Source organism: Glandiceps talaboti, chromosome 22 (assembly GCF_964340395.1).
Source record: "Glandiceps talaboti chromosome 22, keGlaTala1.1, whole genome shotgun sequence".
In the NCBI taxonomy this organism is placed as follows: domain Eukaryota; kingdom Metazoa; phylum Hemichordata; class Enteropneusta; family Spengelidae; genus Glandiceps; species Glandiceps talaboti.
Genome location: NC_135570.1, coordinates 1,765,407 through 2,042,500, shown reverse-complemented (window position 1 = coordinate 2,042,500; position 277,094 = coordinate 1,765,407). Strand labels below are relative to the sequence as shown.

Here is a 277,094-nt window from a genome sequence, read left to right as displayed (position 1 = left end):
ACTACAACAGTGTACTCCGACAGCAAACAACACACTAGTTTTCTATTCTATAATATTCTTGCGTTATTGCATATCTGTCGATAGACTATACAAGTCAATATATTACAACCAGCATATATGTTTCTTCTGTGGTATAACAACGCTTATCATACTCGGCATAATTACATTACATCTGGTTGGGCGTCAATAAAACTCAAAAGTACAACGGACCCGCTACACTTTTAGAAAACAAAAGTAACTTCAATAATAAGGTACCATCATCGAAGACAAATTCAGTGCCTGAACTGAAAATAGTTATATATAGATATATGAGGGGTGTGGGACGAAAAGTCACGCAAGCGTGTGCCGAAAGAAAGCCCCGTTCTCCTCCATTTGAAAGGCTATTAAATACCCATTCATGCATCACACTCATCCATCAATCTTTCTATTTGAATAGACCAACCAATACGTATGACGCAGCTGTCAATAAACCCAGATGAGGACTTTCAGGTCACTCAATGAATGTCATTCAAAATGCTAAACTTATCAACAATGAGAACACAATGGTCCTGTTCTGACGGTTTTCTTTTGTTTCATATTAGAGCACTGTAGGAAGGCTTTCGAGGTCTCATCTCAAGTGTAATCTAACTCATCTTAATTCACTTTACATTAGGAAGAAAAAAAGACGCAAACTCAATGATTTGTGTGTGTAAATAAATGTCAACATTCGCAAGGAATAATCTAGGAGCTAGATATACCGAGAACAGATAATACACTCATTAGATTCGTTCTACATTATGATTTAATAGTAAATGCCACGATTAATCTAGTGTTATCGCAGTTATTGTCACGTACAAAGATGTTAATATTACATTCATTTCATTGGACTAAGTCGTCAGAATAAAGAGAAACAATATTTCTAACTATCAGATGTGTAACTAGGTTAAAGGGAAGCCATTAAAAACAATATTGTTGCTTTCAAGGGCGGCAAGAATTCAATGTTACGCTTACACTACGTTGAAGTCATTATTGTTAACCTGGCCGGTTTTGATTTTGGTTTCCGGGTTGATTTTGGTAAGTGCCGAAATATACGGACCGCTACTTCATCATCACTTTCTCCATTGAAAACAATGTAATGCACGGTGGTCTAATATACGAGGTATATAATAACATAATATTACAAGCATGTGTATCTGTCAACATTTATACATGTATCATCAAGCGCTGCCAACACGTACTTGCTTACATCACATTCTTTCATCAGTATGAGCTTGATGTTGTAGATGTAAGTAGCTATGTGATAATTGGAAGATATCTAATTAATTTCGCGCGCCATAGCATTGACTTTGCTGTCAGGTTTCCAATGTTGCGGCGAAGGTCACTGTGACAAGCTCACTAATACACACTATATTCCTAATTACCCCTATAGCCTTGTACTTACACTAACTAGAGTGCTTTATGTGATCACAAGGTGACCTCCTTGAACAAGTGTGCTGTCACTTGGGCAATCTATCAAATCTAAGCCATACAATTGATTATATTCACTATATAAATTTGTAGGAACAGCTGACTTTTTAAAAAAATGTTATGTTAGATACAACATGGATCTATTATCTCAGATCCATGGATGCAATAACTTGCTCCTAATATCGTACACCCTGAACACCATTGAATCCCATGACATGTGTGTGTGTATGTGTATGTGTGTGTGTGTGTGTGTGTGTGTGTATGTGTATGTGTGTGTGTGTGTGTGTGTGTGTGTGTGTGTGTGTGTGTGTGTGTGTGTGTGTGTGTGTGAACATATTTTTGTAGCTGTGTACATGATAATTCAAATCAAACTTATTTTAGGTCCTCGCCCCCCAAAAAATGCTCTGGACGGTATTCACGATCTAAACCTTTTAGTGCAATACTTATGGATAATCACTGATTAACAAGCATATATATATGAATATAGTGTGGTTGTCTGATCGATACATGATACCACAGTTACAAACTAGGACACTTTTAACATGTTTTTGCTTTAACAAGTTTTTGTTCAAGATTTAAACTTGTCGCTACATCACTTAGTGGATAATATTGACCACAATTCAACAGATACAATGTCTTCTTTTTTTATATAGATAACTGAGCAATTTTTAGTGAATATATCTTTGGTTACTTGATGAAAGAAAATATCCCAGTTGTAGCTAGTACGGGTTTAAAAACTGACAAGAAATTAGGATGAAATCTAGGTGTGAAGACAATAGAGAACTTGCAATCCAGACTGAGCATGCTCAGACGCATAGGACTATGGGATTATATGTGGTTATCGTAATACCTAATCTGGAGCTACTGATAAAATTAACTTCGTAATTCCCACAAAGATCAGGGTGACTATGAATTGATCATTCCTGGTTATAAACAATGTAACAATATTGTTTACAATGCTAATGTATTAATATTTATCATCACATTTCCCATGATGCAACATTCAACATGGCGGGTTTGCAAGTTCCCTATTGTCTGGTATTGTCCAAAACTTGTCCAACAAAACAATAATGTAATGTAGTCTTCATAACTTCACTGATAATCCGAGAACCTGGGATTGAATTCCCAACCAAGTTAAGCAATATACTGATCTGTAAAACATGTTTAGAAAATACGGTTTTCTATTTAGGGCTACTACACATCGTTACACTAATATAGAAACAGATACATATTCCAAATGTTTAATATTTCAGTCTACAAGTTCGTTTTTCGTTCATTGTCATCAGCAAATATATTCAAATATTGTTTTCATCAATTGAATGAACATATCTGTGTTGGATTTTATCGGCAAAATGCTAGCATACCAGCTGTAACATTTACTGATCACAGCTGCCAGTTGTTCATTCGTCAAAGTCAGATTACGGCATTATCAAGGTCATTGTATGACCCCTATTCTCATTTTCCTGATTTAACATGCAACAGCTTCAAAGAAAACTAGTAGGGGCATGACATCGCTGTTTTATTTTATATAAAATATATATTAAATAAAAATGTCTAAGTCCATAACTGTATGCTATATCCTTCATCAAAATTGTTCCCTTAGATGGATGGATGTATGTATGTATGTATGTATGTATGTATGTATGTATGTATGTATGTATGTATGTATGTATGTATGTTTTTATGCATGTATGTATGTATGTATGTATGTATGTATGTATGTATGTATGTATGTATGTATGTATGTATGTATGTATGTATGTATGTATGTATGTATGTGGGTGTATGCATGCGTGTATGCGTGTATGAATGCATGTGTATGTGCGCGCGCGCGTGCGTGCGTGTGTGTGTGTGTGTGTATATATGTATATGTATGTATGGATGTATGGATGTGAGTTTTAGCATTTATCTTAAGTTGCCCTTTAACTACAAATATTAGCTCAGCCAAGTGTACGTTCTGGAACAAAACATTTCATATTTTGTTGATAATAATAATAATTTGTTTTTACTTTACACTTAGTTACACCTTATGAAATTAGTGATGAAAGTCAACACGTACACGTGTCTCAGTCTAGCTTTTGAATCAGTAGACTTGTCAATTTCAAAATGCATGATGTTCTTTAAACTTTCAGTCGATATGAAAATCACATGTTTTAAAGTACACGTAGAATATTCAGCAAAAAGGGATATTCTCTAATCAAATCTATTCAAATATTTGTTATTGTATTATATGTAATTCTCGCTATCTGCAATACAATTCTATGCATTACTAAGGAGTCAAATGGAACGCAGTCTCGCGACCACACTTGCATTTGTCGACACCTACACTTCTGGTCGCCTATGTCAATACACGTGAATGTTTCTTCCAAACAGTTTAATTTGTAACAAATAAGATAAACGCAAGTTTTAAGCTCATATAATTATGGAGGTGGGAAATTTAAATATGTACAGTATCTTTCCAGAGCAAAATTACAAGAGATGTCTACAACTGAAAATGGGAAAGAAACATTCCTGTGTATTAGCATAGCCGACCGGAAGTGTAGTTGTCGACATTAGAACGCGTTGTCGCGCGACTTCGTTCCATTTGACTCCACAGTGATGTGTAGAATTGTATTGCAGGTAGCGAGAATTGCTAGAGATACGCAGATGACCAATTAGTTTAACCCTTGATGTGGAGAAACAACGATATAACGAAATAATCAAATTGTTTACCTACTTTTGCAGCCGTTGTCAAAACAAATCAATATGTTCATTTACTACTTGACTACTACATGTGAACATACATATGCTTCTATTTTCCATATCGTATCAACAACTATAGCCAGTCAGCCTATTAACGCTAACACTGGCCAATAAATTTAACGAAATATCACCACTCAATATGTATGTTATTATTATGGAAAGCTAGCATGCGGTACAGCAGGTAGTCAATTATATATGGGCTATTAAAACTGTGTGTTACTGTTGTTTCGAAACTTACTACTCTTGAGTTCCATCATCTGTCGTACGAGGTATTCTCTAGTTTCTGCTTTCATTTATAATTGAAATTGTTCATTTAATAGTGGTTACAAGCCTGGTAGTTTAAATAAAGACAAAGTATTGTCTTAGACTGTCAACAGTTGTCTTGAATTTTTTTGTCATTTATCTTTAATACTATTGTTGCCGCTGAAATTAATAGAATTAAATATGGTGTGCGCAGGATAGGACGTTATATCTTATGTGTTGGAATCCTCAGTGAGTGAGTAGCGTGAGTTCTGTATAGTAAACTGTACATGCTTTCTATTGTATGTTATCGGTTATGTATTTGCACACAACTAGTATTTAAATATAACATATTTCAGAAGGTTTTTAAGGAATGCGACAAAATATAATCTTGAATACAGACTGAGTATTGGCTCTATTCTACAACCTTAGAGCAGCGAATTTTGTAGAAACATTCGAAAAGCAGAATTCGAGAAAAGGTCAGCTGAACATTGGGTGTTTCGAAGTGTTGCAATGGTTACGCTCTAATGGAGATGAACGTTTTTATATATTATGTTCTTTATTCTGTTATTATTATTTGTTTATTTATTCATTTATTTATTTATTGTGTTTATTATTTGAGGATGCACCGCTACAAGGCCGCGCAGCCGTGCGTACCTAGTGTACGCCCAGCGGCGCGTTGGGTTTGTCGCATGTAACCGATGAGGGCGCACCGTATAAGATGTTAATTAATTGTAGTGCTTGATCAAAATACATAAAGCAGACAAATAATAAGTAAAACTGAGAGCTACTATGATATTATAAACAGTGGATTTACTAACATATCTACCAAACAGCCAGTGTCATTCCTAGGGTTCTCATACATTTTTGTAAATTAATCTGTCAGAATAAACACAGAGATAATTTATCGAGTAGCGTACTTTCAACCATAAAAAGTGACCCAAGCCGAACTCGTTCATCTGTGAACGCCAAATCCATGGATTTCAATAACAGTGAGAACTTAATGCGTTCGTAGATATGATTTTGGAAAGTGATCTTCTGGTATGTTTTGGAACATGTCCTTTCAGATAATTATTTCATATTTTATGCAAGCGGCGATCATTTATGACAATAATTTGCATATATTGCTCTTTTTTGATATAATAAGATATTTTAAGGTTGTTAAGAGAGGGCGCTATATGCATTTCTTCATTTTTCAATGGCAATGGTCTCTGGAACAAACATCAATAACAGACTATCCTTTCAAGCTCCTAATACATGCATTCACTTCATATTTGGTGATGGTTTATATAGTAATTTACTACCTGTTATAAAGGTGTTCGATTCGGCGTAAGTAAATTCACTCGTCAAAAATACAGCAGTCAATTGTCTTAGGAAATTTATGTAACACAGGATTTGAACATGTCTTGACGTAATGAACGTTCCCCACTCAACGATTTATGATATTATATGAACGAAATGTCACAACAAATAGTGGGCTCCTTTGGTTAGAAAATTTAGGTGTAGGATTTGTTCAACACGGTGTGAACCAGAGCGTAAAAATCATCAAACTAAATATACGTCATATATGCGTGATATAAAGAAATAGAAACATATTTCGATTTTCTTTCTTTCTTTGTGATATGTATTGATATGGTCGTATGGTTAAATGTGACAGATGGATTATCATTTGTTCAAAACCTCCATATTCCGATTATGTTCAGTATAAAACAGGTGGTAGGATTACCAAAACGCTTTGTTCACATCAATGTATTTACAAAATTGTACCATATTTAAAGCTTGTACTCTTAAAGCTGTACTAGCTGCAACTCGACAATATATTCGTAACTGTTTTGTTAGATACAATAACTTGTGTTATGATACACCTCACCGCCGCCATATTCCACCGCTGCATTTGGATGTTGTGAGCCGGTGCGGGGGTTTTGACTTCAGTCCATGTAATTTTGATTGTATAGCAGCTATCTAGTCTTTGGAATGCCTTCATCTTTTAGCCAATTAGATGCAGATACAGAGTGTAATCAATGACAAATGCCTCTACTCGAATTTACGGTGGTAGTTGCAAACAACCCATGTGTTTAAAGTTTTAACATTTTAGGAGGGCATTCTTTAGAGAAAATACATTGTGAGGGTGACACACACGTTTTAGGAAAAGGAAATGGGGAGGGTCACATTTTATACGAAAAACTGCGTTTGATTTTCCCCAGCCATTTCCCTCTTAATTCCTGAAGGCTCCCTTAGTTGTCATCAGGGTAACACAAACATTATGATCGGAAAATAGTTTTTATCAAATAAAAATATTATTAACTGATGTATACGTTATCAAACTGTTTACCTACATGAACAATTTTAGTTTCAGCTCTAGTATGGTATACTATGGATTCACATTCAACACGTCCAATATTGGTGGAAATGATTACATAAATGCTGCCATTGCGGGCGCTGTTGAAATCCCAGCCTACGTCATCTTAGGAATACTTATGGAAACAAGATTAGGCCGAAGATTTACATATTTTATATTATCTTCCTTATGTGGGTTATTGTCATTGGCAACTATTTTCACACCAACCTGTAAGTAGCTATACATATTTGCAGATATTCCAACAGTACGGTGTCCATCGTGTAATATGTAGACACAGACGGAGCCCAAGAACCATGTTACAAAAAACAAACAAACAAACAAACAAACAAACAAACAAACGAAGAAATAAACAAATAAAAGATAAAATATATATGCTATAGCTGCATTATCTTTCCATGTGTGAATGGGTCTGTATACTGTTTATTGCTATATACTATAGAAAACTTGAAGGTGTCAAATGAGTGGCGTCATTTATTTCATCCCGGAACGAAAGAAGGGTTTTTATATACACAAAAATGCATCACTTATTATTTGTTAATCTTGAACCATTTTTTATTTATTTTTTATGTATTTACTATTCATTTATTATTTTGTACATTGTCGACTTTAGGTGGTAATCTTCTATGGATTAGAATAGTACTGAGTTCTCTGGGAAAGTTTACAGCCACTGCTGTATACGGCTTAACGTACATATATTCGAGTGAAATATACCCAACTGTTGTAAGGTGAGTAAACCAAGTGAATCCTGGGAAACCTGGACTCTTTATAAACAATATGTAAACTGAGTCTGATTCCATGCCTTCCATGAAGACAAAATAGACTTTCATTGATAGATGCTGTTGTTGTTGTTGTTGTTGTTGTTGTTGTTGTTGTTGTTGTTGTTGTTGTTGTTGTTGTTGTTGCTGCTGCTGCTGCTGCTGCTGCTGCTGTTGTTGTTGTGAGCTATATGATTTATCCATCGTTCAGTAAATTGATTAGGCAGATAACTCATTAAAAACTCAGTAAACTATACAATAACCAGAATTTTTTATGCATGCTATTACTATTATTTATATGTATATTTCTGTTCTGTTGATTTAGGTCCTTCGGTACAAGTCTTACAAGTATGCTTGGATTGACAGGAGCTTTCCTAGCACCACAGGTCCTTATATCTCGTATTTTATGGCAGCATCTACCCCAAATTTTATTTTGTATATTGCCAATCATTGCCGCATTTCTCGTCCTACTTTTGCCCGAGACAAGAGGGAGGAAACTACCGGATACGATGGAAGAAGGGCAGTCATTTGTTGGATCAAAATTGACTCGCTGGAAGGATAAAACTGTAAAAGTTGTCTATTTATAGTCTGCAAGATACGACGTGCCGGTGCGCCCTCACTCATCGGTCTACGAAAGGGAAGGCCGTTGAGGGCGCGACGCTGCGCTGTATGTATCTTGCAGTCTCCTACTCGTGTATAGACCACACTGTAATATGTAAGAAAGACACAACTCTTTATGAAATAGAGATGGTATCTGATTCAAAATGAAATTCATGCAGCGCATTATGAAAGGTTTTTTAACTGCTAATTCATATCAAATAGTAATGCTTCTTCTGTAGTTGGGAAAACTGTTTACTTTTTTCTTCAAAACAACAATCTCCTAGTACTTTGATACAGTATAGCAAAGTTATATAAGAATACCATAGAATGGTATCGTTTTATTTTAAGCAGATGAATTAGCGTCGAAGTGTCGGTCTGTGTGGTGATTGACAATCTTCTGATTCAATATCGCCCAAAGTAATATCAATGGAGTTTATGAATCGAATGTGCTTGTGCTGCAGGAGTGCAGTGTTATCCTTAGCCGAACAGACAATGTGATAGCACGTGGTGTTCACTCTTTGTCTTTTTGAAGTCACCATGCAAGCATACGTAACTATATACTTTGGTGAAGGCATCATCTTTTTTCAACAGGTGGTTTTGAGAATGTTGGGCTGTGATTGGTTGAAATACATATATTCTTTCTCATTTGAATTGTTAAAATGTAAATTAACACACAGCTGGAAAACATTTGTCATATTTTTTCTCCGGACGGACATCGTTGTAAGCCTTGACAGTAATAACACCGCCGTTATTTGATGTGCGATTACATGCATTAATATCACTCATGAACATTTGGAAGACATTGGGGGTCTTTGACTTGGTACGGTACATCTCATCAATTCTACTACAACATTTAACCGGTAGGTGAATATTTACGTAAACTTTGTATTTCTGAATCATTTAGACAATGAAACCCCGTCATCATAAAGAGGTCATGTATACATGTAGCTGCAATAATTGTAGCGTTTGATGTGATTTTGAGGAGACCACATTGAAAACGTGAGCGAGGGGTCAACGTACTACCCGTTCCAAACTGCTGCATGCCTTGCTGCATGCCTTGCCGATTTTGACGGAATTGGGGTACCTCTGAACACTTCTTTGGTCTTGAAGGCAATGTCCGATATTTTGCCAGGTAAGGCGTAATTTAGCAGGTTGTTAATTCGTGGTACATCCCTTGGGATGTGGTTGTTAATTCGTGGTACATCCCCGGGGATAAGGTTGTGAATCTGTGGTACAACCGGGGTACTCACATTACAAGGTATATGATCATGTGCCGCCCATTTAGGGTCGCCATTCATCTGATAATTCCCTTGACATAGGGCTGATCACATGATAAACGTCTCCATGCATTAGCAATACCTTCACAACATTGGCATAAAGGTAACTGACTGGAAATACTTAACAATGGGTCTTTTTTGGATTTATACATGAGTAGATGTTTTGAACTTGGGCTGCACACCCCCGTCTGAAAATTTGCGGAGTTTGCAAAAAAGAAAAAAAAATACATATTTGAAAGACCTATTATAATACGATTACTGTGTCACACACACAGAATAAAACTCCTATATTTCCTATGTCTATATACAGTTGGCATTTATTATAAGAGCTTTCCTTTAACATAATTACTGTAGCAAAAGTAATTCGTGCTGGTTGGTTTACTCATAATCAAAACCTTCGTTTCATTTAGAAACGTAAGCAATACATGTCCCATTGGATGCAGACAGTCAAACAGTAATACATACACTACTCAGTGCACTTTATAAATAATCCTTTCTCTTTAATTTCATGTTTTTAAAAAGGAAAACAAAGTTTTGTATTCCCAAATCTGATAATCAAATAGGAGTGATAACCACTTTGAATAGATACCATGTAAATTATATATTGTGGTCGACTCACGTGATGAACAGCTAGCAATGATCATAAAGATATTTGATTAGATCCACCAACGTTTGAGGCGCTGTTTAATGACGTCACAGACAATTCAATGTCGCTTGGGGCACATCAAGTGCATGTTTTGTCAAGTTGGTGATGGATTCGTATAAGCACAATCAGAGAAACTGTGTACATACATGGTACAATACAACAACATATTCTTGGTTCAATAAAACAGTAAACACAAAACTGGAAGGCAGCTGTAACGTCTGTCACGGTAGGTTTATTTCCATCAAAATCATAAAAAAGCTTCATCAATAGATTGGTCAATCATTTTGACAAAGAACACTAGATACGTTCTGGAACTTGAACAGTTTTATACAAATTGAACTCGGATGACAGGAATACAGTTAACATTGATAGCAACAAAATCTGCGACCAGCGCTGATTATTTTTTCTTCTTGTTATCATAAAAAGCAATATAAATTATTCCATTCACAAAAATCGACAATTTTATCCTCTTTCCTATCGTCCATGTACAAAATGAAGTCGAAAGGGTATTGAGTAATTGGCAGAAAATATTCGAGGTTGCCTGCTCCTGGCCATGGCGCATGCGCGTTTTCGTGACTGAAAATTGTCATCTTCTAGAAAGTCTTGACTGAAAGATTTCTCATGTCTGCTTCGTTTTGTAAATTTTCATACCTCAAAAGATGCATCAACTTGGCACAAATCGGCTGAAGTGTTTGCACATCACGAAATGCTAGCCTTGTCCGCCATGCTTGAGCTGTAGCTGACGAATTTTTCTTTGTCTTCATATTACTGAAGTCAAGAAGGTTTTCTTCTTTTGTATTTTTATTAATCCAGAGTCTGACTGGCTTAGGAAACGGAAGCCCTAAATATTTGTAAATATTTTTTGCTGTCTGTAATGGTTCCATTGCAGCATCCTCGTACCGCATTATTTTATACCGACCCTTCATCCATCCGGGTAATTTAGCACTAAAACTAATCATATCTGCAGTTTGTTCACAATAATGTCTTAATCCATCAGTCAGGCCTAGTTTGTCTAAAGACCTGTTCTCCCAGCTTCGATACAATGATTTTCTTGAGTTTGCGACACCCCTTGGATCCCGGACGAGGTGTAGTATTTTTAGATTTAGTCCCTCGTCAGCTATTAATGGTTTCAAAAGTTCGACAGAGTCTAAACGTATAACTTTCATAGCTATGTGATTATGAAGTTTACAGCTGTCGGAGAAATCTCGCGTTGAAGTCCTGCTACATCCACCGTTCTGTCTGCAAACCCTTCTAAGTGCTTTACTTTCATGCGTAGCAAAATCCCAGTTACGCATATGATGTACGTAATATGATGGAAAACGACAATTAAATAGATTATCAATTAATTCAAATTTTGTTGAGTTTTGTAAATCATCGCTAATCATATTTCCATGTACGATATCTTGAACTAATCTCAGTGGTTCAAAAAAGTAAAAAATTGAAGGATTCTGGTTCAAAAGTTGTCCTGTAAAAGTTGATCCACTTCGAAATGCTCCAATTATCAAAATACGTAGTCCATTTTTGGTGTTTAATACGTCATCTTGTTTCTTCGGGGCCTCAAACACAGTCTCGTCTGTTTTCCTTTTCGCTGTATCGATGACGTCACCGGGTATTGTTTGTCGGGTTGCCATGTAAACTATTAGATAACCATGGTAAATCATGATATTGACAACGATTACCAAAATTATGACAAACCAGAAAACGACTGTCTTCATTATTCCCGGAAATTCAACAATCTGTGGATAAAACAAAATCGAGTGAGTGAGTATTTGTTGCCGTTGTTGTTGTTGTGGTTGTTGTTGTGGTTGTTGTTGTTGTTGTTGTTGTTGTTGTTGTTGTTGTTCCTTACTGACAGACAGACAGACAGACAGAATGAATGAATGAATGAATGAATGAATGAATGAATGAATGAATGAATGAATTCGAATGGAAGGATGGGTGGGTGGATGGAAATATCAAAGTTCAGTTCTCAGTTGGTTGTCATAACAATATTGATCATACAAAATTTATAATGCCTAGAGTCACGTAAAAAATACTATCTATTTACAGGGAAAGTAATATAATACATGTAGTTACGATATCACTTTAAACTAAGTATCAGGATATGGTAAGAACGGTACTATTTGTTTGTAATAACCCTACGACCCCACATTTCTAACTTCTGATCAAAAGTTGAAATATAATAGTTGTACGGCTGGATCAGATAAAACGCAATTTCACTGATAATAAAATGGCGACACCACAAACACTTATCAGGGTAAAAATTATCGCATATATGCCACTCCAGGATATAAATGTATTTTCCTAAACTTCGGCACTTTGACGATTTATCTAAAGGTAATAAACACTTAGGAGTCATGAATATTCATTATGTATCTAATAAATATGTATGTTTGCTAAGGTCCCATGACGTATCACTGCTAAAACATGACTCTCCAGAACTCAAAATACCTTAATTTCATAGAGTGGTTTTCCACTTTACGTTATTAATATAAAATAGGTTTCGCCATTGTGATTTGGTTATTACGTCATCAGCCCAGTATCTGTTGTCTCATGGTTTGATTGGACTTCATGATTCAGTCCGTACACCTTGTTAAGACAATGCTATCCAAATTAACTTAACGCGTCCGTTAAACAAAAATATCATTTTGTGTTGCCTTTATGAAATATTAAAGTTTTGCCCGGATGCTGAGCATGCTATCAAATGATTCATAGAATATTGATTGTATAGGTCAGGAGATAGTGGCGTTTGATTTATATGCCTTTAACAATACTTCACCGTCATATTGAGTGTGTGTTTTATCAATTATAAGGATGTCACTTTACCGTGATATTGTGTGTTTTATTTGCCACTTCATAGCTATACTGAGTCTGTGTATATTATACGTTCAGTCTTCTCTCATCTGTATTGTACCGCCTAAATAATCTCATTTGTCCAAAGCTTTAACTATAGAGAAGTGGTACAATCCATTACTTATCAAATATATCACAGTATCCCATCTTTTACTAATTTCCTTTTAAGTGTTCAAGCAACTGCAGATTATCCTCAGTATCTGTTATCTCGTCATCACTCACGCGATATCTAATCTGCGATGAAAGCGTGCGATAAATACGGCGTTATTTTGCCGGTCGTCAGATTCTTACAAGCTCCTAGTAAAGTATCTGTAGAGTTTTCTATCTTTCGTTAATTTTTACTCGATAAAAGATGACTAATTATTTTCTTGAACCGTTCCAATCCATTTCATATTGAAACACAGCTTTATTACCCATTAATAGTGCTGTATACACTGACTTGATGTCCGTATGTAAACAGTTACGAATCACAGAGAGGTATTAGTCTAGATGCTAATCCGTAGCACTGAATCTCAAGATCTATCTTCACCGTAGCATCGAATTTCAAGATCTTTAATCTAGATGCTACGCAAAACTGACGATTATTACTGTTCACCACAATATGGCGGTGTGATATGGTGAACAAATTGTCCTTGACATGACTGAGCTAGACGGGGTAGAGAGATGATTCGATGCTACAGATGGCAGCTAGACTACGGGAGTTTCACGTGATTACTTCGTGTTACGTTTGTTGACCAATTGGATTTAATGAGATGTTGAAAGTGTTAGACGACTAGATTATACATGCTTCAATGACTGTAGAATTCTAAATAAATCGATTAATTAATTTCAAGATTACAAATTAATATCATGAAAAAAATACCGCTCACTTATTGCTATTAAAGCTATTGGCGTTTTTGTGCATGTGTGGTCCGATCTAATTTGCTTATCGAAGGTTGAAATTTAAAAAGGCATATAACTATTAATAATTAAATGTAGAAATCCCTCTGATGGCTTGGAGTTCATTTGACAATTATCCACAGTGATTGTTAGTATACATTGCAGTAGCAATTATCGTAACTTTAATTTTCCAGTGGCGTGCTCATGATCATGTCAATCATGAACATGCTTCATCTTGGTTGTTCTCTAGTCTCGTTATCTCCCGCGCGACTTTGCGTTGAGGGAATTGTTACTCGAGAAAGTTTGCAGATGCATGTCAGCAATAGTGCTCTCTTTGATCAAATACGACATGTATGATTAATTTGTTCATTCACGCGACGTGACAGGTGAATATACAAACCAATGACTGCAATCAGTGACGCTATGACCTATCAGCCTCAATTTCAACCAGATGGCTTTTACTAAGATGGCTTTTACTAAGACAATTCGTGTCTTCAAAAACCCGAGACATTCCGAGAGTGAGTACGTACGAAATGGCATAAATTTACTTAAATAGCCAAACCTACTAATGTTATTATTATACAATTAGAACATTGCAATGAAGCAGTATATACATAAACTGTGTTTAGCCTTATTATGGACATCATCGGCTTCATGATTCAAAGCATGCCCGGTTTTAATTCGTTTACCTTTGATCCCCACAATGTACTATAATGTTTTCAATCTCGCTCACATCCCAAGTGTAGCCTCCACAAGGTGTGGTTTGTTTTATAAATTTAGACCAACAATTTTCACCGTTTATATGCAACGTCTACGCTTTTCATTTTAATATCATATCTTAATACCATGCAGTCACGTTATGAACGATACTAAGTATATATTAAAATCGGAGACACGTGACAATAGCCCATCGAGGTACACCCCCTGACGATGCTGACGAGACGGAAATTAACTCTATGACGTTTTCATTTCTATATATTAAAATCTTTATCGTACTACGGGAAAAACCGAAACAGGCGTACGAGGCGAACAATTGGGTGAGATGAGAATCAAGTATTGTGGACTGGTTACTGGAAGAACCGTGGCAGTCTTGTGTTATGTCTAAATCTAGTACCTTACGTTATCTACATTCCATGCATGTAATACTCGATATGGTTCGTTTCTCTACAATATAATAGTTTGATATTATCGGGGATTATCCATAGGAGAGCCTTGAGTAACTACAATCGGAGGGAAATGGGTTGCCAGTCAGATTTTACATAGGTTTTCGGGGAGGGACATAATTTAGAAAGTGACATTAGAGAGAGGATTACATTTTACAATGACTCATTTTAGTGTTACACTTTGCATTATTTTGTGATTTGGTCATCCCACGTGCACTGCACCGTACCATAGCTATTTCTGTCACATCCCACCACTGCCACCATTGTATCATCATATCAGAACATATTAGTCCAATTGGTGCTGGGTTTACAGTGACTTTTGATAATACCTTAACCCAAGTTGTTAAAATATATAGATAAAGAGTCATTCTTTCCAGAAAAAAAGCGAGGGGTATTCACTTTTTGAGAAAAAAAAGAATGGAGGAAAGGTCCCATTTTTATGGGACAGATCCCCCACTTGGTGCCCCTCCCCTCTCGGTAATTACTGAAAACTCTCTAACTATAACACATTCACAATGCACCAACCAAGCATTGACAATTTGAACAATATTGACGATGAAACTGAATTGCGCGTTGGACTATTTCAGAACCTCTCCTCGCCCTAATAGAACACGTTTAACACAATGCACTTCTTCAAATAATTGTCTAAAATTGTACATTTTATTGCATGACTTTCAGTCCACTGTAAGTTGTATTGGTGAAATCATGAGAATACTGCATATGTGTATGTCAATACGGCAGTCTGACCTAGCATCATAATATTAAACGACAATCATAAAAATGTATCGAATTTTCTATGGAACTCATTCATAAGGAAAATACATGTATACAACGCATGCGCAGGGTTCAATTGTTGATCCTAACACCTCGTGGATCGTTCAATCATACTTTACAGAGATGTAAAGGTTTATATTATAGCTGTACGTTATTTTGATTTAATTATAGAAATAATTCATACGACGCTGTATCGATCGAGTATCGCCATCACCTCAAGTTTTGTAATAACGCTTACACTTTATGTACACAATCAGATGTAGAGTTTCAGAATTATAATAATTATAATGTGAATATCGTTGATTCCAACGCCGTGCTTTTCTATGATTTTCTGTAATTAGAGTATTTTATCAGCTGTTAGTGTTATTTTGATATAAGCTTACTAAATGATAATGACTGTATATGCATTTGAACTGTGAATTTGTGCACACTCAAAAATCTTTTAGAAAACATAATTCTGTTTCTTGCACTTTAATTTCTTTGGCTGACGGGTTTCATTTCAGAGAATGTTATTTTGATGTAATCATCAGAGCGAATCTAGTGTCACACAACACATCAATACTGAGTATCATCTTGGGACCGTTGAGGATTTCGTGTCTTATCAAAGTGGTTCTCCTATAAACACACTCAGTGTGATAAATAGGGCGTGTAGGATATATCTGCCAATATCATCACCAATAAAACCCCAAACTATGAATGTGACAAATTCATAGTATCAACACCCTTTTTATTTTCACACTCTCGTTCAAAACGTCGGAACCCCCCCCCCCCCCCCACACACACACACACACACACACAAATACCCCATCCTTCGTATACCGTATGCGTAAATTCAATTAAATTGAATGCGTGTATAGCCTGGAAATGTTCAGTGTACTAAATTGTTATTCACACCCAAGTATTTCCCATACTGGTAGGTTTTATACATGGATTTGATGTTATTAGTTACATTTGTTATATTTCCAAAGCCCTAGATAGGCCCTAACCACCTTAATATGAAAGTGGCAACCATGCGTAATTCCTGTATACCGGTCCATTGATGTTTATTAGCATACCATAGAGTGTCAGTGTTGTGAAAGTAAACGAACCCCTGAATAAAAAGTAAATTTGCCGGAATGACCCGACGCGGTCCGAATCACACTGGTCTCGGTCTGTAAAATCGACCGTGTTTTCGGCTACTGTACTTTCGGGTCAAAATTCGAAACGTTCGCCATACTATTTTTCTTTTATAATCGTGTTTATTATTCAAGCCTTGTGGTAATTTCAGACCTGTATAGCTGCTAATAAAAACACCTAGTTTGGTATTATAATGTAATTTTGTACACGATTTCAGTTATTGACTGACGCCATTGTGGTATTGTCTATAACAAATTCGAAAGCTTTGTACCCAACACGATTTGTTAATTACTCCCTTTCTGCAGTGAAATTACAAGGTCATTTTCTAACCATTTTACACAATAGGATCTAGGACTCGGAGGCCACTTTCTTTTCCATATCATAGGGGCGCTTGGTATATCTTAGTTTGTTGTTTTCCTTGTCTACAGGCTGAATATAACAATATTTTGACTTGAGTATATATTGATACATTTGTAGTAGTAGGATTCGTGTGATTTTTTCCCTCGGAAAACAATCTAACCAAAATAATACGTGTCCATGTGTGCAAAATGAAGAAATACGTGGTTAAACTCAGTCATCGACGGTAAAGTGTCAGCATGGCTAGTGAATATATACATGTAGGCAGCAGACATTTGCTTTTATCATTAATGACGTCATTGGAAACTAATGTCTGAAAGTTTTACCCCGAGGGTAACCACGCAGCTTGTAGTTTGTCATACAAATTCAACAATCGACGATAAGATATGTAACAAACAAAGGTATCTCTGGTATTCAACTACTGAAAACCCTGACTTTTGTATTAATGAGGTTTATAGTTGCTAAAAGCTTACAACTATTCAGACGACTGAGATTGTTATGAGATGACTGAAGTACAAACAGGGTCGTCGTTAATTCGTTCACTTCTTTATACATTTACAAGGGATTGATTCACGACTGTCTCCTATTTTGGCTCATTTTATTTCAAATTACATTAGAATAGAGTGCTGAGTGCTGTGTTTTGTTTATTTTCATTTATATTTATATTGTGTCTGCATTTACTTATCTTATTTTCATATGAAATCATATTACAATTTTTCTAGCTCTACTGATAACAAAATAAAACATAGAAGCTATCGTTACAACTAGTAACTATCACCTTTCATTGCAAAATATGTACTAAGAATAACAGAATGGGTTTTTTCCCGAATACAAAAAATACGGTGTTGAATTACTTAGCGTATTGCGAGTTTTGCAAGTAAATGGTGATGACTATTTAGGAGAATCATTCAACAGAGGAAGTAGACTCATTACTACAACAGAAGGTGGTCAACAAAATCCGTGAATTATGTGACCGAGTTATATGCTTTTATATAATAATCTATCATTTACTAAACTGTCAACCGAGCATAGAGACTAAATCTAGTTCCAAATAAAGAAATCGTGTGCATAATGGGAGGGGATTCAAATATCATAAATCGTTACATCATATTAACGATATTTTTCTAGTTATCGGATGAAACAGAAGATCCGTGTCGTTTCCATGGTAATGCAAATCACTGCGTTTGCTGTCCTTGATCACTAGTGTTACTCGGATTTTGTATCAGAAATTGAAGAGAACTTTCCATGGTTTATCAAACATGCAAGCGGTATGTTGTCATAGCGACTAACTAATGAAATTTTCAACAAGCTGTAGAGACATAAATGTTTAGCAGCATCTTGTCGTATAGACGAAGTATGAAATATTCAAAAGTAATGTCGTCTCCATTTTGAGGACAAGAAGTCGGATGCACGACTTGATTTTGGAATTTGACAGGTGTTTACGTTATATTGAGATTGGTTGGTGGTATGACTTGAATTGGTTTTGTGTTCTTGATTTATATAGTTCTTATAGTCGTCGCTTTGATTTCCTCTGCCCAACAATAGATAGTCACAAACATGAGTACAGTCATTCAAAAGCGTTCGTTGAACAATACAACAGGTTTGAAAGAAGCCTTCGTCAAGTCGCCGTGTGATGAAAACTGACCGAGATTTCGAGTAGAATTCTCACAGGGAACAGATAACGTTAGCGTGTTTAGTGTATAAGTCACCCGATTGTGGACTGTTTGCACGCATTCTGACATCAACTCCCTGAGATGAGTCTTGGACTCAATACGGTTGAACACACATAACCTGAAACCTCTACAACTGTGTACAATACTGTTACCTTTGTACAATATCAATCAACACCTTTAGTTAGATATTTGGAACACATACAAAGACCGTGACCTGACAGGCCAATGTGTTTATGATTCATTACATCTATGTGTACTTAAAAATCAACACCGTTTACATGCAGTTAGACTGATTTAGTGGTATTAACTCGACAGGTATAGCTGCTATGAGCGGATGTAAAACCGTATCGTGTTTATCTTTCAATTTTACGAAGGTAGAACTACGACTGTGTAGTCTCAACGTCAATCGCACTGCGATATATATGGATACTCGACTGAAGTACTTAAAATGAATGAGTTTGTATCGACAGCAGTGAAACATTCAGTGACGTTATTTCTAGTCAATGTATAGTAATGGTGGGTGTTTGATTATCCTACAGTAATGTACCTACCTGTCCTTGAGTTTAGCTGTTTTCTCTCACAGTGTAGTCGAGGACAGCGTGAACGTACTAGATACATACGGGGTACAGGTGATCTATAGTTTCTACCATATATATGATAATGAAGCCAACCTGAGGCGTGCGACTAGTTGATTGTGTACGTGTTGGTCGGAAGCCAGACGCATACTAAATAATCGGAAAGAGACTGCGTGTATAGTACCTTTGGGGGAACTCGAACAAGACGTAATTCAGCATGAATAGGCAGTTATAATGACCCCTTGTTTGGTATGCAGAAGACACTTGAAAAGCCGGCCCCCTTTTTGTTGTCCTTGGAAGTGGGATCTGATACGATCAAACAGACGGCTATTCAAGCATACACCCACTCAGCCACTCAACTGTCGTTGGCTGCCACCCCTCCAATGTGTCTGTTTTCAAGCAACCCAAATATTACGCCCCCCTAAATTGTGAATCAATGGACCCAACCCGTGCAGTGATTTAAGTTATCGGATTGTAGTACATAGCACCAATATATAATAATCTCAAATGGAAAATGATATCAAAATTAAAAAGGAGTTAGTTGTTGTTTGTCAACTGATGACACAGATATCCACAAACCTGATCCAAGTTATATTTGCACTTCAGTATTAGCTATTGTGATTTAGATAACGAATTCACGTCACGTTTTCAGATGAAATTGAAACGAACTTTACAATGAATACTGCTGGTAAACAAAGACAGTGGTGAATGCATTATCGTAAGACATTGCAGATGTAACAGTAAGTCGTTTTTGCAACTGAAAAAACAACCAAATACCGTGGGGACATTGTCCAATCTTACTTTAGATGTTGTTAGAATCGACAATACTAGTAAACCACGTATAGATATAGTACAGTATGTACATCATGGTACACAGACGTCCTATAAAAGTACAGTCGTGTAATACATGTACCAGTAACTTGCTCGGTCAAGTTCATATACAAAGTAATATATTGTACTATACTATCCCAAAGTAATACATGTTTACGATTTCTAATCTCCAATCCAAGTCGGACTCGCAATTGTGTCCATTGACATCATTACCTCATTGATGGTTAAAGGGACACATTCTGTAACTTAACTTTATGATCATTTAATAGTCCGTGTGTACTTTATGTTGCAATATACTTACAGACCTCTGCCCTTTGCAGTTACAGACTGTGGCCCTTTACAGTTACAGACTGTGGCCCTTTACAGTTACAGACTGTGGCCCTTTACAGCTACAGACCGTGGCCCTTTACAGTTACAGATTGTGGCCCTTTACAGTTACAGACTGTTCCCCTTTACAGCTACAGACTGTGGCCCTTTACAGTTACAGACCGTGGCCCTTTACAGTTACAGACTGTGGCCTTTTACAGTTACAGACTGTGGCCCTTTACAGTTACAGACCGTGGCACTTTACAGTTACAGACTGTTCCCCTCTACAGCTACAGACTGTGGCCCTTTACAGTTACAGACCATGGCCCTTTAGAGTAATTCGAAATCACAGGTGTTGACACTGTGGTGTGATAAATGGAACAAAAACTGAGGTTAATTAGGGAACCATATTGAGACAAATTTAGCTTACATATACAAGCTACTGTGTTTTAAAAAGTGTACTCATATTTCCACACCATTAACCAGGATGGTGTTCTAAGTGCCAATACTGAAGTTTTTATCACAATGATCTAGTCAATTTATGTAGAAGTGTAGTAATTTCAAATGTGTCTTATTCACTATTGGTGAGTTTAATCCAACCACTTTCACGCCATTGAGTTATACCATAATACATTAAGTCTAGAAATAAACTGTAGATGTATCACAAAAGTGTTTAGGAAGGACGTGAAGCAGCTCTGCTTTTCGCACTCAACACAACATTTAGTTTGATTCAGATATCCAAAGATCGAAGGTACGAGTTTTATTTCTATCGTTTTGTTGTTCTGTGAGTAAACGAGATTTGCGGCAAGAGTATATATTAATCATGAAAACCCATCCTATCAAGCTCTGAAACATCGCAACGTTCCCCACTGGCATGACATTTTATATAAATTGGTTCCCTGTAACCTTTGACCCCTTGTCTAATCGTTCCAGATTAATGCCCCTGCCCTGTCTATACAGAAATACACAACATTGGCCGTCAAATACGTTTGTTACTAATAGTAACTTTTGTATCACCAGTAAAAGAATAACTACCAAATCTATAACTGATTCGATTTTAACGAACTCTGTACATCGGACATTATAAAGGTACAATTTTTGTGTAAAGTTTACAAACAAAAACGTTTAACCAACCCCCCCCCCCCCCCACCTCCCCCCGCATGTAAAATATTATAAGTAAAATATATGGTATCATGCATGATTTTGAAACAAAAAATATCTCAAACTTCTGAACTTAAAGTCAAACAAAAGCCAGGACAGTATATATGTTGGTTTTGTCGTAAATATACTTTACTATTTCGATTGTATAAATTATCATTGTAATCTCAATATTGTAAGCCTATATAGTAAATTTTGATTTGAATTTTGAGTTTTTGAGTTTTATTTCACCCGGCTAAGAGTACGTTCTTTTAAAAGATATGATCACCATAGTCGCACACAGTGACAGCTAATAAAATAACAATCCACCCGTCTACATATATGTGTGTTCGACAGGTAGTCCACAACTACTAGTCTCCCTTGTTTCTTATCGTCGTTTTCTTTTAAATTATCTAAAATTGAAATATTGAATGAAACTTAAAAATTAGAGCTATGTTTTTAAAAACATATCCATTACGTACTGGGGGATTGAGATCTTTACACTTCCATTGTAAATAAGTATGACACATAAAAATCTTCTCACCATGTGTCGCGAAACTGGAAGAGTTTGCACCTACAAATTTGCGATCATCCATTTATTGGGCTCTGTAAAGTCTGAAGGTGTGCCAACAAATTATTGGAGTAAACAAATGGTAGGCACTTAAATCTACACTACATACACGATAGGAAGTTTTTTAAGGATGAAAGTGATTGCATGTTGTCAAAGTTTGTGACATTATTAAAGTGCAAAAATTACAGAATGCGACATGGAGAATTTATAAACCCTACCATAATTTAATCGCCCATTGTTGCAGACAAAAAAATCATTATATTAATATTTAGCAAAACGTGTGGAGTATGACGTCATCACCAGTATACAGGGTGGGACAGCCAGCCTTACAGGTGCCAAGATTTCATACCACAACACATACGTAATAATGGAATTCATATTAGTGATTTAAATCAGTTAAATCAGGCGAAAATCCTCTGATAAATAAAATATTGTATTATTACTACTGATCTTCGCACACAGCTGATAGACCAAGTAATAACACCCGAATCACTCTCATATCTCATATCTGACTCAACTTCTGTATGCACGTACCAGGATCACACTTGAACTTTAAAGGGAATTAGCTCAGACTACACAGTTTGTGTGTAAATGTACACTCGAGACGAAGGCAAGCACCCAGCATAGTGCCTCGTTCATTGACTTCCCGCGAAGCCAAGTCCTCTAGCCAAAATTGAAGTGCCTGTCCGTTCCCAGTGACCTTTATTGTGACGTCCGTAAAGTCTAAATATACATAACGCATGGCCAATGGCCAAATAATTAATGCACTCCATATAGAGTTTTCATGGGCGTTATAATACCCTAAAAGTAATTTTAAAACATTGATGAATGATCACTATGAATCCTAGATATTTATGAAATGCAGACTGTCGTCTCATGTATTCGAGTATGCTTGGAATCCTGTGTGGTCTAAATCCAATATCCTTGAGACAGTCTATTGACCTTTCAGTCAAACTAGGCCATGCGATGTTGTTAAAATATTCAGTTTACTGAAATATAAATATGTCATCTGTGACACTTTCCCCTCTTTCCAAAATTTGTAACGCCCTCGTTACAGACTAAAATATCTAAAAAAATAATTTACCCTTCATAAATGAAAATTGAAAAGAAGTAATTAATGCTGTTTCGTATGAAGTGTTAGAAATGTAAAATTTATACGACCCTTGAAAACTAAGATTACTAAAATCTCAAATTCCGAACCAGATATACTTGTTTCGTCAACATGTACTTCAATGAATAAATGACATCAAAGAGAGACATCACAGATAATTAGAAAATTGAATCGTAGAATAATTATATCCTGAGTTGGCTATTGAATTGTGTACTTCTCAATCACATCACAAACATACGTTCGACTGGCCAGTCTTTTTCAATCATTCACACAATCATACTGATAGATATGACCATCCATAACGTACTGTTCGGGCCCCCTCTATTTTCATTAACACTACCAGACAAGTACAGTCATCAACAGAATTCTCAGGTCTAAAGAACTTTGCTAGGAATATTATATCTGCAGCATTTAAAAGTTGAACATAAAGAAATATAAATAGGAGAATGTTTTAATGTTGACCAAGTTATACCCGATTCATCGTGTACATAACTAAATTATAACATAAGTATTCCTACCTGAAAGGAATGTAGGTATCTGTCTCGTAAAATCAAATGATGACATTAAATATCTATGCTATGAATAAATATTAACTCTTAAATATTTCATCACGCCAATATTGAAAATTGTCACTGACAAATGGTCAGCATGCCATATTCGTGATCATATTCCAAATTGAATCTTTAACTGCAGACGAAATCAATATTATGAAAAAATGGTGTAGCATAAAAGTGTGTGATAAACTATTTATGTCATTGACGTCGTCTGTGTTTAGTGAAGTCAAAATTAACCAGTCAATGTTATTCAAGTAATCTAAGTCCAGTAACTTGTGATTTCACCCTGATATCAGCTATCAAGAACACTGACCTAAATGTATTGTCTTACAGCTATCCTTAAGTTACACTAACTAATCAGCTGTTACAGTCATCAAGAGAAGTCAGTTGCGCCAACACCATCATTGTCGTGTAAGAAACCCTACGTCATTATTTAAACATTACAGGCATCTTAGCTGTTCATCCATGTTTAAAATTTGACATCTTCAGTATGTTAACGACTTATACAGAACTATTAAGACCATTAATATTAATCCAATAAGTCAATTTAGTTTTCATTACAAGTAACCTGATTGACCATAAGTAGGTTGGCAATTTTCTCATTGCAATTCAATATACCCTTTGAATCAATACCACTAGAAATTATACACACAGTTCAAGTGATAATGGTCCTTTCTGAGGAATTTCATAAATTCTTGCGGAATTTGAAAGGAAATTTGTATAGACATTAACACAGCTCATTTCGGTCGGATCTCTGTTTTACACCCAATTCGAATTCAAATAGTTATCTTGTACAGCAGATTCCATAAAATACTATATCAATTTGGTTCCTTCCTTTACCATAGGAACCTTACATCACAAAATCAGACTCAACGTGTGAGCAACGCATTTATCTGTAGCGTTTTCGGCTCACTACAACTCAGAGTCAACAAAACTTCGAGGAGTTTCCAATACTCCATACTTCAAGAAATATCCTTATTAAAACTAAAATTTTCTCCATAGATAAATCAATAATATTCTTTCTGCTTGTACGCGACCATTGAGATGTAAAACAGCATCACTGAATTGGTTGTGGTAAGAAAATAGATTCCCAGAATTGTTCGTCGTCAAACTAAATCGAGCATACAATTATTATTTCTTACACATGTCTCTCATGATTAGCTTTGTACACACAGTAACAAACTCGCTGATCGTGAATAGAAATGAATTGAGCAATAATAATAATAATGTCAATCTTTAAAAAAGTTTTACTACCATATGATTAATGAGTTCTTTGTCCATCAAAAGTCTTAAATATGTATTTCACATGCAAACTGCTGCGTTCTGTATAAGCGTCCGATATTTTTTTTTTTGAAAATTAAACTGTTCTTTATACTCGTGCTTGCAGCAATCGAATGTCAGCTGGTCGCGTTGATGGCTTCACTTAAAGTTTGTCATAGTCGTTATCGTTGTCTCGTTATTCAAAATTCCACGCTTTCAGACACATTCTCTCCTTCTGCAATGTTATATTCCGTTACTGCAATGTTATCAGTTCTAGTTCATGTAGCATTCCCACCATTGGAACATAAACGTTAAAGTTTCCTTTCGAAAAGTTCTTGAATCTTCTCCGCATCCCTTTTTGTACAAACTTTTTCTTCTCATGCATCATTGTTTCTTCGTTACAGTGTTAATTTGTTTTACTCACCCAGTGGGGTTGTGCTTTTCTTCTTAAAGGTTGTCGGTAAGTCTTCGTAAGGTTCAAACTTGGTTCATTATACACACAAATGGTTGTTCAAGCCCCGGATCTCCATCAATATTACTTTCTGTTGTTCAAGCCCCGGATCGCCACCAATATTACTACTGTTGTTCAAGCCCCGGATCGCCACCAATATTACTACTGTTGTTCGAGCCCCGGATCGCCACCAATATTACTACTGTTGTTCGAGCCCCGGATCGCCACCAATATTACTACTGTTCTTCGCACACAGCTGATAGACCAAGTAATAACACCCGAATCACTCTCATATCTCATATCTGACTCAACTTCTGTATGCACGTACCAGGATCACACTTGAACTTTAAAGGGAATTAGCTCAGACTACACAGTTTGTGTGTAAATGTACACTCGAGACGAAGGCAAGCACCCAGCATAGTGCCTCGTTCATTGACTTCCCGCGAAGCCAAGTCCTCTAGCCAAAATTGAAGTGCCTGTCCGTTCCCAGTGACCTTTATTGTGACGTCCGTAAAGTCTAAATATACATAACGCATGGCCAATGGCCAAATAATTAATGCACTCCATATAGAGTTTTCATGGGCGTTATAATACCCTAAAAGTAATTTTAAAACATTGATGAATGATCACTATGAATCCTAGATATTTATGAAATGCAGACTGTCGTCTCATGTATTCGAGTATGCTTGGAATCCTGTGTGGTCTAAATCCAATATCCTTGAGACAGTCTATTGACCTTTCAGTCAAACTAGGCCATGCGATGTTGTTAAAATATTCAGTTTACTGAAATATAAATATGTCATCTGTGACAGTATTAGAAACACAATGGATTACTCGAATTCTGCATTCATGTGTTGTTCACATTCATACAATAGATTCCTAAGAACAGACTGAGACCAAACGCGCAGAGTAATATATTCATGATATAAAAATATGTTGGCCAAGCTCAGATTTTTTCTTAATAAATCAAAGGTATATCTTAATTACTACAACAATTGAAAGGTCATAGTAAAGATCAGATTCTCAGGTACAGTCGGTCAGTCCTAGGTATCTAAGCCACGTACCGAGATAATTGAGAGCTGATTGTCGAATATTACATATGAACACTGCAACACGTGTACATTGGTAAGGTATGGCACCTCTTAGTATTTCACGTATATAGATTGTATGTGGTTTAGTTGGGTTCAAACCATCCCAGTTAGAGTCTGAATGAAGCACAGATGATGCAACCAATGCTAACAGTACTCGTAGACATAATACACAGTGTATAAGCATGTACAAACATACATATATACGTGTGTGTGTGTGTGTGTGTGTGTGTGTGTGTGTGTGTGTGTGTGTGTGTGTGTGTGTGTATGTGTATCAAGTCAACTCAAAGGGTGTTCAAATCTTCGAATATTCTGGATCGCTTGCGCCCTAATATTAACAAAAAACTAAATACACTTGATAATGATATTGCAGATTTACAGAATATAAATTCGTAACCAGCAATGACCGGAAATAACTTACAATTAATTTTCTATCGTGATGTCACACAATTTTAACATGACATAATTTTCCAATATTTTCTTGTGACGTTTTTGTCTCACTAAATATTTCACAAAGTGTTAGCAAATGTTTATGATAGAAAAAGAAATGATAATTTATATCGCGTTATTTTAACCACAATTGACTAAAACCATTAGGAATTTAGTGTCACGTGATGACTATAACGACTAAACCCAGTAATGATGTGTGTTCAGTCTCAGGGTCTTCTATGTTCTGTTTAAGATAACATGTTTGAACATTTAAAATTAAAAAAATGGAAATTAGCAATTTATAACTAATGAATTTCAACATCTGCTTCGCCCATACTTTTAAGGTCGCTGTCGGTGTCTCACTGTGAGACAACTTGTATACGTACACTTAGTCATTGCAGTATGCATTTGTCTTTTCTAGTTGCACCTAATACCATACACGGCAGAAATAAGTCCGTGTGACTTCGACAGTCAATTACTGTATATGCTATACGTGTTTAAGAATTCCAATACAGTTTGCCAGATGATTTAGGTGATTTGTCGAGTTAATGAAATATTCCTATCACGTTATTTGTTCATGTATCGAACTACCTGTCGTCCCATCGGAATGTAATCCCTAGCCGACCTTATTTCCTTTCACAGTGAACGTTCGTCATATTTAGAGTCAATTTTCCATCGTTTTCTCGGCGATTTCAAGATAAGTTGAACATTTTGAGAAAGCTTTCAGGAAAATCCTAAGTTGGGAATGTTTTATCAGTGTTAGTATTACTACATGGCTCCTCGCTGTCTCCTCGTTACATTACAGATAAACCGCCTGGGGGTCAGAGTCGTACAAGACGGAGTCATTTGTAATTAGTTCTCGTAGAATGATTCTAGGCTAGCTTCATTAGTCGTCGGCATACTAACTGTTTCTTCTGAGAATGGACGTTTGATGATTTACAGTCGATTCAAGAATAAACGAGTAAGGGAGAAACTGTGCCAAACATACAAGTATGCTTTTTTGTCTTTCTATGCAGTCAGTGTCGACGTCGACGACGGTGTTGTTGTTGTTGTTGTTGTTGTTGTTGTTGTTGTTGTTGTTGTTGTTGGTGGTGGTGGTGGTGGTGGTGGTGGTGGTGGTGGTGGTGGTGGTGGTGGTGGTGGTGGTGGTGGTGGTGGTGATGATGATGATGATGATGATGATGATGATGATGATGATGATGATGATGATGATGATGATGATGATGATGATGATGATGATGATGATGATGATGATGATGTAATAATGTAACCTCATGAAACTAAAGGTTGACTTGAAATGGCCGTCTGTGGCTGTCTAATATACTACATGTATCATGTTGAAAACTTTGGTGTGGACGCAGTGGGGAGACAAATTGCTTTCTCGCTACTTACGATGAATATTCGTTGTTTAATGATGTATTCATAATTAATCACCATAATGGTGTATAGATCGGAAGCAGCTGCAGTAAATAACACTCAGATGAGACAAGTTTTGTGTACAGTCCATCAGATATACTATATTCGTAATACATCCCATAATATTATAAACGGACAATGTTTGACATTATATTTGTGGTCACTAGTTATTACCTCGAATCATAATACATCCCATAATATTATAGACGAGGATTGTTTTACTCTCTGTTCTCCGTTAATTTCCTGGTTTTAGTTACATTAATTCTATTGTAGAGAATTTTGTTTGTAATTATGTCCAAGGATGTCTGAGTGATATTAAGTCAGATATTTGTACAATTACATGCCAAATTTGCATTTTATCTCTAATTGATTTCTTAATCGATACAGTAACAAATTATACTTTCAGCTTTTTATTCATTCTTGATTGTAAAATTGAAAATGTTTCTGACTTAAATATGAAATATATTTTGTTCTCTTTTTTCCTTTTCTACATTTTTCAATCCAAATAGTACCATTCATATCTGTTCACTCAAAACGAACAGATTCATCGTTTCTAGTATTGTTTGGGGGCAAGATCAATAACTCAATGTAGAATTTAATAAAAACTAAATTCTTATGTAGGATAAAAAACTAGACCCTCACCCTCACCCCCACCCCCACCCGTCTTCTTACTAAATTGGCCAAAATTGAAAATTGCTTCAAATCGCTCAATCAATTTTAAATCAGTATGTAGTAGTATGTAGTGCTAGGAATATTATTTATGAAGCCAGTATGTAGTGAGTAAAAAAGAGTTCTTTTATTAACACTTTACTATATTTTAATGTCATGCATTTGTTATTGCGAAAATTCTTCCTTCTCTCAATTTGACGTTTTAAAAGAAATATTTGTATGAAAATATCCATTAAAAGTAACATCTACTGTGTAGGATGAGAACTAAATGGCTTAATTTTTTATCCTACATTGAACTATTGATCTCACCCCTTAGTTATCTCTGTATGAAGTACAGGCTATGGTCTATGACATAAGTCTATGACCTAATTGAAGGTAATTCAAGCCGAAGCTCGAATTTGAATAAATAAGCTAGGTAGACATGGCAGAATAAACTAATCCATCTCTGTTTTGTACAGTCGCCTTTTACTAAGATGTCACCGAACTATGAATTAACGGCGGGAAAACGAACGCGTGATTAAAATTCGTTAAAAGTGGTTACAATAAATAGCTATAACAGTGACTGAATGACTACTTCGACGCAGCTGTGACAGTGTGTAGAAACACTATTTAGTACAACAGTAAATACGATGTACGTTTATGTCAGGGCCACGATCAATGTGGTTCGACCTAACATACACATATATTTAGTTTCCAAATTCATCTCTAGGGTTTTCTAGTCATTAACGTTTTACGGAATGTAGTACCTCTCTCGTCTACCTACTCACTTTATCATAATTGATAAAACTAACACAGGTGTCAAGTTACTCTTAACAAGACAGAGATCATGACCTCGAAATATCAGTCGGAGCCAACCATGTCCATAGACAGTATTCTCACAGCGCTATACCATATAGCCGGCGATAAGTTTATGTTGTAGATAGTTTAGACTAGACACGTCGTCGTAGGGGTCTGGCGGGAAACTGACGTGAACGTAAATATTAAAGTATACAATCATACCCGCTAGCCTTTAGAGTTAGTTTTGTAGTAAGCAAAGTAACCATAGAAACAATTTTTTAAAAGAAGAATGCAGTTTTTGCAATATATTACAACAAATACGCCCAGCTAGATGTTTTTATCAAATATGTTACATACATAACAGCTCTCAGTAATGATGTCATATTCAACATTGTGTAAAATCAGTTAAAAAGCAAATAGTCTTTATCAATAGATCAAGCCACTCGCCCACTAATCCATACCACAATCTATATATGTCTGTCTGTCTGTCTGTCTGTCTGTCTGTCTGTCTGTCTGTCTGTCTGTATGTATGTATGTATGTATGTATGTATGTATGTATGTATGTATGTATGTATGTATGTATGTATGTATGTATGTATGTAATCTATATGTCTCCCTATCTCTTTGCCTCCCTCTAATTATCTCCCCTCGCCCCTCCTCACTCTATCATTATCTCTCTGGTTATTTGTCGTTCTCTCCGTCTATCTGTCTCCCCCTCCATCCCCTCCCTCCCCCTTCCTAACTGTATCGTTACTGCAGATGAACATGATAACACAACATACCTGTTTTCAAGTCCAACGAGCAGATTATTTCAAACAGGTCAAACCCACGACTGAATACAAATTTGGCAGTTAGCACAACGAGTTGTTAGGCCATGCTTTACGTCTGCTGCATGCATTCACAGTGACCAACCCTATACAGTGGTACATAATTATTTTGTGCCGATCTTAATAATTGACGATATTGTAATAGCCAATTACTCTATGTGTCTGTTTTATTCATGAATTACGGCCACACAATGTTAACTTTGTGTTTATGGTATCCTGTGTAAAATAACCAGTGTTTATAGGTGTTTAAACAGTTTCAACTGAGATCTCGATTATATTTCGTGAACATTGTCGAGAGGGTTCCTTCTCTGTGCGTCTGCGCCCCCTGTCCTATTTTCTCTCTATCACTGTCTCTTGCTGTCTGTCTGTCTGTCTGTCTGTCTGTCTGTCTGTCTGTCTGTCTGTCTGTCTGTCTGTCTCTCTCTCTCTCTCTCTCTCTCTCTCTCTCACACACTCTCTCTCTCTCCCTTGTTATTCTAGTTGGGTTTTTACCCTCATCTATGCCATGTTTCATTGTCAGTTAAATATCCCATTACAACATTTAAGGTTGTTTTGTTATTTCAGTGTCTTGGTATCTCTTGAAATGAGTGTACTATGGTATGAGTCTTTAAGTCGATCAGTCGCCCTCGGCTTTGCTCTAAGTCATGGAAACTATAGACTTCCCGATTAGACAGTCAAGTCTGAACGTAGACGATTTGGAATGGTCTATAGTTTGTACATCGAAGAAAACTGTCTAGATTTTCAGGTGAGTGCATAGGGCGCCCTCTATCGTTTACATTTCTTGGTTATTCTCAGCGGTCTTATTTCATAACCACTAATCAAATCGCAACATGATCTGGACATTATTTTGCAAATATTTCCACTGATTTTTTTTCTCATAGAAACTTTTCACAGCGAATTTAATAGGGTGTAAGTAAAGTGGTCAATCGTGGGCAACATATGCTTTGTAGGACGAATCAAAGTATGGAAGGACACATTTTTCTAATTTAATTTCTTTTATTAATCTTGCACTTCGAAATTTCTGAATCAAAGGTGAAAAAAATGGCTGACTTTTGATTGCATTGTTAAGTGCTTACAAAATAATCAAATTAGTACTCTATTGTAGTAACTAACATAAATGTACCAGGAAGGGGAATTAAGTACCGAGCCATCACTACAACCTTTTTAAGTGAACCATAATTAATACCCTCTCTGTATAAACCGACTTTTAGACTTCAAACTCCAAGTATACGATTTGACTTATAGACATCATTGCATAGAACTTTGAACTTAACCTCCAAGTTTTGATGTCAAAAGTTGCAATTTTATTCTCAATCAGTTGACATTTTATTGGTCCAGTTCTTATTAGGATTACTTTTTTGGTGATAAAAGTAATTGTCTGGCAGACTTATAAATATAGACTAATCCTGTATATTCATCAATTCTGCTGATAATATAACTCTTATGTGGAAACCTGAGATTGAATCCTAGGCCTTTAACTTTTTTAGTTTTTGATGATACAATGTTATCAAAATGAAACATCGTTTATTCAAAAAGGCACTTTTGGTAATTTGAAAATATTATAATCGCTGACCAATTCTGTGGAAGACAATTCATTGTTGATGTCTTGTGACAGTTCAGTGAAACCGTTTGTATTATTAAATAGTTCTATGAGAGACAATACACTTGGTTGTAACGGTTCAATGAGAAGGGTTGTATGATGAAAATGTCTTTGGCTTACTATACTTCTAGCCTGAAATATCAAGTCTTTGTTTCCATTCATGTAATAACTCACAACTAGCTCTGGCATATCTGGGTAGTGAGTGGTTACATAAATGGACCAATGACTGGCCCTTTCACTGAGACTAAACTATACTTCAAACTCTCACCATACCATCAATCAATAGATGGTATCGAAAATATACACAGGACCAAAAAATAATTTTCTTTCTCTAAATTTTACATCGAGATTTGTTAATTTTCATGACAACTGATAAAAAATGCATTACCTCTAAAGAAAGTACACTTGCGTTGACTCATGTACGTCTCTGAAATTCTACAAAACTAACATCTGTATTTTTATCTAATGCAAAACAACATCATTATTATCAACAATAATCCTTGTCACGTATACCACAGGATACAAACAGACAACTATTCCTAAAAAATTAAAATTTAGAACTGATTACCAAACATTGTAAAACTGTTCTTATTTAATGTATAATAAGTTTTATGAATTTTGTAAATTGTATTCATATCAAGCAAACCAAAAATGGTGAAAAAGATACAATATTTTATAAAATAATGAAAAAACACTTCAATATTTCATATCCAATTTCTAGTATTCCAAATATTTTTTTATTTTTCATTTTCATAATTTCAAATGTATGAAAAGCATTTGTTGAAAGCAAAAACTAACATTACACTGTTCCTGTGTACCTTCTAAAATATTACTCAAGCTTATTACTTCTAAGTGTTATATTTATATTAAATTTTAATACAAATGATTAGGTACTATGTAATTCATAAATGAAAACAATTCACTAGTTGTTCTATTTCTTCTGTCCAATTCAACATTCTATCATAAGACACATTTGGGGTATAAGGTCTGAAACTTGGTGAATTTTCTAGTTGAGTTTTTTTTCCCAACGCATTGATTAATTCATTCATTTACTTAAAGAAATAATTAATTGCTTTACTGATCATTTGAAGTTACCAACAGAAATCTCACTTTAAATTGAATTAATACAATAAAAGAGTTTGCTTTTGTCAATTGCAAATGACAGGAAAGACAAAAGATTTTATAGTTTGGACACTGATGGCGCTGTTCTGAAAGCAGTTTCAAACTTAGAGTGGGCAGTTCAGAGTGCTGAAGGCTTTGATAACTGATCTTTCCCAATGTTTGCTACTAAGAATAGCATTCTAAGCTATTCCATAGATCAAATAATTTATTTACTTGTTATTTTTATGTAATTTTCAAGAAATGAACTAATTTTTCACTGCTTCATATTTGATTGGCATTGATAGCAAGAGTTCTAGCCCTCAAACATCATCATGTAACAGTTCATTAAAATATGGCTGCATTGTGGATTATCGAAACTACAACTAATTTATAAACATTAAAGTGTGATGTCATAGAATATGACATGAATTCCAAACCTGCAGTTTCAGAAAGGACTGTAAGAAAAATAACCTTTCATAAAAAGAGAAAATTATCCCCTCAAAATTCACCAAGTAACAGACTACGGCTATCAAGAAAGTACAATGTATCTAAGTATGCCAAGACACTACATGATAACTCTTCAAGCCAACTTCTTTTCAAAAATTCCTTTTTTTCTGTTTTAATTTGACATTTGACAATATAGAACATAGTTTCTTTCAAAATACAAACAAAATAAGGTCTCAATCGTACAGAAAATGTTCGTTTTTTTAAAAATGAGAGCACATTGACTTCTCTTGGTATTTGTAATGACCTTCACAACAGATCTCATAATTGCAAGAGTTTGGAAAGGATACAATTTTTAAGAAAATAATGATCCTGAGGACTTCCCTTCCTCAACACCATAAATAAATCTTTTTTTAAAAAAAAACAAAATATGATAAATGATAAAAACAAATCTATACCAGAAATAATAAGAGTTGTAATTGGCACAAACAGCTGGTGATCAAACAACTTGTGTACTCTCTCACAATTACAAATGAAATTCAACTGACCAGCGTGAAAGGAAAAGATGCAACTTTGATTTTCCAGATAAACTCAATTGATAAGACCCCTGTATATAAACAATTACACTCTTTGGAAAGTTCAATTCAAACAATCAACGCCAAGTATGGTATCTGATAACAGGAGATCGTAAAATAGATGTCTTGTGTTCAATCTCAGTCTAAGGTTCAATCCATTGTATTGCAAGATTGTCTATAAAATAGTGTTTCTAGTAAGGTCAACTTCACTCAGTCTAGATATTGGTTTCATTGTATTTTACAACCTCCTGCCATTAGATACCATACTTGGTGTTGATTGTTTGAATTGAACTTTCCAAAGAGTGTAATTGTTTATATACAGGGGTCTTATCAATTGAGTTTATCTTGAAAATCACAGCTGTGTCTATTCCTTTCAAGCTGGTCAGTTGAATTTCATTGTAGATGTTTCTGAAACTATGTCATAGTTTTTATAACTGCTTCCATAGACCCTACAGACAATGTGTTAAAATGTCATAATTGTTTTGCCTTATCTGAACAAAGCCATAAAACCATTATTTTGGTCGACATTTATTTATTCTTGACCTCCAAACATCAAGTCACACATGGCAGAATTCTCAGGATGTAATTGATAGGTTCTGTCTGGTACAAACTGATTTCTGGTTTTTTCTACTTCATAAGGTTTCTCAGCTGATGGTGTTGATTCTCGTTTCTTAACATGTTCTCTGAAAATAAATGTAAAAAGGAAACTACTGAATGAAAAATAGTGCCAATGGTGTTGTAGCACAACTGATGCAGTATAAACGATGAAATATTCAACTTTTAAGAGAGTTTTGATTGGCAGGACATTATTCTGTCTTGGAGAGTTGATTCATACACACGGATGTTGAAAGTTTTCCACACGATACTGTTGCTTTGTTATTGCTATGCATGTGTACATGGTTGCTATGCATGTGTACATGGTTGCTATGCATGTGTACATGGTTGCTATGCATGTGTACATGGTTGCTATGCATGTGTACATGGTTGCTATGCATGGTTGTTAGGAAAATTGTGTTTATATCTCAATGTTTGACTACATCTCATTACAGTTATCCTACATGTAATAAATGCCAATGTTTTCTCTTTGTATTTACTTCTAGTCATCCATAGATAGACAGACACAGATAGACAGAGAGATAGATAGATACAAAGACAGAGAGATAGACAGAGAGAGAGAGAGAGAGAGAGAGAGAGAGATAGAGAGAGAGAGAGAGAGAGAGAGAGAGAGATAGAGAGAGAGAGAGAGAGAGAGAGAGAGAGAGAGAGAGAGATATACATATATATATATATATATATATATATATATATATATATATATATATATATATATATATATATATATATATATATATATATATATATATATATGTCTGTAGCATGATCAAACCTTATAGCAATTATGGGAGAAACCCTGAAATGTGAGATAATCCCTTAACTGAAATCAAACATTGTCTACGGTCTGTAGACAGTTTGACTGTTTCATCATATAAGTCTACTTAGGTTGTACCACTAGTTTGTGAAAATGTGAGATGATTCCCTTACCTGAAATCAAATGCTGGTTGACTCATTTGTAGACACACTTTAACGGGATCATCATAAAAATCTACTGACGTTGTAAACTGCACAGTGATTTCAGCATCAGCATTCAATTCTAGACTGCTACTTGCAAAACCTGCATCAGCTGACATAATGCTGTTGAATGCCAGTGAACCACTAGGAAGTAAAGAAAAGAAAATTTGATGTTAAACCTAACTATAGTCTTGGTTACCCAGTCTATCATTTGGGGAGGTCTTGTAGGCAGAGCCCCCAGTGGTTAGAGTCTGGGTAACCAAGACTAGTGGTCTTGTAGGCAGAGCCCCCAGAGGTGAGACTCTGGGTAACTGAGACTTAACTAATAACTTGGTATTACTCATACATGATGCCTTTTTATAGTGTTTTCTCACTCTATGCTCAAATCATTTTACAATTATTACCCCTGGCACAGATCTATAGTGGCACAACAGCCCTTTACATTCACTCAACTCCCTGGGGAGCATACAATGAATGATTGCAAACCTGGCGATCAACTTATATATAAATATATCAGATATTGATATGAGCTAACACATACCTGTTAGACACAATGGACAGTGATGTCCTGTCCCATAGACTAATTTCAACAGAACCTGAGAGATCTAGTGACACACAACTACTTAGTCGGTTATCAATATTTATACCGTTCTGTAGTGGAATTCTCTGCAAAGGAAAAATATAGGATTAATTATTACGATAATAATACATACATTTACCAGATAAATATTATATCAATAGCTAACGGGGAAAGGAGAATGGAAATAGTTGTCAGGCAACTAATCTAATCCAACCCCTATAATACATTTGACAATTGGTGACATTAGGGTCATGAAAGTAACTTGTCACAAAACAAGATGGTGGATTTGTACAATCAGAAATGCCAGGATGTACTAATCAGGGGTTAGGTCACATTAAAGTCATGAAAGTAACTTGTCACAAAACAAGATGGTGGATTTGTACAAACAGAAATGCCAGGATGTACTAATCAGGGGTTAGGTCACATTAAAGTCATGAAAGTAACTTATCACAAAACAAGATGGTGGATTTGTACAATCAGAAATGTCAGGATGTATTAATCAGAGGTTAGGTCACATTAAAGTCATGAAAGTAACTTGTCACAAAACAAGATGGTGGATTTGTACAATCAGAAATGCCAGGATGTACTAATCAGAGGTTAGGTCACATTAAAGTCATGAAAGTAACTTGTCACAAAACAAGATGGTGGATTTGTACAATCAGAAATGTCAGGATGTATTAATCAGGGGTCAGGTCACATTAAGGTTATGAAAGTAACTTGTCACAAAACAAGATGGTGGATTTGTACAATCAGAAATGCCAGGATGTACTAATCAGGGGTTAGGTCACATTAAAGTCATGAAAGTAACTTGTCACAAAACAAGATGGTGGATTTGTACAAACAGAAATGCCAGGATGTACTAATCAGGGGTTAGGTCACATTAAAGTCATGAAAGTAACTTATCACAAAACAAGATGGTGGATTTGTACAATCAGAAATGTCAGGATGTATTAATCAGAGGTTAGGTCACATTAAAGTCATGAAAGTAACTTGTCACAAAACAAGATGGTGGATTTGTACAATCAGAAATGCCAGGATGTACTAATCAGAGGTTAGGTCACATTAAAGTCATGAAAGTAACTTGTCACAAAACAAGATGGTGGATTTGTACAATCAGAAATGCCAGAATGTACTAATCAGAGGTCAGGTCACATTAAAGTCATGAAAGTAACTTGTCACAAAACAAGATGGTGGATTTGTACAATCAGAAATGCCAGAATGTACTAATCAGAGGTCAGGTCACATTAAAGTCATGAAAGTAACTTGTCACAAAACAAGATGGTGGATTTGTACAATCAGAAATGCCAGAATGTACTAATCAGAGGTCAGGTCACATTAAAGTCATGAAAGTAACTTGTCACAAAACAAGATGGTGGATTTGTACAATCAGAAATGCCAGAATGTACTAATCAGAGGTTAGGTCACATTAAAGTCATGAAAGTAACTTGTCACAAAACAAGATGGTGGATTTGTACAATCAGAAATGCCAGGATGTACTAATCAGAGGTTAGGTCACATTAAAGTCATGAAAGTAACTTGTCACAAAACAAGATGGTGGATTTGTACAATCAGAAATGCCAGGATGTACTAATCAGAGGTCACATGACAGTAACTTGTCACAGGTAAAGCATTAAAGGGAAAAGTAATTTTCATTAACATGGGTTCTGTGTTATTGGTTTCTTCTCATCAGATATACAGCCATTACAAATTGGAAGAACAGTTTTATATTGTCTTTTTAAGTCAATGTCAGTTTCTGCATCCACTATTTCTTGTGAGACTTCGCAATTTTCTCGATTTTATTATTTTTTTCTTAAATACATAAAAAAAAGTTTAGGGTCGGCAGTGAAAAAACTAGGTGGGGGTCGGGTAACTGGAACCAAACAATTATTTTTTTTAGGCCTAATGAAGATTTGTTGTTGACATAAAGATAACTGTACCTGAGAATGGTCATGTACTAATATATTACCTGAGAATGGTCATGTACTAATATATTACCAGCCAAAACTGTGATGATATTATCAGCTGACATACTCCATACCATACTCATCATTTCACTGTATCCGTTAAAAAACAAGAAAGGTCTAATATGTACATCCATGATTGACAAACCAATCCCTGAAGCTGCATCATTATCATCAGCTTCATCGGCTTCACCTAGAAAACTGTCCAACCCAGTCGCAAATAAACCCACCTGAGTAGGAAAAGAAAACATATCTCAGTTGCGAGTTTTGGATAGCATTTTAGTCTTTGATGAAAGGATACCAGTACTTAAGTCAAGTTATTCAATTAAAAATTTGGTGTCATAGCAAAACTGTTCAGTTTGCATTATTTGCTCATCAAATTTCAACTGCAATCACCAAGAGGTGGTTTTCCAAATATGTGTTTTCGACCCAAATGTTTAGACCTAATTTGCATATCACTGATAGATCATCATGTTCTGAGTAATTCTTCATCAACACATCTCAGAAATATCCCCATCAAAGTTCAGCAAATATGTCTGTAAGTACTTTTGAAATTAAAGAGTTTTTACTAAAAAGTCACATTTTTTTATCCAATATGGGTATGACTGAATGGATATGAATATATCTTGATCTACACATCACTAAGAACATGCTAAGTATATCCTGACCAAATTTCAGATCAATCCGCCCCGCACTATTTTATTTCAATTTTTTAAACCAAAAATCATATCTTTGAATCTTATCCTACTTTCAATGTACTGACCATTTGGTTCCTATATCTAGCCTTACACATAGTCTGAAAAATCCTATTACTGGTCCATGCACTTATCTAACCACTCACTAGAAATACTTACAGAGAGAACATTAATTGTTTGGTTACTACCACTTATTAAAACATCAGTGTAACTTTGTCTAAGGATACCATTTTTACTCATCAGCATATCAAGGGTATACGTTGTCAAGGTATCACTTGTATCTGAAAAATACAAACAAAAATTCAAATACTTCATATTAATAATTATAGGAATTATTTCAAAATGGCGGAATAATCAGGTCAACTCTTGCAGCCAAAAGTCTACAGTGTTGTTATATAATTAGACTGTTGCAGCCCTGTACCAGCAGTGTAGCTAGTCTGTTGGGTCACCACTGTAACATAAATGTTACACTGATGTACACCTATGTTGCCACATCACTGTTACAGCACTGCTAAAACATGAATGGTACACTGAGGTAACTGTAGTGTAACTATAGTGCACTCCTACATCATATCAATATTGACAGTGTTACAATCACCTATCAATATTTAGAAGTTTACATCACTTACCTGCCATCACACTGCTAAAGCTAACTGACATACCATTTTTAGCCAAGATGTCATAGTTGAAAACTCTGGGATCATTCATAACATCATTCCGTAGTTGATTCCTAATATGGGTGAAAATCAATGGCAACGTAAAAATCAATGGTACAATGTAATACCTCAAGTTATCATTTTTACTGAGAGACAGTTAGTCGACTCACCTCAAGTCATCATTTTTACTGAGAGACAGTTAGTCGACTCACCTCAAGTCATCATTTTTACTGAGAGACAGTTAGTCGACTCACCTCAAGTCATCATTTTTACTGAGAGACAGTTAGTCGACTCACCTCAAGTCATCATTTTTACTGAGAGACAGTTAGTCGACTCACCTCAAGTCATCATTTTTACTGAGAGACAGTTAGTCGACTCACCTCAAGTCATCATTTTTACTGAGAGACAGTTAGTCGACTCACCTCAAGTCATCATTTTTACTGAGAGACAGTTAGTCGACTCACCTCAAGTCATCATTTTTACTGAGAGAGTTAGTCGACTCACCTCAAGTCATCATTTTTACTGAGTACATCCTTTATCTTTCTTTGTAAGTAAGCTGTCATTTCCAAGTTGTCAGTGTCACTTAGTGATAGAATCATGTTGGTCATTACTTGCTTAGATGGACTGTTAGTAAGTATCAAATCAGCGGCATTACCACGGGCTGCACTCTCATAATTACGATGATTTTGATGATAAATAGCATTCAATGACTGTTTGATCTATTGAAGAAAAATAAAAGATGTTCAAATTAGTTCTGATTTGAAAAGAAATGGTGAGTTTCCTCCAGGATGCCTGTATTCTTTGAGTTAGACATTAAATTACAGTAAATACTCAATGGACTTAATTAAATCATTACAATGGCTTTAATTAGAGTTGTGATAGCTGTAACTGGGCAATTTTATTTTATTGATATTTTCTTCTTTTTTTAAGGGAGAGTGGTAGATTTTTGTTTCATATATGTATAGCCCAGGTTATGGTTCTAATATTGCTTTAACACATAGGAATACAAATTATCAGATCTCAACATTACCTAGAAATATATACTGAATAAAATAACACTTTAAACTAACCAGCAGTCATTGAGCTATCACACACATACACACACACATACATACATACACACATACACACACACACACATACATACATACATACACACACACATACATACATACATAAATATATACACACACACATATGCATGCATGCACGCACACAACCACACACATGCACATGCACACACACACAAACAAACACACAACCACACACATGCACATGCACACACAAAGACTTTATACAATTACACAATCCCTCTAAAATGAGTTGAAAAGACAGCATCTTACCTCATTAGTTATAAGACTTGGTTCAAATACTTTGAGAGTTTCCAGTGCAGTAACCTGTATTTTACTACTACTACCGTGTTGTGCATATTTAGCAATCAATGGTAAAGTATCAGCAAATTTAGAATTAGACATAGCTCTCAAGTAGATTACTTTGTCAAGTTCTTCTTCAAAATTTTCCAGTGCTTCAATAAACCATGATTTGGTATCCTGTATGATCTGAAACATAATACAAGGTGAATTTTTACATAAACTCATTCTCAGTACCTGAAATAGAATATTACTGCCTAGGTACATCATAAAAATAATAAATGTTTAATTTCTTGGTTGACACCATAACTTCTTTTTCACGCGTTTCACATGGCAATCATGTGACTCTTGAGAATAAGTCACCCTTCTTGTTTTATTTTGACCTTCTTAGGATGAGGCAAAATGCTACTGCAAGTAACGAGAGTTGGACACAAGCCTGTCTACTGGATGGATGATTGTGTGAGTCACAGGTATTATGCTGTATGTTTTTATTGTAAGACTTAGAATTTTGTTTGGGTATCTTTACCTGAGCATCACACTTGCCCTGCATACAATAAGTATTTGCCAATGCACCCAATGCTAAAGCTACAGATTCTCTCACTTTCTCATTTTCAATGTCTTCTTTCAAAGCATCCTGTAATGCAAAACATAACAAAGTCATTTTTAGTAAAGACATGATCATCCCTGTTTTTGTTAAGGTTGGGGAACCCACAGCACAGTAACAAAAGAGGGAATATGGCAAAGTGTTATGGCGCATTCCAGTAGATTTTACCTACTTACCGCCCTTAACAAAAACACAGGTATGGAAACCTGGCAAAAGTGACATGGAGAGCTTTGGTAGATTACCTACTTACTGCCCTGAGCATAGCATTTGAAAATGTTTGTCTGTAAGTTTGGAATTATTAGATTTATATGTAAGGCAGATTAATTATAATCAAATATTCATCCTGAGAATATCATAAAAATACATAATTTGTGAAGCCTGCCCTCAATGGTGAAACTCACCAACAACTTCTGTAGAAGATCATCACTGGGATGGTTGAGGAAAGAAACAGCAACAAGATAACGATCCAAGATGTCTGCCATATCACTGTTTTTAAAGTCTAGAATTTCCATCATTGCTTCATGTGATGCTGTAGTCTGTGTGCATGCTACTATGTCAATTAGTTGGAGTCTGTGTTGCAAAGAGAAAGTTAAAATAACTGAAGGCATTCACAATGACCACTGGTATCATACAAAGTAGTTATGATACCAGTACCTCAAAAATCACTCCCATATATCACACTTTTTTTTATTTCCAAGAATGGATACGTACATATACACACACACCAATTCACCCCCACCCTCCACCCCACCCCACACACAGAGAAATAATGACAAAAATAAATTGACTCTCTGGCCAGTTGTACATATAAAAGAAAATGCTTATAACACTATGTAAGATGTAACATCATGGAAAGTATTAGCATTGTAGTGTAGAGTTTCGGTAAATCACCCCAATCCCCCACCCCCACCCCAGGTCCCTCCCCATTAATGAAAGAGAATTATAAAGCATAATCCCATATCATCAACATATGTCAGTCAAGTGGGACTACAGTACTAATGGAAGGGGGTACAGATTTCAAATCATGAAACTTGAAATAAAACATTGTTTGTCTCACTAGAAATCTTACCAACAGAGATTTTTGTTGAACCAGATGATAACATGTACCGGTAGCACTGTTGGTAAGATTTTTGTTTTACCAGTAGACGTTTTGTTTCAGTTTACTTGATTGAGTAAAAATATATTGACAGGTAAATTCCTTATGACATCAATGCCAAGACTAAAGATGAGATCTTTACTTACACAACCTCACTATTGTCATCAGACATCAAGATATCTACTAAACTGTCTTTTCCAGTATTTCTAAATGATTGTAATACTTTCAGATAAACAGTTGGCGATTCAACTCTAGCCAGATATTCAGCTTTCAATTCCTCTCTCAGTTCTGCCACAACTTCTGCTGCCTGCAACAATCACAAACACATCAAGAAAAATTTTGATGGAAATTTCTTTCAAATAACAAAAGAGTGTCAATAAAATGATGCAAGACAAAATGAAAAGAACTTTGAATTAAAAAAAGTCAAGAAAGCAATCAAAAACAGAAAGAAATGTAGTTTACGAAAAAATATTTCCAGGTAACAAAACTCTCCAATGTAATCACAGACACAAAGATAATGATTAAAATTTGAGAATTATTTTTTTCTGGTAACACAATGAAAGTGTCTAAGAATTATGGTCAAAATAAAAATGCTATCGGCTATTTTTCTGTATCAAACTCTAAACTCAATATCTTTTGAGATGTTTTTGAGATTTTAGAGACTGTAAGTTAGTTTGGTTGCAATCCAACATCTGGCATCTTTCTCTCAATCTTTTCACATTTCGCTGAAAATTATGAAAATTTGCATAATGGAAATCGTAACCCTGTTGCTAAGATACCACTACTCACTGGTTTACAGCCCTCTTGTACAGTGTTGTTCTATTATAAACTCTGTGATTGGCTATGACGTTATCACCAGACAATATTACATCTACCGGTACTTACTGGTTTACAGCCCTCTGTACACTGTTGTTCTATTAACTCTGTGATTGGTGATTGGCTGATCACATTATCTCCAAGACTTTTCACAGCGTCTTCCAAGGTGGCACCTTCAAGCATGGACTTCTCATCTCCTGTACTTACATAGACCATAGACTGTCTGTAATTGAGACAGAAATATTGACTGTTATAAAGGCGCAATGTAATGTTTTTAGCAATTAGTCATATTGTCCTGTTAATAGACAGCATTGTTCTCACTAAACAAAGTAACAATGGCATCCAGCAATCTTGCCATTTCATACTTGATGTTAGAAATAGTGCATGTACATCTTAGATTACTCTCAATGTTAAATCCTGAGGTGTTGTCTTACTGTTGTCTTGTCAATGAAGCTTATAAGGATTTGATAAGATCAGTCTTTTGTTCAGGACAACCTTTTCCTATAAATCTGCCCGACAACTGTTTTTCCTAATCTAGATTTGATTACATGACATACTTTATTACTTACAACATGCTATGAAAAGTGTGGTATATAGTAAATACAGAAACAAAATGTCATAATACAACTCTCATAAAAAAAGCACATAATATGACAGAACCCCATGACATGCAAGTACAAATGTGACATAATTGGAGTATTTGCAGGAGTGCTTGCAGTGTTCTCTGTGTGTATACTTTAATGAACATAGCAAGAGAAAGTGCTGCAGAAAACACTGTAAGTATGAGGGCAAAATACTCCTAAGTACCCACACTGGAAAGTACAGCAGAAAACACTGTAAGTATGAATGCAAATACCTCTGAGTACCCACACTAGAACTCACATGACAGGGGGTTCTGTTAGTTTTACATATGTTAACCGAAAAGGCAAATTTTCATAAAAATCATGCGGTATTGTGTGTATCTAACTATTGCATCTTCATTTGCATATCATTTTGCATGCAGGTATGCAATAATGTTTTCGGTATTACATTGAAGTGCCAATACCACTAGCTATGCATGTGCAACAGTACAAGTTATCACTGGTATATATGTAATACATGTAATATTACTAACTGTAGTAAATCTTACTTTGATAAAACTGCTGATGCTATAGATTGTCTGATTATAATTCGAACGGTGTGTGATTCTACCGAGGAAATACTTTTAATTATGGTTTTATCATCAGACAAATCATAGGTTGTCATGACGGATGAGTCTATATCTACTCCAAGGATCTTCTGTGGATGTGAAAACTCTCCAACTCTTGGTCTGTCACAGTTTGCTGAGTCTTTAGATTTGATGATATTATGTTCTGTCACAGTATAGTCAACTGTACACTCCCCTGAAGCATCAAGCTGAAATGAAGACAAAATAATCAAGTTTTCATCCACTCTACTTAATGTCTTGAGTCTGACAATAAATCTATTTTTCTCAAAAGATAATGGAAAAAGATTTCCTCTACTTTTAGCAGTGTTAGGCTTTAGTTCATTAAAGGGTCAATCCTGAAATGTCACCTCACTTTATTGGACTGAGTATATTTTATTTCAATAAGTTTTTAAGAGAAAAGATTAAACTTTTTGTCATAAAATGGCTGGTACTATAGGAAACAATCAACAAGTGGAAGAATTTAAGGAGTTCCTATAAATTAAAACATCAAAAATGGAAAACGTATCATATCTTGATAATAATAATTTCTACTCACAGAGTCAAAAATTTCTTGGAAGCCAATTCCAAATTTTCATTGACGTCTCATCAGCATCTTCAGGGGTGTACTACAATGGGTTATTGTAATGTCTCTTAGAAGACAATAGCCCATTATAGTGTGTACTACAATGGGCTATTGTCTTCCCTGACTATGCTGATGAGATGTTAGTGATATTTGGGATTTGCTTCCAAGAACATTTTTAAGGAGAAATTATCATATTACTATGGATGAACCCAGAGTCTACGAACATTCAGTCTTGTATAATATCTTGAATTGCCTTCACTAACAACGTGTGACATTTACCATCAAATGTTGGGAAATGTTGATTTTCAAAGTATGATGTATTACTGAATAATTCTGGTGACTGCAGGTTAAAGATGTATATTTAAATTGTGCCCCTAAAGCAGCAGCCATACAATCCCCTAGTGGCAAAACTACAAATTCCTTTGTTTTTCATTTGACATCACAGAAGTGAAAGAATTCACAACCTACCTCATTTACTTTTCCATTCTGTTCTTGTACCTGTAGTAAACTGGCAAGTCCTCTTTTCACATTCAAAGATGTTGTAGGTTCTTCTATCGATGCATACAGCTGAGATATTTTATCATTTTTCAAATGGACATAAACTGGTTGCTTGGAGACCACATCACTGCCAGTACCACTCTGAAAGACATTGTCTGATTGTTTCCTAGGAACTGCATTGCTGACTTTGCTCTCTGAAACCTATAGACAATAAAATACACACACAGATACATATCATAGGGTATTCAAAGTGTAAGCTGTACCAGTCCAATGTTAACATTGGGCCAGTGCAGTGCTAACACTAAGAGCAATACCTCACCGACATGTGTTAGCTACTGGTAGGGTTAAAGCGTGCACAGTCCAAAATGAACATTGGGCTAGTGTGTACTAACACTTGGCTGGTACTAATTATACATATGTACCTCACCAGTATGTGTTAGCCACTGCAAAGTTGATGGACTGCCCTGATCAATCAGAAAATATACAGTGCCTGTATCCAATGCCAAGTAAAGTTCAGAGGCGCTGTACAGTTAAATATTAAAGACCTTCCTGAATAAGTATGTTTTAAGGTTCTTCCTGAAGGCATTGACTGTGGGTGTCTGTCAAAGCTCCAGTGGCAATTTGATCCAAAGATGCAGTGTGGTGCGGCACGTGAGAATTAAGCACAGCCACCAAAGGAATTAAGTCTGTAATTGGGTTCAAACAGTAAATATTTGTCCCGATGTGTGATGACATTGAGAACAATAGTGTTGCTAAGTGTTTGAGACTTTCAGCTTGACCACCCTCACGTGGCTGCTATGGACACAATAGCTCACGCAGGATCTTGTGAGATCTGCTGTGAGTGAAAAATGGCTTATTAAGAACAGAAAATTAACTTACCTGTAATTTGACAAGTTTATTTTCACCATCTTGCCAAACTACACTGATGTCTACATCAGCACTGAGGTCATATCCAACACTGGTTTTCATTGTCAACTGTCCTACTGATTTGGGTTCATTTAACAGAACACTTGTTGTGTATTTATACCTGTATGACTTTCCAGTCTCATAGTTCAAGGCTAGAACTGAAGGAAAATATTACAAAACAGAATTTAACAGATTTAACATAAATTTAATAAAAAATTTATACATTTGTCAGTGTTTTTGTTAAGTAACTTCAGTAGTAACAGAAAGAGAGAGTGACTGACTGTAGTTGACTGACCAATCAACTGACTATCAGACCACTTAGCTACCTAACTAACTGTCTGTCCAATTAACTGACTGACTGACTAATTAAGTGACTGACACAAACCAATTCAATAAATAACTAACTAACTAACTGACTGACTGACTGACTGACTGACTGACTGAGCTGACCAACTATAACTGGCTGACAAATTATTTGACTGACCAATAGGCTGACTGTAGTTGACTGACCAATGTAAGTAACTCAACAATTGATTGACTGACTGACTGACTGACTGACAGACTGGCTGGCTGGCTGGCTGGTTGGCCAACCGACCAGCTGACTGACTGACTGACTGACTGACTGACTGACTAACTGGCTGGTTGGCCAACTGACTGACTGACTGACTGAGTGACTGACTGACTGAGTGACTGACTGGCTGGTTGGCCAACCGACCAACTGACTGACTGACATGACAATTAAATAACATGTACATAACTCAATGACAAACCACGTAGACAGACTGATATATGTAACTGTTCATGTACATGTCAATCTATAGTCCAAATGGGCAGACTAAACTAGTTCATTCTTGATTTGACCAACTGACCCACTCAATTAAAACAATCAATAATTCAATGTTTTCCAATCAATTTAAATCATAGAGCCCAGAGTAATCTATAATTACCCTTAAACCAATGAATTATTATTTCAATAATAAAAATTGTAAGTTATTATTAATTGTGTTGGTAAATTATTGTTACTGAAACATATTTAGTATATCTAAATGATGTCAGTGTTGTGATCAATCCATAATATAGACCCCCTGGGGGTACGATTTCTGACCCAGTTTTAGACCCTACAATTGAATCACTAACATCCACGTGTATGAAGTTTGAACCCTTGTATAGAACTGGGTATAGTATTTATTGATAACACAAATCTAATCTAATTGATAACTAGTATCTCATAGAATCCAACCACTTTTCATACAATTATGATGTCATTGTCATTCAATGTTAATTTGACAGTACAATCTATCTGTGGCCTTAAGTTAAGTACTAGGGATGGATAGGTTACAGGTACATGTATGATGCAATCACGAACATGATGATGTATATGAATGACTGAGATCTTATCAAGAGCCCCATCCTCCACATACACATACACACACACACACACACACACACACACACACACACACACACACATGCATGCGTACGTATGTACGTACGTACGTACGTACGTACGTACAAACATACATACATACATACATACATACATACATACATACATACATACATACATACATACATACATATGAACATGCACACACACACGGTCAGTCAGTCAGTCACACACACACACATACACACACATACACACACACACACACACACACACACACACTGAGAACTCAAAATTAGCAGTACTCAGGGCATACAAACCTACTACCAAACATTCATTGTATCTTGACTACCAAATTTATGTGGTAGTCTCTAAGCTACCAATAGAAATCAATAGAAAATTGTAGCTGAAAAAGTTCACTTGGATAAATTTGACTACCAAACCCAAAAGTTAAATTTGAGCCTAGACACACACACACACACACACACACACACACACACACACATGCACACACACACACACATGCATGCGCACACACGCACACACACACACACATACATACACACACAAACACACAGACAGACTAGTTATGAAATATGCATATGATATACTGTAGAAAGAAGGTCTAATTGTTTTCAGTCAATACTTTTATACATGTAGTCTAATAGTCCAACTCTTGGTATGTTTTGTCTCAACCTATGCAGCTATCCAACCTCAGACCACGTTCTCTATACAGTAGTGGATGATCTGAGGTCCAACACTGTTATGCTTCATAGCTACAATGTATAGAGTTGTGTATTTATCTTGATTTGTCAACAAATCGTGTCCAAATAGGAAAAGGAAGTCTTTTGGGTGATGTAATGCCCCAGTTTTCAAGGTGATATATATTCTGAAGTCTCTAGCACAGTTTGAGATTAACATGGTGAGGAAGATACAGTATCTACAGTATCTACATCTATATAAAGGCCACAACACATCTCAAGGCTTAACATATCTACCATTCATTCTTTTGTTTTTCCACAAACTAAGGTAAAACTTAAATGGAAAAAATAGGAAACTTTCACCTTTATAGACTGAATGGCCATAGAGCTAGGCATTTATAGTTCCCTCAGTGTAAAGATTGGCCAACAGAGATAAATAAATAAATAAAAGTTCAACGTACATAACAGTTAATGCCTTTATGCTGTATTTTGATTTTATACTTCAGTATAATTAATTATTTGAACTAAACATTTGAGAAATATGCTGTTCTGGCCATGATATAAACATTTTTCTTTGTATGTTTTTTTTTTTTTTAAACATTTTTTTAACATATTTAAATGAACTGGGAAGAAGAAACAATATTTGAATATTTACAGAAATCTTCAAAAGCACAGTGATTAATTTGTTGTCATGTTTGAAGTCTTATGAAACAGTAGATATGACATATAACAGTTACCATAGCAACAACTTTACTGTGTTCCAGAGATCAAAGTCTGTGTACACATTTATGAAAGATAGTTTTTACCCACCCACCCACCCACCCACACAGGTTTAAGTACACATGACTATAACTCCATGATGACAAATTTATACTGTTATTGTATTAAATGTCATTTGCACAGTAGATGTGAAACAGCGTTTGTCTACGTAGCCGGTATATACGTACACGTGTACAATAGCTTACAATACACATATCAAGTTCCTCAACAATTTTTCTGTTTACTACTTCTACTTCAAAAAAATCTCGCAAAAGAATCTCCAATCTGCACACATTAGACTAATAAAAAGAAAAAAAAATCCATGCCATAAATTTTGATGGCAGTTTAACAACTTCCCAGCGACATATGAATGGCATTACATTTGCATTTAAATACTACTCGACCGAAAAACAAGCATGTAACAATGCCGTGGCTATCAGCTGGTCGACTATTGTTCTCTCTAATTCACCCCAAGCTCATAATAACTTCCAAAATCTTACCTGAAGAGACACACAGAAGACCGATGACGACTGCAAATTTCATTTTTCTTACTTGAATAAAACGAACAAGTAGACCACTTCGAATAGCTCGCTCAGTGAGATATGATGTCTTGAAAATCTCGGTCGTGTATATTATTCGTGGCAAAGATCACAGGCTGCAGCGATCAAAGTTCAACCTATGTGATAGCTAAGTGATGACCTGCACGATTCTAATAGGCCAAAGATAAATCTCTGATAGATACGCATATATGTAACGTCTTCTGTAAACTGCTCTTTCTCTTTCCCGTCCTTGGTCGCGAAATAAAGATATGATAGTGTTTTCCTGTAGAATAACCTTGCCGCATTGCCTGTTGGTGAATGAAAGAGTTGTAAACAACTTGTGTATTTACCTTCAAGAATATTTTGCATGTTGCCATTGTTTGTTAATATCCCTATACATATACACTCCTATTGTTTCATTTCAATACTTTTTTAACATGGAACAAATGTGGCATATGAAATTCCGTCATATGTACTTCATTGAAACTTTAGAGAAGAATATTGTGTCGATATTCTTATAAACACCAAGTTTCCCTGAGCTAGCATTGAAATTATCCAAATGAAAGTGATAAATATATAGCGCCACCGCACAACACATACGAGATTTGGCGCGAGACTTAAAATTCAATATGTCTGCGCCCATGTGTTAGGTATCCGGTAGCGTACGTACTGCGGAAGATATTGCACAATTGAGAATCATACTTCAATTTTAAAAACTCTTGTGGCATTTTCTGTGTAATATATTCATATTTTTGAAGATCTGATTTTATTCGTATGTACCAATATATGTCTTAGGTTCTGATTGATGTAGAAACATTAGATTCGAGACGACATTTGGTTCATCATGGAAGTGGGGGATACTTCCACGGACACCGTTTCAGAGTTTGTAGGTGAGATTGAGAAGACAACGACAGATCCTTCTGCATGTACCAATGATGGCGATGGAAGCCAAATGTCGAAAAGACAGAAGAAAAGACTTCTAAAACACCAACAATGGCTAGTCAGAAAAGAGGAAATGAGGTAGGAACCATAACCATGGATCTCTCGTGCTTACCGATGATTATTGGCTTGTTTTCTACGCACGATCTACCTCTCCAGAGATCGTAGAAAACGAGCCAACATTTATAGCTAGACGATGCTTGAAAACAGAGTGGGTCGGACTCGATGCTGACATAGTCCTATTTACACCTGCCTGCAAACGGACGTCATTGACTTCCTTGGTGTATGTGGGCACAGTCGCTAGTCACTTGTGAGCTAGTATTCTAGTCTAGGATGGTCATAATACAATATACAATATAATGACACTATTAGGTATTTACGATATTCCAAAAATACTGTTGCCGGTGATTGTATATATATACAAGCTGTGTATATATACTCAGACCACTATAATGTTCTGAGATTTATATTAATATATATAATAAAGGCGTTATACTTCCATGGTGTAGCATTTAAGATACTTCCATGCTGACATTATTCTTACCCTTGTCAACTTTTATCAAAAACACTCGATTAAAACAAATTAATACAGAGACACAACTGCAGATATTTTTATTGTCATTCTGTAGGAAAACTCGAAGTGTTCGAAGGAAAGAGTTAAAAGTAAAGAAAGCTAAGACTGGTGAACGACCTGCAAAAATCTACAAAATGGCTGACAAAGAAGCAAGTCAAGTAAAAGTGGTTATTGACTGCAACTTTGATGACCTCATGTCTGAAAAGGTAATAATTTGTATATTTCCCTCTGAAAGAAGAACGAAGTAGGTGAAGTCATATACTATTAAATAGTCCAAGATTTGAGCATACAATAATACAATGCAACACAACACAATATTTACTATAAATGATACAACCTTATTGTCTCAAAACGTTGATAAATATTCATATATATGATGGAATTCATGTGAAAGGGATTAAAGAAGGAGTATAAAGTTGGCGTCAGATTCAGATTCAGAATCAGATAGCCTAAGATCTGAAGACACTCGATGGACTCAATCAAACCTGAAATAATACCGTTGAGACTGCAGGGAAAGATTCCACTTCACAACCTTTTGATGGAAGTTGCATATTAGGTAAATATTTAATAAGTTTGCAACATGTCATATTCCATTTACCCACTTGTATTGTAGTAATGTTGAAACTTTTGGAAAGGATATTTTAAAGCATACTCCATGGTGCTGAATGATTCTGGTAATAGTACTTCTGATCAAATCTGCTGTGGAACAGCGCCCCCATGTGGTCAAACTTATACAATTTATTTTATCTTTCTGATAACCAGAACATGACGTATTCACGTGATATACCATTGACCATATATATATGTGCCTATGACATAGTTGCTTAAGATAATTGCTATTTTATCCTATGATTTCACCAACTACTATCTTACACATAGGATATCAGACAGTTGGTTAAACAGATCCAAAGAAGCTATGCAGATAACAGGAGATCACCTTCACCACTACAGTTCTATTTATGCAGTGTATCAGGGAAAACTTTAAATAAACTTGAAGAGTGTGCATCAGGATATCAAAATTGGGATGTAAGTATGTGTAGATACAGTGTTTTTGTTAAGGTTAGTAAGCAGGTCAAATCTACCTGAGTTTTCCAGTCATTTTACCAGGGTTTCCTATTAGTGTTTTTGGTAAGGCTGGTAAGCAGGTCAAATCTACCTGAGGACCTCAGTCATTTTACCAGGGTTTCCTACCAGTGTTTTTGTTACGGTGGTAAGCAGGTAAAATCTACCTGAGTTCCCCAGTCAATTTACCAGGGTTCCCTACCAGTGTTTTCGGTAAGGGTAGTAAACAAATAAAATCTACTTGAGTTTGCCTGTCATTTTACCAGGGTCCCTACCAAAATGATGGTACAGTGTATTGGAAACTATGGCAGTATTACTATATTCTCGCTTTCTGTTACCATGGTTCCCAAACCTTAGCTAAAACTCTGAGATGTTATCGTCTGAATTTCAGATTGGATTTATTTACATCCTGCTAAGTGGTAGAATAATTAAATTAATATGTCTGACAGTCATGTATTGAATTCAAACTTCTATTAGTTAGAGAAACAACGACAACAAACTGCTTTCATATCTCCATACATGAAGTAATCAGAAGATAATTTTTCCAATAGTAAAACAAGTAAATAAAACCACCCACCCACCCCAAGCACATACATGAATTTGTACTTCCATATCATCCCATGTGACCACTGGTGTACATTAAGTTGTACAGTAAATGCTTGCATTGCATTGACGTTTATATCTGGTATGAGATGTGATGTATTTGATTTTTATTTACTATTATTCTATAGGTATATGTCAAGTCAGAGAAACCATTGGAAGTGTTTGACAAAGACAATATAGTATATCTGACATCAGATTCACCAAATATTTTAGAAACCTTGGAGTCTAACAAAGCTTATATTATTGGAGGTCTTGTTGACCACAACCACTATAAGGTAAATATTGAAATATTATTCCCCAATTTTTTTCTTTGTTCAGCCAAGCAAAATATGAGTGACCTAAGGGGTCTTTGTTACTATGAGTCACTAGACGAGTAGTAACAACCCATAGGTCATGAATATATTCCTGCTGAATGAAGAAAGATATTGGAAAATAACATTATTTATACCAGTGCCTGTAATATCAAAGGAGAATAGGGGAAACTATTGACAATTTCAAACACAGCAGAACCAGTGATATAGACGCGCATTGTCCTGATGTAGAACGACCAGGGTATAAATTCCATATTTTTTGTTGGCTTATGCATGGTATAATGTCATTAATATGTCTATTTGAAGTATCCATTAACACAGTCTATGTAGTAACACACAACAATGGTTTGAGTAAAGTTGTCAGTTTGTATGACTGTGTTAGCATTAGACTAAAGACCAAGCTACACAGGGCAACGCATGAAGCAATTCATCACATGTGACGAGGCTAGCAACTATGACTGAATGTGTACACGGAATAACTAATTGCTTGGCAAGTCGCAAGGCAAGCTGTTACACATGCATAGACATATTAAGGTTACAGGTCAATTATAAAGGTCATGTCTTCTAGTGATAAAAAAATTTAGAAGAAAAGTTACTTATGGGGCTGATGCAACCAGTGAACACAAATACACCCAACTTCACTCCCCCATAGGTAGGATGAAAAGTCGTTTCACCTAAAATTACTATGTCAATAAAATGACTGAAAACTTGTAGACGTATTGATAGTAAAACTATATTCAATTAATTTATGGCTATCTTGATCATTCCACAAGCAACATTCTAAGAATACTTCATGAACTCAAGCAGCCCAGGTTGAATTATCTATAACTGCTATACCAAATATCATTCTTCTGTTTGTGATATTTTGTGTACAGGGACTATGCTACCAGAGGGCCATTGAAGCAGGCATTGCACATGCTCAGTTACCAATCAGTGACTATGTAAAGTTGAAGTCTAGAAATGTGATGACAGTCAACCATGGTAAGTGATATTCAAAAAGACTTTATTGCTAACAGCGCCCTCTAAGCAAGGTTGGACTCGCCCAATAACGACGTCCTTTGACAGGCAATCAGGCGTGCATTGGATTATGCACTCGGTTGGGAGGTTTCGAGGCAGTACTACTTGACACCATACTTTAGGTGGACTCTCCTGAGAAGCAGAGGAAACTCAGAGAGTGCCCTGACCTGCCCTGACCTGCCCTGACCTGATCTGACCTGATCCAAGATAGGTACTACATATGATCAGTTGTTCTAACTTTTAATAAAGTATGACAGAATGATACTATTTCTGTCTATATTTTAGGATTAAAATATTTTCTACTTCAAAAGTGTGTAAAATATATTAGAAAGACTTGTTTATTTAGTACGATTCGGGATTTACCCAGGGTACCCCAAATGCATTCATTTTTCACATGACCCAAGACTCCCCAAGTGTGTTACGTGCACTGACCCAAGGCTCCCTGGGTAATATAATCAAAAGCTTTCCAGGGGTGTGTTTGATTATGCAACACTTGGAGCCTCAAAGCACCTAAAGTTGCTACAAGTTGTTTTTTGATTACTGCATGACATCACTCTTGGGTTGCCCCAGGTCAACTCTCATCATAAAACCAGACAGCTTAGGGATGGACCTGACCTGACCTGACCTGATCCAAGATGGGGACAACATGTGGTTAGTTTTATCAATTTCGAAAGAATTATACCATATATTGAGGATATCACTCCATATTTAGTGAGGAAATCATTTTTCACTTCAAAATTGTCAAAAATAAATTTGGAAAGGCGAACCAATTTATTTATCATGAATCGGGGATTTAATTATGGGTTCGCAAGGGTACCCCAAATACAATGAAATGAGTATGATTTTTATGCGTCCCGGGTCCCAAGTGACCCTGGTCCAAGGCTCCATGGGCATACATAATCAAACACACCCCAGGTGAGTAATATTCTTCTATGTTATGTCAGATTAGTCTTGGTTACCCAGACTCTCACTGCTGGGGGCTTTGTCTACGAGACCTCCCCAAACAAGAATCTGGGAAAACCACATTCCAACTCACCTGCGATGGAAGTAGGTGCTGGAGCAGTGCATCATGGGGACTACTTCATGTCCAACATTGCAGACTGAACGATTTGGGTACCTTCACTACAGATTATCACTTCTCTAATACTACTAATATTCAACTAATATATCTTAATTACCAAGTATGATTGTTTGGTATGTCACTTCTCACCCTACCAAGTATGATTGTTTGGTATTTCACTTCTCACCCTACCAAGTATGATTGTTTGGTATTTCACTTCTTGTTCACTTGTTGTTCCTTTGTCTTGCAGTATTTGAGATCCTGTTAAGATATACTCAGTTCAAAGATTGGAAAAAGGCCTTCTATCACGTCATTCCTCAGAGAAAAAGAGCCAGTGATGACGAGGAAGAAGAAAGTACAACAACATTGTCAAAGGTTGTGGATGGAGAAACAAATGACACAGCAGAAGTAAATGACATGGAAGAAACACGCAACTCTGAAGAAACAGAGAACACAGATGCAGACAACCCAGAAACAAACAACACAGCAGAAACAAGCAACACTGAAGAAGCAGACAACACAGAAACAATGAACACAGCAGAAATAAATGACACACCAGAGGTTAGAGATCAGAAATGCAAGGAAGGCAGTATGGCTGAATGTGAGGACAATGAGATAGACAGGGTGAAAGATGAAGGTGAAAACAAGTGATCTAGACAATGTATAACAGGAAGTGATGGTCAAGAAACAGGAAGTGAAAGGTACAGGACATAGGAAATGACTGATATCTACAAATTAGAGTAAAATGTGTAGTCTAGGTAACACAATGAAAACAATACAGATACAGTAATATTGAGTACTGTGTACATGTATGAATTAGCTTAGCTATTCATTTAACCATTTCCACCCCCAAGATACTGTCTTTAGTTTTAATTATTATTAGCTTGGCTATTCATTTAACCATTTCCACCCCCAAGATACCGTCTTTGGTTTTAATCTCATGTGCCTGAATGTTGACAATTTTTTGTGAAATTATGCGTAATTCTCAAATCTGATGTTTGACCTGGTTAACCATTTTTCCATACATTTATTAAAGAGTCATGTGACAATACCAAAATGTATTTAGTAAATGAGGACCATGGCCACAAAGTACAAATGCTGACATCAGAGCATTGACAAATGGAACCTGTTACAAACAGGGAAAGTAAACAAATGAAATGAATTGGATTAATAACACATGACACAGCAGGTTGTAACAGAAAAGACTTGTATTTAACACACCATGGGTTGATAAGAACAGTTTTATTTATGATTTTGTTTGCCATGAAACACAAGAAAATGACAACTTTTAAAAAGGCATTAGAATTCTAAAACTGTTGTGGCACTCTTGTCCTCATCTGAAAGCTTCTGAATAGCACTCCAAGTGGCCACATTATACAATCTTTTGTTTTTATGATAACTGGCTGTTTGGGCACTGTGAAATGGACAAAAATAATAACCCAGACAATGAATTAAGAATTTACAGAATGTCAAAACTTTGCATATGAAAAGAGTGATAAACACAAGACCTGGACTATTTTACCCAGAAAAGATAAATAAAACAAGAAGTTTGTATCAGTCATTATTGGTTTGTTGCATTTGATTTTTTTATTTCTACTTTTCCAAGAAAAGAGAGTCTGGGTCATAATATTTTCTTACAGAGTCCACTCATTGCAGATGATACAAATCTGGTTTATGCTAGAGCGTATAACCCTATTTCCATCTTTTACCTAATTCCAAATCTATCTCCCTAGCTTAATATAAATGTGCATCTATTGTACCATCAGTCCACTGTTAGAGTTTCTTGGCTCGTTGAATTTCACAGGACAAGTGTCAGAGATTGGTCACTTTTGAATAATGTTGCAACTATGTTTCTAATCCAAATCATAACTCCCTAACTTGATTACAAATGTGCCTAATGACATTGCAACTATGTTCCTAATCCAAATCATAACTCCCTAACTTGATACAAATGTATCTCTAATGATGTTGCAACTATGTTCCCAATCCAAATCTTAACTCCCTAACTTGATACAAATGTGTCTCATGACATTGCAACTATGTTCCTAATCCAAATCATAACTCCCTAACTTGATACAAATGTGTCTCTAGTGCAATTAGTCCATGGATCTTACCTTGTTGAATGTTTGGAGTAGTCAGTCCACTGTTCTTCAGCTTTGCCTTTTGTGTATTATCATGGACAAGATGAAAAATGTCACAATAACATTTTATGGACTTCACTTAAACCAAATAATCAAACACTTTTGAATAGTTTATAAAATCATGAAAATTGTTTATTTCCAAATGAAGAAAAATATACACATCTAATATTGTGAAAAGATTGATTTGCTGTATTCAATTGGTTGCACACTATTTTTTAGTTGTATTGTGTATAAAACAAAGTGATATATATATCAACATTCCAATATTAAAACTTGAACATAAAACTTGCACTCATTTGAAAAAAAACCCCTATTTTATCGGTGCTGAATAATATCTATTTGAGATGAGATTTCATGTCTTCAATATTATACCACCCCGTCAACCATTTTTTTGTCAAATACTCAATTCTATCTCTCAGAATACTTGTACCATTTAAGATCGTCTAAGAACTTTTCATATGGGGACTGCTAAGACCACTATTTTTAGAGATTGACATTTTACAGTTTCAGTGCATTAGACTGCAGTCCCTCAACTTGGACTAACCCATATCCTTCCTGTTTTCATTCATTTGTAGTATTTCCATCTCTGCTCAACTTGTATGCAACAAAAACACAAACTTTATGAAAGATATTAAATAACTAATGATATGGGAATTATTAACCATATTCTTATAATAACTATCGTATTGTAAATCTGCACATCACACCTGATATGATCTAGATACTGAAATGCCACACATTATTAACTTTTGTTCTAAAGTTTGTTCTTTGTTTTCAACACTTTGGCACATAACAGTCAAGTAGTTGAATACATCTTGCATTGAAATAACATTAGCAAGCAGGACACCCCCCCCCCCCTAATTTCTACCCTGTACCCAGACAATACAAATTACTAGTCATTACTTTCATTGTTGCTGTTTCTGCAAAGGTTTGTAGATCTAGATATGTATGAGAAATCTAATCTTTATTTGGCATCTTTTCAGCCACATTAGTAGATTTATCAGTCACAATTCTCACCTCATTAATGTGAAAGGTTCAATGTCAAGTTCACAGTACCACTATTTACTATTTTTACATTCAGAAATCACGCTGTCACTAGTATTCACAAACCTTTGCAAAAGCACTGAAAATGAATCAACAGCTAAATTCCTTTAAATAGTGTATCATTAAGGGGGCTACTCTTTCTCTGTGAAAATGTTTATGTCCTGTTCTCCTTATTGTGATTCATAGAGGAATAGTGCATTTTACAATCTCACACTGTCATTCAAACTTTTTGTAAACTTGGTGAATTTCATTTCCTATACATGCAGAAACTTCAAAATTACCAATTTTTATTAACATTGTCACTTAAGATACAATGCAAACACAAGTGATTGAAATATGGCATAATATTGACCATCAGAACTTAAAATATGACAAAAAATGCTATTTTTCACAATTCCCAATGAATCCGTTAGAATTTATGAATATTAATTTTAGAAACCAAAAGATAATGCCATATTTTTATCAAATTTTGATCGTTGATATTAAGTTTAAAAAGTTTAGAAAATTTGTATCAAGTAATATGTTACACAGCATGTCTGTCTTTTCCTGCCCCTGTCACTAGATATTTCATCATATATTATTTGTGTTTAGTTGAGGACCAACAGAAAGCAAAGCTGGACTAAATAACCTTATCAAGCAAAGAACCCATATGAAGAATGCAGGAAAAGGTAAGTAGTATTTTATCCTAACTTCCATTATTTCAACTGTACACTGTACTGTTCATTCCTCACAACTCCTACCTAGACATTTTCAATCTTGTATTCAAAGAAATCTTGAAATCCATGACATTATTACTGTACAACTAATGCATTTTTTCATTCTTTTTTTTTTCTTTAATTTTTACATTTTTAGTCATAAATGCAAAATATTTCAAGCAAACATTAAAACAAATCTTCGTATCATTGAGTTGCACCATACCTTAGCACCCTAATCCCTCAATTTGACACCTCCAAACCCTCTAAAATACAATAGTATGATCCATTTCCTATGTAAAAGACTCAGTGTAATGGGATATTCCATTTAGCTGTGTGCAAGAGAGAAGTGCACTTAGGTGGGCAATCTATTTAAACAAAGCAAGCACTATCCACAGCCTCTTTGCCCATGTCTTTCATTTGAAAATTTTTCAAAAGATGCACCCAATGATATTTGCAGCCACAAATTCATATCATGTTTCAACAATTTTGTTTCTATAATAAAACCAAGGAAATACTTCAAGACATTCTGATATGTAACAACGTCTTAATTTATATCACACACACTGTAAATAAATGCTTTCTATATGAGATATGGCCATGTGGATGAGGATTGGGTATTTATTTTGGATTTTTGTGCATACGATAACAAAGATTTTACACATTTATTCATTTTTTGCAATTTATTAAGTTACCAACAAGGACTTGGCATATGTTGTTTCACATAGGATGCCATGATGAAATTGTTTTATAAATTGAAAATCCAAAATAAATACAGCCCAATCCTCATCCATACCGGCCACTTTAAGCAACAATGTCAAAAAAATGAAAAACAAAATGAAAATAAAAAATATACAGATAAGTCCACATTTTGAGTTGACAGTCACTCAAAAAAACATCATGTGACAACATTTAATGTAGAACAAATCACATTGGTAAAAGAATACAAATATTTACAATCTCATAGCAATCAATTTGTTGCTTTTAAAATTCTCCAAAGTTGATATTATTAAAGGTATAAAGAAGAAGTTACAACAATTTATAATTAGAATATTCTCAGGAGATAGTGATATTAAGTGTAATTTGCATAATGGGCTTCTTTACAAATAAAAATATTATGTAAATAAGCTAATTTGCATATCATTCTCATCCCTGTGTTTGCCTGAAAGTAGAGACTATTTGCATGATATGCAAATGTGTTTACTAATATTATGCAAATAAGCTCATTTGCATAACATGCTAAAACTGATTAGATCACAGAATGAAGGTGTTCTTAGCATTTTTCATCCAAGCTCTATTTACATAATATGCAAATGTATTACTAATATGTAAATTAAGTCATTTGCATAATATGATAATACCTAATTGAAGAGAATGAATTTTATTACTGTCAAGTATCTACATGGTCACACACTATAAGCATAATTTACATAATATGCAATATGCATTTTATGAATATGTAAATGAGCTTATTTGAATGATATTTTAATATTTGTTCAGCACATGCAGATAATGCTATTGGCTGCACAAAACACTGACTTTGCAGAATCATCCAAAACTTGTAATACTTCGATTTGATGAAGTTTTTATTTAATACTGTCAGTCTAAATTTGTAAGATTTGAAAAAGAGGTAATTTACAGATTTTGTACATAAACTATATCTCACAATATTAGTGATCACTGAGTTTGATCCGAAATTAGTTTTAGTGATAAGATGTTTACAGTTTCAAGACTTAGTATCACTGAATTACTGTACACATATCATCATATGTCATAGATTATTTGATTGACTAAAAGAAAATTTGCATATTTGCATAAAAAATACAAATTTGCATATTCATATACATGTCTCAGCCAATCAACTCATGTGTACATTCCACTAGCCGTAGATATTGTCCAATAAGCTTTTATACATTTTTGTGAAAATTTGATCCTGATGAACGTTAGAAATTCTTACAGATTTCTGACTAAATCATTCATGTTATGGACGGAATGGTTCATGAGTATTGTTTGTTACAAAAATAACACACAAAGCAAATATTGCGCTAACCCAGAAAAAAAACCTTGCAGTATCACCTTTCTCTGACAATGATGTCTTGTCACCACTTTGACAGAATGTTGTGTATTGAACTTCACAAAACTGTGATGTAAGCACAATTATTGATGATGTCATGTTTATAAAGTCTACAAGTCACACACAAAGTGATGACAAGAACACTGAAGGTGATGACATGAACACAAATGGTGAAGCATACAAGTGCAGTTTTTAGTTGTCGACTTGTGAGTCTTCTGGGTGCCACTGGGTGCGATTCTCTTCCGCTAATGCAGATCGCAACGACTGCCTTTGTGTTGCGATGTCCTGGTCAGCAATTGGGGTTGTGGTGTAGCGGAGACGGGGTTCAGCATTCATGCCAATTTGAGATTGGCGAGATTTTAAGGTACGGGTAGGGGGTCTCGGAGAATGGTTTATCCTGAAGACATCTGGTTTGCTGTCAATCGGTTTCAAAGCTGGATGATCTGGAAAGAGGTGGGGAGATGGGAAAGGCAGGGGTTATTTCAAGCACACACTCTGCATGAATTTAGCATGAATATATTAGCATAATGTTATATTTTCACTCTGCATTTTAGTTTTTAAAACTTCAATTCTTCAAACTTCTACTCTTAGTAATAAGTAAATCTTTAGTAAATAATAAAAACTGAAATCAAAAACTGTAAAAACCAATACTGCAAAAAAAGTCAAGTTCAATAATTCAGTCAGGTGTTATTGCAAACAAAAATTAGGTTAAGTGACAATGAATTTGTAAATTAAAGAAAACAGTCATTAGCGCACACTATGATATTTTGTATTATCTTGTTTTAGATGAATGACAACAAACACTGTATAAGGTCAAAGGTCAAATTCAAGGCACTGCAACTATAAACAAAAACATTTTGGGCCGGGCGCGCTAATGGATAAATTTGACTGACAACTACTTAAGAAGGTGAAATTTTTTCAAGTCTTCCAAGTCGGGTTTAAGATATGGTGATTTACATCTGAGCTCCGGTAGAAAATTAACAGGAGCATCATCATCCTCACCATTCTCCTCATCGATTTTATCTGGTTTCTTGAGTGGTGTCAGTGGTTTTTGTCCATTTTGGATCGCCGCTTGCCATTCGTATCTTGAATATCGCCCACTACCTCCTGTGTTTAATCTCTTTTCGTGCTCTTTTAAGACACCGTTCAGATGTGGTAGTTGATCTAATTTTTCCTGTGGTTCTCTTAGATAGTCTGCTGGCTGTGTACGAGGTCTTTCTTGAATATCCACATATTCTGGGTTGTTGTGTTTCTCATGGTAATCCTTTTCATTGGCCAGGGCAGCTTGAATCATATCCAATACTAAATCTTTCTCTGCAATGTCAAAGTTTTCAATAAAATAATAATCTCACACATAAACTAAACTACAGTATGTTATCTCATTTAAAGTGGTCATATGGATGAGGATTTGGTATTTATTTTTGATTTTTAATTTATAAAATATTTTATCATGGCTTCCTACTTGAAAAATCAATGTGAAACTACTGTGACCAAGTCTGTGTTTGTAACTCAATACAGGGCAAAAAAATAAAAAAAATGTGTAAAAGGTTTGTTATTATACGTACAATAACAGAGATTTTACACATTTATTAATCTTTTGCAACGTATTGAGTTACAAACACAGACTTGGTCACAGTAGTTTCACATTGATTTTTCAAGTAGGAAGCCATGATAAAATTATTTTATAAAGTATGTTTTTGGCATATGTCCACTTTAAAGGTCTGTATCAGAGTAGGATTGAACTCTAGGTATGAAAAACAGTCTGGTAGTTTTGTAGAAAAAAAAATTGATCCCGAATGAAATAAGGATATCATGTAATCTTTATGGTTTTCTCTGGTTTGATAGTACTATTGTGAAAACCTGGGACTCTACCATGGGCCTTTAACCCCCAACTAGTATATGGTATAATCTTGAATTGTTGCTTTCAAAGTAGCTATGAACCTCTCTACTTTGGTCAAAAACTTAAATATAGAAGTGATACATACATGTCCTAACAACCTTCCTTGTCTTTCTTCTTTTAAGAATATATTAGGACTTTTTGTTCTACGATATATTTGTTCCAAAAATTGAAGACTGAAATATGTACGTAAACATTTAGCAAGTGTAACATATGATTTATAATAGTTGCACATGAGTAATTTTCCTCACGGTAATTTTCCAGTGTTTTATCAATTGCAAAATACTTGAACTAGTGTATTATGTATGTTTTGAGAAATGGTTTTGAAATCTTGCAGAATGACATCACAAGAGGAAGTGATGTCACAAGAGGAATATATATAATACATACCTCTTTGTCCAGCTGAGACTAACCATGCTTGAACTGCTGGAACAGAATCTGTCTGTAAAATTTGACATAACATTTCCAACACCTGTTTTCAGAAAGAATAATAATTGTGTTGTTATTTTGCAAAAATAGTCAGCGTAATATGCAAATTTTATACTAGGACGTATGCAAATGAGCAAATTTATGAAATCGGTAACAATAAAAAACAACCCAATCAGAATGTGACTAAATTATGCATTCATTTGAAATAATTTCTTCCTGAATAATAATGTATCATGGAAGTATACATACCATTGCTTCGTTGTCTTGCGATGCAGCAATGTGGTGATACATATCAAGTTTTCGTTGTTGTGAGCGTGAATAGCCGCGAGACATGGCTCGTGATGGTGGTGGAATAAGTCTGCCTGTATCTGCTGAGTATATTGTTGTTCTCTTTGGTTGTGATTCCTCAAATTTCTTGATTTCAGTGGGTAATCCCAACCCAGCCTTTTCCGTCATATCTCTTAGCTCATCTTTCCAGGAATCAGTAACTGGCACTGGAATATATGGAGATAGACAATGTGGTAAATCACCATGGCAACCCATGTTTCTCAATAATATATATATTATGCTTACTAGTATGTGTGTATATATATGTCACTGCATGTGTGTTAAACAAGTTACACACACATGCATACTAACACATACATATGCACACACATCCATGCACACACACACACACACACACACACACACACACACACACATACATACACTGCACATGCACATATCCGTGCGCACACACATACACACATATATACACATGTATAGACACACACACACGCATGCACACACACACACACACACACACACACACACACACACATTATATTTATACCATGAAGCAAAACAAAACCAAACTTGCTACAACTTTTATTTTGATGAAAAAGAGGGAGAGAATAGAGGGGAGAAAAGTTGTCCTAATCTGTTGATGGCCGCCCATTTCAATGAGATAGTGGAGTCTTTCAACAACAAAATTTGACCAAGGTAGCAACAGGGCAAGTTCACACAATAGCTTGTACACACAGACATAACAAAGGCTGCCTAATGGCTTGTTGTCCTTGAAAACACCCTGAATCACGTGAATGATTTGTGTGAATTGTTACTATCCTACATGTGAATACAAACCCTGCCTACCAGTATATCTCTCATAAACACAGACAGGTGAATAGTAGGTAACTGATAATGAACACTATTGCCTATCCACTCTATCAAATTTCATTAACTATGTGGACAGGATATACATGTAATACTTTCAGAGCCTCCACCCACTATGTTTAGACCTTCTATCAAATTAATGGGGCCATTTCAAATCATGTACATGTACACGATATTTATTACAACCAACTCATCAACCTTGGTTCACTAGATGCATACAAAGTCATAAACAAACCCTACGGCTTGCACTATTTCAAACTAACATTGCCCAAAAGTAATTTTTCCAACCTTTCTTTTCAGCTTTATATAAATGCTGTGTAGATTTACTGATTTATCACAAATGGAAAGCTATTTTTATGCTTTGAGTGCATGTATTTGATTGTCCTGTGTGCTGGCATGGTGTACTTTTGTGTTATTGTACTATGCTGGGTAGGCCGGTGAAAGCTTTGTACATCCCGTCTATTCAACTGAGAGTTGTTAAACAAGATTTTCTATCTTTACTGTGTATTGTGTCACTTTAATAGATACCAGAACAAAATCCACATTGTCATACCACGCACCTAGGTGAAATATGTCAAGAGGAAAAATTAGGGTAAAATGTTGGTGGACTTTAATCCGATGTCAGGAACTGAACCTTATAGTGTACCTCAGAGTATATAAACCCAGAGAAAATCTCAAGAAGGTGTTGAGGGCATCTTGTGTTAGTCTATCTCAAGAAGGTGTAGACAGGTTCTTGAGATAATAACACCAAGACAATTCTGTGGACTACCGCATGTATTATTTACACAATAGACTTGAGTGACTGGGCAAAGTTTGAAGACATACATGTAGGTGGTCACACACAGTGTGTAATTGTTGTGTGCTATTGGTTATTGTTTATTGTCACTACAAAGTCTTGCATTGTACAAGGTTTGCTAATTCTCTTTTTATGAAGTGTACAATGTCACTATAAAAAGAGTTATTTACTTGTGTTTCCATATACAGTTTGTTGTTCATTCACCATTGGTTTACCAGACAAGATAAATACCAGATTAACAATAATTTCCAGAGTTACAAATCCTGTCCTTTTTCTAGAATTATTGGTACTTTAACAATTTTCATTTAACATATTGTTGGTCATCTGATCAATAAAAAATAATATCCCAGTTATATCTAGTGCAGTTCCAGACTTCAGTTTACACATATTCACTCCTAAAGTTTTATCAATCCTTTCTTAATATCTCAAAATTCAATTTCTGTCATTTCAACAAATATTTTTTCATTCGTGATGTTCCTCATAGAACAACTATTTAATAAATCTCACACCTTAAATGGTCATGGCCAATTTTCATAAATACTGCAGTAGAAACCACTAATACCTGTTGTCATGGTAACTGCTAGATAAACCAGACTTAAAGAGATTGATATGTATATGTAATGCACTATTTGTTTGAAGACTGAGATAGGATTGAATTTCATCAGAAACTATTGGCATTTAAATGTAATTTGAAACATTTCATTAAAACCAAACCACTTAACAGTTCATATCAATCTTGTCTTGTCTCAGAGACCAATTCTACAACTTTAGTATCATCTAACATATTAAACTACTGCAGGCAAAAAAAAAACTGTCTGTCACCATGGCAACCATGGAATATTTTACTCAGACTTTACACTTTGTCTGTACTTTCATTCATTCTATATGCATCCATGCAGACAGGAAATATTGATCGACTACAACTTGTATTGGAAAGGCAAAATACCATTAACTAGTATTAAGTCGCCTTACTCTTTCCTGATTTGGTTTACAATGTCAGTTTTTATTTTAAAAAGTTTGAATATTTCAGATTATTTTAGCGTTATGTTGGCAAGACTGACAGCCATCATTTGTTGTGTGTATATATGGCTTCACTGAGTAGAGAGATAAAGAAATAATGAAAACACAAAAATATGTAATTTTGCCTAAAATTCTGTAACGTGAAATTTTGTTCTCATAATTGCTGATTTATTTTGTTGTACTCACTGAAATATATATTTACGTAACTATATTATTGCTAAATGGTCGATCTCTATCAGTATCCCATTTGTTGACAAACAAGTTTATGGTCTGTACCTATTCAAGATTGTTTAGACATGGATATCAATCCAGTGTACACAATATAATTAATATCTAGTGGAGAGGAAAGGGAACAGAGCTAATTAGAATAATCTACCATTAACATACATGTCATATATCACATCTCAAAATACCCCATTATCATAGTTGGCCATAAATAATAATTAACTCACCCCCACCCCCTTAAAATATACTCACCCATTCCATATTTTGAAGCCTTTTCCTTAAAGCCCCATGGATAATTGGCTAATCCAGTGATAACATCCAATGGATACTTGTTAGTGTTAATCATAGGATTAAGATTATGGACATTGTATGTAACAGAATGGATCGGCATACGTCCTGCATATGAGTAGAGGCGTCGTGATTCCTGTGTGCTGGGTCGGTTGTAGCGTGGATTACTTATGAAGCCTTCATCGTGAACTGCACAGATTGGAACGTCGAGTAATCCTGTGAATGAAAATAATTGAAATTAAGAAATTATCGTCATTTAGTTTTTAAAAGATTGACTTATTTAAGTGATATCAAGTATTAGCCTGTGAAATGAAAATAAGTTAAATTATGAAATTATTGACTTTTTTAGTTTGGATAAGGATTAAAATAAACAGTGTGAATAAATAGTTGTCTAGTAAAGCTATTTAAAAAATTGGTCCACAGCAAAAAATAAATCGTACATAATTCTTATAGCTGATCTGACATAGCTATTAAAAAAGTTGGCCTCAGGATCCAACAACAAAAGAATAATCCTATGTGTCGTTCTTACGGTTCCACTGATAAGATATCATTAATTGAAGATCATGGGATTGAAGCATGGGCCTTTAAGGATTGCCTACATTCTGTTAAATTTTAAACAGTATTCTGTCTATTATATTGTCTATAAATGAACAAAAAGCTCTGATAACAACTAGAATCTCCTTTTTCTTGGTGTGAACTCTGCACTTTGATATTTATTCTGTATAGCTGGACTAGGTTCTTTCAGTTGACATCAAAGACATGTATCGGTTGGAATGTAATTATTGTTTACTTTGGAGTCAGCACAACATAACCATTACATAAAGGAATATTGAGTGTGTTATTCAGCGGCCATCTTTGTGTCGTACCAGGCAACAGCTTTAATACAAGAACAGAAAACAAACAAAGCAGGTATATCCAAAAATACATGTAGACAACATGGATCTAGTCATGGTTTACACAGCCCCTTCTCACCTGTATAGTACTAAATCCCTAACATTGAGAATCTGAGAGATAATGATATGGAAAATGTGCAAGCCAAGATGGCCACGAACTCTGTAGTCTAGAGGTTGAGCAATACCCAATACATATAAAAGGCTTGCTAAACTGATAACTAATCTAAAAACATTCTTTGTAATGAAATTCACTCTTCATTTCTCTCTAACCCACTGGTTCTAATTATCCTCGTTAAAAGTAACAGACTGTATTACGGTTGACAAATGGCTGGCATGGCTGTTTTTGGCTAATGACAGAGTTCTGGATGAATTATTCTGGCTGTTAGAGAACTAGTCTAAATATTGCTGAGTGTATGGCTTTAAGTGACTTGATTTTAGCTCTTTGACTTGGATCTGGAAAGTGGCAATATTTTACAGGAGTCTGTTTTGAAAGTATTTTATGACTTATTAGAAAATATGTGCAGGATGGCATGATGAACGTGATGTAGCTATTTTGTATGAAAATGGTCACTGACACAAAAACGTTGAAAACAGAATCCCAAATTTAGCAACATCACAAAATTTAGATCACATGACATCAGTCTTAGAGAGAGTTATTACTCCATTAGTGATTGTACTTCAACATTTACATAACTATTATAACTGAACAAGAAATCAAAAGCCATAAACTGTTGCCATAGAAACCAATCACAATTTATTACTCCACTTCCAAAGGATATAAAGGATTTTATTGACAATTTTAAAGACCATGTAATGATTTATTAAGTCATTTATTACAGTATAAAATACTTAAGGTCAAAGGTCACACCAGTAATTATTGTACATGACCCATTTCAGGGGTTTTTTTTATTTTAATAGTCAAAAAATAGTTGTTACTCTGCAGGTTATCCTGAATAAAATCAAATAACAGAAAAATAATAAGAGAAAATTAAATTTGATTTTGTCGGCAACAACCTGTTGATTCATCAACTTATTTATTCTCCACCTGGTAAGAATATCAATTTAAATTGTCAGTGACTTTACTAATTTTTAAAGACTGCATTATCTACAACTTTTACACCCTAATTTATTGACCAGTTTACTATCATGATAGATTCACACTTGTCATAATTGTTACATTTTAGAGTTTAATAATTGTAACATTTTAGAGTTTCATGGCAGTACACACACATGTGGCATTGAATGTCAAGATCTGTAAATTGGATAAAGAGAATGACTCGATGCCACAGATAGATCTACACTACCTGTGTTAAGGGAATCATGTACATAGATACTCTAGAGGAGAGGGTTATCACAAAAATAACTACGAGAAATTTGCCTTCATAATTTTTAACTAATTCTCATTTTCCATCATATTCCCATAAATTGACATTATTAATATATTACACAGTTTGGCGATAATGTTAAGATTATTTGACATAGTCCCCTTCTACAAAGTTAAGAATTGTGCAACCACCCATTTTCTGGACTCACTACAATTATAAACGTGAAATAGCGTGATTATTTAAAACTGTCAGTAGATGAAATCATGAAACTCATTGAAGTTATATTCTGAAGTTAAATGACTTGTAAATTATATGACATACATGAAACTCATCAAAGTTGCATTTTGAAACTTGTCCAACTTACAAACTATTGACATTAAACAGCAAGCATTGCACAGTTCTGCAAACACAAAGTCAATAAATAAACTATTTTATCGATTGTTTGACCCAGAGAGTTAGTATTTACCACTGTAGTGATGGACTCTCTGATAACCTGTATTAGTAACACTACAATACCTCAGTTGTTACCTATCAGTAACTATGGCTGTACTTTGAGTGTAGGTCGACAATAAAATAGATACATGTGACTTTAGACCAAGATTTTTCAGCTGCCAAGAGAGTTAATGTAAAAAGGTATTATCATAATGATGTTTTCAAGTTAAGTTGTTGTTACACTACATTTTTTCCAACATGAAATTTCAACCCAAACTCTACAAACAAGAATTAAATTCTCCAAATGTATTATTTGACAGTGTTTGGAGTAATAGTGTTGACTTATTTACACTAAATAATAATCCCAAGTTAGACACAATTTATATTCATTACTGAGCACATTTTACTACATGTTTGTCGCGTCGCCAGACAAGTGAGCAAAACCATGTCGGATTAAAATATGCGAAACTGAGAGATTTGCACAATTTGTGGCAATAGAAAACTTGATAATACAAAGGCCGAAGTCTTGTTGTAGTTGTATTTATTTATTTATTTATTTATTTATTTATTTATTTATTTATTTATTTACTATACATAATTATATTTTCAGTTTCAAGTAAGGAGTTAAAGCTAGTTTCATAACAAATGGAAATTTCTAATTCAAATCTTCAGTCTAGCTGGCTGCATACTAGGTTATCACACTTGCTGTATTAAAGTCTGACAGCCTAAATATAATCTCACTCTATTAACTATAAATACTTAGATTTGAGGTAAAATTTCCAACTACTGATTCATTGATATTAATATATTTTGTTAATGTAAACCCACAAATGTAGAGAATGATAAATTGTCACACTAAAGAGCTATTATTTGACTCTAAAAGTTGACATATTCTAGAAGACAGTAGCATTTAAGAAGGAATTATCATAATCATATTTAAATTTGATTATTTGGGATATTTGCATACACCATTTAGAAAAGAATAACAGCTTACAAGTGACACTATGTTTGCATGCCAGGAGACACAATGAGACCCCATGCAGTTGTTGCTAAGGGGGTTTGTTGTAGCAACAAGGCCATTGATTGGTGAGTACAGCCAGAGTATATTCACAAGCTGTTAAAGTCATTCAAAGGTTGTAGAGATAAATTGATTCTGTTAAAAGTACAATTTTTGATCATTTATTTCTGTTTTATCCTAACGTAAGTAACGAGGACCAAAGTAAATATTTTATACAAGGAATGTTAATTGGCAGATTTAAAGAGAAAACTAATTTGAGCTGAAATCTCAAATAGAAGTAAACAGCTGTGTAGTTATTCCAAGCTAGAATTGAACACTAAAACTCACTCTCTGTGGACTGATAACAATTTTCTTCAAATATATCAAGAAATTCAAATGTGTCAATTATATTTATGTATAATCACTGAAATGTGACATTGCTGTCACTCTCAATCAAAATTTACATGATAGCCCTTTTAGAACTGATCAATTCTTTTTTCTTTTCTTTTCTTTTTTGGCAAACTTCTATTAAGAATTTCAAATAACTCTACAAAAGAAATTACAAGATTGCCAATTTCCTTAAAAGAAGAAAGTCCCAAATTTCTTATGCTATTTTAAAAGGGTTGAGTACAGGTTTTCATAGAGGCAAATTTGGAAAAAAAAGGGTTTCCAAAGTAAATTCTACTTAAGGTTGTAGTTTTTATGTAGTGTTTTTGCTGTTTGCTTGTTTCACATTTTGTTATAGTGTTTTCTGTGTTTGCTTGTTTCATAGCAATGGACAGTAGACACTCAGCGTGTGGTATTTTATAGTACACAGTCAACCTTATCGCTAGCAGTATTTTATAGTACACAGTCCCAACACTTCTCTATTCTGAATTTATAGACTCCCACATTAACTAGAACTAATTTATCTTCATTAATAGTTTTTACACAGGATGTAATACCTCTGTCAATATCATTAGAGGCCAATGCAAACCTTTTCCAAAGACAAATAATTGCTCTCATAATAATTCTCTTTTTGTGCTGATTTTAATATGCACACAGATAAATACACAATGAGGTATTTTGTATAAAATATCTCTCAAGAACAATATTGTTTACTTGCTAAGTTACACATTACTTTGTTTGACATTTTCTGTCCTTCCCATTTATGATCGATACAATTTATCAAACTTAATGTGTTTTTAATCTTAAGTGTTTTTAAATTCAAGATTGTCTACATACAACAATAAATGAACACAGCGTTTCAATTACGGTTCATCATTGCTAAAAAGCACCTTTCATGGCCTTGCACTTTTCACGTTTGGTTGAAAGGTTAAGAGTAAATCTCCTGAGGACATGATCAATTTGAAACCATAGATGGCCATTTTACAGACATAACAAAAGTCAACTCACAGGAAACAGTTCAGATGTAAAATTATATGATGTGTTATATTACCATTATTTCCATGGTGATATATTGACTCTGTTTCCATGGTGATAAATAATAAAGCAGTAAATGTACAGATCATAATTGATAATAATCTACTGGTCACTTGCACATCACATTTAAATTTGATATTTTACAAAATGTGTATCTGCAAAACAAATTTTAAATTCTGGCCACATTTTTTTCAGAATTTTTTAAAAGGAAGAATCAAACTAGCCTGTTCTGTCAATTTATCAAATTTTGGGAGCCGTATTGTTGCTATGGTTACAAGCTGGTTATCCATACGTGGATATCGTGACTTGAAATTCAAAACACTGAGCAACTACTGATATTTGATTACATAGACTACCTCAATATCCTGCCGACATGTTATAGAAATATATCCTACCTTTTAATTACGTTAGTCTGCATTTATTTGTGTAAACTTTGTAAAAGGTTTTCAGGAGGTTGTGTTAATATATTTGCCGTGGCAAAATGGGGTGTAAAATTTCAGTCAATGTAGAATCTCATTTTGTAGGTTGCTTCATGTAATAGGGGTCAAGCGAGGAAGGTCACACAGAATAAGATTAAGTGAAGATCATGATTAACAGTAAATTATATTGTGTAGATTATGTTAGAAATTCACAGTAAATTTCATCTTGTAGATTACGCTAGAACGCTACTCAACTTTAAGTACCTGATTACGAATCAACCAATAGAACTCTTTTTTATATCACAATGTGCAAGCCAAGTTGTGCACATTTAAACTAAAGCAATTTATTTTCTAATATTTCTATGTCTTGAATTCACATGTTCATATTATTCATCTCCGTTCATTTATTTTAATATTTCACTTTTAGTATGTGTTACATATTATGATCTGCAGTTCCCAAAATATAATTCAAAATTTTCAATATTTAACTGCTGTTATGAATTACTAAAATGTTATTAGTACACTATTTAATTAGTTATTTGATTGACAGTTATTTAATTAAGTAGAGATATAAAGAAAGAGAGCTTTAATTGAAAATGAAGTAATTATTGATTTTGTACACAGAATGTAATTAATTAGTAACTGACATGTAATTGTTGTGATAATGAAATTTAATAATTAATACAAATTATAATATATTCTGCATACATTAATTTTATTGCCTTTGGAAAATCAATATTCTTCTATACCCATATTTTGATAAAATGTTGCAAAGTTTTGAAAAGGGGATTAACAAAAAGAAATTTTCACTTTTCAAAATACAGCTGTCATTCATTTGTGTGTACATGATTATGAAGTTTGATCCCCTTTATAATATTCACCTGTATCTCTCTTGACTTATTTCTATCGTAATGAGGTTTTCAGTCATTTAGTATGTACATGATTTTAAACAACTCAATCTCAAAAAAGAATATTTCACTTGACTTATGAAGTGGTCTTGTCACCAGGCAACTAAGACATGACTATTTTATGTGCTTTTAGTATTTCTGAACTGAATTTACAAGAAAGAATTTGAAGCTCTTAAAATTCATTATCAGAATTTGAATGAATGCTTAATTTATACTAAAGACATATTTTCACTTGAAAAATAAAATGCAAAAGTAAGGAGTGACTAAAAATGTCTTCTTGTACATTGTACAAGTCTGGTAATTAGTAAAAATTAGTCTTTGAGAACTAGCTGAAGACTATAAAATCACAAAAATTTCTAGTGGTGAAAATATCTAAGTTTACAATTATGTCTAAATAAATATAGTAACCATGGTTTTTTCAATGATTATTTCTGATTGTAGTGGTTGGGTTGATTGGGTTTCTATGTTTTTTGATATTAATACATGTTACAGGGCTGTACAGTACAAACACTACAGTTATCTTGCCACTGCTGTAAATGTACCTCAATAGAAAGTATTTTGATTAGATCTACAAATACACAACATACAATGTCATTACTTAAAATATTTACATTTTTGTTTCCATGACTCTGTTTGAAAGGATAGTGATTTCAAAAAACGAAATATCTGAATGTCGACCTTTCAGTTCAAATGTACATTACTTGTAACTTAGTCAGAATAGCACTTGACTAAATACTTGAAAGCACATTAGAAACCATTAAAGACCCTGTCAGTTGACTACATTAAACACTTAACAATCAGCTAAAGTAGTGAAATATTCTTGCCTCAGGTGATATATGTAGATCAGAACAAAAGAAGGTCAAAGTTCAAAGCCTGACCAGACACATCAGTTTGTGTTTAAGTAGACCATTGCAGCGGTACTACATGTATTTTATGAGCAAACAGAATATTTGTTGTATGGTTTACTTTTGTGATAAGCAGAGAAAGAGAAAAATACTTTGGAGATCTCTTGAGAATTGAAAGTATTGACATTATGGTAAAATGTTATATGGTGACAAGTACTTGATGTAATATATCCTGAATTATTAATTCATTGATGTTTGATAGGTTTCTACCTGCTTTTGTTAACTATAAAAGCCAGCTAGTGTATTTGAAGATTGTTTGAGAATAATATCTTGATTATTATTTAGAATTGTAATTCAAATTTACCAGGTTCTTACTATCTAAAAATGTTAAAGATATGTTTTCCTTCAACAGTAACAATTTATTTAATTTTGGTGATGGTGGTGCTGTTGGTAATTGTATCATTGTTGATTATTTTATCATTTCTATTTCTCATTTTTTGTTAATTTTTTTGTTACATTATCAAAATTATGTTGTGTGTGATTTGATTGTTGTTATATTTGTTGTTGCCATGACAGCTGTCATTAGTCTAGTTCCTATACGACGTGTTACAATTACTACGATCATCTCCACTCCACCATGTATAAGGAAAGTCGATATTCTAGCACAGAAATCTGTGCTACCCCCACTGGCTGAATGGTAAACAACGCATAATACATCACAAATTGACAGGCAGTTATAATTGGTTAGTTCCTTTAGACAATTGTTCATCAACTGAACTCCACCTCTCCAGTCTGAAACTGAATCATAACGTCATCACGTGTATATGAACGCAGTCGGGGTAGCACAGATTTTTGCACTAGAATAATGACTTCCCTATGTGTGAGTGGAGATGATCATAGTAATGGTAGTGCATTCTATAGGAACTAGACTGAGTTGTCATTAGTATTGTTGTTATTTCAGTGAAAGTAAAACATATTCAAGTTACAGAATACATACTTGTCAGTTCCACGTCTCTCAGTAGCCTAACACATGTACTGTTCTAAGTTCTTATTATCTTCACATAATTGCAAGTGATTTTTTGACTTGTATGTATTATCTGACAGTGATAGACTTTGCAGTAAACTCAACACATTGCCACCTAATACTAAATATATATATATATCTTTCATTACTTTTTTGGAAACAAAACCAAAGAACTAAAATCTCGCTCTCATTCCATTTCAGTTCAACTGTCAACTTTAATCTGGTTAATGTTAGTTTATTGACAAGCAGTAGTTTTGTAATACCATTATACATTTGATGTAAGACTTTCAATAGATGTAATCTGCTTATAGCTTAGAATGTAAGAGGATTGCAAAGACTTATTACTTGCAATGACAATGGGATTACAGCACTCTCTATTTGAATACTCAATTACAAAATTTGTCTCAGAGAGTCTGTCTTTGTGTTTTGAAAATAAATCTGTCTGTGGTAACTGCACATGAATTGTTCCCTACTAGCTAATGCCATCTTATAATTCATAATCCTCAAAGGAATCTATCAAAAAACAAAATGGTAAAATTTTTCCTCAAAAAAATATTGTCAATGTCCTAGCTAGTAGCATTGTAGAACTATACAGTTTTACTGGTAACTATTACTATTCCATGACTTCCGTTTGTACATGTATGAATAATAAGATTATTTTAATAATTTTTCTTTTAAAAGGTCTGTCTGCTAATTCACAAAAGCCAAATAAAGCAGCAAGTGGTCAAAATATACTGAGTAAATTTTTATTGAAAATAAAACCCATTGACAGGACCTAGGATACTGCCCATCAAGGTTACAATACTGGCGCCCAGCAAGATATCGCTCAGCTTTTAAGTCAAATAATGGCATCTTAGGTGGCTAATATGTATGCAGCATATGATGTTAACATTGTGTATGTGTCTGCATACAAAATATTGAAGGCAATGCCTAGGAGGGCTTACATTAGTTTACATTTGAGTATGTCTACAGGAGAGGTTGGATGAGTGTGTTTGTACACGTCCACATGGTCAACGTAACCTTTTAATCATCATTGATGCAGTAATAATGTAGTAGCAGCACGTCCACTGTATAAACACCTCTTTATGAAGAGTAACCTATGCTGACATTACTTAGAGATTCTTGTCATTTCTAGATTAATCTGAATACACCTATTCTAAATGACTAACAAGTCAGGTTGGTCTCAGATAACAATTAGTTTGTAGTAGCCTATGAAACGACTATTGTCTACTGAGGTTTTTATCCAAGTAATATGTATACACACTTGGAATACAGCCAAATGTAGTTAGTAACACGGTGTATTTATCATACTCTTAAAGTTTAACAAAGCTTTGTGTAAGAATTCAGACAACAAACCCCTCCCCCTCCCCCCTTCACTCTTTTGACAATATTTTTAATCTTTTAATTAGTTTCTGTATGACAATACTATGAAAACCATTAGTGCCATCTACGTGGCAAAAAAAAATCTTGTGTGCACGAGATAACTTTTAGTTTTCCAAATTTTTTTTTTATTATATCGAGAATTTTTGTTTTAGCATTTGATAATATCTTGTGTGCACGAGATAACAAGTCGTGCGTCGAGATATATATATATTTTTTGGCTTTTGTAGATGGCACTAACATGCTTTCATACAATACTATTTGAAACATTGTAAATTTAGTATTTTTATATCAACTTTATGAGAAGCTAATTTTAAAGTAATATGAAATATGAATATTTATATTAATACTTTAAATGGAAGTGTCAATATTTGAATTTAATCAGCAATAAATTACTATAAACATGGCTTTCTGATTAGTTTCACACATTAGTTGGCATTTTCAAGAAGTTGCCCTTTTGCCCCTGATTGTAAATTTATTTTAATGGTATATGATTAACATGTATATATCAATAGTCTAGTTCCTATACGGTATCTTTACCATTTACACCTTCACTCACATAGTCTAGTTCCTATACGGTATCTTTACCATTTACACCTTCACTCACATAGTCTAGTTCCTATACAGTATCATTACCATTTATACCTCCACTCACATAGTCTAGTTCCTATACGGTATCTTTACCATTTACACCTTCACTCACATAGTCTAGTTCCTATACAGTATCATTACCATTTACACCTCCACTCACATAGTCTAGTTCCTATACGGTATCATTACCATTTACACCTCCACTCACAGTCTAGTCAAAGTCGTTACTCCAGAAGTCCTGAGATGCATGGATTTTTAAACTTCATCCACAGCCACACACACAGTCATTAACATCATGTCTTTGTTAATCAATCACAAAATTCTAACCAATAACACAGTCCCTCATAAAGTTAGTGTTTATTGGGGCAATTCCAAATATGGTATATTCCTCAGCTCAGTATGTTACTTATACACTGTTTACGTCACTATAGCAGTTGGGATTCACTGATTGGATGAACAACTTTTTGTGCTGATTGAGGGACTTTGACTAAAAGTGGTTTAGTTAGAAACCACATTGATATCCAGACTAATATTAATAGCCATATTTCATATTTAAACAATACTGAAAACATTAAGTGTATCTTAATACAGGTATCTCATTTACCTATATCTATGTCTGTAGTCTAACAGTCTGTCTAAATGTGTTTATTTAGAGTTTATCAAAGTGTACTTGTTGACTAGCAACTGATGCTTCAGGCATCATTTGTTCATTATAAATCATTCCCATTTTATACACTAGACCAGAGAGTTCGCTCACCCACCCCTTCTTATCACACCCCCCCCCCCCTCCTCCCCATAATATCTGTGATAAGGTTACCCCTCACAAGGATTCAGTATTATCATAGTTCCAGGGGAATGTAGCGCCCCCCCCCACCCCCTAGTAAGCTTAGTTGAGGTTAAAGGTGAAAGGTCAGGGGTGATGACATAGCATTTACTAACTTATTGTTCAATATTGTATATTTGTATAACATGTCATTGATTACATTGATCCTGTTTCTACTTTATCCTCACATCCTAGTTTGTTCTTAGTTGTGATCTTATAATTAGATCTTATTCTCAAATATATTTCTCTTCGTTCAGCCAAGGAAAATACAAGTGACCTAAGGGGACAACACGTTTGTGTTTTCATGTTATGTTGCATTATGGGATACTTACCTTTGATATGTCTGACTCTAGCTGGATGTGGGTTGTGTCTGGCAAAGAAGGCACTTTGACTCATTTGACCAAACCTTGCACTGGCTTGAGTTGCCGGACGGGATCCTGCAAAATCTTTCCTTGTTGTGGGTAAGAGATGAGTTCTTGTGTTGTGCTCTGGGATGACCCCCATCGTACCCCTCACCAGGAGGGGTTGATTTGATGGAATAAATGTTTCCACTGGCATTTCCTATAAAAAATCTGAGGGGGAAAACAAAAATAAGTTGACTACATAAGTAAAAAAAACTGACATCCAAAAAAATTATATTATTAAAAAAAAAGTCAAATTTTAGTTTTCTCTGAAGATGCCATTGAAGTATTGCAAGTCATTGTTCATAATATCATAATTGTATGACAAGTTAATACAAAATGTGTAAAATTTTAGCCACTGTTTCTGAGCAAACAAAAAATACAAAATAAACTTATTACTAAGTTTAAGGTAGTTGATAGTATTCTATGACCATATACTATAAACATGAGATGTTTTCACTCCTGGAAAATTTTGTGATTTTACAGTCTTCCACTAGTTCTCAAAGACCAATTTTTACTAAACACCAGACTGGTACATTGTATATTGTCACTACTTATTTTTGTTTTTGCTCTCCAGCTAAATAACAAAATAAATCTTTCGTGAAATTTTCCAGGTTTACTGTACATTTTCGTTAATTTATCCTATTACAAGAGTAAGGGTAAGTTATATGTAAGGAAATACCAGCATGATCATATAAACACACACCGTTTAGTTTTCCTGTTTATGTTTTTGTATATGGTATACTGGTACACCACATCCTTAGATGATTCAGACCACATGATGTGTAACATCAACACTAAAGTGTCATGGCATATACTATCAGCTATAGTCTGGATGCCAATGTAGTCTCTAACTAAACCATGTGAGTGGAGGTGTAAATGGTAATGATACGGTATAGGAACTAGACTGTGAGTGGAGGTGTAAATGGTAACGATACTGTATAGGAACTAGACTAGTGAGTGGAGGTGTAAATGGTAACAATACTGTATAGGAACTAGACTGTGAGTGGAGGTGTAAATGGTAACAATACGGTATAGGAACTAGACTGTGAGTGGAGGTGTAAATGGTAACGATACTGTATAGGAACTAGACTGTGAGTGGAGGTGTAAATGGTAACAATACTGTATAGGAACTAGACTGTGAGTGGAGGTGTAAATGGTAACAATACGGTATAGGAACTAGACTGTGAGTGGAGGTGTAAATGGTAACGATACTGTATAGGAACTAGACTGTGAGTGGAGGTGTAAATGGTAACAATACTGTATAGGAACTAGACTGTGAGTGGAGGTGTAAATGGTAACAATACGTTATAGGAACTAGACTGTGAGTGGAGGTGTAAATGGTAACAATACTGTATAGGAACTAGACTGTGAGTGGAGGTGTAAATGGTAACAATACTGTATAGGAACTAGACTATATCTGCTATCACTTCACGACAAGTCTGCTAGGATAGGGCTGAACAACAAGACGTGTCTTACAGTCTATTGTTAGTCATATGTACTAAAAAGTAAATAAAAAAGAATTGTCCAAAAAATACTTAATCAGTTGCAGGTAGAGCACATCATGGTAATTAAAACCACCCTCTAATTTTACAGAACCATCCAAGACATGCACTGTTTGACAGTGTCATAGAACAATTATCAGCTCTGGTTTATCAGAATACTAGAGCAGCTTTATATATTAGAATTTTTATTATCATCAATATTTTACAAAATCCACAATAGGCTAAGTTTATAATATCTAATTTTGCATTATAGATGTTGTGTGAAACCATAGACCAACGTTGGTGGAGGGTCTACGGTGAAACTAGAGAATAGTCGATGATGTTGGAGTTTAACTCATGAAACTTGGGTCTGATTTATTGGTAAATATAATACTTAGGACAAACACTTTATAGCAGTTTCTAAACCCCAGGACAAACACTTAATGTTAATTTCTACACCCAAGGACAAACACTTTATAGCAGTTTCTAAACCCCAAAAACAAACTAACTTAAACTATATATTCATAAGTCTACTTTAGACTCTGTATTTCACAATAATTGTGTGTATTTTAAGTATGTGCACAAATACCTATATACCTGGGTTACCATGCAAATCTTAACTACCAGGTCCACGGTCTCAATGTCAATATTTAATACCAGCCCACACACACACAAAACCAATGGTGAAGTTCACAGTCCAGACATCAAAGTAAACACTTTGATTTATCATCAAATTTATGATTTTGTGAATTAAGAGTTTTGAATCATCAATTATTGCAGACAATCGTGCTAGATATAGAATGCATATCATATCAGCTATGAGTTGACTGTATTGATTTAGAAATCAATATTATTTTGTACTGGGGCATTCTTAAATGTTGACACAAAGGTAAGTAAGGTCAACAGTTATATAGGTCATGGCAAAAACTCCTTCCTTTTGTCCACCATTTATAAGTTTTCAGAGAAAAAACAAGCAATGTTGCAGAGTAAATATAGTGTGTTGATTACAGGTCAAACAAAGAAGTATACATTTCTGTTGAAATAAACAAAACATTGTGTGTACATTTCACAGTTCACTCAGTCACACATGAACTGTCATGGCCGCCATTGTTACTATGGAGACATCAAGCTATGCTACATACACCGCAGGTAATGTCCACACATGACTTGATGTTGTCCATTTCTTCATTGTGTGCTATGAAATTGACACTGTAAACTTGAAAGCAGTAAAGTTATAATGTGGTCTATCTAATCCTTGGTTGCTAGGTATTAGTAAACTTGTAATGTCAGTTTCACAATGTTTTGTGTGTGCCTGTACATGTACATCACGGTAGAAATACAGTTTAGTCTAGTATATTTGAAATACAATTGTATGTAATGTAGAAATATATAGGAAACTATACATACACGATAACGGATACAATTCTAACACAAATACTCAAAACCTAGATATTTTCACTACTACAAAATTTTGCAATTTTCCAGACTTCATCTAGTTCTCAAAGATTAATTTTTACTAAACTAATTACCAGACTGGTATATTGTGTTCATGTACAAGAAGGCATTTTAGTCACTACTTATTTTTACTAACTACCAGACTGGTGCATTGTGTTCATGTACAGGAAGGTATTTCAGTCACTACTTATTTTTACTAACTACCAGACTGGTACACTGTGTTCATGTACACGAAGGTATTTCAGTCACTACTTATTTTTGCATTTTTGTTCTCCAGCAAACTTAGCAAAAATAAGTCTTTGGTGAAAATTTCCAGCCTTACACAGTATTTGATAGTAGCTATTAATGTTACCTTTTAGGAATCTAGTTTGAACCATGTATATAGTATTTTATTATGTAGATGATATCAAATGAAAAAAATACTAGAATTTGTACTGAAATACAATGAATGGATTGACATCATAGCTCAGTTTGTCCATCTAACACTGTATTAAAATGAACCACAATTCATTATATTAGTGAAATTACTTGTAGCCTAATTAATTGTATTACAGTATTATGTAGACACTTTTAATGGAATAAATTACATCTAATATCTTTAATTGCTAGACACATGGTTGCCTTGAAATGGCATTGATAATTTAAACCAACACCCCACCCCACCCCCCACCCCCACCCTGAGCTTCATCTACTGAATATTATTTATATTTAGTCACATATTCCTCTTCCAAAAAGTTGTTGAATTCTTAGAGTTTTGTTGTGATTGCACTGTCGTTGTTGATGTTGTTGTTGTTGTTGTTGTTGTTGTTGTTGTTGGTGGTGGTGGTGGTGGTGGGGAGGGAGTAGTGGTAGTGGTGATAGTGGTGGTGGCGGCAGCAGCAGAATATGTGAATTGTATAAGGCAGTGGTGGTGGCGATGATGATAATGATGATGATGATGATGGTGGTGGTGGTGGTGGTGGTGGTGGTAAAGGTCATCATTATTGATGTTACTATTAAATTATAACAATAAAGGTGATGATGAGGGGATGATGATAACAATGATAGTTCAAATGAAATTAACTATCATATACCAATCAATAATTGTATGTTTAATGTTTATTCATTTACATATTGACTCATAAATTGTCGAAAGGTCTCATTATATTCTTATTACATGAAGGGTTATTATTTATTATGTAACCATGGCAACAACAACATTTCGTCCTGCAAACTAATTTGTCATTGACTCTGAGGTATCAATTGTTGTCTGGGTTGGTGTTTTATGAAGATTTGAAATCGAACAGTCTTTATAAAATGCACCATAGACCCTCCGATCCACCAATGTATTAACATCATTTGACAGTGATGCTCCTTTCTCAAAGACACGTTATTGTCTGTAGTGGTCTACACTCACACCAAGTCCATTTCATTGTGAATACAAACACAGTTCCATGCCATGACACTTCAGTCGTTTCAGATATTGTACAAGTTTATAGTCCAGTTGTTTACGTCAACAAAACAAACTAACTAAATGTTATGAACCTCTTTCTAAAAAAATCATTTCCTGTTTGGATGTAGTGTACGATTGTTTCTTGTAATTAACACGTCATCACCAAATTCTATCAATTCGTACTACTCATCATTTCAATGAATGTACCATGGGGTGAATGTACCATGGAATGAATGTACACCTTAATGAGTTGAACAGAGTGAATTGGAGCGTATCTTCAAGCTGCTTACGTATGTAAGTTAAAATGACGAATAAAGGGACAACGTGTACATTTCAAAGACTGGGGATTTGTGTAATTTACGTAAGACCTGGTAACTGAACCATAGGCAATTGTTCTATTGTGTCACTAACTGAGTTACATTCATGCTTTGCATACTAATCAACTCTCAAGGTCTAACATTTAACAATGTAGTCGAATCGGAATACAGCCAAATTTGTTGAGGTGTTGTCCCTGAAATTAGACGCTCGTAGCATGTTTGTTTGCTTACTTTAATTTTTGTTGATTTTCACGTTTTAGAAAAAATATGTAAATGAAAATGAAAATTAAAGAAAGTTTTGAATATTTGTAAAAACTTTTTCAGTCATTCTATGGATTGTAATTTACAATATTAGAGAAATAAACTAGCTCACATTTCGTACTATAGTCACAGTGCTGTCATCAACATGCCAAGGTGTTCGTGTAAAACGAAATTCAAACCAAAGAACGTCAGAGAAGGGGACATTTAATGATTTACGTGGACGTGTTGGTGGGCGTTATTTGTGGGAAATTTATATTGACATGAATACAATACAAGTAAAGACTGAAACCAAAAATCTTGTAAACCATCCAGGCATGGCAGGGTATTATACAGTACACGGGTCATGATGTGAAACATACATATACATAGCAATAGAAATAAAAATACACAAAGAAATAAACATGGCTGAACAAACCGCAATGCAACCAACGCGTTGTGAGTGAAGAACTGAATAGAACTTAGAAGGCGTGTTGCTTTCCTGGATGGTCTAGAATAGACCAGCGCAAAACATTATAAACACTGTTAAATATCAAACTCAGATGTCTGCGATCAAGTGTACCACAAGTTCAATATCAACAGCACAGTAACAATTACATGTAACCATGACGACGAAAGATAGTAAAATCATTCAAAGACGTTAGTGTTAGAAAATGTTATCTTTGAATAGATGTGTCACACAGCAAACATTGAAAATACACTGGTTTCACGACAATCGATATAATTATTTTTCAAGTGACATGTAAAATGAGAGTATATAAAAGCGATACAGGATATATGACTGATTATCAACCATTCTATTGTGTCTTCGTTTGCGACGATCCCGTATAGTACTATGTCGTTTAGTAAAATATTAGTCTCATTCCTGACGATCGTGTTCCGATTTTACACAACGTGTGAAGATAATGTAGTGTAAAATCTGAACACGGTCGTGAGGAACTAGACTAGTAAAGTATAAAAAGGTATTGAAAGTTATGAAACTAGCTTTGTTCCTTTCTTACAGAATACCGAGACAAAATATGTACACAAATGTTTTCAAATCAACCCGACACGAATACGATAATGATTTCATAATGGAAATATTAAATTTGATAAATGCGTCTGACTTTAACGTGTTCATAAACTAACACGTTTGGTAAAATTATATGAAAACGTGTGAATTACATATCCATGTATGCCTAAAATTTCATTTTTAACTTGATATGATTGTGCGTGTTCTATTTTCATGATTTCAGGTCAACGTCCTGTATTTACATGTACAGTACGATGGACCTCGACTTACACCTGTGTAGTAGGTGCACTAGACAGAAATAGAGTTAATTTCCTCTGCTGTCAAAATTGTCACGATTCACTGAATTTCAAATTATGATATTAGAATTGACACATATCAAATACCACATTGACGTTATATTACCCGATATACACATTAACAATGTCCGTTTAAAACACCAATTAGAAATAACACACTTGTGAAAATCGTGTGATGATAAATTATAATTGTGAAATGATAGTGTAAACTTTAAATGATACCAGTATTTTCATTCTCGAGTTCTGAAATTTTCTGTGGAAAACTCATTGTCGAGATCCGAGACCCAAAATTAACTTGTTTTGCTCTCGCATAAAAGTTATAATAAAAGTTGGTCTTCAGGGCATGCAAATTTATCATCGCTTCGAGTGTTGTTTTTGCGTCTTGTATTATGGCAGTGATTCGATTGTTTTAAAACTTTGTGACTTATTGAAAAATCCATAGCATTATGTAGATTTATTATTTGTGTGTTTGGACATAAGGAGTGAATTCTATTACGTACCCTGACGTCACCGTCTTATACACTAGTATTTAGACAGTAATACAAGGACTAGAGGTCGTAACATACATGTACATGTATTAGTTTATCAATCTTATTGAAGATATCACTGTTTCCATGACAACGCATGCAAGAAAAATATGCTGACACCTGTCTCTCATTTCCACTATACAATGTGATTAATATACAGTGGTTTTGATATGCATCAGTCTTAACACTGACATGCACACCATCGCTCTCTCTCTCTCTCTCTCTCTGTCTCTCTCTCTGTCTCTCTCTCTGTCTCTCTCTCTCTCTCTCTCTCTCTCTCTCTCTCTCTCTCTCTCTCTCTCTCTCTCTCTCTCTCTCTCTCTCTCTCTCTCTCTCTCTCTCTCTCTCTCTCTCTCTCTCTCTCTCTCTCTCTCCTCTCCTCTTTGAACAAAAATCACACCCCATGAATCAAACTTCATGAACAGTCTCCACTCCACACGTACATGTAAAGGTTTCCTTTCATCGTGTATGCTTACAACTCAAAAATATAAAAGTACAAAATGTAACAACTAATGCCTATGTACTGCACAACAATACGAAGTTGCTTTTGGAATGTATCATGTCACTTTTCCAGGTCGTCATGGTGGACAGCAATTGACAGGTTGAATTGATTTCATTGTCCATTACACCTATACTACGTAATGTCATTCTGCAGACGTGTGTCCTTTGATGAGTACCGACGTATGAACTTCGAAATTTACCACCTGATGTAGAATTTCCTTTTCGCGTCGTTTCTAGGCACATTATTGATACCATGGTAACGGGCGCGCTGACCTCTTTTTCTGCAGTGTGAAACAGCGCACATACATGTAAATATCGACGTATTTTAGTTTTCTTAATACATATTTTCCAGTTAAATTATTTTGAATGAAGAGTCTTGTCTTTCTATAGGTTATTGTGTTGACACACTTCATGTTTTGATAGACTTATAGAAGACGAATCTTTGTTTGACTTGATTTCAAAATGTTGTTTTTAGTAACTATAGTGACGATAAGTTTTACAAAATCTTTTAATCTTGATATTTCCACTACATGTCTTGTTACGTATTATGTATTTGTTTATCTAATTATAGATTTGTTTGTTTATTTGTTTATTTATTATTCTGTTACAATGAAGACATCGTGGTATATTATTGGTAATTTACAAGGTTTTTTTTTCTATAATTTCATTGTATTTAAGGCCAGTCCTTGTATAGCAATTGAAATACATTACAAAGATGCAAACAAAACAGTCGTGATTTGGAAACTTATTGATTATGTAACAACCTATAAAATTTAATGTATGTTCCAAGATATACGTACACTTCGTTTTTCCTGGAATCCATACAGATTGGATTTTTACATTTTTTTCTTTCCAGTGATTGTAAAAAGAAATGAGATATACGTACATTATATTAACTATATACATAGTACTACAGCCTAAATGGTCTGAAATAGTTATATCACCTACTAATAGTTGTATTTTACGTAGTATCGAGGTCTACAGATAGTACATACCAATAGTTGTAATGTACGTAGTATCGAGGTCTAGAGATAGTACATACCAATAGTTGTAATGTACGTAGTATCGAGGTCTACAGATAGTACATACCAATAGTTGTAATGTACGTAGTATCGAGGTCTACAGATAGTACATACCAATAGTTGTAATGTACGTAGTATCGAGGTCTAGAGATAGTACATACCAATAGTTGTAATGTACGTAGTATCGAGGTCTACAGATAGTACATACCAATAGTTGTAATGTACGTAGTATCGAGGTCTACAGATAGTACATACCAATAGTTGTAATGTACGTAGTATCGAGGTCTACAGATAGTACATACCAATAGTTGTAATGTACGTAGTATCGAGGTCTAGAGATAGTACATACCAATAGCTGTAATGTACGCAGTATCGAGGTCTACAGATAGTACATACCAATACTGATTTGTAATATAAAGTATAACACAAGCCCAGTGATTTTAATCCACATACTATAAAGACTACACATTTTGTGGAGTGATTTACAGGTATCTCGGCTATTCTCAATCTATTACGTATTATTCGTATCTAGTATAGTTAAAATCTTGTCTACAATCATGTCACAACACGGGTTTAGAACCCAAACAATGTACAATTATTGCTTGTACGTCGTGACTGACTGTCTACTATCAAATAACATCACATATCGTACATTTTTGTGCTGTGTATAGTGTTCATCGGTGTTCTCCGTACGTAAGCGTTATGTTTGCATCTACGTTACGGAATTATAAGTTATGAATTATGAAATTATCAATTATAAATATGATGGTGACAGTAGGACGGGTCTGCCATCACGTGAATATACTAATCCATTTGGGATCACAACAAACAAACGCGATGTCTGGTTGGTCTTGGAGATGCTCCCAACCCCACCCCGCCCCATCTTTGCTGTGTATTCGATCGAACAAGTGTACTTTAGCTAATATGACGTTGACTGCACATATCGTTTGTCATCTACTCTGAGTGGAAGTAAGCAAGATCGAACTATCGTATAAGCAATCGACTGTAAAAAAATTGAGACCACCCCGACACCTAAAGATCGGGCGCCGTTGAACTTTAGCAACCAAAACCAAAAAGTAGAATTTTATAGCCAAGAGTGATACAATTATTTGAGTTGGCCTTACCCGTTTTACCTTATACCTGTCAATGTATAGTAATGTTGTACGGTTTCCTTGGCAACCAGATACTCAAAGCCAACATTAATTCTTCATAGCTGTGACAAGCATAACAAATGCTTTGCGTTTTCATAATTAATTATTCAAATATTTCGTGTTGAAATTTTAAAACCTTGCTATTATACTTTTACTGTTGCTGAGGCTATTTGTGTTCAACAATGAAGGTATTATTGTGTGATGGTAATCCCAACCGACTGTCTCAAATTTAAAAGGCTCTTATGATATTTTATTTAATATGTTTAGCATTTTAAAGTCGTGGCTCTTTTTAGCGTCTATCTGGGAAGTGAGTGTGGTTTATTCATAAGTTTTGGCACAGCGATAGAAACGCAAGAACGCCGTGGGATTATATAATGACAACCAAAAAACAATTCACGCAAACCCGTTGGCTTTTATCATCAAAGACAGAACAAACATTGGACTCAGCAACAGCAAACAAATGCTAACATTTGTGTTCAAGCTGGGCTTCTCCAAAGACGAATGTGCTGGCTAGAATATATAACCTAACGTTTTATATACAAGCAATGTAGTACAAAAAACTCACCCCGGCGTCTCGACAGTGGACTGTAACAACACAGAATATTTTAAATCATCATGGCCATATATTCCTTGGTTCTTATCACGTGATAATAGGTATATATCACGACCAAAGGTCGATGTCAAACTCAAATATGATTGGAAATTACGCCCCTTCCTAACACGCTGTAAATTCCCGCCATAGCAATCTACTTGACAGTAAGCCGTGTGCATTGTTGGATATGTTTTCTGTTCGTACTGAAAGGCCTATATCGTGTTTATTGTGTTATATTATGCCGTCGTCATACAGGATTACGACACACTAACCGAAGTGTTTATATTGTCATAGCTGACAGACTTGTCTATTTCAAGGCATATGCAACGACCTGAGTTGTCATGAAAACAACCCACAATGTCATATCGCACAAAACGGTATGATTACTGTGACTGTATAGGGTGAATCCCCAGGGGATCATGTACCATATCAACCAAGTTAGCAAACATTATTGGACTGTCGCTGATAACGACACAATCAATTCGTTTTAAGTACGTCTTTATGGACTAAACACATAAATATGTTTATATGAAAGGAATGAATGACAAGAAATTGATTTTATAATAAATTTCAGTAGAAAGATTAAAAGTGCATATTGTGTCTATTATGGAGGTGTACTATACCAGTATTCCATTGCTTCATCCCATGTTAATTTCATACGACGTGAGGGTTCAATAGGTCGAAAGGTTGTATATACCTGACGACTTTAGTGCTTATAAAACCACCCTACAATGTGTTCATGTCGTTGTGTTGTCCAAGACCAAGACAGTATATAAAGATACACACAATAGCCATTCTACACGCACTGATCAAAACAATACTTTTCACCGAATACTCTGATCGCACTACCGGCAAATGGAGGCGTGATACTGATAATTTATCACACTATATTTGCGGTTTGAACTTGACCGTTGTGAAATTGACACCTTCAGGCGAACACTGGAATGAACACAATTCATGTATACACACACAATCTCTTTACTATACTATATTAGGTGTGAGAATGCCCATTGAATAAATGAATCCAGTCTGGTCTAAGCCTACCTTTCCCTTACTATCGCTACTGTGCAACACAGGAATCGCACTGTGTTGATCAAACCTCCGTAGTCGACACCATAATTCTCCCAATCTCAAATCGAAGACTTTTTTAACCAAAAAAAATCCACGATTTTCTAGTCTTGGATATAATGTTAGTGTTGAATTTCGTTATGAATTCAATTAGCACTGTTTTGGTGTCTTTGTTTTTAGTTACCCCTTGTTAGTAAGTCTATGTTGACTAACTGCTTTAACTTGACAATATTACAAATACTCAGTCTGAATATGGTCTGGGCGAGCACCCCATCATAGAAGCAAATATTCAATGATGTAAAACAGTAAAATCTCAAATAATCTAATGGTATATACTAACCACGTCAAAATATAACTATGTTTAGTATGTATCCATCGACCAATGTGTTCATACTTCTATATTAGTGAAATGATGATAATAATAAGAGCCACTTACTTGGAGGATAGGATCTTAAAAATGAAGACAAAGTAACAACTTTCCAATGTCGTTACTTATTCACACCTGTAGCTATTACTACTGGGTCTGTATGATTAATTACCTGTACATAAAGAAACATGGAAATGGACACGGTGTTAATAGCAGGTGCAATGAGAAGGACCGGCCATGATGGACGGTATAGAGTGCATACATACACATATTACCACGGAGATATCACATTGTATTTCAATGTCCTGTGCAAAGACATCTCATTGCTTACCAGTGACAAAATCTAAAAGAGAAGTAGACACTCCCGCTACTCAATGAATTAAAGGTCGACAGCGACGTTTACCTTCTTACATGGAGTTTGTAACAAATATCTATAGCATGTGTTCCAACTCAACTATACCCTACCTTCCACCTGCAAGAATTAAGCTTGTAAAACAGAAACTAAAGCACAGATTAATCTGTAAATGTTGAAAATATGATGGACTTCACTTCTTAGGTAACATTCCACGACTGTACGGACCTAGTCTATAAAAATTCTAAACAGATTGTGGTACATACCTCGCTGTCTAGTTGCACTGTTTCGCAGTGGATATAAAAGGTTGTGGACTATAGCATGACCATTGTCAGCATTGGTTGTCAGACGATTGGATGGCTCGTTGCTATGGGACGCTTTGCCAGTATGTGAATGATTCATGTCTGCATGTATTAGTTCTATTGTTATTCAAATTTAAAACCTCCCGAAGTGCCATGCGCACGAAGAAAGTTTCCTTCCGTTGAAATAACTTTCTAAAAAGCGTAAAACAGTTCTATTTTTTGGAATCATATTTTCTATTTTATGATTTTATTTAATGTAAAAATGCTCAGACTAACAATTTCTTATTTTTACAAGTTCTAAAAGTTCACCTCGAAGCGTGTTAATAATAAAAGTAAACACCCTTATCGTCATGGTGGGGGCGATCGATACAACACGATCCGATCGATAGAGTCGGTGTACTTCCAACTAAATTCGCGCCACAAAACTAACACAAATCATAGCAACTGTATCATCACAATTACTTATTGTAACATGTTTATTTCAACGAAACAGTACACTTGAACTCTATATACACGTATTTAGTATGTAAACATGACATAGCAAGAAACGTTGCATTATACCTCTGGTCGTCTGAGATTGGACCACTATGACATCACAATCAATGCAGTGAATGAGCTCTCTGGACATATTTGTATTTGGTGATTACTTTGTCAACACAAAGTGTACACATACACATATAGTACAACAATGAAGTCTGGGTCATTGATTTCAAGGGACAGTAGAAGGACGGGCACGAGTTGGGACTCACACGGGGGCTCAGACAACCTGTGAGTTTACACATTGTACGATAAAAGTTTATGTGTGTTGTTGGTGGTGGTGGTGGTGTTGTTGTTGTTGTTGTTGTTGTTGTTGTTGTTGTTGTTGTTGTTGTTGTTGGAGGAGAAGGGTTGCCATGTTTTGCCTTTAAAGTTATCAATATGGTGGCAGCGGTGGGATCAAGTACTTGCCACTAATTCTGAGACTCAATCCGAATATTTAAACGAGGAAAGGCCGTGTTTTAAAGAAAGGAAATTGAGGAACAGTCACCTTTTTTAAGTATAGGAAACGGAATCAGGGGAGGGCCGAATTGTACGCAACAGTCAGAGTCTGAACCCCCCCCCCCCCCCCCCCCATTACTGAAGTCCACGAGGTCTATACTGATTGGACACTCTACGTTATCCACCAATTTATTTTGAATTTCATCAATCGATCTGGTTAAAATCTAATGTGGTGAATACGGCTTGATTTCTTTATTTATATCTGTTTCATTCGCTTACTGAGGTAGCCGTCAGTAATTACAGGGGTGGGGGGTGGGGCGGGAGAAATCAAACTCAGTCTATATTCAAATTGATTCACAGCACGGTTGTCAGCAGTAAGCTTATAACGTTAACACTGATGATAAATAGTAGGGTGTAGAAGCAGTGACGGAGTTGGCAGTGGTGGCAGTGTTCGGATGTCAAAATCAAAAAATGATGAAAAGTTAGATATAGAATACATTGTCAAAGTAAAACGTGACCCTCCCCTAATTATGACCCTTCCATGAGAACCGATTTGTAAAAAGTGAAGGGAAAAAAACATTCCCTAGATCGTCCCCAATCTATAATTATCGCACTGTTGCTATGTTCACCACTAGATGGCGCCATCTAGCGGTAAACTCATGTCGGAGTCGAGTAAAACGTGACATAGCACATGTTTTCAGGTCATGACCTGACCTGACCCAAAGATAAAACTACGAATCGGTCAAAGTACAACTTTACTTGTACGGATCGTTATATGTTCAGTCATTTATGTCGCCATTGGATATATGTTCCATATAATATCAGAAACATGACAAGCAAGGAAGCGTATATCCATGATATTTGTATTGTTGGTGCTGGATTGATGGGATCGGCAGCGGCTCGTCATGCAACTCTTATAACTCCAGACTCCAAAATCTGTCTTGTTGGGCCTAAAGAACCAAAGGTACTGACCTAGTGTTGTCTTCATCATACCTTGCTGTGATAATGGAGTAAACATGTTTGATTTTTTTACATTCCCGTAAATCTTGGAGTAATTATACTGACAGTATACTGTATAGTATAATTACTCCAAGCGTAAATGAACTTGTGTGTGCGTTTTCTCCTTGGCACGCTTGCACTCACATGTCGTGGGGTTCTCTCATTTTACGAAATAGATTTTCTCTTTTATTTTCTTCTTTTTATCCTTTATATAATAATATTAATTTTCTGTATACTTCATTTTCTATTATTTTACTCGTTTCATCTGAGCTTTGTAACCTTTACTAATTCCTCTGGGCAATTATTATGTGTTGGAATATATAGTACAATACTGTAAGTATACATACTAGATGTAATTGTCTTGTATGGCCCTAAATACAAGTGTATTACATTAATGGACTCTTTACATTCATGATTTCAATGTTTAGTATTAAAGTTGCTGGGGTGCTATTTTATCACAAAAAATCATATGTGACTCGATTGCAGTAATCAATACAAGTATACTACTACTAAAGGTAGAAATAAGTCTGACTGGACTTTTCCTTTAAGTTGATAGCAGTAATCAATACAAGTGTACTAAAGGTAGAAATAAGCCTGACTGGACTTTTCCTTTAAATTGATAGCAGTATTCAATACAAGTGTACTAAAGGTAGAAATAAGTCTGACTGGACTTTTCCTTTAAATTGATAGCAGTATTCAATACAAGTGTACTAAAGGTAGAAATAAGTCTGACTGGACTTTTCCTTTAAGTTGATAGCAGTAATCAATACAAGTGTACTAAAGGTAGAAATAAGTCTGACTGGACTTTTCCTTTAAGTTGATAGCAGTAATCAATACAAATGTACTAAAGGTAGAAATAAGTCTGACTGGACTTTTCCTTTAAGTTGATAGCAGTAATCAATACAAGTGTACTGAAAGGTAGAAATAAGTCTGACTGGACTTTTCCTTTAAGTTGATAGCAGTAATCAATACAAGTGTACTAAAGGTAGAAATAAGTCTGACTGGACTTTTCCTTTAAGTTGATAGCAGTAATCAATACAAGTGTACTAAAGGTAGAAATAAGCCTGACTGGACTTTTCCTTTAAGTTGATAGCAGTAATCAATACAAGTGTACTGAAGGTAGAAATAAGTCTGACTGGACTTTTCCTTTAAGTTGATAGCAGTAAGCAATACAAGTGTACTAAAGACAGAAATAAGTCTGACTGGACTTTTCCTTTAAGTTGATAGCAGTAATCAATACAAGTGTACTAAAGGTAGAAATAAGTCTGACTGGACTTTTCCTTTAAGTTGATAGCAGTAATCAATACAAGTGTACTAAAGGTAGAAATAAGTCTGACTGGACTTTTCCTTTAAGTTGATAGCAGTAATCAATACAAGTGTACTAAAGGTAGAAATAAGCCTGACTGGACTTTTCCTTTAAGTTGATAGCAGTAATCAATACAAGTGTACTAAAGGTAGAAATAAGTCTGACTGGACTTTTCCTTTAAGTTGATAGCAGTAAGCAATACAAGTGTACTAAAGGTAGAAATAAGTCTGACTGGACTTTTCCTTTAAGTTGATAGCAGTAATCAATACAAGTGTACTAAAGGTAGAAATAAGCCTGACTGGACTTTTCCTTTAAGTTGATAGCAGTAATCAATACAAGTGTACTAAAGGTAGAAATAAGTCTGACTGGACTTTTCCTTTAAGTTGATAGCAGTAATCAATACAAGTGTACTAAAGGTAGAAATAAGTCTGACTGGACTTTTCCTTTAAGTTGATAGCAGTAATCAATACAAGTGTACTAAAGGTAGAAATAAGCCTGACTGGACTTTTCCTTTAAGTTGATAGCAGTAATCAATACAAGTGTACTAAAGGTAGAAATAAGTCTGACTGGACTTTTCCTTTAAGTTGATAGCAGTAAGCAATACAAGTGTACTAAAGACAGAAATAAGTCTGACTGGACTTTTCCTTTAAGTTGATAGCAGTAATCAATACAAATGTACTGAAAGGTAGAAATAAGTCTGACTGGACTTTTCCTTTAAGTTGATAGCAGTAATCAATACAAGTGTACTGAAAGGTAGAAATAAGTCTGACTGGACTTTTCCTTTAAGTTGATAGCAGTAATCAATACAAGTGTACTAAAGGTAGAAATAAGTCTGACTGGACTTTTCCTTTAAGTTGATAGCAGTAATCAATACAAATGTACTGAAAGGTAGAAATAAGTCTGACTGGACTTTTCCTTTAAGTTGATAGCAGTAATCAATACAAGTGTACTGAAAGGTAGAAATAAGTCTGACTGGACTTTTACTTTAAGTTGATAGCAGTAATCAATACAAGTGTACTACTACTAAAGGTAGAAATAAGTCTGACTGGACTTTTCCTTTAAGTTGATAGCAGTAATCAATACAAGTGTACTGAAAGGTAGAAATAAGTCTGACTGGACTTTTACTTTAAGTTGATAGCAGTAATCAATACAAGTGTACTACTACTAAAGGTAGAAATAAGTCTGACTGGACTTTTCCTTTAAGTTGATAGCAGTAATCAATACAAGTGTACTAAAGGTAGAAATAAGTCTGGCTGGACTTTTCCTTTAAGTTGATAGCAGTAATCAATACAAGTGTACTAAAGGTAGAAATAAGTCTGACTGGACTTTTCCTTTAAGTTGATACAGTAATCATTACAAGTGTACTAAAGGTAGAAATAAGTCTGACTGGACTTTTCCTTTAAGTTGATAGCAGTAATCAATACAAGTGTACTAAAGGTAGAAATAAGTCTGACTGGACTTTTCCTTTAAGTTGATAGCAGTAATCAATACAAGTATACTAAAAGCAGAAATAAGACTGACTGGACTTTTCCTTTAAGTTGATAGCAGTAATCAATACAAGTGTACTAAAGGTAGAAATAAGTCTGACTGGACTTTTCCTTTAAGTTGATAGCAGTAATCAATACAAGTGTACTAAAGACAGAAATAAGACTGACTGGACTTTTCCTTTAAGTTGATAGCAGTAATCAATACAAGTGTACTAAAGGTAGAAATAAGTCTGACTGGACTTTTCCTTTAAGTTGATAGCAGTAATCAATACAAGTATACTAAAAGCAGAAATAAGACTGACTGGACTTTTCCTTTAAGTTGATAGCAGTAATCAATACAAGTGTACTAAAGGTAGAAATAAGTCTGACTGGACTTTTCCTTTAAGTTGATAGCAGTAATCAATACAAGTGTACTAAAGACAGAAATAAGTCTGACTGGACTTTTCCTTTAAGTTGATAGCAGTAATCAATACAAGTGTACTAAAGACAGAAATAAGTCTGACTGGACTTTTCCTTTAAGTTGATAGCAGTAATCAATACAAGTGTACTAAAGGTAGAAATAAGTCTGACTGGACTTTTCCTTTAAGTTGATAGCAGTAATCAATACAAGTGTACTAAAGGTAGAAATAAGATTGACTGGACTTTTCCTTTAAGTTGATAGCAGTAATCAATACAAGTATACTAAAAGCAGAAATAAGACTGACTGGACTTTTCCTTTAAGTTGATAGCAGTAATCAATACAAGTGTACTAAAGGTAGAAATAAGTCTGACTGGACTTTTCCTTTAAGTTGATAGCAGTAATCAATACAAGTATACTAAAAGCAGAAATAAGACTGACTGGACTTTTCCTTTAAGTTGATAGCAGTAATCAATACAAGTGTACTAAAGGTAGAAATAAGTCTGACTGGACTTTTCCTTTAAGTTGATAGCAGTAATCAATACATGTGTACTAAAGACAGAAATAAGTCTGACTGGACTTTTCCTTTAAGTTGATAGCAGTAATCAATACAAGTGTACTAAAGGTAGAAATAAGTCTGACTGGACTTTTCCTTTAAGTTGATAGCAGTAATCAATACAAGTGTACTAAAGGTAGAAATAAGTCTGGCTGGACTTTTCCTTTAAGTTGATAGCAGTAATCAATACAAGTATACTAAAGGTAGAAATAAGTCTGACTGGACTTTTCCTTTAAGTTGATAGCAGTAATCAATACATGTGTACTAAAGACAGAAATAAGTCTGACTGGACTTTTCCTTTAAGTTGATAGCAGTAATCAATACAAGTGTACTAAAGGTAGAAATAAGTCTGACTGGACTTTTCCTTTAAGTTGATAGCAGTAATCAATACAAGTGTACTAAAGGTAGAAATAAGTCTGGCTGGACTTTTCCTTTAAGTTGATAGCAGTAATCAATACAAGTATACTAAAGGCAGAAATAAGTCTGACTGAACTTCTCTTGTAAACATATTATTTATGGTGTATTTCTTCACTCTCTATGATTAAATGCAGGAAAAAAGCCAATACAGTCATGGAATCTATGGAGCTCACTATGATGAAGGTCGTATCACAGGATCAACAGAGCCAAATCCTATTTGGGTGAAACTAATACAAAGATCCATTGCAAGATATAGAGAACTTGAACAAAGAACTGGTAATATTTTTTTTTTCATCGATAAACACCTTCCAAATACAAGAATTATAATGAGTTTGTCTGGTCCAGTATTGATACAAGTACTTCATGGATATTTATCACATCAAATATTTTACAACCATTATGACTAACATGATGTAGACTTGGTGTTTCACTCATGGGACATGTTTTTGACACAAAGATAGACATATTTCAACTCTAGACTAACAATAACAGAGACACAATAATCACAGCAGGATCCTTTGCCCAATCACATTGAACAGTGATAAGCATTGCTATTCTTTCACAATGCAGTAAAAACAGGATTCTGATGAAAACATTACACATGGACTTGATGAGTTTAGTGGCTGTGATTGTTTATTTTCTAACTGATAATCAACATATCAACTTTACTATTTATACATCCCCATTGTGTACGGCACCTATGTAATTGTTTCTTTTGCATTAGAAGTTGTCTGAGGTGTGTATTATGTGTGTATTACAAGTAAACACAAACAAAACACAAATAATGGTATTCAGGAAATCAGAATGCAAACAAGATACAAAACAATTCAAATGTGGCTAGGAAGAAATAAAAACTACAGAACAATACACATATCTTGGTGTAACATTCAAGGCCAATGGTTCTATGAGCTCCACAGCAGACAGACTCTCAAACAAAGCCAGCAAAGCTGCAAGAATCCAGTCACAGATATATACTAGTATGACAAATATGAACTGTATCAAGATAAAGGAAAAACTCATGAATACAACACAACTACCTATCCTAACATATGCTGGAGAAATATGGGGTGTTCTCCAAAATCAAACAACTTGGGACAAAACAAAGACAGAACAATTCCATCTACGTTTTTGTCGCCAAATATTAAATGTCAGCAACAGAGTGAGCAAAATAGGATGCAGAATGGAACTTGGGAGAGAACCACTGATTAGTAGAATATACTACTCAGCAATAAACTATTACAAACACCTCAAGACATTAGACAATAACAATTTAGCTTTTCATGCAATGAATGACATGGAGAACAATAATTACACAGGTTCATGGCTAACTACCTTTGAACACAATATACAATTATATAGCACCAAATATATCACAAATTTAACAAAACAAGAACTATACAACTCAATAAGACAATACTATATCAACCAATGGAATAAAAATAACAAAAGGGAAAACTCTAAATTACGTACATACAACAACTTTAAAAATTCCCTGGAACAAGAAGAGTACATGTAATGAACAATAAACAACAAATCAAAACAATAGCCAAATTTAGATTGAGTTGCCATCAACTTGCCATTGAGAAGGGTAGACATACAAAACCCAAAACACTAGTGGAAGACAGACTATGTAAACATTGTAAAGAAATAGAAAATGAAATACATTCATTGTAAATTATACACAAAACAAAGAGAAAAAATGTTTAATATTATTACTACTGTAAACCCAAACTTTATACATAGTAGAGTAATTTACATATATACTACAATCAAAACATAAGGATATTATAACCGCTCTCTACATATACCTGAATAGTAACAAATAGACAAAACACTAGAACTATTCTATACTTTCATATTTATAACTCACCAAATTAGAAATGTAAAATTTTCTAAACGGTTGAAATAAAGTTTTATCTTATCTTACTTGTGGTATTGTGGTATTTTGCAATACTGAAAACATTATTTCATACCTGAATGCAAATGATATGCAAATGATGACATTATCATTCCCTACATATGAAATCGCATGATTGCACTGTTTGATTTTTATGGAAAGTTGCCATTTCAGATAAACATATGTAATAATAACAGAACCCCATGTCACGTGAGTTCCAGTGTGGGTACTCAGGGGGATTTGCACTAATGCTTGCAATGTTTTCTGCTGCACTTTCACTTGCTACACTCGTAAAAGTAACTACCACAGAGATCACTGTGAGCACTTGTGTAAATACCCCAAGTAAACCACACTTGTACTCATGTGTCGTGGGGTTCTGTCATAGTTCTTGTCAGTGCAAAAGAAATTAAATATTTTTCATGATGAATAAATTACCATATTAATAATAATGCCATCTTGTCCATTATCTTTTTCCATTTTTTCTTCAATTGTCATAATTCTTTTTCTAATTTCTAGGTGTATCATTCTTCAGCGAAGTTGGTGTAGCACTTATCACTCAACCAGATGACCCATACATGAAAAAGTGTGTTGAAAGTGCTAAGATGGGGAATAAGAAATTACTGTTTCTTAAAAAAGATGAATCAACAAATCCATATTCCTTTATGTCAATAAAAGAAAATGATGTCGGTTTTGTTGAAATGAAAGAAGCTGGTCATGTTAGTCCCAGAGCACAGATTTTGGCACAACAAACTGCTGCACATCTACAGGGCTGTGACATCATCGATGATGTAGTGGATCAGGTGACTGAAACTAACCACTCAGATGGTTCCCGATGTATGAAGGTGACAACAGCCAAAGGTCAAGTCATCTATGCCAGGAGAGTGCTTCTGACAACTGGAGCTTTCACAGGATTCAGAGACCTGCTACCACATGGAAAGGAACTAGATGTTGCTCTCATAACACAGACAGTTGCATTTGCTGAACTGACCAATGAAGATGCAAGGAGATTAAGAAACATGCCCTGTGTGACTCTAAAACGAAATAACACTGACAACAGAATTGATGCCTATATCTTGCCTCCTATCAAGTACCCAGATGGTATTTATAATTTTGTTGTTTTCCACAGAATTTAACAACACATTTATGATGGATAACTTTTAGAAATGAGAAAAGTAAATATCATGATGTTGTATATATTATGAAGTACCAATTATTTACTCAATATTTTTTCCTAAATATGTTAAAACACACAAAAACCTGAAAGACTGTTATTGCTGTTTTATTTGTTTTGTTTTGTTTGTTTATTCATTTATTTATTTTATTTATTTATTTATTTATTTATTTATAAAACAACTTTACTATGTTTTTCTACTTGAAAAAACAATTTGAAATAATATATACCTTGTTTGTATAAACTCAATTAAATGCAAAAAGTATCAAATGTTTATTATACACTATATGAAAAGTCATATTTGACCATGTCTTTCCACCATACCCGAGGTAAATCTTGAGCAGAGGATGTGTAAATGTGGTGAGTATGAGATGGAGTTCCATCTTTGACTTAATTTACCCACTGTGATCTCGCACCTGGGGGGCTGTAGACAGTCAAAAGTGGTACTGCATCTCATACTACCCATGGACAGAAATGATTGTTAGGTGGGTCACAGGTAGGGTAAAGGTTGGGTAAAGGTGGGTAAATTGGACTTTTCTTGTAGTGATTGTACATACAGTAACAAAATAATTACAAAGAAACATTTCACACATTCTTTTTAATGTTTTATATACTTTTTGGTTCTTTAGGAAAATACTACTTAAAGATTGGACATGGTGCAGACTTTGAAAGAGAACTTCACACTGCCGCTGAGGTTGCTGATTGGTATAAGACAGAGGGTGATAAATCTGCATGTCAACCTCTCCTGGAATTATTGTTTGACCTGGTCAAAGGTTAGGACCACTTCTCAGTCTTCCATATAAGGACAGTCATGTGACTATAAGACAGAGGGTGATAAATCTGCATGTCAACCTCTCCTAAATTTATTGTTTGACCTGGTCAAAGGTTAGGACCACTTCTCAGTCTTCCATATAAGGACAGTCATGTGACTATAAGACAGAGGGTGATAAATCTGCATGTCAACCTCTCCTAGATTTATTGTTCAACCTGCAGGACATGATGATCTTATTAATGATATGCAAATGAGGTCTAAAAACTTATATCTCACAAAGTACTTGATGGATGAGGCTAAAATTTGCAGGGGTGTTTCAAAAGGCAAAGATGCTGTTGAATGCATAAGGCGTAAAAAAAAAAGTATTGTGTGGTTCTGATTACATTCAATTTTAGAATAGGTGTAGGTAGATTTTTTATTTTGATTTTAAATTTTTTTTTCATGTGAGTGTCTAGCTCAGTTAGTTATGTTTTCCGTTGTTTTCCATATGGTCTCTGTGTTATTGATTTCTTCTCATCAGATGTACAGTCAATATTAAGATTTGATGAACAGTTTTATATTGTCTTTTTAAGTTGATTTCAGTTTCCGCATCCACTATTTCTTGCGAGACTTCACAATTTTGGCAATTGTATATTTTTGTTCTCGAATACATAAAAAAAGTTTAGGGTCACCGTGAAAAACTAGGTGAGGTCAAGTAACCGAAACCAAACAACTTTTTTTATTAGGCCTAATATTCAATATTTTCTGTATTTTACAGATGTGAAACCAGTATCAACAAAAACGGAATGTTGTGTCACAACAAATACACCTACAGGACAACTGTATTGTGATATGGTTACACCAACACTAGGAATAACTACTGGTGGTAATGGTACGGCGGCATGCTGTGCTGATGAAATTGGTAGAATGGCAGCAAGAATGATTATTGCTGGATGCTGGGATCATGATCTACCTCGAGACAGTTTCAGAGTTAGATTTAAAATGAAACAAATGACCACAGCCAAATTGTAGTAAATAAAATCTTCTAATCAGAGACTGCCATAGTTAGATTTTAAAAAATATCCCACTTGCAGCCAGTGCAGATTTTATAATGAAACCAATGATCACACCTAAATTGTTGTAAACTGAAAGCAGTATGGAATGGTAACCATAACAACCATTGCTGGATGATGGAATCTAGACTGTATACTTTGTGTCTCTCTACCGTCACCGGCATCCTCTCTCTTGACTGATGTGTGAGGGCGCCCCATCATGGCATACCTTACGGACTAGATGGAATCTTGATCTATATCCACATTTCAGCCTTACATTTCAAGTGAAACCAAACCATATAGTGAAGTTGTTTTAGGATGTTTGAGTTTGACAAGAATTTGCATGAAATTTAGTCTAGTTCCTGATGGACCGTATTCCGTACTACATCAACTTCACACTATTATCGTCTAGTCAAGTCAATGACACTCGCACAGAATTCTATGCTCCCACCTACAGCATTCATATAAACATGATGATGTTGTCACGTCCCCATGTGATTTTAGTTTAAACTGACTGGAGGTAGAGTCCTGGTTGGACATTGGACATAGTCAAAACAGCTGTATCAAATGAATATTAATGAGAGATGAGGACTGCCTATCAATTGCTCTTCGCTCACCATGGAGTTGAACCACAATTAATGCCTTGAGTCACGGCCTTGACTAGACAGTGTAAGTGTGAAGTTAATGTAGTACGGAATACGGTATGTCTGGAACTAGACTACATGAAGTTATACTTAATATTTGGACAGAATTATATTTATGTAACTGTGTGTATCTAAGCACAATGTGTTTAAAATCAGAACAGAGTCACCCAGGGCACAAAATTGTGGATTTTTACCTCCCATAAGGGGAATCACAGACAAGATAGAAACATAACAAGAGTTGCTATTAGGCATAGGTGTTATTAGGGGGATTACAAGCTCAGTAATCGTCTCTGGTAGTTTGCAAGGGTCTCATTTGTTCAAACATGCTGAAGGTTACCGAGAATTCCATGATTTGCTCTTCTCTGATCTTTGGGAACCATCGATCTTTGCTTGCCACAGCAACACCGATGATTCCCAAAGAGCAAATCATGGAATTCTCGGTAATGTTCAGCCTTTGTTTGAACAAAAGAAACCTTTGCAAACTACCAAAGATGATTACCAAGCTTGTAATGCCCCTATTAACACTTCGAAACCATACCCGTTAATGTTTTGCTTATCTCTTAAAATCTGTGAAATGGGCTCTATACTAATGATACCTGTGGTTAGAGAAAGCAAGCTACCTTTTAAATTGTAAAATTGTGTTAAGCCATATTATCATTTAACCTTGCCTACATTCCTACCCATACTGGAATGTACAGACCTGAGAGATACTGACCAATATTTGACAGAGGGCGCTATACGGGGGAGGAGAGACACTGACCAATATCTAGCACAGAGGGCATTGTTCCAAATGCATGCCGTTCACACGATGAGTGTGAAGCTACCTACCATCATATTCATATTCACTTTCAAAAGTTGACCTCTACGCTCAATGTAAATATGATGATAGCTTCACACTTTCGTCATCAGATTCGAAGTCTTCCGAATGGGTACGAACCACAGGCATTTGTTTCCCGAGTTATGTCTCAGAATGTTTCTATCAGAATAGAATAAAATGTCGATAATATCGTTAATATTGACGTACTTAACCAACTATATTATATGAAAGGGGTAAAATTACATTTGTTTCTGTGATCGCGCAGGTTCACTCACTGCGAAAGAAGACACGTGTCTTCTTTCGCAGTGAGTGAACCTGCGCGATCACAGAAACAAATGTAATTTTACCCCTTTCATATATACAAAATGTAGTAACGATATTATCGTCATTTTATTCTATTCTGATAGAAACATTCTGAGACTGAGACATAACTCGGGAAACAAATGCCTGTGGTGTGTGTGTATGTATGTATGTATAAATGTATATCTGTATGTATGTATGTATGTATGTATGTATGTATGTATGTATTTATGTATGTATGTATGTATTTATGTATGTATGTATGTATGTATGTACGTACGTATGTAGGTGTGTGTGTGTGTGTGTGTGTGTGTGTGTAACGAGATAAAAATTAGATGCACTAATACTTTGATTTTGGCCACTGGTGGCGCTGTTGAACTTGGAGTCGAGGCTGAACTCTGAACTGGGCGGGTATGTAGCGGGTAGTGAGTGACGTCAGACAGCGGACAACCTTCGACGCATGGCGGTACGTTCGAAAGTGATGAACTAGATACAAATAGAAGACTGACTACATAGCCAATGAGTTGTCTAGTGCGGTACAACTTTCCAGAGTGATTTTGGTAATGGCTCATTGATACATGGATAGCTAAAAGGTCGTCTACGGGCTAGTGGTGTTGCTGTTGAGTTTCTACTCAGTAACTTGGCAAAGTAGTCTACAAATACTCATATGGTCGAGAGTTCAAGATGGCGCCCAACGTGGGGCTATGGGGTCAGTGAACATGAGATAGTGTGTTGGTAGGATATTCTTTCTGAGATTATTGAATAAGTATACATGTAGTTAACTTGATTCTCAATTAATTAAGGTAATTTTCTAAGCGAGATAACTTCTTATTATTGGGTGCTTATTTAGTTTTTCTAACATTTAAATCCAATTGTGTACATTGTGAAATTAATTGACGAATCAATCACTTCAGACTAATTGAATTGATTGGCAAACGTCATAGGGGAATATTGATGAACTAAACTCTGAATTCATTGTATAGTATCTCATCTATTTAATCTTGGGAAATCAATTGTCTACTGGTATATTAATTACAGATCGCTGGTTGATTGAATTGCAATACTGTGTGTTTGATACTGATCAACTCTATTGTTAATTAAGTTTAAGATATATAGAGATTACATTATTTAAGTATTAATTCATTGTAATATTGTCGCCGCATTGCAGTTAATTCATTCAACAATTAATTTATTTATTGTACTATTCAATAGTATGCATGAATGAAGTTCAATAAAAAATATGGAATATTTACTCTTGTCATTCTACATCATGACAATGCACATCTATGTCACGACAATGGCTGTCATCAGTTCTGCTGTGTTTGAAATATGAGTCAAAACACTAAAAATTGCCATTTCTTTCCCCGATTTCTTTTTGATATTTACTGGCAATGGTATAATTCCCCAAATTCTTTTCTTCATTCACCATGAAAATACTCGTGACCTAAGGGTTGTCACTACTCATCCAGCGACTTGTAGTGACATGGGTCTCTTGAGTCACTCATATTTCCTTTGATGAACAAAGAAAAATATTGGGGAATAATATCAAAATATTTACAGTTTAAATCACATTGTCCTTTTCCCGTCACTTCTTTTGTTCAACTTTGTTTCAGAAACAAAATTTTTAGCAGTACTGTCTTATGAAATGAGTGTTCATGCATATATTGATATTATCTATGATATCCATGTAGGTGAAGTGAAATGTCTTCTACGTCAGTTACTACAGGCTGTACGTCATCTCCATGACAATTGGATACTTCATCGTGATCTGAAGACCTGTTGCTAAGGTGTTCTCAAAGTGGGTGATTTTGGACTAGCTAGGGAGTATGGTTCCCCTCTCAAACAGTACATGCCTATAGTAGTGACACTATGGTATAGAGCTCCTGAACTACTGCTAGATGCAAAGGTAAGAAGGAGATTCATTCTACATACTAGTATGGAAATCAGGCTATAGGCAAATTCAAATATACTCAATGTAAAACTATTGTTGATACATGTGCTAAATTACATAAGTCAGTGAAGGTTACATACCTGAGGACTTGCCAGTAGGGACTGTGGACTGTCTTATTGTGTTGGGTAACATTCAGAGTGCAGACCTGAGTTCTTCTTTAGATGTAACAGTTCATTGAAACAATTTAGTTACGCGAGTTCATAGGAAAAGGTTGTATTTTTTAAAGTGACCATAGGTTGCATATCAGAGGGCTGCCTATAACTACATATAATACTGTCAACGTGGACAACTTGGACTTTGCAAACAGTAAGAATCAAAAACTCAAAAATGACTGGCGACTATTACCATGGCTAAGGTCAAAATAAAATGAACAGCGCCCCCACATATCCATTTATGTTTATCTTTTGTTTTCATGTCTGGTTATAAAGTGACTGATGTTCAAAAGCCCATTAGGCCTGGAAAAAAAAAAAAAAAGCTGTTCAACGGGCAACATAACCCAACACATTGGGTAGGTAGGTCGATTTTTTTTTTACAAAGGATGTAAAAACAAACCAATTGTAATGATGGCAAAACATTTGAAGTTGAGTTTACATTGTACTTATTCATTCATTTTGATTTTATCTCTTGCAATTTGTCTGTATGGCAATTGATTTCCATCAGCTCTAGTTAGGAAATGTGCACAATTTACGGTTAAACAAATTTTGTAGCTCCTCTCAAAATATGTTAAGACCCGCTAAATGAAACTCCAGAATTGTTTTAGCCACTCCTTCTGTCACCTACACTATAGAGGAGATATAAAATTATATATGGTAGCACAGGTACAATGATGCATTAAAAATAAGTGATAATCAACTACAATAACAGTCCAAATGATATTACTTGACAAAGGATGTGCATTTTACATGGATACTTGTAAGGAGATGTCTCATAATTAGCTCTGACCTATGAAGGGAGGTACTTAGTCAGCCACCTTCCATCTTGTTTTGGGAGAAAGACAATTATTACCGTGATTGCTACTGATTGGAAGGATACATCCTCAAAAATGCAAACTTTTTTGAAAATAAGACAATATAGGAGGCCATTTAGAGGCATAAAATATCAAACAAAAAACATAATTTAAAGTCTTACAAAGCTTGAATGTGGTTTTAAAATACCAGAATTGAGAGACAATTATGACATGCAGTACATTTTATCTGGCTATGAAGTGTATTTTGTTGTGGCAAAGCTGAAAGATATTTTGCAGATGTGGTAAATGACTTCTCCTCTTCCAAAAAAATCATGAATAAAGAAAGAGTAAAACATTTGAAGACTTTCAGACTATCAGACTTTTGATGGCCCAATGACTGCCCTTCTCATGGTCATAAAGTTTTGCTCATTTCGTTTAGTGAATAATGGATATGCAACAGTTTAATTTTATCTCAATTCATGCTTGTATGCATCATCAGAGCCAAGTAAACCACTGATAGTACATGTACATAATTTGGAATTGACTCAAATGTATATTGTTACATGTACTATTCAGAAAATATAAAGAAATTCCCTTAATTTTGAAACAAAGTGTGCATTTCACTGACATGCAAAGCCAGCATGAGGATATTTTGCCCATCACCAAAAAAAAAAAAAAAAATTGAAATGCCAAAAATATGGGTAGGTTGAACAGCTTTTTTTTTTCTGGCCTTACAGTATTTTGTGTTCAAATTATGGTGTCTTCACAGGTGTGATATGAGCATAAAACATGGCCTGAATATTCCTGATGGATGTTTTTTTAATGGTTCTGATTGGACATTTGAAAATCCAAGATGGCCGCCATAATCTGTCATTGTTTTTCATGTTTTGCCAATGATTTGATGCAACCAATCATCTCAGGCAAAGTGGGGTATACTTCCTCCATAAAAATTGATTACGTTTCTTCAAGGGAGAACCAAGATACACAGAGTGAAAAGCAAAACTAAATTTAAAAACATTTTTTTTCTAGGTCTTTAACATACAACCCTGGTATGAGACGTATCACTGCAGACACAGCATTAGAACATGAATATTTCAAAGACTCACCTCTACCAATAAATGAGTCTGATTTCCCTACATGGCCAGCCAAAAGTGAGCAGCCGAGAAACACTAAGAGAGAAACAAGTCCTAAAGCTCCTGAAGGTGGAATGAATTTCAACAAATTGGTAAGTCATAGTGCACATCAAATCTTTTAATCAAATGACAGTAAAAGTAACAGTCAAAAGAAAATCGCGAAGTGTACACGACATCAGATTGAGTTCACATCTAGACTGTCCAATACGTTGCTGGGGTGTCCTTATCATAATTCCCCTTACAACTGTAGGCACACTGTAGGATGGTGCAGTGGCAATCAAATCAAGTGAATCACCTACTGTTGCCATGCGACGTCTGGTATATGTAAATATGGTGCTGATATATGTAACATAATGCCCAACCTCAAAAACCTTCGAAAAATCCTGTAAACTACATCTCACTAATACATCCATGATCTATGAGAGCTACCTTATCATCCCTTCGCCGGCAACTGTAGGCACAGTGTTGTGGAAATCAAATCAAAAGAATCTCACCTTCTGTTGCCAATAGACATCGGGTATACCTGTACATATATGTAAAGGTGTTGTTGTGTAATCTCCAACTTATGGGGGCCAAATGTAAACATTCACACCTGTCTAAGAGCTATCTGCAGATTTTGATCATAACATGTCCAAAAAAAATTGGGGAAAGTAATGGCAGTTTTGAACGTTTTGACTCTTATTTCGAACACAGCAGAACCAGTGATGTAGCTAGACATGTGTTGTGACGGAGAATGACCAGAGTGCATACTAATATTTCATATTTTTGGTTCTAAATGGCACGTGCATGGTATAATGGGCTTTAAAACCACTGCACCAGTGATAAAATAAAAAATTAGCTTTATTAAATTTTTGGCTATATAAAATTATATAATTTGATTATTAAATTCTAATAAAACATCTTTAATAATCTCCCAGTGATGTCAAACTAGTCAAAAGATTCATGTTGATTTATATTCAGTGTCTACATATTATATTTTGCACAAGCCAAGTTGAAGACATTCACACAAAAAATATGGAATTTATACCGTGGTCTTCCTACATGATGCCAATTTTGTATTCAGTGTCTGCATATTATACTTTGCACAAGCCAAGTTGAAGACATTCACACAAAAAATATGGAATTTATACCGTGGTCTTCCTACATGATGCCAATTTTGTATTCAGTGTCTGCATATTATACTTTGCACAAGCCAAGTTGAAGACATTCACACAAAAAATATGGAATTTATACCGTGGTCTTCCGACATCATGCCAATGTAGTCAAAATTCATGTCGATTGTATTCAATGTCTGCATATTATACTTTGCACAAGCCAAGTTGAAGACATTCACACAAAAAAATATGGAATTTATACCGTGGTCTTCCTACATCATGCCAATTTTGTATTCAGTGTCTGCATATTATACTTTGCACAAGCCAAGTTGAAGACATTCACACAAAAAATATGGAATTTATACCGTGGTCTTCCTACATCATGCCAATTTTGTATTCAGTGTCTGCATATTATACTTTGCACAAGCCAAGTTGAAGACATTCACACAAAAAATATGGAATTTATACCGTGGTCTTCCGACATCATGCCAATGTAGTCAAAATTCATGTCGATTGTATTCAATGTCTGCATATTATACTTTGCACAAGCCAAGTTGAAGACATTCACACAAAAAAATATGGAATTTATACCGTGGTCTTCCTACATCATGCCAATGTAGTCAAAATTCAGGTCGATTGTATTCAGTGTCTGCATATTATACTTCGCACAAGCCAAGTTGAAGACATTCACACAAAAAAATATTGAATTTATACCGTGGTCTTCCTACATCATGCCAATTTTGTATTCAGTGTCTGCATATTATACCTCGCACAAGCCAAGTTGAAGACATTCACACAAAAAATATGGAATTTATACCGTGGTCTTCCTACATCATGCCAATGTAGTCAAAATTCATGTCGATTGTATTCAATGTCTGCATATTATACTTTGCACAAGCCAAGTTGAAGACATTCACACAAAAAATATGGAATTTATACCGTGGTCTTCCTACATCATGACAATGTCATTGGTTCTTCATTGCTCAAAATCAAATGTTCAAAGTCACCACTATTTTGTTTTAATTTTTCATAAATTATGCACGTAGAATTTTGCTTTCCTCAGCTGGAAATTTTGAAAATAGGTGAGACAAATGGGCGATGGTGTTTCACTATTCATCTTTTAGCTTGAAAAAAAATAATTTAGTGCAAAATACTAAACCTTTCATTTGTTTATTATTTTGTACAGGGTGAAGACGACGCTGACATTGATAAAGGATTCAGACTCACATTGGCTTCCCAGGGATCATCAGCGAAAGGAACGAGCCAATCTGAAATTTCGATCTTTTGATGACACACAGACTTGAAAAGTACTTTATTGTATATAGATTGAGATTGAGTCAACAGAATAATATTGGTCATTTGCCTACACAAGCCAAATACGCCATATTCCAGATATCTAAGTTCCACCATTTTGCAGGTAAGCACCACAAGAGGGCGCCCCAGATTTGGCAAAGTGAAAGCTACAATTCTTCATCATGGCTGCTGATTGTTTGGCTTTGCATGAAACTGTGAACAAATTGTTCAGAAGTGGTTAAATGAGCAATACAGTACATGAATATCAGGTGAGAACTAGATGTCACATGGAGACATGATTCAGTTAGTCTTAAGAAGCATGCAACAAGTAGGCAACAGGATGTATTTCAGTCAGTTATTTTACAATGCCATTCACAATAATGTTGTCAAACTTAGCATTCTAAAAATGCTACGAAATGGTTATGTAGAATGAATAACATTTATTTATCTACTGTCAAAAATATTTTGATCTTTCACCAAAGTGTTACCCTCGAAACATGATATGCAGTGAATGATGATTGTATTGTTCACTAGACTAACAGTGAGAGGTGTAACTTTACCAGGACACTATGTCTTTGTATGTAAATTTAGCTCTCCCTGCATCTTCTTACAACATCCTCACTTAGTCTCCAGGGACCAGGGTAAAACAGGAATTAAGTACAGCTTCTTCACAGTAGACAATGGTGTTCTCATGCTTATCAAATTGTAAAGCAGTGACTTTCATAGTAGCTTTAACCAGTCAGAATGTACCACTCCATTCCAAGGTGAAAATGGGATATCACTGAAGGTTCCTTATTTTACCCAAACGGTGACTAATTAAATTATTCTACATATCTCATCATAACAACTTAATGCAGTCAAGGATATTTCTGCCTTTAGTACAGTTGTATTGATTACTGTTATGAAATTACTCTTAGAAAATAGGGTTGACATTTATATTTGTACTTGGAATATATTGAACAAAGTCTAGTAAGAATTATAGTAGTCTTTATTTGGAGTGGTACATTATAATTGTTTAAAGCTACTATGAAAGTTAATTTGTGTCATTTATTTTGAAATTGTTTCAAAATTATACTCAATAAATAAATTTTCTAATAAAGAATCATTTGTTGTGTAGCAAAAAAAAAGTTCTTAACACTTACATTTATTTTGAAATTGTTTCAAATTTATAGTCAATAAAAAAATGTTCTAATAAAGAATTATTTGCAATTCTTTTTTCCAACTCCAACTCCAACTCCTATTCCTATTCCAACTCCGACTTGCCAGTCTAGGAATTGAACTCAGGACTCTGTCTTGCCAGTCCACAATCTTACCCACTACTCTGTCGGGTCCCCCCCTTTTACATATGTGTATTTATCACTTTTATCTTTTACAATCACCAAGTGAATGAAAAAAAAAATTTCTTTTTTCCAACTCAGACTTGCCAGTCTAGGAATTGAACTCAGGACTCTGTCTTGCCAGTCCACAATCTTACCCACTACTCTGTCGGGTTCCCCCCTTTTATACATGTGTTTTTATCACTTTTATCTTTTACAATCACCAAATGAATGAAAAAAAATTTCTATACCATAACAGGAAGCAATAAAAAAATATTTTCATTTTTTCCCCCATAAGAAAAAATTGTTTTATTTCAGTGTGACTAAAGCAGATACTACACTACAGAATTTGCCAAGTAATTTGAAAAAATAGAGAGTACATAACTACTTGTCAAAATTAGCATGTGAAAAAATCTTTTGATACTGATCATAAAAATAAAATGGGAGAGTTGAGAGCAAATAAATATTACCCCCTCTGATAGAAAAATGATTGGACATTGCAAGTGAAATATTTTCATACCCTATTACATAGATATCAAATATTGTATTTCAATTTGTTTTCAATTCTAGTGTATGTCACTCACAAAATATTCTATTTTCTCAATATTGCATCGTAGGATGGTAACTTGATACACAAATTAGTTGAAAATCAGTCTGTTTGTTTCATAGAATGAAAAAAACTTTCCAAATGAGACAAATTCCCCTGCAAATAGCTGCTTAGATTGTGTGTCATTCAGGATTATTCAAATATGCGGCATTTGCATGTGAAAAACCCAGATATAGGGAATGTTTATATTTTGGTGATTACTTGCCAGTGAGTCATCACAAGTTCTCCACCTCCAAACATACAGTCAGTCATACGCAAAATAGGGTCCCAGTCGCCGTCAGTTGTATGTTTAATAAACTGAATTTGTCCTACCTGTGGATGATGGACTGGGATGATGGACCACATGACACATGAGTATAATTACGATGTATTTGGGAAGTAGTTCTTGCTGTGTTCACTATTAATGAAAGTATAGCACAAAACACTACATACAAAAGTACAAATGCAACAAATAGTCACACTAATTTTATCACATCATAAAGTTCTCCTATACATATTAATATATGGGTGTATTCAAGATACCTAACGTATGCAAAAGGCTAACCAAATGGACTTTTGGTTGTATCTGAAACTGGTTGTCCCATGAAATACTAAAATGGTGGTGCATTAGAATCACATTTTTTTCTTGTAATGCTAGAGATTTTGGCATTTTTGTTGACAAGGACGAGTCAGCTAATTGGAACATAACATTGCATTTTTGTCAGGACACGAGGAAGCCTCGAAAAGCTGTCTATTTACAACTAGATGAACTATTGTTTCCTTTGACCTATGACCTAGCTTCAAATTTTGGGTCGACTTACACGATGTCAAATAATTAATTTTACAAGTATACATTTCTGCTTATATGGTTTTGTGGTGGTTGAAAGTAGACAATAATGTACGTGAAGTTTCTCAATTAAATGGGTTGAAAAAATGACATGAGTACTTCACTAAAAGTTGCATTCACTGATGAAATGAAATGATTTTATGCAGACATACCAGCCATATTGATTTTCGTATGGCGAATCATATCCTGAGTATGTACTTCACCATTAGCTTACATTTTTTTTGAAACATGGGAACCATTAGTTGTTTCATAGGAAATGCTACCTAATGGACTGCTAATTGGATGTATCTTGCACACGCCCTTTATATTGCAAATCTAACTGTACTGACATGGAGCCTGAAGGAATGATATTACCAACGTTCAATTCTGCCTTTCTGATTAATGTTATTCCTATGGACTTACTAGTATGTACACACACACACTGAGATTCATAAAAGTGTATTATTACATTTGCATTCATGTGATTTCATGTGAATGAAACACTCACACTAACTTGTGTACAGGTATGTAATGTTTGCAGTATTCCACTGCAATGCAAATACCAATACATGTAGTAGGAGTGAACACTATGGCAAGTTAATCACAGCGGCAATAATCGAGTACAAAAATGGCTGTTTTGTACTCACTTACTGCACACATATACAGATTAGGGTAGCTGTACTTAAATCTGTGTTTCTCATCACCTATATTTCTTCAATGATGCCCTCTATGGCAAGATTAGGAAATCTTGCGTTACTGATTGTATCATGATGGCGACCACATGAGTGAACTGAGTTATAATTTATTGCTGTAATTGGGGAAATTTAATAAAACAAAAGGCTCAAAGTTTCCTTCTGACTTTAAATTACCATTTCTGAGTCATATGTTAAAGTGCAACTGTGAAATTAAAATATTACCATTATGTATATTAATATATCTGACTGACTGACTGACTGACTGATTGATACACAAACTGACTGGCCAACTACTGATTGACTGACTGATTGATTGAGTAACTGACTGACAGACCCATTATTTTTAAGGTATTACGATGAGAAACACAGAATTATTTACAGGCACCCTAAGTAAGTACAAATTATCTACTTTGGATCTGGCTTTAAACCATCTTTTAAATGTTCATAGCTTTATGGTTTTTGTTTATGTCATTATGTACTTTTCATCATTCTGGAGAAAAATTACCATCATTCTCTCTTAAATTGAAAGGGGGAATACTCCAATACATTAGTATATTGAGGTTATGTTAGTGTCGTAAAAAACCCTCACAGAATTTCACTTTTGTATGCATGCTTATCAAAATCATGCAGTCTGAAGTTTTTAGAAATTTAATTAATAGTCCTGTAATTTTATTAACTGGCAGTTTGTAGCATCATTGTTTTGTTTTGTAATATAGTAAATTTAGATTTAGTTAAGTTTCATAAAATGTCCTGGGATTGCATGAAACATACATTACAGGCAGTGTGTTGCATTGTTGTTGTGTGTTATAATGTACTATACTGGTAAGGGACAGTCTTGGAATGTCACCTAGGCTCAGGACATGAAATTCTTTGTTATTGGAAGGGGTTTGGTTCGTTTCAATCGCTGAACTTCATTTTTGCACAATATTAACATTTCACTGTGGTTTCCATTTTGTATTAAATCAATAACTTGGACAAAGATCAATAAATATGGACAAAAATGACACAATAAAACATCCATCGCAAATCCCAACATTGCACTTGTGGAGTTTGGTTAAGGGGGAGAGGGGTCTTGACCTAAATGAAACAATTTCACTTGCTGAGCTTAAGTGACATTTTAAGAGTCCCTAAATCATTCATTTGAGTTTGTCACTGATCACTGATCACTTTTGTAGGTTACCATGGCATCCACTTTGTGTATTGTTGTGGTAAATGATCTCAGTTTAACTTCTTGGGCCTGTGGTATGAGTTGGGCACCGGATTCTGTCCACTTTTCAGGTACATCGGCATCTTTGTCTGTGTAGATCAGCAAATCAAACACAGCTACAAGAAAAACAATCAAATTTGAATCACAATGATGAAATGATACAAGGGATTGATTTATAATCACAACCAAGTGACACGCCAGTTGCTCTTCAGGAAACATCAGTGTTTGTTATCTATAGCAACACAACATCATCGGTCAAAGGTTCGAATATGTAATCTTTGAGTGGAAGTTTTGTTTCCTTGCTCTGCAATCAGATTTTGTGTAACAATGTTAATTCCGAACTCTGAGCATAAATAAATTACTGCATACAATTCAATGACATACTATACTTGTCAATTTGTCATATGACAGCAGGAGGGCATTGACTACTACTGATATATCCATCCTCTCATATCGGTAGTATACAATGCCCTCCTGTGGTCACGGAATAATGATCACAGTATAACTTACTCGCTCCTTCCAAAAGTGGTAAAAATGTAACAGATGCTGTGATTTGTCTGATAACTGACTTGATTCCTTTGTTGATTTCTTCCTCCACCACTTTTCGAGGTTTGCTGGAATGAGATGAATATATCGTATGAAGAATATGTAAATTCTATTTGTGAATGTGCTACTCATGTAACACATGAAATAACACATTGTTTTCAGACAGGCTGCAGTGATTGGCTTAGATTGTATCACATGGTATGAAGCAGTGACTCAAAGTGACCTCAATTTGCATGTTTGGAAAAACAATGTCATTCCTTCAGCCTTCTGAACAGAAGATGCAAGTTCAACTGTCTTTCAAATTTGTCTTCTGAATGTGTAGCACTTGATTTATCATTACAGAATTAACAAAACACATGTTGGGCAATGATAGTAATGATCATATTACATATAAACTTCGTGTTCTAAGCTTGGATCTGCTTCCACTTTCTTACACTACAGAAGGGAATTGATTGATGTCAAGTTTATTATAAATAGTTTGAATTGTAAATATGATGTCAACGTAGATAATTATATTTCTTTTAGGTATAATGACATCCTAACAACGAAAGTACCTTATTTTAAAACTGATATTCTACTTTAAACAGAATTCATTCTATTTTAAACTCTTTGTCATTTGATATTTCACTTGTCATTATAAACAAGCATTTGAAGAATTTAAATACTCAGATTGCAAATCAGTACCATGAGCTACTCATGAACAAGTTTGATCATGAAAATCCCTGTACATGCAGGTGTCAGTCCGTCATTGTACAAAATGTTGTTGAATGTAATTTTATCTTTGTTTCCATTTATTGTGCACTATAACTGTAGTCTTTTTTTTCTATGTATATTTGTTTTGGGTCCACATTTATAGGTGTTCATCACCTGTGTGGACTGCCTGACTTTTGTCAAAGTTAAATAAATAACAAAATGAAATAAAAAACATGTTCACCTACACGATTACATTCCCATACACGTATGCATTCTAACGTACAGCTATTAAACAGTTAGACTCTCTCACAGTCCTCGAAGCTTCGCATAAATAGCTAAAACTTGGGTTGTTTTGTGTATATCTACTGCATAATTGTACTCATATACTAGTATCCCTGTATCCCTAGCCCTGTACTGTGCGCCCTCATCGATCACATAGAGCTAACAGTTGTAGGAGCTTCACATAACACATCAACAAAATGTTAGCTCTATGTGATCGATGAGGGAAGCTGGACATGAATTTCTCAACTGGCACAATTTTGGAGGCAATGTAGAAATACCGAGGTCGATGTTGATGTAGAAATAAGTAGCACGATATTTTATATGATTGCGCCAAAAGATAGTACACGAGTTCAACTCTCTTCATGACACTGAAGAATGCACATCGAAAGTCTGTTGTGGTATTGACACATACTCAGGGTTCTCCACAATTTTGAAAAATAAAGGGGTACTCTAATTTGCATATTTATTTGCATATCATTAGCATATTTCCAGATCATAATATTAGGAAGTGAAAAAAGTTTCCAAAATCAAAACTCCTATTTTATTCATTCAGCAAACTAAAATGCACTGAAATGTGTTGAGATCACCAATTTCCAAACTTTTAACATAATTGACAATGTAAAAATTTCAGGAAGGAGTTTGACAGTTACACAGACGATGTTACACATACAGTAATGTTGGCAAGTATGTTTTACACACACACAACACATGGCATTGTTGATGTACATGTATTGAGTTTTGAGTTGTTGGTTTCACCTTGTAAATGTGCATGTCATTCATAAAAAATTAATTGAAAACAATCCATTTGGCATTTCCCTTTATTTCTCTAAAATTTGATATAGTTTTAATTTTCATGAATGGAAAATCATTTTTCATCAAAATTTGCCAGAAATACATACATTTTTAATGTGACGAATTTGGGCTAAGTATAACTGAATACGTTCAGTGCAAATGTACAGTAACAAACATGGCTGCCACATCGGAGCTACCTCTTGGTACTACGATCGTGATTCACATCCAAACGTGATCATTTAGGACATTACTTTTACCATGGAACCATACCGGAGTAGTTATTTCTAAAGAACATGTATAAATATTAGATTTTTGTTCGTATTTATCGATACAGTGCGAAAATTGCCGTGACATCGTACATCGTATGCGCACTGTGTATTACGTATAGGCAACATATGTGTTTCTCCATCTTGAACGCCGCACAGGGTTGTGGGATTGCTCTCGCAATGTGCACCGGGAAATTTGAAGACAACTGTTGATTGAAGACAACTGTTGACAACAATTGACATGTTCATTTCACTTAGACAAAATGTAGCACGACACTGTACTCATTCTATCTTGCTAGTGTAGCATGTGCACTTTCTTATTGGTTTCTGTGTGTTTGTATCAAACAGAAAAGCTGCACAGATTGAGAAATTTGCTGTAGCACAGACTGATACCTGGCTGAATGTGACTCCGATGACATGATGAATCTGACTCAACCTAGAAATTCCAGTCCTGTGGGGGGTTGGTGACGTATCGTACAATCTATAGGCAAGCCTGAAATTGGGATTTGGTTCTCATATTTCCCCTACCAAGCCTGACATTTTCCTATAAATCTTTTGCTCTAATGGGCGGAGTGACACAACATATCTTAGTCTATAGGCGAGCCTGAATAGGGATTTAGCTCTCGCATTTCCCCTGCCAAGCCTGACATTTTGCTATAAATCGTTTGCTTTAATGAATTGAAGCTATGGCCAGAAACACAGGTGAAAATTCTTATTGTGTTTTTAATTCTACTCACTGTAAGATAACATCAACAGTATCACCACATGATTAGAACAAACTTGCAATGTCAACGAGTATGATATAAACATGATTACCATATTCTCAACGTCACTGTGAGGAAATTATATCTAATTTTAGGTTTGAATACAGGGCTTGAAATTTAACAGTAGTCCCATGTCCACAGACTACAAATTTTTGTCCTTGGGCTACTATAATTTGCAGCTCGTAGCGAACTCTGGCTACCACTGACTATGCAATGATTTAAAGGATGGAAGATTAATAAGTATATACTTGAATTAACTTTACAAATTATAGCTTACCTTTATATGTGTCATGTAGACACAGATAAAACAGCAACTTGCTGAAAGGCAGTTTTATTCCATTTTTGTACTTCTCCAAAGAAAATGGATCATGGACCTGTTGGTAATCTTTGTATAGCAGAACATAATTTTCACTGACATCAATGTGTTGATTTTGTCTGTGGTGTTCTTTCACAGCACTTGTGAGTAAGACTTGTGCACTGGCTAGTAAGATAAAATTAAATTAACATGGGAAGTTTCTGTGGAATTGACAGGCATCTGGAGAACTATGTTATTCATGATAAATGACAGACAGAGATGAACTGAAAATACTCCCATGTACCAACATATCATTGCTCAGTCAATATCTTTAGCAAGTTTCATCAAATTTGGTACACTCTTTCTTGGTATAGGTGCTAACTTCCAAAGTTCATTAAATATGCAAATTAGCCATGTATTAACTCGACATAAGTTGATGACTTTTAGTGTTTTTATACCTTTGTATGATCTGTAGATGTAGCAAGTTTCATTGAATTTGGTGCAGCCATTCTGCATGTCTAGCCACATTTATAAAATCATTAATTATGTAAATTCACATTAGTTATGCAAGCCACTCCCACCAAAAACTAAGCAGCGCTAAGCTACAGCCTGACAATGCCACATAGTAAATTGCAGAACATTTCCTTCAATAGTTTTGGAGATATCGTGGAATAAAATTTCTGCACAGACACACTATCACACACACAGTCAGACATCACTACGGCATACGAGAGCTAAAAATGAACATTACAAACCTGTAGTGGGTACTTCAGTGACTACAGTAAATCCTGTGTGGCAGGATCGTGATCTGGTGAGCTTTCCAGCTCTTAGAACAACAAATCCAACACTCACCTGCAACAACATTAACAAAAAATGACATGTAAGTTGCTAGTTTATGTTTTGTATCAGACAAACTTGGTGTAAACAACAAAAGTGAACTATATAAATGTTACATGTGATATAAATGACAGCCTGAATAACCAGTAAAATTGTCCAAACAAAATATATACTGCACCAGTGTTCTGCAAAGAGTCAATTATCAGTGAAATCATGTTAAGATACTTTTTTCATAGGCGCAACCAATAACAGTTAACTTTTGTTCAAGTAGATGTTGTGAACAAACAATTAAATTGATACAGACTATTTATTTTAGTTAATGGGAAAGTAGCATTAAGGCCAGAAAAAAACAAGCGACCAATCGGTCAGAATAGCTCCGCTGTTTTTTTTTAATTTAATTTTTTATTTTGGTGACATGTAGAAGTGGTTCAGTTCTTCAGCTCTTCACTATGCAGTTTTGTTTTAGCGATGCAATAAAGTGGTTAGTGGTTTCATATGAAGTGTCACTATAAAACACATTTTACACAGAAGTTGGTAATGTATTGTACCATAGTCACCATTTTATAACAAAAATCTACTGTTATGAAAAATTGCACAAAATCTCTGAAAAAAATGACTGGGAAATGCACACAAGAAAAAGAAAAAAAAGAGGATTTTGAGGTTGGCTATAAATAATTCCAGTGTCTTACAGCTTTAACCCTGGAAAATTTTAATGATGAATGAAATAAACTAGGGATCTAAAATAATTTTGAGGCAATTTGAATTTCAATTTTCTAACAAATTTACCAAGTCAACAACATTCAACTTGTAATAGTTGTAGTAGATATATATAGGGAAGAAATGTATTAATCGCCATCTTAGTTTCCGTACGGCGACAATCCCAAGTACCCGAAAGAGAGTCATTCTCAGCCAATTCAGGGTTAGACACTGGAGTAAAAAAGTCACTATCCCACAGGACTAGTAAAATTGATAACGTAGTAGTCCTGCAAAAAGTTTGGTGGTCCTATCTTTAAGTGCTTTCACTTGTTCACTTAATAGGCTCTACTTCTAATTCACTTTTCCAAACCCCATATTTATTTCAAACCCTGTGTTGTAATTGAACTGTCTATTTCTTTGTAGTTGTTTGTGCATCATCAACTCCTTACTGTAATTTTATTCTCTTTTTTATGTTTTGGAGCTTCTTCTCTTTTTTTGTTGCTTTCTGTGAGTAGTTTGTCTTAATACACCCATAAAAATATCATGGCAATCAATACATCAATGTTTGACTTTTAAGTTGTTCACACACACACACACACACACACACACACTTTGCGATGCCTACATGTGCTAATAATGACTTAATTCATGTTAAAATTCAGTCATGACTGAGAACCAATTGGTAGAAGATTACAGGGTTTGCTTGTCATTACCCTCTGCATACACCCTCTATGAAATAAAATAAGATGTCATAGTTTATTTTATAAGAGGTGATGTAACCAACACTTGATTTCTCTACCTGACATGAAAATGGCTTTCAAACATTAGCAAATAAAATCGCAATCTACATGGTCTATAATACTTTATACTGGTACCACTTACTAGCTGTTGTTGTTCTCAGAGGTAAAGGTGGTGTTTGACTGGTGACATCCCCAAAATATACTACATAATTAGCTGGGAATGAACCCATTTCTCCTTTTTCTCCTTTAATTTTACCAGTCAGCCAACCTCTTGGTTCTTGAGGGGTACCATGGAATCTCTATGGTAACCCCTGTACTTCAACAATTTGTCCTACAGACAATCTTAGATCTCCGGTTCGAAGTCCGACGTGAAAATTGTGAATGACTTTGTAAAAAATACATTCTGTTAAGAGAAATACTACATGGTTATAAAACTTGTATTTTTTGGAGGTAACACAGATTTACACCCCTTATGTAGTTTAATATCGACACCAAACATAATTAAGTCTTTTTTTTGAACAGTAGTTTTCAAGTCAAAATACACTAATGGAATATTAATTGTACTATTTTCAAGGGAAATTTATGACAAAGGGGAGAGGGTTCAGGGGGCCAAAAAAGAGGGGGGGGGGGGGGGGCTTTAAATTTTTGCAGGTGCGTGTGCTTCCATACCACATAAGAGAAATCCAAATAACAATGATTGAACATAGAAATGGATTGTTGACAGTGACTCTTTAGACTCTAGATATTAAGTAGTGAGAATATCATTTCATGTCATTAAAAATATGACAATATCCCACTATATGTGTACGGGGGGGGGGGGGGGGGGGGGGAATACTCCCATGGAAAGGGTATATACCGTTCTACGTATGTATCGCAGTTTTGACACACCCCCCCTTTTTTTTGACTCGTGTAGACTTTTGCATTATGTAGAGGTTTGACCCATCTCTATTAATGCTTGTACGACTTTTTGAGCCCATATTTTGAACAAGGTAGTTTCAAGGGGTTGTTTTCAGTCATCTTTATCAGAAGTGGGTGCCCTTCCTGGCCCTGGGCAGCCAATGAGCAAGCGACGACTAAAGCATGTATGTGTTACATGAAAGTGTATCAAAAGTGTTCAAAAATCATTACAGTTGACCCCCTTTTCGTAAGTTAGAGGGTTTGATGTTCAAGGTCAAAGGTCATATCTGCCTGCTTCCAATGTCTGCTGTCTGTGTCTACATGTCTGCCTGCGTCAACATAGTCTTTTCTGGCTAGTACAATGTAGACTTTTGACCCCTAATTTTTGAATTTTTGTAGAGTTTGTCGTTGTAATTTTTGGTCACCAGGGTGCATATGTACCCATTACCCACCCGAGTACCCCGCCCCACCGGTGTGTACATTTGGTAACACTAATTTTCCAATTACAAAATCGTGAAATCACATGGAATAAGTGCCATGGGCTTTCAATGAGGGTGGACGTTGTACGGGTCTATTTCAAAACAAAGGGACTATTGTCAGAATTGAGTCCCGAGTTACTCCTTCCTATGCATTTCTAACAAAGATGTATGCTCTTTTTCCAACAAGCAAGTACTGTTTTACTTACCTTCTCCTTTTTCTGTTGCCGTGTGATGAATCACGCGGTACGTTGTGCCAGCACGACGATGAAAACATGTAATTTCCAAAATGGCGGGTGGTGACGTCACAAACTATCGCGATGTCTCATGTATCACGAGATTTCGTCTAAGTTTTGAAACTGCAGTCGTCTTTGGATATTTAGTTTGATTGAAACAACTTTAGCTTTTCCGAGAAAACTAATCAAAAACTGTGATTGAAAAAAATCGATGTGCAAAGATTGAGATTAGAGTTACAAATCTGTAGAGAAAGAAAAGTTGGTTTTAACTTTTTTGTAGCAACTTTGTTGATCATACACCATGATGTACTTTGAGTGTACCATTAATTTATTCACGAATATTAATCATGCATTTATACACGTGTATTACCATTAGTCGTATCAGTAGATGTTTAATAGGGGCGCTATGAGGGGGTCTATGAACTATCATGGCTTATCAGAAACAATACCAAGTAAACACATCAGTTCAGTTTCATTTTTTATTGGAAAACTTTCATAAAACATGACAGTATTTCAATCAAATACATAACATATCAGATTGAAGTACATTTGAAACACATTCTCAAATGACCTCCCTATTTTGATTCATAGAATGGTCAAACACCAAATATGGAATGTGATTTTCCAAATATGGATTTCATCCCAACCTTGGCATACTGCCACAAAAAATACTAGGATATGATTGGGCAATGTGGACAGGGAGGCCATCTTGAAAATGTAATATGTATGAGAAATATACATACTGGAACAGGGGTAATAATAGGATTCAATAGTTTACAAAATGTGTATATTAAAACAACAGCTTGGTCTAAAATGCTAGGCAAACAGTTTCAACATTACAAACACAAATAAAGGAAGCAATGTAATGCATGTGAAAGTGACTAGAAAGTTGTGTCTCCAAAGGGGAGTTAAGTATTTTGCCATTCGGACTGTTAAAATAACAATGCCCAAAAGGAGAATTGCAACCATGCATGGTGCTAGATCTCTCTTTTAAAAACATTTACATTTTAGTAAACAACACCCTCTTGTGGAATTTAAAAAAAAAAAAAATTTGCATGTATATCTGAAATGCTTGATTTAGTTTCAAAAGCTCAATAGTTGACTGCTTACAGCATATACAACACTTGCCAACAACTATTAAACAAAAAGAGGGTATTATCTACAAAATTAATCACAAGAGGGCGCCATTTACTTCATAGCTTTGTGGGATATCAACTCAGTTGATTCATAGTATTTCACAAGGGGAGTGCAGGTTGTATTAAATTAGCTTTGAACCAGAAACATGTTATAGCTTTGACCCCTATATAACAATGGAAGTTTCCACAATGCAGAAAAGAAAAACATAAATTGCATATCAAAGTTCAAGCAGTCTAAAAATATTGCTTGCATATTAAAACATTACAATATAAAAAGCTGCGATTAAAGATTACATTGTAAAAAACTGAATTTTTGCATTTGAAGTGTACAAAGCATATATATTTACTATTTACAGCAGAACATGTCTTCAAATAATATTTCTTATGTAACCTTTATGAAAACGCAAAACACTGGACACAAAAACAAGACTCTCAAGAAGATAACATTTCAACAGCAAAAATAAAACAATACTAAATCTTTAAACCCCCCTCTCCACCCTTCTCCTTCACCCCCCCCCCCATATTTATTGTACATAGTGTTACCTAATATTTGTAGAATATAACAAAGAGGCAATGTCTGTCTAGCAATGTCATCGTTACTATGACTACAAGTTATTTTTGTTGTTTCAACCTTAAATCTGGCACCTTCCGTTTTCTATTTATTATATTATTACATATGCAGTTTACTCACATCTGTATGTAGTGTACAAATAACAGTTTCAAATTCTTACATTAAATGTATGCATATACACAAATGACAAAAGTATGCAAATTAGTACACAATTATGCACATGACAACAGATCAGAAGTATGCAAATTAGTGCACAATTATGCAAATTACAACAATCAGAAGTATGCAAATTAGTGCACAATTATGCACATGAAAACAGCTCTAAAGTATGCAAATTAGTGCTTCATCACTGTATATGCTACATCACTGTTATTAAGTGTTAGTTACATCACTGTACATGCCAATGTATTACATTGAAGCATGTGAATATGAGCTGATGTTTGATGGGTGAGATAAACTTCGCTAAGCATTTGTAATAATTTGTTGAAGAAACCACAGGAAAAAATTATTTCCAAGTAACTAATGCTATTCCATTGTATACATTTTGTACTTGATTGTAATTTTATATTATAATAGTTTGTTGTAGATAACAGGAAACATAACAGCTGATCAATATGGCTGTATAGAGATTTACAGTTGCTGTAGTTAAAATAAATGTTATGACATTAACACTGTCATGTAGAAACCTATGACAATGCTAACAGCATAAACATAGAGAAATAAGTGTGGTATAACTACACACTCTGCACCAATAAACACTGAAGTTAACCAACTAGCATATCAACCAGCATTAACAATGGTTAACCAGTATAAACTTGCATAAACACAGAAGCTGACTAGCATAAACTACTAGCATGGTATAACATAACCACTGAAATTGATGAACAGAAACTCTGAAATTGACTAGCATAGTTTAACCTGCATTACTTAACATAAAAACTAATGTCTACAGGATAAACACTAATGCCAACAAGTTAAACACTATTCAGGGCTCCAAATTAAAAAAAATTTTCTTTGAGTTACCAATTTCAGAAAGTGGTAGCCCATGGATGATAACCAGTAGTCCCATATTCATGAACTGAAAACAGGTTCCTCTATTGGAAATATATGTGTGTGTGTAAATCTTCATTCCTTCAAATCATCACATAATTGGTGGTAACCTAAGTGGGCTACCAGCTGAAAATTATGGTAGCCCCATGACAAGAATTGGTAACCTAGGTGGGCTACCAGCTGAAAATTGGTAGTCTGTGGACATGGGACTACTGTTAATTTCGAGCCCTGCTATTGGTATAATTTATATTGATACAAATTGCCTTTGTGGGTTGCTGAGGTGTACTGATATACTGGGTACATACCAAAGCAAACACTAAATAAAGAGGGTTGACATAAACATTGAAGCCAGTGTGCACAAAACAAAGAATATCTAGAAAGTACTGAGCACTAATTATATTGGCATGGTTACCTTGGTAACAATGTGCTATGGTAATCTTTTAGATTTCAGATTTAGAAATCAACATGTGACACAGTTTTATTCATGATTCTAACCAATGATGCTTGGATGGTACTGAAATAGTATTATAATTCATGTGATTACAGAAAATAAAATGAAGTTACATTTATATGGAAGTGATACAACATTAATAAATGGGTTGTTTTCAGAAAACACAAGAATCAAAATGTTGCCACTCAGAATGCGACAACTTCTCATGTTTTTTTTTTTAAATATCTGCATCAGTGTTCTTTCTCCCCATGGTAATCATGGAAATATATGCAACAAAAGAAAGCAATGCTAGGTAAATAAGTCGTTTTTTGTCTTGTGGCAGATCTCATGAGATCACACGTGAGCCATTGTGTCCATAGCAACCATGAGGGTGGTCAAACTGAAAGTGTCAAACACTTAGCAACACTAATGTTATCAACATCATCACACATGGCCATGACGAAAGCTTGACCACAATCATATTGACAACCATTGTTGCTAGGTATATTTGCATATCTCGCAAGATCTGCAACAAGACATAACTCCCTTATTTCACTGTTGATTTCAACTCGTAGTGGAATCATGGCTGGGGGAGAACTCTGCCTGCTCCCTCCCCTTTTCCTTTTTATCACCCCCCCCCTCCTTTTTACACTGAACACTACTTACACTGTTAACATTACATTATATCATTACACTTGTATGAAAAATAAATTGATCTATAGAAAAATATGCACCATAAAGATTAGAAGCGATTAGCCCAAATTTTACAAAACTTTCTGCTAAAAAGCTAGAAATAATCCCAAATAAAAATCTTTCCTGACAATAGGAAAGGCTGGGAAAAAAGTACTATGCAAATTATCATCAACAGACCATTCTCATTGGTTAAAATGATATATGTCTGTTTATTAGCCAGTAAAAGGATGACTGTCAATAATTTGGACTTTTCAAAAGTTTTGTAGAATTTCTGAATTGTTCACTAGTTTTAGGATGATTTCAATGAGATGAATTATTTTAAAATGTTAGCACAATAACAACAATGGCAGTTATGTTTACTATTCCTTATTTATTTTGAGACATGAAGAATATCAGTTTTATTCAATTTTATATTTTTGAATTTATTTGGTTTTATTTCTAAGATGAATTCATGCTACAAACTCTTGCTGCCCTGTCTTGATTGTTTTGTGACTGATATTTATGGCACAAAACACAAGATGACACTCAAAATATCAATTATGACAGGTAATCATATATAGAACAGTACTTGGGTTCATACACTGGACATTCTTGACATTTTTAGGAGTTTTCAAGAATGTTCATGTTATTTGCATTTATACTATTCCTGTTTTGACTGACAATGACTTTAGCCAAAACATGGGACGTAACCAAAACATGGAACGAGACCAAAAAATGGCGATTCAGTTACAGAATGAGCCATGTCAATGGTCAACCTATGTATATTTCACAACACACAGCCTTGATTTTGTCAAGAAAACAGAATTTTGTGACTGATCAAGTTTGAAAGAGTAATATCTATTTTTCTCCGATTTATTTTGTTTATTCCACAATTTGTTAGCATATGAACCCTTGTGACACATCCACACTCTGACAAATCATAGTGTTACCATTAATCAAATGTCAACATCTGTTTGTAACAGTTACTCCTATTGGTCCCTTTACCAGGTGTTAACTATTGGTTATATGCAAATTACTCATATATATTACAAGCTGGGAATGGTACAAATGGACTTTGAAAGTAGTGTTTTGTGTTACCTTAAATTTGATGAAATAGCAGCAAATAAAACTATAAATGATATGTACCAATATTAAAATACTCATATTTTTCAAACAATGACGATTTTTTTGGTCTTTCTAATAAAATTTGAAATATGTCATAATTTGGATTTTTTCAAATGGGTTTGAAAATAGTTAAAAGCGAAAATGTCTGGAAACTATAAAGGGTTATTTGATCCTCCAATATCAAATTTATAGCTGTGGCTAAACTCAACACAATTGCTTGTTTTGGGTAGGTGAAACTTACAACAACACATATTCTAAGTATCCAAAAGTTGAAAGATTTTATAGTTTGGCCACTGAGGGCAGTGTTCACAAGTAGACATTGAACAAGAAATCATCTTTTCAGCATGTTTCATGACTGAAGTCAATTGTTCCCTCAAATATTTCAAACAGGTTTGTAGGAAATGAGATAATATTTTTCACACAAAGTTTGTTGACTGCTTAACCCTCAAAGTCATTATTCATGTAGAGAGTGTTTTTCACATGACACTTCTCTCTCAATATTGAATAGTGCAAATCATTAGTCATTGCAAACCAGACATGGATCAGTTACTTTCTGACAAATATTTTTAAAACCCTACTACGTTTTTAAATGGGAAACCCGTCCAAATCAGTCAATCTTTTCTTTTAACTCTCAAATGGGAGGACCCTAATTTTTTTTCGATATTAAGTATTTATGATGAAACCAGCCATGTTTGTATTCCCATTTTCCATCATTTTTTTCCAAATTATTATTGACTATTTTGAATCGTTCACAGAGATATTCTATTTAGTTGTTTTCGCAAAAAGTTAACATCAAAGAAAAAAACCCATCAAGTCCTCCTCATTGACATCCTTTCACAAAACTGTGACCTATTAAATGCTTCCGGAAAAATACAGAACAGAATTTTTTTGAAGCATGTCTGACAGAAAGCTACCGAGAGTGCAACTATATACAAAGAATAACTTGGAAGAAGCGTAAGTTTGAAAACAGAGAACATCAAAAATAAATATGATATAATAAAATGTATTTAAGCACCTTACACTAACAATAATCTCTTGTGAGTTTAAAACCTCCATCTGGTCATATGTATTTTGTTATGAATTCTGAAAAAAAAACATGTAATTTAAAAAGTCAAATATTCTCATCGCATCTCTTACAGTAGATTGTGAAAACATTATAGTAATGTTGTTATATAGCCTGCTTTAAGTCCCTGTGCAGAGGCTCTGTTTGATGCAACCATTCAGAAACCAATAACAAACCACATGTTCTACACTACGATAGCGACATTGTAACTTCTTGCTACAATTTGTCTAAATGAAATAGACACAGACACATGTGATATGATGTGATGAGTACCTACGTTTTGATGTCTGCATCCCAGGTCTACATGCTGACATGTTAGTTCATTCCATCTAGGCAAACTATCACAAGAAACTGTATTCATTCAATCTTGCTAAATGAAAGTGTAGCATGTGTAGTTTGTTGGTGGTTTCTGCATGGTTGTATCAAACAGAGCCACTGAATGGTAACTTGACATGGTTTATAGTTGTAACTGAAGTAAATTTACAAACAGTTTTGTTACATGGGCCCCAACCTGTAATAACAATCTTACTATTGGATATCCATGTTGAATCAAATTCTATGTACATTATCACTTTAGGTGTATGACTGTAAAACAACAAATGTTGAAGGCCATTTTGTTATATTGCCCATACTTTGTGTATATTGATAGTTCTACACATTGGTGGTATATGGTGACAAACAGATGATATAAAATTCTCTTTTGTACATACACTTTATCATTCAAAACTTCAGTGTACAATAGCAGAGTAAAGATGTTGTACTGAGTTGTATATATGACAAGTTTGCTGAGCACTAGAAGTGACTTTGATAAAAATGACAAATTTCTGGCATCTAAACACACAATGTCTAAATCAGTCAGAGATACAGTGTACTTCAAAAACAGTACTCACAAAGTACAAGAGATGCAGTGATAGTATATATGACAATGATGTACAGTACCTGCTTAAAAAAGAAAACATATACACTGTATGGATACTGATATTTTACCACCAAAGTGTATGGTATTGTATGTTATGGATAGAGTACAGTGTGGGGAATTGACAGTGTACAGTATGAATGAATACTGTATGGGAGAGAATGTACAACTATGATTGGACAGTGTATGGCTATGCCAGTATGGTTTGGTTGGACACTACAGCTATGGTTGGACACTATGGCTATGATTGGACACTGTATGACTATGGTTGGACACTGCATAGCTAGAGTTGAAAACTGTTTGGCTGGAGTTGAACACTGTGTAGTTAGAGTGGAAAACTGACCAGTTAAGGTTGAACAATGATAGGGATACCATTTAGAAAAATAATGGTCCAAAAATAACATCCATACAGTATTCATCCAGAAACTAAATGTACCTGTCACATGTCTGTCACATGTCTGTCACATGTCTGGCCAGTATTTGTACATACAATATATCTAACATAATCCATACAGTATCCTTACATATATATACATTAACTTTTTTTCGACATGCAGTGTTCAACACAGATGATACAAACTAATACCTTGGACATATTGGGTATATTTCAATAAAGAATACTGATATTATTTTCTGACTTTACGTTGTTCAAAGTTTGGAAAAAGATGATGCTACAACTATGAACTATTATTAGAATGTCTATAAGTCTTCTGTCTCTCTCTCAACATTTCACAAAAATAAAACAGACAAAGGTGAATGATTTCATTCCTGTATCTTTCCAGACAAAGTTAGGATTTAGTGTAAACAACATCGGTTTGAATACCAAGTGGATTACTGAACTAAAATACAGTTTTTCTGTGCAAACTTGTCTCTCAAAAGATATACCACATAAAGGACACTCCTTGTTAAGCAATACTGATTTCTTAGACAATCTGTCTCAATGTGGAGGTAGCTATCACAATATACAATGTCATTTACATGACTTTTTCCCTAGCAAATTCTAACCCCCACTCTAAGGAGAATTGATTCCTATTTCAAATTCCCTAGTAAATGTTGACCCCCTCTAAGGAGAATTGACCCCCTGGTATAAGACTAAACATTAGTTAACAATATTGGTGGTTATATGGGGCAAACTCTTCTGTGTAAGTCCAAACATTTGCTTATTTTGGGCAGATTTCACTGCATGAGTCTGATTTGAATAAAAAATTGGTTATTTGGGACGAGCCTAAATTTGAATTCAGCTTGGACAAGTGAAGACTATAGCTATATAACTGGTACAAACTATTCAAATAAAAACTGTACATTATTCACTTTTCTGCTTCAAAACAATCAACAAAAATATGTGATCCCCCAAAAAACTTGACTATAAACTGACAATTTTTACACTTTCAGTTCTTCCTCTTTCATCCTTCCAATGGTTTTCTTGACTCGCAATGCTGTCAGTCTTGCAGCTGGGGTATGATGCCAGCATTCCTGCATGACTTTGGCCATCGTCCTTAAACACTGTTACAAAATGAATACAAATCATATAGTGGTTATGCACTGTTAGAAAATCAAGAAAAAAATCAACACATTTGCAGGTTTTTTACCTCATTTTCAATTCAAACAAAACATACTCAACCATTGTGCATTGGTTGTTCAGTATTAAGCTCACCAGGGCAATATTTCATTTATGAATTTCACAGAGCTCCAAATCATATTGTTGCTGTTCCTTCGTTTTACTTGTATTTGTACTAAGTGGCCCTTCGTCCAATAAGAGGCAATGACTTAGACTGAGTGAATGATTCATTGTGTGGACACTGCCTTAAGTTGTTTATTGCACAGTGTAGCAAATGATTATCAAGTCAGAACTCACAATGACAAATCTATAAAATAGTGAATTGAAGCACAACTGTACAGTTTATGTTATCATTTTACATGTTTATCGACATGTACAGTCAGTCAGTCAGTCAGTCAGTCAGTCAGACAGACAGGCAGTCAGACAGACAGACAGACAGACAGACAGACAGACAGACAGACAGACGGACAGACAGACGGGCAGACAGTGAGTGAGTCAGACAGACAGACAGACAGACAGACAGACAGACAGACAGACATTAGTGCTATCAAATTGTCACTGAGTAATTACCCATATCTATCAGTGCTCAAATATTTCTATATTGAAACATTTGATTCATCCTAGATAGTTGGTATGTTGCCATGGATACTTACATCATCACTATGCCATCTGTTGGGGATTGCAGGTCGTCTCTTCTCCACATATACTATTCTCCTCACTTCTTCCCAACTTGGGTCATGTGCCAAACTGTCGTAGTAGGGCACTTCTGCTGATTCAGCAATACCTATGATATCAACCCAAAAATCAAACTCTGTTAGTTCAACTTAATATATTATTATACCATTGCACAGAAAACAAACAAAAGTTTGAGATGAAAACCTCAACAAAGTATAGAAAGTACACTTTTTACAGCCAGTTGCAGACAAAGCTGGCACCCATAATGGTAAATGACACGTTAAATGGCTAGTGATATGGTGAAATTACAGTGATATTTGATTTGATGAGTTACAGATTTCATCTTAGTTTGCAAATGCTATGAATTTATGATGTATCAAGATCAGTGAGACTGATCACAAGGTTTCACTTTGAGATAGACACAATAAAGATAACACACAATTATTCTCTATAGGTGTCTGCTCTGTATTTTGTTACATTTGTACTTGTTATCATTAACAAAATAGAGAGTAGATTATAATTGTAAATAGCTTTCCACTATTGTCAACTTGTCACACTTCCTTTGTTTGCATATACACAGTTGGGAGAGTTAGGCTGGCCATTTATCAGAATCTTTTCAAGAAACACAACTTGTTAAAACAAAAGCATTTGACCCATGCCAGTGCGAGGGTGCTAACACAGCTCAGTACAATACTAGTATATACAAGTACACCTACCTCCTGAGACACACCTTCTGGCTATTTCCCACAACACAAGACCAAAACAATACATGTCAGCCATTTTGTATGCTTCAAAGTGGTTGGTATTCAGTGAGTTGTCAACAACTTCTGGTGCCATATACCTCTTAGTTCCAACTCTGGTATTTGGTGCAATATCTATATCATTTGTTTCACTGAGAGAAAAGCAACAAACAAACAAACAAACACTAATTGTTACTCAAAAGAAACAAACTCAAAACAATGTGCAATGGCGGCAGAGATGTAGTTAGTATTCCCAAACTACACAACTAAACGATAAAGTCAGCAAACGAATAGTTTGACAAAGTCTATCAACCTGAACAGAAAGTGTTACTCATACGTAATTAGAACCTTTGATAACAAGAACAGTTTATTAACAGTTTGACAAAGTTTGTCAAACTGAACAGACAAAGTGTTACTCATATGTAAACAGAACACTTGATTTGTGCAACAATACTAGGATGAATGTAAGCATACCTATTGTATCTGACAGCAAGTCCCATATCTGCTATGACACACGTGCCATTCTTTTTAACCAATATATTTTTACTTTTTAGATCCCTATGTGCTATCGCTGGTTTTCCTTGCATGCCAAATATTTCTGTGTGTAGATGTGACAATCCACTGGATGCTGTGTAAGCCAATCTGATCATTGATACTGTATCCAATGTAGTGCTTCGCAGGTAGTCGTAAAGTGAGCCGTTCTCATGGTAGTCTGTGATAAGGAGAAGCTGTGTCCATGACCCTGTACCTCTGATGTCAGCTGCTATAAAACCTACAGACATAAAAAAAAAAGTGAATTGTTTAGGTCTGGGAAATAGATCTGTTGCTGGTTCAAAGATGCTTCACACATCTCACCATGCAACACCACATATTGTGTATGTATAGAGAGTTTTTGTACGCTATTCAGGAGGATGTTTGTCACCTGACTGTAGCCTGGATTTCAACCCATCAATGTCATTCTTACTGTAGTCTTTGACAATCAAAGAGATCAACATGTCTTTTGTTATTTCAAATGTAATAAAGACAAAACAAGCCTAAATGTACCAACCTACATGACTTCGACTCACACACAGTGCATCTTAGAACTGCAAAACTGACTACTCTCATAACCTTATGATAGTTTTGGTAACAAGTAATGACACAAACAGATGTGTAAGACATTTTTGGCACACTGAGCATACTAACATTACATATAATCCATCTCATATATGTAGATATCTCCATAGCAACTATTGCACAACTACCTAAAATGTCAATGTCTCCATAGTAACTATTGTGTTCTCCACCACCTACCCAATATAGTCATCTGCCTTATATTTGTAAATATCTCCATAACAACTGTGTTCTTCATCACCTACCATATATGGCATGAAGCCATAGCAACTATTGTACTTTCCATCAGCTGCCTAATAGATGCAAATATCTCCATAGCAACCATTGTGTTCTCCATCACCTACCATATATAGCATGTAACCATAGCAACCATTGTGTTCTCCATCACTTACCTAAAATATGGTCATGTCTCATGAGGACAGTTTGATAAATTTCTGTTTCTCTGAACCAGCTGGCTTCCTCTGTTGTAAAGAATACTTTGACGGCAACATATTCTCCTCTCCACCTAGCTTTCCATACTTCACCATACCTTCCCTTCCCTATACTTGCAATCATTTGAATCTGTTTGGCAATTGTTCTTTGGACCTGTAAAATAAATGTTATCATCATCATCATCATCATCACAGATCTTGGTATTAAAGTGGCCATATGGATGAGGATTGGGTACTTATTTTGGATTTTTAATTTATAAGTTTTATCATTATCATGGCTTCCTACTTGAAAAATCAATGTGAAGCAACATTGACAAAGTCTGTGTTTGTAACTCAATAATTTCAAAAAACTCACAACTGTGTAAAAAATTTGTTATTGTATGCACAATGACAATTTTTTTACATATTCTTTAATCTTCTGCAAACAAACAATGACTTGGCATACCCCAAGTAAGGACTATCATTAGTTATACTTTCCTGTAATGTCAATCAACCAACCCCCCCCCCCCCCACTACCCCTAAATAAAGACTGCTGTTAGTTGAACTTACCAGTAGAGGCAATCAACCCCACCCTCACCCCCACCCTCACCCTCACCCCCTAATAAAGACTACTATTAGTTGAACTTACCAGTAGAGGCAATCAACCCCACCCTCACCCCCACCACCACCCCTAATAAAGACTACTATTAGTTAAACTTACCAGTAGTGGTAACCCTGAACCACTTCCTGAACTTTGATCTATCAAGTCTTTCAAAGTCTCACCAGGTGCAATATAATTTTCTTCGTTTTCTGTAACTTCCAAATCAAAACGACGTCTGTCTTCCCTTCTTTTGTACCTTTGAGAAGAAATGAAGTACAGAATTTGACAACATTGTTACAGAATTTGACAACTGTAGTACAGTTTTATAAGCCAGAATTAATATATTCATGGTTACACAATGAATATTCATGAGATGAAATTCCATATTTCTTGCTCTACTTGGTTTGTGTATGGTATAATCATATTTGATATCCTTCACTTTTAAATCAAAGGGAAAAAAGAGAATTTGTGATAAAATATTAGTTCTAAAGATCTCTTACCTTAAATAGACAAAAGCACATGTGATAATAAGTATAACGAGGCACACGGTTACAGATATTAATAAAGCTATCTCGTGAATACTTTCTTGGAGATAATCTGGCTCTGAGCTTCCTCCTTTGAAAAGATAAAATAGATAATGAAAATAAATGAATGAATCACAAACATCAAACAAAGAAATCCACACACTATTACTGTAGATAATCCACTGGTGAGATGTACAAGCTGGCCAAATCCTTATGTTTAGTTTCAATTGTCTTCCTTTCAATGTACATAAACCATGACTTGTACTTCATCATTCAGCATGTACATTTTTAACTGTTTGTCTGTCAGCTTCACTCTGTATTTCGATCTACACTCCTGTTTTGTAGCTTTCCTTTTCATCTAGTATCTTTTTAAAGCATTTGAATTAAATTTTATCTATTTTTATCATTTTTGCATGATTCCCGAGAAACTCAAACATAGAGAAGGTGGTATTGTACATTGGGCAAAACTGAAAATCATATCATATGACAGAGAGAACAAATTCAGTAAAAACAAAAGAATTGCATTACAACTTATGAGGGCGCTATTCAAAAATACCCCTTACCTGGTGGTACTGTAGTAACTACTGGAGGAAGTGTAGGATTCAAATCTCGGTTACAGTAATCGCCGTCATCAATTTTACAACATTCAATTACTGTGGCGACTTGATGATTTTTAGCTTTACACTGCATATCAGCCCCTTCCTCTGGAGGTGTGCAGCCATACGACCTTTACAAATAAAAATAAACACAGCTGGATTGTCAGATCTTTATTTCTTCACTACCTTTCACTCTTCCCTTCAATTATTTGTATAAAACTTTTGATTCTACATTGTAACACTTTTCCCAACCAATTATTTTCAACATATTTTCAAAATAATTTTGTAAGATTTTTACTTCTTCACTATAAGCACTTTCTCTTTCCAATTATTTGGTACAAATATTGTAAGGTCTTCTCACGTCACTTGCAGCCACATTGGATTCTAAAATGACTAAATTTTGATATCATTTTGTCCTCTATTTAAACAGTTTGTATGGTAACCCCACTGGCCTGATTTTTGTCTTGGTTTTAACTGAGAATAAGTTGAAGTTTTCTTTCACACAGCAACAAAAAAACTTTAAAGTGTTTATTTGCAAGGTGTATTCTATGTGAACAGTCAGTAATTGTCATATTTTAATGTAGTTACTGTAGTTAATAAATAACAAACAAATATACATTACCTGATTGGGATACCGTCATCTTCCATCCCTGGTGCAAATGCTTGTATTTGGCTGAAACATTTACCTCCTTCTTCAGGATAGCATGTATTGTTGACAGCATCTTGTGGACAATGTTCTAGGCAATAACACCTCCATCGGGCTTCCTCTGTAAAATGATGAAAAAACGATAAAATGTCAATACATTTCAGTTATAATAAAAATATGTGTATATTGGAAGGAGAGGTAGACTGGCACCACTCCCTTGGCAGAATTTTTTTTTTGAGTCTTTTGAGTTTGATATTCATTTTAAGTTTTGTGAAGGAAAATGTGTTCCTCAAAAAAAAAATATTTCCCAGTTACTGGTAGTCTCTCAGGGCTATACATATTCACACCACTGTTTCACAATCAATCAATCAATCAATCAATCGATTGATTGATTAATTAATTATGATACAAATCAAATTGTCGTATCGATACTTAGTTTACAACTCTACTAAATCCTGGTTTCCTTACAAGTATTATTTTATCAGTAGAGCTATATAGGATCATAGTCGTGTTCTGGACCAACTTCTTTTATACATTGTAGTTTGCCAAATATCACCATGGAAACTTGGTCTTTAAAACACCTTCACAGTATAAATTATGAATTGCTCTTCTAAAATTCTTACATTGATTTTCAATTACGTCTTGAAATGTTTCACATTGTCTGAAAGCTTGAGGTACACAGCGCCCTCTAGAGGACAAAGGGTTTCTTTGATAAATCAATCTCAATGACCACGTACCTATAACTCGCATACCTCAAATCCTTTGTAGCTTTTGAACATATTAAACCCTTATTCAAACACCACTGGCAGGATGTGATACAAATACCTTACAAGTATTTTAACAGGAACATTCCAATCAAAATCTGTCCAACTTTGACAAACAGTGGAAATTAAATGTAAACAGAAAGGTATACGTTTCCATGACTGACCTTGCATGCTGTGTTTGATCTAGTGAGTGAACAAAGCCTAAGCTATTAGCCCCTTACAGTACAAACTAAAATCTACCCTGATATTATTTCTAAATACACATTCAGTTTTTTATTCTCCTTTTCTCTTACGATAGGAAATGTTAGTTTTGTAGGTAAATGCTATATCAGACTGTCTTTGTTTCCATGGAGATAACAAGGAAAGTATTCTTTCCTGCCTTGAAGTGTATTGAAATGGACAAGAGAGTGAAGACAAGTACCGGTTCAATTCAAGGAGTCAAACGTATTTTGAAAGCACACCTAAAATAGCTATGAAATGAGGTCATGATATGCAAATTACTATGTGATTGACACTTTGTTGGAAAAGTTCTGATCTAACGTTTTATCCACTAAGATGGCATGACTATTTTGGTATGTACCAGTACATGTATGTCATACCTATCGAACCATTGTTAGAGGGGGTCATTTTCCTGATACCAAAATGGACACCTATTTCTGATTGTTTTGAATTCACAAGACTAACCTCAGTATTTTGATATTTCACTTACATCCTCACGTAGAGGAGATCAAAACCTTTCTAAATATGTATGATTTATTGGGTGTTGAAAATATTCATATCAAATAAAATGCGACAAATGTGACAACACTTTCTGTGTGGTCTAATACTTTCAAGGTTCACTTTGAAATCAAATTAAACATTAGACGTTCAAAACAATTATCTGACAAAACTATAGAAAAAGTTGACCCAGAACTATAGGATAATCCTATATGATCCTTCTAGCTCCACTGGGATTGAAACCCTGGCCTTTAAAACAGAATGCAGAGTAACCACAGCAACTAGCCAGCTATGACTAGAACAAACTTTTCCATGATATTTGTTTGATTCATGTTGTACACTAGTTGAAGTATACAGTGTAGGAACAGTTTATCATAAAACCATCCTATAAATTTACCATTTCTGTCAAGATCTGTAAAACCCAATTTTGATACCATATTGCATTTCATGACTACTGACACCATATATGTACTTTATAATTAGATGGGATAGTACTAGTAACATGTACCCTGTACTCATTCAGTTAAAGCAGTGACTAAACTCAAAGCTGTGATAGAAATTGATTAATACGCTAATTTCAAAGTTTCAATGTACATTACATTTAGTCCATGTGAGCTTAATTATAAGGAACCACAAACATTTCATTTACAATACATAGTTTCAGTGTCAGTAGATACAATTAATCTGAGTACTTCCACCCCCATCCCCACCCCCACCTCCCCACCCCAGGTATTTTATTGGCATTTCCAACCCAAATCATACAAGTACATATGATGGAAATCTGTTTGAAGTTTTCAAGATTTGTCTACTTTTAGTTACCATGGTTTTTAACAGTTTATCAAAGCTTAGGCACTGTAGTCTGCATAGTGTCCCAAGGTTTATTGAGGAATACTTCAGCAGCACAAACTCATGTCCATTGTAATGTACGACATACAGCATACATGTAAAACAGACAATTTACACTTTACTCTGTGGTCACCCAATGTGATATATTATATATACCACTGAATTGATAAACAGCAATTTCTTATGACACACCAAAATTTAGTATTCTCCTCGCTCCTTATAGTTTTAGTTTTATTATCTTGAGGTTTCATATATCTGTTTATAGCTATTCCAGAGTTTGCACTCAAAACGAACGCTACAAGTCAAACTGTAGAAACTGACAACTGAAATTGCAAGTTGGGCAGATTTTTCTGCTAAATCATACCTTAGGTACCTGCCAAGAAATCTGACATTTCCTGACTACAACATCGCAGTGCTATTCATGAATGCTACAACATATATTCAGAAAGCGTTACATGACCAAAAATATGCTGAAAAGTACAATCCCATCAAAAACATCAAACATCACAATGCATCGCAAAATTTTTTTAATGAATCGCACTATGAAACTACACTGAAATCATTAGCGAGATCTGAGTCATATCCCATAATACTCATTTCAACATTTTGCCGAACATCACTACTTTTTGTCATTTTTGAGTTCTTGCAGCTACTCTCCCTCTTTTAATTTACACATCTCTTACAAAATTACTATGAGTCATTGATATAATTCACACACAAAAAAAACCACCCATGTTTAATCATTTTGACCGTCAAGTTGGCAGACATCTAAAGATGGAAGGCAGTATAGTGAACTATCAAGATACATTAAATGTGACATCTAACTACACTACATTGTACATTGCCATATGATTCATTTACTGACACAGTCTGATTCATTCTACACATAAATTTGCTAAGATGATAATTTTCCATACACTATTTACATTCCTTTGTTGTGTTATAAATATCCATATGCTGAACCAAATTCAATTCATTGAGTTTTAAAATTGGATTACTTTTCATGAATTCAATTCATTGAGTTATAAAATCAAATTAATTGTTTGTCTATGAGACTAAATAAATGAATTTTCAGAGAGGAAAAAAATAAATTAATGTTGTATTATTTATGAATTGCACTACCATTATGTACACATGGCTATATGCTGTATACTTTCAATGTTTCATTATGTACACATGGCTATATGCTGTATACTTTCAATGTTTCATTGTGTACACATGGCTGTATACTGTATACTTTCAATGTTTCATTATGTACACATGGCTGTATGCTGTATGCTTTCAATGTTTCATTGTGTACACATGGCTGTATACTGTATACTTTCAATGTTTCATTATGTACACATGGCTATATACTGTATACTTTCAATGTTTCATTATGTACACATGGCTGTATGTTGTATGCTTTCAATGTTTCATTATGTACACATGGCTGTATGCTGTATACTTTCAATGTTTCATTATGTACACATGGCTATATGCTGTATACTTTCAATGTTTCATTATGTACACATGGCTATATGCTGTATACTTTCAATGTTTCACACACATACAGCCACACATACAATGCACACACACACACACACACACACACACACACACACACAGTCATACACATGTACATGTGCATACATACATATACATTTGTATATGTAAATGTATTGTTACATACATACATACATACATACATACATACATACATACATACATGTGTACATACATACATACATACATGTAGTGATATACCCAAACACAATCATTTTTACTTACACAATAACCCCCTCCCTCCTCCCTCTCTCTCTCTCACACACACACACACATACATACACATACACATACGCACACACACACACACACACACACACACACACACACACACACACACACACACACACACACACACACACAGTCAAATTGATCCTTCTTGTCTGGGTGCAAATAACTTAATTATACTGTACATCTGGTTCAGATATATAAACTGTATACTATAGTTTGCTAGGTTTGCATTTATTCAAAACAGGAACTACATGTATCATGACTGCAAGATTCAAAAGTCAGGTTACCAAAAATGTAAATGTAGTACACAAAGCTGAGTAAAAGAGAAGCAATTTTTGATTACATGCTGTCTAACTTGTTGATGGATATAACATATATACATAAAGGTACAGTATGAGTCATCAAGACTTTGTCACAGTAATAGCTATCACTAACTCACATCTATGTCGGCTGACATTTGGCTAATGAAAAGCCCTGGCATATACAAGTACAGCTTTTACACATTCCTAGTACATGTACATATTTTCCATCAAAACCAAGTATTACATCAGGACAGGAAACAATATACGTCATGTCTGTATACTCACTCCATCTTTGTCAAGGTATTATGTAGACACAGTTTGAAAATTATCATGATTTAGCAATATATTAAGACTAATAAGAGGTGTTCTGTTACATTGGAGTTTATAGTGTCCTTATCTCTATGCACAACTCCAGTCCACTTATCCACTTACTTACTTGTTCTATATTCATTATTACTTTGATATTATGATTATAATCTCCTTGGGTATATTTACTTTTTATTACACAAAATTTGTAGAATCTATTTAATGTTTTTATAATACCTGCTAATTGACTTCAGAATAAATAATGTGGGTGTTTCAAGTTGCTTTTTATCTCCCAACCTCCATCCTCAACTTGTTTAACTACCGTACTCATTGTTTGACTGCCTGTTCCTATCTCTCTCTCTCTCTCTCTCTCTCTCTCTCTCTCTCTCTCTCTCTCTCTCTCTCTCTCTCTCTCTCTCTCTCTCTCTCTCTCTCTCTCTCTCTCTCTCTCTCTCTCTCTCTCTCTCTCCCTCCCTCTCCTCTCTCTCTCTCTCTCTCTCTCTCTCTCTCCCTCTCCCTCTCTCTCTCTCTCTCTCTCTCTCTCTCTCTCTCTCTCTCTCTCTCTCTCTCTCTCTCTCTCTCTCTCTCTCTCTCTCTCTCTCTCTCTCCTATTCCCATTTTTCTAAGTATGTAAAATTTCTATCAAAACGTTTGTATTAGTACTGTTGCTAAGCAACTGTACAAATTTGAATTTTGGAATGCTAGAAGAAACAACATGGCATATATGCCACGACACTGGAAAATTCCACATGTTGTAACTTGTATACACAAAGTCCTTCTCTGAACATTACATTTAAATTTTAAATCTACGCATACAGACTGACACAGATTACCGTATCTTATCAATGAGAAAATGAAAATATATTGATTTTCCATGTACTATCTAGGAGGTCAAGGTTAATGCTAAGTACAGATTTAGAACAATTTATTTACTTTTGTCAAGGTTGTCAGATGTGAACTTCTCACAATTACAGGTTATAATCATGTTGAATATAAGGACATTTTAGAAGAAAATTAACAGGAGTGAAAAATATGCCTTCTGTTGTTTTTGTTGTTGGTCAGGGCATGGTTACAAACTTTCAGAGCAAAAGCCAGGCAAGACAGAAAGAGCTGAGGGTGGGGAGATTTGTTGTTGTTTGGCAGGAAAATGGGTTTTTAAAGATTCAGGAACAGAAGACATCTAAGAAAGAGAACTGACAGTTTTGAGATTTGTTATACTTTAGTTTAAAGTACAATGTGTTACCATGGTTACAGTTATTCTGGAGATAAATGCAAGACTGTTTTACAATTCACTGATAAATCTAAGTCATAAAGCTAATTCATGAACTGTTTGAGTTCAAAACCATGCAGAAACAAGTCAAAAACCAATTACATGATCAGGTAGATACATGATACATCACGGACAAGAACTTTGTTGAAGGTGTATGTGGTTAATATTGGTGGACTACAGGAACAGTTTTGATTCATTCTATGAATACATGTGTTACACTCACAAGTACAAATAATCAATTGTATTACACCTATACACTTCATAGTTATAGCCTGTATTGGAAGTAGTCATAAAAACATCTCTATTAGGCCAACAATTGTTTCTGGTCAGCGCATGCATCACTTAAATTGTAACCCTAGCTTCGGTCTTTTTCTGTGTGTTTGTCCAGTCCATGCAGTCTGCACATCTGGGGAAACACAAAAATAACTCTCCCTACATATACTTCAGTGAAGACAACTGCAGAGCCAATCATGAACAAAAGTACTACATAAAAAAAACAGTAGAACTAAGTGACAGGTTTGTTGAGAATCAAAAAAAAATCACGTCTTCGCACCACTTTAGACAGAATGTGACATCCTCACCAGAAACAATTCTTCTCTTTTTTTGCCTTTACTCAATATGAACTGGTGTGCTTGTTGGTCACACAAAAAAATACTCAACATTCTTTTGCTGCTCCGGATATTATCATGTGTGTAATAACAAATATTTGATACACAACATTTAACCAAATGATGGGCCAACAAAGAGTTGCAATTTTGTGCCGAATATGTCACCTAAAGTTTCAAAATTAACAGGAGAAGTAAAGACGTCACACATTTCTGTCTATTTGACATCCATTTAAACAAAATACATGAACATTATCAGAAAACTAACTATTATAAATTGGGAGGTCATCCTAGGTCAACACATGATCATAAATTGCTAATGTTGTCAATAGCAACCAAGATGGCTACCTCTTTAGGAAGTGCTGAACGTGACAAGTCTACTTAAATTCGATCAGACGGTTTTATGGGGTCACAGACGAGGTCAAATAGGATCCAGTTTGGTTCCAACAATCATTAGACAACTCGTCATGTGGAAACATTTTCAATAAATCTGACAAAACACTACATTAGCTCCGTGCTCTTTGTCACAAAAAAATCACACAAATTGCAATTTAGTGAAGTACCCAGATTTAAAAAACAACAAAATTTATGTGTCTGCAAATTGAGATGGAGTTGGAAAGGCACGTTTGTAGCTTCGCCCTCCTTTGTTTATTTATCCAAGAAATTCAAAAATTGCAAAAAAACAAAGAAAGCATGGGCTAAATTACAGACAGGACATGCTTAAAAACAATATATCATATGATATTGTATTCGAACCAATCAACCCTGGCTTTATAGCTCTATTTATCATAATCATATCAACTAGTATAAACATCAAGCCTACATTTATTCCATATTGCAGCTAAATCTCAACTTCTGTATTAAACACTTACAAGTTATCTTAACTTTAATTCCAACATTAACACAATTTCGTGGGAAGCAGCTCACAAAGGAAGTGTCCACCCCATCACCTACCTGACTTTGGTGTAATAATTTAGGTGCAATGAGCCTGAATAATATATTTTAGGCCAAATTTGCTTTGGATTATTATTTCAAATGAAATAACTTACATGTATATTATTGTGTACAATGTGTGACATTCTTTATGTACAATGTGTGACATTTTTATGTACAGTGTGTGACATTTTTATGTACAATGTGATATCTTTTATGTACAAAACGTGATATTTTTATATACAATGTGTCTGAATGTTAACTGAGGGTAAATAGTATTGGGTATGTCATTTTATACACAAACTCACAAGGTACATGTATCTCATTTTGTTTACAATGTTAAACTATTACAGTTGTAACATTTGTAACATTTCTGTCCCTGGCTATATCTATCATTTCTATGTGTACACATTTCAACCAGACATGAAACTTATGTATTTTGCATGTCCTGAAACAATATACGTAGATAGTACCAAGGTATCCTCCACACATACATGTAAGTTCAGTACAAAGGTATCCTGCACACATGCTGCCTTCACTGAAGGGTTGATGTTGTTTGATTTGACAAGATGGTGGCCAACTTCAAAGACTATTGTGCTAACTAGAAAGTGTGTTGGGAGGTTAACGCAAATACGTCATCATCCACTTTGATAATCTCCCCTCAAGCTAAGAACATCACAGAAATTACCAAACTACAAATAGTACAGAATATTATATGATGCTACTAGTAAAACGATACCTTTATGAATTATGATACAAAGTGTCAAATGTAAGACATGTCAGATTGGTACTGTATATGAAGTCAAATGTTACCAATGTCAGTCGCATACAGGGCTTCACATTCTTAACAAATAGACTTAGTGATGGCCTCATTTCTTATGAGTGTGCCCTAACAGTGGAGATGAAACGTACTCTGTTACATGAGACAAACATGTGTGAATTGGTATGCATGGTACCACGTATTCATAGAAATGATGTATTACAGTACACCCATAGCCACACTACACATTGAATCTCCGAGTCAATCATACACAAAATTGTAACCACTGCAAAGAAATCCAACCCTACACCTTTCCCTAAAACTTGACCCTACACAGCTACCTTTTCTTAAAGTCAATATACATCACTGATATAAAAACCACTGCATATACAGGTTACCATGGTAGCAGACAATAGCAGACTATACACATCTTGCATTTTTAGTACACATCCACACAGGGTCAGACAGAATAGTGACACAATGTTCAGTTTCCATGACAACCAAAACACATAGTTATTAGTAGAGATACCATGACAGTCATTTGAAAAACACCGCTATTCATCTTGATTAAGTTAATGATGTGGTCAGATTTAAATGATGTATTGTATGTGTTATCTTGTGTTTGCTTATTAATACATTTTTCACTTTATATATATAAGATTAATTAGTTGTACAATACGTTGCAAACTGAACTGTAAAATGTATTTGCCAATAAGCTTTCACTGACATTGCTCTCTGTCTGTCTGTCTGTCTGTCTGTCTGTCTGTCTGTCTGTCTGTCTCTCTCTCTCTCTGTCTCTCTTTTTTCTGTTTCTCTCTCTACATGTATCTCTCTCTTTTCTTTCTCTCTCAGCTATAAACATTACTTATGTGTAAATAAATGTACAAACTATTCAAGTTGTACAAAAATGATATAATTTTTACTCAGTCAGTAGTTAATATTTTCATAAGAATAACATGTATATACATGTAAATCAATACAGAAACATTTCACCTTAAAATCTCACCTTGCATCTATTTTACTGACAGAGGGCGCACTATCATAAAAGGTCTATTTACTTACCGACCTCTACACTGTGCTGATTACCATTTATACCTCCACTCACATAATCTACTTTCTATACAGTATCATTACCATTTACACCTCCACTCACAGTCTAGTTCCTATACAGTATCGTTACCATTTATACCTCCACTCAGTCTAGTTCCTATACAGTATCGTTACCATTTATACCTCCACTCACAGTCTAGTTCCTATACAGTATCATTACCATTTACACCTCCACTCACATAGTCTAGTCCCTATACAGTATCATTACCATTTACACCTCCACTCACATACAAAATGTAGTCTAGTCCCTATACAGTATCATTACCATTTATACCTCCACTCACAGTCTAGTTCCTATACAGTATCATTACCATTTACACCTCCACTCAGTCTAGTTCCTATACAGTATCATTACCATTTACACCTCCACTCACAGACCACAGTTGGCATTCAGACTACCATCTCACCAAACTAAAAGAATTTAGTTTTTTTATACTACATTTATCATACACTGATCTACTGATCTCACCCCCTTACTTGTATATGAAGATTTGGATGAAACCTTTTGTCTATTTAATCTCTTAAAAAGTTACTGTCATCAGCCCTTGTACCGACGACTAAACTTTAGATTTATTGAGAATCTTTTACTACATGTAGCTTTCAATAAAGATGGAATAAATAGTCAATATTATTTATTGAACAGCTTAATACAAATTAAGGCACACACCTTGCAGGTGGTCTGAGTATGGTGATAATTTTGACTTTTTGACACTTACTAGGTTTTTATATGTCTAAAATTATGTGTTGCTGGGATTTCTTATCACTTTTCACTGATATTTGAACCAGGTGGTCTGCAGGTGTGCACAGTGCAATTACACAAGCCAGTCTGACCTTTAACATTTGGTGCACTGATATAACAGTATAGCATGCCAGTTAACAAACACACTGTTTGGATTACACAGACTTTTCACCAGCATTTCATGACATGGCTCACCAATAGAGGATTACCAACACAAACTTTGCATCGCTTGACGCCCTTAAACAGCATGGTCTTTGTAATAACTAACCGCTCTAAAACACAAAATATTTCTTTCCTTGTAATTCAAGTGGATCCCCTGGCTTGGAGTCAATAAAATGTACCCATACATTGGTTTGGATTGCCAGTTTTCAGTTGGAATTTGTATAATTTGGTAGGTTTTTGTTCTGCCTGTATGCTTTGAGTTTGGTCATATTCTTTACTGATAAACTACAGACAGTAGATGTAGTTTTCATGATTACAACCCTTACAAAGCGGTATTTTGTCCATGTCAATCATCAAGTTCTAACCCAAAGCTATCTCTGTCTAACACAAACAATACAAACAATACATGTGAAGTGTTCCTTTTCAATGTCAAATTCACAAAAAGACCGACAAAGAAACAAAAATACAAAGAAATGTACAAGTCTAGGGAAGCAGACGTGACAAACAAAACACCGCTTTTGGCATAGTCTAGAAATAGACACTATTCTCATGGACACACTGACATAATCTTTTCATTGCATGCCTGTTGTGACAAAACATAAAAGATTTTCATTTTTCATCAATAATATGTCAACATAATCTCTGTACAGTAAAATTTTGGTACCCCTTCCCTTCATCTCAATGGTTTATTTGTAGGATTTCACTCTAAAATACAGCGGAAATTAAAAACAATTTTTTAAAAAAAGAAAGAAAAGACTTGATTCCATCAACATTAGCTGGAAAGAGCTACATTTGTACTTGATCACAGACATTCACTGTAAACTATATACACATGTAAATGTGATATTCCAGACTGAGAAGCCAATTGCCAATATATAGTTTGTGGCTCAAAAATGAGTCATACCGTACATACATATTAGTACATGTCTGTTGTCAAAGATTTTCCACTACTTGGATTGCCCTAATTCCGACATAAATTTCTATGCAGTAAAACTATTTTGAATTCTAATGTCATATTATGTAGGTTCAGTACCCGTTACGGCTTACTATTTGTCAGAGGTATTTAGTACCCATATGATACATTTTATAGGTTGAACAATACACACATTATTTACTGCTTACTGGACGAGTATCTTAAAGAGTATTTTAGTATAACTGCTTACAAGTATCTTATAGAGTATTTTAGTATAACTGCTTACAAGTATCTTATAGAGTATTTTAGTATAACTGCTTACAAGTATCTTATAGAGTATTTTAGTATAACTGCTTACAAGTATCTTATAGAGTATTTTAGTATAACTGCTTACACGTATCTTATAGAGTATTTTAGTAGAACTGCTTACAAGTATCTTATAGAGTAATTTAATATAACTGCTTACAAGTATCTTATAGAGTATTTTAGTAGAACTGCTTACAAGTATCTTATAGAGTATTTTAGTATAACTGCTTACAAGTATCTTATAGAGTATTTTAGTATAACTGCTTACAAGTATCTTATAGAGTATTTTAGTAGAACTGCTTACACGTATCTTATAGAGTATTTTAGTAGAACTGCTTACACGTATCTTATAGAGTATTTAGTATAACTGCTTACAAGTATCTTATAGAGTACTTTAGTAGAACTGCTTACAAGTATCTTATAGAGTATTTTAGTATAACTGCTTACAAGTATCTTATAGAGTATTTTAGTAGAACTGCTTACAAGTATCTTAGAGTATTTTAGTATAACTGCTTACAAGTATCTTATAGAGTATTTTAGTATAACTGCTTACAAGTATCTTATAGAGTATTTTAGTATAACTGCTTACAAGTATCTTATAGAGTATTTTAGTAGAACTGCTTACAAGTATCTTATAGAGTATTTTAGTAGAACTGCTTACACGTATCTTATAGAGTATTTTAGTATAACTGCTTACAAGTATCTTATAGAGTATTTTAGTAGAACTGCTTACACGTATCTTATAGAGTATTTTAGTATAACTGTTTACAAGTATCTTATAGAGTATTTTAGTATAACTGCTTACAAGTATCTTATAGAGTATTTTAGTAGAACTGCTTACAAGTATCTTATAGAGTATTTTAGTAGAACTGCTTACAAGTATCTTATAGAGTATTTTAGTAGAACTGCTTACAAGTATCTTATAGAGTATTTTAGTATAACTGCTTACAAGTATCTTATAGAGTATTTTAGTAGAACTGCTTACAAGTATCTTATAGAGTATTTTAGTAGAACTGCTTACAAGTATCTTATAGAGTATTTTAGTATAACTGTTTACAAGTATCTTATAGAGTATTTTAGTATAACTGCTTACAAGTATCTTATAGAGTATTTTAGTAGAACTGCTTACAAGTATTTTATAGAGTATTTTAGTAGAACTGCTTACAAGTATCTTATAGAGTATTTTAGTAGAACTGCTTACAAGTATCTTATAGAGTATTTTAGTATAACTGTTTACAAGTATCTTATAGAGTATTTTAGTATAACTGCTTACACGTATCTTATAGAGTATTTTAGTATAACTGCTTACAAGTATCTTATAGAGTATTTTAGTAGAACTGCTTACAAGTATCTTATAGAGTATTTTAGTAGAACTGCTTACAAGTATCTTATAGAGTATTTTAGTATAACTGCTTACAAGTATCTTATAGAGTATTTTAGTAGAACTGCTTACATATATCTTATAGAGTATTTTAGTATAACTGCTTACAAGTATCTTATAGAGTATTTTAGTAGAACTGCTTACATATATCTTATAGAGTATTTTAGTATAACTGCTTACAAGTATCTTATAGAGTATTTTAGTATAACTGCTTACAAGTATCTTATAGAGTATTTTAGTATAACTGCTTACAAGTATCTTATAGAGTATTTTAGTATAACTGCTTACAAGTATCTTATAGAGTATTTTAGTATAACTGCTTACAAGTATCTTATAGAGTATTTTAGTATAACTGCTTACAAGTATCTTATAGAGTATTTTAGTAGAACTGCTTACATATATCTTATAGAGTATTTTAGTATAACTGCTTACAAGTATCTTATAGAGTATTTTAGTATAACTGTTGGATTGACAATCTAAATCTAACCTTCCATCTCTAAATCCTTAATATAGTAAGTATATATTTCATCCAGTTCATCAAATATATTCAAATGTCAAAATTAGATGAAAATATGATCAAGTCATGTACGTTTCACCAATGTAGGTTATAAGTTGGCAGTAGCCAAAAAATGTCTGGTCTGTTAAAGCACTGTTGTAATTCATGTGGACATACAGATGATATAAATTATGGTTATTCTGTTTAAATGAAATTTATGTCCTGCCATACTTCAAATGCTTAGCATCATAAACATCTCTGTCAAAATGTTGTCCAGCTGTTCCAATTTTCAAACCATGATTTAATAGAGTTGAAATGATCTTCTCTGTGTATGCACCATTTGGCAGGTTTACTTTTACATTTGTATAGCCAGTGTTACCTGTAAATCTAGTTACGATGTACAAAGATGAATATCATACAGTTCCTTTGTTATGCAAATATCACAAATATATGGTGATAATAAGGTTGACAAGGCAGCAATGTTTGTCTTCTGCACTTAAAAAAATATTATTTTGTAAGTTCCCGAATATTCAATAAAGCAGGGATCATTGGAATACTAATGTTTTTGCACTGAAATAATTCTCTGTATATAAAAGACAAATAGATAAATAAGCTAGCACCAGTGTGTTATTGAACACAGATGTGTCTATTATGATGTGTCTAATATGATGAATATAATACAACATAAATATATGATTGTAGTTACACCATGTAGACATATAACCAGAAATCTATGAATATACATCATAACACAACTACACCGAGGCCATGAGAGATAAGACCTCATGAGGCATGAGATATAAGACCTCATGAGGCATTAGATATAAGACCTCATGAGGCATGAGATAAAAGACCTCATGCCATTTCAGCATCAAATTGTTCATGTTACTGTCCAACAGTTTTACCATATACATGTACATGTAGTTGGAAAGTAACACATGAAAACTGCATATATTCAAATTTTAAAATCACTTTGAATGATGAAGTGCTGAAATTAGAATATATAAAAATATAATCTTGTTGATATTCACTTTATGATCAACATAAACTTTCATAGTCCAAAACTTTTTGAAAATACTGAGATAAATGCAATGAAATAAATATACTGTACATGTATTACAATTTCTCATTTGTGATATCTGTTAGGGGTTCCCAAATATGGCCTCTGATATTTACAAAATCTGTCTGCTGACATTATACATGCACCTGAGATCTTTTTGTAGTTGTCTTTCATGGGGTTTTTTGTTTGTTAGTTTTTGTTGTTGTTTTTTGGGGTATTTTTGTTTGTTTGTTTTTTGTTTGTTTGGTTTTGTTTTTGTTTTTTTTGGGGGGGAAATGCCTTCACATTTTTTTTTTTGTTTATGCTCAAAATTATCTCCTGATATCTGAATAGATCATTTTTTGGATGAGGGTATTCTCAAAGATGCCTTCACATAGCTCTGTTCATATATACAAAATTTATCTGTCGACATTTTCTCTGAACTGATCATCTACTTGGCAGATTTGTAAAATGCAGTGAAATGCAATATTGCAATCACAACTATTAAATTCACAGAAGTACAGTTTCTACTTCAACCAACCCAATAACGACATTTTCTACAATCTGTCTAGACAAATTTCATTTGTATTGTTAGCGATTCAACCACAGCACTGAATGCAATGGAGTCACCTCTTTCATTTACCTAAAAAGACTTCACAACTGCACATACACCCACAAGACTTTTCTTCTATCGTAACACAAACCAGTAGGCACATGTTGAACATATTTCATGCATTCACTATTGAATGATATACTCAGACTGAGAGCTAGAACTCATACAAATCTTGACAATACATACAGGTACTTGAATCCAATTGGCATGTTTACCGGAAGTATACCCACAAGCTGTCTTTCTGTCATCCTTTGTTTATTTGTCACCTTTGATGACCTTACACGACCTCACTCTTATGATCTTAAGTTGTCAATCATACTGAGGGTAGATTTATAACACTACTTCTCACCTTGGGTGTGAATACCTCAGTTGACCTTTACTCACTTCACACATTCTTATTGACACTACTTTCATGCTTAGATTTGGAAAATACAGAAGACAGCAAAGAAAGCACAACTAATGATGAAGAATATCGATCAGCTAGAGACTGTTGTCATGGTAATTCAACCATGACAAATCGGTCAATTTAACGACAGCTTCATAATGCAATGTTTCATTAATCCGGATTGTGACCCTTTGCAATGGTAGCTATGTCTCAACAAGCCAAGCAGGACTATAGTAGGTACGTGAGTCTAACAAACCATGTACAACTATAATGGACTACAGTCCAACACCTCCAGCGCTGAAGGCAGAAAGAAATCTGTCTACAATGTACCTTGACGATATGACTCCCATCCAAACCCGAGTATTTCACACATCCAATAAATCATATCAAATACAAAGGACAAAAAAGAACTAAGCATGATTTTCTTTTCTCTGATTAATAGTTTTCTACATTAACCCTTATAGTCACTTCAATCAATTCCAAACTACTAGTTTTTGCTGTGATCTTTTTATTTTGTCATAATTCTGGTCAAACAGACACATACTTTGATACCTTCACTACACGAAAAGTCTAATTCACCCACCTTTACCTTACCTGTAACCCACCTAACCACCATCTCTGTCCAGGGGTAATAAGAGACACAGTACCACATTTGACTGTCTACAGCCCCCAGGGGATAAACCATTGAGGGGTAAATTAAGTCAAAGGTAGAACTTCGTCTCATACTCACTACATTTCCACATTCTCTGCTCAAGATTTACACTGGTGGAAAGAATTTGTCAAATCTGACTTTTCATATAGTGCTTGTGCCATAATTTTGGCGGGAAAACATTCTGCCAATATTTTGGTGAGGAACTTTGGTTAAAAAAAAGCTGTGAGTAACTCAGGTACATTTTACGAATTGTCAACATTGACAATTTATACTATAACTGAATTTATAAACATTTTTTTTTGTAAACATTTTAACTAACTACATGTACTAATTAGATTCATATCAAGCTACTAAATATATGAAAATAAGACAATACATTAATAGTCCAGAAACTTGGATATATCAATATCCGGACAGTAAAACATAGTTACTCTTGAACGATAAGTGAGAAATGAATACGACATCTCGATCCATCAGATGATCAAAGTTCGTGGATATTTCATTCACTAATTCTAAGAAAACAAGATCATTCGTCAAAAATGCCAAATTGGATATTTTAGGACAGTCAGATAAAGTTATTTTTAAACATTAAGTTAGAAACAAAGGCAACATTTTAATCCATCTATCAGTGAATATTTCATTCTCTAATTCTATGAAAATACAGCCATGCATTACTAACCCAGACACTTGAATATGACAGTATTAAGCAAGTAAATATTTGTTAGCCGAAATCTTAGAAATTATATGATAATAGTGGACACAAGTCTCTGGGCTACAGTATTACTAGCCAGGTTTAAAATCCAAGTATTAAATTGCCATGGGTAAGGTAAAATCTGCTTTGTCCAACCTAGTCTTTTAATTCCTCCTCAGTTAATTTCCCCATGGCTTTCTGGCAATCTGGGTACAATTTGTTAAAATTAGATTTATACAGTATAACTTACATTTGTATCAATGGTGTACCAAATCTATGATGTGAAAGACTTAGTTTAAGGAAACCATGATTCTCCCTCAGTTAATTTCCCTATGGCTTTCTGGATATGTGGAATCAGATTTCTATTATGGCTTTCTGGCTATGTGGAATCAGATTTCTATTATGGCTTTCTGGGTATGTGGAATCAGATTTCTATTATGGCTTTCTGGGTATGTGACGTCAGATTTCTATTATGGCTTTCTGGGTATGTGGAATCAGATTTCTATTATGGCTTTCTGGGTATGTGGAATCAGATTTCTATTATGGCTTTCTGGGTATGTGGAATTAGATTTCTATTATGGCTTTCTGGATATGTGGAATCAGATTTCTATTATGGCTTTCTGGGTATGTGGAATCAGATTTCTATTATGGCTTTCTGGGTATGTGGAATCAGATTTCTATTATGGCTTTCTGGGTATGTGGAATCAGATTTCTATTATGGCTTTCTGGGTATGTGGAATCAGATTTCTATTATGGCTTTCTGGGTATGTGGAATTAGATTTCTATTATGGCTTTCTGGATATGTGGAATCAGATTTCTATTATGGCTTTCTGGGTATGTGGAATCAGATTTCTATTATGGCTTTCTGGGTATGTGGAATCAGATTTCTATTATGGCTTTCTGGGTATGTGGAATCTGATTTCTATTATGGCTTTCTGGCTATGTGACGTCAGATTTCTATTATGGCTTTCTGGATATGTGGAATCAGATTTCTATTATGGCTTTCTGGCTATGTGACGTCAGATTTCTATTATGGCTTTCTGGGTATGTGGAATCAGATTTCTATTATGGCTTTCTGGGTATGTGGAATCAGATTTCTATTATGGCTTTCTGGGTATGTGATGTCAGATTTCTATTATGGCTTTCTGGATATGTGGAATCAGATTTCCATTATGGCTTTCTGGGTATGTGGAATCAGATTTCTATCATGGCTTTCTGGGTATGTGGAATCAGATTTCTATTATGGCTTTCTGGGTATGTGGAATCTGATTTCTATTATGGCTTTCTGGATATGTGGAATCAGATTTCTATTATGGCTTTCTGGGTATGTGGAATCAGATTTCTATTATGGCTTTCTGGGTATGTGGAATCAGATTTCTATTATGGCTTTCTGGGTATGTGGAATCAGATTTCTATTATGGCTTTCTGGGTATGTGACGTCAGATTTCTATTATGGCTTTCTGGGTATGTGGAATCAGATTTCTATTATGGCTTTCTGGGTATGTGGAATCAGATTTCTATTATGGCTTTCTGGGTATGTGGAATCAGATTTCTATTATGGCTTTCTGGGTATGTGGAATCAGATTTCTATTATGGCTTTCTGGGTATGTGGAATCAGATTTCTATTATGGCTTTCTGGGTATGTGGAATCAGATTTCTATTATGGCTTTCTGGATATGTGGAATCAGATTTCTATTATGGCTTTCTGGGTATGTGGAATCAGATTTCTATTATGGCTTTCTGGGTATGTGGAATCAGATTTCTATTATGGCTTTCTGGGTATGTGGAATCAGATTTCTATTATGGCTTTCTGGGTATGTGGAATCAGATTTCTATTATGGCTTTCTGGGTATGTGGAATCAGATTTCTATTATGGCTTTCTGGATATGTGGAATCAGATTTCTATTATGGCTTTCTGGGTATGTGATGTCAGATTTCTATTATGGCTTTCTGGGTATGTGATGTCAGATTTCTATTATGGCTTTCTGGGTATGTGATGTCAGATTTCTATTATGGCTTTCTGGGTATGTGATGTCAGATTTCTATTATGGCTTTCTGGATATGTGGAATCAGATTTCTATTATGGCTTTCTGGATATGTGGAATCAGATTTCTATTATGGCTTTCTGGATATGTGGAATCAGATTTCTATTATGGCTTTCTGGGTATGTGATGTCAGATTTCTATTATGGCTTTCTGGGTATGTGATGTCAGATTTCTATTATGGCTTTCTGGGTATGTGATGTCAGATTTCTATTATGGCTTTCTGGGTATGTGATGTCAGATTTCTATTATGGCTTTCTGGGTATGTGATGTCAGATTTCTATACAAGTTATCACTGGTGTACGAAGTCTATGATGTGAGAAGATTTTGGTAAGGAAACCACATCATGGTGTGACCCTAAATACTATGGTCTTTCTGTCAAAGAGTCTGCTTTTTTTTAATAGCACATTGTATTATACATATAGGAAACATATCAATGACATTTGCCATTTGTGGTTGCCCCATGTAACTGTACAAATATGCCAAGTCTCTTGAGGGGAGTATGTGTCAAGGCTGATGTGTTCCACAAAAGATGACACAGCGGGGTAGTACGGTACAAACTACCTGAATTCAACTGACATTTTCCTAATGTTCCTCTACAAAATTCACTGAAATATATTTAGGGAAAATGGGACTTTTTTATCACCACCTCCTCTATGATCTGCTTTAGGAAACTTTAGCAAAAACAATGGATAACTACAGATTTTGAAATCAGCTTGTATAGATTTGTCATATTCTAGTCATTGTCCCTCTGGGGCACCAACCATGGAAACCACTGTTTATTTAAACATTCAGAAAGCCAGCAAATACAATCAAGTATGTCCAAGCAAAATAAATACAGTGGGCAAAATTCACTAAAGATCTCAAATGTCAGTTGAGTTTAGATACTCTATCTGATGTTAAACTCTCAAAAGACCCACAAATTTTTGTTGGATAATATAGCAACCTATCTACAGATACATATGAACTGAGACACTCACGGTAAAACAAAAATAAATTCAAAATATCTTATTCTTAATTTCTGACAAGGTGCCTGTAAGGGCAGGGAATAGGAATTCAACAGATATCAAAGTCTAACAAACATGTTACTGCCGTTTCCCGCCAAAATTGTGGATTTTCTAATGGGGAGAATCATTTCTACAATATTTTTTTCACCGATTTGTTGTAGAATCACTGTTCTTGTGGTGAGAAGTGATTACGTAAATAAAAGCATATGTACATATAGGTTATTATCCGTGCAATATTTTAGCTAGTAGTATGTGGACGATTACTAACATGTGGGATGCACAAATAGTACATTCCATAGAAAATTTGATGAAATGCTTAGAACATCAGTAAGCATGAAGAATTAGCTGGTTTATATTTGTTGCTGTCTGTCAGACTTTATTCAATATGACTCACTGTCAAGTAATTTTACAGACACGTACTTTTGTCATCTTTGAATGGAAAAAAAATCTGGTAATTTTTGCAGTTTTCATACATTGTTCTATTTCTGATGATACTGTGGTTTTAACATGCTTATATCAAGAACATCGAATATTTTAATATTTCAAAAATGTGCCTTGAATTTGAGCCTGAGGACCACTTTCTCTGAAAATTAAAAGTTGCAAACCAAATTCTCCAAACTTTGCCAAATGAAACCTTGTTCCTGTCCTTTCAAATAATTCAAAATAATAAGAGATTTTAGAGTCACCATCTTGTTTTCAAGGAATCAACAATCATTTGTTTTCCCAATAGAATTGACAAAGTATTTGACAGCCATTTTGGATTTGAAATTGTTTAATTTTGATGTTTTTTTCACATCTATTTCAAAATCTTGCCTGGTGATCCCAGACTTTTTTCTTGATTTTAACTGAAATTGGGTTTCAGTTTTCTTGAACAAAGTAGCGGTTAATGTTTCAGACCTTTCTTTCTATAGTGAATATTACATTAAAAAACTCAAGTAAACAGAGGAGTACCTTTAAAACATCTACTGTACATACACACACAGAGACTTCATCCTCCACTGGTACTTGTCACCACATTTCAAGAGGCCACGCAACTGGTCACCAGTTCCTCTTTCTGATCATGTTCTCTTATTTGCAGCATGATATATTACTGAACTGTACTTTGTAATGTCTTAAAGCCATTTAGAAAGATCTGCCTGTCAAAACACAGTGTATAGGCTTGCAGTGTATTTACATTGCTTCCCAACATGTCTCATGCTGTTGAAAGAACTTGGTACTTTCATGTCCGCTGTATGTTACCCCCGACAACAGATGGCTAGAAGCCATACTAGATGAATGTTTTAGTAAGTAACAACTTACACTTTCCCATTCATTTTACCATGGTTTACCACCAGAATTATGGTTGTGTATGAACACCCACACCCTCTCCACCTCCTCCCCTCCCCCTCTCTGATATCCAGGTTCTCAAATCTTAGCAAAAACGCATCATAAACCACAGCCTCTTTTACAGCATCATCCAAAACACATCATCCGTCAAGAGGATATTATTTTGTAGTGTCAGCTCTGGTTTGTGAGAAACACTGAAGGTAAAAGTCTACATGTATACATGTATATATCATAGTCACGTCTATCTGTATAGTCCTTTAGGGCTAGTAAATAGACATCATTTCAATCTCACCAAGAATGAAACATGACATATAGAAGTTGTTGGGATTACAACAAAATGACAGACCCAGCAGAAAGTTGCCCAAAGCATGTTTACATTTAGTACAACTCAAGAATTCTTTCAGATTTGCTAGCCCTAGCAGACTGATGTTAGTTTATCATTTGGCTGGTACACACATACACAACCTTTAACATGTTACATATGTAATACCGTAATGCAGGTAAAAGTGTTAATGTCAGCTTTAATTCAAATGCACCAATAATCAATAATCACATATACTGCTGACAAAACACCCATGGGACGATGTCTCCTATACGCAGTACATTTATCTAGCCATTGCTATTAATAGGACACACCTGTGACCTGTACATATACACATCCCAACCCCCACACACATGCAGACCACCACCACCTATACATTACATGTACATGTACATATATGCACCCCCATCCATAACCATATATAATCCTACAAGCAACATATAAAATACACATACATATGTATCAAAGACAAATATGATACCTGATATATATGTATCAACACAAATGTACTCACATACCTATACATATACCCACACACACATACATACATGTACACATACCCACACATACAACACATGACTGATGTAGAGTAAATGCACACAATTAAAAATAATGTATTTGTAAACACACAAAAACATGATATACATGTACATACAAGTATACACATGTGCACATACCCATGCATACACACACATGACTGAAATAGAACACACACATATACATACACACACATATACAAATGTACATACACGCACACATGCACACACGTAGACACACATACACACATACACAGTAGTCTGAGTGACGAACTGATAATGTAATTCTGTATAGCATCAATTCATCCTCTGCACAAAACACAAATGCTCCTGATTCCACGATAGGAAATTACATGAACAGACATATATCACTGAACCACAATAAAGTGAAATGATTACAATCGCCACATACAAATTTACATTACACACTTTCTTCTCACTGCAGACACACCTTGTACATGTATATCCAACAACATCATAAAACTATCATAACTTTTCACTTAGAGTTTCCACAACTCAATCTGTTATTTCACTGAAGCCATATCAACTATTTTAGGATGTTTTTTATCTCGAGGAATGTATATAAATGTCTATACCTTGTCAACACATGAACTGATTACACAGCGTTGAAACGCTAGCTTGACAAAAGAGTCATAAAGTCTGTGTGGAAAATTCCGCAAATCTGTGACACTACCAGTGTATCTTTATAATGTTATTAAACACTCATTGCTATCCTGTATTTGATAGTAAGTGGTACTTTTTTATAGCTGCAGTATAACATGTATATTGTACTAGTAACTTACTTTATTTTCAAAATATTATATCTACACAATTGTATATTGTACCAGTAACTTACTTTATTTTCAAAATATTATATCTACACAATTGTATATTGTACCAGTAACTTACTTTATTTTCAAAATATTTATATCTACACAATCGTATATTGTACCAGTAAATTACTATGTTTTCAAAATATTTATATCTACAAATGTATTTTGTACCCCCTAACTTACTATTATATCTACAAACATATTTAGCATTCTATTTTATGGTTTTATGGTTGCAACACATGTATCCATAACTTATTTTGGTTTCAAAAAATTTATATCTCAAAATGTACGTTGTAGCAACCTGAACTTACTATATCTACAAATGTATTTAGAAACATAATGTTTTTATGACTGCAACATATGTATTAATAACTTATTTTGGTTTCAAAATATTTATATCTAAAATATATTTAGCAACCTACATGTAAACCTCTTTGATAGCTTTCCTTTTTATAGCTGTAGTAAATGTATTATTATATCCATAATTTTTATTATCAACATATTGCTATCTACTAATGTACTTGGTAACCATATCATTTTAATAGTTTTCTTTTGAATAGCTGCAGCATATGTGCATAATTGTAACTTTAACTTGTATTTTCAAAATTGCTGTTCTGATGATATTAATAATAATAATAATAATATTAATGTTGGTTTTTATTTAGCGCTTTCCCACTCTGTGCTCAAAGCACTTTACAATTAGTACCTCTGGCTCAGATATATATCGGCACAACAGCCCTTTATACTAACTTCCTCAACTCCCTGGGGAGCATACAATCCATTGCAGCCTTTATAAGTGCATAGGATTAAAACATTCACATTACAACCTCTATCCTACCAGGTCCTCAATTATACAGCTGGGTGGACTGAGGCACAGTCGTCGTTCATTCAGAAACAAACAGCAGCGATGGGGCTCGAACCTGCAACCTGCAGATTCCAAGCCGGCCACTCTATACATTCGGCCATCATGACTCCACAATGACGATTCTCAGTTAACATGAAGAAAGCTAGTCAAAGCTACATTTGTACATTTAGAAAGTGAGAATCTAGAAAGATACACTTTTGTTGAGACCATCCACCATTTGTATTTTGATACTTGTGACCTTACAAATCTTTTACATGTAATTAAAGATTGTAAAGCCATGCATACTAAAACTAAATTCCACCTCTCTTCCAAATAAATTGTGGAAATATGATCAGAAATGAGGATAAGGCAGGATAGGTACATGTAAGATCTAACTAGTGAGATCTTTACACACTTTACAATGGTGTCAACTAAATTATTGGTACCTGAAATAGAACATTACTGCCTACATGTAAGTGCATTATAACAATAATGAATATTCAATTTTTTGGTTGTCACCATACCCACATACATTACTATAACTGTATTAGGCACAAGTGAAAATAAGCCAATCTTCTTGTTCTATTTAGACCCTCTAATATAGCATGAGGTAAAATGCTATTGCAGGTACCAAGAATTATATACAGTAAAGTTTTATAAGATTCCAACCTCTCTGTTACCACGGTTCCCAAAGCCTAGTTAAAAAGCTGGGAGTACAAACACTAAGTACAGTGCATAGGAACTGATGCATGTCAATATTGCTTCCCATGGTGACATTCTAAATATATTCATGAACAGCTGGACTATAATTAGACAACATTTTAATTAATTGCCCACTGCAGTCATAACTTATCTTTGTGTCTTTTCTCTTTATTATACTACACTTGTGTGAAACTTTTCCTACTAACTGACATAAAAGTGTAGATGATGTAACAGGCTTAGACTATGGCTATAAGAATCAAAAGAACTTTTCATGCATACACAATGTATTAATACATGCATCAGTTTTGCACTGCTACTTCACTATCTAGCTGCAGACAACATATAACATGGTTCATATGTACATTTTTTTTGTAACAACAGAGGTGATAAAAATGAGATTATCATTCAAATTGAAATTTGAAGCCTGTGTATCAAATTTAGTACTACATGTACTTTGAGGGTAGACATACATAGTTCAGAGACATAAATTCTACTAAACTTCAATGTACTGTTTAACAACTTCCATTGCTCCTTAGCATTAAAACTTTCCCTACAGATCAACACATGGCACACTATAAATAGGTGATCACAAACTGTCTAAATGTGGTTTCTTCTACATCAGAGAGGGACAGATGTTACAAATCTCATACACACTTTGCAAGTAGATGAGATTTAATGAGAATTTATTCTTTAGTAGGCACGGCTGTCCTTCTGTATATCAAGTGTTTTCAAGACTGTTAACATACACATTTTATTTTTGTTTATTTGCATGGTGACTTGGTCTTACAGGAATGTGTTTAAGACAATGTTTCCCATAATGCACCATTCAAGATGGCATACACTATACAATTCGGTTTTTATTTATTTGTACGGTAATTTGTTTTTCTTGAAAACAATATTTCCCATAAGGCAACATTCAAGATGGTATTCACACTGTATATACACATTTGGTTCTTATTAATTTGTACGGGTAATTTGGTCTCACGGGAATGTGTTTTTCTTGAAGAGAATGTTTCCCACTTTCAACATGGTGTGTATACAGAAAATTAGCCTACTGACTTAGCTCTCTTGCTTCTCAATGTCAGTAACGAGAACATTATTCTGTCAAGCAAGTATGTCAAGTTGATTATACAAGTCTCTAGGCTAGTAGGAAATTAGTGTGTTAGAATACTTGCAACAAAAAATGTCACCTCTTTTAGGATCAACACACCACATTACTTATGGCATCAGAAAATACTAGGCTACAGATATACATGTACATGTACAAAATTATATATATATGGTTTTCTGAAAACTGTATGTGGTACATGGTTTCTGAAATTTAGTTTGTGGTTTTGTAAGTCCATCAACCATCATTCAGCCCTTTCCCAGAATGAACTGGATACAGAAATGCAACGAGGACACACAGACACTGTACAAGTACATATGTATACCATAATAGTGCATATGTGTATGTCATCTTTGTGCAAGGTTTGAATGAAATGTAATTCATGCACATCACAATTAATATCAAACTGTAACCACTGAGTACACTGTACATGGTTCTTCCTACAACTTTACAACATAGTGTGTGTGTGTGGGGGGGGGGAGAGAAAAAAAGCTGTTATTTCATAAAACAAATCCTAAATAATTGACATAATATATGTTGATTCACAAATGTTTACATACGGACATCAAGTATACACAGTACCATCCATAAAGGATAATATAATTGCCTAGTGGTAAAACCTTACCATCATGCAACAAATTAAAACTTTGTTGACAAACACATCCTAATTCATAATTGTTTACACATGAACATCAAGCCATAGATTCACCAATGACTAGTAAACATATCATTCAGCTAATGTAAACATACACACTGTGACTGAGTTCATATAAAGGATGATAAAAACTCATCTATCCAACGATGATAACATCTTTCTTTCACTTTCACTGAACTCAATGCTCATACATTTTCCTTTTAATTCATGAGTATTCTGACACAGTAGGTGAGTGATGTGCTAGGTAATAATTTCAAGGATTTTACTTCATTAGTTGCTGAGTACAGTATATGTATATCTGACTTTGTCTATAACATTTAACACAGTTCTACTATTGCTTTCATTAGTCTCCGAGTACACTGATAGTTTGCACATTTACAATGTGTATGCATGTATGACCAGGTAACCAGGTGACTGGGTTACACAAAACTCGGCTCAAGACATAATTTCTGACTAGACTTGCCCAGTGCTAACACAAGACCAGCGCTAACACTTCATGTGTTAGTAATTTGATTGACTAAAGCTGTACTAGATACAACAGGAACATTCAGTTTTCTGTAACTGTTTTGTTAGATACATTTGTATAATTCACTTACTCCTAATATTGTACACCCTGAACAGTATTGAATCAGCTGTGAGTTAATGTATCTGTGTACATTGTAGCTATACACATACATTATGTAATATGGTACATACATGTATACATTGTATCCAATGAATTGATTTCTGGGTCCCCACCCTAAAACCAGTGCCCAAGGTGATCATAATTTCAACCTTTTACTCTACACTACATACAGTAATCAAATTGACCTCTAATTTACATTGCCAACATCTAATTATTGGTATTATAAACATTTTCCATGAATCTACACCTATTTTTGATCAACTGATTGAAAACATAATATTCAAATTACAGTTACTCCAGCTTCAAAGTCTGTATCAGCCCTATAACATGAGACTGTAGCTCACACTGTCGGTGCTTATACTGGGTTGGCCACGAACATCTCACTAATACATGTACATTGTATGTGTTAGCAGCCAGAAGGGTTCGTGTAAAAGTCTCCAAAAACCCAAAGTTAACACCAGACAAGCACAGTGCTAACACTGGGCTGGCATTAATATTTCACTAGCATGTGTTAGTAACTGGAAGGGTTAAAGTCTGCAAGCCAAAAGTTATTGTAGCTCAGTGCTAATACTGGGCTGGCATTACAAACCTCACCAGCATGTGTTTACAACAGAGGAATTAATACCTACAATATACCACCCCCATATTAACACCATAGACTAGACATATTGGAAAGAAATCTTTGGGCTTATGATACAATTACAATGTACATGTACCAAACTGTAATGTTACCAAAACAGTGACATTTTCACCATGTACTGACATCTTATATTTTGGTATATTTTACTAAAATTTCAGCCCTAAAGAAATTCTTATTCAAAATGTCAGTTAGGATAGCAAATAGAGTGGTAGTGCATAGTCCTTCGAGTCAATGTGTAGGCGATAGGGAAATAGAAAAAGAAGGTTGTTGTATTCTTGCAAGTCCCTATAGTTATATACGCGTATAGCACATGGAGTTACTGTGCTAACCAAGCATTAAAATGATTGATATTTTTATGACACACACTGGTGATAAAATTCTATTCCAGGTCGAAATTACATTTATGTAATTGTTATGTTTTGTTGATGCTATTATGAAATGTACTTTATCTGCTAACAGCTGTCAACAAATACATGTATGTTGTCAAATACTCCTAGTAATGGAAGACAGACATGTGTCACAACTCATTTCCCTGCAAACACAGTACATTGTACATGTACTTCAAACAAAAAGTTGTCAATTTTTCTCACTTATCAGGGTTCTCTATTAATCCTGTCCAAACCTAATAAATATGGAAATTATAAGAAAACTGATTTGACTTTGTTTACACCAGTCTTGTAATTGAATTATTGTGTGTAAATTGAATTTCATCAAGTATACCCAACATACGATTGACTTACTGTTTATTCACTATCTACCACATACAGGCTTTGTAGAGTGTGTTTTGGCAACGCTTGGTTGCATATTATTGGATCACTCCAAATAGGTGTTAAAGGTGGAATGAAACTACATATGGACGACACATTGCAAGAAAATTGAATTTCCAACACATACTTCAAAGTTTATTTTGTAATGGTATGATTTATATCAAAAACCGAGAAAAGTAATTGGAATAGAGTCACCTCTACTACTACATAAACTTTCCAAGTTATTGACTCGTGTACTTTTCAACCAAATCTCAATCTCATTTATTATCAAATATCCAATAATTAAGTTGCATCTATCCCAGACAGCTGAGACGTTGTTGGTGATGAAAGGTGTTATCTATTTCACTGATTACACACTTGAAAACATTCATTTTAAATCTCAATACACAGATTGCTAAGTACTGTGTACTGGTCACAACCATGTGACTTTCTTTGGTTTATTTATTAGTTAGTATTACTCAACACTATGCAAACACATTCAGAGGACAGGTATATCATTTTGATGTTCTACCAATGCAAGCTGCAGATACAATGTAAATTGGCAATTGTCATATCCGACCTTTGTGCTAGATTTAAAAGAAATTGGCCTGTGTATATTTATATAAAGACATTACTGTGTACAGTGTAGTGTTAGATATACATGTCTGGACAGAAGCATGTGTAAACCCCCCCCCCCCCGCCCCCCCCCCCCCCCCCACCATTCGCGAACAAATATAAGTTATCTATTACAAGAAAACACCACATGCCACCACAACCCCCTACCCCCCAGTTGAGGAGGAGGTGCCATGTTATAGATGTGTGACGGTAATGGAAGAAAATAGGAGTACAATGTATATTGTTACTACAATACTATCAAGTGTTTTGTTCAATGTTTGGAACCCCGGTTTGAAACCCAGGTTTGGAACCCTGGTTTAAACAGAGGAGAAATCTGATCACACTAGCAGATTTCCATACATGTACAATACCTTATTGTTATGTCATCATTTTGGTAGGAAAGTGAAACCCTGTAAAATGACTGGGCATCTCATGTAGACATGACTTTACCAAATGTAAATGTATTATCAAAAAACACTGATTATGCAAATCACAGTAACATTATCATAAATTTTCTTGAAAGAACACTTTTATTCCGCATTTTTATCCCCAAGTTTTCAACAACAAGAACAATCCTTCCTCTAGACTAGTACATGATGTATGGCAACATTAAGTGGACTGCTGTCACTCAAAAGGTGAAAACGAGCTGATAGTCGGCAAGATGTACTCATTACGTGATTATGTCAGATTACGACAGTGATGTCATCGAATTGGACATCATTGCGGAAGATTCTAAAATATCAGTACCCAAACTGAGGCTTTAGATGAATGTCAACTTTGTCTAATCTTACTCTCTTACTGTCAAAGTAGGCAGTGAATTGATTTGAACCGTTACATCAGATAGTCTCCAGTCCAGACAATCCAATCTAGTCAAATTCAAATTATAACCCCAACATTTTACTTACTCACTATAAAAATCCTAGTTTTGAAGGATTTAATTTTCCATGACTCAGCTGTGTTGTGTATATTTCATTTTCATTGACAATAGAAACATATTAAAACTACAAAATAGCTACTTTCATTGGGATTTTTATTTCACTAGAAAAGATACATTTGGGAAATTACTGGACATAAATTCCATGAGAGATTGAAGTGCTTCGAAACTAGAGTATAAACAAATTAACAAAAGGTGAAATTATTGTATGACATGGAAGACAATAATTGATTGAAATGAAAATATTGATGTTAAAAACGATGACAATCTAACTAATTATCATAACAGAATATTTGACATAATCATAATCATATTCATTCATGTATACAGGAATTCAGTCTGACTCTTTATAGAAAATTGAAATTTATACTGATAAAATACCAACCAAAATTATAATATTTCATGTATTTGCCATTTTGATGTGACAGCCAAAAACAATTTCGCTGAAACTTGCTTAGGCCTAAAAAAAAAAAAGATTGTGTTGTTCTGATTAAACTCAATTTTAGAATAGGTGGGGCAGGTAGATAATTCTTTTAATATTTTTTTTAAATATTTTTTTTTCATGTGTGAGTGTCTAGTTCAGGTACATGTATATGTAGTTATGTTTTCCATATAATAGTGTCTTTGTTTTATTTATTTCTCCCTAACAGATGTACAGCCATTACAGATTGGAAGAACAGTTTTATATTGTCTTTTTAAGTTGATGTCAGTTTCCACATCCACTATTTCTCGCATGACTTATTATTTTTTTCCCGAATACGTAAAAAAGTTTAGAATCAGCAGTGAAAAGCTAGGTGGGGTTAGGTAACCAGAACTAAATTAAAGCATGACATCAATACATACCAAAACCAAAGGAGATTAACATCAATACATAGTCATGTACTCATAGTTAGTTGTAATAGAAATTGAAAATTAATATACACAGAAATATTGTAGTTCAGAAATCAAATATTGCTGCAATTATTGAAAGATATATCTGTGATTAATACAGTCATGGAGTTGTATTTATAGAAAATGCAACAACAATTTCCTAATGTCATTTTTGTTAGTAAAATAACTATTAAAGGAATATGTATGAGATGAATTTTAATGTACGCAGTTATAGACTTACATTTATCCATATATAATAACATATTTCATATTAAAATATGCAATATCACGTTTTTAAACAAAACTTGCTCTCAAAATGTTTTTCGGAAATTTGCATTAGAAATAATCAACGGGAGTTTTTGTGATTATGAATATTACACGATACTGGTTATGATTAGAGAATTGTAGATATCTAACAAAACAACATATTATACTTGTTAATTTATGAAATATTAAAAATTATTTTGCATAAATTACCATCAGCATTTTATCATTGCGAGGAAAATTTGAAATTTAGAAAATAACACTTAAACTTGATACAAGAGAATTACTGATCTTTCAATATGTTGTAATTATTACATGATTCACAGTTGTGGATGAATTTCACTTTTTGTAAGTTTCTCCTTTGCATACAGTGCTACATGTATGATGAGATATATTCCAAAAGATTTTTATGAAGCAGACCTGCCAAATGTTCAAAAATTCATACATTTACTACAATCCAAAAATACAAATAGTATTCGCAATGTCAGTAAATTTTTATTCTATGCTTTCAAACTCAGTGAAACGAGATAGACTCTACTATACCACTATTACCGGTATTACCTGTAATCACAATCTCTCCTTTGACTACATTTTAGTACTATGAAATAGCGCATAGGGCCGGTGGCATAGTGTACAAAAACACGTAGATGAATAAATTATTATTATTATTATTATGATATCAATTTACATATTTTATACAATATCTTGAGACAATGTATTTGCATTTCTCAATAAATCATATGATCTGCAGACTGAAGAGAGGTCACTGGGGTCAAATAAACGATGTCTTCACCGTAATACACGTGACCCTAAACCAATATCAGCCTTCAACATGGGGGAATATTTAGATAAATACGGTATTACATATTCGCCTTCTAGCAATGTTATTGCATTTAACTTTACCAAGGTGAAATACAAGGCAAGACTTTCTATTAACCTTAGACTGTCACTCAATGGGGTCAAATAAATGATGTCTTCATCATAGGACAGATGATACTCGTCACAGCAAACCAACACAAGCCCTCAACATGGGAAACATTTAGATGATTATTATATATTTGCCTTCTAGCAATGTATGTAACTTGACCAAGGTCAAGTACAAGGCAAGAACTCCAATTAACCTTAGAGCTGTCTGTATTTACCTAGGAATAAAATGCGATGCAGTAGACATATTAAAATAATTATTTTAGCTTGCTTTGATGAATAATTATTAAAATGACGTGGTAGAAAATTATCAAGCTAATATATATTTCACTAACATACATTTTGTTCTTATATACAATAGACTTAGAATTCCCTTGTGTGATATAACCAGCAAGTAATCTAGTTCTTATACAGTATTGTTACAATTTCTATTAGTCCTTCACTCATGACTAGAACCACAACTATGACTAGAACCACAACTACGACTAGAACCACAACTACGACTAGAACCACAACTACGACTAGAACCACAACTACGACTAGAACCACAACTACGACTAGAATCACAACTACGACTAGAACCACAACTACGACTAGAATCACAACTATGACTAGAACCACAACTATGACTAGAACCACAACTACGACTAGAACCACAACTATGACTAGAATCACAACTACGACTAGAACCACAACTACAACTACGACTAGAACCACAACTACGACTAGAACCACAACTATGACTAGAATCACAACTACAACTAGAACCACAACTACGACTAGAACCACAACTACGACTAGAACCACAACTATGACTAGAATCACAACTACGACTAGAACCACAACTACGACTAGAATCACAACTACGACTAGAATCACAACTACGACTAGAATCACAACTATGACTAGAACCACAACTACGACTAGAATCACAACTACGACTAGAACCACAACTACGACTAGAACCACAACTACAACTACGACTAGAACCACAACTACAACTACGACTAGAACCACAACTACGACTAGAATCACAACTACAACTACGACTAGAACCACAACTACGACTAGAACCACAACTACGACTAGAACCACAACTACGACTAGAACCACAACTACGACTAGAACCACAACTACGACTAGAATCACAACTACGACTAGAACCACAACTACGACTAGAATCACAACTATGACTAGAACCACAACTACAACTACGACTAGAACCACAACTACAACTACGACTAGAACCACAACTACAACTACGACTAGAATCACAACTACGACTAGAATCACAACTATGACTAGAACCACAACTACAACTACGACTAGAACCACAACTACGACTAGAATCACAACTACAACTAGAACCACAACTATGACTAGAACCACAACTACGACTAGAACCACAACTATGACTAGAACCACAACTACGACTAGAATCACAACTACGACTAGAATCACAACTACGACTAGAACCACAACTACGACTAGAACCACAACTACGACTAGAACCACAACTACGACTAGAATCACAACTACAACTAGAACCACAACTACGACTAGAACCACAACTACGACTAGAATCACAACTACGACTAGAATCACAACTACGACTAGAACCACAACTACAACTACGACTAGAACCACAACTACAACTAGAACCACAACTACGACTAGAACCACAACTATGACTAGAACCACAACTACGACTAGAATCACAACTACGACTAGAACCACAACTACGACTAGAACCACAACTACGACTAGAACCACAACTACGACTAGAACCACAACTACGACTAGAATCACAACTACAACTAGAATCACAACTACGACTAGAACCACAACTACAACTACGACTAGAACCACAGTTGGCATCCAGACTAGCCAGAAAGATACACTTCATAGGTTCACCAGTAGTCCACGACTGCAAACTTGTATGTAACATGTACATTATATGTTTTATTGTAGGGTTTCTGAACTACATAGATTCCAGACTCAACCCCTACAGGCCATTCTGAATATAAGATTATGTTGAAGAGTTTCTCCACAACAAGATAAGAAATGGTTGACATAAGGTCAGAACAATAAATATACGACTGCCAAGTCTTCACATAGAGGGAATTACTTGTATACACAAAGCTCCAAACCAAGAATTTACTATTAAAAACCCTGCTGGCTATAACTGTTCACTATTTCTAATCACTGAAAAATATACAAAACGTTTACTCAGAACAGATAAACTTAATTATACCATAATCAAGCAACTCATAGTGACAAGGCCCCTTAGGTCATTCATAATTTCCTTAGCTACATGTAAATGAAGAAAACTATTTGAAAGTAATATTTAATTATACATACTAAACGATACATACAACACAAATTAACAACAATTAGAACAGAAAGTATGGAAAATATGTTCATGTTACAACTACACGGAACAAACTGATCTCCATCCCAAAATACATACTAGTGGGTATATTGCGATGAAAGCTCATTTGTACAAAAGTGCTGTCTATTAAGGTAATGGATTTAACTTCATATTGCACCAAAATTTCCAGGTTATTCATTCGACCGTGACAATGTTACGATTTTGGATTATGAGTCGGACTGGTTTAGGCGAGGGATTAAGGAAGCGATTCATATTCAGACTTTAAAACCATCCATGAACAGTGATGGGGGACATTACCAAATTCCGAGAATTTGGGACAATTGACTGATGTCACGCAAGCGTCGTGACTTCAGAAAACAGTGACGAAGCCATGGTGGATACCTGGTGAAAGCTTTGGTGAGCTAATTCAATTTTGGTGCAATACGAAGTTAAACCTATCAACTGAGTGTATATATTGTTGCTGCAGTGTTAGATAGTGTCGACTAAGAAATGATTACCTGGTACTTCTTATGTTGTATGTAATATAGAGACTCCACATTCATATATGTCTGAACTTGAAATTTGAATAATCCTATTTTCATAAAACTTTAAGAATATTGATACGATAACGTAAGAAGTATGACCAAATTATGTCTCATTTATCACATTTCATAATAATCTTTGCGGAGTGGAGTTGTAAAATCACTACGGAATCACTTTTACATTCTGACGATATATCTAAAAAAGATAGGAGTATCGCATTGTTATCTTTTTATTTCAACATCATAATATAAGTACCACTGGTTACTGTATCTCAAAATAAAAATTGGTCCATAACTGATAAGGTTTATATATATATTTACATGTAGGTGTAGACATGATGCTTAGAGATACCATAACCCAGTTGGAGAAAGGTAAACAACTTGATTCAAACTTACGCACAGATATGACACTGTAAAATATAGATATTGTCTGGGTCATGTTAATTGCTTGTCATTTTAGAGTTCATTTAATTTGTTTGAACATTTACCTGCACCCCTTCCCCCTCCTTTACCTGCACCCCTTCCCCCTCCTTTACCTGCACCACCCCTCCTTCTCCAACACCTCCACAGTGACACACAAATACATATCCAGCTTTACAAAGACATGAAGCAAGTTAGAAGTTGGTGACTGGAGCACCTTTATTATCTATTCATTTCATATGCTAATAATCTGGATATGTGAATACTCACACTGGTCACCCTACCCCATCCCATAAATATATATGCTCCTCCCCTATACACCAACAATGCTACACTGTAGTAGCACAGCCAGCTTAGTTTTTTTCACATCCCTCTCAGAGATTGAGTTATATTTACTATATAACTTTCAACACATGTAAATTTATGAGCAAACTTATTTTGTGGAACATTTTAATGTCTGTAATCGGATAATCTATGGAGCTATCATATTTGACTAGTAACAGTATACAACTGACACACCTCTCTAGCTTTGTAAAACCTAATGTACAGATGGTTAACAAGTCATAAACTACAACCGACAAAAAAAACACTGGTGTTTGCTTGAAATTGAATGAAGTGAGTTGAGGAAAGACTTCACAAAAAGACAAAATTAGGTAGAAACAACAATACAACTAATACAAAAAAAACCGGGGTGCCTCTGATGTAGCTTTTTTTTGTTCTTCTTGATATCTGTGGACGTTATAATGTAACACTAACAGTCGTACTTCATTTATACACCTTGTACTAAGTTGTAGCATTCTATCAGTAAACAGAGTCATGGTATCCAGGCTCCTGTGGTGTTTATACTTTGATAAGTTACTAACACTAATTATATTGTATGTCTTTGCATAAAACTTGTCTCATTCCTGTTTACCATTAGCAAGCAAATATCTTTTTTGTGAAACCAACTTTCTCTTAACTTAGCACCATGACAATGAGACATTTCACAACAAGGTATTTCAACAAAATGCTTCTCTATACATACTATAAGTTCATAGTTACAGTAAATTGTCATATATGAGTTTCATTAATAATAACACTGCTATAATGGCTTCCTATTTGAATTATCTTTATGGCCTTGTATATAGAAACAAAACAAACATATTCTGATAGCCAACAGACTTCGCTATTTCAGATTGAACATTTTGTCTATTGACTATGTATCTAGATAAATATTGTTTTGTCATTCTATTTAAAAGATGGTAGCTAAATCTAAGAGTTCCTAAAATGTCCATGGATCCCAACCATAACTACACAATGATAAAATTTATGGTAAATTCAGAGTTTGGTTCACTGGTGAAATTTATGCAGGTTCCCCATCCTACACACATTGTCAGATATGGTGTGAGATGCAGCATAAGCTTTTGTATACAAGAATTTTTCTATCACTGCTAGTGTTACCAAGGTTGCCAACCACACAAATCAGTTAAAACACTGACCCAGTGTATTAATACACTTTTACCAGATTCCTTCTTCGTCAGTTTGTTTCTAGGCTTCAAACACTTTGAACAAAAACTTGACAAAGAACTGACAGACTGTTATACTCTGACCTGTTTACATATTGTAACTTACTCTGCTACCCCAAACATGACCCCAAACTTTGTCTATTTCACTATGTCTCCTCTTTTTGGGCCCCTCCCCTCAAACAATTAGAGGAAAGATTCACAGAATATTTTACCCCAGTATGCTTACACTAAGTTACAGGCTGTACTACTTGCCTAGTTATCTCCAACATGACCCTACCCAAACCCCAATACCTCTTGACCTTTGAAAAGGTCAGTATCCAAAGTCACACTATGCATACATTTGAATATCTAATCAGCGTATGCCACATCTACAAAACAAGGTTGTAACACATTGACTAATACATCAATCTTTGACAGTGGTCTATTGTATACAAAATGTATATACCATACCCACACATGTACAGCAAACAACACATTGTCACTTTCACAGCCAATACATTTTTTTGTCAACAACTAATATAATGATTAAAAGGCAAGAAAGTTCCACATCCCACCACACCCCCACCCCCACCCCACATGCTGGATGACATGTACTTCAAAATCAACACTTTAACTGAGGTGTATATAGCCTGGTCAACTTGATGACATTGTGTGTATTTACTTTAACAATAGAAATGATTTAGGAATAAAAGCCAGGCAATAGGTCTAGAGGGTTCATCATTTTTTTTTACATACAATGTACTAACCTAATAATAAATCAATATTGTTTCAGACCCTCCTGTTATTCCCAAAATGACCTAGATTCCATTATATACAACCTCAGTGTTTGTATTAATCTCCTCTCTACCAGGGGGTTATTTGGTAAATGTTTGCACAAAGAAATATTACAAACTGAGCAAAACATGATAAAGGTATGATACTACCACAGCACCTACAATGTACATGTATATATCGCAAGGCTCTATGTTTTGTTTGCACCAGTCAACTCATTTTGTTTATTACTAAATTTGAATACTATTCTTTTACACTAAACCTTGGTACCACTAGGTACAAATCAAGCCCAAAAACAGAATAAAAATATGGTGCTCCAGTACCAGAAATTTCAGCAGCTAATAGATAAAAGTATTTCCTCCCTGGTTACATAACTCCCAATACATATGTATATCAAATTCAAACCACTTTCTTTTCTTTTTTAATTTCTTGCATTACCAGTAAAATTACAATTACAGATATGTTGAGAATATACTGTTCGTCTTCCAAGAATTACTTTGAAACGGTAAGTTGGAAACGACTGCACTGTTTTAATCCATCTACTACAGATCTTGATCATGCAATGTATTAATCAGCATTAATGTCAGGGAACAAGATACCAACTACATGTACCATCAATTTAAGGACATATTAGTCTGCCAGTTAGGAGAGAGACATTAACGCCAAATAATTAAATCATTGCATGATCAAGGTATGTAGAAGACAAATCAAAATGTCACTATAAAATACTATACTAGTAACTATATTGTACTGTCCTAAAGTTATGTCACATGAAAGACAATCTTGTCTTAGACTACAATCTTATTAATAATACTACAATTAATTTATTTGGTTTGACAAAAATATATTACTCGTGTCTGTTACTACCATAATCTTGGCCCGATAACAAAATGTGTGCAGTTCGTAAGATTTTTTTCTTTGTATGTTTCTGTAAATTACACACATAAACCTGAAGAACACAAGAAAGAAAGTAAAAAGTCTGGGTAATATTTGACGAGGTAGATGATGTGTGGAGGTTTGTTTTCAGATGAAAGCCTTATGGGTTTCAATATATCTACTGTGTACTGACTGTGTATTGGGATTCTGCACTGTAGACACCTCCATATTGTTATGCAAATTAATACAGACAGGACAAAGATGAAAGATCTTCTAACATGAGATCTGACTGTCTGGTTTACTCTAGATACACATGACCACTAGACCATTTCTATTCTGAAACAATCTAATCCTTTTAAAACAAACTTCATTTATTTGCATTGAATTTGCAACAAATTTCTACATTGTAGCTTTTTTAATTTTATTTTGATTTAAAATGAGTGTATTTTAATAGTAGACACTTCAAGAATGTTTCCTGTCCTATCACTAGCTCCTAATTCATTCACACATGAATACTTTTCAGTTCATAGTACCATTTCTGAAAAGTCCAGCCGTTGGTCCGCTTATGTAACCATTGGCAACCTAGCGCATGATATAAGCGGTAGAAAGACCTGGATCTTTCAGCTTACATTTCTACCTAACTGTAACTCATATAACTGTGACACATTGATTATGTCATAGACTTTCAGGGTTCCAAATCACCAGTTGTCCAGGGTATAGACTACTAAATTTATACAGTGGTAGTCGGTTACACCAAAGGAAATTAAATGAAAACAGTTCACTTGGATAAATCTGACGACTACTACCAAGCAGACATGTTACACCCCGACATTTTACCTTGGCACTAAGAACAACCACCAAAAATTCACATAACAATCCAAACATTGTCACATACTCTGTATTTTGGCAACATGATATTTTTTGGTTTGAAAAGATAATGATGTAACGATAGTTCATCAGTTCTGGATACATTCACACATACAACAAATGTAGTCTACTTTCTACCTGACAAATTTAACCACTCGCTTTATCCACACCTTGAGATAAGTTTTTTTTTCACCCAAACTGAAAGGATAACATACTGGTATTAATACAATGGTATGAATACAACCATTACAAGTCTCCTACTAATCACCCTGGTTTGCAAGTCTCCTACCTAATCACCTTGGTTCATTCTCTCTCTCTCTCTTAATTGCTTTGGTCACATAGCCTCAGGGGTATCCATTGTCATTTGCATATAATTAGCATACCACTTCAAGACAATTAACATAATTATTTGTCTTGGTTGTGGTTACTCTATCAACATTTTTTTGTCAATTCAGAAGACACTTTGACAGAGACAACCAATTCTACCACTGTACCAGTTTCTATTGAACCATACACACAAACACACAAACATACCAACTCTGCAGGAAGGTCAAAGTTCACATTCCTTTGAATTGATCCCATCGCCTTCATATTCAGATTCTTATTTTGAATCCAATTTTGTTAAACACACACTGCACTTGGAGTTTTGAGTAGGATGTCCTGCAAATTCCTTGTATACACAAACAAGTTTTAATCCATATTCAAAAATTGAATCCCTTTTGAGAAACAGATGTCAAATGATGCTATTGTGGACAATGACTATTACAATGGTATAGACGATCACTGAAGTGTGAAATCCTAGCAAGGAATTGACAACAATCTAACGATCCTTGTGTCTATGTTGACAATAGTTACTTTTGTTGATGGTTTCACATACAATTCTTTAACATCAGTATGTGTTCGTAAGTCAGTTTCGAGTACACCATGTTCACAAGTTATATGAGGACTACTTCACTTTTCTTTTCAAATAAACTAATAACTCAGGGGGTGTCAAACTTCAAAGCACCACGGAAGAAAACACAGTACCACTAAAACCACTTTACAATATTTTCCACAATCAGTTCATAACTTTTAAGTCAATTTTGAGTTTTAGTATCATTCCACTCTATTTGTTTACAAATTTAGAAAATTTGTTTCCATAGCAACATAAAACAAATATTTGTATATTTTCTTAAACCAGTCCATATGTGTAAGTCAGTGTGGAGTTTGGATTACTACTTTTAACAAAGTGTGTCAATCTTTTAGCAAATGATTTGCTACTATGATAAAATAAACTAATATTACATGATTTTTCTGTAGTAATACTTTACGATATATTCTAATCACAGACTATTTCGACGTCAGTATGGAGTTTTGATCTCACCACATCTATAAGCTAGTTTGAATCAAACGGCTAGTTTATATGACAAAATAAACTATTATTAACTGAAGAATGTTCCATAGTAGTCTAAAATTCCTTGTGATTTTCAAGATTAGGTTATCATGGTAAATATATTGTATAAATATATAATCAGTATTTATGTACAGGTATTCTGAACGTATTCTACCAGAGTTCCACTCTCAAATTATGGTACACAATGGTAACAAATTTCTCTGTTACATTGTATCATGTTGGGTGTTTCAATATTCCTCAGGGTGTACACAGCTATGAGTCTTTTATGTACATGCATCTAACAAAAGTTACAAAAACTGTTTGAGTTGCAGCCAGTGCTGCTTTTAATAATTCTACATCAATCAATCATCCTGACATGAACTCACTATAAAATAAAATTCATTTGGTTTGAAGCAATAGCTTCTGTGACATTTACAATACTTACACATTTATCCTTCCTGGCAGACATATGAGGAAACAGTTGATTGGCTGTCAATGACCTTTGACTTTTGACCTTCTGACATCTCACTGATCAGGAACATTCAATTTAAAAAAACGACACTTTAACAAATTGATGTATTTTTATGAAAGGCCAACGGTGCTAGTAAAATGATGTCACTACTCAGATATGGATACATACACATATTTAATATGAAGTCTTCCAGCTCACTCAGACAGAGTAAAAATCTGACATAACTACTCACAAATTTATATAGTATGATGCCTATAAAACAATCACTTCAAATCTATCACAAAACAGCCTATTGTAGGTTACCATAGCAACGATAAAGTAGATCGCTCACTTCTGTCTGATAGCTCAAATGTTAGGTGTTCATAATTATCATTGTTGATATGTAGTCTATTAACCTGTTGTTAAAAATTCACTGTAATGCAGTTTAAACACGCCGGCAAACAGCTATTCCACTGGGATATTTTAACCAAATTATACACCTTTGCAATGAAATCCCAAAAGGATATGTAAAATTCCCTAGAGCAGTTTTCACGCTCCTAAATGCCCTGCCTTGCCGCTAGCCATAACCAGAAACTTTTAACTTCCTTCTAGAAAGGTCATCTTGTTGTGAAGAGAATACAAGTACTTTTAGCCTTTTGATATAGCCAAATACCAGTGACTGTTCAGGGTGTCATCCACACGACGGTACATACTCCTGCCATTGTGTGGACTGTTTCAATGCCTACCTTCATTACAGTTTTTAAATCTCTGAAAACCTACTACACTCTCAGGCCTACCCCTATTAAATTTCCAACCTAGCCGCCATCTTTGACGATCCAATTAGGTTAGAATGTATCCCGCCAGCCCCCATAGCATTTTCACTTCTGATAGTAAGACCATGTCGTGTCCTTGAAATTTGGAGAAGAAAGTACATGTATAACCTACACAACGGATGAATGAGTGAACATTTTAATGAAATACTTCTTTTTGAAATCAATAAGGAGAAGGAATTTATCTATGCTTAGCTTGTGCTTTTCCAAATTTGATGAAGCCAGCAACACTCGTCAAAATTTCAAAGTGATTTGATTGATTTGAGTGAGAGACAGCTCCCAATTCAATAGCCTTATACACTAACTATATTTACAGTTCATATAATGCACAAAAACCACTGTCTTTGATTTAATAACTCTCAACGCGGCAGCCTGGCTGCTGCAATTCACTAAATTAAATACACCACACACTGCCAACGCATATTTTGCCGTTCTCTGCTATCTGAAATATGCATATGTTTTGATTCGGACTCGTTTGCACACTGTGAAAATCAGAACATGATGATGGGGATCCAAATAACCTCTCTGTTATGCTGTCAACACAGGAAAGATTTGTATCCACAGAAAGCTGAGGCAATTTATTTACCCAGTCTTCATCACATACATAGAATGGAGTAGTTTGCCTTATCAAACCATGTAAGACTGATGTTTCTGGCATCCACTATCTTTTGACTAATTCCCTGCTTTTAACCCTTATCAGTACCGGTGGCAACATGCTTCTTGCCTTCAGTGTATCACTCAACTAAATAGATCAATTTTCTCAAAACACATCAGTGGATTTTTTTCCAGCAATCAGAAAATAACACTAAATTTTCTAGGAACCCCAAAACATTAGTCTATCAATATAGATGTATGTTTTCAATTTTGATAAAATGGAAAAGGTGGTAGGTTTATAGTGCATTTCCTAACTTAGTTGGAATCACCTATAAATGCACTGAGTGAAAGCCTTTTATATTACAGGATCAGGAAGAACAGTGGGCTTCAAATATTGATTCTAAACAGTAAAAATACAAAATTACACATTTTACTAATAGTAGTAATACAGGCTTAGTACTTGCATCAAATTTCAACATAAGCATATGTTTCCTACTGACATCAAAGCTTACTTCTTTGTTTTTATATACAGCAAACTTTGGAGTGTGGAAACATCTAACACTGACTTTACAAGCTTGCCATTTTTAAATAGTTTCATTTACATGTAATTAATGATTTCCGATAACGCTCCAGAATTATACTAACAATTGTAAGTCAACAAACAATTATAATAACAATAATTACGTCAATATGTGGACATCAGTTTCTTTGATTGTCGTTTCTAAGAACGGGTGCGAGTACATATTTATAGGTCGTCACAGTGTTACATCCAATTTGCTAGCTACGAGGTCAGATTTATTTTCCCCCACAATGCTAAAGTTGACACCCTCTCAGCTCAATCTCCGTCACAACCCGCCCATCGAGACGTGATTCCCCCAAACTAACTTCAACATTATTCGCGGGGTGCTGTACCGCCAACGCACAGAGTGAGGAGGGGAAGGCAAATGCCACGTGAAGGGTTTGTGAATTCCCTCATCGGGAGGTGTAAAATCACAACATTCTATGGTAATTTTCGAGCGGATTTCGGTATGCAAAACTGACGACAACTGAATAGCTTGGAGGTGTATTGAGTGACCACAAACGAAGACACTGAACAAAGGGCTGGCTATGTTGCAAGTTCGCCTAGGAAAAAAAGCGCAACTTTTACCCCTAGCGATCTCTTCAGCGTTCTTTGGCAGAAAGATGAATGAAGTAATATGTCTGGTGGAAAAATATGGCAAATCTGAGGGTTTAGTAACGCTAATTTTGTGAATTTCAAACCAATGACAAATGTAAACAGAAAATCAGGTTTATTCACTATCGACGGTGCGTCACCTTGGACGGGCCTCGACTGTGTACTGCACTGACACGAGAGTTAAGCTGACACAGGAAGTCACTCACAACTACCATCGTTGTAAACTTCGGTGGCTGTAAACACAAATTATTGAGATTCGGTGGGTCTAAATCCCTTCAAAGTGGTCGTAACACTCGACAGATGTGTTAGTCTCGCGATCGCACAGAGCAAACAAATCAAGCACTTCTAACGATGTGTACTACCGATCACCAAAAACGGAGTGTCGACCTCAGATATATACTGATGTTCGTCTCACATCGCCACTAAAAGTGGTGCGGAACGGACGAATTAAAACATATCTGACGCCATACTCGGTGTATATATATTCTAACTAAACATACCTGATCTGGTAATCTGTAAAAGCACGAGAAATACTGCTGAAATCCTTAGAAGTATACACTGAACTTTCCCGAGATCCGCCATGGCTGTAACAACCCAGTTTGTTCAGCCGTATTTAATAAGTTGTGACGTCACATCGCCCTCCCATGTACAAGTTGCACCCCCTCTGGGACAATAGAAAAGTCCGCGCTGTTAAAAAGTTTCGTAAGTTTAGAAATGAAGAATCGACGAAAAATCATAAAAATTACAAACTTTCACAAGACAGAAACAGAATTTCCTACTTGAATTTTGCACCGTAGCGATAAAATGTTTTTATGGGATACCGGTGCGTGAGAGTGAAATAAAAACTACGAGAATTTTCACTACCTAGAACCATCTACTCGTAGCCAGTGGTAAAGAAAGTAAGGGATGTAACTTGAAGAAGAACTGGAGGAGATGAAAGGAGATATTCATTTACACTTGTCTAGACAATAGACTTACGTAACACCGAATCTTCTTTTACAGTAATTAAAATGACTATGATGTTTTCTAAATGGTCACAAGGGGGCGCCATACATTCATAAATTCATAACTCACAGCTCTACCTCTCCAAGTTACAGAATATTTAGAATTGTGTCGATGGTTATTCTATTGATGCAAGAGACCATTTCATCGGTCAATTGTTCAAGTCTACCAAACTAAACTAATGGCATTGCCCTCCGTTTGCTTTGATCAGCCTGCTTTGATGACCGTTTGGCCCCAAGCCGGGGCGGTAGTGACGCCATCTAGGCGCCTACCATTCAGTCACTCAGTCACCGAGAAAGCGAGAGGACCGTCTCCACTTCTTGAATAATTCATCGACTTTCATAGCGTGAGCCGGAAAAAGCGGACTTGTTAATCGACTTTTTGCAAGTGAAGTGTTGAAATGTGACGGAACAAATCGTTAAGCATTGTATTTCGATACATGTTCTCTCGAATATAAACTCAAATGTGTGATAAAACGCTAATTGGCGAAAATCTGGACATGTTTAATGTTGGAGGTCACAAAAAGACTGTTGGTAGATCTATGAAAACACTTGACAAGGGGAAACTTGAGAGAACTCCTGGTAATATTAGTATTAAATGTACCTTAGAACGTGCCACCAATGTAATCATATGTCGTTGAAAGCAAAACAGTGTGAAATCCAGGACTTCTGGCTTCAGTCCATAGACTTGACAAACTAATTTGTATTTCATTTTTTAGGTAAGTATATATTGATCCATTCACCAAACTTAACACCGTCAATTTAACAAACCAACGAGCACACACAATAGGAATACAATGGGTGAAAACGGTACTTCAGGATCACTCTACCAGCGTGTCTCATTTAATAAAAAAGTGTTCTGAAGTGGTCGGACTCGGTGACGCGGATGTATTTACGTTCACGAGTCTGGATTGATTTATAAGTTTGTTTTTCAATTCACTATCAAAACTATCGAGTTCTGTCAATGCATTAAGTTCATCCTCCACGTAGCTGTGAACTCAACAATTCCCCGTTATAACTGTGTATACATTACACATTCAACTTTAGTCTAGTAGTTTCTAGCAATGCATTCTAGTTATAATATCATTGTAAAGGTACGAGAAACCGGTATTGATGAAAGTGACATTATCGATATCCTATTGTGTAAGTGAATGCAGTCGACAACCATGGTATGGCATTATAGGCGCGTTTTTCCACCATTTACGTCACGAATTAAATATCCATGAAATAATAATAGGTGATGATGGGGACCAAGCCCAGACTGTCGCCGGTCTTACTAACACCTTTACATCCGGGGTTCGCTTTCTTCCCCCTGGCCTCTTCAGTACGATAAGTAATTTAAAATGAAGTGAATATATATCAGCTGGAGGGGAAATAAAATATACATACAATTTCAGTTCATAAGAACTATGATTATATCTATATATAGTTAGCAGTTCTGTGACAACCATTGTCATACAGGAGGGGACAGTCTTAGGGAAAGTAGTCTTCCTAAATTAAAGTCAATTTGAAATAATGGTATTGTCCATTAACTACAGGTCCATATGCTATCATTCTTTTCGGAAAGTGTATGCGATTGGTAGAACAAAAGAGCCTGGGAGAGAGAGAGAGAGAGAGAGAGAGAGAGAGAGAGAGAGAGAGAGAGAGAGAGAGAGAGAGAGAGAGAGAGAGAGAGAGAGAGAGAGAGAGAGAGAGAGAGAGAGAGAGAGAGAGAGAGGGGGGGGGGGTTAAGGCTATCAGTTAATCTGCCCAGTTTTGCTGTTTTCTTCAAATGTTAATGTCTTTACAAGGTAATACAAAATATCAGTCATAACAAAATCATGCACACCATTGCTACTTATGAACCACAAGTCAATTAAGGGCACGGAGCCATAGCTATAGGTACGGGCCGTTAGTCTTGTAAAGCCGGCTACATTTTATTGGTGACACAACTATGTGTATGCAGCGCCATCAACGAAGCTAGCATCACCTCTACCGTGTGAAAGTCGTCAGATACGATATTCAACAATGAGAACATACCTTTATCTTTCCTTTCCCTGGGAAAAATACCCATGCATTTTCAGATTGATTTTAGCATGAATATTTGGTTGCATACTAAAATACTAGTATTATACTGATATTTTCCACTACAAACACATATTTGTTTTGATGACTTTTATTTCCAAGGTGTGTTGCTATGGTTACATATATATTGGCAACTTTGATGGTTTGTTGAACTATTTACTCATCCACGTTACTAGCTAGTTTCTTTCATTACGTCATTCACAACACTCAGTTTGTTATCATACAACTGTTAGCCGAGTCTGTAAGGTACGCCGTGACGGGGCGCCCTCACACATCGGTCAACTCATCCCACCGGTGAGGGCGGAGCGGCACGACGTATCATACAACTGTCAGCCTGACAAAGACAACATTTTCCATGTCTGTGTTTGCTTACAAATTTAAAGGTGCAAGTCAGAAATTGTGGGATAAAGTTTATTTTAGGGAGTTGATATTTCTTGATTAGCTGTTACAGTCAAGTATTGATCACACCTTACAATAATCCCGTCTGACTTGCTTCCTTTATAAACCTCCAGTATTTGTAACTTTGAACTATTTCTTCTTTAACTTTTGTAACATATTGCCTTTGTAAAGAACTACAAACTTTGACTGGAAACAAAGCTTTTTGAACAGCTTAAAAACCTTGCTACTCCTCATAGATGGTACAGTGTACATAGGCTTGATGTCCATGTGTAAACAGTTATAAATTGGATGCAGACTTGATGACTTGTTTATCAACAAATTGTGAATTTCTAGGTTGTTGATAGGATTGATCTCTGGGTAACCATTCATGCCTCAGAAAAGTACAACATAAGCCGAAAATATGAACAAAAAATACCAAAAATATTCCAGTTACAGATACTGGGGGCTTTGCATTTATTAAGTGTTACTTCTATAAGTCTCCAAATTTCCAGAATTATCACAAAGGTCAAAGGTCATGCAATTGGCAAATCTTACAATTCCATCATCACATAATATAACATATGACCTATAATACTGCAAAAAACAGCAGCAAACTTTGTCAACTTTGAACGTTTGTTTAACCTCTGTCATTAGATGTATTAGTGGTGTAGGGTCATATCACATTCCTCACAGTGTGTGTAAAAACTGTGTGTTCACATTTCATGCCATCTTGACTTGTCAATGAATAGTTTAGTTCGTGCCACCATGCCCTATCTAGCCCTTCGAAGCCCGCCCTCTTGTGGTTGGTACATGATTTCATGCATGTTGTGTCAATGCCAAACTTGATATCTGTGACAAGATGAGATGATAATGCCAGCAAAGAACACAGGGCTGTTATCAGTAAGTGATAGTGTCCTAACTGAGTAATCCAGTCAGGGATGTTAACACCTATGTTCAAAATCACATGTTGAACCAGCACCACTGTACAAGCATTAAAGTTGACTGACAGATCACCCGTTGTTGGCACAGTCTAATCTCCCTTTCTGCAGCCTGATAAGCCCACAGGCTGATAAGCCCAGATTGATGATGTCATTATAGTCTAGCATTAAAGGGGCACAGTCTGTAACTTTAGTTTTATGGTACTTGGTGGTTATATTTGATTTGCACTGAAATATAACAAAGTATTGCCAATGACACAAAATATGTTGAATTATGTTTAACATTGTTAAGATGTGAGCTAACATGACAGTATGACAATATTTTTTTTGGGGTACTGAAAAACACCAGTTATGGCTATCAAACTCTTAATATCTACTCAACCATCTCAATCCACGTGCTGTATTGATGCCTATAACTCCTAGTACATGTACTATGGTTTTAGTATGTACTATACAGTGTAGGTGTAGACTGTACGATATGTCATGTCACTCTCCCCTCACCAGTCTGCTCTAACCCCTGAGAGGGTTGACCAACATGTGAGGCCTGAGGGGGCATACCTGATAGACTATGTGTAGTGTGTTGTGTTGACTGACCTTTGACATAACATGACCTTTTATACAGACTGTGCTGCTTTAATGTCATGACTTAGTACGACTGTAAACTTGGCTTATGTTGGTAGACTACCACTTAGTAATAAAGAACTGAGTCTATCATCAAGGCAGCTTCCCTAAATGTTGAAGTGGGAGAAACTCATGCCCACTGACGAGTTTAGGTTGATTTCATCAAATAGACAGTTTTCAGTTGTAACTAGTTAACCAAACCACGACACAAGGCCTGCCTTGCACAGCTGGTTGTCATAACAACTGGAAAACAATCTATCTCTTAACACTGTCATTATTCAGATTCCCAAACTGTTCACATAGAATGCAGTCATTTTATTCTTGGAAATTTTTAGCTGTATGATTTTGTTTTATTTGTGAAAAGCACAAAGCAACTTCTTGACTAATTTTATTTTTAAAATCTCACTTTCATACTAAACTGTATATTGCTGAATGCTCTCTCATTTCTAAAAAGAATTGTTTTAATACATTAATAATATTATTAATCTAAATTTGTCAAAATTGAAAATATCCGTCAATCTATCCAGCAAATCTAAAAAAAAATACATCAAATTAAATGCATAGGTATATGAGGTTATTAGTGCAAATGTTATTAGGAAACTTGCTTCTATACAGAGGAGTATATATTTGAAAACAAACACACATCAAGCATGTGACCATCACATGATATGCAAAACAGTATGTTGAGAAAATATCTATATTATCTAATGAAAACTTTTGCAAGTATTTTTAGGGAATAAGCATGTATTGCAGTTTCTAAATGCTTAAAAGACAAGGATTTAGTTGCATTTCTGGCCATTGAATTTGTATTTTGGTTTTTAAAAAGACACAACTGTGATACATAATATTGTCTTGAGAATCACTTCACCACTATCATGCTTATCCCAAACATTCCATAAAAACAAAGTAATTGACAAAATTCTTCTGTGAGGGTGCTGTTCAAGGGATGAGCCACTATTTGCAGTTTTTGGCTCTGAAAATTAAAATGGATTGTCTCTAAAAAAGAAAGTTAATTCTTATCTACAAATTACGAAGTCCCAATTTCAATGATAAATTTTTAACATGTGACACAAATGATAACTTGTTATTTGTCAGCAAAAGTTTGAGTTGATGAAAACAATAAACATCGTCTACAAATATTGCATAATTACAGAATTATATAACTGCTAGTGGAGAATTGCACTAATTATTAATGTAGACATGCCTATATACTTATTCCACAGTGGGGAAACATTTCTTGTTTTTTTTCTCTCAAATAATTGTCTTTTTATTGATTTTTTGAAACACTCCCTACCTGATACTCTGCCTACAAATCACTCTCAGATACTACATAAATGCTACACAGTACATATACTTGAAAATGCATTTGAACAAAATCGTAAAATGAAAAGGAAAAATACACGATGTATACTTCAAAATAAGACACTAATATGTTTTATGTAAATTCTACAAATAACACATCATCTATTTTGGAAGCTCAACCTGACCTCAATATGAAAGGAATTCTTTTGAAAGGTCAAAGGTCACATAAGATATCTGTTTCATGTCGTTATTATAAAACCCATCAAAAATACTACTTGCACACTACTAATTTTCAGCCAATCACATTGCTTGCAACAAGTCAGGTGACCAATTACACCAATCAGATTACAAATTGCAGAAGTTTGATCACCTGACTGACAAACCAATCAGGGAAGAGATTATCGCTCTCACTATTCAGAATGATTTTATTGAATAAATTACAATTACTTGAATTAGAATGTACTGTTTACAAATGACAGGCATTCCATTAGCAATATGCAAGTAGCAAAGAACTAAATTTAACAGATTATTGGTGGCTATTCTTTTGAGCCAACTGCTTGCTCAGTGATTACTATTTCAACTCATTTTTTGTTACAGTTCTGTCACAGATACTTTTTCTGGGTAGAAGTATGCAATTTCCCCAGTACACAATTTCAAAACCTTAACTTTGGCTGATTTTAATTATTTTGCCATAATTGTCATAGGTCACCAGATGTTGTTGCCATAGTAACTGCTCAACTGCTGGCATGTGCTCTGCAGTATGGTCTTCCTTGCTTCGCATAGAAACTTTGTCCTTCAAGGTTTGCATGACAAACCTGCAAAAATTGATACAATAATATTAAGTAAGCTGATATTTTATAGTTGTTTGTTTGTCTATCAGGTATTCTTTACATTTGTTTGGTAGATAATCTTGATAAATGTCTGTCGATGGCTATCTCTGATTGTCAACATAATCAGTCTCTGTCAGATGATACTGTCCCTACATTACTTGTCTGTTGTGTTTTAAAATTCCATGGTATGACACAAAAAGACACAAAATGCAATTTAAAAAAAACTAAGACTAGTGGTAGCACATAATTACATTGTATTGTCTTGTCTGTCTGTCTGTCTGTCTGTCTGTCTGTCTGTCTGTCTGTCTGAATCAAATGTCTGTCTGTCTCTTTGTCTGTCTGAGTGTCAGTCTCTCAATTAGTCTGTCTGTGAGTCTGTCTGTCTGTCTGTCTGAATCAAATCTGTCTGTCTGTCTGTCTGCATCATAACACTCTTTAATTTGTTTAATAACGTACAGAGCAGGTAAAGCATCCAGAATGCCACTGAGTGTCCAGTGCCTCTACCCATTTATCGCCAGGTTCAATGGGGAACTGACATCCAGCGCACTTGGTGGTGAACATTTCATTCCAATCTGAAAATACAAGAATTCCATAGCATATCTTTAGTATGGTGAGATAACACTTATATATACGGGACTACTAGTGTATGGAATGGCTTTTCATCAAAGATACATTGCCAGACATGAAACCATTTTTGTGTGGGGGTTGTTGATAATAATATTGTCACTAACTCAGCTGTCACAGTCTTTTGTCAAGAAACAAGAAACAAGGTTAAATATGTCCATGCTAAATACTGGAATCACTTGACAGAGATGTATGTAGAGTAACTGTGGTAGTCATAGTTACATGTATGTTGACTCACAGCTGGTGGCTTTCTATTTACATAGTGATCTGAATGAAAGAACTACCACAGTGGTGAGTATGAAGAACTGCGACTAACATAGAAAGAGGTACGTACTTTAATAAAAGATTTTTGTAATAAGCCATTTCATGATGATGGCTTATTTCACAAAGTATACAGGTTGCACCTTTCAAGTGCTTTGATTGAGTCATTCCCCATGATAACCAATTGGTTTACACCTTGTAAATGCTTCAGATCATTCCAATAATAACCAATCAGAATGAACCTTGTGAGGGCACCATACTCAATCTGAATGAACCATGTGGGGGCATCAGGTGATTCTTGTTACAACCAATCAGAATGAACCGTGTGAAGGGATCAGGAGTTTTAACTGTACAACCTAACCATTGTAAACTTTACGGACTAAATTATACATGATGTCTTAAAAACAGTCATTCTAATTACCTCTCTCACAGAAGGGCTTTCCATCTTCCACATGGAAGCTACTTCCGGCTCCCATGGATGAGAAAGGTAGATGGCACTGAGTACAAACAAAACATTCTGGATGCCAGGCCTTATCCAATGCATTGAGTGTATCCTGTCCAGAGAATAGAAACAACAATACTTCCAAATTAAATTGAAACCAATAAAAGTGACAATCAAACAATACTTCCAAACTATAGATATTAATATAGTCCGATTAGTCGTAAGATATTACACTATATTAGATACTCTATCATTAAGATGGATTTCATTTTTAAAAGAATTATTTATATTAATGCTATGACACAAACAAATATTCCAGTTGGTATACAGTTTGAGACTTTTATATCATCATTATTACATAAATTGCAATACTGCAATAATGCTCTGATTGATATTTAATACAAAAATTGATATACATTAGATTTTGTCTCACAAAATGCAGGTATCAACAAGATCGCATTTACACTGTCTACAAACTTGATGGCAAAAAAACTTGACCTTGATATTGAAAAGATTGTAAGTTAATATTTAGGCACTGATGTGTGAAATATGTATTCCTACCCCTACGATTGGTTGCTGGCACTTGGCACATGGGGCGGCAAAGTAAGCAGTATAGTCCTTCTCACAGAACATCTGACCACCTTCCTCAACAAATCCAAGTTCCATCAAGTTATCACCACAGTGGGAGCAGTGGAAATGCTCTGGATGCCAATTCTTTCCAACAGCATTCACAAATGGCCCTCTGGAAAAGGGGGAGAAATTAGGGAAAATTAAATATATTGTATGGAATTCAACATTCAATCAATTCCTTTAGTGCTTGTAAGAATAATAATAATAATAATCTTTTATTCCTCCTGAAACTTGTTTAATGGCCACCAAGGAGCAGCACCCTGGTGTTCGGTGTTGCTGATGTAGGAGGAAACCGATGTAGTCATGGAAAACCTGCTTTTATGGAAGTATAACGGTCGCTGTGCCACTATAGTTCCATGCCAGGGGTAATAATTGTAAAGTGCTTTGAGCACAGAGTGGGAAAGTGCTAAATAAAAACTAACATTATTATTATTATTATTATACTAATTAAGCATTCCCCTGTCATAACCACAAGTGTAAAGTGTGATCAGGATTTTAATTAGTGTCTAGATTCTTACCTGATGGTTTCCCCACAACTATGACACATAGGAGTACGTGTTCCAGGAGGGACACTGGTCTTTGTCATTGCTCCTCTCTGGATTTGTTGTCGAGGAGCACCAGCAGGACGAGGTGGGAGAGGTTCTGGGAATTAACAAAGTCAAAATGATGATGAAATTACTGACGCAAGGTAAAACTATCTGAATATTGATTGAACTGACATAAGGTGGCACCTGTACTGGTAAAGGACAAGAACATTAAAAAAAAATATTGGGATAGAGAATGAATTGATTGTATCTAGAGTATAAACACAATATAATTCTAACAGGTACTTAACCAAAATCATTTCATAGAATTACTGATGCCACACCATACATACATACATACATACATACATACATACATACATACATACATACATACATACATACATACATACATACATACATACATACATACATACATACATACATACATACATACAATGCACATACATACATACATACATACATACATACATACATACATACATACATACACACACACACACACACACACACACACACACACACACACACACACACACACACACACACACACACACACACAGAGAAATTGATGTAATATAAGCTCCAATCTCACATCTCTTAGAACCAGGAGATAGTTTTACTTACTACTAGGTCCTAAGGGGCCTCTAGCGGCTGCAGCATACTGGTGAGGAGCTGACAAGGGTTTACTGTCAAATGGAAATAACAACATCGTGAAAAGTTTATGCAACACCGACAATGGCTTTTAACATTTCAACAAAAGTACTTTCACAACATATTGACACACACATACTTGAACATTTACACACATACACGGTGAATGACATGTGAAATGATTAAAATATCTGATATATATTACAATGGGTGCACAGTAATAGTGATAGTTTTTATTGACATTAAGCAAGGCAGGTGCAGTGCAAGTTGCAATATTACAAGCATGCAAGTTGAATGAAATGGTTCCCTGACATAAAATACAATTTTATAAAAGTTTAAACTATAGAATTTATAAAATGCAAATGTGTCTTAATCATTGGGTCAAAGCTTGGGGTGAAAAACCAAACTTAAAGACTATAAAACTCCATTTACATCAACACGTAAGATGGTACACCAAATTTTATTAGGTGTCATAGTAACTGACATAGACTTGTAATATCACCATGTAAGTTTAGAAAATCACATTCTACCACCTGGTAATGAAGATAACATATGCTAATTTCTCTTTTCAAAATCTCATTACCACATGGTGATATCAAATTGAACCAATCATAACTGTTGGCTGGATTTGTTAACTGGTTATTTTGAAATACCAGCACAAACTGGTCTAGACTTCTGGTATGAAGGTAGACACATTAGATACCAGTTTGTACTTAAAATAACTTATAGGGATGTGTATAGCTTCTCTACCTATCCAGCATCAAATTTTGGTATCACCCTATTGTATCTATCTGTAAAGATAGTCTAAAACTGACATATGGAGGTGGTGGAGGTGCTGAAAACAGAAAAGGTTAAATACAGAGAAGTACAGTGCTGACCAGACTTTTATTTTTAAATTTACATAGAACTATAAATACTGAATATCACACACTTTAGTTATTATGCCCAAAAAAATTGCTTGGTTCCGGTAACTTGACCCAACCTAGTTTTCTACTTCCCATCCTAAACTCGTTTTTAGATAATTCAAAAAAATTATCAAAATATCGAAAAAATTTGCATGCGAAATAGAGAGATTTGAAGATCTGATTGCCTTGTGTGATCCGTAATACAAAGACAATAGATAATCAATAGAAAATATAACCTGAACCAGACCAAAAAAAAGGAGTTAAAATAAATAAATAAAAATCCTACCTACCTACCCTATTTTGAAATTGGGTGTTATCGGAACCGTACAATTTTTTTCATTTGGGCTTACTATAGAGCAAGGGTCACACATTGCTTACTTTTATTTATCTCAATTCTCAAAGACAAAAACATTTTTTACGAGTACACTTTCAAAACTGTAATGTCACTAACTTTACATCCAATACAACTATTAATTCATAAATAGTCATTTCTAAGTGTAATAATCAGCATTTTATTGGAAATTTTTCAACTAAAACTTCTCATTAATAAGTCAACACTTCTGAGTGCAAAATTGAGTGGGATTTTGCTGGGAAATCTACAAAAATTCAAATTAAAAAGTTCAACTCTTCTAAAAGCTAAGTGGCAGCTAATAGATTTTGATCACTGATGTCATCTCATATCACAAAAATAGCAATATTAATATATTCATACGACTGTTTTAACTGCCATTTGCAGTAAAAATTTCACTTTCAAATTCATCATACATTTACATCTGAAATTTTGTTATACTGAGCTTGAGTTGAGGGAATATTTACAGAAAATAATCACTTGCGAGCTACTCTTTCTTTTCCAACAACAATTGCCAACAGTTTAATTCTGGAAAGGTAACTTTATTCCTGGCATGGCGTGCACTATCAATTTCTAGTCTACTAATATTGGACACATATGCCACAAAATATGAACAATTTCAGCCACTGAAGCTTTGCTGTGTTTACAATTTTGCATCCATCTTCTTCACCCACAGAATTTCTTTTCATTCTCCTGTTTTTTCTTTGCAGGTCGTTGGGCCTACTCTTTCACACCAACTCTTTTCAATCGGGTACTCTATCAGGATCATATCATTTTATCCTCCTAACTGTTTCTGTAATTCATTAATTGTTCATGGATTCATTTATGCTCTGAGTATTAAGAATTACTTCGTCATTTCAAGAAAAAACTTTTCTACACTCTTTCTGTCTTGTAAGGTCACATGTAAAAGTATAAGTAGGAAACTTAGACATTGCCAAAATAAAGAAAGTATGCATGGATAGACAAAAATAGATCAATAAATATATATATATATATACATGGTCTCCAACAATCCTTCTAAAATTATGTTTGACATTTGAGGCAAATGTTCTACTGCTCTGAAGCTCATCATCAATGATGTTAAAATGTATAAATATGGTGGCAGCCATTTTGAATAAAATATGGTGGCAGCCATTTTGAATAAAAATATGGTGGCAGCCATTTTGAATAAAAATATGGTGGCAGCCATTTTGAATAAAAATATGGTGGCAGCCATTTTGAATAAAAATAAAATTGATATCTTTTGTCCTCTTATTAAAGATTTCAAATAACACATTTTATTTAAAGATTTGCTCTTTTCAACAATTTGTCTTTTATTTTTGTTGTACATTTCACTTAGAAGGAGCATAATCTTGACTAAATGATGAGAGTATTTTTTTTGGTGAAAATTAGTGACATTACAGTTTTAAACATTAGAAGTTACCACTTTAACTAGGCGGAGTAAAAAAAACACTGTATTGTTACTGTCACACCATAGTAGCTAATCAAGCTATCAACTTCTTATAAGACTACCCCCCTCCTCCCTTCTAAGACTAGCCCCCCCCCCCCCCCCCCCATATAAAAGTTGGGCTGATTGTCTAATCAGAAAGTAAAGCATCAAATTTATTTATGAAATTTTAACCGGAATTCCATAAATCCAAATTGATCATAATTCACAAACACAACTGAAACATGTCAATATATTTACATCAAAAGAAAAGACTGCAAATCTTTATTTTGTTGGGAAATTTTCAAAGTTTTCTGCAAATTTGCAGACTTTGGCAACCATTGATCATAACAATGTCAGTAACTATAGCAATATATTGGACCTCAATATTTGTGTACAAAACTTTTTCGCTTATATACCACAATAAATGTACATCAAAAAACATTTGACTTTGCCTTACAAATGTATGTTAGCATGTTCAAAATGTTCATGCTTAGTAAGGATGACATGACCTATGACCTTTGACCTGAAGGGCTGCTAAGTATTTTAATGATTCTGTTCAGCAGGAAGTCCTAGAAACAATTTTGTAACAGGTTAATAAATTTCATTATATGCCATTGCAGTTGTGATATTAACTTGTCAGCAGCCAATCATCATTGCAGCTTTATACATTGACCTTTGACCGCTTAGCAGCCAATGAACACTGGGTGCTGTTAGTTAAAACGCATATCAAACTTAAACCTAAAACAGAAAGTGAACACATATAAAATGGTACAAGTTATTCTCTTTTTTTTGTCTAAGAAAATAACACTACACATACATTTTTTGAACACAAACTTTTTTTTATAAACACACAATAGTTGTCTAATAGACTACATAACATTTTTGTTCACACAGTGGCATCTATCGAAGTTTGGATGACAGCGCCCTCTACGACCAGATATTTCGTATAACATTCCTTTTGTTTTTATGTGTTACAACCAGAACTGCAGTGGCAAATGTACGCTTACAAGAAAGTTACCTATAGGATTTCCGTGTATCAGTTGGTTCAAAAGTAACTTTTACACCTCCAGAGCTAGAGAAGCAGAAACAGAAAAAGCATAGAGATGCAGGATGAGAAAAAATGCACAAATACAGAAATGCAATGAATGTTCACTAGAAAGGAAAGAAGACATTAGCTTTGAATATTGTGCGGCATTCCAGTATAGTAAATCCATCACTTCAGTTTTGAAATTGTTGTACCAACAGCCTGCCCTCACAGTTCAAAAATTAAAAAAAAGTTGGACACTGATGTTCCTATTTTCAGGCATTAGTTTCAACCAACACAGGAAACTGTTTGAGAACAGTTTTTTTACGTCACTTCTCAATATGTATATCTCACTATTATTGGTACAGTCAGCTAGAATCTCAAAAAAGGTTTGTTGAAAGTGCATAAATTCTTCCATATTGTGTCATATTTTTTTTTTAGAAAGTTAAGCATTTTCTTGTTCTCAAATAATTTAGACAAGTCAGAAGTAAGCAAGGATATACATATTTATTGAAGTCCTAAATTTGTGTGGCATAACATTTTATGTGATGCCTTCACTATTTGGAGTCGGTAAAGTCTGGATCATTCAGTAAAGTACCTTGACAAAGAAAGAAGGAACGAAGGAACATCTAAAACTTACTGCTCAAAACTGACTATAAAACTGTCTAAATGTTTCAAATTTGTGTAACCCCCCCCCCCCTTTTTTTTTGGTGATGGGGAGGGGAAGGGCATTACGCAAATGTTTTTCCAAAATGATCAGACAGCATTTAATTTTTTGAGTTGGAAGTCCAAAATTGTTCCTGATAGATCTACTGATCTGCCACACAATTCCAAAGTAAACATAGAAGACAAGAACATGATTTATTAAAAAGAAATAAAATGAAGTGAGTATTATAAACTGGCAGGACTAAAAGAGAAAAATTAAAGAAAAATATAGATAAGAAAAGATATCATTACATCATGCTATTATTAAAGAGCTTTAATCCAGAAATTTCCAGGTTTCCATGGATATCTTACTTGTGCCGTAAAACAGACTAGGAATGTTAGCAAATTTTACAAGGATTTTGCCTCTCATTCACCAGTGTTCCCAAACTTTAACAAAAACTCTGAAATCACTTTTTAATGAAAACTACAACATCCAATGAAAGAAGGCCACATTTCTGGACTATGCACCCTTAATATGACATCATGGTGTTAGATATAGTATTTTGCCCATTTTATAGTACGACCTAAATGCCATGCACTCAATAAACTGGTTATTTACAAAATGGGTGAAAAGATGATGAAAGGAACAGAGAATATCAGCTACACTGTTACCTTAGAAATGTTAAATCTTTCAAAGATATATTATTTGAAAACAAAATGGATACACTACAGGAGAATGTTGGTATACATATATGAATGAGAGAAATACCGAACACATCCTAAACAACCCATTCACCCCTCTTTACCTCTAAAACAGTCTGTATTATCACTCAAAAGAATGAGAATATACCAAAATTTCAGGTTCACAGGGGTGAGAGGGTTGGTCTACAGGGACAGAAAAGACAAAATGTTTGTGATATGTTTTTACACTTTAGGTTTGCACATAGGATGAAATTTTGTTACAGATTTTGACAATTTGAAAGCGTTATTTAAGAGTGAAAGCGCAACAATGACGTGATTTCATGAGACATAAAATGTGGACGATACATTTTATGATATTTATGTTGTCACTTTTGCTGCTTACACTACAATGTCACCCTGGGCTTGAAGGGCCTGGGTTATCCTTTCATCTGGGCTTAGTGGAGTTGACAACCTGATAGCACAAACAAACAAACAGGAAGAACATGCAACAGTAAGCAAGCAGGTGTATTACAGGAAAGTCAGCTAGTTCAAGTAATGTCAAATTGGGGGGCTGGGTTTGTTTTAAAGTACAAAGCTAAATTGAAAAAAAATAATAATATCACACAAGTTGGGAAGTAGGGGTCTTGGACATAACATGCATATTATATCAACATGATGAAGAAATATTCACAACTGTTACTGGTCACACTGTTATTAGTTATTTTCATTACTACAGCAGATTTCAAAATACTGTTCATTGGCTCTGTTGGATACAACCATGCAAAAACCAATAAGAAACTACGCATGCTACACTTTAAGATGGCAAAATTGAATGAATACAGTTTCTTGTGACATTTGTGTAAATGAAATAACTTTACATACCACCGTGGCATAGACATCAAATGCAGACATCAAACATCATGTTGCAGTACATTTAAATGGTTTATTTCATTCAGATTACTTGTAGTAATAATAAATTGTGACCTTGCTATCAAAAGAGTAGCATATGCAGTTTCTTATTAATTTCTGTGTGGTTATATCAATTAGAACCAATGAACGGTATTTTTAAATCCACTGTAGCTTTTAGAAAGCACACGTCCGGCGAGTGGTATCTAAAATAGCAGGAGTGCAAGACAATACTTTCAAATGGCAAAAAAATAAAATATTCTGGCCAAGAATTTGTCAAATTTGTACTTTCTTCTAATTTTTGTGGTTAAAATTACATGCAGTGTTGATCTGAAAACTTTGTCATGGTCCAGAAATAGGATTTTACAACAGTTTTCAAAATAAAATCTAAATTTGTATTTCAGATCTGGACATGCTATTACATTTTACCAGGGATGCAAAGCTTTACTGCAATATGTTTATCTATATATGGAAACAAACATTCCTAAAAAGGAAAACTTTTTACTATGGAGAGTACCATTCCAAATATGGGAAGCTTCAAGGATCACCCATATATGGACAGTAGCATTCCAAATATGGAAAGGACTTCATTAAGATTATCTATATATGGGTAGTAGCATTCCAAATATAGGAAAGACCTCACTAAGATTATCCATATATGGGCAGCATAATTCCAAATGTGGATGTTTTCTATGATCATCCATATATGGGCAGCAACATTCCAAATATGGTATATTTGCTACATTTATTGATGAATGGACAGCAACATGCTGAATAAGAAAACTTGTACAATCACAACAATGGACTTATGAACATGGCAGCACAAATTATGTAACCATAGACACAAGAACATAACAAATGAATTAAATATTAAGACATAAACACTTGGATTGCTGACAACAAATGGATACATTCAATAAAAGTGATTTGTAAAATAAAGAGACAACTCAAAACTATGTTGTATGTAACTTTAAATTTTGAATAATGGATGAGTTTTTCTGATGTACGCAAATTAAAATTTTTTATAACTTATTCCCCTATTTTTGATGTATATTCTTGAAAACTTGCCTGAACTAAACCAAAATCTAACAATATTGCTATGTTTTATCCATGTAATATCTAATGTTAACACCAGGAAAAATTAACTGTTTTTCACATCTATCAATTCGTTTTTGACTTCACTACTTCCTCACATCCTAATAGCTGTAGTCTGCAAGATATAGACATTTGTGCCACGCTATCAGTCAGCACCACTCATCGGGCTGAACAACACAAAGTATCTAACAGTCTATAATATCTGTTGAGTGATTGGTTGATATCATAGAATCTTGAGATGAAGGTGTTCAGATGACAAATCACAATTGTTGTAATATAGATATCAGGTTTGGTCACTTTGATAAAAGATTCATGATGAGAATAGAGTGTGTATACAGAACAGAAGAAAGCAGAGAAGTGGTATGGAATGAAAGCAAACAGAAGGATTGAGCGCCTGCTGATGACAAGATCGGGTTTTTTTTACCTGTAGAATGTGTTTATCTTCTTTTCCTTTCTTGATACTCAAGTGTGACAGAAATTTATCAGACATTTAATCATCACATCTCAAATTAAAATCTGAGTTATTCCTCTTTCTCAATTTTGATTTGTTCTCTCACAGACTTCAATTTTCCTTTAACAACAGCTGCTTGTAGTCGTGGCTCAAGAAATGGTGTTTTAGACTAACAAAAACTTGACTTCTGATAATATGTCAACAATTCTATCCTTTTACATGATTCAAATGCATTCTTGTTATATTGTCTTTAACTAGTTGACATTTTTACTCAAATAAAATGGATAATAACATTTGTGAGATGAGTCATTCTTAGAAATAAATATCCAATCTCTGATACAGTATTGTTAACTTGAGACTGTACAGTTCCTATATGCAAATAGCTGACAGGGTTTCTATATGCAAATGAGTTAAACTCTGATGTAGGGGTTCTATATCCATATGACTTAACTCCGATGTGGGGTTTCTAACTGCAAATGACTTAACTCTGATGTGGGGTTTTCAACTGCAAATGAGTTAAACTCTGATGTGGGGTTTCTAATTGCAAATGAGTCTGTCCTACAGTTTCTATATCATAGACATATTGTTTTAATATTCATTTTTTGAGGTCAAACATAACACAAAGTACAAATACAAAACATACAGGAGGAAATGTAAACAACAATAAATAACATAGACTCCCTGTTTTATAGTTAATTGTAGACGGTAAATTTGTTGCTGTCCAAACCATGCTGGATTAGTCATCTAAGTACGTGTATACACATGAATGATAAGGAAGCCATTTTTACCCTGAGTCGAAGGATCCTGCTGGACTGCTAAGTGGACTACGTGAATCCAAACTTGATGCTGTCTGTGTTTGCGTGAATATTGGTTTGATGCCATGAATGCTAATCAGAGTGGAAGAAGTCACGTTAGAGGACACAAACACCAAAGTGAAATGAAAATATGGAGAAGGCAAAGTCACTTTTGGCAGTTATGACAGTGGACAGATTTAACTTGGCATGATAGAGGTTGCTAGAAGAGGTCAAATTCACATGGTCAGAGACAGTAGGTAGAATTTACTGGGCATAGAGCTCACTGGAAGCAGTCAAATTCATATGGTTAAACAGCATGGGCAGATTTGAATGGGTATAGAGCTTGTTTGAAGACTTCACAGTCTAATTCACATGGCCATGGAAAGGCTTTCAGAACAATAATTCAGGTAGGTTTGAAGTCATAGTACCAGTAAGTGCAAACGTATCTAACAGACAACAACTTTTCACTTTGAGAAATTGCTGTCAGGCTATGGTTGACTTCTTGGATGTTTTATACAAGTGATATTTCTTCTGATATTAGATTTATTTTGGTTTTTGTCTCATTACATTTATTTTGTTTTTTGTCTTATTATATTTGATATAGTACATTCTACATTGGATATAGTACAGTATAGTATTTGATATAACATTTTTAGCATTGCACAATGGAAAGTTTTGTTATTTTCTGTGTTATTTTATAAAAGGAAGACTTGAGCCATTTATGAAACAACAATTTTTATGAATAATTCCAGAGTGGTGTCTGGTGACAAGAATAGCATGTATAAACTTAGAAGTACCTGAGATACAACAACGTGTGAACAAAACAATTGATACTATGTAAAATAAAGAAAATATTCAAACATTCTGAAGTCATTTGAAGGGCTTGAGCTGTCTACTCTTCTATCCATGAGCTTTTGGAAAACTGGTACATTTATAGATTATGCGAGGCTAGCTAGAGAAAAAGCAGATAAGAATGCAACATTTTGATAGCAAGTGACAATAAAGTTTCAAATTTAACTTTTTCTGTCGCTAAAATTCTCAATACAAGTGCCATAATAATAATTTTCATTTAAGAAGGCCTGATTACCATCATTATTTCAACCTGTTACAGTTTCATTACTGACAGTTAAAAACTTGTTCACTGCTGAAATTCAGGAAATTTACTAAAATATATGGTTCAAAGTTTCCTTTGGATTTGAATTGCCATTCAGCATGTTGAAATTTGATAATGAATGGATAGTATCATCAATATGCACTTACTTTTTTTAAACTTTTGTTTTACATTTTTATTTTTGACTGACTGACTGACTGACTGACTGACTGACTGACTGACTGACTGACTGACTGGGCTCACTGACTGACTGACTGACTGGCTGACCGACCAACAGACTGATTGACTGACTGACTGACTAACTGACTAGGCTCACTGACTGACTGACTGACTGACTGACTGACTGAATACAATAAGAAACCTAGAAGTAAGTACAGGCACCCAATTCATAGTTGTAATAAGTTTTATCAAATTTCATTGTAAGAATGGATGCTTTATTGACTACATCTCAATTTAAATTACTGAAGTTTAGTTGTTAAAAGAGCTCATGTAATTAATTGTCAACAAATCAGTAAAGTTTATTTTTCTGACGTGAACAAAATAGTTTCAAAACTTTTCTTCCAGTGTGGTACAAATAATTGGGTAGGGAGAACAATTTCTGAAACAATTTACAAATTACAATATGCTGAAAATTAATCAAGCCGCAAAAAAAAAAAACCAGAAAAAAAACAGACAGCATTGAGCATAACAGGAGATAATCACAGTCACTAAGTATTTTACACAATGTATATCAACATATTTGTATTGTGACTGGAATGTAAAACCTTATGTGATCTCACATTAGAAATTATCATACAATGTAATGAACCACCATACATGGTTTTGATGATTGATTCTGAACCGAACACACTGTACGATAGTTTGAAAGATACAGATGTTCTCCGCTTATATATTACGCTCACACCAAGTGGTTACATAAATGGACCAATGACTGAACCTTACAGACTAACTGTATGAATGGTTTGATAGAAGGTTCCTATGAACCGTGTGTATTCATTTTTTTTTTTTTTGCAGCTTGGTTAATGTTCACAGAAGTTTTGAAGCAAAGGGGGTAATGGCTAAATCATGTATTCAACTTAAAGCAAGGAAGGCGTAGATATTTTTGTTTAGCTCATGAAAGATTTGAATACCATGGACACCTACTCTTTGGTAGCGTCTGGATTTTGACTGAGAGCTCTTGCTATAACTTCATTGGGGTCAGGTTGTGATGAGGATTTGAAAGCCGGACGTATACTCTGTATTTCTGCCGCAGTTGACCTTAGGATGGAGATAACCAAGTAACACATGTCGTACACACACAGTGAGAAGAAAAAAAGAATATAGACTAGAATACACACATAAAACATAGGATTTGATGATTCTGATTTCTGGTGAAATTCTTGACATGTGACATCGTATTACAGTTTTTTCTTTGAAGATTGTGGAATGACTAGAAAGACCAATCTAGGGAAAAAGAACTAAATTGATGAAAATGATAATTATGGGATACACAGATAATTATGGGATACATAGATAATTATGGGATACATAGATAGATAATGCTGGAAAGTGAAATATAACATTAATAATATATTCAATATCTGTACAGTAATAACTATTTGTGATGTCTGCTGTGTAGACAGTATGTACAGGTAGACTTCATTTGTAGTTCACTCCGTCAGTATTCCTTTAACTTCTACTGTACATCTATCTTTTCCATTTAATCTTATCAATAGCAACCTAAAATCCACCCTCAAAACATCTTAATTCCTACAACAAATCAGTAACACTCTATATTTCCGTGGGAAAGGTTTTTGATGGATTGTTTTTAACTTTAAATGAGTCTTTTTGTGAGTTTTTTTGCTAATTTTTTGGTTTACTTGTATGAACTGGTACTCAAAATAAATTATCATACATGCAAGTGACAAGCAATGCATATGATTTTTCACTACATATGGTATGCAAATGATATGCTTAATTAGGTCATTTGCATATGTAAATTTATGTAAATACTTGGAATATGATAATATATTTCACAAGAGAGTAAGAGAAAATACTGCTACAATCTGTATAAAAATGATATGCAAAAGACTTGTTTGCTCATTTGCATGAAAACTACAAAGTGAATTTATGCAAATTTATAAAAAATACAGTACATTTTACATGTGTAGAAAAAATATGATTTCCCCTACATTTGGAAAACTTGCAGCAAGGTTATTTGCATAATTGTCATGCAAATATATGTAAATATTCACAATATATTTCACAAATGGTATGCAAATTATAGGGAAGATCTTCTCAATGCTATTATATTACATCAATATTTCCCATAATATTATTCAGTACAGTATTAGCCCTTTCCCTACTGCAAAGCTTGCATAAATCCTGTGATCAAAATTCTGGGATTTTCTTGTTTTTATAATCCTTTTTATCCCAAAATCTCACACAAATAGACTAATAAACGGCATTTCAGAAAATTTTCACTAAAATCAAGTTGAGACGTGGCAAAAAATTACAGAAATCTAGAAAGTTTTACTTTATATAAAAAACATTGGCACAGAAGTGGTTGGTTGTAAAGTGGTGCTGCATATGTGATGTTGGTCTATCACATGATAAACATATGACTTCTGTGCTCTCAAGACAATGTAACAAATTGACATGTATTATAATGATGCAAACATTCACAGACATTCAGTGCAATTGTGAAACATATGTGGCGTACATCTCTGACACCTGGTGCAAACTAACAGACAATGACATAACATGATTTGTACCACGATCCACAAACTATACAACTATTAAAGTCAATGTAAACCCACTCATCCAATCTAAACTAACACTGACTTAGAAGACATCATATATTTTTAATCGCTGCATAACTGTTAGCCTGAACAATCCAGGCTAGACATCCCTTCCACTTTATAGTGGTTACATAAATCAGACCAAGAGTTTCCACTTTATAGTGGTTACATAAATCGGACCAACAGTTTCCACTTTATAGTGGTTACATAAATCAGACCAACACCTGGACCTTTTAGACTACATAACAGCAAGTTGACCAACTGAAAGATAAAACTTCTCATCTCTTTTTTTTTTGGCGATTTTAACCCACAATGTGATTGTCTCTACCACTTTGCACAGTACTGTATCAGGACATAGAGACTATTTTGGCGATAATAAATTAATCATCAACGCTTTATATTTTCTTTCTTTTGTTCTGACAATCGACAAATAGTGCTACAGACTCAAGTCATATAAGTTAAACATAATACAGCTTAAAGTGCAAACTCAACAATTCTGGCCAAAAATCACTGTTATCCACCTCACTATAAAATGCAAACTGCACTATGCCATAAATAGTATCATGCAAACCTGTATTTACACATACACATGATGTTGGTTTTGGTCGCATAGTCAAAAAAGTCATGTTTGTTGCTTAGCAATGTTGTTGTGTGACTTCCACACCCAAACTATACCTAATTTCTAAGTCCGTACATTCTTGGATTTTTTCTTAATTTCACTCTCCCAAATCACATATTTACTAGTGTTATGAAGACTGGATTAATGGGTTTACAAGACTAATACATTAATTACTAATAGTATGTTAAAATCTTATTTTTTTAGTAATGTTTAACCAGTGGTGAACAGTTAATGGACATCAAATTTAAAACAATATTTGTCAATATTTTAGTTGGAAACATTCATACTGTGAAATACACACACAGGTGATTCAATCATTCTCAGTGAACATGATAATATCTTCTTCTTTTTTGACTTTGGAAAATCTGTTTATTTCAGAACTGGTTTCAACCAGTTTCAACTGGTTCCTTCCCTTTGTAACAATATTTGTTTGTTATTTTGTAACTGGTTGCAACCAGTTCAAACTGGTTATCTCCAGCATATTTCTTGTTATCTCAGAACTGGGTTCAACCAGTTGAATCTGGTTTTCTGCAGTGCGACAATATCTTCTTCACTTGTCAAGAAAACTTGTGCCTTTACATTTAAAATTAAGGCAACAATAACCAGATGACATACAGTATACAGAGTTAGAAAATAAATACAAGATACATATTAAGAAGTAGACAATGTTACCTCATATTTACTCTTACAGTGAGATTACCACCAAAGTTTTATTTGCTATAAGGGGTATCCAGGTATTACCACTGACAGAATATCTCCAAGTGCCAGGGGTCACAAGGATATGACTTTTGAACACAATTCATCTATTTCTAGTGGTATAATATTTTTTCAGATGTCATTCTGTCTTTCATCGTTTGAAATTATGTTTTCCACTCTTATGCTTCAAGAAAAAAATCTTGTATTGATAATATGTTGCTTCATGCTCAACATGAAAAAAAGTTACAGTCAACCATACTTCTGTCATACCAATGCCATTCACTACCTCATTAAAATATCAATTTGATTTTTGTTAATAAATGAAAAGTAGGTTATTTATGAGTGAGTAAACTTACCGCCCATGGCCTGCTGCCATAGCTGGTGTTTGGTGTGGTGTATGCTGCGTTGGTTTATAAGCTGGTTGGCTTGGCTGGTAGGCTGGAGAAGTTGCTGCTGGACGTTGGCCAGGAGAAGTTCCACCACTAGAATATAACAAAATTGATGACTAAATTGTTAATGTTGGGGTCTATTACAACACTATCAAAAAATAAAATGATTGATCCTGGTAAAATGACATGGGAACCCCATTAGATTTTACCTACTTACCACCCTTAGTAAAAACACTGGTAGGAAACCCTGGTAAAATGACATGGGAACCCCAGTAGATATTACCTACTTACCACCCTTAGTAAAAACACTGGTAGGGAACCCTGGTAAAATGACAGGGGAGCCCTGGTAGATTTTACCTAATAGCCCCCCCCCCCCCCCCCCCTAACAAAAACACTGGTAAGGAACCCTGGTAAAATGACTGGGAACTCAGGTAGATTTTACCTGCTTACCACCCTTAACAAAAACACTGGTAGGGAACCCTGGTAAAATAACTGGGAACTCAAGTAGATTTTACCTGCTTACCACCCTTAACAAAAACACTGTGCTATAGTTAGCAGGACAAGTGAACAAGACAAGTATTATCAACATCAGTCATTCAGCGCTATAACCAGTTAGAGTAAACAAGACTAGATACAATTATACCAAATAACAAATCCATATCCTTACTTGTACACTTTCATACTCAGCTCTCAGATTGGTTTTAAAATGTACATTCAAAACTGACATGGGTTTTTTCGAAACCACACTCACAAGAATATAGCAGGAAATAAGTTTATTACCAGTAACACTTCCAAATTAAAATACATAGCTATTTTATTATACTAAAATGCACTAAATAGACAAGAACATGACAAAATATACATTTTACTTAAAAACTACTGTACACAAATATCTATTCTGTTTCTTTTAAGTATTTTTTAAATAAGTATCGATCTATTGCACTAGAAACATACACTAGCCATAAGATCATTGTCTACTGCACAAGTAAACATACACTGGCCATAGGATCATTGTCTTGGCTTGTTGAAGTCTAAAGGGTTTGACATTCAAATGTTAGCTTAACTATTTTTAGTAGTACTTTAAAAATACAGTATTGTACTCTAGGAACAAAGTTTGTGTATGGCACACTAAATGTATGATTGTCTTTGTGATAATGTTAGAAAAACAGTCTGTATTAAAGGTCAAAGTTTGTGTCCAACATTCAAATGGTAAGGTGATATTTTGTGACTAAAATACAGGCTTGCAGTATACCAAAATACAGATTTGTATTCTAGAATCAAAGTTTGTGTCGAACACTCAAATGGTAGGGTGATATTTTGTGACTAAAATACAGGCTTGCAGTATACCAAAATACAGATTTGTATTCTAGAATCAAAGTTTGTGTCGAACACTCAAATGGTAGGGTGATATTTTGTGACTAAAATACAGGCTTGCAGTATACCAAAATACAGATTTGTATTCGAGGATTAAAGTTTGTGTCCAACACTCAAATGGTAGGGTGATATTTTGTAACTAAAATACAGGCTTGCAGTATACCAAAATACAGATTTGTATTCGAGGATTAAAGTTTGTGTCCAACACTCAAATGGTAGGGTGATATTTTGTGACTAAAATACAGAGTTGCAGTATACCAAAATACAGATTTGTATTCTAGGATCAAAGTTTGTGTCCAACACTCAAATGGTAGGGTGATATTTTGTAACTAAAATATAGAGTTGCAGTATACCAAAATACAGATTTGTATTCTAGGATCAAAGTTTGTGTCCAACACTCAAATGGTAGGGTGATATTTTGTAACTAAAATACAGAGTTGCAGTATACCAAAATACAGATTTGTATTCTAGGATCAAAGTTTGTGTCCAACACTCAAATGGTAGAGTGATACATGAATGTTGTGGTATAGAGAACTTATATACTTTAAAACAGCACCTAAATTTGCATAAATGTTTAGTATACATTGTTGAATGTATATCAAATTTGCATAACAGTTTAGTATACATTGTTGAATGTATATCAAATTTGCATATACAAAATAGGAGGACTTTATGGGTTTGGTACATAGCATATACAATTTAGTATAAACAAGTACAAAAGTAGCTTAAAAAATAGCAAGATCACAGATTTAATTTACGAGATAAAATGAATTTGAGGTATATCACACAGAACTGTATCTGTGGCAATAAATTTTATATTGAAGTTTAAGTACATAATTTGTACTTTTACTTTAATGACCGTTACAAATCTATTACAAATCCACAGTAATTTACACTGCAGTTTATGGAAAGTTGTACTGTATAGGTGTCACGTGGGGTCACTGGCACTGTATGTATTATGGTCTGCAGATCAGTGGTGAGGTGTTGGTGTAAAAAATAACTGCCATATGCCCTTCTAAATTTACAACTATTAAATATTTCAACTGGACAGAGCCTCCATACACTGAACAGGTGGTAAAATTATTATTCCAAATGTGATGTAGTATACAGTCAGCCAAGACTTCTTAAATAGGTGCAGTCTGTATACAGTCAGCCAAGAAGTCTTAAATGGGGGCAGTCTGTATTTTAAATTTACTGGTAGGTTCTTTGTTTCGTTACGAAATACTAAAAAGTTAGTGTATGTGGAATCACGTCAAACAAGAAGTATTGCCCAGTATACAAATATGATTGGAATTAATATCACCACAATGCTATATTCTGAGTTCCAAGCTTCTTGTGTAGAATCAAATCAACCATTTTCTATCACACTGTGTTGTTGTTGTTGTTGATTTCCATGCCCAATGATGTACGTTCATTTGTACGCTAACTTTAAGGGTGAAAATAGAGTCTCAATTACACACTGTAATATTGTAAAAGCCATGATCATTGTGCTATGCCTGTTGACACTAACAAAGTAAGATATGCATTGTAACAGACATGAAAAGACAGTATTACTGGGTTCCAATTCAAATGTTTTAACTACTTAACATTGTGAAAATTTCATTTTTTTGTTGAAAATCCCATGAAAAATGTTACTGTTACATAACAGTGGTAGCACCATTGGGATTTATTTAGCCTAAATTCTATTACATTGGTGGCATCAGTGGGATTTATTTAGCCTAAATTCTGTTATATTGTGGCATCAGTGAGATTTACTATAACCAGAAACATTTTTTTAGTGTCTATTATTGTTCACACATGCAAGTACTAAAGCAAAATCTCTGCAAATGATCAGATCAGAAAGTTGTCCGTGTGTGTTGAGATGCAATCTTGGATTATCTTTCTAGTTCTGTCTTGAAACTGTCGAGCCATAGTTGTTGAATTTACCTACAAGAACCGGGAGAAAGAGAAGAATCAGCAAGAACAAAAATGGCTGACTGTACCTATATCAGTCTACTGATACTTGCATGTGTGAACATTATTTTCTACTGAGTGAATCAGAAAAGAAGGCTTTTTATGTGGAATTTACGAGATACAAATATGAGAAGAAAAAAAAAAAAAAACTTAAAAAATACTAAAAAGACGGTTTTGAAATATTGGTTTGAAAGGTGCAGGTAAAATGTGTTTCACACAATAAGGGAAACCACGTGTAGAACCACATAGGAAGTACAAACGTGAAAAAACAAAAACATAAAAGGAATGAAAAGACAGCAAAGTTTAACAGTTACGGTGGTCTAACTTCAGAACTAGGCAATCATTGAATATATAAACTGTACATCATTTAGACTACAAAATCACACTTCTCTAATGCTATTTGCATCTATTATTACCATGGTAACCACACAGTGCCATTACATATAGAATTCATAGAGTGTCATTAGTGATAGAACTCCGGTGATTCTAGAGAGAGCTAAGCCCAAGTCTATAAATATCCATAAATACCAGACTGTGAACACTTACAAGTGTAATATTAATGACAAAGTGTTTACATAGTATTAATTATTGACATAAAAACTATGTGATTGAATTCTAATGCCCCCCACCCCACCCCACATAATTTGGTCTCTTTCAGCATCTGCTCTGAGTATTTAGATATTTTCTTAGTTCAGCTCTCTCTAGTAGCAATAAAAGCGTGATCAAAACACCCTAATGCTAAACACATGTACTAATGTACTTATAATAAAATCACACACACACATGTACATAAGTACACACACACATACATATGTACATACACACACATACATACACACACTCACTCACACACACACACACACACACACACTCACTCACACACACTCACACACACACACACACATACATACACACACACACACACACACACACACACACACACACACACATATTAAGAACTTTTTAACGAATAATTACAACAAGTGGTAGAACTTGCACATCATAAAAGTAGAATGTTCAATATCTACATGTACCATCTTTGAAAAGTCCCATGAAAGCAGAACTAGTCAATTATTCAAGCTATTTTCATACTCCTTTACTAATAATATCCACATGTAATGTTTCTAAAATCTTTTTCTACTACACATTTCTAGATGTAGATTTTCTACTTCACAGCATCTTTTTTCCACAAACAGTCCTAACAGTATTTTAATATTTCAATGTATAGATCAGCATTTATAGTATTTACTTATAACAGACCCACGTTCAGCTTCAAAACAGAGATACTTGAGGTCTACATGGACATACCTGACATGATTATGTAGTGATGATTATTTACTGTCACAAACTTTATTGGAGAGAAGCAACTGTATTTGTCAACTCTCAATTCTGATATTGTGTGTTGGCATATTCTACTCTAATATTACACAGTATGAATAGATAAAATATCATGTGTTCATAAAGCTGTATATTGCTGGATTCAATCCTACACTTGTGGCTAAGTATGTCAAATCTGATTGGCATATATGAAATATTGTTAAATTGTCAAAATGTGAGTGTACATTCACGTCAATGTGAACGCTTTGAGTCACTTTGACACACGTTTTATATCAACAGATTATGTATGTATCTCAGAGACAGTGATTCACTGAGTTTAAGGTTTCATAAACCCTGATTGACTGGGGTGGGGGATCGGGGTGGGGGACTGGGGTGGGGGGATATGTTGAGGGGTATTATTCTACAAACATTACTTACCGTCCAGGCAGAACAACTTGCTCAGCCCCGGGTGGAGGCTGCACTTTGCTACGAGCATCACGTTCACAGTATAGCTTGCCACCAACATCAAAGTATCCTGGTAAATAAAACATTCTATTTATTAGGAATAAAAAGTTGTCTTTTTGAAGTCTGGTATGAAAGGGAAGAATACCTTGTCAATTCACTAGGTTTGATAAACACTTGGATGCTAAACAAGATAAAATGTGTTAGTTGTATTCACTTTCACATATCAGTACAGAGCTGGCAGTGATCAGAACTTAGGTGGAAGTAATGAATGTAGTTGATAGGGAACTTTCATTAAACATATCAATGACTACTTGTATTACTATTCAACAACAATAACAATAGAAACAGTCAATAACACATTGATAAGAAGATGCTATCAAGGCACATGTGTCACTTCCATATAAGTTCTGATAGATGCCAGCTCTGTACTGATATGTTAAGTGAATGAAACCAACTCATTTTATCTTGTGTAACATCCAAATTTTTATTTAAACATAATGAATTAAAAGGTATCTTTTCCCTTAAAGCAACTATATATCTCTCCAGTCTGAATCTCCCTGACATCTTCAGCATACTGACACTAATTAAGTGATCTGGTCAAATGACCCCTGACCCCCTAGTGGAGTCATCAATATTTGTCTTTTCTGCATAGGACTTTTGAATATCAAAATGTACAGACTGCGATGCAGAATACATCGATGAGACTGCAAGATCATTTGGTACCTGGCTCAAGTAACACTATAAAGACAGAAAGGCCCACACTTACAGCTGTGGGGAAGACTACAGGACACACCCTAACATCAGATAATTCTTATCCTTGCAGGAAATACAATCACATTTACTACAATCTCTTTGTTTTGACACTATCGTACATAAAAGAAGTTTCAAATCACTTCAAATTGGTCATGCGTAACCTCTGCTTTGAGTTACAAAGCTATAGTTGTAATGTTTGAGTGTACAAACCTTGGTTTTTCAGGCTGCAATGGCAGTCAGCACACACAAAGCACTCTGGATGGTAACTCTTGCCTTTGATTCTGACAAAGGGACCACTGTAGGAAACAGAGAGAGATCATGTATTATTATACGTGACTGACAATGTGATGTGTTATAAAATACATATTGCCCAAATAAGGCCAGGCAATAATTGTTATAAAACACTTATTGCCTGGCCTTATTTGGGCACTAGTAGATGTCATATTACCCCTCATACAGGTAACAATTGTACAGTGCTTTGAGTACAGTGTGATGTATTACTTACACAATGCCATGGTCACATCCTTCACACATTGGAGTTGTCTGGGGTGGTTTGTTACTAATGCCTGTACCACCTGATGGTGGTCTTACACTGCGGAATCCACCAGGACCACCACCACCACCACCACTTGGAGGTGTTGATGCAGGAGCTATGAACAAGAAACAAACCAAATATCTTGCATAATTATACAATTACAGTGTAAACTGCAAATACATACCTGTAAATCTAAAACAAAGGATATTTTCATTTATTTTTAATTGCAGTTATTATAAAATTAACACAATATGGTTTGAATTTTCGATTGTTTTCACATCTCAGCTGGCTTTCACCACAGGCTTTACAAATTACTTTGAGTTTACGATTATGATTGATATTGTATGAATTACACCATAATAACTATTTGTGAAACAATTCATCACCATGACAACTATTTGTGAAACACATTCATCACCATGACAACTATTTGTGAAACACATTCATCACCATGACAACTATTTGTGAAACACATTCATCACCATGACAAATATTTGTGAAACACATTCATTATCAAGACAACTATTTGTGAGACACATTCATCACCATGACAACTATTTGTGAGTCACAGTCATCACCATGACAACTTTGTGAGACACATCCATCTTAACGTTGAATGGATGCCAAAAATTCATGGATTGTGCATAATCAGTAGCTAGCATGAATGGATCGATGCAAATAAAAAGTACACCACCACCCAATTTTCTTTTACTTACAATAAATTATCATTATATATATCATTTTAATTATGGAAGAAAATAAAATAGTCAATATTTCGAGTTCAGGTTCATATCTTCAGTAGTGGTATTATACAAAATAGTAATAAGGATCACAAAAAAAATGTTTTCATTTTTCCTAACACAATATGAAAATATGTAATATTTAGTTGTCTGTTCCTGACAAGGAAAGTTAACCAGGAAGAGGATTATGTGTTATGAAGCAACCCGTGGATGACGGAATGAAAACCGCATAGAGTGCTGATATGTGATTGGTCAAAGTACACCTGGCAACCCATCCAAAGCCACCAATTATGAAGCTCAGTGTTGTAAGTAAAATCCAAAACCATTTCTGAATGCAACATTACTGGTAATGTAACTTGTACCATGATTGTAATTGTATGTTGTCAATGTGTGTATGTAGTATAAACAGCACAGAGTTAGTAGCACAAGCAGCAACATCAATTTGAATATATGTATACATGCAGTGGCGTAAACACAGATTTAAACCAACAAAGACATAAGGACTAATAAAAAAATTTGTGTGGTTCCAATAACGCTCAATTTTTGAACAGGTGGGGTAGGTAGATTTTTTATTTTATTTTATTTCATTATATTTTTTTTTCTGTGTAAGCGTCTAGTCCAGGTTTTCCATTGTTTTCCAAATGGTCTCTGTGTTGTTTATTCCTTCCTATCAGATGTAAAGCCATTACAAATTGGAAGAACAGTTTTATTTTGTCTTTTTAAGTTGATGCCAGTTTCCGCATCCACTATTTCTCGTGAGACTTCACAATTTTTGTGATTTTATCATTTTTTTCTCGAGTATGTAAAAAAAGTTTAGGGTCGGCAGTGAAAAGCTAGGTGGGGTCGGGTAAACGGAACCAAACAATTATTTTTTTTTAGGCATAATGATATTAGACAGGCAAGGCGTTCAGCAAGATTACAAATTGTTATCAATGTCAAAGGTCAGAGTCATGTGATTTTACACCGTGATAATATAGTCAACTCTTTATCACTTCCCAGGGAAAATATTATCTTGAATTTGGACAAAATGAATAAATGAATGATGTATTATTTTCACTAAATTAATAGCTTCAATAAATCAATCATACTGAGAGAGGATTCCATGTAAAAGGATTGTGATTTGAGATAATTGTTACTACAGCTGATGATGGCTAGACGTTTTACCTCCGCTGCCCCCATACACATCACTACCGTCCTCATCAGCCACCATTTGTTGAAGCATTTTGAATGACCTTGACTGTGCTCCAGGATTTGCTGATCCAAAAATTCTTTCATGTTGATCATTTCTATCCACACCTGAGTCAGGTGACCTATAACTTGGCTCTGATTGGACCTCTCCTGACCTATCATATTCTTTGTTTCTTTCTGTTCCATAACTTGTAGGTGCATACTTTTCCTCACTCTGATAGGTCGGTTGGAGAGTAACTGAGGTGGTCACAGTCGAGGTGCCAGGAGTGTATGTAGAAGGAATTGTACTGGGGCTATATTGAGGCTCTTAGTTTTGAAAGAACACATACATGCATACATTAGTAGAGGACAAGACAGTTAGTAAATACAACATTCCAAAGTTAGTGTACATGATGTCTGAAAATAAACAATCAAACATCTCCCTATATGTTGAATTTTTAAAACAAAGCAGACATTGTCACAGTGACATATACAACATTTTGGAGTTTGCAGAAAACATGGCCCTCAGTTATAGACTATGTGCCTTTAATAGGAAAACATGGCCTTCAGTTATAGAGTATGTCCCTTTAACAGGAGAGACACATAGAACATTTCAGATATCATGTACTCTTAGGAATGATCACACAATGTCATACAAGCTCAATTAATGAACTTTGTTCATTTTCGCCAAACCCCTTCCTCATAAAGAACATTCACAAGCTTAATTGTGATATCGACACGTTTATATAATCTATAAACCATAGTAGTGGACACGTCACTATGATCGACGCATTGTAAAAACACTAACACATTAAAATACAGCCAGTATATTATATTACCAGTAATTTTTAATCAAATTATTAACATCTCATTAGTAAATACAGAACCTGTTATCATTGAAGGCATGAAAGTTTTCAAAACTTGGTTAGAAGTGTGAGAATGAAGTTCAGCAATTGCATTGACACCAGACCCCCTTCATCCCCTCTCCCACCACCACCCACACCCCCACTCCCACCCCAAACAAACAAAGTTCATTTACTGAGCTTGTGTGACATCATGTGATCATCCCTTGATAACGCTATCGTTTTCATAGTTCTAATTCTTGGAATATAATAAGAATTCAATTTCAAATTCACTACTATTTGAAGAAAAATCCTTTCATTATATTCCAAAATGATCATAACTATATTTGCAGAAAACTAAAGTGAAAGACAACACAACTACATACATAGAATACAATATGGAACATTTCATGCAGCATACAATGTATATGTCGATGTATAATGTAGGATGAAATAAAAATGTTTCCGCTGAGGAAACAAGTAAAACGTACAAAAATGTATGTAAAAAAAATTGAAAATATCTTTTCTATTTTATCTGGATCATTGAATTAGAATGCCATGGTAACATACGAATTGGACCACATGACTAGATACTAGTATAAATACAAACACACAGCACTGACTAGGTGGAGAAAAGAAAGACCACACCAACACACTTACCATGGGGTAGTGGACTTTTGGAAGTAGAAGAAGCAGAAGAAATAGAAGACAAGATAAAACACACCAAGAAAATATCTCAAGATTTCATATCTTATAAGATGTTGTAAATTCATTTGTCTACTAGAGTACCTCAACACACTGGATAGTTTATCAATAATAGTTCTATCCACAGTATCCATGTATGCATTACATATAGGTACACACCCAATAGCCCGTTTGCCAAAAAAATCCGTGAGAAATGGAGGGGGTGGGAGTGTTTGAGTCACACAGTATCAGGTGATTACACTGCCCTCTAGTGGTCAGTTGTAACCATTAACGTGACATTATAGCTAAGTTGGAATTAGGATTAAATTTTAGACATACAAGACAATTGTCTGATAAAATTGATCATGAATAAAGAATTATCCCATATGGCTCCTCTAATATAACACTAATGTCAGAACCTGGGACTGAATCCCGGGCCTTTAAACACGAGAACTGTTCACCATGTCTGATCACAGGTAAATGGCACCTTTTGTATTTCAATTTGTTTGAAAAAAAACTTTAATAATTAAGAAGAAAACAGTGCGACACTGCTGGGAGAAACTATTCTATGAAAGGGGAGTGACCTACCTGCATGAGGGGGAGCAACACCACCATAAGCAGGACTTCCACCACCACCACCACTGGGATACCCTCCTGCATCTTGATCCACCATATCCTGCAACATTTGGAACGATCTTGACTGAGAACCTGGGTTCTGATAACCTCCTCCCCTAGGCTGGTCACCTGCATGTACAGCTTGGTAGGATCCAGTACCAGTATCAACGGGGCCTGCTTCCTCACTAACGTAAACAAGTATGACACCATGTCAAGGTTTGCCAAGACAGCAGGGATTGTAAGACAGCAGGGATTGTAAATACATATTAGTATAAAGGTATAATTAAATATTGTGCGCTTCATTCTCTTTGGCAATTCGCAAACTATCCATCCACTTACCCTCCCCACTACACAAGTAATCAAACCCACTGTCCACTTACCCTCCCCACTACACTAGTAATCAAACCCTCTGTCCACTTACCCTCCCCACTACACTAGTAATCAAACCCTCTGTCCACTTACCCTCCCCACTACACTAGTAATCAAACCCTCTGTCCACTTACCCTCCCCACTACACTAGTAATCAAACCCTCTGTCCACTTACCCTCCAACTACACTGGCGATCAAAGTTAAATCTATATCGTGATTATACCATCCATTCACTTACCCTCCTCCCACTACACCAGTAATTAAGCCCTCTGTTTGTCCTTTGAAAGTTTCAGCAATATTCTGAGCTGAGTAAAGTCCAACAGGTGAATTGTATTGTAGATGAACCACTTTAGCTGTACCAGAACCTGGGAATGGCTTGGCTGTTACATTGTGACCAGTTCCAATGGCACCATATGAATCCTGGAGAAATTATTATATAATCTGTCAATATCTGATCACTCTATAAATTGCCACTTTATCAATAAATCAATTCTAAACCTATGGACATAATCAATAATCAATACATGGAACATTTAAGAATTGTTGATCGATCGAACCATAATCATTGTAGCAACCTATGCACCATTTATCAATCAATCAATCAATCAATCAATCAATCAATCAATCAATTAATCAATCAATCAATCAATCAATCTATTCTATCAATCAATCTATTCTATCTATCAATCAATCAAATCAATCAATCAATCAATCAAATCAACCAATCAATCAATCAAATCAACCAATCAATCAATCAATCAATCAATCAATCAATCAATCAATCAATCAATCAATCAATCAATCAATCAATCAATCAATCAATCAATCATTTCCTGACCAATTGATCAAATGACAATAGTTACCTGTTGGTCTGCCTTCAATGATACAGAATATGGTGTAGCATGGTGACCAGCCTGTTCTGCAGTCATTGGGGTGACCTTTGGTTTCCAGATCTTGGATTCTCCTCTAAAAAAATCAGAAAGAAATCACATGATTGATGGAGATAAATTCTGTTTTGAATGAAAATCAGATAAGACTGACTAGTAAATATAACCAATCACAAACTGTGTTTTACATGGGCAAGTAAACATAGCCAATCACAAACTGTGTTTTACATGGTCAAGTAAATATAGCCAATCACAAACTCTGTTTTACATGGTCAAGTAAACCCAGCCAATCACACCCTCTGTGTTACATGGAAGGTTTCTGTGAGGGCAATCAGCAGATATTTTTATAGTCCTTTGGTAACATGAAAGGTGAGACAGTATAGTTAAACACAAAGAAGGCAGGAAGAGGTGGTGAACAAGCTACATGTAATTGAAAGCAGATGAAGAAAGGCTTGTAGAAAGTATTCTGCCGGAAAGTGCTGAGTACAAGTAAAAAAGTTAGCATTTCCAACTTGTCAGTTTGCTCTGAAGGCTTTGTAACTTTCTATCAATCAAAAGAACAAGTACAATTCTGAAAGTGTTTACTTTAAATCCTTGGTTTGTCCATAGACAGAGGAGAAGCTTTTATACTGTCTATGGTTTGCCTGGGACTCAAAGTAAAAATCTTTCAACTCAGTATGTCAGAGATATTCATCATCATATAGTTTATTTAATCTGTCCACCAGAAATTCATGCTAATATTTCAAATAACATAAATAGTGTGATGTCCTTTGCTGTTGATGTACCTTCATTTTATCCAGTCAAGCATGTCTTCTCTGTTTATGAGATTTGAAATGGATATTGTAAACTCTCATGCTGACCTCAAAGGTCAAAAGCCAAAGGTCAGATCAGTATTGCATGCACAAAAATACCAGACCCCCCACGACTTTATGGTAACACTGTGTAGGAATTATTTCAGTGTTGCTTACACAATTCAACTCAAAGAAATTTTATTCCAAGATGTATAATTCCAGTATGTTCACTTTTAAAGAATTGTATAAAAAAAATATGAAATGTAACATAATGAATACACATTGAAAAGCTGTTGTATGATGTCAATTTCTAAACCACCACTGACAACAAAAGGTCATGACCTCATAACGGCTGTCGTGATAGTGTACATGTATATTATAATACTTGCATTGTATAGCATAACTGTACATTTATCTTGTTATTTTATTTACACTAATCGTGAACAACCTGCTTCACTTTATTTTAAATAGACTATTAAGTATCAAATACTGGTTACTGAGATATTTTTCCTTCTAGAAAATTCTGCCATTTTTTTTTGTCTGCAACTGGTTCTCTGATAATAAATACTGCACATTATTGTATCTGTTACATTACTACATTATTGTATCTGTTACATTACTACATTATTGTATCTGTTACATTACTACATTATTGTATCTGTTACATTACTACATTATTGTATCTGTTACATTACTACATTATTGTATCTGTTACATTACTACATTATTGTATCTGTTACATTACTACATTATTGTATCTGTTACATTACTACATTATTGTATCTGTTACATTACTACATTATTGTATCTGTTACATTACTACATTATTGTATCTGTTACATTACTACATTATTGTATCTGTTACATTACTACATTATTGTATCTGTTACATTACTACATTATTGTATCTGTTACATTACTACATTATTGTATCTGTTACATTACTACATTATTGTATCTGTTACATTACTACATTATTGTATCTGTTACATTACTACATTATTGTATCTGTTACATTACTACATTATTGTATCTGTTACATTACTACATTATTGTATCTGTTACATTACTACATTATTGTATCTGTTACATTACTACATTATTGTATCTGTTACATTACTACATTATTGTATCTGTTACATTACTACATTATTGTATCTGTTACATTACTACATTATTGTATCTGTTACATTACTACATTATTGTATCTGTTACATTACTACATTATTGTATCTGTTACATTACTACATTATTGTATCTGTTACATTACTACATTATTGTATCTGTTACATTACTACATTATTGTATCTGTTACATTACTACATTATTGTATCTGTTACATTACTACATTATTGTATTTGTTACATTACTACATTACCAGAAGTGAAAATTACAAAGACATCTGGAAATTTCTGTTTTCATATTTTTATTTTCTGCATGAGTATGCAAAATGTGTCTGCGACAAAAACTCTAAGATTTGGGTAGATTCTACACATTTCTGGAAATTCATTCAATATTTCAAACTCATTCTTGAGACCCAGAAAAATGGAACGATGTACGAGTTCTTTCATTTGGTCTTCATCTAAAGTTATAATGAAACTAATACGGTAAAATGGGTAGCTGTCATTGGACAATTCTTCAAGCAATACAAAATAAAAATCAGGATGTATTAAAATAATATTTTCACAGAATTAAAAAATTCCTCACAACTTCAGTTTGATAGGGCCAAGAAAATAAAAAGAATTATTTCTGGTCAGAACAGTTTGTCTAAAACACTTTTTTTTTTTTATAATTCTCAACAAACCTGTCACTTAATCTACTATTTATGGCAGTTACTGTTCTTTTTATTTAGTACTTTAGAGCAACTGTGTATGTGGGGCAGATGTCATTTGCTTGTTCATAATTGACTCTGCAGTTGTCTTCACTGAAGTAGGGAGTGTTATTTTTGTGTTTCAACATGGATATGCGGACTGCATGGACTGGGCAAACACGAAAAAAAAAAGACTGACGCAGGGTATTTAAGTGATGTGCGCACTGACCAGAAACAATTTTTTTTTTTTGGCCTAAATAAAATTTATAATACCACAACTGTAATATCATAATACAGACTACATTATCAGAACTTCTACAATTAGGCAATGACATAAATAATTATATCTAATTACAAGTCAAATCATGATAATTACTGGTTAAAGTTATTGAGATGCCAGAAATGTCACATACAATTATTTTGATAGCTAGTCTCATTACATTTTATTTCTACCGATGAAATGATCAAAAAATTCTGGTTGCATATCTCACACAGCGTGATCCATCCATAAAATGAACATACAATTTTTAGAGTCTACATTAATTTTTTATTGTATGTTATCAATTTCAATATTGTGAATGTCACTGGTCATATTAACAGCATATTTCATTGTGTCTTGTTGAAGTTGTTCAGTATGTTTTACAGAAAAGCTGGCATTCAGACTGAGTTCACTCAAATATTGCAACTTTTTTTTGTGCTAATTTTTGTAAGAAATGAATAAAATTTGTAGTCATGTATACATTTTTCATTCCAATTTTTTTTTGGACATATAAAATATAAATACATCAGACTCAATCAAGTAGAATATGTAGTCTTTTCAGTTGACAGTTTTACACCAGAATTTCACCTTATTTTCTAGAACGGTTAATATCAGTGTCAGAGACAGACCCTCAAATGAACCCCTGTCCAGAGTCTATGGTTATGAAAACACAGCTGGGCTAGAAGAGACCTCCCAGATTTTAATACATATATACAAAAAAATGTGGTGACCTAGACGCCATCTTTGCTAGTCATGGTATATAAAGATCAGTTAGAACATATAAATATCTGTACACTTCCTTACATGGGCCTTCCTCCATGCTTCATCTACTGTCTCAGCTGATATGGCATCACATTCTTTGCCTTTATCTGACCTCGTGTAAGGTCACAGGCAAGGAGCAAGCTATGCTGGAAAATTTCAAGTACACCAAGTCGGAATAGTAGAGCTGACAATTTAGAATAACCAATCAAAAACAAAATTTATATAAATTCAAAGTTGGTAAATGAAAGTTTGAGAAAAGCAATGTACTTTATTTTTGGAAATGATTGCCACATTGGAAAAAAAGTGTAAATTTATTTCAGATTAGTAGTCTCAACATGTACAACTGCTATTACATAAAATGGGGTAATGTTTGAGGGGGTCGTTACCAACAGGGATAATTATTGTCTAAAGTCATGCATGCGTGATGATGTCAAAAAACACCAGTGGATACTTTGCGAATGCTTTGGTGAGCTACTAGAATTTCTTTATGTAAAATGATGTTAAATTTATGAACATAAACTGAATGTTTGCACAGATGAGTTTTCATCATGATATTGTATTTAATTATCAACAGTATGGGATCCAAAACTTAACTTGTGCAAGTACTTGAATAGTACAGTACAGTATATTAAGTTTTACGGCTGAAAATTTACACTTCGCCATTGAAAATTCATTAATTTGTTTTGCTTTGCTTTGCTTGTAGTTTACTTTATGGGGGGGGGGGGGAGTAAGGGGAGAGCTATAATTATTTCAACTCTAATTTTGATCTACGACATCAACTATTATTTATTGTTTCCCGAGGTCAGACGTGATCAGCATAGCTATTTTCTGATTCCTGTTATCTATTCTTCTTTGGATATATTTATATTTGTGATATTAATTTTCCTTTCAAGTAATAACTATAATTCATTCAATTAATAATTTAGTCTACTTACAGTTAGTCACTATATTTTTGTCTCACTTTTTATATAAAGTAATGTAACCATCATAATTTGACCATTAGGTCACAATGTTTGGAAATAAACCATTTTTATTATTTATTACATCAAATGAAAGTATTAGAAAGCAATGGTTGTATAGTTTACTTTTACGAAGAAAACTAAAAAGAATTATTATGACTATTTATGTGAAAGAAGTAAGCTCTTAGGAGCCATGACTATTCAGTGTGCATCTAATGAATATTCATGTCTGCTAAGACCCATGATGCTTTGGTGTTCACTAACAGAAGAACAGATGTGAAGAAGAGTTTCAATTTAGTGTTTCTTGGCAACCAGTGAAAATTATGGGATGTGAAATAATAAAATTACTCTCCAGATCCTAAAGTTTATGAAAAAAAACCTTTATTTCCTGGAGTGGTGTTTCCCATTAAAATGACATACATGTTCTTTTAGATAAATTATCCTGAATATATTATCTTAAATACTCCAGGATGGCTAACACAATTCTACTAATGTCAGTGTCTTGTAGATTTATACACATATTTTCTCTTTGTCTTACTCTCTTTGTCCTACTGATTTATCTCGACTTGAACTGACTAGTGGCTAACCCTGCAATCTCACATGCAGACATACACCACATTTATGAGGTTAGACCAGCGTACGTTATCCATGTACAAATATGTGGTTTAAATACTTGACATTTGGAACTTTGTGTGACACCACATCAGAAATGTCATCTTGAAACTCAGTGAGACATAAATCAATGGGGCATTGCTTCCGGTCCACCATACTTCATATATTTTAAAACCTTCTCCAGAACTTTGAACATTTTTCCATGGATATTTTAGTATCAAATACAAGATACACAAGGATTACATATGGTAAATGTATGTCAATATACACATTTCAATGGAAAGACAAATTCCAACATTCTTTCTTGGATATTTTTATTTAATATCAAATTTAAGATACATATATATAAACAGTAAAGTGTTTCTCGTCAAGCCGTTTTGCTCAGGCTTCGCAGAGCTGTCTCAGTAGGCCAACTGCAAAGCCTGAGTGATACGGCTTCATGGCCAGAAACATTTTACTGTTTATTCTATATGTTCAAATGAAACTGCTTAGTGTATACATATATGTATACGTATGTATGTATGTATGTGTGTGTGTGTGTGTGTGTGTGTGTGTGTGTGTGTGTATGTATGTATGTATGTATGTATGTATGTATGTATGTATGTATGTATGTATGTATGTATGTATGTATGTATGTATGTATGTATGTATGTATGTATGTATGTATGTATGTATGTATGTATGTATGTATGTATGTATGTATGTATGTATGTATGTATGTATGTATGTATGTATGTATGTATGTATGTATGTATGTACGTACGTACGTATTTACACCTCTACTCACAGACTAGACATGGTTCATGTTGGCATCCAGACTAGGTCCATGTTGAAGCCTAGTTTAGATGCAAAGTGAATTGGACTTGCCTAACATATGTTGAAATGTCCAAGCTATGACACATTAAAACAACATGAGCTGATTACAGAAAAGATTGTGGTATAAAACTTACCTTGATAGTGTAAGGGTTAAATCACCAACGCAATTCTTTATTTTATTTTGTGCATCTAGATGTGTCATGTGTGTAGTGTCTTCGCCATCAATGCGTAACACGATGTCACTAGGCAGGACATGGGAAACAGATGCCTTTCCACCAGGTGTTATCTGAAACAATATGCAAATCAGACAGATAATTAGCCAATGTTCATTAACTGTACCGACTACACTACACCAGTAGTGTGACAGAACCCCATGGTACACAGGTGCAAATGTGGTATATTAGGGTATCTGTACGAATGATTGTAGTGTTCTACTGTGTTCTGATGTACTTTCACGAGCGTAGCGTAGAAATGAGAGGTTTTAATTTCAATCTCACTGGGAGCAAGTTCTTGTCATTTTATATATCAAACTAGTATGTATCTCTTCAAGTTCTAATCTCCTCATCAAGTATGCGTTCTCTGTAGTTGGACTGATCCTTATCTATTCATCAAACTCATATTATCATAAATGTAATCTTTCATTGACAAAGTTTATGGATATTTGAAACTAAATACTATGATACTGATAGCTAACTTTTTTGCAAACTGAGACTTTCTAGTCATACTTTATATATCATAAATTTTAATCAAATTACACCAAAGGATCACTCGTCATCAAAACATCACTAATAGACACAAACAAAATAAACATGTCTTAAAAATAAATTCATCAGGACAATAAATCATATTTAATAATTAAATAATTAGATACTATTACCCAATATTTTTCTTTGCTCAGCCAAGGAAAATATGTGTGAGCTAAGGGGCCTTGTTACTATGAGTCACCAGATGAGTAGTGACAAACCCTTAGGTCATGAGTATTTTCAGCTGAATGAAGAAAAATATTGGAGAACAACGTCATAATTATACTAGCGACGTTAATATCAAAGAAAAATCAGGGAAAGTAATGATAATTTTGGAATGATACAGCGGAACCATAGTAACAAGAGACACACATTGTCATGTCAAAGACACGCTGTCATGATGTAGAATGACCAGGGTATAAATTCCATATTTTTTTGTTCAACTCGGTTGTTACAAAACAAGCATGCTAATTACCAATCAATATCATTTTGTCTGTTCAATTTGACAGGCTAAGTTTGCTAGCTGTAGGAAATCTTAAATTTTGTCAATAGCTTGTTTCAGAAAATATGGTAATTTTATTTTATAGGGTTACATGGCTATATCAATTTTGGTGTCAAAATGTACACAGTAACTATACTACATGGAATGTGTATACAATAGTAATGATCATGATACATCTTTTGAGATTTTCACAAGAATAGTAAAACTGCAATTTTTATCTGAATCCGTGATTTTTGACTACATGTACATCATGTGCTTAAACCTCAGTTACCTGTTAAACTGGCAGGCTAAAATTGAGATAATCTGTGATTTTTAATTTGAGAAATAAGTTTCATGAATATTCAGTATGTCTACAAGAATATTTTACAATATTGACATACAGGGTCAGATGAGGTATTGATACACAAAGACACATGACAACTGTTTGTCATAAATTATTTGCTTTCACAAATTTATCACCTCATTAACCTTCTATTTTACCAGTACTGCAAACTTTCCTTTCAAGAAATATTTGAACATGAAGTGTCAATAATTTTCCCTGCATGACTGATGTGAAAGTGATTACCATTTACAGAAAATTTTATAAAACTGAGTCACTGCATTTTTCCCCCATGTCTGGCCATGATTAGGGATGCATACATATGGTCATGTAAAATCTGTATTTTGACCTTTCAACTCTAACCTTTGACATGTCACCCTGCTAAGTGCCTGTTAGCTGCAGTATTAGCTCCCCAGGATTTTTTTTTTCAGGAGCCTGGGCATCAGGTCAGCTGATTACATGCAATTTGCAGTGACTGGCAAAGACAAGATGTCATTCTGTCAGCTCATTCCCGAGGGTGTCTGCAAAATCCATTCTTGCGAACCAGAGCTGTTATTTTTTCTGCAACACTGCGAAATAACGAAATAAAGTCTGTTGATGGCACGTTTTGGATGGTGCCACAAAAGAGACCGTAGTTTAAAATCATAATGTTTAGGAAAGTGAAATAATAAACTCTTGACAATTTTCTACCATTTTGACATTTGGTTTGAAACCAGATTTTATTGTACAACTTAAGACTGTTACAAGAGGGCTACTACCTCTTTCAGGAAAAGAACCTAACTTTAGCTAATTTCTGACTTTTCTGTCCTTTGGATAATCTAGTTCCTATATGATATTGTTAAGATTTACACCTCCACTCACTAGTTTAGTTACAGATCACCTTGGCACCCAGACTGTCCTTTGGTTAACACACTTTATGGTTATTGCACTCAGTTGAATCCCCAGGGCTGTTTGTTAGTGACCTCTGACCTTTGATATTTTGTATATAGGATGTAGTTTGTTGATTTCTATCTTTCTGTCTACTTGATATGCTGGCCGTTACCGTTACAACATGCCACCATCAATAAATCAAGTCAGTACAGACATGTAATTTCCACCTGTTTGACATGTACATTTAGTAGATGTACAAAATTCTCCTATAAAATAGTATGGATCACAACTGTTCATTTGTTACCAAATTTAGAAATGTGAATTCTTGTATCGCTAGCTTCATCATGAATTGTAGACAAATCAAATTCTTTCCATCCTGAGAATGACTCATCTCACTTACAGATCAGTTATTATGGGACTTGTTTACGAGTGCAGTCCTTTCATTGCTAGTCTAGAAATATACGTTGTCATAGTCTACACTTTCTACGATCTAGAAAATCAAGCTAACCATACAGAGTTTGTAGACTACTTCATTGCAGGACTTGTTTATGACTACTATCCATTCATTCAGGAATTGAGACTACCATCTGCAAGCAGGACTACATATATACGACAGATAAATTTAGCTACATGTTAATAAAAACCAAACATGCAAACTTTGAAGTACATGTACTATAATAAATTGGAGTTGTTGTGTCACAGAAGTGTATGCTTATACAAACAAACAAACAGACAGACAGACAGACAGCCAGCCTACCAACCAGAGACACTGAGACAGAGACAGACAGACAGACAGACAGACAGACAGACAGACACTCTCTCTCTCTCTCTCTCTCTCTCTCTCTCTCTCTCTCTCTCTCTCTCTCTCTCTCTCTCTCTCTCTCTCTCTCTCTCTCTCTCTCTCTCTCTCTCTCTCTCTCTCTCTCTCTCTCTCTCTCTCTCTCTCTCTCTCTCTCTCTCTCTCTCTCTCTCTCTCTCTCTCTCTCTCTCTCTCTCTCTCTCTCTCTCTCTCTCTCTCTCTCTCTCTCTCTCTCTCTCTCTCTCTCTCTCTCTCTCTCTCTCTCTCTCCATCACTTTGTCTAGACTGAGTTGCAAGAACTTCATATTCCAAACCAATAAATAGCTCCTGGACTAACTTGACACCATATTGAATTTAGGTGCCATTGTAAATACAAACTGTTAGGTACATAACACCACAATAAATCATTTGAGATAAATAACACACTTCACTAGAGTGCTAACCAAACTACTTGAACTCAGACATACATGTAAACACTAGTTCATGGCTTTAAGGTAACTTGTCTGGAAGCCAAAAATAAGCTGTGTTCATGGTGTTGGTGTATATTACAAATTGGGTGTGGCAACAGTGTCGATGGTTGAGCAAGTATTTTTTATTGTTGGACTTGTACATTGTGTTACAACTTGTGTGGTTTCTGAACAGGACACCACATAGCTCAAAATACCCGAGAGATGAGATCACTGTAAGTCAGTTTCTATAAGTTCTAGACATGTCCGGTTCTTTTACCCTACTTGTCAAGCTTTTGTGGTAACTGAGGTGAAAACCTGTCATGAGAAAATCCACACCCAGGTTTGTATGTACACTAAAGATGCAATTTGAATTTAAACACACATGCATCATTTCTCTGACAATTGAAAGCAGTGAAACACACCCATGCATACACACAGCATATACAGTATACACAACATGTTGGCCAATAGTCTAGTTCCTATACGGCATCATTACCATTTACACCTCAACTCACAGTCCAGTCAAAGTCGTTACTCCAGAAGTCCTGAGATGCATGGATTTTTTAAAATTCCTCCACAGCCACCCACACAGTCATTAACATCATGTCTTTGCTAATTGATCACAAAATTCTAATCAATAACACAGTCCCTCATAAAGTTAGTGTTTATTGGGGCAGTTGTGTAATGCCCAAATATGGTATATTAGTCAGCTCAGGATGCTACTTATACACTGTTTACATCACTATAGCAGCTGGGGTTCACTAATTGGATGAACAACTTTCTGTGCTGATTAAGGGACTTTGACCAGACGTGGTTTAGTTAGAAACCACATTAACATCCAGACTAGTTGTCCCCCATCCTACTAAGAATTCACACTGTCCTGTTTTACAATAGAAAAACAGAAAATATCTTGAAATTAGAACGAGTGCCATGCTATCCAAAATTAAATTTTCATAAGTTTGAATCATTTGATACAGACATGGATATACCTAGTAATTCTTGCATCACAGTGTTTTTACTTATACGGTTGGAGAACACCTGTAACAGAATGGGAGAATCGAATATGGTCCTAATTTCCAATGTATTATACTATAATTTTGGTGGGGAACCCAGTAAAATGACAGGGGAACTCCGGTAGATTTTACTTGCGTACCACCCAAAAACACTTCAGTTAACTATTTATATCTTATTCTACATGTATGTTTACCTTACTCGTCCTTAGTTCTAATTTTAAAGTGCAACTAGTGGCTATCCATGGCTTCAAATCTTTTTAAAGAGATATCTTAAGATTCTACGCCTGGGAGAGTATCTTGAATAAAGTGAAACCTACATGTAGATGAAATATAATAGTCTGGAATCCATGCAGTTCAGGATTTTAAATTTTTTGTTTTAAGATCCCCATCCACATGGATTCCAGGCTAGATAAAATACAGTGTAGCTTAGAATTAATACTATCCTATGCTAATGGTTATAAATTGAAATTAAATATACAGTAGTGTGGATAGTCTAGATGCTACATTCTCGCAAACCAGAACTATTATTTCCAGTATGGGCCAGCTCGTTAAGAACGGTACTGTAAAACGGTTGTGGTTTGCAACGATGAGATGCTACTAACGGTAATCTCATTACTAATTTGAGATTCAATACCAAGAATAGTATCTACACTCTAGTGTGGCAGTATCGTTATTTTGCGGGTCGACAGGCCTAACTGTGGGTCAACCTGCAGGTCGATTTGCGGGTTGTTCAAACGACAATTATTTGTATAAAATCATCCAAAACATATGTTTAAGTTTACAAAAAATAATGCAACTCGCACAACAGTTACATTACCAGGCCCGCAGCAGCCCGCAACCTGAAAAAAGTGACCCACAGCGGCCTGCAACCCACACAATAGTTACACTCTAGTGTGGATGGTTTTTAACAAGTCCAGTAGATCTATTAATTCTCTCATTGACTTGTGTCTGTAGATATATTATAAATATGCTATTTGAAAAACACCTTCTTTTTTTTAAAAGTATCTTATTTTCAATGAAATGTGAAATTTATCATTAATAATGGTAGTCAGTTACAATTTGCATAACAAAGATGTTGTTGAAAGATTATGATAATTCTGTTTTGAAAATATCTAATTTTGAATACTTAATAATAGTGCACAATTTGCATATCAAAGATAATATGCTATTATCAGGTTAAATACAGGTAAATACTAGATGTTTAGAAAATATAGATCTACAATTTAAAATTTTTTTGAAACTTTCTACAACAGACTGAACAGATAAGCAAAATATCTGTTTAACAAGTAATTTTAAGAAGGATTTTCACATTTTTATTGTCTGAAAAAAAATATGCAGAATTATTCAAACTCATATATTCACAAGTTTGCCTTCCATAACAATTTTCTCACTATCATTGTACAAGGGCTCTATGATATGAACTTTGACCCTGGTCTCATTTGAATATTTGAGGGTTGAAGAGAAAGTAATTTTTTTGCTGGTTGAGAAAGTTGAACAGAGGGTTAGGCTGAGTTATTGACACGTACTATTCATAAATATGTGACAACTGAACAAGGCTAAGGAAATGATATTGTGGGTATCACATGTACCATGGTATTTTATGAAACTGATAGGTGCTGTTGTGGTGTATGTATATATCCGTCATATCTGCCAATACAGGGATCAGTTACTCACCCTATCTGACCCTGCCTGGATTAAACATAGGCTTTTAAAATGTTTCCCCCCCCCCACAAAATAATGGTAGAATCTATCACAATTTGCATAAAAATGAATTTGTTGTTGCAAGAATATGGTTATTCTGATTTGAAAATTATAGAATTTTGTTGAAAGTACTTAATAATGCAAAATTTGCATATCAAAAATGATATCATTATATGACGTTAAATACTAGGTGTTTAGAAAATTTCTTCAATTTAAAAAGTTTAGAAAATTTCTAGAAGTCAGAACGGATGTGATGCAAAATTCAAATACCAAAGATGTTATTGTTGAATGACTATTAAATTATTTTGTTGATAAAATTTCTGACCTTTTGGAAGTTTTGAAAATTTCAAGAATTTTGAAAGTACTAGTAGTACCTAAAGCAAAGCTTGCATTACAAAGATGTTATTGCTGAACGACTTTAATAATTTTTTGAAAAATTCTAGAATTTCAATAGAGCTTGAAACTTTCTAGAATTTAAAATGTACCTGATACAGTGTTTAGTAGGGCCTCATGTAGTCCTGCTTGCAGACATAGTACAGTCCAATGTAAGTTGGGACTCCATTCTGACAATGTCCTACATGTAGTACTGTTTGTAGACGGTATAATATGGGACTCCATTCTGACAATGTCCCTTTCCTACATGTAGTACTGTTTGTGGACGGAATAAGTTGGGACTTCATTCTGACAATGTCTCCTCCCGAATTTATTACCCAAGAATACATGTACACACATTTTCCAAGATATCCTGTATTTTTACAGAACGACACAGCTACTATAAGCTAAAATAAATTTCGATACAAAACACACATCACTGTCATCAGTAAACCTATCTAGTTCTGGATAGTGTCTCTTCAGAAAAGCACTGTTATATGGACAAAGTCGTTTACTGTAACGATTTGACAGACCGTTTTTAGACCACGCAGATTGGTTTCTAAAACCATGAGCAATAATGTATTACCAGCAATAAAGTCTTATAATGTTTACCAATACTAAAGGATCTCTTCCTTATTTCCAGCCAAATCTCATAAAGCATTGATAGAACAGCAACAGGAAATAACTAAATAATATATGGATGACTACAGTACTTTGAAAAATAAATATAAGTGGACACAATACTTTGACATATGGTACATATACACAAATGTACATATATAGAATTCACTGTTTGTTTGTATTATGTCTGCCTACTTCTAATCTTCTACAATCACCATAGCAACTCACAAGTAGCAAAAGAGCCTTCTTTGCTAGTATAGAATTACAATAAAATATTGGGCATAACATTGTCTAAAACACAGACTGTCGACAGTCATTCATGCCTTTTTTTGCTATGTTTTACCCAAAACTAAAGTCGTTGCCTCGTTCCAATCCGGAGCAATACTATAACCACATATTGGTTGAACAGCGAGTTCCTTCAGCACTCACAGTTCGTTGCCTTTGGCACTCACAGTTCATGCCTTTGGCACTCACAGTTCCTATCAGTATGCATTAGTATTCAGTGCTACGGAGTGAGGCGATGACTTTGTTTAAGATGAAACGTAGCAAAGAAGGCAGCAAAGAAGGCACGAATGACTGTCAACAGTCTATAACAGTAAAAGTACTATTAAAGTAGTTACACGTTCCAAATTTAACTGTAACAGTATGCACATATTGTTATACAGTTAATCTAGAACTACACGTGTGGATTCATACATCTCTCTCTCTCTCTCTCTCTCTCTCTCTCTCTCTCTCTCTCTCTCTCTCTCTCTCTCTCTCTCTCTCTCTCTCTCTCTCTCTTTCATATAGCTATCCAATTTATTCAATCAACTGGTTTATATGACTTAGTGAAAGAGGCTGAAATCTTAGACTTGAGACAAGATCCTGTTGGTTACATCATGCATGTGGGTGATACTTCCATGGTAGACAATATGTATATAGCAGTGATGACACCTGAGGGTGGAGCCAGGAGTGTCTGTGGTAGGATGTCCTAATTAAGAGGACCATGAGATTTACATATCAACTTGTCAACAACATAATCTTATATGCCAGGATATGGAAAGACAAGAAAAGGAAGCTAAAGATTAGATATCTCAAACAATGCTGTTGGTTGCAGGTCTAATGTTTGGGTCAACACTTTAAATCTAGTTCCTATACCACATGAGTTACGAATTACTAATACTATGATCATTTCCATTCATGAATGACTGACTGAGCAGTGATTTTGAAAGGGCATTGCAAATGGGTCAATAGAAACACACCCACTATTCTGTGCTAATGAGCAACTGTAACCTCTAACCTACACCACAGCCCTAAGATCTGTGTTGCACTATATATGTATGTATGTATGTATGTATGTATGTATGTATGTGTATGTATGTGTGTGTGTGTGTGTGTGTGTAGGTATGTATGTATGTATGTATGTATGTATGTATGTGTTTGTATGTATGTATGTGTGTGTATGTACGTGAACACACACATGTATGCACACTCTCTTTGTGTGTCTGATTATGCTATTATTCCAAGTTCCAAGTTTGATACATCTCTACTAGTCTGGATGTCAATGTTGTATGAAATCATAATGAGAGATCTTACAATTCAATGTCGGATAGCACTAGTCTACATCTCAACACTGGCTGTGATTCACTTGACCACTGTATTAAATTCTGAGTCTGTCATACAAAGAAGTGATTATCCAATGATGTCACCCTATGATGTCATACTTCCTTATCTCGCTAAACTTATTGTCAATGTCAGTCAAGTCTTCCTTTCACATGGAAATTATTCAACATTCTTGAAGGCAAATTACTCACCATATGACAAGATTTACTCACCATTCCCATAGATAAGGAAAATGTTGTGTCCAAAAAAGGAAATGTCAGGTGAATAAATCCAGACAGAATGAATTTTGTTATGTAGGGGTATCTCTTGTCATGTAGGGGTATCTCTTGTCATGTAGGGGTATCTCTTGTCATGTAGGGGTATCTCTTGTCATGTAGGGGTATCTCTTGTCATGTAGGGGTATCTCTTGTCATGTAGGGGTTATTCTTGTCATGCTCATGGCTTGTAAAATAGTGAAATGTAAATGAATATTCATGGCAATGTCATTGTTTTGTATTTTTATTAGATAATGTTCAACTTTGAGTTCATAATAGATGTCTAGGTTGTATAAACTAGCTTCCAGGCAAGTCTAGTCGTAAATCGTAACGATGCCGTACAGGGACTAGATTAAGTGAAACGTAACCTGGATGCTAACATGTAAATGGAGGTGTAAATCGTAACGATACTGTATAGGGGACTAGACTAACGCAAGCCATGGTCTTGTGCAATTTTGATCTGCTTTTCATGACAACTTTCTTGACTTGGGAGCCAAAGACAGCCATCAGCTTGGAAAGTTATTTTATCACAAGCAGGAAATATCACCTTGTCCAATTCGTCTAGACTCAATTTACTTCTTCACGAGATTGAATGTTTTCGCCATTACACTCTGGTTCTCAATTCTAAAATTCTTGTCAAGTACCATGTGTTGCCATTAACACCTGGTGAAAACATTCATTCCATGAAAGAAGTCAAGTAAGTCTAGACGAAATATTTAGACAAGGTAATATTTCCTGTGTGTGATCAAATAACTTTGCATTCTCAATTGTTAGCCTTCAACAGGCAACAATTCTGTACATTACATACAGCATATCAATTTATGCAATATGAACTGTTACACCATGGACCCTGGAGTGTCTGCTCTAAGATCTATGGTTTATTCTTACAGAGAGTATGATTAACATGTATAATCTAACACTAGGATACTAAGACATTCAAGACTGTACAAATGACAATCATCACAACATTTCAGAATTAGATTTAGATCAATCCAATATATCATAAATAGTGTATAAACTGACTGAAAATATTCATCAGCTTAGTAGATCAAATGATTTACAAAGGTAACTTATAACACACAAGCAGTTCAACGTTTTCACCTCATCATGTGACTATTAAGACAGATTGAAAGCTCAATGCTAAAAACTTTGAACTGCTTGTGTGTTATAGCTTTTGTAACAACTGATCATGCAATACTGCGCAAGGCACGTGTGATTGCTGTTGACGACAAACATCCACTTTATGCATATTTTGATATTCTCCCATCTGGCCGAAGATACCGCTGTCTTAAATGTTCTAAAGTTCGTTACAGCAAGAGTTTTGTCCCGTAAGCCGTCAGATTGTTAAATCAATGCTAAGTTGTATTTGTGTACAAAGTGTATTTGTATTTGTATTTGTGTAGTTGTGTCGCTTGGACTTTTGTGAGTTGTATACTACATATCCTTGAGGACCAATAAATAAATAATAATAATAATAATAACAATTTAAACTGTTGAACCATGGACTCTCCAGCTGGTGGAGTGTCTATGGTTGAACAAAGTAAAATTTACAATAAAATTTAGAAAAGGTGAATCAAGTACAGTACAATATATGTATGTTTATACAAACATTTTATGAAGGATGGGGAGGGGGTGATCTCAATAAACAGAAGCACTCTTGGGTTTTGAAACTTTAAATCTTGTCTCACATTATGTCTGTAAATGTCATTTCACATCACCCAGTAATATGTTGAGTCAGATATCTGGGCTAGGGAGGGGGTGATCTCAATAAACAGAAGCACTCTTGGGTTTTGAAACTTTAAATCTTGTCTCACATTATGTCTGTAAATGTCATTTCACATCACCCAGTAATATGTCGTGCCAGATATCTGGGCTAGGGAGGGGGTGATCTCACTTAACAGAAGCACTCTTGGGTTTTGAAACTTTAACTCTTGTCTCACATTATGTCAGTACATATCATTTCACCAGAATGTATTCTGTCACCCATGGTACCCAGTATGTTGAGTCAGATACTTAAAGTATCTGGGCTAGGGAGGTGGTGATCTCAATTAATAAAAAAGTACTGGTACACAGGTTTTGAAACTTTTTGAAACTTTAAACCTTGTCTCCGTTCTGTCAGACTACATGGTCTATCTGTCATATCATGTACAATACTGAAATTTGATGCTGTAACCATAACGCTAAAACTTTCTGACATTTAGTATTATTTTTAACTTAGTTTCTATATATGCAATAATTCATTCAAAGTTTAGACCCTTATACACAGTTTACAATAATTTACCAATCACATATATCTGTAATAACGTAATCATTTTCAAAAATTTTTATATTTTGTTTGTCTTTAAACATTTGCAATGTCTTTTTACATCTTAGTAATTTAGAGTGAGATGTGTTTAATATGTTTGGCATCAGTATAATTTGAACCCCGGAATTGAACAAACCCAGACGGATAAAATTCGTCTAAAATTTCAAAAAAATTCCTTCTAATAGAAAGGAGAGAGGCAAAGAACAGATAACATATCAAATGTGTATCATGTTGACATATTTATACAATCTGATTAAAATCTGATCTGATGAATATGGCTCTATTTATTTATTTACCTGTTTCATTTGTTTATTGTCGTTTGTTTTCAGATATTGTTGTTCCAAGAATGATCGCCACCTTCCAACCAACAGAAGGCAGCAATCACCTGGAACAACAAAATTGAAAAGAAATAATACTAAGCAATGGAAATAGAGGTAAATGAAGAAATTGAACAACTTTCAACAAATTAGATTTTAATCAGAATGATATTTATGCTGTATTTTATTCAATTTTTTTTTTAAATGTCATAATTATTCTCAGCTATCAAATTTAGAAATCAGTTCACAGTGTTTTTGTGAGGTTATTTGCAAGGCTTTCTCCAACTAACTTATAAGAATACAACCACAAGGTATAGAAATCTAAGCCAACATTTTCCCCTCTGTTACCAGCGTCTTAAACATTTGCAAGAATTGCTAAGTCCTTCAAAAATAAAACACTTCTGATCTACAAGTATGGCTTGAAGAATGAATACATAAAAAACTTCAACAACAAAACAAGAAATATTTCAGTGGAAGAGTACTTGAAACGGTTGTATTCTTTGAGCCATCATTACGCATATATGTAGTCTAGATGCCAACATGGTCTTTAACTAAACCACAGTGAGTGGAGACTGTGTAAATGGTAATGATACAGTACATAGGAACTAGACTGGCATATATCTCTGACTACTTAGTTACTGGTCTGAGCATATACATATATGTAGTTAAAGGCTAATTGATAGTAATCACAATGGTTTGACCAAAACTATAAATCAATGCAACCACTCTGAGGTCTTGTTAGTATTTGTTTACTATTACCCTAAATCTACCAGGCTTACAGATGTAGATAAGAATTGGTCATTTCACTAACTGACTTACAGACTTAGATGGTGTCTAGTGGTATCACAGTATGCTTTAGTGGTACTGCCAACTTAAAGGTGATAACTGACAACCTTCACTGGTTGATCTTGACTATGACAAGACTGTCCTACATCCATGCTATGCTACCACCATGGTTCAGTCTAGGAAAATACAAGTGACCTAGGGGGTCTTGTTACTATGAGTCACCAGACAAGTAAGTGACAAACCCTTTAGCTCATAAGTATTTTGCAACAGAATGATAACAAATCATGGGAATAATATAATTATATCTTCTCAGGCCCAATTTATGGAAAATCAGGGAAAATAATGGCACTTTGGAATCTTTTCACTCATATTTGTAGCACTGCTGAACCAGTGGCATAGATGTATTTTGTCATGATGTAGAATGATCAGGGTATAAATTCCATATTTTTGTGTAAGCAGGTTCAACCTGGCTTGTGTGTGGTACATGTGTACAATATTTGTTTTAGAAACATTACATCTTTGTGTAAGAGTACTTCCTCCCTTTATGATGCATGATGGGAATATGGGATTACACATGTACTTGACATTATGAATGAAGCAAGATCTTTCTCCTGAAATAAATAACTCTGTCTAGTTTTGGTCTCAACACTGGAAAGACTGGATGTTATCATTGTTGATACAAGTTTTTCAGGACATGTAATGGGTGACAATATTTGCATCTTTTTCATGGTGCAGACTATTTCTAACTACGAGTACTAGTAGTATCAGGTTCCATAGCATCATTGCTAAAATATCTATACAATATGTGAAAATATTACATAACAATGTATTTTCATGTTATGTAAACTTACTGTTATGTTATGTAGAGTATTTGACTCCAATTATTCTTGTTTTGTTTTTATCATATTTTGCACTAAATGAATGAGTTGTATTTTTACAATATAGACTTTCATTTGAAAACAATTACAGCAAACATTAGTTTTCCCAAGAGAAGATGATTTAATGCAGGACTGTTCTTCCCTTTTGACTCACTTTGCATCTAAATTGTGACAATCTCATAGAAAATACAAAGAAAATAAAACATGTAGTTAACTGCAAACATAATAAACTGAAAAATACAAAAATTGACCAAATTGGGAGGTGGGGGAGGTGGGGGTGATGTAAGGGTGGTTGATGAATTATTGTTGCATTTCAATATGACATGGAAAACGATTCATTACAGGGGGTTCCCTCGAATAATTGAGTAATTCTTGCATTCAAATTTGACATAGAAATGTTTCATTACAGGGAAGGGGGGGGGGGTGATGGGATAGGTTCCTTAAATTATTCTGCATTCATATTTGACATGGAAAAATTTTAATTTCGGGGAATAGAGAGATGACAGGAAAGGGAGTCCGGAGGAGATCTAGTCTACATGATTTTTATATCCTGATAACAGACAGTCCATATAACTTAGACCATGCTGGTACACAGAGAAGTGACAGTGACAAAACCAAGATGGCCCCTTTGTCCTTATCAAATCAAAGAGAATTAATCAATGCCAAAGACAAGGAAACCCTCTAAAGGGAGATATATAGATATGTCCAAATATTTTGATATATAATAGACATCATTAAAACTACATACCTTGAACTTCACTTTTTATTCATCTATTAGAAATTTAATTGTGTCATTAAATAGACAGCCTGTCACACCCTATAATGATTCATTGCAGGCCAGTTAGATAGATACTTTGATATTTAACATGCTTGACTTACGATATTTGAATATCCTCTAAAAGTGACATATTTGCCCTAAACGGATTTGTTGCAGAAAATGAGAGTGACTGAATACAAGGATGTTTAAGAAACCTTTTTAGAAATTACTTAACGTAGACTTTGTCTGTTAAGGGTGTTTAATAACGATTGTGTAAATTTAATCACTGTTTTTAAGTCCTTAGCTATTTTCTTTGTGTCTTAACTTGAAGGTTTACTAGTTATAAGCGTACACTTGTCCATTCAAATGTCGGTTTAGCTGCACACTTTAACAACCCCTTGAAGAATGCACCAAAGAATGACAACTATGCCGTCATCGGCATGGACAGTAAAGATGTACTTTGCTGGTGTCCCCTTAAAACACTGTCAACATGTAAAGACAGTTATTTTAACACAATCCTAGTTACACACTGTTAGTGAATACTACAAAGTTTTGGAGACATTTTTTTCGAGTTCAGTGGCGGAGTTTTATTATTTGTAATCGTTCAGTAGAGGCCGTTCTTGGGGGAAGTGGGGTCACCGTCATATCAACAGCTGATTATAAACTTCTCAACTGTTGTATGTTAAAAACTGGCACACCATTTTACGGCAGTTATGCCGGTAGTTAGACAGTACGAAAATGTACTACAACGTCAACCCTTTAGCAAGTATTACGTTGATATTTAGAAGGAGACAATGATCGTACTGTTAAATAAGGCACCACTCCCACTTCTCAGCGTGGACAACGTAACTGCTAAGCTATGTCAACTTCGGGTAATCCCTGCGTCCCCCCTCGCATGACCTTACAGTTGCCGTAAGTCGCTTACTTCATTGCATACAAGGACATCCATTCTTTTCACTGCCAATAAACATTGTTTGGTAACAGAGCATACAAAATCATTCATCTCATATATATATAACAGTTGATAAATGCAACGTTCACGACTCGAACTTTACGATCGCCGTCTGAACACTTACCCGAGATATTGACAGCGGTTGGTTAAAATCAATCCCACCGGCCAGTCGAAATCCCCACGGTCCGGGGCATTGAAGCGTAACGTTGAACAGTTGCTCTGACATCTTGGCCTTCTCTGGTTAAGCCCAAAATCCAGAAATCGGTCAAAATTGTGGTGAAACTAGTGGATATTTAGAGGAATTCCATGTGAAATTTACATAGGTAACAGGCACCCCCAGACTGGTACGCAGAGAAAAGTTTTTGCACACGACCCAAAAACTGCGGAATAACAAACTATATTTGGACAGCGTAGGAGAGGCGACTCATGCAAGAAAACTTTTGAAAGTTTGCGAGTTTATTAGGAAAAGCATTTCTAAAACAACCCGACTCTAGTTTACATATTTTAATGATGTAAAGTGTGTACGATCCGTCTGTACCTGTTTTCAATTTCCGAATAAATGTTTGCCTGCTTTAACAAGTTCGATAAGCTTTGATACCCTTGACCGGTTAGCTGTATCAATTACGCAAACAATTGCGGGTTTAAGCCGTCGACGGAGCTCGAGATCTTGCAAATTATGTATGTTTGTTTGTTTGTTTGTTTACTTGTTTAATTCATATTTATATTATTTTGCCACTTATTTTATTTTGTCAAGTTCACAAAGTTATGTACGGTCTTTACGCACGTCAGAGAACTGTATCAACTTTACGTTATCGTTCATCAAAGTTGACAGAAATCGTCAGACTACGCGATCTCTTCTCTTCATTTATAAATCTTACTTTAAACACGTTTATTTAATTCATTCATTCATTCATTCATTCATTCATTCATTCATTCATTCATTCATTCATTCATTCATTCATTCATTCATTATTTATTAATTTATTGCTTGGCAAGGTTATTAGCATTTCCTACTTCTCCTAATGGTTTCTCCCTGTTCTTTTATAAAATAAAATATTCTAAACCCATCTCAAGTCTGTTCGATATCACAATAAGACAATTTATATTTGTGCAGTATTTCTTTTTTTTAAACAAAGGGTAACTTTAACTACTGTTAGTCTTTAATTAGTAGATTTTAATTAAACGCTTTAAGAAGAAAGAAACGCATAGAATTGTGGGTTTTATCATAGCAGTATTGTGAGACTGTAAATTTACAAAGCGACTCATAATAATGAAACAAAAACACTGACGGAAGAACAAATTGATTTTGACACGGGTGTCTTGGTTAGCTTTGTGCTCGTCAAACTGTGTTAAAAACGTGAAACCGATCGGATTGAGTGTTCCTCTTTTCGAACTTTCGAGATCTCCCATACAAGGCCTAGGGTTGCTACATGCGTCTATGATCTGTGAAAAATTCAAAAACACTATTGTAACACTAGTATGAACGTCAAATCATGATGACGTCATCGGCCAGCAGACCCAAATGTCCATTTCAGCAAACTTTCTTCCAAAGAAACGTAACATACCTGAAACAAACTTCCATTGTTATTTTCAAATTTTTGGCTTCCTTGTTTTTATTGTAGGTATGTATTTAACAGGTATCTCAAGAAAAAAAGTAGACAAGTACAGATAGATTTGTTTCTGCCTTTGGTACAATTTTAGTGAATACTTTAATAACTTAAACACAGGATTTAGAAGTCACGTGATAAAATAGTATCTTAGTAACATATTCAGTTTTGAAATATTCTGTAAAGAAGATGAAACTCTGCAAAACTGTTGATTGATCCTCACCGAAATCTGTTAGCCTCGCACCAACGTTTATTGTGCACATTGCTTATATAGCATGATAAAACTGAGTTGGAGAATTGTATTGCATACTACACAGAATACGAGCTACAAGATGAAGGTCAGATGTTTAATTTATCGTTCATCTTACTAGGTGGTAGTAATTGCTCACTCGTGCTATTTATTGGTGATAACAAAACAAGGGCAAAAGTCGACGTCGGGATTAATTTTCAAGTTTATATCAAGTTACAAGTAGCTTGCCAAGGTTGGAATCAATGCTACACTTAGACTTTGGCGATTTAACCTAGCAAGCAAATACTATATTATTCTCTTTGAAAAGTAAAATAAATCCAAAAATCTACATCTAAATTTTAAAAATGTCAACTATAGTTTTTTGTATAAAAGCATAAAAAATCTTTCACCGTATCCGCTCGCTCGTGCTTGTGTATATGTGTACGCACGCACGCACGCATGCATGCATGCATGCATGAAAGTTTGTGTGCGTTTGTATGCGGGTACGTGCGCGCGTGTGTAGGATGGAGTGGGAAATTGTAGTAGATCTCACAAGAATAGAGTACATTGGCATAAGTTAGTTATCAATACAAGTAACTTCATATTCATGTCAGTTAAAGACACAGTTGGAAGAGGATACGTTTCAAGATTTTTATATAAGAAGTGGATTTGGTTTCATTTTGGCTCCAATTCGTACGTCATCTGAATTTCACCAATTAATTGATCAAACGTATTAATCCAAACACTGGTTTCGTATGACTTGTATTTCATTAAATTACACTTTTGGTATTTGATCTGTTTCTCTGCATTCATAACGTAAGGTAAAGGAAATTATTGAATAATCTTACAATCCCCCCCCTCTCTCTCTCTCTCTCTCTCTCTCTCTCTCTCTCTCTCTCTCTCTCTCTCTCTCTCTCTCTCTCTCTCTCTCTCACTCTCCCTCCCTCCCTCTCTCTCTCTCTCTCTCTCTCTCTCTCACTCTCTCTCTCACTCACTCACTCACTCTCTCTCTCTCCCTCTCTCTCTCGCTCGCTCTCTCTCTCCCTCCCTCCCTCCCTCTCTCTCTCTCACTCTCTCTCACTCACTCACTCACTCACTCTCACTCACTCACTCACTCACTCACTCACTCTCTCTTTCTCTCTCTCTCTCCCCTCTCTCTCTCTCTCTCTTTCTCTCCCTCCCTCCCTCCCCCTCTCTCTCACTCTCTCACTCACTCCCTCTCACTCTCTCTCACTCACTCCCTCTCTCCCTCCCTCTCCTCTCTCTCTCTCTCTCTCTCTCTCTCTCTCTCTCTCTCTCTCTCTCTCTCTCTCTCTCTCTCTCTCTCTCTCTCTCTCTCTCTCTCTCTCTCTCTCTCTAACATAGTATAAAATCGGAATACGGTCGGAACTAGGCTACGTAATATTACACTATATAGACAATGGACAGAATCCCCATCATCCCTAATGTTCATGATGTTGTCTGTGGAAGTCGATATGGATGTGACATTACAACCTACACACGATGAGGGCGCTAGACACATTAACGATCATAGTGAGTAGCGGTCAATGAAGTTTCACTGGTAATCAGATCTGATTATGAAGCTGATGAATGACAACGATAACCTACAAAGGCTAGACGCACGTAGACGGGTTGAGAACTTGTGTCATTTAAAGAGAGTTAGGGATACCAGGACTTATGGGGCATTGTTTGATGTGTTGCACATAAAGTTGGAATCCAAACATAGGTTGCAGTTTAGTCTTGAAATAAAAATCAGTTCAAAATCACTGGCTGAATATTAACTAAACTCAACCTCCAGCCAAGTTTAAAGTCAGGTGACATGAGAACGCAATAAAGCTATGGAATGTATAATGACTACTAGACTATTCTACCCCTTTTCACATATTTTTCTGTTAAAAGATTTAATCGATCTCAGAATCTGTCATTTTTGTGAAAAGGTCTCCACACATTCATGTTTACAAGCAGACACTGACAGTAGTTTTGATACAACACTTACTGAGTAATCCAACTTGGATAAATCAAATAAAAATATTACGAATCGAAGTTATTCAAAATTAGGCTCTTGACCCTTGACACCATTATACATAAATCAGATCGTTTAGAGTTGTTGTCAAATCATCACTGTCGTAAAATTGCTATCAAAAGTTAACATTTATATACAAGAAATCCACTAGTCACAATTTTTATCGCTATAGCTTTTATTTAAAAAAACAACAACAAACAAACAACCAATCAAACGAACGAACGAACGAATGAACAAAGGAACGAATTTATTAGGACATCGAGAGGTTAGATCCTCGTACAAAAACCAAAAAAACCTGTCATATCCGTTGAAATTATGGGATGGTATTGGCGAGATGCATTTACACCCAGAGACTGAGATTCCAGGGTGGTTTTTCATTATTATTTATTGTATTTATAACAAAGTACACAAATCTGACGTATGTTTATTCTCTGAAATTTACGAATATATTCCCTGAATTGAACGAGTGTAAAATCGATATTATCAATGGCCTAAATGTAACAATCAACTTGTTGATAGTTTCATTTGGAACGGCAGAAAAAAAGTATACGACTGTGGAAAGCCAACCAGTCTCGAGTTTTAATTTCTTTGTAACAAATCACCAACACGTGTAGGTAATTCTTCGTCATAATACGACTCTGGTAACCTGTGGCTTTAGTTTACTAAGATAAACCATAGACAGTAGACTACTGTCTATGGTTAAACACAAACTAAAACTAAGCTGTTAGCCGGACAGTGATGTAATTACACTCACAGTAGGGTGATGTTTCTGTTAGGGAGTGTTTCTCGAGCGTTTATTTTTTTATACACTTTTAACTTGTGACTTCTTATTATACGTATGATATTTCGATATTTCAGTTAATATTTTGGTGGACTTCCGGTGTTTACAATATTTTGGGTGGACTTCCGGTGTTTACAATATTTTGGTGGACTTCCGGTGTTGACAATATGTTGATTACTGGGTGATTCTATATGTAGGACAATGGCACCCTCAGGGCACCCTGTCACTCACTACCACCCACATTGTGAAATCTACAATGTGACATTGAACAACAATAAGCCCTATATTTCTTATAAGACATAGACTCATAAGTGGGGGTGATTTATACAAATAAATTAAAACTTAGCACTGCACCAATATGTTTGGATTATCCAAGCATATTTTGTAATAATAAATTAGTTTGCGGCTAACTTAGTAAACTGAAAGTTGGCTGTCCGCAGTAATATTACAATGTTACATCAAAATATTTCATTTGTAATATTATATTTACTAGTCGTATATTTGTATTCAATCATCGAGAGACAGACCGTGCCTGTAGAGATATTTAGATGTATTACAAGACACGCGTATTGGTCATCAAAAACTACAATTTGGTATTTGTCTAATTTGTCAGACGTACCAAATAGATATGTAAAACTGTGTGCTTAACTGGGGTGTCAAAAACCTTTAGTACATTTGTATAGCGAATTTGGGGTCAACTCATGTTCCAAACATTTGGGGGACAGGTCGTGCTTACATGTTTACAAGGAGTCCTAAGGAGACTTAAACACACAAAAAGATCAATAAACACGGCGTAGTTACAACTGTTGGTTGGTTCGAGAATGAACTGAACGTTTGTTCGGGGGCATCGAGTGCACTTCACATAGTAATATCTATCAAGGAAGGCATTTCCTAAAATACCTCACTGTTATATTGTTTCCACCGCGCATGTGCCGTAAAGAAGGAACTCGACCCAGCATCTCTACTTTTGGCGACCGGTCGTGAAGTAAGACAATTCGACCAAAATTACTCATCAAGTTGGAAGTTTATCTAAATTCTTTAGTATCTAAACATTGTCTTGTACAATTCGGAAGAGGAACGTTTCAACCAAGATGCAATTTAAGGCTCGTCTAGCCGGCCCAGGACCATGGGGTTTTCGACTCACTGGTGGCAAGGAAAATCAACAACCGCTTATTATTTCAAGGGTAGGTCGTTCTCGGTGTGTAGAATTCTCCATAGAAATTACGTGTAAGCTTTCTCTTTAAGCCAAGCATTTTGAAACAACGAAAGTGTTGTTGTTATAGTAGTGACATTAATGTCCTACTTGAACCCTATTTGGTTATACCTGAGCAGGTTTGCACACGTCACTATAGCCAGGTAAAACTCTAAGCCAATGATATACCTTTGAACATGTGTATAGAATTTTGGTTATTGAGTTTTAAGTTTGAGAACATGGTAAGAATGTACGTGCGAGTCACTGTGTAAACCCGATATTAAATGTACAAAATAAGATGGTTGCGCAGACGCAAAATGAAATTCCTTGAGCATTCCATCATGGCGGAGTAGTGAGGATATAGATAGACGAACCCTTAACCCAGTACATAGCAACTCGTGTCATTTGCATTTTAAATGTATCTAGTCGTGCGTATGAATCGAAATGTACACAGTTATGTGTAGACATTTTAATATTTCTACACGAACTTCAATTTAAGGCTCGCTCACGGATAAATTATAATTTACAGAACAGACACAAGTGTAGTTCTCCATTATGTGTCCACATACCAACGTGTAGCTGTGACCGGAGATTATAGTCAACGAGAGAGCGAAAGGTCACGGAGTGCTATAACTGTAGTGTGAAAACAAATACTCGACATGACTCAATATCAACCTCGATTGTGGACCAAACAAAAAGATGGCAGCTAGCCATTACCATGCATGGATCGAGTGTTGGCATGATTTGAACTGAAAATGATACGAACTATCACCTTGCCCCTTGGCTATAAAATTAGTTGGGATTGTAACAGTTATAAAAGCCGTCTTATTTCTTCACTAATTGTACAATATCCAACAGACAGTTCACAATATGTTTGACTATCATACCAGTACCAATGTAGACTTTAGACTGTGTGTTTTACAGTGACTAATGTATTGACTCTTGTCATCCATATAAATAGTTACTTATGGCAATTTTAATATCTACATGTTATTCTCAAACAGTGACACAATCGGAAATTATCCGTCATTTTTAATCAAAGAAAATGTATATTTCCTGATTTCCATTTATTAGTTGTTAATTATCCATAGTGGTCTGAGAAAATAAGAAACATATTGAAAATTGTTTTGAGAATATGTACTATAAAGTTCACATATATGATTACAGTTTCCCATGGACCTATATCTCAACTTAGTTCCCACCAAATGTAACTGACAGTCATTTTAACATACTCATGTAAAACCGGAAAATCTCACGGATGTGGAACCCCAAACCCAGACAAATATCGAAACCACTGGTAGCTATAAACAACCCACATGCATGACTGACATCATATCTTATGGTCATTACACCCTGCATGTAGGCTAGCCTTGATTTCGATGACGTCATAATGTTCCGAGGACGATATGTCACATAACGAGTGATTGTGAACCGTAGTCTAGTGCGATCCGTGGCAACAAATCTCAAGATCTGGGGTGTAGAGATGATTTGATAACACAGATAGACTAGTGAACCGAAACGTGCCTCTAAATGTATGTGATTAATCACCTTTGTGACTATAATGCTATTTAAAGTTCACAGGTCGCCTAATACGCATGTGCGAATAAAACGCAAGCCTTTTGTTTGTTGAGAGACATGATGCATTGAATCACGCAGCGATCATTATGAATGAAGCTCTTGTCCATTCTAAAATCTGACCACCACGTTAACCTTATTTATTTGAGACCAGAGTTCACCATTGGAGAAAGTCTGATCATCTCGATTTCTTCTCCTGATGAAATAAAATGTTTGTTCTGTTTTGTTTTATTAATGTCAGTAGTTACTGGCAAGGCGCGTGCGTGTGGATCGTACAACTGTGCTTTACTACCAAACCAGAGTGACCATAGAGTTTCAATTCGGCGGCACGACGTTTTTAACGTCTGGCAAAAATTGTATTGTAACAAATTATATTTAAAAAACACAGACACTGACAGCACACAAGCATGTATAATGATACATTTGATCTCACTGTGAACACAAATCAACATCATTTTCGGATGAAAGATTTGGGCTTGCTTGAGGTTTCGTTTACGAGGTCATCTTTCGTCTACAAACGGGCCTTCAGCCATGTTGCTCCGCGGTTATGGAACGATTTACCGGCTGGGATTAGAATGTGTAATACCGTTGATTGTTTTAAGAAAAGTTTTAAAACGTATCTTTTCCGCAAAGCTTTTAATTAATTGTCTTTTAAGATGTAGCAAGTGTTGTTTTAGTGTCAAGAGCTTTTTCTTTTTTTTAGATTTGTGAACCGTTTAGAGCATTCTATGGATTTACGGTATACAAAAATAAATATTATTATTAGTATTATTGTTATGTAATGCAACGCTTGTACATAATATTTGCAGCATAGATATAACGTCGTTATCATTCTAGCTAACCCCTTGTCCATATTATTGAGATCAACGACATCTTTATCATCCCGAGTTAGTAGATTCTTAAGTATTTCGACCCACAAGTGTCTGTGGTTGTCACGCATAGTATTTTACGTGGGTGGTGTGTAATTGTATCGGTGTACTGCTGAAAACAGATTTAGAACATAAAGACAAATAACACTTCAAAGTTGTTCTTAAAAATAGCACCAGTGTGCGTTGAATCATTGTGGAATAAACATACGACCTCGGAACATCAACTACAGTCTGACAGTCGATATGATATTCTGTGACAAGACGGTGATTAACATCGCACAATGTAAATGCTATAAATAACACAGTAAAGTATTTTAGCAGCAAGATATACACGTACATGTATGTATTCTTTTACAGTGGATTTGAAAATAGTGAGTTCGTTTGACATGAACAGTCTTTCAGAATTATGAAAGACAACATTTTGGAAGTAGAAATCATATTTAATGTTTCTAACCAGGACCATAAGCAAAGCCGATAAACGTTTATATGCCAGATATATATGTTTGTCTTTCTTACAGTTCTGTTCTCAGCGGAATTTATTTTATATTTGTTGTATTTGTTTCCCAAAAACATTCTCTCTAAGTCAAAATGTCTATCGAAAACCCAAAGTGTCTACTATTTTATAAGATATCGCAGTGAGCCATGGTTACTGGTGACAAGATCATCCACAAGAAGCAAGACTTGGTTGTAGGCTCTTGCTCCAGGTCAAACCGTGAATAAAGCTACCTAAAAACCAAAAACATGTTTAAAACGAGACATAAACGTTAATTAGGTTGAATAGCCTTGGATTTAATGTGATTTTATCCTACTCACAATAAGGTATGTTTATATGTCTATCATCGTCTTAGAAGTTGACAAACAATTTGAAGTTTACGATCTACAAAAGTAAATTGTGCCTTTCCCTAGTTGTACGTGATGGTATGTCATTAAGCTGCTGTATTACGCGGAATGTTCGATCATCAGCGAAAAGGTCGGACGAGATATGTTCGTTTAGATGGAATGTAAGCTTTTGGGATTACCTTCAGCTTATAGTCTGGTGTATTGGTATGATGGTGGGTAAATATGTAGGGGTATGCAGTACAGTTTACGAACTTTACCAAAAATAAGTGAAAGTATTACTTACGCAATCACCTTTTATGTTTACGCCTAAGTAAAAGGGTTAAATTTACGAATCGTCGAGAAAATGGCTCCATCTCTACATTTATTTTTTTAAACAGTCGTTTGCACATCGTACAGTGAGATTTTTGCTTAATTTCTCTAACGAGTAGGTAAGAAATGATACTTTAATAACAATTTGTGATTAAGACGTTGTGATTAAGTTCCTTTCCAGTATTACGCGTGAAACTAGATCTACATGTGTAAGAAACATAAATAGGCAATAAGTCCAACGGGACAGTGTCTGCTTAGTATATGCTTGCCTTCTTATATGACAACCCAAGTAATAACTGCTACAACTTTAATCTCTGGAGTCGTCTTCGATATATATTGCAAAATTCACACGAGAAAGGATTGCGACATATGATATATAAATTACATTTTTTTGGATAAAATCGACAACTTGTAGTGAAATTTATCCCAGTGATGGACTCAGCATGCTCACGAATTATATTGACCTTATCCTCATGACATTGCATAGTTTCAAGTCCGTCATGGTCACCCAGGGGTTAACAACGCTTGGCACGTACGAAATGAGATCGTCACCAGAGTAGTCAAGATATTACAAAGCTGTCTTTTAACATGAACGTTTCCTATTAGCGATTATTTGAAACCACATGATACTAAGTTAGTAAGTCTGATATAAGACAAGACCGACAAGTCTGTAGGTCATAATGTCAACCTCAATGTTCTATATTTGTGGTGGTATTTTCTTCAGCTGTGTTGGTCATTAGGACATGCTTATAATTCCACATTTTCATACTCTCTTCTTTAATACTTGATCAGCGGTCGTAACGCTTTTAAATTTACATTGTGATCACTGGTGTCGCCGACATCGTCCTTTAATAACAACACGGCGTCCTTTTTCGTCACCGTCACCACCACCACCACCACCACCACCACCACCACCACCACCATCATCATCATCATCATCATCATCATCACCACCATCACCATCACATCACCACCACCATCATCATCACCATCACATCATCCCCACCACCACTACCACTCACCCCCCCCACCCACCACCACCACCACCACTACCACAACTGTCACCATCACCACCACCAAAACCACTACCATCCCCACCACCACCACCACCACCACCACCACCACCACCACTACCACCACCACCACATCATCATCGCATCATACCCACCACCACCACAACTGTCACCATCATTCTTCTCCCCTACTCCTGCTAGGAAGTCAATCTTATCATCATTTAGAAGATAACGTGCATTCATACTTGTCTTGAGAACCCCATTCTCGCAAACCAGAGTTGCTATTTCTTCCACTGTGAAATAACGCCTCTTGGCAGTGCGTCTTAGACGGTGCCGTAAAAGAAGCTGTGGTTTACAACGATGGAGAACTCTTATCCAAGTATAACACATATTCTAGTGTGTACTCAAGTATAGAATATCTGATGGCATATAAAGCTAGACTTATAATGACTACATAGTACGTACATCTTTATGGTCAAATAAGATAATAACAATTTAAAGAATGTTATAAAGTATGCAATGAAACTTGATATTGTTTTCACTCTACACAATTCACATGTGTGTTCAATATGCGTTAGTCTTGGAATTTAGTCAGATACTTTTAGCAGTTTCGTTCTTAGTTATTGTAAAGATGGTAAAAAATATCAGTCAGCGTAAAATGGCTTTCTTTATGACTAAATGGCAATGACGTTGACCTTTGACCTCTGAGGGACATTGCCATTGGCAATAGAAGAGTTGCATTGTGTGATTTATCAGAATGTAGAATGTTTGCCAATGTCGCGATTTTTTTTTTCATTTATGGATTAGAGTCCATAATATTTGATTGATATACACTAAAAATCATTTGATTACGGTAGAGTGTGTCTCGGAAACCATTTTCATATACAGATAAATGTTTGGAGTGAGGGGCGGGGGGCAGTCTCGTCTGGCATATTAACCACTGCATAAATGGAAAGACAGATTTAATTTCAATATTGCCAGCTTTCTACATGCCACCTTAGATATCTACATGTGAAATTTCATCTAAGTTTGTCTACAAGCTTAATTTACCGTCTGGCGTACATTTTATACATCAGTCTACACCAACACGTAACACGTCATAACTTTATGACCACAACGTAAATTCAAAGGAGATGTTCTTTGCATAGACAACAACGTGCAAGTATGTATATTTCAACATCCCCATGGTAACAACACGTCAAAGTCATCTGGTTGATCACATCGCCATCTAGTGGCCAGTTGTAACAAGATGACCATCATTTTGAAGTGTCGACTCGTTTCCAATACCATCTTGACACGAGCACAGCGCAGCCAACGGTGGCATGGGGCATGAGACTGGTCTATTTAGTCATCAACCACGGCAATGTGCTACCGTACTGTAGTTCAAAACAATGCAAACAACTCAATAGCCTAATCGACCGTCAACACTCTGTAAAGACCTTTAAACTGTATAGTCTACTTCACAATAAATCAATATCCCACAACTGATATTGTAACCGGGAAGTTTTCATAATGTTAAGTTCAATATAACATTTAAGGATTAGAAAAATAACTTTCGAAAATACTAGAAGTTTTAAATTCCCCTTGAAATGAATTTCAGTTATAATCCTGACATTAGTGCTATAACAAATGGCATACGGGGAAACTTTAGCTTTATGCAAATATTGAACGGTGGGTGTTGACGTTGACTGTTTTATAGAACATCGTGTTATACATCACAAACTAAAAATTTCGTTTAAAGTTGCTGGTATTATGACCACATTTAAAATATACAAACCCTTCTCCGTCGTGTGTTTTTACTCAAAGATAAACGGTGTAAATCCAGGTCTTCAGCCTTGGTTGAAATCAATGAAAGTCTGGACTGTGTGTTCTTGCTCAAGGATTGCACAAATTTAAATTTAGCACGTGTGTTAAAAAATACAATACATATCCCCCCCCCCCCCCCCCACTGCAAACATTTATTTGTATTTGATGAGTGTGCATGTATACATTGTGGAACTGCAAGGTCAAGGGCCGCGGTTGGTATACAAGTGTCAGTGCTTCTATTGCCTCCATTGTTAATTTTGCGTTGATAATTTTAGACTGACATTTTTATGTACTATGTCGATGTGTTTCATAATTATTGTCAAGGATTATAGTTGTTCACTGCTAGTCATACAAAGAATATCTGTATAGTTACAGCCCAAGAATGCGTGACAGTATAGTTAGTGTATATAATGTCCTCATTTGCTAACTGACACCCAACCGGTTTTTGCTACTACCCTTTCATAGTCCTCTCTTATTACACTTATTCGTGTTATACACAAATTTTCATACTTTCTAATATTATCACAAGTCAGAGTATATATATAGTTCAGCTTAAACAGCAACGGGGTGTTTGTTAAGCGCCGCCGTACAGAGGCAAGAGTTTTACCGCCGGGGGGGGGGTCACCAATGCGAAAGAGCTGGGGGGGGGGGCATCTGTTAAGCGTCGTTGGAGAGACGCTAGTGGTTTACGACAGTACTCAAATTGCATAGAACTACTACTGTAATATTGTCAAACATATTAAATTTATCTCTTCATTTTGCAGCTAACTGCTGGCGGGAAGGCAGCAAGAGCCGATATCTTGAAAGATGACATTTTAACTGCAATAAATGGAGAACCTACTTTTGACATGACGCTAGCTCGAGCTCAAGAAAAAATTCGTCAAGTTCGAGGTGACCTCTTCCTTTCACTAATGAGGTGAGTTATCTGTCTGACGAAATGTCCTCAAGCAGAAACTTGTTTTGTTTTCAAAACTTTGCCCGTAAATAAGGAGGCCAATACTTCCCGCACATGGGAAATGTGATATAAAAGATGGACGTTAGGCGTGAAATGAGGTTGGTAGAGCCATGAAAGTGGGTGATATTTCCATGGTAGAACTAAGGAGGTTTATACCTCCATGGTAGAACGAACGGAGCATTTTCCTTGACCAGATTTACCACAAGAGGGCGGGCTGTATTGCGACACTTTGTATTAGTATTACTTCATCATTGCGCAGCCCTGTAAACTTTTCTTCGTAAATCACCAGACAAGTTAAGGTATAAAACCATGTTTTTTGTCAATTATGATGCACCCCACTATGTAACTGTTCATAAAACTTAGTGATGGTAGTGGAAAGTACAAAAACAAGTTTTAAGAAAAAACAAAGACAACAACATAAATGATTGACATTTGTTGATAACACATTTATTGTATTATATTGTAGGAGAGGTGTGGATCAGCCCCCAGCTCAAGAACCTGAACCGCCGAGGGCGCCACAACCGCAATATCACCACGCTTACCGTCCTGCAGGTGTGGCACCTCCTGCACCTGCTCCTCCTCCACCACCACCTCCACCACCCCCTCCCCCTCCTCAACAATTCAAAAGTTATCAATCTCCAATGGGACCCCGTTCTCCTCGTACGCCACCTTATCAAGACAACTACTCAAGGCAACCGCAACCCTTTGGACACCAACTTTCACCAACAGGAACATCTCCCACATTCAGACCGGTCGCCAGTCCTAATGTGATGCACATGGGTGGTCCGACTAAAGACAAGAAACCTTTCACTTATGGTTACGACCCTTCATCAGTCAGATCGCCTGTACATCGACCACCATCACCACCATCAAGTAATGCACCTAGAGTTGAGATACGGAAGGAACCACAATACCATCCCCACCACCAACCTTCCAAGATGCCGTCTTATTACAGACGTATTGATCCTACACACGGTAGCGAAGAAGTTACAGAGGTATGGTATTAGAATCGGACTTATCACCTGACGGAATTTTACATACATTCCACGAAAAAGAAATTCAAGTTATTTGTGTATACGGCACATATTTTTTAAAACTGCGCAATTTTGTGTTGCTTATTTTTTTCACTCAGAACCCCTTGTCAATTGACAAATGGGCTACATGTTTTGTAGACTTCCCAGCTGTAGCCAAGTGTATTTAAAGTTTAATGATCGTCTCTGTTTTTCGAGCAATGTTTAACAATAAACCACACCCTGGGGATGGTTTCCCACAAGTTTTTGACCAGTGATCTTAAGTCGCTATCGCGAGTGCATATATTGAGTTCATTGGTCAAAACCGACTGTTTTACCATCCCCAGGGGGTGGTTTATCGCTATTATATATTGAAAAAATTGGAAACTAGATAAGAACTAACAATTTATGATTTCGTCCCCCCCCACCCCCACCCCCCCCACCCCCTATGAATAATTTGCATGCTTTCAAGACGGCCAGCCGGCTGATCTGACGCGCGTATCAAATCAACGCAACGGTCTGAACGTCGCGTCGACCATGTATGGACGCCGTGTGTCGTGCAGTGACTGTATTTATTTCATCTGCTACTTGGTTCTAGGGATAATTTGTACATTGATTGAGCCATTAAAAGTACAGTAATGAATAAATCACCTGTTCACATGTAACTCAAGGTAATTACTTGAAATCATAGTAGTTTGTATACGGCATGCTTCGTGCACGCGTGGCAAAGCGATAGACATGGCAGAAGGTTACACTCTACACATACTATCAATTTACGGGAGTTAGTCTTTGGGGATTTCCCACTCGGATGACTGATACTCTAGGACAGGAATCCAAACAAATTTCTTATTTGAATAATGGTAAGTCGGTCAGTGTAAGGTCTTACACTTGCTTCTGGTAATGACATTATACGTACACACACGTACCTGTTTCCACTTCTGCAACTGCCGAGTCAAGAACCGTGCATGCCCTGACCTTTATAGTAGGCAATGATTTGTACAAATACGCGATAACTCGGATGCTTTCGAAATTTCCTTCATAATTTCCCATAAACTATTCTGTCTCACTGAGAAAATCTTCCTCTGACAATCCGCAAAGTTCACTATCACTGTAGACTGCAATGTTCAGAGCAGACGACAAGCATTGAATGCCAAGTACAATATGAAGTAGTATGTAAACATTAAGACTTGGACGCGTGCCACCAGATCATGTGCTAGTTTGATGACCAATCAGATCTCTCGATTTGCAATTGCGCCATCAATATACTGGTATGAATTATAGATACGTGTCACCAAGCCCTTGACGTTGTATTGGATTTGCCACTCATTCTAGCCCAGTGTATGTAAAGATTGACAAACTCAAACGAAGACAAGTTAGATTCTGCATAGAAAACACAACAAAGCTATTATGTCAATGTACGTTTTTCTATATTTCTGTATTTCAGCACCAACCTACAAGTCCTTCTGCGAAGGTTGTTCATCTGCAATATAATTCACCCGTTGGTATCTACTCATCGCAAAATATCGCTGATACTTTCCGGGGACAGACTGCCGATATGATAGCCTCTGGACAAGTCGGTGTCATTGGAGGAGGGTAAGACATTTTGACGTCGCATTTCCAGGGAGGTTGTTGACACATTTCATTTATTTTATGTAACAAATATTTTCGATGAATGGGTTGTTTCTGGCCTTATAGAATTTGTTAATCAAACATCAGCGTGTTACATGGTAGAATATATTACAAATATACAGTTTTGACATTAAAGGGACACACGCTGAGTATACTGTTTTTGATGTAATATTTGCTGCACAACTGATGACGTAATTTATCATACGTATACAAATGCCGACGAAATCCCTATACTATGCAATCAATTGTTCTAACAGTGCCAGAAGACAATTGTGATGTCATATTAGACATGCATTGACATAAACATACTAGAATAGTTTACTGGGATTATGTGTAAGTATTTTCACATGAATAAAAAGTTTCATGATAAACTCGGCTTATGTCACTTTAATCTAACAATTCCCATTTGATGAATAACTTTTCAGCATTGAAGGTGTAATGGTCACGTGAGACGTGATCATAGGGTGAACAATCGTTTTGTTTGATGAACAAACTCAGTTGAATATTGACATTTTGTTCATTTAAAGAGTAGTGGTCTAGATGTTCAAGTTCAAGACATGTAGACGTAATTCACACCAAATGAGTAAAACACAAGCCCACAAACAAACAAACACAAACAAACAAACAAAAACAACAACAACAGCAACAACAACAACAACAACAACAACAACAACAACAACAACATTCCCTCTACGATATGAAACAGGACAAGTCTTACCATAATAACCAGTAGTCTGTGTTTCGTAGAAACAACTTATTGCCAGTGAGAAACAAAAGTATATTTAGAACATCTTAAACGTAACACATCGTAACTTTTGACTTAGCGCAAATTTCTGTTGTTTTATGGTATTTCTGATCATATTTTACTAACAGAAATAAGAGTGTCTTTGTAGAAATAAAGCCGTATGTTTTATTCACTTATTGTAATATCAGATATCTTCTATCACCACAGGGGCGGACAGGATTATGTGGACCACAGTTCGTCAGTGTACAAAACGGTACATGACAAGAGTCCTAAACCCAAGTACGGAGAAGCTAGTTCACGATACATTGACAATAGAGGAGGCGAAATGGAATACTACGGCTATACCAACCCAGGCTCACAGTCTAAGTCGTTCCGAGTTCTGCAGCAGATCGTACAAGATTCCGATGAATACGGCCAAGAACTTTAAAAACCAAGTGAAAAACAAAACCAAATTCTGTACCCACTAAATGGCAAAAATACATGACAGATTAATTGCAATATGCTTTGTTTTTAAGTGACTGCATCCGAAAATATGACATGAAATGCAATATTATTCCTCTTTATAAGTCTAGTAACGTCAGATACGAACAAACAAACGCGCATGCGAATTAGTATGTAAACCAACAACATTTTAGGCGGGAACTTGCATCATCACCGCTACCAGACTATGTTTTCATATATTTAATATTTGTAAAGATTCTATTTAGGAATGTCTATTACGCTTTGTTATATTTTTGGCCAGAAAGGTTTTAAACAACTGTCCACAACAGTGTCCACATCCAAAGATCATATTTCTTATTCAAACCAAGTAATTCCATCCAGTCCGTACATTGGCGACGCCATATTGAGGATCGTACATTTGAACTGAGGTTTGAAGTTAAAGATTTACAGCTATATACATACAAGAATAACGGTCCGACACTAACAAGAAATGGCGCGTTCATTCTCCTCATTTAAAATCAACTGACGATAAGTTGATTCTTTATCTGACAGCAACTATTTAATATATCGACGGTTTTCATTCGTCAACACATTACAACAGTCTAACCTCGACTTTTCATACTCTGGAATGACGTTTCTTCTCTGTAACAGTTGAACACATACAATGGTGCCATCAGCGATGTTTTTTCTTTCTTTTAATTCCAAAACAAAATACTGGAAGAAAAATGTTTAAATTTTTGTTATGCAGCTTCTACAGAGTTTTTTTCGTAGTAGAAGATGCGGAACACACTTGAGACAATACTTTCAAAGTACAAATGAGACTGGCACGTGACTGACTGACACTTGACATACTGCGTACAGTAGTTCTTTGCGTACATAATGTGATGTGACAACTTGCACATTTCTATGGTGCCGGTCATCACGTGACGCGAGGCTGTAAGTTCTGCATATGTAATGAGACAATTTGCATATTTTATGGTGACAAACTTAATGAGATTTTCAACCTCGAAAAACCCCGAATATTAAGAATACGACCGATTTGAATACAACGTTGAGTCGAAAATATTAGGATTTCATTTTTCCAATTGCTTGAATTTTTCGTAGATTTCATAGCATTGTTCTATTAGCGTGATTGTTCGAATCCCGTATTTAGAATTATCATCAAATATATTGACGTACAAAGTAGTCTCGTGACAAGCGTGAGTCTCACGTAAATGTGTTTCGGATTGTTTGCAAACGAATAGTCCTTCCAATGTAACTTACCAAACTACTTATTGAGTACTATTTGATGATAGTTGTACATTTTCACTATCAGATATTACTGTAGTTTCACTATGTCAAAGTCATTCACCAAGTTCAAGTTTGAGCTAATATTGATTTAAAAGTTGCAATTGTTAAGTAGTCGAATAGCAATATTTTGTACACTTTGCTAATTAAATAATTAAAGTTGCTGAAATAAAAAGCACTTAATAGGAAATACTGTTTATGGACGTGCGTTATGTATGTATGTATGTATGTATGTATGTATGTATGTATGTATGTATGTATGTATGTATGTATGTATGTATGTATGTATGTATGTATGTATGTATGTATGTATGTATGTATTATGTCTGTATGCACAGTGCTGACAAGTAGGGAGACGCCATCGAATATTATCATTTCCCATATCTTGCGTATGAGGGCGCGGTTCATTACCAGGAGTAACGTCCAACAGGTAGTTACACAGTGGATCCCCTGCACTTAAAAACTTCGTTGTCAGTTTGAGTTTAATCGATGATAATGTTTGTGAATGGTCGACCTGAATTGAGTTGAGTATTGTCAAAACAGAGGCGTTCTGTGATCGATAGAGGAACTGTACCAAACTGAGGCCGAGTGGAATCGACCAGGACTTCCGCGTCGTGCCCAGGTTCGATGAAGACCGTTCCTTTACCAACAACCGCCTGAAGGTATTTTCACATTACTGCATATTTAGTAGAATCCATAATGTGTTCACAATAGTAAGTATATACTTGGTTGCACCACCCGTTCTCATTTTACGACGTTTACAGTAAACCTAGTGTACATACTATAGAAGGGTTCATTATCTTTGTAACACTTCAATGGATATACATGTCCTGGGTTACATTACATTACTGGTTTGTAAGGTTTTTCAAATGATTTTTAAACGGCGGGAAATGCACTATTTCTTGTAATAGTTCTCTATGTTTATTTGTACGTTAAGACGGCTCAGCCCTTTACACGGTTTTAGAAATTTGCATTTAAATATTCGAGGACATTCGACCAGAGTAATGGCGAACATATAGTAGAGTATTAATACATGATGTCATTGTTGTGTACAGATCAAGCGATAGAAGCCCACAGCATACCTATGACCTTTACATGTTATACAGTATCTCTTCAACAACCAGGTAATCTAAGATACGCCGTGAGCATAGAACTATTTCACGATAATCGCGATATTTAAACAGGACATTACCAGTTAGAGGCTCATTCGGCTTGTCTTTATGATAACGTTGTTACGGTAAAGTTTCTACAATTTGTTATATAACAAAAAAGTAAATTGAAACTTCGCGTTTGTTTTGTGTAAGTTTCCGCAAATTAAGTCGTACAGAGCCAGAATCAGGAAACAAAAGATGGATGTACAATATACTCTTAACAGATGATGGCGTCTACAATGGTAACTTCGCATATCTACCTCTTTCTCGGATTATAACGCTCACTACCGCTGAGAGCAGTTTAAACGAAGATTACCGGGCTCTTTTGTTAGACAAGACACCTGAATATAAAAGACACTTTATAAGAGTATCCGTTCCTACTGTTAGTCTAGAGTAATTGGGCGTCCATCACTACTCATTTGTTGGGTATTTTCTTTAGGATTATCAACTAAAATGAACCAGTGGCCTTCAACTCATTGTTTCAATTGTGTCAAGTAATTTGTTGCGGCCATGCACACTTCAAAATTAATTATGTAGCGGTATAATGAACACCTTTCTGATGTTCTTGCCAGTGGCTAGGTCTGACGTATACTACTGTTACTGGCTGCAGATGGCGTATTGTCAAGTTGTAAAAGAGGCCTTTGGGGCACGCGACATTCATTTACCTGGAGTGTAACGTCAACTTGATTCTATGGAAGTCGTTATAGTGTTTTCTTTATAGACAAAACAACTAGAAATCAAAGACAGCATTCTTTGCCGTACTATTTCTGTTACCTCGTCTCAAGTGCTCTGTACATGAGTGTACATAGTCTAGGTACTGTGTGATCTTAAATTACTCCACACCCACACTTTCGTTTATAGCCTGTCTGCATATGGGCGTGTAGTTTCTTAGATTGTTGTTTTCCTTGTCTACAGACTAAATGTATAACAACGTTTTGACTGTAATTTCCTACATGTGGGGAATAACTCAAATATAGAGATTGATACATTTGTAGCAGCAGGATTCGTACAATATTTTCCTTAAGAAAACGACAATCTAAGCAATAATACGTGCCCCATGTGCCTGCCTGTAGATGTAGGCTCGGATTTGACATTCGTCTTCATCTATTGGACTCCCTTCTTTAAATTTAGAACAGAACACCACTACGAAGACCTTGTAGTGCAACTAAAAAGTCGTCGTACCAAATTGGCTGTCATTCGATAGATCACGGGTGGGGTGGGGTGGGGTCATCACAGTGGTGCATGGTGGTAAGGGACACTATTATATTGATTATAGATCAATACTGTGCCCTCTTTGTAAAACGTTCCATGGATGTTTTGTTGTACACAACAAGTTTAATTACACGTAAACGATGCACTATTACACAGAATGTGGACCACACCTAATTTTTCTAGGATTAAATTGTTTGTTTTACGCACGTACCAACAGGTGTGGGTTGACCTGGTAATCGTCCGATCTTATCACAACTAAAAATTAACATTCTTTGGAAATATATAACACGTAAAATGTGTCAGTAAAATGACATTTTGGTTCAACCTATTGGTCTAGTGGTTTTAATGTCACCGAAAAAAATATGCGATTTATTTACTAACACCCCAACTTGCTGCACATGCGCAGATGCAATCGATTGGAATTATTTGTAGTTGTTGCCATACCTAATTTGGGGATCAAAAGGGTGGCCTTCCTCAAAAGACACTAAACACAGGACACTCAGGTTTAGTTATGTTTACGAAAACAAACAAACAAACAAACAAACAAACAAAATAAATAAATAAATAATTAAATTAATTAATTAATAAATAAACAATAAATAAATAAATACTGACAATATATTTTCCTATATGCGAAATGACCACATAAATTGTGACCATTTCACATATAGGAAAACATATAATAATTCTTGTAGTTGATAATGATTTGTAATTACTCTGTTGTTGATGCTTGTCAGTATTTATTGTTTGTTTGTTTGTTTATTTATTTATTTATTTTGTTAGTTTGTTTGTTTTCGTAAACATAACTAAGCCTGAGTGCTGTGTGACTAAACTATGGATAGTTACAAACAATGTGACAATGTGTTAACAATGTGATCTGATTCTCTCTTTTTATTGCTGGGGAACAAAAGCCCCATTAAATTGACCGTTTCGATGACAGTTTCAATAAAATTGAACGTTCCAACATGAAATCGATTTTTCAGGGTCAAGCTAACCTTGAAAGCAAGCAACTTAATGCTGGTCTTAAGCCAGACCAGTTGACCACAAAATGACAGAGAATAGATTATCTATTTATTTAAATGAAAGTTGTCTTAACAACATGTTATTACGATGGGTACCAACCAACTTTGATTCTGTATTATATGTCTTAAGAAACAAAACAACTGACAAGTAAATTTTCACTGAGAAATCAAACTGAAAAGCCTTAAAGTTCGGGTCACTGGTCTTAGCTTGTCTCTTGGTTTCACCGAGATATGTGTCATGGTTTTCAGTCGTGTGATCCTATTGAGAGCAGACATGAGAATTGATTATATGACAGTGAAAGTAGAAACTAGAAAGTGATTCTTTGTATACTACATGTATAGATACATCTATAAAACACATGATAAAGCAATAATCCCTGGAGGATTGAACAAACGAACAATCACATCGTTATGTAGATATAACGTTTCGATATATATATATTTTCAATATTTGTTTGTAACTGTATAGTTAACGTGAAATCAATGCTGTATGTTTTTATCATCTTGAATAACCAAGACATTCTTATTGCAATATCCTCTGTGGGGCGTATAAACAGATATATTGCTGTAGGGTTCCTTTGATAAGTTGCGGTGATTGTGTTGTCTTTAATAGGAAAGTCACCATAATTCCAGATTTATTTACTCTACAGTGGTATTTTTCATCAGAATTTTTTGAGAAGATTGAAGCCGATATTTTAACTCGTGTTGAAGAAAAATGGTCTTATATATTAAAGGGTGTAATTGGGGTAAATGATGTAAGTAGGCTAGACACCGTTGACAGAGACTACACACTGTTGGTAATCGAAACATACAGCATGGAATTTATGTGTCTGCTTATCGTTGTATGGTGGTGTGATGTTCTGATGACAGACCACACAAAGAATTAATGGTGTGTGTTACTAATCACACACTTCGATATTGTACAAAATCATTTGATATCACGAACATTGTCCAGATTAGGGTCTCAAATATCGGTATATCCGTGATTTCACTCGGTACTGGTTAATACAATAATCTTCCTGGCTGATCGCAGTTACTGCATATCACTTGTACAAACTACAGACCGTTACCCATCTCTATTGATAATATAGTGGTCTAATATATCAACACTATCTCATCGTTAAAATTAGGACGAAAAAAAATGATGTGTTTAACATTTTGCATAATCAAATCCATGACATTAATGTAAGAATAACAATTATAAGAGTTGCTCTAAAACAAAACAAAACTATGTTGAAGTGTTTAAATTCAAAATACATCAACTCGAGTCATATTGTTGGAACGACGTAGTGCTGGGAAGGCTTTTCTTATTCTACAGTCTTTGTTAGTGAACTGTTGTAAATCCGAGAGAAAATTTTTAAGACTTTGTTGCATAAATTATCATTTATTGGGTTAACTCTAAATGTGTTTTAAAACTAAGTATCACCTGGACTACGCTACACTGGAGTATTGTCACCGAATGCTATAGACTGTATTCGTATTATGACGTAACACTGTATTTTCGATGCAAACACTAACTAACCTAATGAAAGTAAGGTTATAGTCAAAGTGGAGATGACCAGCGATCTTCTTTTTGATATTTCACTTTGATAAATATGGATTTGACAAATCATAGCTATAATAACAGAGAATAGAATAGAATAGAATAGAATAGAATAGAATAGAATAGAATAGAAATAACGTTATCGTCTATTATAATGTAAACATGGAAAACCTTTAGTCAATCGCGTCAAAACAAGTCACGTATACAATAATCATACAACAAAACTGTGGCGCATGCGCAACCCTGCAATAAGTTATAATGAAAAAGTTTATAATGATAACTGAACGATTATTATTTTATGATCTGAACAAGTTTCAATAGTAATATGTATTTTTCTTAATTGATGGATGACGTCATTAGAACTTATGATTGGTTTTATTCTCTCTAACTTTGTATATTATATTTTATAAAAGTTATTGCAGAGTGAGGAGTAAGAATGACGTCATCGAAATGATAACAAATTGTTGGTATCGGTTTCATCAATTGAAATATGTAAATAAAAAAATACACTTTTAGTAAATTTACGAATTCTGCAACTTTTAAACAGATTTGTTTATCATGAGTTTAGTCGAAAACTCACAAAAAATTGTTAATTTTGTTTTATTTGTCAGAATGAGTATACCAATGTAGACTTAATCTTAGTCAACTGACTTCAATGATTTGTGAGCATCTCTATCCACCGTCTATAATTAGCTAAGTATATAACTGTATTCAAAAAATATCAGTTTTGTTTATACTACCTGCTCTCTTTCCTGATCTGGCGAAGCGTGGATTTTTACCAGATTAATTATTCTTATATTATCAGTGAGGGTATTCACTAAAATTGTCCAAATACTACTAATCAGACACTGTACATGTGTTATTTAGAGGTTGTTTGTATCCATAAGTAGCACAATAACAGTTGAAATCACAATTGCATTTGGGCGCTTATTTTTCGGTGCGGACCCCAAAATCAATTTGATTGGATTTATTTTACCATACTGTATGTACTATTCCACTAAAATAGTTACCCACAGGTGATTTATTAGTGGTCAGGGTATACGAGAGCCGGTATGTAAAATGTGACCACCTCACTATTCCCCCGGCCTTCCACACTTCGTCCAAGTTAATGTGAAATAATGATAAAAACCATCAGCGCGGTCAGTGGACTGAGAGTGAACCCAATACCAATGTCAATAAATCAATCAATCAATCAATCAATCAATCAAAAGAATAAAATCAAATATTACTGAAACTTCACCAATAAATTATTTGTCGTAAATTGATGGGTAGTACGATATAAAAAAGTAGAAGATCGGAGAACTGTAAAATCATATTACAACATGGAAATATACACGTTGAATCTATAAAACATGTGCCCCAAGGTAAAACTAATGGTACTTTGAAATGTAGATTTCGATGAAGTCGTGCACTTCAGTCAGGTGTTTTCCGTTTCTGACATTATAAACCGGATGGGGATCTGATTTGACCCTAGGCCCTGTAAAGAAAGTCACGTCATTAATCATGTTGACGATGTGAGTGATATTGGTAGTGTAACTTTGATGACATACAAACATTCGGTCGTGTTACTCTCAAAGTGTAGAATTGACATAAAGTGTAAACATGCATGACGTGGTTTCTTCAACTACGCATGCGTAATATACTCCGATCGGATCAGAGTTCTCTAACGTGGTCCGCCTGCCCCGGTTGGCGTTCATAACGCCTTAAAATTCCCTTCCCAATTTCTGGGTCTATGGGTATTTATTTTCACAGATGTTTCCAACCTCCTAAAGCCGCGGTGAAATTTTGTCTTGCAGCAATTAGCAGATTTAGAAGTATCATCCCGGAGCCCTAAAAAGCAGACGATATGGCGTTCGAAGTAACTTTGGAAGGTCCTGGACCGTGGGGGTTCAGGGTTACAGGCGGTAAAGACCAGGGCGTCCCACTTAGCATATGTCGGGTAAGTAAATGTTTAGTAATTTTGACATCTTGATTTATTGTGGCTGTAAGAATGAAATGCTTGGTAGTTTTAACAGTGACTTTTATGCATCTAACGACAAATTGTTGAGTTATTTGATAATATGAGAACGAAATATGATTTAGGTCTACCGACCATCTGGTTTTATAAACACTTGGTGTTAAAGAGAACATGGTGACACGTTAGTTCGACCATTGTCCTGGAGAAGAGCAACTTCAATGTTTTATCGCATTACACTTATTGTCCATAGCCTGACATAAATTACTGAAAGCTTTGAAAAAATCGTAACATGTGTTCTACAGTAGGTTTAATATCAAGCATGACTGGGCATGGATTCTTGCAGGTGTGTTTACAAGTTACTTCGATGACTTGCAAAGCATGATACAATGCTCAATGGTTGGAGGTATTTAGAAAAGTCGATATAATAGACTAGGGGGTCACGAGGGGTCAATATCGTGTTTAGTAGAACCAACCATTTAGCTTAGGAACTCAATGAGCTACCATTCGTAAAATATAACTTTGTTTACCTCACGTGTTTACTATGTGAACAATGTGAGAAAGTACGCGAAAATCAACTCTGTCATTTGAGACAGCATACAATAACATGGTTTCAAAAGCATTCACTTTTTTCAAGAGGTGATTTTCAAATGCACTGGAGCGAGAGAGAAACATCGTTAACAGGGGCGTTTACTTTGTAACCGATAGCAACAAATTTTTAAGTGTATTAGATATTTCACTGTGTCACAATAATTTCCATGCTGTAATAGTCTGCAGTATAGAAACCATACAATATGGAATATAGAATCCATGCGGCATCGTTCTACAACACGGAATCCACACACGGTACTGTTCTAAAAAATGTCAAAAAATGTCACTTTTTTCGGAATAAAGTAATACCCTTACTTTGATTTCAACATGATTTTACAGAACATCTCGTACATAGAAGATTGAAAAAAAATTTAAAAAGTAGCAAACGACATTTCAAGGTCTGAGCTATCGGTTGGTTATTTTTTCTTATGTTAGAATATTCGATATTGTTATCGCACCAAGTGTACTGTTACAAATCTTGCATACAATGACTATACAATGGATAATGTATAACAGCTGTAGAATACATAACAACTAAAAATCAAGACGTCATTTTCAATATTAAGACAGTCAGCCGTTTCCTCTTATATTCATATGTAAATTCTTCGATTTGACTTTTAGTTGCGATGGTGAAAGTTGTCTTGTTTTCGAGGGAATTTGCAATGTCTTGTTTCCCCTTAGAGTTAAACAGTATCCGGTAGCCATTTTCTATTCTAAACTGGCTTAATTTTGAGATCATGTTGACTTTTATTTAAATTTCTATGGTGACCACTGATTTTTTTCTTTGATTTTAACTGAGTTTCCTTGAACAAAGTATCAACAAAATTTTGAAAGTTTAAATTGCACCCTATGGCCCTAGGCGCATATTACATCAATACCCCTATTATTGTATCACTCGTATAAATTCATACTTGGAATGCCACATCATCATTCGGGTTCGGCTCGTGTTTCGAAGACTTGAAAGGGTGGCAGGTGACAGTTTGACCTCATAATGTTTGGCAGACGATAAAGGTCAAGAACCTATCTTTTCGATTCATGACGTCATTTTCACGTCAGTTGAATAGGTCAGTTTGAGGATCAAGTGTCAATGCTACAATGATCAGTATCGAAGACAGCGTCGTATAGTATGAGATAAAAAATACAAGACTACTTTCACAAAACTTCTTTGGGACTACGTACAAAGATGAAAGTAACTAAAGAAAACAAAACAAACACGATTGGCATTCGCCCAGAACAACACAACTGGTTAAATAAAGACATAACCGTGTCGATAAAGAATGTATTTCGCCAATCAATTGTCGACTAAATTACTGAAAAAAAACTTTTGTGGGAGATATTCATTTCCACATAGTGGGTAATATGATATTGATAGGAAACGTAATATCATGAAATCTGCTTTACATTTATTTTGTTATTTGTAAATTCATATATATGATACAGGACATCTGTAAAACTTGATAGCCAATGATTTCCTTACAAGTGTTAAAAAATTCAACATAAAACTGGAATGGTCTGGAAATGTGGCCAAGCCTTGTATAAATAATTACGTTTAGATATTCACAATTACGTACCATGGCTATGATTCAGATGTCACGTGATAACTACAAATCGGTTACTAAATCTCAATATATAACAGGTCACCTACAGAACCCCCCCCTCCTCCTCCTCATATGCAGTTGCTGAACGGTATTAAACAGTTAGTCAGTGGGTAGAACACCCGTCCCCCCTCTCTCTCGCTCTCTCTCTCTCTCTCTCTCTCTCTCTCTCTCTCTCTCTCTCTCTCTCTCTCTCTCTCTCTCTCTCTCTCTCTCTCTCTCTCTCTCTCTCTCTCTCTCATCCACTCACCCCTCGTATTCGTAACAAAGTTTCATAAATGAATGGCCTTTCCAGATGACGATGTTCACACAGAATTACTACGCATTTGACTGGCTATCTTTCTATCATTACAATCATTGCTATTAAAACCTGGGTCCACAAGGCCACGACGTCAGTCAAGGACTGTAATTAAATGAGTTTTGTTAAAAGGTCGTGGGAAAAATAAGATAAAAACAACTTCCTTCTGGAATTCTGTCACAATTTCACAATTCAGAAATGACATTGGTTGTTCCAGCACGTCTTAACATTATTGACTAAAGTTTTTCGTGTTGAGTCACCGACTCGTCGTGTTTTCGTAGAGTAAAACAAATCTGACTTTTTTTCATGTGAATTTCTCATAAACAACGATCCCAATTTCAGTAACCAGAGTATTCCAATTGTATGCCAATATTGAGATATGTACATCAACATTCCAAAACAAAGTAAAAAACTGTAGAAGTACACGCTCAAACTGCTCCGTTTACCAACTCATATAACAAATCCCCCCTGGAGTATAATCTTACACACTATCAGCAATACTAAAGTCACATCCATGCATTTAGCAACCATATGATAACTATCAGGCGTTGATTTCAAACTAACGTTGGCTATAGCTACCATAAATCCTATCTTCATTAACTAATGATTTATTGTCATCTCAATTGTTGCTAAACTATGGGAATCACGGGGTCATGACCTCACTCTGTGAAATTTGATCCCCACATATTCGTGACATCCGGGGATACATACACCCACTGTGACCCATAAAGTGAATATCTGCAGCACAACAAGTATTTATTGGTGTAGCATCATATTTATTGTTAGTCTAAGATTATGATAACGAAAAGTGGATTTGATTTCAAATTGGCTCAGTCTTGACTACATGTATATCTCCTTCAGTTCTAGGTATAAACATGCCTAATCTAACGTCAAGTCGTCGCTAACCTTTTGGAAGCATTTTTATTTCATTTCATTTTTGGTGTAATTTTTTTTGAACTTTCGTTTCTTACTTATTCATCGCGTGACATATGACCGAACATACAAACCGAACGTCAAGTCATCGCTAACCTAGAGCGAAAGTTTAATAAGAGCCTTTACTTTTGGCACCATTTTTGTTTCATTAAAGTTTTGGTGTAATTTCGATATGAACTTCCGTTTCTTACTTATTCATCACGTGACATATGACCGAACCCTGTACATACGGACCGTCATATCATGTTGGTTTGGTGCCGTCACAAAATGGCGGTCCGTCACAAAATGGCGGTTCTTACACGAAATTCCACAACAAGTATTCCACAAAATGACACCGAGCTAGTTTGCAAATCTTTAAAACACTTCTATATCATCATTCAACTTTATCGCGTGCTAAACAACATTTATACTGTTTACCATTGAATCTTTGACAGTAGGTAGAGTAATTTAATAGTTGATAAAACCCCAGCTTTCTCGTAGATCATCAACAGATGACCACGAAACCTACATTGTAGAATGTTCAGAATGGATTAGAAAAGATGGTATTTTCAAATAATGCATGTCATAGAATTAATGGTGCTATAATGATGAAATCTCGCCATGTTTATTGACCATCTCTTGTTTTTTGTTTCTTTTCATCAGTTGATATCGTCTGGAAAAGCTGCCGAGGCTAAAATTCGTGAAAAAGATATAATCCTTGAAATCAATGGAGAACCAACAACAGAAACTACATTGGCAGATGCTTCCAGTAAAATACGTGACACCGAGAATGACTTACGTCTTAAGATTAAAAGGTGAGTTTTTTTGACGTCTATGTTTGTTGATGCAAGTCTCTTATCGGCTTCATTAAAACAGACCTTTTGTTTTAGACCAAGTGTCCCCCTGTCAATTAAACTTAAATGGAAACTCTAAAAAAGTCATTTTGTCTGATGAAGGAAATCTTTCACGAAGAGAAATGATATTTATAGTTTAACTAAAACAACAACGTACATGTATAGAACTGTCTAAATTAAAAGTCTGTTACCTATTATCTGTTATTTCAAACTGAATCCATTTGTCTTGCTGTCTAAATCAACTTAAAATTGATTTTCTGTGAAGAAATTCGTCTTATGAAATTATAAAGTAGTTTGTCAATTCTTATTTAAGCAAACATATCTGTCACTTTCTTTCATTACAGAGGAACGTACTATTTCACACCATTATCTCCATCATCTCCAAACAAGGAGTCACCAAAATTGCCATGGAAACAGGGTCAATCGTCACCAACTACACGCTCAACGTCGTCCGTAACTATTTCACTCGCCAGAAACAAGCAAGAGGACAAAAACACACCGTCTGAAAATAGCCATCTCAAGCTACAGGATCCACCAAAAAGCAAAAAGGAAATTAACCAATCAGAGGAGCGGATGGTAGAAGTCGAAAAATCACTAGATCTTGTTACTTTTGATGTAGAACCAAGTGATGGTAAAGTCGTCAACTTTTCTGAAGGAAAGAAGGACGAGAATGAAAATTTAGTGACAATTGAAAACCAAGTAAAGACATTCACCGAAGAATCTTCACCAGCGGTAGGCAAAGAAACGGGAAAATTTTACACTGCGTATTCAACGAAACGTGAACAACCCGAAGAAAACTGTTCAGAAAAACAATCTGGAGTATGGTCACCAAATTCCAGACCAACTTGTCCACCAACTTACGATACCGTCTACACAAGGCAGTCAGAAATATCGCCAGGAAGGGAAAGTCAAAGAAGTCCTCAATTTGACAAGTATACAAGATCACCTCAACCATTCTCAAGACAGCCATCGCCAAAGACTTATACACCGGTTATCATAAGAAGCCCATTAACTAAAGCACAGCTGTTCGTCTACCATCCAGAGGACGCCGATGTGGAGTCCCTCGAATCTGGGGAGAGTCCTCATTCAACGGTCAGCAAGGAGGACATTGTCAGAGAACAGCAGTTTGAACCGATGAGAAGTCCGACCCGTATACCTGGTTACTATGGACGACTAGCGTACGAGGCTAGAAGTCGGGATGTTAGAACATACTCTAACTCACCCGCTAGAGGCGATGCAAACGCCTACTTTAGCGATGGAGACGTCATGAACACAACACCGTCATCTTTTACTCGAAAATCTAACAGAAGAAGCCCTTTGAATAGTCCAAAACAGTCAGTCGTTTCTTCCATCGGAACACACGGAAGAAGCAGAACGCGCAGGGATGAACTTCCCTCATCTGCATCTTTAAAATCTGAGTTCGTTACCCCCAGCAACCAACAGTATTACAGTGATGTAGATGATCAATACAGTCCGTATGTAAATCGTACATTCAATCCGTATCCAAGCGACGCAGAGGAACCAATCAAACACCATAGCTTGCGTTACATTGCACCATCTAATCAATATTACAGTGATGCAGATATCGCCCATGTTGCTAATAGCAACGAAACTGGTAAACGAACCAAACGATATATAAGCCGTGCACCTGCTAGCAACCAATACTACAGTGATACTGAGGGATATTCCAAACAACCAACCAATCTGCATGTTACTCCTAGCAACCAGTATATAAATGTTGCTTCTGAACCTACTTTGCATCGTAGCATTAACCATAGACACGTAACCCCTGGCAACCAGTATTATAATGAAGCGGAAAAACCAGTCCGATATATAACCCGGGGAGACCCTACTGACAACTATTATAGTGACACTGAGGGATATTTGAGCAGACGAAGTAACAGGTTCACCGGTGGTTCAAACGGATATGTGGCGGGGCAGAGACGAGCAAGTGGAGAAGTTGTCAGAACGCCTCAGTTTCAACCATCCTATAAAGAACCATCATTGCCAAAATATTACAATAAACTTGGAGTGTTTACTTCTGACGATGCGTCCGTTGCGATGTCGGACACAGAAGCGATGTCGTCAAATTATAGTAGACGCAGAAGAGCTCGACATCACGAGGAAAATGGGCCGTCATCCGTTGGACATTTCAGTATCACCCCGAAAACAGCGTGGAATGAGACACCATCTTTGACGAACAGTAGACATGGCCACGAACACTTGGTGAGAACGTCAAGTTCAGATGCTTTGTATCAGCCTGATAGACATTGCAGTAATGGAATACACGCTCCGACTGATTCAAACCAACTAGTAGAATCGTCATACACTGCCGAAATAGCTCCAATCAATTCGAACTCGATGAATGGAAACCAAAAACAAAAGTTTAATGTAAGTACTTCAATATTTCATTTGCTGATCATCTTTTCATATATAAATATTAACAAAATCCCTTCGCCAGACCTTTTATTTGAATGAAGTTTGTTGTTTGCCGCCGCAATAGCCTTTAACATTCAATGATTTGACGGCGCTACACATGGTCCGTCAATCTGACGTTTGACTTGGTTTGAAACTTCCTGAGGACTTTCGAAGTTGCCAACATTAACCGCTGAGGGCAAGATGAATATTGGCATCACTGTTAAGATTAATTTCTTCATTGGTCAATGTGGTGTTCCCATATACGAGTCCCTTTTCGTCACAATGTTACATTATACTGTGACAACACAGTAAATCCGCACATTATTTTACTAATGGTAGATGTATATTACTCATAAATAGATGCAAATTGTTATTATTTTGTTTCATTCCAGGGTTTTCTTGACGCCACCGATACGTTCTTACCGCCGACGGGACAGGGACCATTGGCTACTGGAACAACATGGCGTAGTGAGGCGATCGGCAATAACAAAACCGAAAATATAAAGTCACCAAGTGATGACAAGAGTCTTGAACTATTTGAGCGATATTTTGGTAACGTTCAAGAGTATCAGAATGCAACGAAATCAATGAGGTCGTTTTCACCGGCGTCAGCAGCGTCATGGCATTCTTCACCTAAATATAAACAATCATCCCCAACTAGTCCAAGTAGTCGTACGATAAACACACCATCATGGAGAACAACAGAACATGAACCTGATAAACCAGTGTAAGTGCTTTATTATATTCTTCTCAATTCTAATTCACGTTATTGCTATCGTCTGGGCATGTTGTGCCGTCGTCGTCGTCGTCGTCGTCGTCATCATCATCATCATCATCATCATCATCATCATTATCATTACCATCATCATCATCATCATAACCACAGACCTATCTTTCATCAACCCTCGTCATCACTATCAGTGACGTCATCCCAACCTAACCAAGAGACTTGGATCTATCTGATCCGGCTTGTAGTCGAGTCTCCTGGCTATTGTCACTCCCAAAAACTACTGTCACTAACATTTTAGTCAAAAGAAAATACTACCACTTCTCAATATCACTACCCATCCTGTATCACCACAACATTTCGTCTCATTTTACCATCTTCGAAAATAAGAAGAAGTTTACTGCCACCACCATGTTTGCATTGACACCATCACTCTCTACGTTACTAAACTTCAGAATTTCCATCATGAACATTGTCTAATGTCTTTGTCTGACTCTCTCAAGAAGCTATATTTGGACAGTATAGCATTTTGAGAAACTAACTCAGATAACTCTCTAGGCTATCAAAAACCACAACCACCAATATATCCACTCAGTATATTTCGTCTCTGCCTTCACCACCATGATAATGTCTCTCTTCTATTTTGTTGACCAATACTGTTTTCTTTATCCTTTCCTATAGCAAACGTCACGTCGGTGTTGACAAAGATTCACCCGTGTATAAGACAGTACATGAATTTCAGAACCAACCTAACAAAGCTGGTGACACTAACTCCACCTTTGTAGGAAATTCGGAGGAAGATGAACTAGAATATCATAACTATACGAATCACGTGGTCCAGTCACCAACATTTATGCGATTGAATCAAATATTGGAAGTCGAGGAAGAAAATGGTAAAGAATTGACATGACATTGTAATACAAGGACGTTATGGTCAATGGACAAATAGTTGCAATTTGAACTTTTTACCAACAATTTATAATGTAATGTTTCCATGAAGATCTACGGTGACACGTCCTTTGATTCATTACACGTACACACTTGCTGATATTTCCTACTTTCCCTGTTAACTACCGCAGAAGTTTTGACGTCCATTTATATAATGAGCTACAATTTTTATTGCACAAGTTGCTCAGTGAGCATAGAAGACTGCCAAAAGTACGTTAATTACTTTTTATTCTATCCTCGATAAAGAATAGTGAGATTGAAATGTTGGCAAAGTTTTAATTATAAAACATGTCTGTAGCTAAAGTCACGTTGTATATGTTTCATCGTAATGTGTCCATCACTGCAAAAGGACAGTGACACCGTCGGAAACGCAGAAATCGCGTTGAGGGCGCTCTCTGGACGAGGACGCGCATTGATATTATTGTTGTCACTGGAAGAATTTCACTCGGGAGGAGATTAACATTGACACACATGTTCTTGGAATCGTAGCTGGTCGTTCTGTGTATCCAAAAACGACCAAGCTGATGCCTTGTCCGGTCAAAGGTCGTTATCTCTTCTCGAAAGCGAGATAGTAAACTGGTTGTTTTAATATGAATTTCAAAGTTTATTTAAATGAATGGAAACTCTCGGAGTTGTCATTTTTGGAAAACTTAGCAACCTAGTGGTTATTATTTTTTGTTTGTAAACATAGCTTTCTGTTTTATCATTAAGTGATGTAATGTCTTTTGAGGAAGAAACTATAATCATGGCAGAAACATTCTTAATTTAACAGAAGTAAATTAGTTATCCTAATAAATATGAATATAATCTGACAGCCGTCAAATCTCTAATCTCTATTTGACAAATAATTACAAAATTACAAAATGATTATAATATTCTTACTCAACATTTACATAAAAGTTACACTTGGAAGTACAAACAACCTATCATTAAGACTTGGAAGTCACTGAGTACAAACATCTCCCAGCAAGTCACCGAACCAGCAATAAGTGTGCGACAAATTTCTGTTAACAAATGTTCATATTTGGCTCCAATTTTAAGGCATCGTAATTTATGTTTATAATTAGTTGCTAATAGTTTGATCATAGAGACCAATCACTTAATGAATATGTAAAGTTGTAATACTCAGATTGGCAGAAACTAGTCGGCACATAGAAGGAATTATAATAGAAAAAAATTCACACATTCCTAACCTTCATGATAAATAATATATTACGTGGAATTTGTCTACTTTCTTCGCACTTCAATACATTCTTTATACATATCCACACCATTTCTTAACTCTTCGGATACTAATGTACATGGCTTCTAGTTTGGCTTGCTTTGCAATTGTATGCAATACTTTCCATTATCGGATGACGAATTTCGTCTAGCCAGTCGGCTTTACTTGCTTTATTGTGTATAGGGTTTTCTATTACCGGCTTGCTTGTCTGTAATCTCTGTCGATTTGCCGGCTGACGAATTTCGTCTAGGACTAGGGATACCACGTCAGTTTAACTTGCTTTAAGTGTGTAATTATATTGTGTATACGGTTTTCTATTACCGGCTCGACTGACCATTTTTGTCAAGTGTACAACCGACGGTTAATTGTACATGTAATTACCAATGAATAATGTACAATGCTTTCCAATGTCGGCTAGTTTGCCAAAGTATGATGAGGTCGATCACCTTTTTTACTTTATATTCACTTTTATAATGTCTATATTCAATAATACTATCGTTCTGGAAATGACGTAACGTCAGTCACATTTTGACAGAGCGGAAATGACGTAATGGTTATATTTTGACTGAGCTTGAAGGCGATACTTATAATGCCCCATCACTGCAAAAGTGTTAGTTCCTTCTCGCTTATTGTAACACAACAAAGTCTTTATTTCGGTATTTTTGAGTACTACTTTTATACACTGGTTTGTACTGTCTAGTTCTAGTACAAGACTAAACACGTGACTTAAATTATTGCAGTTTACCCCTCATGAAATATATAAAATAGATGCCATTTTCTCACCATCACGTGACAACTTGACATAAGTTGATTGGAAGAAGAAAACTCTTCGAAAATTATATTTTAATTGAAATAAAGTTTGGAGATTATCGTAAATTGACAATTGTGCTATGAAAATAAACTTTTTTTAATCATACCGATATATATTTTGATATTCGATGTCTACGTGTATTTAACATTCCAAACATCTATGTATCCAGCATTGGTTAATAAATAAAGCATGTTGAAAGGTCGTAGAATTACTATTTCACGAGTGTTTTGTGTTTTCTTTGTAACATCTTGACCTCTAGACTCTCCCATCCTGGCAACTTTGGCCAAAAGGCTTGTTTATATACAACTTTGACCATTTGCTGTATTTGTAAGTCCAGTCTCGTTGTACGATACGCCCTCAACGGTTTTTTAAGAATATCCTCAAACGACGAAAGCCCACTCACTGCAATGCAGTGTGCACCACTATTATTGCTAGCTAGAATGACCATGTGTCTGATATTTTAACATAAAAAACCCAACAGTTTTACCCTGAGTAAAATGTCAAAGTAACAGCGTTTGTGATATATGCTATCATAGTTAACTTTCGCGTGACAGAAACCGAATGACCCTGAGGGTTAAAATACCAATCCGTTGTTCTTGAATCTAACACCAAGCAACCATGACTGCTTGATATTTCGCAGCGCCGCATGCCGCGGAAGAAATATCATATTTGGTTTGCGAAAATGGCTCAGTGTCACTGCATTTGAAAGCAATTTTGACTTAATGACGTCACAAGTGGAATCCTTGCAATGGAAATTCTTCAGGTTCCCATGGCCTAATGAAAAATATGACTTCTCCGTTCAACCTGTTTTAGTTTCGTCAAGTGATGACATGTTGGCGTATTTTGATGTCTCACCAGCTGATATCCAGACACTAGGAATACTTTGTGGTTGATTTATCTATTACTACATAGAATATACACTCTAGATTAGGATTTCACAGAAGGCATACAACCACCCTTAAAATAATGTCCATGGTTTACATTACTGACTCTTCTAAAAATAGGTCGGTGCTAGCTGGTGACCTTTTTCGAATTTTTATTTTTCTGAGGTTATGAGATTTTATTATTAGTTAAAAGTCTGACGTCACGCTTGTTTGTCTTGGTAATTTAATTTAGATGTCGACAGAGAAAAGCTGGTCAGTCGGGTAATTGTAAACCCGCCATCTTTTATTTGAGTCTTGACCCCACTTTCAATTTTCTCTGATAATGTTGGCTAATATTAGCTTAATATTAATATTAGCTTAATATTTCTCAGGAATTGTCAATTGCCATGCATATCTTTCTTCTAAAATAGGACAAACGCCAACAATTTATAACTATATTATAGTGCATAAATTTGTAGCCTGGAGTGTTGGCAGTCGTATACGCGTAGGGGTCTTGGCTATTTCACAAGTACAAACGTCATATGGTAGATATCACGACATTGGTGAGACCGCCAAGGCTTACAGCAGACTACACTTCAAAAGTAGGCCATTGACACTATGTGCGCATGCTCTGTGTAAAGAAGGATGCTTAAATTGGGCTGACAATGTTATTGACGTATCTGAATAAAGTATAGATATCTATTGTACACATAGTGCGAATACCACACGCAGTTGTAGAATCCGGCTAGATTGTAGTGTCAGCTAATTCGCCCACCAATACTTCGCTATACGGTCTATCACAGCTGTCTGCTACACGGGGATGCAATTCGAAGTGACGCTTCAGGGACCTAGTCCTTGGGGGTTTCGACTCGGAGGGGGAAAAGGTACAGGCGGACCTCTTATAATTGCCAAGGTAAGGAGATAATGTTGCAGTCTTGTTGGTGGGCTGGGGTGGGCTGGGGCAGAAGGTTGGCGGAAACATTGAACACGAGTTTGGGTTTAACACCCCGTGGGGCCCTAGCAAAACAAAACTTTAGTGATAATTTTTTTGAATATTTATGTATAAATAAAAGTAAACGGTTCACATTTTGAGCTTAATAATGTATGTATTGAAATTTATATAGTTATTGAAATTTGAATCGACTAAGCATTTAAAATCTTTAATGTCGCGAAAGAAAGTTCACACTATTTGTTTACCAGCAAAGAGTTACCATAAGATTGGGTACAACAAGTCATAGAATATGAAAAGGTACAAACAAGTCGTTTTCGATTTGAAATTATTTGATCGTGTTAACCAGTTTACTCTGTTTGATAAACCTGATAATATTGTCCGTCTACTTTTTCGATTGCAGAAAAATAAAAATATTTGTTAAGAATTTTAACATCGACTTTAAAAGTAAAACACCAAGTATATAATTTTAAAAAGCAACTCAATAACTTGGGTAAATTACGTCACATTTATAGAATGGACTAAAACATTTGACAGTATTTCAGGTCTTTTGTATCGCTGTAGACTGTTTGTGGTCTACGCGTGTCATATTCACCATGTCTAGTTTACAGGATATCACGGATGTTTTAATGAGCTCAAATGCCTTCCATAAACTCAGTGGCCACCAAAAGGAAAACAAATCTATCAGACTCTGGAATTCAGGTCGACCCGAATAAAATCATATACCATGTGTTCAGAAAATTGGGTATTAAAAGTTGGCAGAAAGAACGAATTTTGATATTATTTCATTTAAAGAAGGGTATTGTTTGGGCGGGTAACTTATCACACAAAGTGTAAATCTGTCGTCAACTTCTGTGTGCGTCGCTATATTTTAACCCCGGGCCTCGCTTTTGAACCCCCTATTTTCATGAAGAAAAAACGGTAGACGCTAGATGAAAGACAAGTATTTGTCTCCTTCGATATTACAGTTGGTAACTGAACTATATAAGCTTACTGGTAGAACTTTTATCCAGTTAAATTCATGAATTAATCACAAAAGAGTTCAATACTTTTTGAGGAAACAACACTGATGTGTCTTAATGTTTTAGCCAACTCATTTATTTGTAGGGGATTAGAGGGTCTGAAGATGACAGAGATCGCTGACAAATTCCGCGCAATCTTGGACAGTAGCAATGACTTTTGTCACCTCACTTAAAATAAAATTGTGTACGCATGCGTGGTATTGATTAATCATTACTGAATGTGCTATATTGGTAAAGATTGTCCTGGAACAGTTTCCACTTTTGGATTTAAACTGTGTATTAGAGCAGACCCTGAAAATAAAACTTTGACAATCGAAATATGCCAACGAAATCTAAACAGCTCATGAAACACATTTCAATCAGAAATATTCTAAATACTTCGCTTTCTGTGACACGTTTTATTTAGAAAATAACTCCAATGGCGATAAATGTTCGGGCATCAGTTTCATTTTTCATTGGCTGTAAATCCATGCCTACCTCTCTTAACTGTCAGATACAGACCTGAAAACATTTTTCCGATAAAACGATTCTTTCGTAAACTTGGGAGATAAGTTTAAGAGAAATACGGTAAATACATTTGGATAGCTTCACGTTAAATCACTGACTCCAGCTTTTAGAATATTGAAGTACTGTAACTAGTGGCAACCATTGGAGTTTCAAACTGTGCTCGATAATTAGACGATATGTTGTGTTTTGACATTTAAAAAGTCAAACAAGCACATCGGTTTATCTATTAAAAACTAAAACATTCATTACCGCTACCACTGCAGATTATGATGATGATGGCTAAAAAAAACACTCTGTAACGTTACGACGCTTTGTGGTTAGTTTCGTGTTAAATTGCAATAATTAAAAACATATTGATAACCATGTACATACTATTGGTAATTGATAGATCGTTAATTTATTCAGATATAATATACAATTATACATATTTTAATTATTATAAAATAAGAACTTTGGATAGACTAAAGTCATCAATTCTATTTTCTTACGTCATATCCAGTCAATTAATTATTTTTATGTCTGTCTCCCATTATATCAGACTACAGCCGGTGGAAAAGCTGGCCAAGCACAGATCTTACCAAATGACGTCATCCTAAAGATCAATGACGAACGTGCGGAAACTCTGACAATGAGTGATGCTCAGAACTTGATTAAAGATGCCACAGAAATCGTATTTTTAATTCAGAGGTAAGGAATCAAATAGATTTAACAAATGATTTCAGTTCCCCCTTCCATATTTTAAAACTTTATGTAAGGTTTACAACATATGTATGTATGTATGTATGTATGTATGTATGTATGTATGTATGCATGCATGCATGTATGTATGTATGTATGTATGTATGTATGTATGTATGTATGTATGTATGTATGTATGTATGTATGTATGTATGTATGTATGTATGTATGTATGTAGGTATGTAGGTAGGTAGGTAGGTAGGT

At 35.0% G+C, this 277,094-nt stretch overlaps 11 protein-coding genes, 1 long non-coding RNA gene and 1 pseudogene across 21 annotated transcripts in view; 7 read left to right on the top strand and 6 right to left on the bottom strand.

Moving 5' to 3' along the window:
- Positions 1 to 6,791: 6,791 nt before the first annotated feature.
- Positions 6,792 to 8,129, top strand: LOC144452391 (organic cation transporter protein pseudogene; annotated as a pseudogene).
- A 2,079-nt stretch (positions 8,130 to 10,208) lies between these two features.
- Positions 10,209 to 11,791, bottom strand: LOC144452314 (carbohydrate sulfotransferase 1-like). The gene has a single exon (XM_078143386.1). It carries the CDS (start codon positions 11,778 to 11,780, stop codon positions 10,659 to 10,661), a length of 1,122 nt encoding a protein of 373 aa, XP_077999512.1. The 5' UTR covers positions 11,781 to 11,791; the 3' UTR covers positions 10,209 to 10,658.
- A 23,264-nt stretch (positions 11,792 to 35,055) lies between these two features.
- Positions 35,056 to 50,698, bottom strand: LOC144452333 (microsomal triglyceride transfer protein large subunit-like). The gene is made up of 16 exons (XM_078143409.1): positions 50,470 to 50,698; positions 47,096 to 47,280; positions 46,187 to 46,417; positions 45,079 to 45,344; positions 44,019 to 44,172; positions 43,280 to 43,440; positions 42,439 to 42,607; positions 41,960 to 42,067; positions 41,407 to 41,622; positions 40,568 to 40,782; positions 40,037 to 40,137; positions 39,567 to 39,688; positions 38,718 to 38,942; positions 36,713 to 36,837; positions 36,145 to 36,315; positions 35,056 to 35,285 (listed from the first exon to the last, which is right to left on the bottom strand). The coding sequence occupies exons 1-16, from the start codon at positions 50,510 to 50,512 to the stop codon at positions 35,135 to 35,137; spliced, it is 2,643 nt and encodes an 880-aa protein (XP_077999535.1). The 5' UTR covers positions 50,513 to 50,698; the 3' UTR covers positions 35,056 to 35,134.
- Positions 50,699 to 51,208: 510 nt separating this feature from the next.
- On the top strand, positions 51,209 to 56,753 carry LOC144452339 (uncharacterized). The gene is made up of 6 exons (XM_078143420.1): positions 51,209 to 51,528; positions 52,077 to 52,227; positions 52,901 to 53,047; positions 53,815 to 53,961; positions 54,873 to 54,978; positions 56,325 to 56,753. The coding sequence occupies exons 1-6, from the start codon at positions 51,353 to 51,355 to the stop codon at positions 56,723 to 56,725; spliced, it is 1,128 nt and encodes a 375-aa protein (XP_077999546.1). The 5' UTR covers positions 51,209 to 51,352; the 3' UTR covers positions 56,726 to 56,753.
- A 1,654-nt stretch (positions 56,754 to 58,407) lies between these two features.
- On the bottom strand, positions 58,408 to 91,499 carry LOC144452018 (protein TBATA-like). 2 transcript variants are annotated; one of them, XM_078143011.1, is made up of 8 exons: positions 91,396 to 91,499; positions 90,847 to 90,949; positions 79,227 to 79,466; positions 67,800 to 68,051; positions 64,601 to 64,845; positions 64,313 to 64,394; positions 63,028 to 63,339; positions 58,408 to 62,468 (listed from the first exon to the last, which is right to left on the bottom strand). In XM_078143011.1, exons 3-8 carry the CDS (start codon positions 79,450 to 79,452, stop codon positions 62,218 to 62,220), a joined length of 1,368 nt encoding a protein of 455 aa, XP_077999137.1. In that variant the 5' UTR covers positions 79,453 to 79,466; positions 90,847 to 90,949; positions 91,396 to 91,499; the 3' UTR covers positions 58,408 to 62,217. The 2 variants fall into 2 exon arrangements, with proteins under 2 accessions (XP_077999137.1, XP_077999138.1); XM_078143012.1 differs by having other exon boundaries at positions 63,130 to 63,339.
- A 1,723-nt stretch (positions 91,500 to 93,222) lies between these two features.
- Positions 93,223 to 102,422, top strand: LOC144452309 (uncharacterized). The gene is made up of 5 exons (XM_078143379.1): positions 93,223 to 93,373; positions 97,706 to 97,847; positions 99,985 to 100,566; positions 101,269 to 101,412; positions 102,169 to 102,422. The coding sequence occupies exons 1-5, from the start codon at positions 93,239 to 93,241 to the stop codon at positions 102,420 to 102,422; spliced, it is 1,257 nt and encodes a 418-aa protein (XP_077999505.1). The 5' UTR covers positions 93,223 to 93,238.
- Positions 102,423 to 106,021: 3,599 nt separating this feature from the next.
- Positions 106,022 to 111,649, top strand: LOC144452257 (cyclin-dependent kinase 11B-like). 2 transcript variants are annotated; one of them, XM_078143319.1, is made up of 4 exons: positions 106,022 to 106,109; positions 106,583 to 106,662; positions 108,130 to 108,325; positions 110,514 to 111,649. In XM_078143319.1, the coding sequence occupies exons 2-4, from the start codon at positions 106,589 to 106,591 to the stop codon at positions 110,613 to 110,615; spliced, it is 372 nt and encodes a 123-aa protein (XP_077999445.1). In that variant the 5' UTR covers positions 106,022 to 106,109; positions 106,583 to 106,588; the 3' UTR covers positions 110,616 to 111,649. The 2 variants fall into 2 exon arrangements, with proteins under 2 accessions (XP_077999445.1, XP_077999446.1); XM_078143320.1 differs by lacking the exon at positions 106,583 to 106,662 and having other exon boundaries at positions 106,052 to 106,109.
- Positions 111,650 to 115,144: 3,495 nt separating this feature from the next.
- Positions 115,145 to 123,200, bottom strand: LOC144452390 (uncharacterized). Its single transcript, XR_013482351.1, has 5 exons — positions 123,141 to 123,200; positions 122,744 to 122,755; positions 119,644 to 119,740; positions 115,761 to 115,864; positions 115,145 to 115,366 (listed from the first exon to the last, which is right to left on the bottom strand). It is a non-coding gene; the product is annotated as an uncharacterized LOC144452390 (long non-coding RNA).
- A 1,229-nt stretch (positions 123,201 to 124,429) lies between these two features.
- On the bottom strand, positions 124,430 to 180,725 carry LOC144451918 (bone morphogenetic protein receptor type-1B-like). Its single transcript, XM_078142824.1, has 10 exons — positions 180,629 to 180,725; positions 136,573 to 136,717; positions 135,918 to 136,081; positions 135,331 to 135,445; positions 134,951 to 135,086; positions 134,212 to 134,404; positions 133,181 to 133,478; positions 132,683 to 132,858; positions 131,945 to 132,075; positions 124,430 to 131,236 (listed from the first exon to the last, which is right to left on the bottom strand). The coding sequence occupies exons 1-10, from the start codon at positions 180,708 to 180,710 to the stop codon at positions 131,114 to 131,116; spliced, it is 1,563 nt and encodes a 520-aa protein (XP_077998950.1). The 5' UTR covers positions 180,711 to 180,725; the 3' UTR covers positions 124,430 to 131,113.
- Positions 180,726 to 183,261: 2,536 nt separating this feature from the next.
- LOC144452143 (PDZ and LIM domain protein 5-like) lies at positions 183,262 to 237,608 on the bottom strand. 8 transcript variants are annotated; one of them, XM_078143173.1, is made up of 20 exons: positions 237,367 to 237,608; positions 222,137 to 222,288; positions 215,970 to 216,072; positions 215,345 to 215,526; positions 214,711 to 214,922; positions 212,594 to 212,923; positions 210,660 to 210,804; positions 210,365 to 210,450; positions 209,375 to 209,471; positions 204,260 to 204,385; positions 200,952 to 201,065; positions 198,692 to 198,790; positions 195,855 to 195,923; positions 194,120 to 194,173; positions 190,392 to 190,453; positions 189,738 to 189,861; positions 189,151 to 189,331; positions 188,569 to 188,701; positions 187,719 to 187,834; positions 183,262 to 187,247 (listed from the first exon to the last, which is right to left on the bottom strand). In XM_078143173.1, the coding sequence occupies exons 1-20, from the start codon at positions 237,466 to 237,468 to the stop codon at positions 187,167 to 187,169; spliced, it is 2,568 nt and encodes an 855-aa protein (XP_077999299.1). In that variant the 5' UTR covers positions 237,469 to 237,608; the 3' UTR covers positions 183,262 to 187,166. The 8 variants fall into 8 exon arrangements, with proteins under 8 accessions (XP_077999299.1, XP_077999300.1, XP_077999301.1 ...); XM_078143174.1 differs by lacking the exon at positions 194,120 to 194,173; XM_078143175.1 differs by lacking the exon at positions 195,855 to 195,923.
- Positions 237,609 to 242,821: 5,213 nt separating this feature from the next.
- LOC144451995 (PDZ and LIM domain protein 3-like) lies at positions 242,822 to 255,736 on the top strand. Its single transcript, XM_078142956.1, has 5 exons — positions 242,822 to 243,066; positions 250,251 to 250,402; positions 250,908 to 251,436; positions 252,896 to 253,044; positions 254,033 to 255,736. The coding sequence occupies exons 1-5, from the start codon at positions 242,974 to 242,976 to the stop codon at positions 254,250 to 254,252; spliced, it is 1,143 nt and encodes a 380-aa protein (XP_077999082.1). The 5' UTR covers positions 242,822 to 242,973; the 3' UTR covers positions 254,253 to 255,736.
- Positions 255,737 to 262,143: 6,407 nt separating this feature from the next.
- On the top strand, positions 262,144 to 272,977 carry LOC144452209 (uncharacterized). Its single transcript, XM_078143259.1, has 5 exons — positions 262,144 to 262,420; positions 266,495 to 266,646; positions 267,030 to 269,076; positions 269,496 to 269,830; positions 270,512 to 272,977. The coding sequence occupies exons 1-5, from the start codon at positions 262,328 to 262,330 to the stop codon at positions 270,738 to 270,740; spliced, it is 2,856 nt and encodes a 951-aa protein (XP_077999385.1). The 5' UTR covers positions 262,144 to 262,327; the 3' UTR covers positions 270,741 to 272,977.
- A 1,397-nt stretch (positions 272,978 to 274,374) lies between these two features.
- The window catches only part of LOC144452134 (PDZ and LIM domain protein 3-like), a 5,061-nt gene continuing 2,341 nt past the window's right edge, over positions 274,375 to 277,094 (top strand). The window contains exons 1-2 of the mRNA XM_078143163.1: positions 274,375 to 274,587; positions 276,691 to 276,839. Coding sequence (XP_077999289.1) covers positions 274,495 to 274,587; positions 276,691 to 276,839 — 242 coding nt within the window. The 5' untranslated portion in view covers positions 274,375 to 274,494. The remainder of the gene's footprint in view (positions 274,588 to 276,690; positions 276,840 to 277,094) is intronic.

What these genes read in the sequence shown, in the direction of transcription:
- LOC144452314 (XM_078143386.1), bottom strand. Translation starts at nt 11,780, where the DNA reads ATGAAGACAGTCGTTTTCTGGTTTGTCATAATTTTGGTAATCGTTGTC.
- LOC144452333 (XM_078143409.1), bottom strand. Translation starts at nt 50,512, where the DNA reads ATGAAATTTGCAGTCGTCATCGGTCTTCTGTGTGTCTCTTCAG. An exon ending in AAACAATTAATGTTCTCTCT is followed by an intron (nt 38,943 to 39,566) that starts GTAAGTATTTCT and finishes TTTCCTACTCAG; the next exon opens with GTGGGTTTATTTGCGACTGG. An exon ending in TAGTACATGACCATTCTCAG is followed by an intron (nt 36,838 to 38,717) that starts GTAATATATTAG and finishes TTTCCTTTGCAG; the next exon opens with AGAATTCCACTACAGAACGG.
- LOC144452339 (XM_078143420.1), top strand. Translation starts at nt 51,353, where the DNA reads ATGGAAGTGGGGGATACTTCCACGGACACCGTTTCAGAGTTTGTAGGT. An exon ending in GTCAGAAAAGAGGAAATGAG is followed by an intron (nt 51,529 to 52,076) that starts GTAGGAACCATA and finishes GTCATTCTGTAG; the next exon opens with GAAAACTCGAAGTGTTCGAA. An exon ending in ATGACCTCATGTCTGAAAAG is followed by an intron (nt 52,228 to 52,900) that starts GTAATAATTTGT and finishes TCTTACACATAG; the next exon opens with GATATCAGACAGTTGGTTAA.
- LOC144452018 (XM_078143011.1), bottom strand. Translation starts at nt 79,452, where the DNA reads ATGCCAGTGGAAACATTTATTCCATCAAATCAACCCCTCCTGGTGAGG. An exon ending in TAGAGTCAGACATATCAAAG is followed by an intron (nt 68,052 to 79,226) that starts GTAAGTATCCCA and finishes TTTCATTCACAG; the next exon opens with GATTACTCGACGTTCCAATC. An exon ending in CGCAAGACAACGAAGCAATG is followed by an intron (nt 64,395 to 64,600) that starts GTATGTATACTT and finishes TTCTGAAAACAG; the next exon opens with GTGTTGGAAATGTTATGTCA.
- LOC144452309 (XM_078143379.1), top strand. Translation starts at nt 93,239, where the DNA reads ATGACAAGCAAGGAAGCGTATATCCATGATATTTGTATTGTTGGTGCT. An exon ending in TTGGGCCTAAAGAACCAAAG is followed by an intron (nt 93,374 to 97,705) that starts GTACTGACCTAG and finishes GATTAAATGCAG; the next exon opens with GAAAAAAGCCAATACAGTCA. An exon ending in TCCTATCAAGTACCCAGATG is followed by an intron (nt 100,567 to 101,268) that starts GTATTTATAATT and finishes TTGGTTCTTTAG; the next exon opens with GAAAATACTACTTAAAGATT.
- LOC144452257 (XM_078143319.1), top strand. Translation starts at nt 106,589, where the DNA reads ATGTTCAAAAGCCCATTAGGCCTGGAAAAAAAAAAAAAAAGCTGTTCA. An exon ending in AACATAACCCAACACATTGG is followed by an intron (nt 106,663 to 108,129) that starts GTAGGTAGGTCG and finishes TTTTTTTTCTAG; the next exon opens with GTCTTTAACATACAACCCTG. An exon ending in GAATGAATTTCAACAAATTG is followed by an intron (nt 108,326 to 110,513) that starts GTAAGTCATAGT and finishes TATTTTGTACAG; the next exon opens with GGTGAAGACGACGCTGACAT.
- LOC144451918 (XM_078142824.1), bottom strand. Translation starts at nt 180,710, where the DNA reads ATGGCGGATCTCGGGAAAGTTCAGTGTATACTTCTAAGGATTTCAGCA. An exon ending in GATGACGGTATCCCAATCAG is followed by an intron (nt 136,082 to 136,572) that starts GTAATGTATATT and finishes TTATTTGTAAAG; the next exon opens with GTCGTATGGCTGCACACCTC. An exon ending in CTTGCTGTCAGATACAATAG is followed by an intron (nt 132,859 to 133,180) that starts GTATGCTTACAT and finishes CTTTTCTCTCAG; the next exon opens with TGAAACAAATGATATAGATA.
- LOC144452143 (XM_078143173.1), bottom strand. Translation starts at nt 237,468, where the DNA reads ATGTCAGAGCAACTGTTCAACGTTACGCTTCAATGCCCCGGACCGTGG. An exon ending in AGTTGTGGGGAAACCATCAG is followed by an intron (nt 189,332 to 189,737) that starts GTAAGAATCTAG and finishes CCCCTTTTCCAG; the next exon opens with AGGGCCATTTGTGAATGCTG. An exon ending in AAAGCCCTTCTGTGAGAGAG is followed by an intron (nt 187,835 to 188,568) that starts GTAATTAGAATG and finishes TTGTATTTTCAG; the next exon opens with ATTGGAATGAAATGTTCACC.
- LOC144451995 (XM_078142956.1), top strand. Translation starts at nt 242,974, where the DNA reads ATGCAATTTAAGGCTCGTCTAGCCGGCCCAGGACCATGGGGTTTTCGA. An exon ending in AACCGCTTATTATTTCAAGG is followed by an intron (nt 243,067 to 250,250) that starts GTAGGTCGTTCT and finishes TTCATTTTGCAG; the next exon opens with CTAACTGCTGGCGGGAAGGC. An exon ending in CTCTTCCTTTCACTAATGAG is followed by an intron (nt 250,403 to 250,907) that starts GTGAGTTATCTG and finishes ATTATATTGTAG; the next exon opens with GAGAGGTGTGGATCAGCCCC.
- LOC144452209 (XM_078143259.1), top strand. Translation starts at nt 262,328, where the DNA reads ATGGCGTTCGAAGTAACTTTGGAAGGTCCTGGACCGTGGGGGTTCAGG. An exon ending in ACCAAAAACAAAAGTTTAAT is followed by an intron (nt 269,077 to 269,495) that starts GTAAGTACTTCA and finishes GTTTCATTCCAG; the next exon opens with GGTTTTCTTGACGCCACCGA. An exon ending in CATGAACCTGATAAACCAGT is followed by an intron (nt 269,831 to 270,511) that starts GTAAGTGCTTTA and finishes CCTTTCCTATAG; the next exon opens with CAAACGTCACGTCGGTGTTG.